The 207733-nt window shown below is 48.5% G+C and overlaps 5 protein-coding genes, 1 long non-coding RNA gene, 1 other non-coding gene and 1 pseudogene across 16 annotated transcripts; 3 read left to right on the top strand and 5 right to left on the bottom strand.

The window, feature by feature from the left end:
- The first annotated feature begins 32815 nt into the window (after positions 1-32815).
- Positions 32816-54242, top strand: Slc6a19 (solute carrier family 6 member 19). The gene is made up of 12 exons (XM_005065438.4): positions 32816-33089; positions 40165-40305; positions 41480-41617; positions 43627-43808; positions 44160-44270; positions 44592-44704; positions 47763-47891; positions 48003-48159; positions 49603-49807; positions 49922-50081; positions 51741-51903; positions 52068-54242. The coding sequence occupies exons 1-12, from the start codon at positions 32888-32890 to the stop codon at positions 52269-52271; spliced, it is 1905 nt and encodes a 634-aa protein (XP_005065495.1). The 5' UTR covers positions 32816-32887; the 3' UTR covers positions 52272-54242.
- A 1158-nt stretch (positions 54243-55400) lies between these two features.
- Positions 55401-69660, top strand: Slc6a18 (solute carrier family 6 member 18). 2 transcript variants are annotated; one of them, XM_005065440.4, is made up of 12 exons: positions 55401-56196; positions 58320-58460; positions 58670-58807; positions 59582-59763; positions 61734-61844; positions 62536-62648; positions 64281-64409; positions 66368-66524; positions 67454-67658; positions 68098-68257; positions 68467-68629; positions 69387-69660. In XM_005065440.4, the coding sequence occupies exons 1-12, from the start codon at positions 56040-56042 to the stop codon at positions 69576-69578; spliced, it is 1848 nt and encodes a 615-aa protein (XP_005065497.1). In that variant the 5' UTR covers positions 55401-56039; the 3' UTR covers positions 69579-69660. The 2 variants fall into 2 exon arrangements, with proteins under 2 accessions (XP_005065497.1, XP_005065499.1); XM_005065442.4 differs by lacking the exon at positions 68467-68629 and having other exon boundaries at positions 69387-69552.
- Positions 69661-81497: 11837 nt separating this feature from the next.
- On the bottom strand, positions 81498-104661 carry Tert (telomerase reverse transcriptase). Of its 5 annotated transcripts, NM_001281627.1 has the most exon segments (16): positions 81500-82333; positions 82760-82897; positions 83084-83208; positions 84272-84333; positions 84790-84916; positions 87413-87601; positions 89829-89900; positions 90211-90324; positions 91883-91968; positions 92829-92930; positions 94567-94725; positions 95399-95578; positions 96249-96426; positions 97480-97675; positions 102922-104257; positions 104341-104586. In NM_001281627.1, coding segments are annotated over 16 exon segments (3387 nt in total). In that variant the 5' UTR covers positions 104560-104586; the 3' UTR covers positions 81500-82229.
- A 9000-nt stretch (positions 104662-113661) lies between these two features.
- Positions 113662-130688, bottom strand: Clptm1l (CLPTM1 like). 2 transcript variants are annotated; one of them, XM_040757740.1, is made up of 17 exons: positions 130459-130688; positions 129828-129928; positions 128410-128599; positions 126813-126958; positions 125785-125863; positions 123438-123555; positions 123129-123223; positions 122449-122533; positions 121049-121152; positions 119670-119735; positions 119130-119180; positions 118320-118402; positions 117531-117565; positions 116766-116821; positions 116635-116679; positions 115916-116031; positions 113662-114226 (listed from the first exon to the last, which is right to left on the bottom strand). In XM_040757740.1, the coding sequence occupies exons 1-17, from the start codon at positions 130618-130620 to the stop codon at positions 114142-114144; spliced, it is 1617 nt and encodes a 538-aa protein (XP_040613674.1). In that variant the 5' UTR covers positions 130621-130688; the 3' UTR covers positions 113662-114141. The 2 variants fall into 2 exon arrangements, with proteins under 2 accessions (XP_040613674.1, XP_040613673.1); XM_040757739.1 differs by having other exon boundaries at positions 126813-126961; positions 130459-130686.
- On the top strand, positions 119746-120124 carry LOC110343586 (annotated as a pseudogene).
- A 319-nt stretch (positions 130689-131007) lies between the features above and the next one.
- LOC121144299 lies at positions 131008-138296 on the bottom strand. Its single transcript, XR_005881624.1, has 3 exons — positions 138208-138296; positions 131234-131437; positions 131008-131098 (listed from the first exon to the last, which is right to left on the bottom strand). It is a non-coding gene; the product is annotated as an uncharacterized LOC121144299 (long non-coding RNA).
- Positions 138297-143751: 5455 nt separating this feature from the next.
- LOC121144426 lies at positions 143752-143857 on the bottom strand. The gene has a single exon (XR_005881779.1). It is a non-coding gene; the product is annotated as a U6 spliceosomal RNA (small nuclear RNA).
- Positions 143858-155137: 11280 nt separating this feature from the next.
- On the bottom strand, positions 155138-189973 carry Slc6a3 (solute carrier family 6 member 3). 4 transcript variants are annotated; one of them, XM_040757736.1, is made up of 15 exons: positions 189842-189973; positions 187846-188174; positions 185882-186013; positions 180989-181220; positions 174286-174424; positions 173172-173306; positions 170248-170351; positions 168778-168902; positions 166700-166812; positions 165523-165651; positions 164891-164990; positions 163196-163296; positions 161728-161895; positions 160621-160692; positions 155138-156601 (listed from the first exon to the last, which is right to left on the bottom strand). In XM_040757736.1, the coding sequence occupies exons 2-15, from the start codon at positions 188129-188131 to the stop codon at positions 156578-156580; spliced, it is 1860 nt and encodes a 619-aa protein (XP_040613670.1). In that variant the 5' UTR covers positions 188132-188174; positions 189842-189973; the 3' UTR covers positions 155138-156577. The 4 variants fall into 4 exon arrangements, with proteins under 4 accessions (XP_040613670.1, XP_040613669.1, XP_040613671.1 ...); XM_040757735.1 differs by lacking the exon at positions 189842-189973 and adding an exon at positions 188721-188854; XM_040757737.1 differs by lacking the exons at positions 165523-165651; positions 189842-189973 and adding an exon at positions 188721-188855.
- Between the last annotated feature and the right edge of the window lie 17760 nt (positions 189974-207733).

Raw genomic sequence — 207733 nt, 5'->3', positions numbered from 1 at the left:
GGCTGGGGTGGGCATGGGGTGAGAAAGTTGGGGTAGGGACCGGGCCAGGACGGGACTGAGGCAGGAGATGAGAACAGAAAAGAGCAAGGATGAGAAAGGGGGACTGGAGGAGAGAATGAGCTAGAAGGGGGCAGGGAAGGGGCATGAGAGGACAGGGGAGGGCAGTGGAGTGGGATTTGGGTGAGGGCTGGGCCAGGGGAGAATTGGGACCTATGAGAAGAACTTGTCCTGAACCTAGGTAGGCGATGCTTGGGCAGGAAGGCATTGGGCATTTGGCCTAAGAAGGGCATTTGATGATGGCAGTACAAATCTTATGGGTCACCACCTGCCCAAGAGACTGAAATTTTGGGTTCCAGGCTGGTCACTTCAGTGTTGCTTCAGGGTTGTGCAAAAGTGACTAGGAGACTACTATCCAACAATCCCAACCCACCAACCCCCACCCCTGACTGCCAATAACCTACCAGGTCACAGAGATCTAGCCCAGGGCCAGGCTAGGATGGGACAGGCCATGGATAGCCTCTAAGGGCCAGAGTAAGGGGTTCTGGGAATAGGGGTATGTGACAGCCTTGTGGATCACTAGGCCTAGAGTAGTGGGTCTCTATTTCCAAAATTATGTGCATTATGATTCACAACAGTGGCAAAATTACAGTTACAAAGCATCAATGAAAATGATTACGGCTTGGGCTCACCACAACATGAGGGGCTGTATTAAAGGGTTGCAGCATTAGGAAAGTTGAGAACCACTGGCTGAGAAGACAGTCTGCCCCCCTCCCTCCCTTCCGTTTGCCCCTGCAGCCTGGCCTTTGATACTGGTGGCCTCCTAGATTTGTGCCTGGGTTGCCAGATTCCTGGGAGAGCAGAGGGTGCGGACAGAGCTGAGAAGCCGCTCAGCAGGCCTGGAACAAGTAGACACCGGAAGTGGACGCCAATCACTCTGAATCACTCTGCGCTCATGGTTCTTTACCCACATAGCTCTTCGCCATATATAACATGTTTGTCATATTTGTTCACTCAAAAATATATCAATGCCTATCTACTGATGTCACAGGCTCTTAAAGTGGCAGGAGGCAGAAACCCCTGTCTCCCTGAAGCACATCTTTCAGGGTGGTGTAGAGAGGAGGTATTTGAGTAAGAGGCAAAGAGTGGAGGAAAGAGACTTAAGGGAACGGGACTTCTATTCCTACGGCCATCATGTTCCACGATGGCGACTCTTGGTCCAGCCATCACATCTAACCCTCAGCAGTAGAGGGGTTGACGGGAGAAGGGCAGATATCTGCCCTTGCCTATAGCAGAACCTGGATGTTGCATATAGTGCCACTGATTATGTGTGAAATCTCTCCAGGGTGTTCAGTTCAGGAGGAAGACAGAGTTTCTCTTTTGAAGACTCGGGTCTCTTTCTTAGGAAGTCAGTTTCACCATCCACCTCCACCTGTCTGGCAGCCAGAGGGGAAAACCAATCAGAATGGGCGTTTTTGCACCTGCATATACATCCTTTCAGGATCCCGTCCCTGCAGGAGGAGGTGCTCTGCAGAGCCTTACCTCTCCTCCAATCAATCCTTTTCAATATTTCTAGGGCCATTCTTGGCCCTTTCTCCCAAGATGAACTTATGGGCCTTGTTTTAAAGTTTCCCTGCATTGGCTACCTTGCTTACTGCTCAATATCTGGCAAAGCACTTGAAGGAAAGGCTTATTTTGGTTCATGGTTTAAGGACACAGTCCATCATGGTGGGGAAGTCATGATGATGGGAGCATGAGGCATGTTGGGTATTCCAGAAAATTAATGCTGGTACTTGACTGACTTCCGCTATCTTATGTAATGAGGACTCCCCAGCCTATGGGAGAGTGGTGCCACCCATACTCAAGATGAATCTTGCTATCAGGTGTGATGGCATATGCTTTTAACCCAACACTTGTGAAACCCAGGCAGATAGAGTTCAAGGCCAGCCTGGTTTACACAGTGAGTTCCAGGCCAACCAAGGACTCACAGTGAAATCCTGTCTCAAAACAAAACAAAAAGTAGACTCTTTCTTCTACACCTAAACCTCTCTGGAAACACCTTGACAGACACATCCAGAGGTAAGATTCCATGGTGATTCAAAATCCAAACCCATTTATGCTGAAACGCATTCATAAACTTGCTGAAAACAGATTTCCTTACATTGTCAACTCTCTCACCCAGGTCCTGAATTTTCCATCAAACTTAGTCACATCTATGCTACTATAATAAGGAATTGTAGCTCTGACAAAAGGGAAAAATCAAAAGAGAACATTGGTAGCTTTGTATATTTCTTTTGTAACCTGTCACTTCATATAATCCTAAATTGTATTATTCAAATGCTTTTCTACTTTAACCATTGCATTTTGCAAGGATTTTTTAAAGTCATAAATATGATAACTTTCTCCTTCCATCCCCTTTAAACCTCTATTGTTTTCTTTTATCCCTTTGCATTTATTTGGGAGTGTTTAGAAATGTCAGGGCTACCCTTACCACCGTCACTCATGGAGCCTCTCTACCGTGGACTTAGGTGAAACTAATGCTGTGACATGCCTAAGACAGACGCTGACTGGGTCAGAGTGCCTGGTGCCCTAGACACACCCTTCTGTCTCAGAGAAGGCCCTTGGCGGGCACGGTAGGGAAGGGGGTCCTCTTTTCTTTTGGAATCCAGGAGGGTGAGGGCTCCCCAGGAAGCCCCTCGAAGAGCTCACGCTTTCTCCTTAAATTTAAAAATGCTCAGATCTGTCCTTTCTGGACACAGCTTCTATTCACCTTGTCACTTTTGCTTGCAAGTGCCCCAGGGATCTGCAAGGCTCTGCAGCCACCCGGAAATGTTAGCTAAACTGTTTACAACCAGGGCTAAGGGGTTTCCCATGAGGAAGGCCTTGCCGCCAGAAGCCAGAGTATGGGAAATGCCTTCATGGGCCTTGAACTCATCTAGGCTGGGCCAGAGAGGACTAACCCATGGGAAGCCCAGTCGACCCTGCTCACCATCAAAAATCTAGTGACTTTTTACAATGGCAAACAGGGAGATGGAACTTGCTTTACATAAGACCCCAATTTTGAGCAGTAAATGTGGTGATGATGGAATCTGGAAAAGGTAGGTGACCATGAGTAAGGAGGAGGCTCAGGCAGCAGGAGACAGGTAGAGGACACTATGTCATGTGGGAGGCAAGGCCCAGGATGGAGCACATTTATGCTGAGGAAACAGGATAGTGTCTTCTCTGATTCATCAGTGGACTTCTATAGCTGTTGCTTTGTGTGTGTGTATATGTGTGTGTGCGTGTGCGCGCGCGTGTGTGTGTGTGTGTGTGTGTGTGTGTGTGTGTGCTCCTTTATTCCACCTGAATTGTAAGTGTGGTCTCACTCTATAGCCCAGGGTCTACAATGTAATTTATAGCTCAGGATAGCCTTGGACGCTTGGCAGTCCTCAAGCACCAGGAGAACAAGCGTGTACCACCACGTCCAGTTTGCTGGGTTGCCCCTGCTGTGTCTCAGTAAATAACGGAAACAAGGATGACAATACATTGTCCTCCCAACAGACATGGCCTCAGTGCCACGCGTTCCTGGTCTATAATTGTAATCCCAATTTTGATGGCTAGCAAACTATTTATAACCTCTGCAGTTTTTTGACTGTTGCTTGAGGTCTGACTTATCTCTGTGGGTGCCATACTTTCCTCAGAGTTCCAGAGGTCATACCCTTGAGCCGATGCTGTCCCGGTGCCGTCATACACACTCTGTCCCTACTAATTGTCTTTTCTGCAGGGGTACAGTCTACTGCTTAGAGCATTTTGAGCCTTGGTCTAGAAGACACTTCTCTGGCCGTGGGATGGTGCCCCTTTATTCAGGTTAGGACCCTTGAGGCTGCTCCAACCAGAACATCCTTGGATGGACCTTGCATGTCACCATGACGGGCAAAGTAAGCAGAGGTCATGACAGTGACTCAGACGACAGTGAGTAGCAGAGCTGGAACACTTCTGTCATCCCCCAACCAGCCACAGGCGCTGGCCATGGATGCCAGCCTGCCACTATCTGCATATCCTAAGGATGCCCTAGAACATGCTACTGAGCAGCCCCTCTATGATCCATACCACCCTTGAGATCTGAACCAAGGCCCCCAGCAGGGACACTAAGGCGTGTCTAACCGGAGCCCAGGCCGCCATGAGAGCTGCCAGAGACTTGTGGCACTTTCGAAAAGGCATCAGAGGTCTCTCGGTCTATGAGGGAAGTGTGCCCTCGGTGGTGGTAGGAGCGGGGATAATAGCATCCAAAGGGAGGAGAGGCCCACAAGTCCTGAAGTCATGAAGAATCTTGAACTCGTCTATTCCACACAACACCGCAGATGGGCAGCTACAGAATGAACTTATTTCAACAACTGTGTCAGAGACACCTTGGCAGAGCAGGGCTCTAGCCCTGGACTAGGAAGCTACTCCTAAGGCCACCAGAATCAGAATCAGGCTCGTCTGACCTCACTCAGCCAGCACAGCCAGTCTGATCCGTGGAGGTGGGGAGTGTCCCAGGGTGTGTCTCCACCTGCCGGGAGTGGATTTCCAGGGAAGCCTGTACGAGCAGGGAGAGGGCAGGAGGGTCAGACTCAGAGAGGCGGGGAAAGACAGCCACAGAGAGATGCCAGCGAAACAAAGAGACAGAGTCAGAGAAGTGTGGGCGGAGAGACAGGGCTGTAACCAGCCACCTCTCAACTGGGGAGAGACAGGGCTGTAACCAGCCACCTCTCAACTGGGGAGAGACAGGGCTGTAACCAGCCACCTCTCAACTGGGGAGAGACAGGGCTGTAACCAGCCACCTCTCAACTGGGGAGAGACAAGTGCCCTACCTGCCGCACAGCACAGGTCCTCTTGGGCTTCGGGGTCTCAGGGACTTCACCGGATGGGCTTTCCAGCGTGGAATGAGGAGAGTGAGAGCAGGGGCCACTGCCCAGGCCATAGATGTGGCCTGTGGGTTGCAATGCTGGTTCCCCCAGGCCCCATGTGGTTCTTGGAAGCCAGTCTCACTGGTGGCCATTTGGGAGGGGTCTGTGTGTTTGACTACAGCTCCAGTGGGTGACAAAGGTAAGAAGCTCTGTTCAGATGAGGCCAGTGGACTTTGGAAGTTTAGATGGTCCTTATTCATCTTTAGGTCCTCATTCACTGCCCTGAATGGAGATTTGTGTCACATCTGCACACAAAAGAAGTCTGAGGACTCCGAACAAGGAGACCCTAGATGCCAGTCACAGATGGTTTGAAGCTTGCCCAGGTCATCCCAGGACAGAAGGGCCGTGTGTGCTCAGGGACCCTCACCACCTTCCACCTGAGCAGGGAGCAGCCCGGGAGATGCTGTCAACTGTTCCCAGTTGCATTTCTTTCCAGCCGGGACCCCAGGGTTCACCAAGGGAGGTGCTCGTTCCTCTCCAGTCAGAAGAGGGCGGAAGCAGATAGAAGAGTACCATCAGCTGGTCTACCACATGCCAGGGCCTCGAGCCAGGTATGGATAGAGTAGCCTGCTCTTCTCCATGAGGTATAATTGGCCAGAGCTGGGAGCCAGAGAGCACAGGTCTGTTGTGAGCCAGGGTCCCAGGAGAGCTGGAGCTCTTGTCTTTGCAGGATGGTGAGGGCAGGAGCTGTTGTTTCTGGGTTCCTCATGCTAGAGCTTCACACGGACACAGAGCAGACAGTAAGGTCCTGCCAACTCTTTTGCTCATTGTCCCCACCCCCACCCCGCACCCCAGGTATTAAGGTGGACCACATCCCAGCCAGCGAGGATTTGTGTGTAAATATTCACAGATCCTTTTCAGTTTTGGAACCTGCCACCCATTATAACAATTCCTGGATGTTCTCACCCAGCAGGAGGTCAGCCTTTCCCCTAAGGCTCTGTTCCCACAGTAACCAGATCCAGCCAGTTATGGGTTTTAGGAAGACACCCTGCTGCCAACCCTAGATTCCCAGAAAAACAAGAAGCCTTTCCTGAGCAGAGGAGAAAGGAAAGAGAGCTATTGTGGACCAACCTGAGGCTTTCTGAGCAGAGAGGGAAATTCCACTTCAAATGGTACTAGGCACTCTTGCCTGTGCTGGGGGCGGGGTGTCTCCTCTTCTGGACACAGTCTTGTCTCTCTGAGATGGGCAGCTCCCAAGGCTTGTGGGAGGTGCCTGCACTAAGACATCCCCAAGGCCCCCCTGTCTCAGACAGAAGCACTTTATGCTTGAGCCAAATAGGAGTGACCACGGCCCCAGAACACAGATCCAGGTTGCCCCCAAACACCATGCACCAGGGAGGAAATGGCTTTATGAAGTTTAGTTAGTTACAAATGAGGTCATAAATCAGATCAACTGCTAATATTAAAGTGGGGAAATCTGCACCAGAAGTCTCAGTTGCTGTCTGATGACATTCTTAGCGTTGGGCTTGGTGAAAGCTAGTGGTCTGCTAAATTAACACATTGCAAGACTTTATCTAATAGTCATAAGGATATTATGTCTGACACAGAGTTGGTCCATGAGTAGCTTATTACTAAAGGGATTAAAGATAGCCTAGAATAATTTGACTCCAGACCTACAATGTTCCAAATCTCCAAAGTCACAGAAATTTTTGTCAGCCAATCAGCTTTTTGAATACTTATCAAAGGTGTGGCTCTTTTACTATGAACTTGAGTTCACAGGAGTGACAGGGGAAAAGGGAGAGACAGACATGTGGGACCTGGCCTGTTCTGTCCACTAAATTCTGTAACTCTAAACTGCTCTTAAAAACGAGGTCTACGGGCGGTGGTGGCCCATACCTTTAATCCCAGCACTCAGCAGGCAGAGGCAGGCAGATCTCTGCGAGTTTGAGGCCAGCCTGGTCTACAGAGCAAGTTCCAGGACAGCCTCCAAAACAATACAGAGAAACCCTGTCTTGAAAAAAAGAACAACAACAACAACAAAACCAAAACAACAACAACAAAAATGAGGTCTAAATGGTACTCATTAACTCTTAAGACACTGGAAGGAGTCAGGTAGTATCTTGGTTATATCTGACCCTTGGCTGTCGGGGATGTAATGAGTATGACTGAGGAGATGCAGGCACAGGCCGACATACATCTTGGCCCATCACAGGGAAGGCCCAGTCCCCAGGCCTGCCGTGGGTCACAAACACGGTCCTCTAAGTCACTACTCAAGGCCCCTGCTTTATCTATTACCTGTGTCCTCTCTGAGTCTTGCCCAGTGTAGACAGTCAGGGCAGCATGCACGAGGGACTGCCTCTTGCTAGGGACATAGTTCTGCACAGCCAGGGTGTCCCAGCTTGGATGTAGGAAGGGACAACAGTGCCTGCCTTGATCCTCAAGGTGGTGGTATGCTTGCTTTGAATAGGACACACTCAGTGGCATTGGAGGTAGATCTAAGGGAAGTGTAAAGTCATTGCTGTTCCTGGCTGGGAGGGCCTGGACTTTCTCTGATCCCACTGCATTCACTCCCCAGACTCCCCAGATACAGGCTCTGCCATGTGTTGTGAGCCAAATTACCGCTCCCCCCGCCCCCTGGCATGAGCATATGGCTGGGTGTGGGACTCACACATGGCTGCAGGGAATCTGGTCCCTCCTGGTAGTCCTGGCAGGGTCCATCCCTTTAGGTAACACACTGGATCTGGGAAGACAACAGATGTCCTTTGTGACTCCGGCTGCCAACACACACCTACACTTCCCTGGCTGTCTCCTCTCTCTCCGGCCACGCACTCCCAAGTTTCCCAACCCGTCCTGTGCCTTGTTGGCTCCCTATGGTAACGACAAAGGCCTGCCCTGGTGTGGTCACCACTCACCTGTTGCCAGTGGCTTTGTGATATCTGTAGGAATTAGTGGACCCAGAGTCAAGTGTACCGTAGTACTGGTGATGTCCTCAGGAAATAGGACCCAGCCTTAGACCCAACCCAAGCTGCCGGCTGAACATCTGCGGACCCCTAGCTGTCTGCTCTTTCCTCGCCCTGTGTAGACACACCCTTGAAGCGGGCCAAGCAGAAAGCCTGTAGCCCACAGCCACCTTATCTGTGAGGGTCTAGTTGGCTAGCCCGCATAGCTAGCAGGACACCAAAGGACGCTTCTCTGAGAGGGCAGAAGTGTGAGGCTGGAGTTTGGTGGGCTACACGGACAGTGCCAGTTCCAGAAAGTGCCAGAGGGACTCAGCTGCTGGGGGAGGATCAGAGAACGACTTACCAGTAAGACAGTATGTGGACGCAGGCCCGGAGAGTTGGTGCATTCCCTTCCCTACTGCTTCTGGGAGAGGCTTTCCAGCTACGGGGACCACAGTGGGTGGGCAAAGGGGCTCCTGAACTTTCCACAGGGTCGAAGCAGAGACAGGATCTGTCCGAACAGAGACCTAAGTGGGTATTCCTGGGGTCCACAGGAGCCAGGGAGGTAGTTTTTCTTTTAGTATTCTTTCCTGTGTGTGTGTGTGTGTGTGTGTGTGTGTGTGTGTGTGTAATATACATATGTAATATATGTAATCATATATGTATATGTATTACTAGTTAAATCACGAGACTCCATGTTGAGACTGGCTGGAGCTATGACCTTGGAGATGGATGTAGCCCCTGGATGAAGCCCTCCCTGGCCCAGGGACAGTCAGAACATCCCAATGTTTTCTTCATGCGTCACAGCCCTGGCTATGAACCCCTTTATTCCCGTGAGCTACTCTGAGGTGTCTCAGCAGCCCCTCTCTGTGCTTTCTCAGCACCTACAAGATGTGAGTGGCACCTTCCCGGTGACTGCAGAGCTTGGTGACGGTAGGATGAGTCCATTCTAGGAAGGCTTCCTGCGGGACCAGGCAAGGTCTGCTCAGGGTGGGGTCCACCTGCGGGCAAGCCTGTGCAGGCAGTGACAGTGACCCCAGGTGGTGAAGTAGGAGCGTGGGGCAGCCAGAGCAGCAGCAGGGACCTGGGGGGGGCCCAAGCATAGAGTCCCCATGACCTTTGAGGGCAATCTTGGGTGACTTGAGTTGACTGGGGTGACACTGCTCAGCAGGTATAGGTATACGGGGTTTCTGTGGACTAGTGTGCAGGTGTCAGGTCCAGGGAGCTGTGTTAGTCTGGGCATCCCAACTTGGGCTCACCCCTCCCTGAAAGCATTTCTCCATGTCAATTAGAGTGCTCCTCTAAAACACTATTCATAATTCATTGTCTCAAGTGACATGTTGCGTAAGGGGTACCCAGTCGGATGAGTGTGGGACAGTCCTATCTCCATTCCCATGCTAAGGGACCTAGCGAAATTTTGGCCAAGCTCGTTCTCACCCCTATCCCTCCCAGGCTGGTGAGCTTATCAGTTGTATGAACCGGACCTTAACACACACTTTGTGTGAATTTGCTCTGTACTGGCGCCCTCTGCTGGTCCAGTCATGTGGTGCAGCTAGCTGTTTCTGAGCTTGTTCAGCACAAAGTCAAAAGACTCTACTCTCTTCATTCCCTCCTTGTTCAGTCCATAACCCATCTCTGAGCCAACACAAGGGGCAGAGCTGGAGTAGGGTTCTCTGGGGTCAGGAACACAGGCTGCTCGCCAGCAAGTGAGCATTGTCCCTATGGCCCAAGGTGGCTGCTCAGGCTCTCACCAACAGCAAGGAACCCTGAGGAGGAGGAACATGTCCTTTCTTGAGTAATATTGCTGGAGGTGAGGGTGCCTGCCAAGTCGGCTCTTTCCTACACTACTCCCTTGTGGTTGGCCTAAGCTGTTGCTATCGCCTGCCCAGGCCCCTGGGTGATTCAAGGTTAGCCGTTCTGGTAGACAGGCCTCCGAGGTCTCCACAGTACTCCCCCAGGCGCCCTCTTCCTCTGGACCGCAGCAGGGCTGCCTGCTCATTCCTGCCAGGCTCTGCCCAAAGATGCACTGGCCCGAGGATGCCAGCAGCAACAGGGGGCAGCCTGGATCTTTCTTTTTCCTTTAGGGAGCTCCAGTTAACTTTTCATTTTTTTTATTGTTATTTTGTTTTTAGAGACAGGGTCTCTCTACATTCCTAGAACTCACTATGTAGACCAGGCTGGCCTCGAACTCACAGAGCTCTGCCTGCCTCTGCTTCTTGAGTGCTGGTATTAAAGGCGGGTGCCACCATGCCTGCCTCCTTTTCCTTGTTTTTAACTCATTCTCTTCCCTTCAGATACCGGAGAGAAGCTCTCTGATGTTTTGCTTTCTCTGGGGATCTTTCTCCTCCCTCCCCTATGGGGCTTTGTTCCCAACTTGAAAGGCATGCCTTTCTCTTTTCCTCTTCTCCATCCCTCGTCCAGGACGCTGTGGAGGCAGGGTATCACTGAGTGCTACTGATTGGCCTGGAACATGCTATCAAGACCAGGCAGGTCTCTCCCTTACCAATGCTTGGATTAAAGCCTCAAGTCACCATGCAGGGCAAGAGCCTCCTTTTGGTGAGGGAAACAGAAACATCTGATGCATAAGAAAAAATATAGCTATACCTGGGAATCACTGAGAAATATATGAAAAGAAATTATGCTTATGTCCCATTCACAAATTCTAGTTTAATTTTTCTGTAAGGGAATTCAATCAGTGGCAATTTTTAGACTTCTCAGATGCTGCTAATGATAGTTGTGATGGTTAGTCCTGTTGATTTGAGAGAATTTAGAATCACCCAGGAAACAAACCTGCAGGCACACCTTTGAAGGCTTCTGTAAATATTGTTAACCTCCGGGAGTGTCTGTAAGGGGTTATCTTGATTATGCTGATTGACATGGCAACACGCAGCTTTGTGGGCAGAACCATTCCCTGGACAGGAGATCCTGGAGTGTGTAAGACGGAGAAGGTGTGCTGAGTGGCTTCCTGCTTTCTGGTTGTTAATAGGATGTGACTTGACATTTTGACTTGGCCGTCATGGTGGGCTGTATTCTTAAACCAGAATAAACCATTTTTTTAAACTTCAGTTGCTTTCTCAGTGTGTTATTACAGGAAAAGAACTAAGACATGAGTAAATGTAAGTTGATAACACTGTTTGGCTCTATGTTTACAACTACTTGAACTTTTCTAAACAATTTTAATTCTTCCTGTCTAGAAGCTGACAAAAAAATCTGAGCATTCCATCAAACCCAGTAACAGGCAAGGGAAGCTTCAAGGGCAGCAGGTGCTTTGTGATAAGCAGAAGGAATAGACACAGTTCAAGAGTCTGCCTTTGACAAGAATGTTTACATAGAGCATCATCGGGACAAAGGGGCAACCTGGCCTGGTATTCACTATGTAGCTCAAGCTGGACTTGGGCTAATGTTTGGGGGTTTTATGTAGTGTCTGGTTTCTTTAATTAGTTGAGTAGTTTGTGTTTGTTGAGGATGGGTTGTTCGCTGGTGTGTGTGTGTGTGTGTGTGTGTGTGTGTGTGTGTGTGTGTGTGTTGGTAGTGGTCATTGGATAAAAGCAGCCAACAGGTTGAAATCAACCTTAAAGGCAACAAATAACACTTAAGTGTTAAAAGCAGCGTGTGGATATAGGTTATAACATCTGTGTGAGGCCCTTGAGCGCTATCCTGGGTCAGTAAAGAAACTTCTCTTGTAAAACTCTGTTAAAGATTTCTAGGGTTTTTTTAAATTTAAATGTTCCTCATTCCTTTCCCATGTCAGGTTTTCTGTGACATTCAGCAAGTATAGGTCAAAGGCATATTTTGGGGACTGAAATCAGGGTCAAACACAGACAAAAGACAAACAAGAGACAGATTGACAACATAGAATCCACAGAAAATGCAAGGAGAAAAGTGGTGAGTTCAAATCTGCGCTTGATCTCTGTCTAAACTACCCCAAGAGGAAGTCTCTGTTCTCGTTCCTACACACACACACACACACACACACACACACACACACACACACACACACAATTTGTAAAAGTAGTAATAATACATCTTTAAAAAAATTTAAAAGCCTGTAACTTGGGCAGTCTGCAAGCACATTTGTCAAACATTTCTTGAAAGTGCCTTCCAGTTCTAACTACAAATGTTTCTAACCTTACCTCTGGTCTGTGACCTAATGGGAGGGGAAATCAACCTGCTCACCTCCTTGGTGGCTTCCCCTTAGTCCTAACAGCCCGTCTGATTTGCTCAGATCCAGGTAGTTCTTAGGAAGCAGGAGTACAGCCAGGCTGCCATCTTGTGACCATGACTGGAAGACTCAGTCAACTAGGAAAGGAGTAGGAGGGAGGATTGGTGAGAGGCTGAAGCCGGGACAGATGTGTTAACTCTGCCATGTACATTCACTACAGACATCTCAGCCTGCACCACAGAGCACAAGGTGGGAGGAGGGAATATAATGTATTTATTGTCTGGGTGCAGGCAGGCGCATGCACACGTGCCACAGCTCAAGCATGGCGGTCAGAAGGCAGCTTGCTGGAACCAGTTCTCTCCCTTACAGAGCAGAGAACTAAGCTTTCCACTTGTTTTGAGATGGATGACATCTCCCTCCCCTTTCCTCTCATTTTATAGGAAATCCGTGCTTCCTCTTGTTCTGACGTAAATAGAGTGCTCCAAGCTGCAGAGTGACAACTTGAAGGATGCCATATCTGAGTATTTCTTCTTTAAGTAATAGATTTTTACTTAAACTTGGTTTTTCTTAAACTTGAGCTTGGTTTTTCCAGAGCCAGAAGGGGGGCTATCATTTAAACAAGAATGCATTTGTTCTGTTTTGGGCACTTTGTTTCAGGATTTCTCCTGAGGACCACTGATTCATCAAGGTCACTATAAAACAAGTCAAACAGAGAAAGGATCAACATGTGTGACCACTGGGCTCCCAGTACCCTTCCCCCATCCCGGGACATTGCTATCTAATAGAGGAAAGCAATAGTGCTGTCCTGGGGGGAGAAATAGTCTAACTTTGAGTTTAAACAAGAGGTATCTTTCCAATAGAAAAGACGGGGTATGGGTGACAATAAAAAGGAATGACAGAAACGGAGGTCCATCTTGGGATTAACCCACTACATCCTGAATAGCTGTAGAGACTTTCAAGATTGGAGAGTAGGGGAGGAAGACAAGAATAAGAATCTCCCTCTGGAGTCTAGCATAAATCAAAGGTGACAATCACCTACACTCCAAATTGTCCAGTGCTCATCTAGATTAATGGGCATAATAGACCTAGCCCATCTCATTTAGAGGTGTGATGAGCACACAGACAGAATCCTATGGCTAATCAAAGAAAACCATGCTGGACAGATCTCAGTATGGGCAAATGGGGATATAATAGGAGGGATTAAAATGGCCATTCCCTTGGGCACACGTCTTAAGGACATTGCCTATTTCCCTATCACAAGCAATATCTCCTCAAGCCTAAAGGCAAAGTGATATTGATTCCTCTAGTAAGAAGCAGGGATTCCTAATTAAAAGTTCTAACTCATATCACACTCTCATCCCGGGTTAAGAAAGGACCCAATAAATGGGATGCTACTCCATGATCCTCATCTGATCCATGAGGTTGTGGGTCTATTCCACACAGTAGTCCTTAACCCTTATCCTCTCCTCGCCCAGAGTCCCTTTCCTATGAGCCATGGTTCACTGATAGATATTAAGGAAGTTTCTTTTGTATTTTGCCCCATCCAGTTAGTCTCTTTTATTTGCTTGTGAGGAAGCCACTCAGAGATGAGGGCAAGTCATTGTATTGTCCTCCCACAAGGGTTCCCAGGCAGCCCTCCTTTATTTGACTTCGCACTTTCCCAAGACTGGAAGGAATATTTTAATACAGAGACCACCCTCATGCAACACACAGATAGCCTCTTTCTATGCAGGCCAACTGAAAAACTTATTTCCTGTGGAACAAAACCCATTCTTAATGTCTTGGCTGACGGGGACTACAGACTGTCTCGATAAAGGCCCAGCTATGTAAAACCAAAGTTATTTACTTTGGATTTGCTTTTGTTTGGGGTAGGGTCTTGTTTTGTTCAAGCAAACCAGAGCCTTGGAATCTGAACAGATCTATTCCGTCTTAACCATCCATTCAAAACAGCCAACCATTAAACTAGTGAGAGGATTTCTTTTTTTCTTTTTTTCTTTTCCGAGACAGGGTTTCTCTGTAGCTTTAGAGCCTGCCCTGGAACTTGCCCTGTAGACTAGGCTAGCCTAGAACTTATAGAGATCTGCCTGCCTCTGCCTCCTGAGTGCTGGTATTAAAGGTGTGTACCACCACCACCTGGAATTTCTAAATATGATAGAATATTCTAGAATTTGGGTTCCTGGTTACTCAGAAATGGCTAAGCCAGGCCCTCAAGGAAAGCCAGCTTCAGGGACTAGCCAAACTTAATGGATTCCTGAGTTCTGGAAGGCTTTTCAGAATATAAAGAGGCATTAACTAAGGACTCTGCCCTAGGATTGCCTACTGAGTCTAAATTTCGTGTGCGTGTGACTGAGAGAGAAGGCATAGTTATGAGATGATTACCCAGTTCACAGCCCCTCTTCTCAGCCTGCAAGATACCAAAGTAAGGAATTAGATCTGGTGGCGAAGTTCTGGCCTGGATTCTTATGAGCAGTTGCTGCTGTTAGAATTCTGAGACCCCCCAAATGTATCCTTGTGTACCCCTTCATGGTCTAAAAGCCTTATAATATAGGGCTATAATAATGTCCAAGGGAAACCTTCTGTTGACTCCTTAAATATCAACCCTTCTGTGAGAGGAACCTGAAATTGCTTTCAAGACTTGACAAAGACTAAACCCAGCCACCTACCTTCCAGAGGAGGCGAGGAGCCTGTCCACTCTTGTGAGGAAGTAAGTCCTCATGAATAGCCATGCAGCTCATCTTAACCTCCCAGATCAACTATTAATGATTGATACAGAAAATCCTAGTGCTTTGTGGGTAGTGCTTCCCTTGGGCTATGTGAGAAAGCAGACTGAGCAAGCCATGAAAAACAATCCTGCCTCCAAGTCCCTACCGTAACTTCCCCTGATGAGATATTGTCACCTATCATCCAAATAAGCCCTTTCCTCCCTGTGATGGCCCATCTTTGTCAATTTGAGTACATCGATTAAAACCCAAGCAGCTGGGGCACACTTGTGGAAGAGTTTCTGGATGGGATCACGTGAGATTAGAAGGCATTCTAAGTCTGGGTCACACCTTCTGGTGGCAGCCCACATAAAAGGGTATGAAAGAAGAAGTGTTTGCTTTATGCCTGCTTGTCCTCATTCTCACTGACAAGGTCATCGGTCCTGCTGCTGAGGGATGCTTTAGTTACTTTTGCCTACTTAGAAATAATCCCGACTGCTCTCACCCTTCAGCTGGATATTTCCAGATTCTGGATCCATCACTTTTACCCCAATTACACTCAAGTCACAATCCTCCAACATACTGCGTTCTCTGGTAATTATTCCAAATGTAAAAGAAATGGTGGGGTCCCTCATAGCTTCAGCCCCTCATGGTAGCAGGAGAGACCTAATCAGGGGAGTCATTACAAGCCTAGGGATTGTAGGACAATTACAACGGGGAGTTAGAATGTCTGGAAACTCAAAGAAGAAATTTGAAAAACTATGATGGCCCCTGGGACCAGGGCCTCATTTGGGGGGATGAGGGGAGGTAGGGGAGTGAGATTCAGTTGCTAAAAGTCAACTCCTGATTTCATTATCTCTCTTTCAAGATTGTCTGACCCTCCTGACAGCATCCTGAGATGGAGGCCCTGGAGTCTAGGAGAAACCTCTCTTGTATATGTGTGTCTTGTGTGTGTGCGTGCGTGCGTGCGTGTGTGTGTGTGTGTGTGTGTGTGTGTGTGTGTGTGTGTGTGTGTGTGTGTTTCGAGGTGGGGTTTCTCTGTGGCTTTGGAAGCTGTCCTGGAACAAGCTCTTGTAGACCAGGCTGGTCTCAAGCTCACAGCTCAGGCTTCTTATTGATTAGCTCTCTCTTAATTATTAATCCATTTCTATTAATCTCTGTATCTCCACATTGTCTTGGCTTAGCAGAGAATGCCCAGCCTTCTTTTTTCCTTGGCAGCTACATGGTTTCTCTCTGGTGACTCACTTTCTCTGTCCTCTTCCCTCTTCCACATTGGGCACCAAAATGTAAATGGAATTCTTAATTGATATAGGTAATAAAAACCTGGAGTCAGATGTAGAGGAAAATGCTGAGAGATCAGAGAGAAGAGCAAACCCCCACCACATCTTACCTCCTTAGCGTCTCAGCAGACAAGAGAACAATTTCCTGTTTCTCCTTACGTATAACCTGTTTCTGCCCAGCTATCTCACTTCCTATCTGTCTCTACAGACCTTCAGACCTCTATGTTTAGCTAGTGGTGAGCTCCGTTCTCTGACCTTCAGACAGGCTTTATTTGTAGAAGCAAGTTATCACCACAACCTGAAGTGTTCACTTTGCTTCAGGTAGTGTGAGATCTGACCATTGTAGGCATACCCCTTCGTCTTCTGCTTTACACCAACCCTCCTCCCTCTGATGCCTCCAGAGTCTTGAACTAAAAAGCAACCTCAAGCTAGAAGACCACTTGGGCAGGTGTCTCAAGGGCTGATAGCTTGGGCCACAATGCTTAGCCCCTTGTCTTTGCCCTCTCTCTAGAACCACTCTCTGGAGTTTGAGGACAGAGACAGTTCCAGAAAGGGCTCATTAGCCACTTTCAGGACTTTCTGGAATCAAGTGCTGTGTTCAAAGGCCATAACTAACATCCCCATGTTTCTGAGGTGCCTGAGGTTGGGCACAGCTATGTAGGCTGGGGTGATGGCTTGTCCACAGGCTGTGCCCCCACAGAGCTTGGTATGAGTTTATATTTGTGAATCATGTTCTTCAACTTGCATATAAGGTTGGGTTTTGGTGATATTTCATCTCTTGATCATCCCACAGGGCCCATAAACTATACATTGGTTCCCAGACCACTATGCCACACACAGAGGCCTGCATCACTCCTAAGGTGTGCTCAGGCCACGTACATCACACTTGGCTGTTGGAGCCCTGGAAATGTTCGTGCTTACTTGAGATCCTAGCTAGGGTGCCTCCCCGACTATACCCTGCTTTGTGTGTAGACCTCCAGGACACAGGAAAGGTGGAAAGTCAGGCAAGATGACCCTGGATTCCTCTGAAGGTGTCTGTGTAGTGTCCTGTGTGCAGCAAAAAAGGCTACACCACAGTTCTCAAGGGCTTCTCCCTCACTTAGGACTCAGGAGTAGGGCCTGGCACTTGTGTTGGTGACTTCCTACCAGTCAGGCCCTGGTTATATACTTCCAAGTGCCCTGGCTCTGAGAATTATAGTTCAGTCTGTATAACTGGCTGGAATTCCATGAGGAATCCCCGAACCCTGCATCAGATGTGAAGTACAAGGAAGTGAAGATACTTGGTGCATGTGATTGTTTCTTCCATTTCCAAAATATCTGGAGATTCTGTGTACTCCTCTTGTTGCTTTTATTAAAATGTCTAAAATTGAACTTTGTTACTTTACATGTATAAAGTGGAGTTGTTTTTTTTTTGTTTTTTTTTCAGGTCTTTTTTTTTTAAATTTTATTTTCCAGTTTAAATTTAGATAAGAATCAAGGTTGCTTCACAAGTCAGTTCCAGGTCCCTCTCCCATTCCCTCCCTTCCTCCCGTGCCCTCCCCCCCCCCCGTTATCCCCTCATTTCTCCAGGGAGGGTGAGGCCCTCCATGGGGGTGTCCATAGTGTGTCATTTCATATAGGGCAGGGCCTAGACCCTTTCCCAAGAGTTCAGGGTGAGAGTGCACCTCACATTGTTCTATTGGAGTCCAAAGTCCGTGTGTATACTTGGGATGGGTACTGATCTGCTGCCCAAGGCTCAATAGATTCCCTAGGCCTCTTCACTGACACCCAGATTCAGGGGGTCTTGATCAGTCCCATGCTGGCTTCCCAGGCTAATGCCTGGGATTCAAGAGTTAACCTTTGTCTGGTCAGCTGTTTCTGGGGGTTAAACCAGCCCAGTCTTATTCCCTTTGATCATCAGTCCTCCCTCTCTGTTACTGGCTTTCTTGAGTTCAGCTCAGTACTTAACCAAGGGAGTCTGCCTCTTCTTCGATCAGCCACTAAATAAAGTTTCTGTTTCCCAGACTCTCTGGCCATAGGATTGTAGGCTGGCACTCCCCAGATCTATGTCTAAAATCCATATATGAGAGAGTACATGCCATGTTTCTCTTTTTGTGACTGGGTTACCTCACTCAGGATGGTTTCTTCTAGTGTCATCCATTTGCCTGCGAATCTCATGATTCCATTATTTTTTTCTGCTGAATAGTACTCCATTGTGTAGATGTACCACATTTTCTCTATCCACTCTTCAGGTGAGGGACATCTAGGTTGCTTCCACGTTCTGGCAATTACAAATAAAGCTGCTATGAACATAGTGGAACAGACATCTTTGCTGTATGAATGGGCATCTTTTGGATATATGCCTAAGAGTGGAGTTGCTGGGTCTTGTGGTAGGTTTATTCCCATTTTTCTGAGGAATCTCCACACTGATTTCCAAAGTGGCTGAACCAGTTGGCACTCCCACCAGCAATGGAGGAGTGTCCCCCTTTCACCACATCCTCTCCAGCATAAATTGTCATTGGTGTTTTTGATTTTAGCCATTCTGACAGGGGTGAGATGGTATCTGAGAGTTGTTTTGATTTGCATTTCCCGGATGGCTAAGGATGTTGAGCACTTTCTCAAGTGCCTCTCAGCCATTTTAGACTCCTCTATTGAAAACTCTCTATTTAGTTCTGCAGCCCACTTTTTAATAGGGTCCTTTGGTGTTTTGGAGACTTGCTTCTTGAGTTCTTTGTAAATTTTGGAGATCAACCCTCTGTCAGATGTGGGATTAGTGAATATTTTTTCCCATTCTGTGGGCTGCCTTTTTGTCTTGCTGACTGTGTCCTTTGCCTTACAGAAGCTTCTCAGTTTCAGTAGGTCCCATTTATTAATTGTTGATCTTACTGCCTGTGCTACTGGTGTTATGTTCAGGAAGCTGTCTCCTGTACCAATTCGTTCAAGGGTACCACCCACTTTCTCTTCTAAGAGGTTCAGTGTGGCTGGATTTATGTTGAGGTCTTTGATCCATTTGGACTTAAGTTTTGTGCATGGCGATAGACATGGATGGATCTGCATTCTTCTACATGCCAGTCTCCAATTATGCCAGCACCATTTGTTGAAGATGCTTTCTTTATTCCATTGTATATTTTTAGCTTCTTTGTCAAAGATCAGATGTTCGTACGTGTGTGGTTAATACCCGGGTTTTCAATTCGATTCCATTGGTCTACCTGTCTATTTTTGTGCCAATACCAAGCTGTTTTCAGGACTATAGCTCTATAATAGAGCTTGAGGTCAGGGATGGTGATGCCTCCAGACGTTGCCTTGTTGAACAGGGTTGTTTTGGCTATCCTGGGTCTTTTGTTTTTCCATACAAACTTGATTATTGTTCTTTCAAGGTCTGTGAAGAACTGTGCTGGGATTTTAATGGGGATTGCATTGAATCTGTAGATTGCTTTTGGCAGGATTGCCATTTTTACTACATTTCCTCTTTTCTCTCAGGTCCTCTTCAAAGAGGCTTGTCCTTTGGTGCTTCAGGTGAGGTAGTTCTGCACCATGGCCACTGGAGGGAGTCAAGTGGAATCTGCCGGCTTGGCAGCATCACACTGTACATGTCAGGGTTTGTAGCCTTTCAGGAAGACTTTGCTGTTTTCCTATGCTGGGCACCGGGGGCAGAGCTAGGTTCTGGGATACAGTGACTAATGAACCATGCAGAGTAAAGCTTTACCCAAGACCAGGGTTAGCTGGCAGGGACACAGTGGAGTGGGTGGGAGATGGGCGTGACCCAGGCAAAGTCCTAGGAACAACAGGCCACGCCTGCTCTGAATGAGGAAGGGTAAAAGTAAACACGGGGACAGGAAAAGGTGATGGAGAAGAGGAGGGGAAGGAGAAAGGGAAGAAGAGGAAAAGGAATAGGGAAGAAGATGGAGAGGCAGGGAGAGGACTAGGGTGAAGGGAGAGGGAGAAGGAAGAAAGGAAGAGAGTGCCAGGGCCCGTAATGAGGGGTCCATTTCATCGTGCCTCAAGATTAGGAAGTTCAAAACTGTCCTTAAAGGTCTATAGCTTGGTTGCTGTAGGATGTAGGCCCCTTTATCTAAATAACAGACTTGGGCTCAGGTGTGTTTACTCTTGTCCCTGAAGGCTGGATGGCAGGTGTGACGACTGAATACCTGGAGGATTAAGGGAAGTAAGTCTCTTTGCCCCTTATATGTGATAATAGAAGTCCTCAGCGTATTCAGTATGGACTGAATGGCCCTCCTGACATCTATCCTGTGTCTATCTTTTCCTTAGCTAGCCTTTCTTTATCCACACCCCCCTCTCAGGTACAAACCGTGGGGAAGTCGGTTGACTTTGGCTGCAGCCCCACAAAGACAGCCTCCCACATATGGTGCCCAACGTGGGTATCTGGTTCTCCCTTTAAGAGACCCTCAAGGAGTGAAGTGTCCTATGCTTACCAGTATATATGGCAGCGATCCTGACCCCTCACTGAAAATTCCACCCGAATTCCCCTGCCACTAGGACTGCCAGCCCTTCCTCCAGCTTTTGGTGACCTTAGCACCTGTCACTCTTCCACTCAGGGCCTGCCTCTTTCTTCAAAGTTCTGACATGACTCATTGTACCCCCACACCCGAGTAATCCCTTCCTCAGCTTTGACCTCTGAACCCTGTCTACCAATCTCAAGACCACACTTTGCCCTAGACAGTTCCAAGCTGAACTCTGATAGCCGCTGCCATTTTACCCTCCCTCCTCCTTCCTCCTCCTCCTCTTCCCTCTCCTTACTCTTCCCACTCGAGTCTGGTTTCCCAAGCTTCATCTTATTCTCTCCTGAGTCCTGGTCATGGAAACTGGGCATCTCCACGGGACCCCTGGCACTTTGTTCTTCTCCTTGGTCCCCCGGGTGCTCTCCATCTAGAAGATGGCAGTCAGCCTTCTTCTAGAAACATGGGATGGTGTCTCCAAGCCCAGCTTGCATCCCAGATGAGACAGTGAGTCCTCCATCCTGTCCAGCTGGGTTCTGCTGGTTTCTCTCGTTTCCTGCACCAGCCCCGCCTCTATGACCATGCCTCATTTCTAGGTCCTTCCTCTCTGCTCCTGCCTGCTCTTTCTGCCTTCCTGAGTTCTGCATTGCCTGATTACACCTGATTGCTTCACCTGAGCAGTCATGGGAGCACCTGAGAGTGTTTCTCTCCTCATTATTCTAAACTCAGAGCACAGGGCAATCCTGTTGAATCCTTGCATGCAGAGGTCATCAGGAAGTACTTGTCCTAGGATGTAAGGACCAGGCCTTGCTAAATCCGACCAAGCTTGCTGTCATCACCCCAGGGAACAGAGGCCTAGCTTTCTTTTCTTCGGAAACTTCCTGGACATAAACCATCCTCCACCCAAGCATCAACAGACTATTTCAAAAGCTTTCAACATAATCTTGCAATAAGCCCTGGTGACATAAAAAGTCCCCTGTCTCTGGGTGGTGGTGGAGCTCCCCCTTAATCCCAGTACTCGGGAGGCAGAGGCAGGTGGATCTTTGTGAGTTTGAGGCCATGCTGGTCTACAAAGTGAATTCCAGGACAACAGCCAGAGAAACCCTGTCTAGAAAAACCAAAGAAAAAAAAAGTCTGTCTCCCTAACTCTAGCTACCTAGGCAGATCCCTTTCCTGTGCTCCAATATCAATGGAAACATCCCAAGGTTCCCAGGGGTAGAGCCCCCTTCAGGCATAGCTCTGTACTCCCATTGGAAGGACTCTGTGCCCCAGACTTGTTCCCGCAGCTGGCTGGCTGTAACATGTGGGAAGGCCCTTGAGTCTGATGCAATAGGAACTTACAGAAGCTCACCTTTGTTCAGTCTTACACTGTTCGTAAAAGAAAAGCAGAGGGGAATTTTCTGTTAAATCTTTGTTGGTCCTGGATCCTCACAGTGTATGAACCAGAGAGAACACTGAAAACAATTGGGTTGTGTTGGCTAATGGTGAATTCAGATTCCAATGAGATCTACTGTGGAAGGGTGGAATGCTCCCTAGGAAGGCTGGGCACATCCAGAGGCATGAGCTGTGAATTCTGTTTCTGAGATGCCCCCTTCACTCTGTTTCCTTCTAGCTACTTCCATGTGGAAATACAGCTGACAGCTGCATAGGGCCTCACTTTGTCTGCAGAAAGATTAGTAAGCCAGTGAAAAGGGCCAAGCCCAGTGTCTTTTTAATAGCGGTTCCTTTTTGCCCAAGAAGTCAATTACACTGCAATTACACAGGGCCAGAGCTATAATTACTTGGAAGCCAACTCCCAGGTCAGGGCAAGTCCTGCTGAGATGCAGGACTCTTGGATTCATAACAAGTACAGCCACCTGGGGAACAGTGGGCAGGCCAGTCTGTGAACACAAAAGGAGCTGGTACCCCCAGGAAGTCACAGGCCCGGCTCTGCACATCATGGAACTGAGCTGGCATTTGACAGTGGAAAGGACAAGGCTTGTCATAAATGTAAATAATGCTGGGAGAGCAAGGAGACACAGAGGACAATTAGTTTGGGATCAGGGCTTAGACCACCAGGAATAGTACATCTTCCCAGAGAGCAGAAGCCAGCAGGATTTAGGGAACACAGCTGGCTCTAGGACAGTTGCTCCAGGACTTCAGGGACGCAAATTTAAGGTAGGTGCCAGGTTTAGGCCTCACCTTTACCCTGGCTTCTCTCATAGACATTTGCAAGGCATAGATCCATCTTGGAAAAGTACTGACCAGAGAGCATTTACAGAAGACAGGTCCTTAGTTGATGGTTAATCCTGCACGGGCCATTTACCTGAAGACCATTTGAAAGTTCCTAAATGTGGCTTGAACAGAAGCCAAGTGATAACTCAGAGGGGTGGAGTCATATCATGACCGTGGTTGCCACCCTTGTCCTGTGGGTAGGATGGACGCCTGAGAGGGTGGGATTTTAGCTCCCATCATGGCTCCATTTCCCAGTTTAGTCTCTGGGGGGTCAGTTGGACAGACCAAGGACTCCTTCCCCATGAGGTAAGCAGCCATAGAATCTCTCAGTCATCTCCCTAAACAGTTGTTGACCCCAGCTTGGCCCTTACTCCTTACTTCTTCCCCAAGCACGTCTGACCTTCAGCCCCTCAGATTCCTCAGGGCTCAGCCCCAGCTTTCACCCTCATACTAGATTCCCTGCTGTGGGGCCTCTGGGAGTGGTTTTGGCAACTGATATTGGAGGGGTGGGGATCTGCCAAGCTCCTCTAGTTAGAGACAGTTAGGAATGCCTCCACAGGTTGATAGTTATCAAGAAACTCCTGAAGGTTACTCACCTAGGCCAACATATATATATATATATATATATATATATATATATATATATACACACACACATATATATATATATATAGTGTTGTTGCTCTGGGGGCAGGGGAAGGCTCACCCCAGAGTCTGCCTACACAACTCCCATCATCCCTACTTACTCAGTGCCTCAGCCGGGGCTTGGGGTATATAGGTCCACGGAGGCTGCTATGGGCCTCTCAGTTGCTTAGATTGCCAGCCCATGGAAACAGGCAGAACGATGTATCACAGAAAACCTACAGAAGCCAGTGAATATGGAAAATGCCAAGCTACCCAGAAGTTAAAGAGACATAAGCCATTTCCATAAGATACGCTTTTCTATTTCCTAAATTGGGAAATTTGAAGTAATATCTGACCAAGGCTTCCAGAGGGTTGAGGGCGACCCTCCCAGGGCCCCTTCCTGGAAATATTAACCACCAGCCACTTTTTGAGAAATCCTGTGTGCAAAGAATAGGGAAGACTTCTGAACAAAGATGTTTGCTGTGCAGTGTTCACGATAGCTAAAAATTGAAGCCATGCCCTGGCCACTGGCAGCAAAGTGGCAGATGGCTCTGAGGTCTGAGGCTGTGGATGTGTTGAGGGAGGCGCTGGTCACCCTGACTCCCCTTCTTGTCTGCACATTGCCAAGGGTCAGCTGTCACCATGACTCAAAGACAAAGTCAAGCCATACCCTGGATTGGTTCAACCAAGATCCCCAGTAAACAACATCTGGCTCGCAGTAATCACTTACAGGTTGAATGCTGCCTTGCCAGGCCTGAGGGGTGAGCAGCCGGGCCAGCATCTCAGGCAGCTGCATCCCAGGCTCCATTAGAGACAGGGATATGGGGGAAGTCCCTCCTACTAGCCAGAGCTCAGAAGCCTACAGAACATTTCTGATGCTTTCAGCACCAAGGGCTGCTCTCTCTCCTTGTTTCTGATTTTTTTTTCTGTTTCTTCCTCTTCTCCCCTATCTTCCCTGTCTACACACACACACACACACACACACACACACACACACACACGCACGCACGCACGTACACACTCACACACACACTCACACTCTCTCACACACACTCACACTCTCTCACACACACTCACACACATACTCACTCACACTCACTCACACACTCACACACACTCACACACACACACACACACACACACTCACGCACGCTCACACACACACACTCACACACACACACACACCCTCCTGCCACAGAGAGGTCTCACTGTTTCCTTCTAGCTTTGTCTTCTAGAAGGGCAAAGGCAGGAGCACACACACAAATGTGGTGAGATGACTTTAAGGGGTGAGGCTAATCTCATGGGCTTAACGTGAGGCTCACAGTCAATACCAAGGCTTAGCAGAGGCTGCTGCATCCGGAGCCTCGTGACTTCTGAGGCTGCTGCTCAGCAACTCTGGCTTCCCAGCACAACTCCCCTGTAAACAAACTGCTCCAGACAAAGGTTAATGACTGCCCATCACGAGCTTTCTCCTGACGGTTTTCCTCCATGGCCTTCCTCCAATTAGCCCTTCCTGGCGGCCCCACACAGGAGGGCTCAGGAGAGCCAGCAGAGGGGATTCTCCTCTGTGCCCCACTGACCGGGTGCCAGGGTTTTCAGAGCATCGCTGCTCAGTCTTTGTGGTGGGCGGGCACCCTGCTTCAGTTCCTCACCCAATTCCTGCCTCTGCTCTTGTAAGAAAGGTAGGCACGGATGAGGGCATCATGGCTGGACTTCAAACTCCTCTTTCTGCTCGCTCCTCAATGCAGTTAAGAATGACCCAGGCCTCAGCCATTCACTTTGGTTCATGCAGGCCTGGGTGGTTGCTCTGGCCCAGTCTGTCAGCCCTGTACAGAAAACGAGGTGTTACTGTAAATGATTGTCCCTCAACACTGTTGGACATCTCCCTCTGCAGGACACCTGGCATGCCAAATACCTTCCTACAACTGGAACTACTGTTCATTTCTGGGTAGAGGCTGCAGAATGCTGGGCGCAGTCCTTTAGGAACATTCAGCCTCGGGCTGGTGGCCTTGAAACTTGCTTTGATGGAGCATGGATAGTGAGTGGCACAGGGACCAATGGCCAAACTTGGTTTCCATGACATTCTCCTCTCCCTGAAAGAGCAACCTCTCTGCAGCTGTCCCTGCCCAATAGGGAAGTCATTCTTCTGGGAAGAGGGTAAAGGAGAGGACAGTTGAGAAGAAACCCTCAGACACAGGCAAGGTCAGGGGCACAGGTAGCCTGACCAAAGGCTCATCTACCCCATTAGCACTCTGGTAGTGACCAGTGTGACTCCCATGGTAGGATTTACCACACAAGTGTCTCTGAGGGCCAGGATTGTTCATGCTGTTGACTACTTGGGGATCGGTCAGCTCTTGAGCCTGGTGATGCAGAAACACTGCCCGTCGGTGAGAACCAGGCCAAGTGGCTGACCACTCCTCAGGCTGTAGCAGCCAAGCTGTCGCCACAAAGCAGAGTGGAGATGCCATCTGAAAGGGCGTCATCCCTCGGACACAGGAGCTCCTTGTTCTGTCAGGGTGCCCAGGAGCAAGTTCCCGGAGCCTGGGCATGGCTGCCGCACACAGCAGAACAGACTGCAAGGACTGTGGCCGAAAGCATGGGGTTGGGAAACCACATCGTGTCTAACCAACCACCATCCACTCTGGCAATTTTAAGTGCTTGTCATCACTACTTCCCATCCCCCACTGCAGCCTCACGGGCCTGTCCTCCTCACCCCTCAAAAGAGCTGGTAGATAACATGATTTCTTTGGTCAGCAGAATGGCTCATCCCTGCCCCTTCAGTCATAGATGCCAAGGTAGATAAGGAGATACAGCTGTCCGAGGGTCACCTTAGACTTCAGGACACTTTCTATGACTCATTAATACTTGTTGTCCTGTACAGTTGGGAGTGTTTGTAACTGCAGCGTGGCCCAGCTGACGTTGGATAACTTGCTGGCTTTCCGTCATGATGCGAACCGGTGAAGGATCCATACTGGTCAGCTTTCCATTGCTGTGACAGAGCACCTGTGACAATTAGCTTGCCGGGGGAAAGGTTCTGGAAGCGTCACTAGCCTTCAGGCCCGTGGTGAGGCAGGGTGAGAGCCCGTGGTAGAGCAGTTGCCCACCCCACGGCAGCCGAGAAGCGTGTGTTGGGGACAGGATTCCACATCCCTTCCAGGGCCTTCCCCTAGTGATCTTCCTTTTTCCTGCAGTGGGTTTTTGTTGTTGTTTGTTTTGTTTTGTTGTTTTTTGAGACAGGGTTTCTCTGTAGACCAGGCTAACCTGAAACTCAGAGAGATCCGCCCGAGTGCTGGGATTAAAGCCATAGGCCACCACCTCCCAGCTCCCTGTAGAGGTTTTAATGAGAGTGTCCCCCATTGGCTCAGATGTTTCAATGCTTGGTGTCCAGTGGGTGTAGTTGTTTGGATAGGATTAGGAGGTGTGGCCTTGCTGGAGGGAGTATGTCACTAGAGGAAGCTTCGGGTTTTCAAAAGCCTTACACCACTCTCGGTGCGCTCTCTTGCCGTCCTATTTCCAGTTTAAGATGTGAACTTTTAGCTTACTGCTCCAGTTATCATGTGCCTGCCAACTGCCACACTTCCCTATCACAACGGTATTGGACTTTTATCCCTCTGAAGCTGCAAGTCCAAATAAACTGTTCCTTCTGTAAGTTGACTTAGTCCTGGTGTTTTTATCACAGCAATAAGAACACACACACACACACACACACACACCTCACCAACATGGATCTGTGGCAGTCAGAGGACAGCTTATGGGAGTCAGTTCTTTCTTCCCACCATGTAGGTTCCAGAGATTGAACTCAAGTTGTCAGGTTTGGCTGTAGTAGCCTTTACCTGATGAGCCATCTTGTTGGACTAACTATACTTTTTAAACTGAAGAAAATAGTAGGGTTTGAGGTATAGCTTGGTAGGGAAGCAGGGGATGGAGAGAGGGGGATAGAAGGAGGGAGGGAGGGACAGGAGAAAAATTAGCAACAATATTAAAGTAGTATCTTTGTCAGTTAAGGTTCACGAAGCAATGTTTTACTCTGGTGGTGGGAGGGAAAGCCAGCTTTTTGCAGCAATATGGTCACATATATAACGTAGAGACATTTGATTTTAAGGAGTTACCTAGAAGCCCCTCATGGCAAGCACTCTAACTCCCCAGAATTGTGGATAGAGTGGATGGTGGAGGCTCAGAGATGTAAAAACTGATTTGTTATGATCTGGTCTAATTCAGGGGGATAAAAGCTACATCCCCTGGACCCAATGGGGATCATCCTAGGAATGGAAGAATAGCAGAAAACTGACAGAACTGCGTAGTCACTACTTCAAGAGAATGAGGGACAATCTACTTATTTCCAAAATGTAGAAAAGAATCATGAATTTTGTTACCATCTCATTAGTGAGAACAGGACTCTTGAGGAACTGGAGTGATGGGTGAGGGTTGGGGACTGGTTGGGGGAAAATGCTCCAAATTGCCTAAGTGGTGATGGAGTAGCCACAGGACCTGAACCGTCAGTCATTAAAGTTCTTGATAAACCTGTAGGGTGGAGTGAGTATAAAGTCAAGGGAAAGTTCAGGAGCCAGAGTGAAGAACTGACCACCTACACAGGAGCATCCTCTCTGCAAGGCAGAATGCAAGAAAGGGCTCAGAATAGCTCAGCACCTTGAAGAGACAAAGCTTTTCCTAAAGGGTAGGTGGTTGACCTCATACTAAGAGTGTCTGTCTGTCCATCAGAAGTAGAAGGGCAACAGCTGAGTGCATTGTAACATTCGTAAGGCACCAACTTCCAAAACAATATTGAATCCCAAGAATTCATGGAGAGGAGTCGCTATTCCTTAGAAAGAGGCCTGGGCAGTGTTTTAGGTTATGGGAGCTAAGACGCAAGGTTAAAATGAGGCTCAATGCATAGACCACCAGAGAAACACCAATAGAATCCATGATTGTTATGGGTTTCCTGTTAGGAAAGTGTAAGAGCAGCACAAGAGGCATGGGCCATGGGGGGACCAACTGTAGCCCTGAGGTGTCTGGGGCATGACCCCTTGTTTTTAGAAATGTTTTGGCAGCATTTGTTTAGACAGGTATCAATATGTAGTCCATACTGGCCTTAAACTCCTAATCCTCCAGTTCCACCCCCAAGGTGCTGGGATTATAGGCATGTACTACCATGTTGAACTTAACTTTATTATTATTATCATTATTATTACTATTATTATCATTATTATTATTTGCAGTACTAGAAATCAAAGCCAGGGCTCTGTGCACCCTTCTGAACTGTTCCCTGTCTTCCAGAGACATGTGCCTGAAGAAATGCAGACATGTGTGTGCCAAGAGGCAGCGGTGGCTTTGGTATAGGAAGAGAACTGGACCCTGGCCACAGAGTGATAGAATGATGTAGAGTTCTAATTATGTCTTTCAGGAGCACTGCAGCCAGGACGGTCATGAACAGTGGTTTCTATATACTCATTTGACTTCATGGTGCTGAGTTACAAGCTAAGAGTTGAAAGCACGGACTGCATGGGGGCTTCAAGATGCTCAGGAGTCTACAAAACAAAGCTAGTCTCAGAAGGAGGGGGTCAAATGCCCTGGAAAGCAGAAGAGCTTTGGGATTATGGAATGTTCTGGGTCTTGACCTGTGTGGTAGTTGCATAAATCTATTAATATCATGAAGAGCCATCATCTGGGGAAAAAAATGTTTGAGCCAAGCAGCTTTCTGTCACTTCTAATGGGGAAAGGCTTGTTTAGTCTCATAGTTTCGGAGACTTTAGTCCATGGCTAACCTGCCGCTGAGCCAAGGCATCACAGAACAACAAACTCAAATGGTGGAGGGAAACCTACTACCTCATGACCAAGAATGTAAAGGTAGGACCAAGCTCCTACCTTCCCCTTAGAGGCCATGTTTCTAGTGACCTAAAGCCTCCTTCAAGCCCATTCCCACGGGTCCCATCACTTCCAGCATTGCCACCCGAGGACCACGCTGCAGCATGTGGCCTGTGGGGGACACTCTGGGCACAAACTATAGCAACGGGCATTTGGACACGGCACTGCAGAGTGTGGACACAGGGGAGGCTGAAATCAGATGGGCTATACTCAGGAAGCTTCAGGAAAGAATTATGGGTACCCAGGACTCTAAGAACTCACTGTGTCACAACTCAGAAATGGTACTTTGAAGACAAACCAAATAAAACTTCCATTTTAAAACTAAGAATTGAAGACAAACCAAATAAAAGTTCCATTTTAAAACTATCTAAGAATTAAACGTCATTTAAACTATTTGAAAAGTCCATGAAAAGGAACTTGTCAAGATTTACAGTGTTAAGTGAAAATCAGGTATGGGTGTTGGGATGTAGGAGGGAAGCAGGAGGGACGGAAAGACAGACATGTCCTTCACACTGGACAGTGAGCTAAGGGACAAAGAACCACTGTGTCTCTCCAGTCTGGAGTTGGAAACACCTGTCTGCTCAATGGAGTAGGCATTGTGTTTATAGTAAAAAGTGCTATTGAGAACATGAACTAACAACCTGCCCCCAAGTGCTGGCATGGGGCCAGGAGGTGGGCAGGCTGTTTGACTGCAAACCTGACAGCGTGTGGAGGTCATTCTACAGGACCTCGGCGGGACTCTGTCCTGTCTGCCCCGATCACCTCCTCGGCTCAGGTGCTGAGGGAGGCTTCCACATTTTCTGAACATTGAGATTTGAGTGACAACATTTTCTGGAGGTTTTAATCTTTTTTTTTAATTATCATTTTCAAACGTAGTTCTAGTAAAAACAAAAGGCTCATGCAGCCACCCCACCCCGTCATTGGCAGCCCTGGACTGGCCCAGATTCTGGCGGGGAACTTGCCTATCTGGAAGGCCCTGTGTGACCAGTGGACATGGTGGGAAAGAGCCAAAACCTGGTTAGGTTCTTTGGGGCTGGATATACAGGTCTCCAGCCCCACTGAAAGGAGACCCACAGATCTCCGGGATTCACCGGCCTTAGGCATCCATCCACTCGGGGCTCTGGCACACGGTGTGTGCGGTCCGTTTGCTTGAACTCATAAGCTTCATCGCTGGGAAAGAAGCAGCAGTGGGCAAAAAGAGGGACCTGGGTGGGGCTTCCAGGAGGTGAGGACTGAGAACGGGCCGCTAAGACTACTGAGAGCAGGCAGGTAGCTCTTTGCTGACCACCTGGGGGCTGGCGGCCTCTGCTGATAGTGACACTGGAGCACTCCGAGCAGGAAGAAGGATCCTGTAACAGTGTCTGGGCAGTGCAAATGCTGTTCTGGGCTGCTCTACATCTGAGGAGCTGAGGTCATGGGAGGCCACCTCTAGACCGCACAAAAAGCCAGGAATCAAGAGACCCTTCATATCAGGGAAGCATCGGCCTGAGTCAATCCATGCCCAGCCACAAGGCCAGATCCCCAGACTTAAAAGGCCCGGCTCTGACCCCAGACAGTTGTCCCTACCCTGATTTGCCACTCAGGCTGTGAGGCAGGAGGGACACCCACCCGGAGGCGCCTGCAGGGGATGAGGCACATGCAGGACCGAGGAGGTTCTCGGGAAAACATAGGTGGTAATGGTAGGCCCCCACGGGGCTCACAGAAAAATTCCTGCCTGGATTCCAGTCCTGGCACAGAGCCTGGCCTGTCCCCTCAGCCTTGTAGCCAGAGTCATTTCCGCCATTTTCTCAGGAAATGACCGGCATTAGACAGCTTGTGGGCAACTCACCCACAGGATGTGAGGCCTCTGCACTGATCACGTAGGCTGTTGCCCAGGTGACGTGGGCCCATATCCCGGATCCTCTAACTCATTTCTTTTGTGGAAACGTCTGGAGGAGTACTTGAGGGGAGGAAAAAAGTCTGGTCTGTTCAGAGAGGCCTGAATGGACAATGCCCTTCCTGCCATCCCCATAGGCCTCATACTGCCTGTCCAGGGCTGGGTCCCCACTTCAGCCTTCCGGGTCTTCCGGGTCAGGCTACATCTCCTTCCCTCCATACACTGTCCTTCCTTCCCTGACCCTAGACGCCACCACCTGGCCTGGGCATCCCTGTATTGCTGTGTCTGTCTGTCTGTCTGTCTGTCTGTCTGTCTGTCTGTCTGTCTCTGTCTTTATTTCTGCCTCTTTCTCTAGCTCGATGTTTCTGTGTCTCTGCCTCCATCCTTCTCTCTTCGTCCTCTCCTGCTGTAGGCAGGATATTCCAAATGTAAACTTTGTCTCTCCTCTGGCCTCCACCCTATCAGAGTTTCTCAATGTGCCGGTCAAAGGTCGGGCCCCTGAACTTGCTCTGCCCTGAGTGATGCCCCCTTTCATGTCAGCTATTCAGGGCCATCAGTGGGAGCTAATGTAGGGAAGCAGACAAAGCCAGGCTTTGGGGCTTTATCATTTGTGGTGCTGAGCACTGATGAAATAAATAACCAGGGACAGCATTTAAAAGTCCTATCATCATTTTTCTCCAAAAGAGAACAATGAGAAGGAAGAAAGACAACAGAAAATAAAAAGTCCTGTGAATTCTAGGAAGGCCATGGGTGGCAAGGACATGTTGTGGGGGAGGGTGGATCAGTAGAGTCCAGGAAGGGCCCTCCTGGAGAGATGACCCTTGAGGCTGGACCAAGGCAGATGGGAGGGGCATTTGAGAAGGGAGGCCTGTAGGGGGCATAGGGTAGCATTATCCTTTGCCCTCAGGAAGCTGAGGATAGTTCCCAGGGGTGGAGGAGTCATGGGGTAGGCAGGGGTGGCAGAAAGGAGATATTTAGTACAGAGAGCATGCCCCATCTAAACCCTACCCTGCAAAATTTGCATGGCAGGGATCCTATCTCTGCTTCTGGCCTTAGTTTAGGCATAACCCCTGGGAATTTTTCTTTGGCGTTCTAGCCTCAAAAGCCAAGTAAGGCCTGTCACCCTCAACCTTTCCTGGCGCCTGGCAGTCATCCCTGGTGTGATACTGGCTTCTCTCTATCTCCCAGCTGGCCACTCTGCTGGGGACACGGCCTCCTCACCATGGTTGCCTGGCATCAGCATAAGCAATCTCCTCATCCTCTAAGTGCTCCCTGGAAGAACAGAGATCCTGCGGGGCTCCGGATGCTGGGCATAGTCACAGATCCTCTGAGGAGCATTTAGAGCACAAAGCTGTGCCTGGAGGAACCCACACCGTACTGTGGCATTTCATGTGAGCAGCAACTAGGGAACAGACCTTCCACCATCTTCAGAAAAAATGAAGGGGTAGGCAAGCCCCTGCTCAGTTTCCTATAGGTGGGATAGATTTCTGGAAGCTCCAATAGTCTGGGGAGAACCAGCATCCTGTTGGTCTGCACGGACAGCAACAGACACAATCTATCTATTTGATCTATGTGTCGGTGGAGGTCCCTCCCTCTTTCCTGGAGAGTGGGTTTGGCACTGTCCCCCTCCACACCCAACCCTGGCGTACGTCTGGGTTTGTACAGGGGGAGGGGTGACCAGACCTGAGGCAGGACCTCCTGTCAGTGTATGGAGGGGGTGGCTTAGCTGGTTGGGCTGGGTGCCTCCACAGATAAGGCATTAACAGCGCTGCAGACGCGCCCTGTGGATCTGCTGACGCCTCCTTTCGGTCCAGGAGCTTGGGGTGAGGTGCCAAAGGTTCTCTATAAAGAGCCAGGGCTCCTGGCCACCACCATTTGCCTTCTGGCTGCTGAACTGCCTGTGTGTGCCAGGCCCAACCCAGCGACCACCATGGTGAGGCTTGTACTGCCCAACCCTGGCCTAGAGGACCGGATTCCATCTCTGGATGAACTGGAGGTCATTGAGAAGGAAGAGGCTAGCTCCCGGCCCAAATGGGACAACAAGGCCCAGTACATGCTCACCTGTGTGGGCTTCTGTGTGGGGCTGGGCAATGTGTGGCGGTTTCCCTACCTGTGCCAGAGCCATGGAGGAGGTAGGAGTCGGGACCCAGGTTGGGGCTTGGGTGTGGTATGGGTTAAGGCTAAAGTCAGAGCCCAGGAGTAACAACATGGACCAAGGACACAGGATGGACATTTCCAGGATTCAGCACCCAAAAGGGTCACAGACAGGGAAGGAAGAGGTAAGGGTTGTTAGCGAGAGAGATGTGCTCCTCCCTCACCACACAAATCAGGTGGTTTATGTGGGGCTGCCAAACAATCCCCCCTGGAGATGAGGATGATCTGGCTACTTCCCTAAGTTGACACCCCTCCCTGAGGGTAGAACACTCACCCACTTTTCAGGAGGTACAGTTGGAAGAGAAAGAGTTGGGATCCAAAGGGTGACCCCCAGAGGACGGATGGCATGGATGGAGCCTGTCTTGTTGGATTCTTGGCTGGTCCTGGAACGACATGTACTGAGCAGGGCTGCCACACTCGGTGACCCACAAACCTCAGCCTGTGTGGCAGCCTTTAAGAGAAACCTGGCTTCCCCAGCGAGGCCCATGATTCTCCAGTTGCACCTCCCTTTCAGAGAGACCCAGACTCTGGCTCTTGTTCCACTGAAGGTGGTCCACAACACACTGTTGGGTGGTTCAGAGAGGCACAGCCAGGGTGCAGAGATCACAGGCATAGCTGCCCCACAGGCTCCTACACCACAGAAACAACTTCTGCCAGTTGGTATTCCAGTTTTTCTTATCCCCAGCCCCACAAAGACTGCTGCACCCAGGAAACACACGCACACGCACACACACACACACACACACACACACACACACACACACACACACACACACACAGCCTTGGACTTTCAGGGCAGCTTTTGCTTTTGCTCCTTGCCTGGAGCCCAGATTCTGCCTTCCTAATGTGGCACTGGCTGCGGAGGTCTGGGCAGGCCTGACTTCTGTAGAAACTGGCTCTGCTGGGTCTGGGGTGTGCCGCAGGTGGGGTTCCAGACATTCTCCTCTTAAGCGGGATTCTCTGACTCAGGAGCTTTCTTTACTGCCAGTTTGTGCAGACACACACTGGCATTGTGATGGGACATTGTCACAGTAACACTGACACGGCCACTGTGTTGCTGTGCAGATGTGTGGGTTGGCTGTCTATCTATGACTCTGTCAGTACCTTGCACTCAGGCCAGGCTCTGCAGCAAATGAGAGAGTTGACAGTCCTGGGTTTTGCTATCCAGTTGACCTAAACAGAACTGACCCAAGGTTTTCCAACCTCCTGTCCTTGGATTTACCTCTTCTTTCCCAGGACCGCATTTGGAGGTAGAGACTTCCACAACAAGCAGTTTCAGGTTAGAGAAACAGACCCTGACCTTCCTCCAACTTCTGCCCAGGCAGGGTGCCCTCAGGCTCCCTTGCATTCCCCTGCTGTGGGGGAGCTCTAGGCGTATGAAGGCGTCACATGAATGGAGGGTAGGAGACAAGATGCAGATTTGTTAGCTCTGTGCCTAGGAGAAAAGGGTTGGACCGAGCCTGCCCCACAAGGAATTGTTCAGGATTTCCACAAAAGAGCTGTGTCTAAGGGCCAGGCTTCAGTGGGCATTTAATGGGGATTCCCAACACCTGAGATCATCTCGTCTCTGAGCTCACAATGCCCTGGGGACCTCGGGCTGTGGTGCTGCTGCTGTAGGTGTGTGGTGCAATGGTCTGTGGATCAGGCTGTACCGCAGACTTCTGTACCAACCCTGGTCCCTTGCTCACACTGTTCTGACATTTGACTTCCTGAGAGGGACTGGGCTTAGGTTTCAGAGGGACAGCCCAGGTAAAGTGGGAAGAATATGTCTTGGCGGAGCCATGCATCTTTGGGTCACTCTGGTCCATGTTGCCCACATCCCCCATAGACCAGACAATCTCCCAGAAGGAAGGGAAGTCTGTGTTTGGGCCAGGTGGACTCAAAAGAGTGGGACCCAGAGATGGTCCTCCTGACCTGGGAGTTGGCTTCTTGTTCTTATGACTTTTCACAAACAGTACCATTGCATAGTGGAGTTTTTCTAACTTGAAACTCTGTACCCTGGCAGGGAAAGCCTGCAGGTGAGGCTAGCCTCATCTAGCCTCCAGAGGGGACAAGAGACCATGGCAGGTATTAGTAGGCAAGGGACAATTGAGCCCGGTGGTGTTCCTGGGGATCCAACACTCTTAGACTGTAACCTTGATATCCTGCTTCCTGATAGTTCTTAGGTTTGTCATCTACACAAACCTCAAGTGCAGCATGGACCACTGAGGCCCAGCAGACATGAGAAGCAGGCAGCCCTGGCTCCTCCACAGCTTTACTCTTGGGAACTCGGACTGTCCTCCAAAAATCACTCAGGCCAGTCACTAACTTACACAGGGAACCCAGCTGAGATGGGCCTGCTCTGGGCCCTTTTCCTGAAGATTGTCTGCTCAAGGCAGTGTAGACACACAGGAGTCCAGGATCAGCCTCCTAGATCATTGGTACTGCCTTAGTGTTCTCATCTTTGAAATGGGAAGAACATCATGGGTGACACTAAGGCTGTCTCCAATGCTGAGCCTACTTGGGGGCTGTACTTGGCAAACCCAAGGAGATCATTGGGTCAGTTACATGGGCTAGCCTTTGTCAGCTGGGCCCCAATACAACTTTTTCACACACAGAAGTTTGCATATCTACCCAGGATGCCCTGGACATGGTTGTTCATCTGTGTCCTAGCCTTAGGCTATTGGGGAACCCAGCAGTCTTGCTCTGTGTCCACGTTGGCTGCCATGGGTGCTGGCCCAGTTGCTGCCTTCCTGCCAAGGACCACGTTGGTCCCCACAGAATGTTCCCAGCCTTTTCCAGGCATCCTTCAGTGATTCTGCACAGTGAGCCCACAACCCCCTGGTCTAGTCCTGGCGACCTGTGTACAACCATGTGCAAGTGTGTGCAGCCTCTGCTGGAGAAAGAAACAGGGTAGACTCCACTGCTGCGCTGGCCTTCACCCTCGTAGCTCCTCCACTCTTCCTCTCATCTCCCCCTGTGCCTGCTTCCCACTCATGACTCAAAGGCAGAGCTGGGTCTTCTTCAAGCTGCACACTCCACTGCCCTCCAGCTATGAGCTCTACCGTGTAAACAGCAAATGCCAAGGACTCCAGGCAGCGCAAAAGGCCTTATCTCTGGGGACCTTAGGACATCAGTCCTTGGTGCTCCATCCTGTAGCCCCAGCTTCCTCCTGGCCAATACCTGTATTCTCTTCCTCTGCCCCCACACCGTGTGGAGAGGTAGTACAGTAGCTCAGAGATGATGATGCTATCCAGGGCTGGGACTCTGTCACCTTCTACAGAAGCCCAGATCTACACCAAGCATGTTGCTCTGATCTGGGAACACCATATGGGCCCCACCCCAGGAACCTCAAGACTGTCGCAGTTAACCCACCCCACATGATTGGCTCCCCTGTGTGGGGCACAAGGAAAACAAGTGCTGGCCTGCCATCTGTGGTTCACTTACCAGGTCAACCCCAGGGATCTAAGGAGAACATCTTCCTCTGTTTCCCTCCATCCCTCTTTGTCTCTTCCTGTGTCTGCTTCTCCTGTCCCTGTCTCTGGTTCCCCCGTCTCTCATCTCTCTAATTTCCCTTGATTCTTTTTGTCTTTCCTTGTCTATCTGTTCTAGTCTCTTTTTTTCTGTCCCTTCTCACCTATCTCCTTCCCCTGTCCACCTCTGCCCCTTTCTACCTCTTTCTTTGACTTTCTATTTCTGTGTCTCTTCCTGTCTCTGTCAGGTAGGATGATGGTGCCCTGACCTGGCAGGATACAAGGCAGCATCCTGAGTGGTGTTGGGATGTGGGGATGTCTTCGAGTTCTTTGTGAAAGGTCCAGGGGCCTATGCCAGAGACACTTGGGCATGAAGTCCTATGACGTATATCAGACCATAGTGGGCTCACAGCTGCTTCTGTGGGTTTTGCCAGCCCAGTCTAGACCCCTTTGCTCACCACTTCTCCTTCTCTGCAACTGGTTTCCAGGAATTCAGTTCAGTGTTTATTTGTGGGTGTCTGCTTCCATCAGCCACTGGATGAAGGCTCTAGGATGGCATACAAGGTAGTTGTCAATCTCAGTATCGGGGAAGGGCATTTAAGGTAGCCTCTCCACTATTGCTTAGATTGCCAGTTGGTGTCATTCTTGTAGATCTCTGAAATCTCACTAGTGCCAGATCTCTCCTCAAACCTATAATGACTCTCTATTATGGTATCTCTCATCCTGCTCTCCTCTATTCTTACCCCGACTCAACCTTTCTGCTTCCCCATGTCCTCCTCTCCCTTCATCTTCTCTCCCTGTTTTTCTCCCAGCTCCCTTTCCCCTCCTCCAATGCTCCCAATCCTCTCAGGAGATCCTCTCCCATTTCTCTTCTTCAGGGTACCATGTATATCTCTCTTAGGGTCCTCCCTGTTTCCCAGACTCTCTGGCAGTGGGATTATAGGCTGGCACTCCCCTGCTTCATGTCTAAAATCTGTATATGAGTGAGTACATACCATGTTTGTGTTTTTGTGACTGGTTTACCTCACTCAGGATGATTTCTTCTAGTGCCATCCATTTGCCTGCAAATTTCAAGATTCCATTGTTTTTTCCTCTGAGTAGTATTCCATTGTGTAAATGTACCACATTTTCTCTATCCACTCTTCAGTTGAGGGACATCTAGGTTGCTTCCAGGTTCTGGCGATTACAAATAATGCTGCTATGAACATAGTGGAACAAATGTCCTTGTTGTATGAATGCACTTCTTTTGGGTATATGCCTAAGAGTGGAATTACTGGATCTTGTGGTAGACTGATTCCCATTTTCCTGAGGAATCTCCATACTAATTTCCAAAGTGGCTGTATGAGTTGGCACTCCCACCAGCAGTGGAGGAGTGTTTCCAAAGGTTAATTATTACCATTTCAAAATCTGAGGTCAAATGTGATAACTAAAGTGTTCCCTCAGGTGAGATGGAATTGTGGTGGAAAGATTACCACCGTAGCTATAGAGAGGCTTCATGTGTTTTCTGCTCTCAGCTTTCCTGTGTGAGAAAAAACACATTTCTTAAAATGTGCCTCTTGGCCATTTTTAAATGTCTTGTTTAGTGGCTTTAAGTGCATCTGTGTAATCACCACTCTGTATTCCTGGAACTCTCATCCTTTCCAACTGAAACTGTCCCCATTATCATCACCCCAAATTGCTTCCCACTCCTGAAACCTCTGTTCTACAGTTTCTATGGACATCTTGTCTACAGGCATGGTAGACCAGTTGGACTTTTGGTGACTAGATTTTGCCTACCTCAACAAAATCCTCTAATCTTCTTCCCTGTGTTGAAATTCCACTGTATGAATGGGCCAAGGTGTGTTTATTCCCCCAGTCACTGAATGATGCCACTATGAACACAGGCCTCAAACATCTCATTGAGGCTCAGCTTTCAGTTCTCTTGGGTTCTGAAATGGGATTTCTGGGTCACATGGTAGTTCTATGTTTAACTTTTAGGAATGAACCTAAGCTTTCCATGGTGATTGCACTATTCTGCTTCCTCACCAACAGTATTGAGGGCTCTAGTCTCCACCCCTTCATGAGCTTGTAAGTTTCTTTTTTGCTTCTGTAGCTTTCTTCATGGAGTAAGGTAGTGTCTCACATTTTCTGCGTGTGCAGTGATGTGAACATTTTCTCAAGTGTTACTAGAATCTGTGCATCTTCTCTGGGTCAACAGCTCTTGGGGGGTCTGTGACCATCTTTAAGTTGGATTTTGTTTGAGTTTTTTCCTCTAAATATTCTGAGAAATTTAATACCTTACCAGACTTGTAGCTTGCAAATATTTTCTCTTATTCCACAGGCTGTCTTCTCAACTCTGTTTATGTAGTGGTTGTTTTCTCCTCTCCTCTCTCTCTCTCTCTCTCTCTCTCTCTCTCTCTCTCTCTCTCTCTCTCCTCCCTCCCTCCCTCCCTCCCTCCCTCCCTTCCTTCCTTCCTTCCTTCCCCCCTCTCTCTTTCTGAGGAAGAGTCTCTCTACACAGTACTGGCTGTTCTGGAACTTACTATGTAGACCAGGCTAGCCTAGAACTCACAGAGATCCTCCTGTTAGGATTAAAGGCATGTGCCACCACACTCAGATTTTTTCTGTTTTTAGAGTTACTCAGTTATTATTTGTGTATGAGCCACCTGCATATATGTATGCATATCATGTGCATGCCTAATGCCATTGCAGGTCAGAAGAAAGGGTCAGACCCCCTGTAGCTGGGTTTGCAGATGGCTGTGAGCCACCGTGTGGATGTTAGAAACTGAAGAAACTTATTGCAAGAGTAACAAGTGCTCAGCACCCTTGAGCCGTCTCTCGAATCTCAATACTGTTACGTGTCATACGTTTTTTAAACTGTTTTCATTAATGTAGTTCTTATAGAAATATAATTAACACACAAGACAACCACTGAAGAATCCTAAACCATGAGAGAGACACACTTCCTAATATTAGGGTTGGTAGGTCTATAAGTACAAAAGGTTTGCACAGATGAGGGCAGTGTGGCCAGTTACTTGAGATAGTTACTGTCCTTATTATGTTTTGAAGTAAAGAACACATACAGTAAACAGAGCTGCTCCAAGCCGAGGAGCGCTTGCTTCTTCCCCTAGTTGCCCACCGTCACCAGTAAAGAGATCTCTTCTGCGGTCTGACAGCAGATTTGGCATTGTTGATGGTGCAGTGACACATGGTCCCCACAGCAGTTAACCTCCGAAGTTGTGACTCTGTCCCTCTGTTCTCAAGGTTCTGGTCAGTGAGGGGCCTGAGGCCAACTCATCCCTAGTCACTAGGCCCATATGTGGTTTTGTGTTACTGCCAGTGAGCATGGAGGCACCGTGTCATGTTTTGTTTAATGACAACATTCTTCAAACCAGGAGGGAGTGCTGACACATGGAACAAGATGATGGAGACTGTCCACCTAAGGGATCCTTCTTGGTTGTAAAGTTTGCTGTGGCTCCACTCGCATGGCTTACCCCTATATATCAGCTCTGTTCAAGTGCCACAGGGGTGTTGGTGGCATCCAGTCATTAGAACAAAGGTTTTAAAGTACGTGTCCCCATGTGGTGTTCTGACCTGTCATGTCTTGCTTCTTCCCATCCAGGAGCCTTCATGATCCCATTCCTCATTCTTCTGGTACTGGAGGGCATTCCCTTGCTGCACCTGGAGTTTGCCATTGGCCAGAGATTACGCAAAGGCAGTGTGGGTGTGTGGAGCTCCATCAACCCGGCTCTGAAGGGTGTAGGTGTGTGTCAATGCTTCGGGCTGGCCTGAGATTTATAGGGCCCAGTCTAGTTTCTCCTTAGCTTTCACAATCAATTCCAGGCTCACGTTCTACCAGAGATCCTCAGGAACCCTTCACTAGAATCCTTGGGAATGTGGGTTGCAGCATATAGGCTGGCCTACTCATGGTCATCAGGGAACAGAGAGGCCAGCAGAGGTCGCCTGAGTCCCCACAACCCAGGGCACAAGGAAGATGGAGATGCTGGGTGAGAATAGTTAACCCTACCTTCCTAGGACAAAAGCCTCCAGGGCCAGAAGGGGGAGCTGGCTGCCTGCTCTGTCCACTCCTACACACTCATCGAAGAAGTCTGGTACTGCCCCCAATCCAGATGTGGTCACTCATTTACAAACTCTGGCTTGGAAACTGCCTCACCAAGAGGACATGGCTCACTGAGAGCTCAGAATGCACCTAAGTGGTGTGGGCTCTCCAGCCAGGGAAGAGGGCAGGGTCCACGGACAGAGAGTTCAGATGTGTTTATCCCAGAGGTCCAATGCTGGACAGCCCATAGCCCACGCAATGGCCACTCCCTGATGTCAAGCCCTTTCTGCCCTGGCACCCAACCCTCTGAGTCTCAGGATCTTACACTTTCCCTCTTCCTTCCCTTTCTTTTCACACATACTTGGATTTTAGTTTCAAAATAAAAAAAGCACATTCATGAACTGCTTACTGCTCAGCCTGTTGTCCCAGATGCTGAGCCATTGCCCACTACAATCTCTGCTTGCCTTTCTCACTAGTTTTTGGCAGAGATTCTCCTGAGTCTACCCACTTTGGTTTGGGACTTGTCAAGTGGGCCTCCCTGTGGGTCAAGTGGAGGCAGATCCACCCCCATTGAAATTGCCAAAAAGCTCTTTGCAAGGGCTCTGTGACCACTTGACTCCATACATCTTTTGGGGTCATAGGTGGAGCAGGCGAGGATGCAGAGTGCTGGGACCTTGATCTCACTCTGGGAGAATCAGGAGATCAAACAGGTGGTATCACATTTCTAGGTCTGGGTTGTGTCTGCTCTGAAGGCCGGGGAGCAGGCCCTTCCCAGTGTCCTACTGACTCCCTGGAGAGGGACAACACAGACTGGTGTTCATGCACTCACCTGCTAGAGATACGTGTGCACCCTCCACAGTGACATCCCTCCCCACAGGCATTGCCTCCATGTTTGTGTCCTTCATGGTGGGCCTGTACTACAACACCATCATCGCCTGGGTCATGTGGTATTTCTTCAACTCCTTTCAAGAGCCTCTGCCGTGGAGTGAGTGTCCACTCAACGAGAACCGGACAGGTGAGCCCTTGGCCCTAGACAGTGGAGTGCGGTTGCTATTCCTCAGGCTCTGTCCCATATAGCTTGTAGGAGAGTGGAAGAAATGACTGCTGGCATCTTCTTACACAGACAATCAAACCTTGTGGCTACATGCCCTTTCATTGTGCAAGAACTGGATGCTTAGAGACCAGGATTAACAAAAGCCAGAGCGTCTTTGAGGCAACAGAACATTTAAAAATTCATGTTGTCAGGGCCAGGGAGATGGTGTAGTTAGTTTAGTTCAATCCCAAGCACCCACATAAAAAGTTAAGCATGTGTCACCCGCAATGCCCGGGAGCTGGCAAAACAGAGACAGGAGGATCTTAAGGGTTTGTTGACCATCCAGCCTAGCCTACTTAGTGAGCCCAGGTCCCAGTGGGAAACCCTGTTTCAAAAAATAAGACGGATAGGTCCTGAGGAATGATACCCAAAACTGATACCTGGCCTCCACGCATAAACCTACACACACACACACACACACACACACACACGAAAGAGAGAGAGAGAGAGAGAGAGAGAGAGAGAGAGAGAGAGAGAGAGAGAGAGAGAGAGATCCACAGGCATTCCTATTACCCCAACATTTGGGAGGCTGACCTACACTGTGAGGTCCAGGCTAGGTAGGCTCACAATGAAACAGCACACAGATCCACAGTCCAAGAAGAAAGCCTTAAACAAGATGACTTCCTATGTCATGCTGGTCACATGGCTGAGAGCATCAGAAGAGGAGCCATGGGAAGTGTGAGGATGGCTCCCAGTCACCAGCCAGGCCTAGTGAGACAAGAGGGTGCAGGTGCTTGGAAGGAGACGTCCTGCTCCCCTCCACCATGCTCCCTGGGTTTCTGTACAAAGAGGCCACTCTGCCACAAGTGTGCTTTGGTCACCCCTACCTTCTCAGGCCCCTCTCCTGTGGAGAGAGAGGCGCAGGTCTTTGCCCATGACCTATGGAACACGTTTGGCTCATGGAGATACACGTAGCTGCAGAGGGCCGTGAACAGCCTGCTTCATAACTGCTGTCCTGACTACCACCACAGAGTAGCTCTGAGGATTTCACATGAACTCTCAAGATGGGCTCCTGTTCGTCAAAGGACAAGTCTTCCCCAGGATCTTGATTGGTCTCTTCCAGTAGGAGAATCCCAGTTGGTTCTCTGAGGAAGAGATACCTATGATAATATGAGATAACATGGAGTTGGACTGTAATAAGAAGGGCCATGGCTAGAGTCCTAGAGTCTGCGAATCTGCTGCTTCAGTGGTGGTAGGGGCCTTCTTCCGGGAGTTAGGGAGGAGCTGGTGCTCAGAGGCCTGGGCTCACACCAGAGCCCAACAGTGTCTTTTAGAAGATTTCACATAGACCTACACCTATGTACAAACAGGTATGTACGTGAACATGTAGGATTGTGTGGCATGTGGGTACAGATGTGTGGGTGTGTTCATGAGTGCCCATGTGTGTATGTGAGGCTATATTCATGTGTGCAAGTATATCCTGTTGTGAATGCCTCAGACCCTGGCTAGGTAATGCCACTTAATGTTTCAGGTTGCCATCTTCCCTGGCTTATTCCTGGTTTGTCTCTGCTTTTTATTTTTTCTGTTTTATATTTATTTTATTATTTTTAAAACAATCCTATTTTACATACCAATCCCAGTTCTCTCTCCCTCCCTTCCTCCCACTCCCCTGCCCTTGCCCCTCATCCAATCCTCAGAGGATGAGGCTTCCCATGGGCAATTATCAAAGTCTGTCACGTCATTTGAGGCAGGACCAAGGCCCTCCCCCTGTATCTAGGCTGAGCTAGGTACCCCTCCATGGGGGGGGTAGGAGAACATGAGGGACAAGTTGGGGCAAGGACAGAGAGGGACAACAAGGAAAGAGATGCCTTGATAGAGGCAGCCATTGTGGGGCTAATGAGAAACCTGACACTAGGGACGTCCCCAGGAATCCCCAAGGATGGCCCTGCTTTTGACTTACAGCTTGACAGTGCGCTCATCTGCTTCTGTAGGCTACGTGGAGGAGTGTGCCAAGAGCTCTTCTGTGGACTACTTCTGGTACCGAGAGACTCTCAACATCTCCACTTCCATCAGCGATTCGGGCTCCATTCAGTGGTGGATCCTGCTCTGCCTGACTTGTGCCTGGAGTGTGCTGTACGTGTGTGTTATTCGTGGCATCGAGACCACTGGGAAGGTACAGCACACCGCTGAGCATGCAGCTTCCTGTCACCAATCTTGAGGGCCATTGTCCTTGGACTTGCACACACGAGGCCTTAGTTGGAGGCCTGTGGCTTCTGTGCAGCCCAAGATGACTTTCAAGCACACATTGCAAAACGTTGTCTAAGACCAGTCCAAGATCTCTCTCCATTGAATCAGAAGACAAGAGAAATTGGGAAATAGAAGAGTGAGGCCCCCATCTTCCCTGCACCGAGTTAGGGTGACTCTGGCAGAGGGAAGAATGTGGCACTCTGAATTACCCCCCTTTCCTTGTCTGACCTCTGATCCATCTGTGTGGTGTCTCCCCGCCCCACACTGTTCCCCACAGGCTGTGTACATCACCTCCACACTGCCCTATGTCGTGCTGACCATCTTTCTCATCCGTGGCTTGACTCTGAAGGGTGCCACCAACGGCATAGTCTTCCTCTTCACACCCAATGTGAGTCTCTGCCATCTATCAGCTGACTGCCCCAGGGCTTGGATCCCAGGGGAGAAGTCCATGCTGGATCCTCTTGGCTTCAAGGCCAGCTTCTTTCTATATGGTGACAGCCAATTGTCTGATGCCCAGGCCAGTGGCCTGGCTAAGAAGGGCCTGGCAAGGGGACGGCCTGTTCACAGGCCTTTAACATATAGGGACTATTCGGTGGCTTGACTTTTCCTCCTTGTAGAATGGCATCCTTTGTGGGGAAGGAGTTAGCTTCTTTCTCAGTGGAAGGGGAGGCCTGATTCCTGCAGTCACAGCTGAGTCCTTGTGTGACAGATCACGGAGCTGAGCAACCCGAACACGTGGCTGGATGCAGGCGCTCAGGTCTTCTACTCCTTCTCACTGGCCTTTGGGGGCCTCATCTCCTTCTCCAGCTACAACTCTGTGCAGTGAGTATGGAGTTGGAGGGAGGGCCCTCAGGACAGGGGCTGTGGGAACTCCAGGGGCCCCTTGGTTCTGGGGTCTCAGTTTCCCTGTCAGAGCAGGAGGAATTCTGCTGTGCGCTTAAGAAGGAGAGGAAGGTGTTTTCAAAAGCACAGCACCCAGCACCAGTGTTGGCCAGTGTGACTCAGCAGCTGCCCTCTGACCAGTCCCGTGTAAGAACAGAGCAGGGCTGGCAGGAAAAGCAGGTGCAGGCTTTAAGAGGATCTCCCCTTGCTGGGTGGTCCCTGAATGATCCCTGCTGCTTGGTCTAGCGTCTTCCCTCCTCCACTCCCAACTTGATGCCTACATTGTTCCCAGCCTGCCTCAGAACTCCAGTCCTCAGGTATGTTGGTACCCCTGAAGCCCACCCTAGACCCTGGTCATATCCTGAAGGCTGTGACCCTGCCAGCTTTAGACACGCATCCCTTCTTGGCACCGTCTGGTAAGGTCGTAGTCTATGAAGAACCCCCAACATCCGGGGAGGATGTAGGTGATACTTACTTAGGGAGCACCAGTTGGCATGGTGCAACGAGAACTGTCCTCTGTGACTAGTGGTGGCTCAGGGAATGCAGTGGAATCAGATAGTTTGAATGGATAAACCCAAGAGAGAATGGCTAGAGTTGGGCAGGGAGTGGGTGAAGGCTCCTGGTAGATCAGATAGAACTTCAAGCCCATGGAGAGACCCAGGCAGCAGACAGAGACAGAAACAAGGCCTGACAGTCAGGGTTGGTCTGTTCTGGGAGGTGTGGTCTGCAATAGGTATGAAACTGGGGGGATCTGTTCTTGGAGGGTATGGGCTGTGGTCCCCATGGTCTGGGAGGGCAGGCTCTTCAGAGGATGTGTTGTAGTTGGGTGGCTGAGTAGGTGTTCCCTCTGGATCACGGCCTTTTACTCAATGACGGATGGGTCCCAGGCTTCAGAAGGCCTTCTATGGTGCCATGGAGAATGTTCTAGAAGGCAGCCCTGGAGGTGCCACTGCAGGTGGAGTCCAAGTGGAGTGTGGGTGAATTATTTTTACAACATCTTTATTCAGTTTGTATTCTGTGCAGTTCATCCACATTAAGCTATGTGGATTCATCTACACGAGGCCAATGGCCTTAGTGCATTCACACAGTTGTGCAGTCATCATCCTTACCTAGTTCTAGGACATTTTCATGAACAGACACTCCTGAGCTCCCAGATACACTGGCAGTATTTCCCTGTATCTGCCTCTGCTTTGCCTGAGAATTTCCTGTGGGTAGGACTGGCGTCATGGGAGTCTTTGGCATTGGATTTCTCACTGGCCTGAGGCTTCCCTGGTGTAGAGTGTGTTGGTGCCATGGTCCTGTGTGGCTGGTTGACCACCTGCTGTAAGGTCAGCCAAACTATGCTCACCCATCCACCTGAAGGGACTTTGACTGCTTCCACTTTTATAATTGTGAGTGGTGCTTGTGCGGAATGAGCCGTTGCTGTGTTCTGGTTTATATCTCGGGGGAGAAAACCATCATGCCATTGCATGATCAGTGCCCACCAGGCTGCTCTCCACAGCGCTGCACCACTACAAATTCCCTCCAGCTGTGCAGGGTGGCCTCAGTTCCCCTTTCTTGCCAACTTCTGTGGTTGTCTCTGTTTTGGGGGTAATCTTCCTTTAGCTGAGGGTTGCTGTGGTGCTGCAGTCTGACGCGCACTTTTCCGATGGCTCCTGTGCTTTTGACACATCATGGGGCAGCCTGGTGACAGCTGTGTTGGGGGTTGGGGTTGGAAGACTGGGGTAAGAAGATCAAAATAAACTGGGGATGGGGAGTGACTCACGCCTTTAATCCCAGCACTTGGAAGGCAGAGGCAGGCAGATCTCTGAGTTTTAGGCCACCCTGGTCTACAGAGCGAGTTCCAGGACAGGCTCCAAAGCAACACAGAGAAATCCTGTCCCCAAAACAAAATAAAACACTAAAAAAGAAAGAAAGATAGAAAGGAAGGAAGGAAGGAAGGAAGGAAGGAAGAAAAGAAGGAAAGAAGGAAAGAGATCAGGGTATGTTCAGGATGTGCTGAGTGTCTCCAGATGGGACCCCAGAGGCTCCGAACTGGAAGTCAGTGTGGGGTCTAACAGGGCTTAGGGTGAGTGAGGGCCAAAGCGTTGGGTCAGCCCCTGAGCTGTGACCTTGTCTGCCATGCCCCTGAGGGTCAGGAACACACAGCCCATAAACCTGGGACTCTCAGATGGTCAGAAACACATCTGGGACCTGACCCTAAAACATTCCATCCCGTGCTGTGGGTGAGCATCCATCCTTCTAAGCACACAGACATTGCAAGGCCAGATGACCAGGATGGCTCTACCCTGTCCAAAGGGCCAGCCAGAATGGCCACGTCCCATCTGGAAAATTCTAGGATCTCTTTTCCTTCATTTTACTTCAGGCAGGTAACCCACCAACCCATGGGTTCTCCCAGCCCTTAGGGCTATAGACTGAATTGCTTCTATAATACTAATTCATAATTGCTCTCATAAACAAAACCCTATGTCTTAAATAAGTAAAACCCCATCTTTAGAGAGGCCTGAGTTGGGAGAGAGGTTTCAAGCAGTAGAGAACCTGATCTGACCTCCTTCTCTAGCCCATGGGGACCTCTGCACCTGGCAGCCTGCCCCTTGTGTGAGGCTGACTGCTTGCCTGAGGCCTAAGGTGGGATTTGATTCCAGGAATCTCCAACTCTCGGTATTCTTGGCCTTCAGAGGGTCTCCATAGCCATGATCTGTGTGGGTGGGGAAGATTGGAACACGGTAAAGAAGACACAGCTTCAGCTTGGTTCAGGGTCAGGACACAGCCCTCTGGTCATCTTGCGTCCTCAGTCCCCACATGTGTCCAGATGACAGGACCTGGGTTGTCCTATGTCGTGTTAGCCTTTCCTGCACTGGTGAGCACTCAGGGACCCGATCTTAGACCTGGACACACTGGCTGTGCTATGCAGTGTGTTCCCTCCCAGCCAGGGGACGTATATTCTCATCTGTGAATCAGCTACGTTGTCCTGTGCTGACACTACTCTTGTCCTCAGCAATAACTGTGAGATGGACTCTGTGATCGTGTCCGTCATCAATGGCTTCACCTCTGTGTATGCAGCCACCGTGGTCTACTCCATCATTGGCTTCCGGGCCACTGAGCGCTTTGACGACTGTGTGAGCACGTGAGTTGCCACCCTAGCACCTTGGGCACGCCTCTTTGCCCAACTCTCATCAGTTCAGCCTTTGGGAAGCTCCCACCTAGGATACACAGCAGCCCTTTTCATCACTACCAGAAACATCCTGACTCTCATCAACGGCTTCGACCTGCCTGAGGGCAATGTGACTTCAGAGAACTTTGAGGCTGTCCAGCAGTGGTGCAATGCTACCAATCCAGAGGCCTATGCACAGCTCAAGTTCCAGACCTGTGATATAAACTCCTTCCTTTCTGAGGTAGGTGTGGTGATCTCCACGCCATCACAGCCTCATGTGTGGGTAAGGGGGAGGGATCCTCTTTTGGTTTTTGTGAGTCATACACAGGGGCTTTGCACAGTTAGCATCTTAGCCCTAGAAGTAGCAGAAGTTAAAAACCAGACAAGAGGAAGGACCCACTGTTCACCAATTGTGACCCTCCTGGCACTGCCCTCCAGTCTCTGAAATCAATGATATAAAACATCCCTAGCTCCTCCCTTCAACCCTCCCATACCCCCCCTCACTCCTTCTCAGATTCATGGCCTCTTTTTCTTTATTGTTTTACATATATATATATTATATCATCAGTATTATATATGTATAGACATGTATAATAAATACATGTACATATCAGCACATTTATATTATACATGTGTATGTATGTATATATGTATATTATATATACATGTATATACGTGTGTGTATATATATTAATACAATCTGTTGAGTCCATTTACTGTTACTTGTATGTATAATATTTCAGCGTTGATCTCTTGGTATTGGATAACTAACTAGGAGGCTTATCTTTAGAGCATTCTAATTCTCCTGCTCTTGGCATTCCTTAGTTGCCTGTAATTCTTTGGTTAGGGGGCCTGCCTCCTTCCCTCTCCCCTCAGTGAGATTTAGATTCCCCTACCTCATTAGCATGTCTATTGGTGTTATTCTTGTTCTGGTCTTGTTTAGGCAGGCTTTATGAGTGTTGCTTCCTTGTTATAAAAGGCAATACCACAGCTGTTTTCCTGGTCCTCCGCCCCTTCCATCTTTCTGCCCCTTCTCTTGTAATGTTCCCTGGACCTTGGGTGCTGAGTTGTGCTGTAAACGCATCCATTAGGGATGGACACCCCAAGATCACTTCCTCTCTGCATTTTGACCAATTGTTTGCTATAGCGGTCTCTATCGGATGCAAAGGAAAGTTTCTTTGATGAGGAGTGAGGGCTACTCTTAGATTTTTAGCACGTGGTTAGGAAGTTAGGTTTAGTAAAGTAGAAGACGTTCTTCTTTTAAATCCATGACCTCACTAGTCTGGGGGAGCTGGCTTGGTCCAGTGCCAGACACGATTTCCCTTGTTTTTGAATGGGCCTTCAGTCCAATCAGACAGCTGTTGGTTAATGCCAAGAGAAGAATGCCACTGCTGAGCCTTTAGGAGTCATTCCTGGGCTCACAAGCTGAGGAGAACCATTGTTTGCTTTCCTCCCTTGGTAGCTTGCTCAGTACCTATGGTGATAGGAAAGCCGGTCCTCGGGGAGCAGGCTTTCAGGTCATACCCAGCCGGACTCCTCTGAGTCCTCTGTCCAAAGTGTGTGGTGTCTGCAGCAGTAGGGGCTTATTTTCAATTTCTGGGAAGCAACCAAGGGAAGCAGCAGTGGCTGGCCCTAGAGGAAGGAGAGGGGCAGAGAACCGAGACGGCCTTGTGAATCGCTGCAGGGTGTGGAGGGCACAGGCCTGGCCTTCATTGTCTTCACTGAAGCCATCACGAAGATGCCGGTGTCCCCGCTGTGGTCGGTACTCTTCTTCATCATGCTCTTCTGCCTCGGCCTCTCGTCCATGTTTGGGAACATGGAGGGGGTGGTTGTACCCCTTCAGGACCTCAACCTCGTCCCCAAGAAGTGGCCCAAAGAACTGATGACAGGTATGTATGAAGCCTGCTGTCTGAGGGAGACCCGCTTATGTTCCCAAGGCAACGGTGGGTGCAGCCCTGGGTTAAATAGTCCTAGCCACAGCTCTGCTCCCTGTCTGGCCACAGGCCTCATCTGCTTGGGGACATATCTCATCGCCTTCATTTTCACGCTGAATTCGGGCCAGTACTGGCTCTCCCTCCTGGACAGCTATGCTGGCTCCATCCCTCTGCTAATCATCGCCTTTTGTGAGATGTTTGCTGTCGTCTACGTGTATGGAGTGGACAGGTAGGAGGGGTATCTCTGTGGCGACGGGCCATCTTTAGCAGAAAAGCTGAGTCAGAGTCTCTGCTAACCTAGGCTAGCCAAGGCGTGTCATGGCACCAAGCCTTCGCTATTGTGCAAATGAGTGTCGACTTCCTTCCTAGGAGTGGGCTGGCACTGGCGTAGTTCTGAAACTTGGTCCAAGAGATGGAGAGAGGCCAGAGGACGAAGGGTTGGCCTTGCTGAAGTGGTGCCTCCTTTCTTATTAGAAATGACCTAAATAGTGTCTCTAACTCCCAATAGCCCCTGCTACCTATCCAAAGACAGGGATTTGCAGGCATACTAGAAACTGACATGTAGTAACTTTGGGTGCCAGAGAAAGAGAATGCAAGAAAATTCAAACACATCTGAATACATAACATACACACACACACACACACACACACACACACACAATCTAACTTGAAACATGACCTTTCTGGGGCCCTCAAAGCAGAGGCTCAGGTACCTGGACCTCACATGTCTTGAGACAAGACAGAGCTCAGTGCAATTCATCCACTTGGGGTCTACATCAGAGGTGCTTCTGGGATTATGCATGGGCCCTTCTAGGGGGGCTCAGCAGCTATTTAAAACTCAGGCACAAAAAGTCAGTGGTCCACTAAGGGCCACTTCCAACTGTCAGCTTGACCCAACATCTCAGCATCATTACCATTGCTGGTCAGGGATCCAGGAAGCTACGTCTTCAGGAAGAGTAGTATTTCGACCACTCTAGAAGAGATCTGCCTGTATCTATTAAAATTAAGTTGGTGTAAGCCCTTTGCTGGAGGTCCTGTTCTAGAAAACCTATTTGAAGTCACTGAGAAATGAAAGTGCACAGGGCACATGGACAAGGTTATGTCAGCAGGAGTGGAGACCAGACTCTATAGGCTGAGGAGGCAATGTGGAGGCTGGGGCGCACAGGGCCAGTCATGTGACTTTGTGACATTTGGAGACATGGGCAAGGAATGTACTGAAACATAGTTGCCGCTAGCTCACACACAGTGGTCTGAATTCCACACCACTGTGACTAGCATAGGGGAGGTGATTGCCCAAGTATGTGAAGAAAGACAGTCACTGGACTAGCAGTAGGCTCAGTGTCCCAGTTTCTCACTGACCCTGCACCTAAGTCCTGGTGTCTGCTGGGGCTCTGGATAAGTTGCCAGTTTGTTCTGTATGTCTCATTCTGATCACAAATCCCTGTCTATGGAAGGGAGTTCTGCCACAGAGCAGGCTTCCAGCAGGTCAGGAAGTCATGGGCATCACCTAAGTTCAGGGTGCCTCTGCTGGTGCAAGAGCTGCTGAGTCTTGTGTGCACTGGAAGGAGGACAGTCTGGTGGCCCACTGTCCTCACTGTCACATGACAGGAAGTGGGTGAGAATATGAGACCGCTGACGGTGAACTTACGTGAACTTACGTTACAGTGCTGTAGGGATTTCAAGAAGCTTGGGTGGAAGCTGCTGGCAGGGACAACTTAGGACCCCTCTGAGTGCAGGCACATCTTTGCCTGCAAAGTTAGAGGAACTTATCAAGGGAAAGCCAAAGCACGACATCCCAAGATGACAACCATTGTCCAGTATAGAAAAGTGGTCGGTCATCTGCCTTCATGAGCTTCCAAGTGACCCTGTCCTCTGTCCTCTGCTGCAGGTTCAACAAAGACATCGAGTTCATGGTTGGCCACAAGCCCAACATTTTCTGGCAAGTTACATGGAGAGTGGTCAGCCCATTGATCATGCTGGTCATCTTCCTCTTCTTTTTTGTTATTGAGGTCAACAAAAATCTCATGTATAGCGTCTGGGACCCTGATTATGTAAGTGCCCATTGGCTGGGAGGAGAGGGAGGAGATCTGAGGGGGAAGGAGGCAGACAGTGGGGCACGAGGAGGGTAGAAGGGTTCCATTCCAAGAAACAGAAAGTGAGATTGTGGGGATTTGCACACCTTTCCCCCATCTGCTACCTGTGGATCTCTCCCCAGGAGGAGTTTCCCAAATCACATAGGATCCCATATCCCGACTGGGTGTATGCAGTGGTGGTCATCGTGGTTGGGGTGCCCTGCCTCACCATCCCCTGCTTTGCCATCTACAAGCTCATCAGAAACCGTTGCCAGAAGTCTGAGAACCACCACGGTTTGGTCAATGCACTGTCCACAGCCTCTGTGAATGGAGACCTGAAGTACTGAATAGGCCTAGCCTACAGAAGGCAGAAGATGGTGTGTGGAGGAGGGCAAGAGGCAGGACCCTTGGGGGAAGTGGGCTGTAATGTGTGTGAGGGTGCGTGTGTGTGTGTGTGCGTGTGTGTGTGTGTGTGTGTGTGTGTGTGTGTGAGAGAGAGAGAGTATACATACATGCATCCATGCATCACATAGGTGTATACACAAATGTTACACAAACATGTGGAGCACATAGGCGTGTTTATGTGTATATTGCAGTTGCACTCATATATACATATGTGTGTGTATGTATGTATGTACATATGTGGTACATGTGTACACAAGTGAGTATATGTGTCAGTGTGTGTTTGTATATGCATGCTGTGCATATGTTTGTGCATATACACTGGGATGTGCCTATATATTTGTATATGAACATGAGTGCTATCTGTATGAATATAAATGCTCTGTGTTAACACATATGTGTGCACACATGTGTGTATAAACATATTCACACATATATCTCTATAGATATGTGTATATAAATGTATGGATATGCACTTATAAACCTATGTATATATATGTATGTCTGTGTCTTCACATGTGAATTTTTGTGTTGTATGTGTACATACACGCACATGTACACTTACGTTTGTACATTGCACACAGGTACGTGCACATGCATATGCTATCTTGTACACATGGTACACGTGAAAATGTTTTCTGTATGCTCAAGATAGATGTGCCTACCGTTCTGGCCTGGCTGTCCTCCACCTGCCCTCACTGTAGTACTTGGACTACAGACATGGCTCAGCACCCACCTTGTACTGCAAATTCCCAGGGGAGCCAAAAGGGAAGATGTGGCGGCTCCAGGTGGTCTCCTTCCCTCAGAGTGGAAGGCAGTAGGTGAGGCTATGCTGCCTGCCTGACTCCCGGGCATGTTGTCCCTGCCCGCTCCCAGCTGATCTCCCGACCTTTGCTATGAGTGTTGGACCAAGGTCCCTGAATTAGAAATCGGGGCCCTTCTGCTCCTTAAGGAGAAGCACAGAAGCTGGTGGGTTGGCAGGGCTGAGAAGATTTGTCTCAGTCAGGCCCAGCACACCCATGCTTCCTGAACGCCTGCTTAATCATTGGTTTCTGAACAGGCTGCTGGATAGCCAAGCTGACTTTCCCTTCTCTGTTGAAGTGGGAGCCACCCTGTGCACTTCTGAAGAGAGCAGGAGCCCGTAAATCTTTAGCCAGATGTTGCAGAAGGAGGGTTACAGGGTAACTCAGCTGTGGCCACTGTGTTGAGGACTCCAAGAGTCCTGGGCACCCCAGTGACTGAAGCCTAGAAGTCTTCAATCTTGTGGCAGTCAGTGAAGCCACAGAGGTCATGCTTGCCCCTTCCCGTCAACAGGCTGGTTGTTTCTGGGTTCACATCCATTCTCAGTCATAGGTACTTGAGACTTGGAGTATTTATTGCAACAAGTTACAGCCCTCCTGTTTCAATGGAAAAGTCCACATTTAAATAGAACTGGACTTTCTGAGAATTCTCACAGACAAGGGAGAGAAACTGTGGTGGGCCCTGACATGTTCTTCCTACTTGGTGTCACCAGCCACACTTCACCCACAAGAAGCAGCTCCTGCTGTTGAAACACAGAGTCCTCTTACAAAGTCCTCTTCTATACGCACTGATCGCTTGGGTGCCATGACCTGAAGAACCATACAGAGGCAGAGGAAGGTGCTTGGCCCTGGGGGAAATATGAAGGGTCTCACACTAGTAGTTTCAGTGGGTCCTGCCTGTGGGCCTCTGAAGCCTCATCTGGAAAAATACTGATTGTTGCCCATTGATTGTGCATACCAGAGATCCCTGTGTGGCCTGGCCAGAGACCAACCAAATTCTCTGCTAGCTCTGGTCCATGCCTTGTGCTTAGGCCTCATATCTCCAAGTGTGACAGAAATCCAGGTTAGGTTAATGAACCTAAAACACACCTTTCTCAATAAAGCACTCTTATTTTATGTTCTTGGATTAAGAGTCATTATTCGGGCATAGAAGGATGAGCAGGGCCCATGGCAGGCACCAAGAACTTGCAGGAATGATGTGTTCAGTAAGTTCAGCCCTACGTTGCAGACAGCTGTGGATTGGGGGATTTCTCTGAAGAAGTTCCTACAGCCCAGAGAGGGACAGGCAAGACTGCACTGTGGCTGTGTAGTCTTGCACACTCTATTGCCTACTGGCAGGTGACCAGAAGGTCATTGGACTTGGGACGTGGGGGCTGCATGGGAATGAGGTTAGCTGGAGACAGAAGCAGCAACACAGGGGACGTAGGAGGAGAGAGAAGCACAGAAGCAAGCTCGGCACAGATGTAGGGGTCACCCCCTACCCGAGACTCTCAAGGGGGTGCGCCCCTACCCGAGACTCTCTCCATGCCCTCCACTTCCCTCCGTCGTCTCTTCTTAACCTTTCACTCTCGTTTCTACCAGGCTCAAAACAGGATCTCCCATAAATGCAGCCCCTAGGCTTCTGCAGCCTGCATATTTGGAATTGTGGCTGCATAGTTGTCAGAAACAGTGTCCAAGAGGGTGAAGATTCCAGGTCCCAAGGGCTGAAGATGCCTTTAGCCTGTTCCCTAGGGATAATAATCATGAGAGGAGAAATCCCAGAATCTGGAGAGCGTCACAAACATGTGTGGCTGTGTCACTCTGTCTGACCCAGATACCCCAGACAACACTGAGGTCACTAGTGCAGAACCCTACACGTGAAGAAGAAGCATCTTTTTACCCACCTCTCAAAGCTCTTGTTCATGGAGAGCTGTGGGCTATACTCAGACAGGGTCTTCTGTGCTGTGTTGAGATTCTGGAGCAAATGTGGCCTGGGGGTGGGGGCGGGGTTTTTCTTGACAAACCCAAAACACGGAGGTTTAGAGCCAGCCACAAAATCCACAGACCCTGAAAAGATAAGTGTCCTTGAAGACTAAGCGTGTGGTGGAGCACCCCCTAACTTCATGTCCCAGGGAAATGAAGGTCATGCCCAATACCCACACAAGGCCAAGATCAGCTCCTCAGAGCAGCTGCACCTGGGCCAGGACCGGTGTGGTGGCTGCATAGTTTGCACAGTGGCATGCATTCTGGGCAGCACACACTACTCAGTAAGAGAACCCAAAGAACCCCAGGTTGTACTGGGAAAAGGCTGCAGGTATAGGCCATGTGCTCCAAGTCCTTTCACAGGACTTCATGAGAGGAGACTGCAGGCAGCTTGGGCTTCTGGGGCCACTGGGGTGAGCCTAATGGAGCAGCAGGTGCCCCCGGCATATTGTTTTGGACCACAACATTTCCTGTCTCCATAAGCTTCAAGGCGCCACCCTGAAGATGAGAACACTTTGGGGTCTTCTCTGCTGTCTCTCATGGAAGTGAGCATGGATTACTTACACCACAGACCTAATTACAGAATAAGTAACTTTGATGGCCAACTGAACTTGCCATTCTGGGAGTCCTGCATTTCCTGTGGAGCATCGGGCCTATGTCGAGTGTGGTGCTGGAAGGCTCTGCTACTCACTGATCACATGACACCGAAAAATCTCAGACAGGCTGGTAGATGCGGGTGTTGAAGATGGACTCTGCAGTAGGCAGGGACTTGATGCCGGTTAGCAATTAACTGGGCTTCTTTAAATAAGTGGAGAGATTCCTCGAGGTGGGGCTAACTGCTCCAGCGTCCTCAGTCCAGCTGAGACTCCAGAGGGCCTGCCGGATTAGCGTGCTGCAAGGTGCCCACTGTCCACCCACGCCTCCCAGCCACTCCCAGGGTGACCGCTTGGCATGGCGCAGGCCTCAGGGATAGACCCACTTGTGGACATGGAGGATGACAGGCCCAAGTGGGACAACAAACTCCAGTACCTCCTGAGTTGCATCGGCTTTGCTGTGGGGCTGGGTAACATATGGAGGTTCCCCTACCTGTGCCAGACCTACGGGGGAGGTAAGTCACCTGCTTCGCACCGTGCCCTCGCTCTGGCTTTTTCTGCCCTCAAGGGGCAGCTGTCTCTTCTTGGCAATTATGTCTTGCCATTATCCAAAGAATAGCCTAGTGTGTTTGAGTCAGCCTTGGTATCCAGCCTTTTGATATCTTGAATAAGGGTAGAATGTGGTACCATTGCTGCCTGTCACATCATGCCTTTGTCATGAATGCAGGCAGCAGACTCTGGGTTCCCATCACCGCCTTGGTGTCCAGCTGGACTCAGGGTTAATTTCCTCCTGGTTCTTTGGATAATATTATAGCAAGTTGCTTGACTTCACCAGTGATCCACCCCCAATGCCAATGCAGCAGCTCTCCCTGAGAGCCCAGAGGTTCTGCAGGACACCTAGGACTATGAACACTATTTTATTGATCATTAAACTCTACTTACGAGAGCCTATTACTTAGTAAAGGAGCCAAGTCACCCCCCCACACACAGCCTCCCTCCCTCAGATACCTGTTTCCCTTCACATAGTTACAAATTCAGGGCACACACTGATATCTCTATATTGGGGGTGTAGGAGGAGACAGATAGGTTGTACTGTCTTGAGAGCTAACATGGAACATCTCCCAATAGGACAGTTGTGACTTTGCGGGGTCAGGCTGGGACACCAGGCTGACCTGTTGCCCTAGATTTTCTTAGCTTCTATATTGGGTGTGAGTGTGTTTGTGGGGAGGCCAGAGGGAGTTTACCAGATAGGCTTTGGCTGGCTACCCAACAAACTACACGTCTCTCTCTCTCTCTCTCTCTCTCTCTCTCTCTCTCTCTCTCTCTCTCTCTCTCTCTCTCTCTCTCTCTCTGAGATCACAAGTGTGCACAACCATGTCCAGCTTTTTACATGGATCTGGGACTTGAACTCATATCCTCATGCTTCCAATGAAAACATTTTAACCACTAGGCTATATCCTCAGCCTACAAGATACTATTAAAAAATAAGCAACAGGAACAAGAGAGATGAGTTGGGGGGATGATGGAGAGAGAGTACTGGGAGAGACAACTGGAATTGGGGTGCATCTTGGGGATGAGCTAGAGAACCAGAGCGATGGAAATTCCCAGGAATCTAGAAGCTGACCCTAGCTGTGACTCCTAGCAATGGGGTTATGGAGCCTAAACTGACCATCTCCTGTAACCAGGCAAGACTTCCAGTGGAGGGATTAGGACACCACCAGCTACATAACCTTCAACTTACAATTTGTCCTACCTACAAGATGTGCTGGGGTACAGGTGATGCAGAAATTGTGTGAGTGGCCAACCAATAACTGGCCCAGCTTGAAAACCATGCCATATGAGGGAGTCCACCCCTGACGCTGGAGGGCCAGGTTCCTGATGATATTCTGCTATATTCACAGATTGGTGCCTACCTAGCCCAATTGTCATCAGAGGGGCGTCATCCAGCAACTGACAGAAACAGGTGCAGAGACCCACAGTCAGACATTAGGTAGAGCTTGGGGAATCCTGAAGAAGATGGGGAGGAAGGATTGAAGGATCCAGAAGGGTCAGGAACACCACAAGAAAACCTACAGAATCAACTAACCTGGGCTCATAGGAGCTCTTGGTGACTGAACAGACAACCAGGGAGTCTGCATGTGACTGACCAGGCCCTCTGCATATGTGTTACAGTTGTGTAGCTTGGTCTTCTTGTGGGACTCCTAAGAGTGCTAGCAGTGGCTGTCCCTATCTCTACTGTCTGCTTTTGGAACCCACATACTCCCGTACCATGTTTGGTTGATGTCCATGGGAGGCTTGCCCTCCTCTGAATAGAAATGGAGGAGGAGTGTATGGGAGGCAGAGGGGAGATAAGGGGACTGGGGTGGGGGAGAGGAAGGAGGGGAAACAGTGGTTGGGTTGTAAAACAAACAGATTTTTGTTAGGAAGGTAAAAATATAAGCAACCAAGGCCCTAAGGTCTGGGTGGGATCTCCACGTCACTCTTGAGGTCTGCTGCCCCTCTCGCTGGCAGTATTACCCAAAAACATGCTGGGAACAGACACTGCTCTTGTGAGAACTGCCTAAATGTGTTGTCTTGTCATTAACCACGCTGATCAGCTGTGGGCCCCGGGTTATCTGCTCGCCCTGTGTCCCCGCAGGGGCCTTCCTCATTCCCTATTTCATCGCCCTGGTCTTTGAGGGGATCCCGCTTTTCTACATCGAGCTTGCCATCGGCCAGCGCCTACGAAGGGGCAGCATTGGGGTGTGGAGGACCATCTCTCCCTACCTTGGTGGAGTAGGTATGCCTCCTTCCCAGACCATGTCACCTGCTCAGGACCCTTGGGGACCTCTTAATTGAAGGGTGGGGCACACCTATGCTGAGAGACATGACAGGCATAGGAAAACAGGGCAAAGACTGCCGGGAAGACACAGAAGCTGTCGTGTGTAAAGAAAGGGTTTCACGTTGCTGTCTATCTACCTGGCCTTGGGTGCATTACTGTGTCTGCAGGCCTGGGCTGCTTCTCAGTGTCCTTCCTGGTCAGCCTGTACTACAACACCGTTCTTCTGTGGGTCCTGTGGTACTTCCTCAATTCCTTCCAATACCCACTGCCCTGGAGCACATGCCCACTGGACCTCAACAGGACAGGTGAGAACCCACTGGGGACTTGGAGGTTCCGTGTGTGGCATTGGAGCAGACACAGGTTTACAGGGCACACACCTTGGGTCTCTCCCCTGAAGGGTGCATTTGAAATCCAGTCCTCCAGCTCCAGTCTTGGCCTCTGACTACCTGCTGAGCCCAGAGCTATCTGGACAGATTTGTTTACAGACAGACACCCAGCCTCTCGCAGGGGTTCTTCATCTTAGCCTTGGTTCCAAAGGGAAGCAAGAAAAAGATCCTGGGGAACGAGGAGGTCAATTAGTCGATAAAATGCTTATCTCACAAGCATGAGAATCTGAGTTTGATCCCCAGAACTCATGTTGTACGCGGTGGTGCGTGTTTATAATCCCAGGGCTGGGGAGGCAGAGAAAGGAATACCCCTGGGACTCACCGACCAGCCAGCCTAGCCTAACTGGGGAATGTCAGACCAGTGAAAGATCCTGTCTCAAAGAAGGCAGATGGCATTTCTAAGAATGATACCCAAAGTTATCCTTTGCTCTCCATGCACACATGTGCACACCACACACACACACACACACACACACACACACACACACACACACACACACATGCGTGGTTCCTGAGCCCCAAAAGGAAGCAGTAGAAACAACCCAAGGAGCCCTTTCAAGGGTAGCTCCAGTGCCAGGCCAGCTGCAAGGGGCCTGCCATGCTGGCACCTGTAGTTCATGGGTAATGCTTAGGGTGTGACATGGACTGTGTCCAGACTCTGTGGCTAGCCTGTAACAGTGCTCTCGGCTCCAGGCTTTGTGCGGGAGTGCCAGAGCAGTGGCACTGTGAGCTACTACTGGTACCGGCAGACTCTGAACATCTCATCTGACATCGGCAACACAGGCACTATTCAGTGGAAGCTGTTCCTCTGCCTGGTGGCCTGCTGGGCAACAGTGTACCTGTGTGTCATCAGAGGCATTGAGAGCACGGGGAAGGTGAGTTGCCCTGCCTGCACACTGTGTGTTTGGAGCCTGGAGGTGCTGTCTAGAACTGATACCCCTTGGCTTCGCAGTGCTTCCTTCTCCTGGTCCTGCCTGCCCTGGAACTGACCTATGTCTAGTGGGGATCGGCTTTCTCCTGTGTGTTCACACGGCATGTGCACCCTCCTCTGTGTGTGTATGTTAAATGTGTGCTCTTTTCGGCAGCATCCACTGGGTCTCTTTCGTCCCACCCTGACCGCCTTTGCCTTGCTGGGGTGTTCAGGCCGTTCACATCTAATGTGGGTGGCTGGGAGTCCTGTGGGTCCGCCAAACCTCTGCTCCTGTCGCTATCTCTGGGAAATTACATCCCACGTGTCCTCCTTGGATTGCTGCAGAGCTGCCAAGCGCACTGATCCGCTTCTGTCCCGCCCCCACTCAACACCGGCTGACCCATATAACCTGCGTCTTTAACAACCTCCTCCTGTTTCTCTCTCCCTGGCTTGGCACTGTCTTTGCCTCTAAAGTGTTAATAGCACAAGCATTGTCTGACTCTGCTATGAACAGGTGATTGTCTTTCAGAGACAGAGAACGGTGGTACTACTGGCTACTGCGATTCTCTGGCATGGGGTGGGGGTTGCTTCAGAAGCCCCCCCCCCCCCCGTGTTGTCATGCGCAGTTCCATGAGGGTGGCCATTTGGATCCCCACACCCTGTCTCTGCCTTTGACTGGGGCCTGCAGGTTCTGCACAGAATCCACACAGCCTGTCATGTTCTCAGCAAGCTCTTGGAAATGTACCAGCAGGCCCTGTGGTCTGTTTTCCTGGGGCTTAGGCACACACAGAGATTACTGTCCCTCGAATTAGGCACACACAGAGATCACTGTTCCTTGCAGATCCTTTTAACATGGACATTTACTGAGCAGAAGCCTGAAATACCAGCTGAGGACCAGTGCTGGTCGAGTGTAGGAGGGGAGAGTGTGGGCAGGTGTAGACGGAGCCTAGCCCTGTGACCAGTTGGAGTGTCAGGGAAAGAGAGGGGATGGTATAGGGAAGACACCAGCCACATGGAAAGTACCCAGTGAGGCCGGGCGGTGGTGGCGCAGGCCTTTAATCCCAGCACTCGGGAGGCAGAGATAGGCGGATCTCTGTGAGTTCGAGGCTGGGCTGGACCGACAGCCTCCAAAACAATACAGAGAAACCCTGTCTCGAAAAACCAAAAAGAAAGAAAGAAAGTACCCAGTGAGCCTAGGAGGATTGGAGGGAGTCTGAAGAAGGGGGTCAGAAGGATACAAGGTCAGAAACAAAGCTGCCCAAGAAAGATCGGGTAGAGCCCATAGCTATTGCAGAAGGGAGGCATAGCAGGAGGAGGCCGGGAAGGCAGCAGGAGAGGGGGAAGCTGGGGCTGTGGGAGGGGAAGGGGAGAATTGAAGAGGGAGTCTGGCATCTAAGGAGGAGCCTGAGGAATAAAAAGAGGGTACTGATCAGCGGTGGTGGTGTTCACTTTAAATCCCAGCACCGAAAGGCAGAGGCAGGTGGGTCTCTTGAGTTCGAGGCCAGCCTGGTCTACAGAGCGAGTGTGAGGACAGTCAGAGCTGTCACACAGAGAAACCCTATCTCAAAAAAATTAAAAATAAAAAAGAGCAGGGCGAGGAGTGGGAAAGGAAGCTGGGAAGAGAAAGTCTGAGGAGGGGACATCTCTTTATGGGACCAATCCTTGTTCTTGAGAGACCAGTGTGTCCTAGGACCTCAGTGCTTACCTCAGCTGACTCCACAGGGCACAAATGTGAAAACGGAGCTACATGTGATGCTGGCCATGAGCCCAAGTCATGAGTCTAATCTCGCCCTGACCCCACATCCCCAGGTGCCCACTGCTGGCCCAGTCTCAGAAGAGGACTGGGCCTTGGGCCCTGGACATCGACTCAGCTGCTCCTCCAAAGGCTTCTGTGTGGCACAAGCCAGTCCACACTTCATGCTTTGTTGTCCTCAGGCGATCTACTTCACAGCCCTGTTCCCTTACGTGGTGCTAACCATCTTCCTTGTCAGAGGTTTGACCCTGCCTGGAGCGACAGAGGGCCTGACCTACCTGTTCACTCCCAACGTAAGTAGACCTTATGCTCCTAGGGATCACGGCCAGGGCATGTTGTAGTAGGTTTGCCGAGGCACTCATGGGAATCAGGAGGGGCATCGTGGCTGGATGAGGCATGCAAGACTATGATCTGGAACAAGGAGAAAACTGAGTGGGACGATACATGAAGAAGTTGGGGTGCAGGGCAGAGAGAGGCTGACTGGGGACCAGGTGTCCAACACCTGGAGCAGGTACTGACCCTGCCCTGCTCCCCACAACAGGGAGATACAAGACTCAGGAGGCCTGTACCCAGAGAGCGTGGCCCTTCTAGATAACCCCAAGACTCTGGGAATTATCCAGCACACTTCTAGTGTGAGGACAACATAGGCACGGGGCTGAAGGGAAGCCAGCAGAGGTGTGTGAGTTAGTATAGGACACCCAGCACCAGAGAAAGAGTGTACATGGATAGTTCCTACTCCCTAGAGCGCCTCAGGATACCCTAATGCTAGGCCTAGGAGGGTAGAGACTCAAAGCTCTGGACAAGCAAGTTCTTGAGCTAGGGGCTTGTCGGTCTCATCTCAGAACCAGGGCTCGGGCTACCCCCAGGCCGGCTCACTTCTGAGATGTTAGAACAAGTCACACCCTCCTGCTTGTAAGTGTGCCAAATGTTCTGCAATAGTGGGATGGACAAGCTATATAATGAGGCCACCCCCGTTCATTCCAGATGAAGATTCTTCAGAATCCACGGGTGTGGCTGGACGCAGCCACCCAGATTTTTTTCTCCCTGTCCCTGGCCTTTGGAGGACACATTGCTTTTGCAAGCTACAACCCGCCCAGGTATGCAGCCTGTTTGGGGTGTAGTGTGAGTCAGCAAACCTGAGACAGAAACAGCAAATTAGAATCACACTGCTGGATAAGGGGAACCTCCTGTGAACTCCAAGTGGGAATTTCATTCTGGATAGGGCCTTTTAAAGACTTCCTGAATAACTATTATTGCTTTGCTGAAGTACAATGCAGGATGTCCTCGGAAGGCTGCCATGTTGGGCCTTGGTGGCAGAGTTAAGAGTCTACCAGAATACTAGGGTTACCCAAGGCTAGACAGGAATGTAAATGGTATACTACAAAAGCCATTGAAGATGCTTCAAGAACCTTGGCATCCATTCGGAAATAGCAGAGCACTGCCAAGGGAAGGCATGTATCATGTGCCACAATGGATCATGATCAGATCCAAAAGAATATGAGGATATCAGAAGTTATCTTGACACAGTGGTCAACAAATAGTCTGAAAATGATCAGGCAGGATTAAAGTTGTCCTTGCCGGTTGGTGGTACATGCCTTTAATACCAGCGCTTGGGAGGCAGAGACAGGCGGATCTTCGTGAGTTTGAGGCCAGCCTAGTCTACAGAGCAAGTTTCAGGACAGACCCTAAAGCTATGAAGAAATCCTGTCTTGAACCACACCCCCACCCAAAAAATAACAGTTGTCCTTGCGGAAGTATTCCTTGGTGAAATTTGTGTGAGGTTGTGGTCCAGGAGCGTTCCTGCAGTAGTGACAACTAGGCAATTGTACATGAGCTCCTTCTGTCATGCTCTCTGGTTTTGCTTTTTGTTATAGCTGACACATGCAGTTTCATTTTCTTTGTGACTTATATTAAGTTACTCTATTTTTATTAGCTTATTTTTACGTGTGTGGGTGTTTTGCCTACTTGTACACACATGTGTGCCTGGTGCCTGAGGAGGGCCAGAAGAGATCAGATCTCCTGAAATTGGAATTGCAGATGTTTGTGGGTACTGAAAACTTAACTTCAGTTCTCTGCAAGAGCAGCAGATATTCTTAACGGGTTATCTCTCTAGACCCAGCAACTCCACTTTTGGTGACAGCATGCACATGTTTTTCACACTGGGAAGGATGCTGATCAAAATGTGCATGACATGTCCATGGACCATAAAAGCATATATGTAGTGTCCAACTTGTTGGCCTGATGCTGACATGCACAGATGCTACTGCCTGATACCCAGCCTGCACATAGCACACTGGGTGATGTACCACTAATCTAAGCCACTGGGGCACACTATGACAGGCTCTAACAAACCAACTTTGTGTGGTCATCACCTCTCTGTAGGACAGAGGAGGTCTCTGAGTGTCTGTGATAGCTTACTGGCCTGAATTTACTCAAGGGGCACTTGTATGCATTCTCCTTGGAAGGTAGTCTCAAAAACCTGCATTCATGCCCATCACCCCATTAATGCCCAGACCCTTGGTGGTTCTGAGCTGGGTTGTAGTGGAGGAGAATGGAGAGAGGCTGAATTCATCCTAGGAGCATGAGATCACCTTCCCATATCCTCCAGATTCAGAATGAGCACGCCTCAGGCTGCAAAGGCGCTAAGGAGGGAATCATTCCCATTTCCTCCCATAGGAAGCCTGGTTCTGACCCAGAAAGTCCCATGATGGCCATGTGCTTGTGTCCAGGAACAATTGTGAGAAGGACGCCGTGACCATTGCCCTGGTCAACAGCATGACCTCCCTGTACGCATCCATCACCATCTTCTCCATCATGGGGTTCAAGGCGACCAATGACTATGGGAGGTGCCTGGACAGGTGAGCAAACTCTACTGGGATTTACAGGGCAAAGTCATGAGACAGATGCCCACACTGTGATCCACATATGCACAGAATGCGTGCCATGTCCTATTTCCTTGGGGCCATGAAATGAACAGTGTCCTCTTAAAGTTCCTGTCCACTGGCAACCTCAGAATGTGGCTTGATGGGAAGGGAATCTTGTTGATGGAAATAAGATAGGAACTGAGATGATGATGTAATCCTGGAGTAGGGTGGTCCTAGCAGCACTAGATGTCCTTATGAGCCAGAAGTGGTCACAGAAGAGATGGCTGTGAAGCAAAGGGCAGAGGCTACAATGGTACTGAGCAATGGTCACTGAATTCTAGAAGAGGCACACAGTGGTTGCTTTTCTCATCACTGTGACAAAAATACATGACAAAAATAACTTACAAGAGGGATTCATTTTGATCATGGTTTTCGATTCTAAAATTTAGAAAGTTCAGTTCATGCTTGCTTGGTCTCACAAGCTTGAGTTGGAAGGACATCAGAACAGTAAGGGTGTGTGTGGAGATTCCGCAACTCGTTTTTATAGGTGTCAAAGAAATAGAAAAAGATCCAGAGATAAGTTCTCCCAAGGATATACTTCTAGTGACTTACTTCCTTTCTAGAACCTTCAAACCAGCTCTGCCTGCTGTGGGACTAGGCTTTCACCTATGTGGGATATTTTCTATTTTAACCATTACATCCTACCTCTGACCCCCAAAACACATGGCTATCACACAGTGAAAAATGTATTCAGTCTATCTCCAAGTGTCCCCAGTCTCAACAGTTGTAACACTGCATGAAAGTCAAAGTTCAAAGTGTCCTCTGAGAATGACACGAACTCCTAGCTGTAGCAATGGCAACATAAAAAAGAAGGACATTTCCAGTGAGAAGGCCTGGGCAACCTATGGGGCCTTGAGCAGTGGATCAGTGTCTGTTCCTGGAATACAAACAGTCATTGTGTGCCCATAGCACAAAGAGGGATGCTCTCTCCGCCTGGGCTCTTAGGGGAATGCCTGGACCCTATCCGGAGTGAAATGACAGACTCTAGATATCCCCTATGTGGAAGGAATTGGCAATAGGGTGGGAGGCTGGGGGGGGGGGGAAGGGGAGTGCAGGAGGAGTGGAGGGAGAGGGAACTGGGATTGACATGTAAAACAAGCTATTTAAAATTAAAATAAAAAATGATAAAAAAAGAAGGACATTTCCAAGATACAGTGACACAAGAAACATTCTCATTCTAAAAGGGAAGATTGGAGAATAGCAACAAAGGATCAAGCCAAGGCAAGACCGAAAATTAGAAGAGACAAAGATGGAATCTTGCCTTTTGTACCTGGCGCCCAGGGCACATGGTGTTATGAGCTCCAATAGACTTCGGTAGCCCGCTTCCACGGCCGCTGCTATGACCTTTCCCTTGTACTGGTTCTACGTGTAGTCTGCAGCTTTCCTTAGCAGAAACTCCACATTCTTGCTATCTCCAGCATCTTGAGGTGTCCATGGCAACTTACACTTCACCTTCACGCCTTCCCATACTGTCTACCCAGCAGCTGCCTACATTTACCTTGTTTCCTTGCCCGGCTTCCCAAACTTTCCTTGGAACTGTGGGTAGAAGGCTTAACTTCCCTGTAACTCCTATGTTTTACATCTCTGTAAGAGCAGCATCAAGCAGATGACAAGATCTGCTACCTCCGTACTGATGAGGCAGGAATCTGCCTCCTCCTCGTTAGTGCCCACAGAAGAGGTGCCCCTATTTTTGACCCACAGGTGGAAACAGCCTCCCCTTTCCAGTGCTGGCCAGACACAGGTATCCATGGGACACCAAAGGGTCTAGAGAGGATTGAGTTCTCTTCTGGGGGCTGCTATTTGTTCCAGAACCTCCCCGGAATATTAGAACATTTGCTGGCCACTGTAGAGCATCAAATCCCAGCCTCACCAGCCTCTTTCTGCTCCTGCAGAAACATCTTGAGCCTCATCAATGAGTTCGACTTTCCAGAGCTTAGCATCTCCAGGGATGAATACCCAGAGGTCCTCATGTACCTGAATGCCACTCAGGCTGATAGGTTGGCCCAACTCCCCCTGAAGACCTGCCATCTGGAGGACTTTCTGGATAAGGTACCCACCAGGAAAGGGTAGGAGGGCTGTCACTAGGAAACCAGGATCACACAGGGAGAATGCTGATCTGCAAAAGGCTGGGGACACATCCCACAGGCAATCAGAGAAGCACCTCAGTCCATCTGCATGGGGAAGATGGGAGAACTTTAGGGTAACATTGCTGGGACACAGAACATAGAGGAAGTATCCACAGCCTTGTCATAGAGGCCAGTGGATGCTAGGGACCCATAGGCACCAGACTAGGGATGACACTTGGGGAAGATTCTCAGGGCAGTGGTTCCTGGTCCTTGGTCACAAGGCCATAGATTCCCTGCTCATCTGCTCCGTATTCCTTATTCAAGGAGAAAGCTCCCTTCTCTCAGAGGTGTGCCCATGACCTGTCTTCCCAGAAAGGCAGGGTAGCACTTCTGACGTCAGAAGACATGTGTGTATATAGGTCATGGTGTAGAGTGTGTACATGTCACTGTATGGGACACGCATGTCATGGTGGGCATGGGAATGCACAAATGTGATGCTGTGGGGCATGCACATGTCACAGGTATGCCTATGTCATGGTGTGAGGCATATGTATATCATAGTGTAGCGTACACACATGTCATAGTGAAGGTATACATGTATCATGGTATGGGTGCATATGCGCTACAGTGTAGATACACATGTATCCCAATGAGGGTGTATGTGTTACAGTGTGGAGCAGACATGACGCTGTATAGGGTACATGAGTCACGCTATGGGTTATGTATATGTTATGGTGAGTACATGCATCAGTGTGTATGCACGCGTGTGTCTCTGTGTGAGATGTGTACATGTTACAGTGAAGCATATTCAGGGAAAGGTCTGGATGCACATGCGTAATGATGTGGGCTGTACGTGTTATGATGTGAGTTGTGTGCTGTGCACATGGCCATAGCATGACCTCTGTGTTGCAGAGTGCGTCAGGCCCAGGCCTGGCCTTCATCGTCTTCACAGAAGCTGTCCTGCACATGCCAGGAGCTTCTGTGTGGTCCGTGCTCTTCTTCGGGATGCTGTTCACCCTGGGTCTGTCCTCCATGTTTGGGAACATGGAGAGTGTCATCACACCACTATTTGACTTGGGGATCTTACCGAGAAGTGTCCCCAAAGAAGCCATGACTGGTAGGTAGACGGGTGGAGGGCTGTCCCCACTGTCCAGCCTTTGCCTTTTGCCCATTCTGCACGCTGTTCAACAACCCGTTTGGAAGCAGAGCTCTGGGGCCCATGTTCCTGGGGAAGGCTGGGCCAGGCTGACCTCTAGAGGGTGGGAAACCCCAATGGCCCTAGGCTGGGGAATAGTGAGAAGGAAATGACTGGGGGAAGGAGGGGGAAGGAAGATGGAAGTGGGGAGAAGGGAGGAGAAGGAGCTGGACTTCTCCTCTATTTTGCAAACTGAGCCCCATCCCTAGCAGGTCCTCTCTGCTGCCAGGCAAAGAACTGGGAGAGATGTGGTGGGAAGGAACCAAGGGATGGAGTCAAGGGAACCTGAGAAGTCCCGATGCCCAGAGCCTCCTGATCCCTCCACCACACTGTCTCTCACCTTGCTCACCTTTGTCCCCAGGGATGGTTTGCCTTGTCTGTTTCATCTCAGCCATCTGTTTCACACTGCAATCTGGAAGCTACTGGCTGGAGATCTTTGACAGTTTTGCAGCTTCTCTGAATTTGATCATTTTTGCCTTCATGGAGGTGGTTGGGGTCATTTACGTTTATGGGATGAAGCGGTAAGCTGTTCCCATGCCCCATCTCAGGGCAGAGCAGGGAACGGAGTTGGTGGTACAGCTGTACCTTAGCTGTCCGGATCCTGGGTAAAACATTCTGAGATGGTACCCTAAGATCCAGGGTGGTCTTGGGGTGCCCACTGTTCTTGATTTTAAGGGATGAGCTGTCCAATGAGGCCACACAAGGGAGCCTGAGCCAGTGTCTTCTGCAGGTTCTGTGATGACATTGAGTGGATGACTGGGCGGCGGCCCAGCCTCTACTGGCAGGTGACATGGAAGGTGGTGAGCCCTTTGCTGCTGTTCAGCATCTTCCTGTCCTACATCATCCTTCTGAGCCAGACACCACCCAGCTACAAGGCCTGGAACCCCCAATATGTAGGTCCTTCCCATGAGGCTGTTGGAATCTCTCAGGCTTGACCTAGTGTCTATGGTGCGACCCACGTCTTAGATTTTTCACACATGGTAGCGTTGATAAGACAAGATGGGTGTCTTATGGCTATCAATATGGCCCCAGGATTTTCACAGTCTCCTAAGGTTAGCTAGTCCCTTCCAGCTGTGACTCCTGGCTGTTACCTAACTGCCTGGTCCTCAGAGGCACACACACACACACACACACACACACACACACACACACACACACACAGTTCAGAATTTCTCCTGCCTCTCATTATTGTGAGAGCAATCCTCTCCAAGTCCATCCTAAAGAGGGATCCCAGCAGGGCAGCAGGGACCTGTAAAGGAGGCTGAATGCTTGGGAGGTTTTCATGAGAACTGTCCCATTAGATGTACCTTCTACTTGCCCATGCAAACACACAAGAAGCATCAGCAAGCTGGGTGAGTGGTGTTGCCATGTCACAGAGGAGCAAGGCAGGGACCCAGAGTGACAGCTGTACAAAGCTGGCCTTTTGATGGTTCCCCGCCTCAGGAGGGGCTGGAGTAGAGGAAGTCCTGGCCACCATTCTTTCATTTTCCCAGGAATCTCTGCACTCCCTGTTGTTTCAGGAAGTGGGGAAGTGAAGTTGCTACTTTACTTAAGTTGGTGGTGGTCAAGGATCAACCTGGCTCCACTTAGAGATGGGTGGTGTGGTCCCTGCTTGGACACGTATCTGAACATGTCCTTCTGCCCCCACAGGAACATTTCCCCTCAAGAGAGGAGAAGCTCTACCCGGGCTGGGTGCAGGTCACCTGTATACTCATGTCCTTCCTGCCCTCACTGTGGGTCCCATCAGTTGCTCTGGCTCATCTGTTGTACCAGCACAGACGGAGACAGAAGGATACACATCTGGAAAGTGGTCTGAAGCCACAGGAGAGCAGAAGCTGCTGAAGGGCAGAGCCAGGGTGACCAGGGTGGGGAGGCACACCTGTGCCAGCCAGACCCTGTCTCATTACACGCTGTCCACTACTGAGACCATGTGATTATTGCTTTCCCAGCTTTCTGTATGGTGAAAGACTCATGGGTTCAGGGTATCTGCATGCTGTCTAATGGGCATCTATGTGATGCCCATTCCTCCAAATCCAGGTTCCACAGGGTACAGTCTGTGTGGACATGGCTTCCCTCTGAAATCCGTGCTGTGTAGGGAAGCCCTGAGTGTACTTGATTGCCACTGGCAGGCAGTGGAATCCCTTTTCTATGAATGGCCTCCATATTACTAATTCCAGAAATCCAGCCCCAATGCTGGTCTTCAAAGGAGAGTTGAGCTCGGTGGGAGGAACCTGACAGGCAGGAAACCTCTTCCTCCTCACACATCATCCCGGAGTCACCACATCTATGAAGAGACCCACAAGTGCAGATTAGAGACCATTAAAGAACCCAGTATCACATGCCTACAACTAGTGCCACAGGGGCAGAGTGGGGTGGTCAAAGGCTGAGGAGGTACTGTCTGCACCATTGACCCACCATATATATTATCATTTTTGTTTTTGAAGCGTCTAATTTTTTGCTTGTCAAGGAAATGCAAGAAGGCTTCTGGTCAGTCAGTTTCTACTCTCCCATGAGAGTGATAATCATTTATTCACTCAACTCTGTTCACTCACTGTGACTCTTTACTGGCCCAGCCCTCTGCAGCCTTTAGACGCAGCCATGGCTTTAGAATCACAGAAGGGCTCTTTCCCTCAGTTCCTCGGTGCCCCTTACACCACTATTGTGAAATGAGGGTCAACTCTGAAGCCTGGAGCCCTGGACAAGGATGTCCACTTCTGACTAGTCCACACAGAGCCATCTACACCAACCAGTGGCTTTGTGATGTCGGTAATTGCCCAGGCACAACAGACCCTCTCGGTGTCTTGACGGAGAGCATGGCATATGGTGCTATCCATGGTGCTGACATTTTATGCAAAAGAGGCTTATGTGTGCAAATATGTCTCTTACTGGAAGCAAATCTTGCCATGGCCAGCTCAGGTCAGAGTAAACACAGAGGTTTCTGGAGTTGTCCATCTGCAGATCCACTGAGCACCACATGTGGAATGAACTCCATGGTGCCGATCCAAAGTGTTCAAGCCTACCGAGAGTTAAATCCTGACCTTGGTCCAGCATCCTAGACTATGACAACGGTCCATGCCCACCCATTCTACCATTGATAAATGTTCTTGATAAGCAGGGATGTAAGAGGCACCATCTTTATACAAGGAGTATTTTATGTTCATATCATCTTTCAAAACTACATGGAGTGTTATAGGGGCCTAATGTTAGGGGAAATTTTTGGGTGTAGAACACCATAAAAGCAGCGTGAACCTGCCAGCACCTTGGGAGAATATGCTTTCTGCTAGGAGCTGAAATGAGAGCATATGTGCTCTGGATCCTAGAGTCCAAAACATGGAGTCCTGCTTAGCCACAGAGAACAGGCGCTTGGGTGCTCATCATTCTTGATGCAGCTATGAAAGTATCTGCATAGAAGGGAAGATGGCAGCAGGCATTTCCAATAGGTGACTGACAGGTGGACATACAGACAGATGGGGAGTCCAACACAGCAGAGGCACACCAACCTATGTCAAGCAGGCTGGTTGTTTGGAGCTTCTGGTGAGTGCCTTGGAAATTGGGAAGAGGAGAACAAGGGCCCCCAACTGCAGAGTAAAGGTGAGTGGGCAGAGCCTGCATGACCACACCTACACGTAAGGCACCCTCAGGTTGACCCTGCCCTCGAGAAAGACATAGGCTAGGCCTGTCCAGCCAAGAGTGAGCACAAGACCTGCAACCTGCAAGGGACACATCACTTCTCAGAGCAACAGTGTCAACTTGGATATGAACGGCCTGTCAACTCTGAGATGGACATAGTGTCCATGTCTTCCTTAGCCATGGGAGCCTTCCCTTCTCCTCTCAGCATTTCTCTTTGGCCTTGCTCATACAGCTAAGGTTAGGATTATTCTTGGAGAGGTGTTCCTCTACACTCTAGGGTGAAAGGTAATTTTTGTAGCTCAGGTGATCCTGAGAACACATGCTCAGACAAGCCAACTTGCTGTATGAGAAGCATCCCCTCTTACAAAAGGGGGAGCTGGAGCTCACTGTGAAAGAGACCTACCAATGTGGTGAGGGAGTAAGTCTGCAGAGGGGACAACTTGAAGCAAATGCAATCCCAGGCCATTGTGTCTTATCACAGAGAACAAGTTCCGCATGGGTCCTTTCTTTCATTATGTGGGAAGCAAGGACCTGGCCCTGCTGCATTTCAGCTGCAGGAGAACAGACCACAGAAGTCACCTTCATTATGACATCATGGCAGGGATGTATCCCGGTCATGAAGGGATACATAACATAAACTCTACCAAGCCTGGATGTGCCTCCAATTCCCTGCAGCCTTGGTAAATGGAGTTTAGCCTAAAGAGGTGCATCCCACCCCTCAGTTTGAGGACCCCATCCAGCAGCCTGAGCCACCTGGGAGTTTGTGAGCTACAGGCACCTCATCACCCTATCAGCACCAACGTTAGGGAGGCTGGCATTCAGGAAGTATAAGAAGGCCTGTCCACCGTCATGGGACACTCGCTCTGACCAGGCTACAGAAGTGGTTCTGTTGTCAGAAAAAGTGGGATTCCCTTTGGGTTCTTAGTCTCATTAAAAATAGTTAAAAATAGTCTCAGAAGGCAGCTTGAGGACTTTTTTAAAATTAAAGTTTGAGAGAAAAGCAATACAAGCAAGAAGAAAACTCCAGCAGCTGCCAGAGGAGGGGAGATTGAGAAGTTATTATGCCTTTTAAACTAGGTATGTATGTGGAGAAATAGAAAAAGCTCAGAATACCAGGGAAAGCATGTTTAGAAGCGCCAAGCTGCAGATCTGAGTTCAGTGGATATTTGATTCTAGGATTGCTTCAGGAATACCTGGCTAGAAATAGAAACAGAGACAGCTTAAAACATTCCCAATAACGAGACTATGCTAGCGAGCTTGGAAAAAGAGTCCCAAAGGAACACTGGAGCAAGTGGCCCAGGACCCTTTATTGGACATTTCTGTAACACCCAGCTCTTCTGGAACACGATCTATTCCTTAGAACGAGTTCAAGTGAAGGACTCCGGTCTTCTTCTGCAAAATGGCTTCTTCTTTGTGTTAATCTTGATGTTTCAATCCTGTCCCTGGCTCCTGTCACAGGCCCCCACACCGGTCCCCAGGTACCAAGGGGGAAGAAAAAAAAACCCTGAGTTTGTTTCCTTGCTTGTTGACATAACACATTCCTGAATGTCAGAAGCTGTTACCCAAATGTGTGTACTCTTACTGCTGCAGGGGCCCGGAGTGTGAATCAGGTTTCACTGGGCCAGAATTGAGGCATGCGGGCAGCACCTGTCCTTAGCTAGTCTGGTTGGTAGTGTCTTCATTATTGAGCTTTCCTCCAGGTCAAAGACAACAGTGGCTGGTTTAGTCTTTCTACAACCGGATTCTACTCAGCATTCCCTCTTACCTCCCCTGTGATGATCTCAGATCTACCCAGATAAACAGGATGATCTGTATCTTCAGATCAACAGACCAGCTACCTTAACTCCATCTGTAACCTTAACAACACTTCATGGTCAGATAGTATAATCAAGTTTCTGTGGACCAACACGTCTTTTTTGTCATTGTCCTGCTCACCACAAGTGTGCTGGCTAATTTTATGTCAGCTAGACACAAACAAAACTATTTGAGAGGAGGGAACTTCAATTAAGAAAATCCAGCCAGCCAGAAGGTGGTGGTGCACACCTTTAATCCTAGGTTACAAGAGGTAGAGGTAGGTGGATCTCTGTGAGTCCAAGGTTGGTATGGTGAACAGAGAGAGTTCTAGGACACCATGGCTATGCAGAGAAACCCTGCCATGAAAAACAGAAAAAAAAAAGAAAGTTCATCCATATGCCTGGGCTGTAGGCAAGCCTGTAGGGCATTTTTAAAATTAGAGATAGATGTGGGAGGACCCAACCCTTTGTGGGTGGGGATGCCTCTGGGCTGGTGGTCTTGTTTCTATAAGAAAACTGGCTGAGCAAGCTAGTAAGAGGCAATCTTCATGGTCTCTGCATCATCTCCTGTCTCCAGGTTCCTGCACTGTCTGAGTTCCTGTCCTGACCTCCTTAGATGATGAACAGTGATGAGCAATGCTTTGGTCATGGTGTTTCATCACAGCAAAGTAAACCCAAGACAATAAGTTCTTGGGGTGGGGGGGCATTCTGACGGTCCATTCAGTTTTTTAGTTCTACGGTGTCCTTTGCAGGGGAACATCTAAGTACCAAGTATTGAGCCCAGTGTGTGTGTGTGTGTGTGTGTGTGTGTGTGTGTGTGTGTGTGTGTGTCTCAGAAGGGCAGGAAGGAGCTCTTACCCTGTAGAGAGCTCATGACTGGTTCCATTAATATTGCCTTCCCATGCTCAAAACCGTTTCATTCCCATTCTCTGATTCTGTCTGCATGTTTGTGGAGGTCAGAGAACAACCTTGAGTGTCCTTCCTCAGGATACATCCCCATTTTATTTTATTTTTTATTTATTTATTTATTTTTGGTTTTTCGAGACAGGGTTTCTCTGTGGCTTTGGAGGCTGTCCTGGAACTCACTCTGTAGACCAGGCTGGTCTCGAACTCACAGAGATCCGCCTGCCTCTGCCTCCCAAGTGCTGGGATTAAAGGCGTGCGCCACCAACACCCGGCACATCCCCATTTTAAAGTTACTTTTAATTGATTTTTAGACAGGGTCTCTCACTGACCTAGAACTCACCAAGCAGGCTAGGCATCCAGGGAGCCCCAAGGATTCATTTGTCTGTACCTCTGGGATTATGAGCATGCACTACTTACTATACCTCACTTCCTCACATGCGCTCTACACTTGCAAGGGCATGCACACACACACACACACACAGAGTGCACGTGTGTGCGAACACGTACACATATACACACACATGCACACACAACTCATACACACATATACACACACAACTCACACAAGTGTGCACATGTGTGTGCACACACAACTCACACACATATACACACACAACTCACACACACATATACACACATGCACACACACACACACACACACCATCACTACGCCAATAAGCTTCAGCTCAGATCTAGGAGGACCCCAAATTAGTTCCCCCTTGCCTTTTTAACTTTGTCATTTCTGTTTCACCCTGGGCAGATCTGGCAGTCTCCACAGTCACTGAAGAAAGAACTCAGTAACTTCACAAGTTGGGGCCCACCAGGACATGAGCCTTAGTGGGGTGGGGGTGAGAGGAGGGGGTAAGGGGTGGGGTGGAGGGTAGGGGATACAAGTGGTCTTGAGGAGAGCTGGAACTGGATGAACATGACTAGAGATAAGATATTGGCACCTAGTCACTGGCTGATGACACGATGTTACTGGCACACCAGAGAGGCCTGGGTATGCCCAGCCCAGGTGGGAGACTGCTCGTCTCCTGCTGAGCTGTGACCTTGGCTCTTGGGATTTCCCAACTCTATTTTGATCCCATTACTGAGTGTCCTCTGCCCTGGAACTGGGTCAGTTCCAGCAGGCTGGCTGCCAAGAACACCAAAGATACACCTTCCATATGGAAGTTCCAGGAATCTAGGTGCATTTATGATCCACACTCCCTGAACTTGGCTCTGCTGTAAATGCCTTGGGCTTAGTCACTTGGATGCCCTAAAAGGCAGCAGGATGAACAATGCACTGTCAAAAGACCAGCTGAGACGGATTAGGCTGCATCTGTGCTGGGACTCAGAGCCCTGTCCACGGTACAGTTTCTGTGGTACCACCAGTGATGTCCCAGAAGCTTCCAGAATTGCTCAAAGCTAATTGGTTGTGACCGAGATTGCTACCCTTCAGCATACCCTGTGTCCTTGCTCATACCTTGGGTTATGCTATGGCCTTATGCTCCTGTATTTTCCCCACCAACATGCACATTCTAACTAGACTCTGAACAGAGCCTGTGGCTGTCTGCTCCACCCTGGAGCCAGAGCGAGGAAGAGGCATGTATACTAGTGTTTTTGTTCAGGTCTTGTTTAGGCAACTATATGTTTAGATATCACGGTATAACTTTCCTGCCATTTCTAGGAGACAAAAAAAATCTGTTTTCCTGGTCCTCCTGTCCCTCATCTGTTTTCTGAGCCTTAGGTTACAACAGGGCTTGTGTTGTAGATGAATCCACTGTTTTCAGCATTCATCTAGTTGTGGATTTCTGTAATGCTACATATCTGTTGCCAACAAAGGTTTCTTTGATGAGGGCTGAGGATGACACTTATCTATGGGTATAAGGTATATTTAGTATGCAGGTAGAAATTATTCTGGTTTAGCAAACTGGTCAAATTAAGTTCTAGATCCATGACCTCACAAACCCTGGAGAGTTGGCTAAATTTCCAGCACCTGGCATGATTTTCCCCATTGAGTGGGCCTAAGTCAAATTAGACAGCGGCTGGCTACTGAGTGCTACTGTCGCACCTTCATGGAAAAAGCTGTCTTTTATCCAGTGTATATCTTCGGTATCTTTGTTAGCCGTCAGATGGCTGTATTTCATGCACTCATGCTTGGGTCTGTTTTGTTTTCTTGATCTGCATGTCTGTTTTGTGCCATTACTATACTGTTTTGTGCTTTTTTTTTTTTACTATAGCTCTGTAATATATCTCGAGATTTAGAAAGGTAATCCCCCAACATTTTTTTTTTTGCTCAGGATTGTTTTGGCTATCTGGGGTCTTGTGTGGATCCATATGAACTTTGGGATTTTCCTATTTCACTGAAGAATGTTGTGGGGTTTTTATTGAGCTTGTATTGGTTGCATCTGTAAACTGCCTTCAGAGAATGGTTATATTTTCACAATATTAACTCTACCAATAGGTTAACTTGGTTAGTTTTCTGCTTTCTAATGTCTTCCTCAATCTATGTCTTCAGAGGTTTGAAGTTTTCATTGGAGGATCTTTTGCCTCCTTCGTTAGATGGTCGTGGTTTGAATGACTCTTATAGGTTCATATATTTGAATGTTTGGCGTCCGGTTAGGGAACTGTTTGGGAAAGATTAGGACATATGGCTTTGTTGGGGAAGGTGTGTCACTAGGGTTGGGCTTCCAGGTCTTAAAAGTCTGGTACTTGTGGATCAGATGTGATCTCTCAGCTACTGCTCAGTACCATGCCTGCCTGCCAGCTATGGTCATGGACTAACCCTTTGAAGCTATAAATGAGACCTCACATGAACGCCTTCCTTTATAAGTTGAGACCTCACATGAATGCCTTCCTTTATAAGTCGCTTTGATTGTAGTGTCTCTTCACAGCAATAGAACAGTAATTAAGAGAGAAGTTGGTACCAGGGACTGGGATATTGTTGTGACGGACCTGACTATACTGCTGTTTGGAGAAATATGAAAGACTTTGAGACTTGGAGCTAGAAAAATCAGTTAAATGCTGTTAAGTGAGACTTAAACAGGCTGTCCTAGTAGGAGCATGGTGCTCAGACTTGTAGTGGATTGTGGATTGAGAGCAACGTGGATTGTGGAGGGAGGCCTAGCTCAAAAGAGCAGCCAGGCTACAGACCATTCTTGTGATATTTTAGCAAAGAATGTGGCCACTTTTTGTCCTTTTCCTAAAAATCTGCCGAGGCTAAATTGAAGAGTTTCTGAACTAATGTCACTGGCAGAGGGGAGTTCAAGATAACCTAGTATTGACTGGGTCATCTGGTTATTAGTGATCATTCTTATGTAGACCTACAATGAAAAAGATCAAGAGGGGTAAAAATAAATACAAATACAGTTTGAATGGATAAAGAGCACCAAGAAATGCAATGTTGGAGCCATGCCTTGTGCTCAGAGATGAGAAGTTAAAAGACAGATCTGATAGTAAATGTAAAAAAAAGGGAGTGGTAACTTCAGGGAAAAACTCCACCTAGCTAAACCTAGAATCTCTGAAAGGCAAAGGCTGAAGGCTGTCTAAAAACAAAAACCATCAACAGCAAGTGTTAAGTCAGAGCAGGGCAGGTTTCAGCCCATGCAAACAGAAGAACTTGGCAGCACCAGCCATGACATAGTGGCTTTAATAAGGAAAACACAAGTGGAAAGGGGTTGTGGGATCTTCCTCTGCAGTTAGGGAAAGCAGCTGAGGCCAAGCCCGTGGCAGAGGAGTCCCTGAATGGAGGCCCTGAGAGGCCATCACAAACAGCTGTGAAGGTGAAATCTGGATTGTGATGGAGACCCCAAGATGCTGGAAATGCCAAAGCCATAGGAAACCTGACAAGGAGAGGGGCAGCAGGGTCTGGGGCCAGCCCAGGGAAAGAGCCGCGATGCAATCAACAAAGATGGGAGGAATGGGAGATAGAAGAGACATCTAATAAGCCTTTGCACTTTGGGTACAGAGACACAGAATTTGAAGGCTGTCCTGGAACTAGCTCTTGTAGACCAGGCTGGTCTTGAATTCACAGAGATCCACCTGCCTCTGCCTCCCGAGTGCTGACCCTGCTGGGTTAGGTTTTACTTTGGCTCAGTTTTTCCTCACTATGTCCCCTTTCCACTGTTTTTGGAATGGATGGAAAAACATATTCCGTGACCCTGTATGTTGGAAGTATGCAATTTGCTTTTTGATTTTACAAAGGGCTCCAATTAAGGGACTGTTTTGAGTTTCAGAAGAGATTTTGGGCTTTTAGACTGTGAAGGGCTATGGTGACTTTTGAGTTGGACTGAATGCATTTGCATTACAATGTGGCTATAAGTCTGTGGGCCAGGGAATGGAATGTGGTGGTATTGGTATGAAGAATGGCCATCATAGGCTCATATTTTTGAATACCTGGTTCCCAGTTGGTGGAACTGGATCAGGATGCCTTATTGGAGGAGGTATGTCACTGGGAGCAGGGTTTGAGGTTTCAAAAGACTCCCATCAGTGCAAACTGTATAGCCCCTGCGGAAATCAATATGGCACTTCCTCAGAAAGTTAGGAATCCATCTACCTCAAGATCCAACTATATACCACTTTTGGGAATATACGCGAAGGATACTTCAAGGACACTTGTTCAATCATGTTCATTACTGCTATTATTCATAATATGGCTATTATTCATAATAGCCAGAAACTGAAAACAACATAGATGTCCCCGAATAGGACGAATTAACAAAACGTGGTGCATTTACACAATAGAGTTTTTTGTTTGTTTGTTTGTTTTCTGGACATCATGGAATTCTCAGGTAAATGGATAGAACTAGAGAGGTATGCCGGACCCAGAAAGACAAATGGGTTATGTATTCACTTACATGTGGATATAAGCTGTGAAGTCAATGATAACCAAGCTCCAATCTGAAAACCACAGAGGTTAGGTATAGGGGAAGGGACTGGTGACACACACGCATCTCCCTGGGAGGGGGAGATAGAAAATATCTTACAGGTGGACTGGGGACGTGAGGGGAACAGGAGGATGATGTGGGGATGGGGAGAGGAGATAGGGTTGAGGGAGGAAATTTGAGGGCAGACAGTTGGAACTGAGGAATGGTATGGAAACCTAGTGCAGTGGAAACTTCCTAAAATATATGAAGATGATCCTAATGAAGCCTCCTAATAATGGGGGAAGTTGAGTCCCAACTGGCCATCTCTTGTCATCAAATGAGGCTCTCAGTACAAGGACTAAGTTGCATTCATTGAGTTGCTGCCCAAGGGGGTCCCATAAAAATTCCCAAACCACCCAGGCTGTTGCTAAGACAATGGGTTGTTCTCTGCAAACTGATAGCCAAGGACAATGCCCACAAAACTCACTGAACATGGAGAGGTTGAGTTGGTGCCTACATAGAACCTTCACCCCTATGTTCTAGTGTCTTTGGTGCAGGAAGGTACTCTGCAGGTTACCAAAAGTGTTAACACCAGCCCAGCCACAGAACGTTTGACCTACAGTCTGTCCTACTTGTAAGATATGATAGGGCGATGGTGACACAGAACTTGTGGGAATGGCCTACCGATGTTTGATTTGACTTAAGGGACATGCCACAAGATGGAATCCATACCCAACACTGCTTAGGTGACCAAGAACCAGAGACTAGGTAGTCCAGAGACTTAGGGCAAAACCAAACAAAACTGGTTTTTAAAAAGTTATTAATAAAATGACTCCTAAGTGGTAGTCTGCTATACTCATAGATCAGTGCTTTATTCAGTCCTCATCAGAAAAACTTCCTCCTGCAGCAGAAGAAACACTATGCAAAAAGTCCTTGGAACACACAGCCCTAAATGGGATGTCTTCATCAAATCCCTCCCCTCAAACCTCAGGGAACCCCGAGAAAGGAGGCAGAAAGTGTGTTAAAAGACAGAGGACACCAGAAGAAAAGGTCCTCTGAATTAACTAAGCAAGGCTCATGGGAACCTACAAAGACTGCACAGGGCCAAAATGGGTCTGCACCAGGTCCTCTGCATTTACACTATAGCTTTCAGTGCAGATTTTTGTGGACCAGAGTTTGAATGAGTGGGTCTCAGAGTCTTATGCCTGTTCTTGGGGGCTCTTTCCCTTTTGGTGGGTTGCCTTGTTTAGCCTCCATGTGATAATTTGTCTTACACATTATCATGTTTGGTTGTTATCTCTTAGAAGCCTGTTCTTTTCTAATAGAAACAAAAAGGGAATGGATCCAGAGGGGAGGGGAGAGGTATGGGTGAACTGAGAGTACAGGGAGGGGAACTGTAATCAAGATAGAGTGTATGGAAATGGAATCTATTTTCAATACAAGGGAAAATGGGAAAAAAACTTTTAAAAAACGAAAGGAGAAATAAAGGAAAGGAGATAAAGCCCCCTGGAGTGTGGGCTGAGCAAAGGGAAAGGACCAAAGATGGGAGACTCATAAGATTTGAAGAAAGGATCAGGCTAGAGAAGAATGAAAAACAAAGTTTATGCAAAGGAGATGGTCAGGCAGTTTGAATGTGATGAAGGGTCCGTAGTGTGGAGTCAGTGGTGAATAATTCAGGAAACAAGCTAGGAATCGTGGCGCACGCCTTTAATCCCAGCACTTGAGAGGCAGAGGCAGGCGGATCTCTGTGATTTTGAGGCCAGCCAGGACAGAGTGAGTTCTACAGAGTGAGTTCCAGGACAGCCAGGATCTACATAGTGAGGCCCTGTCTTGAAAACGCCAAGGGGGCGGGGAATCAGAAAACATACAAGTAGAAGTCTTTTTGAGTGGTACCTCAAACTAGTATATGACAAACAACAATTTCACACTTTACTCTTTACTTGTGTGTGACTCCTGTCTGCTTCAGTACTAACACACGCCACCCTGTTTTATCACCACAGTGATCTCCGTAGACAGCCGCCATGATTAATGTCAAATGCTGCCAAGGAATCTTAGCTTTGAAGAACTTATGAAATATCCCCAGTGCGACCCCTTTGATTTGACTGTGACCTGTCTGATTTCAACTTTTACCACTTCCTTAAGTGTCAGACTATCACTGAAAATTAAAGTGGACTCTGAGAATATTGTAAAAATATAAAACACAAATGAAAGAGTCCTATTATTTCCCAGTTAACTCTCTTTGCCTTGTACTTGTGGATCAGGATGTAAATGCTCAGCTTCAGCTCCAATTAAAGCAAAACAAAACAAAAAAATCCCAAACTTACATAAGTTGCTTTGGTCATTATCACAGCAATAGAAAAGTAAACTAAGACATGCAGTCCCTGAATTTGGCTTCTATGTATTTTGTAATTTAGGTTACTGGCTGTCTTAGTTAGGGCTTCTATTGCTGTAAAAAGACACCATGACCACGGCAGCTCTTATGAAGACAAACATTCAGTTGGGGTGGCTTGGCCTTACAGTTTCCGGAGGTTTAGTCCATTATCATGGGCCATGGCAGCGAGCAGGCAGACATGGTGCCGGAGAGCTGAGAGTTCTACATCTTTATTCATAGCAGCAGAAGTCGTCTGTGTATTGGGCACAGTTTGAGCATATATGAGACCTGAAAGCCTGTCCTCACAGTGACAGACACACTTCCTCCAACAAGCCACACCTCCTAATAGTGACATTCCAATAGGCCAAGCATTTGAACACACGGGTCTGTGGGGACTACACATCTTCAAACCCCCACATCAGTTCAAAGTCCTGTTTTCATCTCTGAGACATTCTGACCCCACTGGCCCATTGGAAAAGGCTCCTCGGTTAGGCGTGAGAAGACACCATGCCTGCCTCCTTGCTGCCATGCTCCCTACCGTGATGATCATAGATTCTAAACCTTTAAAACTGTAAGCCCCCCAAAAACACTTTCTACTGTGACCCCGTTGGGAAAGGCTCCATGGGTTAGATGTGAAGAGACACAGGGCCGGGCATCTCACATCCGTGCACACTGTCCCAGTGCCCAGGCATCTTCTCCTCTGTCTGGTGTTACTGGCTAGTGGATCCCTGCCACCGAGAGGGGTGGGAGCTGCTTCCCCGGAGGGCATCAGGAAAGAAATCAAGTCCACCACAGGAAACACGGCACAGGGACAACCCCCATACTACAGCCCTGGCACATGTTTTGGAGGGCAAACTGGCCTCACAACAGGTCAGTCCCTCTTGTGGCATGCATCCAGGAGTGGTGAGGCTACAATGCCCATGTTCATCCAGCTGAAGGGGAGGGGTTAGTCCAAAATGGTCTGAAAGTCTGTGCTTAGGGCTGGGTCAGCGGCAGTCTCAAGGATGGCCATTGTTGCCCTTGGGAGCTTCCGGCACAGCTGTTTTTGTGCTGCAACAGAGAATGTATTCAATTTTCATTCCAAAGAGAGGAGGTCAAGCCCTGGCCATGTGTTCCTCCCCAGCCAGGAACACACACCACCACCATCACCACCACAGTGGGTTCACAGGGACCTCAGGAACAACAAGATAGAAACAGGAAGAAACCTGAGGATCCCTCCCTGCATCTAGGAAGCAGCAGACCAGAGAAGGTGAAGGGACCAGGCAGAGACTCAGAGGGTTCCTAAAAGTGAAACGTGTCACCCCATGGGCCTCTCCTGAGGGAGCAGGGAGGCAGAAGTCGGAAGCTGTGATCTAGAAGCCTAGCTTCACCCACCCAGAGTTGCCTGAGTGGGCTCCTCCTCAGGCAAATGGAGATGGGCTAGGCACTCAGTGTTCAAGGACAGATTTGGGGGCCATTTGGAGGAAGCTCATTTACCTGTCCTGAGAGGTCCCAGGAGACACTTGTAGGTGACAGAATGACCAGCCAGCTTGAGCAGGAAGGCTTGGTAGCAGAGCCAACGTGCAGCTTCAGGAGGAAATGAGCCAGAGGCACCCTTGGCCTTTAGTGTCATTCCTGGGGGAGCAATGGAGGCTGAGAATCCAGTCAGCCCCAGAGCCTCATGCCCTCCAAGGGCACTCCCAACACCCTTCTGGCCAGCTAGGACCTAGGCCAGCAATGGTGGCTGACTGCACACGTTCCAGAATGAGTGCAGGCTACCCAGCCCCTGCACAAGAATGCTGGTCCTGGCCATCCACGTACCTGCATTCTTGACCTTCAGGATGGAGTAGCAGCAGGATGCTATGTTGGAGATGATGCTCAGAAAGAATGCGGGGTTCTTTCTAACATGTTGGTCAAAGGGAAGCTGAAGCGCACACGCATGGAACCTGGGCAGGAGCCGGGGGGGTGTGCCCTTGGTAAATGTGTACATGCACTGAATCATGCAATTACATGTGCAAATGAACACTCAGCATGTGTGCTCGTGTCTTCATACATGTATACGGACACATTTCTCCCAAGTGCCTCATGTATCGTCACCTCAGATCACAGCAAGGGAAAACTGCCTGACACTGAAATTGTGCCCGGTCTTCCACAGCACAAGCTCTTCTCCATACTCTGATCCAGTGACCGGGGAGGTTACTTAGGAGGACAGATCCGCAGTGGCGTAGATCTGGCCTGTGGTTGGTGTGACCATCTGCCAACTGCAGGAAGAGTTCTGGATTCTGCTACAACTCTGAGGAGCAGCCTTCCTTTCATGAGTCATCCCTACAGGAAACTTCAGAAGAAAGGACCTATGCTGTGTCACGTGTTCAGGTAGAGATGTGACTGTGTCATGAATGGCACGGGGTCTGGCCTAAGGAACCTGACTTAAGGTGGAGACGATTTCCCTACCTGAAACCTGGGAATGGCTCCCACTGATCAGCCACCAGCCCCAGGTTCTCAGGACAAACCAAGGACAAGAATGTTCCAGAAGCACAAGCCAATGTGTGGGGCACCATGATGGCCAGGCTGCTTTAGGCTGTATCCTTGTCATGCCATTTAGAGTGCAAGATTGGTGATACTATCAGCAATGGATCTGATGCTCTGCTTTCTGGGGGCTCTGAATCCCCCTGCTACCCTTTCTCATCCTATGCCTTCTGAGTGCTTTCTTGGGGGGCTCTTTACCCCAACTCCCTCCCCTGTCTCAAGACAGCCAGCCACAGGCTCCGGTCTGCACATTAGGTCACATGTGCTTCCAGTACAGAGAGAGCCAAAGAAGTTCTCATGTGACAGATACGGAGCTGTGTGGAGACTCAACTGAACGCTGCTTTTCCTAACCCCACTCCAGCACGCCACCCAATTAGGGAGCAACTAGCCAGCTCTGCCTTAGGCATGGAAGCCCCAGCAGACAGCATGGCTGGCATTTCTGGCCTGTGTCTCCCTCTAGTGGTGGCATAGTTCATGACTCACCTGTAGGCCTGAAGCAGGAAGATCTTGTACACATTGATACAGACTGTCTGAAGGCTATTCATCTGGAGTTCCAACAGAAAGAGAGCCATGAGCAACATTCCTCGGATCACAAATGAATATTTTCTGTGTTGCCAAATGGGATAAGAAAGCCACTTGTGTGGGAAACCCAGGAAATCCAGCCAGGCCCCCAGTGTCATCAAGAGAGGAAGAAGCGTGAGGGAGCAGAGGCCAAAGTCTACCACAGAGGCTCTGCCTAGACAGAGAACTCAGCAGCAATGGCCTGAGAGCCCAAGGCCAAGGCTGGGATCCAGGGAGCTTCCCTCTCTGTGGGGACTGATGACGGCATTAGGAGTGATGGAGATGAGTAGGCCGGATGCTCAGGGATGCTCAGGGATGCTCAGGTACACATGCAGATGTCTACGTGCTCTTTGCACACAATTGCACCCATATACCCATGCACACGCCCCCACACAAAGAACAGGACTGCATAACAGATGAGGTAGCTGCTATCTGCTTACCTGCAAGTCTAGAAACAGACTGTGACACTTCAACCGCAAAACAGCTAAGAGCTTCTGTCGCATGTTCCTCCCCGCCTTGAAGGTGCGCTGGAAGGTGAGGCTGGCCTTAATTGAGGTCCGGGCATAACTGCAACACAAAGGTATCCTATCTGTGTGATTCCCACACCGACCTCTCCTCTGAGAGACCAGCACCAACGCCCTTCCTCCTCCTGTCCCTCTCTGCCACACGCTGAGGGCGGATCTTCACACACGGAACACATCCCAGCTCTCGGGATATGCTCACAACACCACCCAAAGCCCCCGACAACCAAACCCAAACAGATGCAGTGAACAATATCCATTTTATCCAGGCTTGGGATCACCAGACATCTTTGCTCATCAGTGGCAAACGAGCCGTCAAAACTCACAGTTCAGAAAAAAATCACAAGGGGAATCATACAGGAAATCACTCTTTAAGAGGCTGAAGCCTGGCAGAGCACCTTCCCAGCATAGGGCTGTGAATGGAGCAGAAAATTACCTTCAGCCAGATCTCAGTGGCAGCAAATAGTAGGAAATGCCTATAATGGTGTTAAACCACCTGCAGGCTGCAGGATGCTTTGGAAATGAAATTATAAGATGGGATAAGTGCAGGACAGAAGGTAAGGGGTGGTGCCTTCTTGTCACTCAGTGACCTGGCATCATTCTCAAAGATGAATACAGGCGACAGGCACAGTTACCTCTGTTAAGATTCTTTAAACTTTTTTTAAACTTTTTATGCATGTGTGAGTGCATGCCTGTGCATGTGGATGGAGGCCAGAGGAAGGGGTGTCTTGCTATTTCACACTGGACATTATTCCCTTGAAACAAGATCTCTCACTGAACCTGGAGCTAGGCTGGCAACCAGCAAGCCCCTATGACCAACTTTTCTCCATCTCTGCCTACAGTGTTGGGGATACAGGTGCAGGTAACCACCCTGGCTTTTCATGTGAGTTTTGGGGTTTTGAACTCAGGTCCTCATTCTTGCACAGCGAGCACTCTTAACCCAAGTTACCTCCCCAATCCCAGTCATACCTTCTACACATGCTTTTGGACACTTTGATGTTGAAATAGGGTTCCTGCCATTAAACACTGTTTGCATCAGGATAAGGCTGCTTTTTGTGCTCTGTAGCAACTTCTGTGCCACTGCTTAGGTCAAAGGACAAGATAAACCAGCCTCACTTGTAAAACAGTAAGATTTCTGGTAGTCTCTGTTTTTTCCAGAGTGAACAGGAAGATGTGCAATCACTAAATGGGCGGTCTAAGGACCACAGTACCAGTGAGTGTCACTTTCTAGAGATGCCGCCTTAGCCTGACCGACTCAAAGCGTATGTGAATACATGCAGAGTCCATGCACACACTAAGCATTTTGTGAGGGTTAAGCACTATACACTGCTATCCATGGGGGTCCTGCACCAATTCCCCACAGATCCTAAAGCTCTACTGCTCTTCTGGAAGACATGGCTATCTATACTGCGGTGTCTGTCAGTTCTCTTCACCCGTTGCATGTGAGCCATGCTTTGGGGAGAAGAAACTCCTACCAGAATGCTTTCCCTTTACAATGTTGCTAGTCACTCTGGCTGACCTCTAGACACAATGTCCCTGGCTCAGACAGAAGGATCCTCAGTTCAGCTGAGCATACCGATGCTGCAGTCTCAATGGATGAGCTCACAGCTGCTCTGAGCATGGGCCTTCCTGGTCTACGTGTCAGAGTGTTCTCCAATTCCCCTGTCCAGGCCAGCCTGGCTTCCCATAAGGCTGTGCTGTTCTCTGGCTTTAGCTGTATGTTCAGAAGGGAAATGGTTTTGTTTGTTTGTTTGTTTGTTTGTTTGTTTGGATTGCTTTACTTACTACTCAATGACACTGACGAGTGCCAGGGGATGGAGCCAGGGACTTTATCCTCAAAATCTCAGGCCCTCATGGGGAATGGAATAGGCAAGTTGATGGTTTTAGGAGCAACTGGGTGTGCTGAGCACTGAGGTGGGGGCTGGGGTGGTAAAAGTGGATCTGGGGGCAGAGGGTGAAGCCAAAAAATCTGAGCTGAATCCCAGGGACTGGTCCAAGTCACCACACAGACAGGAAGGCTGAGCCCAGGCCTGTGCTGACAGAAATGGCAGCAGATAAGGTCCCTGCACAGATGCTTATATGCACCCACCTCTTCCCTTATGGTGTGAACTTCCAAAGAGCACTATGGAGACAGGAGAGTTTGGATCCCAGCTCAGAACAGACAGCTATCAACATGACACAATTTTCATGCTTTTACTCGTAAAAGCAATGGCCCAGATATTTTCACCTCTGTCCATCTCAAATCTGTCTTATCTACACTAAAAAGCTGGACCGTGAGCTCCTGGTAGGTAGAGACGAACTCCTCTCCTCCCCCCAACCCTTTATACCTCAATACAGAGAAGGGCCCTGGCTCCATGGTCTCCAGGAGACTTGGGACAAGGCTGAAGATGTTCTCATATTGCCCACATGTCCATTTCCAGGCCCCTATCACTTCAGGCCTCATGGTTACTCGTGCCCAGAAGCAGGAAGCAGGATGGAGCACCCCACTGCATCCTCTGCCCCCTGGAGCTCATGGGTCCTCAGCTCCGCCAGGTGTGCTTACCCAGTGTAGTCACAGAGCACCTCCAGAGTCTGAGTGTCCAGCAGTAAGCCACACCAGGGAAACAGGCAGTGAGCAGGCAGCTGGTGTGGAGCTGTGCCATCCAGGGTACCAGCGTCCACAGGGAAGTTTACCACTGTCTTCTGCAAGTTTATCATGCAGCCGTACTCAGGGATGCCACGGACGAGGGCCCTGAGTAAGAGAGGAAAACTTGGTTGTGGGACCCAGGTAGCACTCAGCACACATGCCACAAAGATACCCAGAGGTGTTCTGGGACCAGAGAGAGCGAGCGGGTCCTTGTGGGTAACCCTGATGGAACACCAGACACTGTCTTGCTCTGGACTGTAGCCTAGCGCCTGTCTTCTGTGTAAGCAATAGGGCCAGCTCAGAACAAGATGGCCAGGTGTCAAACACTTGGGGAGGTCCACATAACTCTCTGATGGTCATACCTTAACGTCCATGTAGCAAGGCACCCTCTGCCATTACCCCAAAAGCCTGTTTTCTTATACTTTGAGATGCCTGTAGATGTGGGTTGCTTCCCCTTACAGTAAATGCTAAACTGACTGCTTGCCTGTGAGTCGAAGACCTCCCTGGAGAGTTGAAGGCAGATGTGCACCCTTCCTCACAGTGGCAGTCTGGCAGAAGTTTGGCTCCCATCCCACGGGTGTGGCCACTTGATGCCATCTGCCTGCCTGTGACTAGTCAGTCCTTGCAGCTGCCCTGGCCAGCTCCTTGTAGTAAATATTTCCTTCAGGTGTCCATGGACAGCCCCACCTAGTGGTCCTGTCACCCGGTGGCCTGACACTGATTTGGAGTCACTTCCCTGACAAGGTCTTAGGGACAAAACTGACTTCTGGAACTTTCCTCAACAGCAGCAGTGTCCTCTGTGCCCAGTGGCCACTGCCTATGTATGGGCCATGTGGCTTCTGAGTGATACAGATGTGACAGGGACACATTGGGGCTGTTCTCACCTCATTCTACAGACCTCGACATGCACAACCTACTGGGCTCGAGGACACTACGCTAGAAAGTGCACAGAACCCTGGTGGGCAAATTTGGAACCGGACAGCAGTCAGTGTTTCCACCAGACAGGCCAGTGGATACTGGGAACACCAAAACCTCAGTGGTGACAACTTCTGAGGGCTCAAGTTTAATTAATCACATTCAGGTTTTCCCTCTTGTCAATTACCCTAAAAGGTCTACAAACTTCACAGTGTCTGAGGGGCCTCCTCTATAACATGTGATCTGAAGAAATCCTCAAACTCTGTAGTGCCCGAGGAACCTCACTTGATGTCTCTGCTCTGAAGCAGGGCTGCAGCGTCCAATTCTAGCTTGAGCCACAAAAATTAAGTTTACAACCAGCCAATAACCCCAACCTAACCTCTACATACTATAAACAGCCTGGAATACACACTATAACCTACTAGTATGAATGAATATTATGTAAGAAAAATAACCACTCTTGATACAACAGCCATGTCTCAAAACACCAATGTTTAGTAAGTCCAAATTCTCTGGTCTCTTCCTAACAATCCATAAAGAAAAGTTACTTCACGGAGCCATGGACCTGTTCACTCAGTGCCTGTTCTTCATGGTGTGGTGTGAAGTCTCAAAGTTGTCAGGAATGGCTGTCCTGGTGGTTTCAATAGGTATGGACCCCACAGACTCATGTGGTTGAATGTTTGGTCCATAGGGAGTAGCACTATTAGGAAGTGTGGCCTTGTTGGAATAAGTGTGGCCTTGTTGGAGGAAGTGTGTCACTGGAGCCAGGCTTTGGGGTTTCATATGCTCAAGCTACACCTAGTGTGGCACACAGTTTACTTCCTGTTGCTGGCAGATCAAGATGCAGAACTCTCAGCTACCTCTCCAGCACTGTGTCTGCCTGCACACTGCCACGCTTTTCACAGTGATGATAACGGACTAAGCCTCTAAAACTGTAAGCCAGCTCAATTAAATGCTTTCCTTTGTAAGAGTTGCTGTTGTCATGGTGCCTTTTCACAGCAATAGAAACTCTACCTAAGATAGCTGTGCTCGCATATCCTAGAAGGGCTGAGTACCTCACCTCAGGCCTCTGCAAACAGCCCTTCTGTGGGCTCGGCTGGGAGGCATGGAAGTTATTGCCTGTAGTCTCATCTGAAGACTTTCCAAATACTGGCACTGACCCGGTCTCCTCCACACTGCATCCTCAGCAAGACCATGCTGGATTAGGCATGGGTGCTGTATTCTCTTCCTTGGTGCTGGGGGTACTCCATGCCTGGCTGCACAGGTGAGGTGCCCCTGCCACTTAATAGAGATGTCACTAGGTCCTGGTGACAGCATGAGCTCCAGGCACACAAAATTGCAAACCGATTAAATATACTGCCTGGGTCATACATACATCAAAACCATTTGGCAGAAACGCAGGCATGATGGTCCTTACCTGAGGAAGGCTTCCGCCTGGACCAGGTGAGGTGTCACCAACAGAAAGTCATCAACAAAACGCAAAAGCAGCCTAAAATGAGACATGTTGACAGTTTTCACACAAAATCCACCTGTAGGGGATCCAACCTGAAATGTTTTAGGTGTCACAACGCACAAAGACAAAACAAAATGATATTTCAAAAGAAGAGAAACGACAGCTTTACTGTCTTCCTAACAGACATAGCTCTGGGGCACTTTGCAGCTTTTCATGAAGTGAAGGCAATGAATGGCCTTTACATCTTGGGATTAAAGCAACTGTCACACCCATTCAGTGAGATGGAAACTTGAAGATATAGCAACCCATGACCCAGGCCTTTGGAGCAATAAAAACAAGCATTTACCCATCCTGCTGCACTTCAGCAAACAGCTTGTTCTCCATGTCCCCGAAACACAGACTGCAGAGCAGGGTGGACAGGCTGGAGCCCTGGGGGATGCCCTGGCACTGGACATAGCACCTGGGGATGGCAGTGGTGGTTAGAAGCAGCAGCCACGGTGGGCTTCACATTCACAGTTGACATGTATAAACATGTACACAGACATACGTGAATACGCACAGATGCTATTCTGTAAACATGCTCAAGACCTATAGCAAACAGTATCTACTACTGTCAGTTGCCAAGACCCCAAAAGACACCAAACTAAGTACTACCCATTCCCCACTCTTACTACAACCTGGAGTGGTAGGGGCTACAACCCCATTCACTGACTCCAGGCTATTTTATTTTTATTTTAAACTTTTAGATTTTAAACAAGAATGATAAACAATCAGGCTCTTGAACTGAATATTTATCCTGGACAATTAGTAACAGATTATTAGTGAAGGAACATTCTGGGTAATAGCCACATAAAATTGTCAGTGCCTTCTTTACAGAGAACCTAATGGTACCCTTCGATTAAACATACATGTGGGTGCCGGCAGAGGTAGGTGCCTTCAGATGATCAGGGCAGGGAACTTACCCAGGGAACTCGTGTGTGAGAAAGAGTAGATATGAGCTGACCTTTAACCCCATGCATGGACTCTGTCCCTTCTGCTCGAGTATCTGTCAGGAAGCTCTCCAGGCACAGTGCACACAGACCTGACTTCTCAGTGTATCGGGCTGACCCACACTAGGATTAAGTTATCTACTACATGGACAAAGACTTATAAATCTGTGCTCAGTATTATCAGGACCCAGGAGCACCCTTTGTAGTGTTTGTGAAAAAACACCCAGTTGTACACTTGTAGCTTGTGGACTCCTAGCATGAGTATTGAACATTTCCAATTACACACCAACACATACTGTCACTTTTAGTAGTCAGATATTTCTTGTCTTGCCTGACCTCATCTCTATTAAACCTGGGTGTGAGCCTGGAATTCCGTTCTGTATTGGCACTCATCATGGACTCCTATCAGTCCAGCAAAAAGGCGCCAAGTGCATTCTGTTCTCCAAGTGGGAACTTTGGGTGCAGAAGATGCAACCAAATGCTCAAACACCCAACCTCACATCTGATCCAGACATACAAACTATGTCTTTTGCAGGCTGATGGGCTGTTAGGCAGCTCTAGCCCTGAGCCAGTCTGGGTTCCCTTCACTTACAGCAGTGTTTTTCAAAGGGTACCTTCTCTGGCTTGTAGCTCATGGGAGTCTCAGGGGGACCCAGCCATTAGGCACTGCGCTCTTTGTTGATGCTACATGTGTCTCATGCCTGGCTGCACAGGTGAGGTGCCCCTGCCACTTTGTCAAAGTGACAACAGGAACTTAGGCATACAAAATTATTAAGTTCACTGGGACCATGCTCAGCTAGGAGCTCCCAGGGCCTCATGGGTAGGCAGCCCTGCCTGTGGCCCAGCCCGCAGAAGGGCAGGAAAATTCTATAAAGGGGAGTGGGGAGGCAGAAATGAGGCAGAGGAAGCCAGTCAGATAGACTTCTAAGGGCTGTAGCCAGTTAGCAAGCACGCCGCTCAGCAGTCAGGATGTCTCTAGTTATCTGAACCCGCCCAGCCTCTGCCCACTTGCCCCACGCCTGTGCCCACCTGCCACCGATCTTCACGACACTGTTACGCACAAAGCGCAGGAAGAAGTCGAACAGGCTGCTGCTGGCCTCGTTCAGAGATAAGCTCTAGAAAGGCAGACACATGTAGACAGATGAGTATGAGGATACAGAGCTCTGCCCCCAGATGCCCCCTTAAGACCAGGTGTTCATGGTAAAGAAGGGTGAGGCCAGGGTCAAGTGTCCCTGCATGACCAGGTAGAATTTGACTCAAGGTGACAGGGCATGCAACTTACAAAGCAGCCATGTAACCTGTTATATTTTTACAGAACTATGTCTGGAAACTTGGAGCTCACACAGTACCCCACTGAGCCAAAGGAAAACCAGCCAACCAGTGAGCATGGCTGCCCCAAAGGTAGAATATATACAAAGGAGGTTCTGCAGAACCGCTGATTTATAGGAAGAGATCTCCTGTGTGTAGAGGCATAGGTAAACGCTGTCTCTAACTTAGTGGGCCAATATGGGGACCACAGATCAAGTCCAACGTGCCCACTGGAAAAAAAACAGGTGAAGCCAGGCGTTGGTGATGCATGCCTTTAATCCCAGCACTCAGGAGTTCGAGGCCAGCCTAGTATACAGAGCGAGTTCCAAGACAACCTCTAAAGCAATACAGAGAAACCCTGTCTCGAAAAACAAAAAACAAAAACAAAAAGGTCAAAACTGAGGGAGAAGATATTTTTACCAGTAATGGATCACTGGAGTATGGGGGACAAGAGGGTATGAAGGGCACTTCAGAGCGATAGTGTTAGCACGCCCACCTTAGTAGCAATTGGGGAGTCTTGGTCATGCCATGGGGATTGCCACAGGGGCCTTGGTCATGGAGCTGTCCACCAAGGAACATGTTGGTCACATTCCTGCACTGAAGCAAATAGCCAAGTAGAGGAGGAAGACCCCACCAGGTGTGGCCGAGTAATAGGGAGCCCGAGGACCTGCTCAATGACAACGGAGTTCCTCAGCGCACTGGTGTCTGAGTCCTGAAGATGCTTCAAGAACTGGCCCATGTGTGGCTGGAGGTCAGAGAGGGTGGAGACCTGCAGCAAAGAAGAGGTGACCACTTGAGGGGAAGCAGAGAGGCACGTGGTTTTCTGGACAGGACAGCCACAGCACAGCTCAACAATAGGACAACGTGGAAACACTCCATCATAGAGTCTCATTGGGAAAAGGGAGAGCCCAGCACCCCAGCAGGAAGAGCCACAGAAACAGCAGGTTCCACCACAGTCTGCTTTCCTCAGGTCAGACACCCCCATAATGCTGTGGTTACTGACAGTCCCAACACAAGTAGCACCCCAATTCCTCCAAAGAGACAATGTGCTGTCAGGAGGAAGAGCTGACAGGATTAGGGAGGGGATGGCTCCTTCATCCTCTGCAACAGACTCTTTTGATCCAGTGGCCACCAAGATCCATGCCTCTAGACAGGCTGTCACTAGAAGGAATACAGTGCCATCTACTGACAGCACAGGAACAATTCCGAGCATGCCAGGTGTGAGGCATCCAGACATGTGAACACTGGAGTCTCTGAGTAACGTTGACACCCCAGATCTAGTCCTACATGCTCACGTACGCACCTGTGACCATGCCCAAAGGGGCGTGGTCAGCGCCACAGGTGCATAGTAAGATTTCTCACTATAGGTATTGGGAGCCCATTCCCTATAGAGGGGTATTCTTTCAGTCTAGATACACAGGGGAGGGCCTAGGCCCTGCCCAAAATGATGTGACAGACTTTGGTGAACCCCCATGGGAGGCCTGACTGGGGAGTGAATGGAGGTGGGATGAGGGGTTGGTAGGAGGCATGGGAGGATGGGAGGGAGAGGGAACTGGGATTGGTATGTAAAATAAGATTGTTTTTAATTTAAATAAAAATTTATTTTAAAAAATAGCAATATAAATAGAAAATGCCTGCATTTTCAAAATAATTAAGTAACAAGCTTCTTAATCACTAAAGAGTTTATCACAAACTGCAATAAATAAATAAAGAAGGTTTTGAACTGAATGATAATGAGCTGACAAAATGCCAGAATGACTACTGAGGGGTCTTAGAGAGAAATGCACAACTTCAGGTGTTTCCTTGGGATTGGTGCAATGGCTCAGAAAGTAAAGACACCTACCACCAAACCTAATGACTTAAGTTCAGTCCCCAGATCCATGCAGTGGATGGAGAAAATAACACACACGTTGCCCTCTAGCCTCTACAGAGGCACCATGGTAGCTGCTCTGGCCGGAGCAGGGAGGGAATCACCTGGGTGTAGTGATTATGAATATGTCTTTGGTGCAGAAGCCACATGGCCACGACACATATCACACATGTATAGTTAAAGTTGGCCTGTGAGTCTTATATGTCCTACGTATAGGGAAAGGAAGTTGCCTAGCGCCTCTCCCAGGCCTAAATTCCTCCGCCTTTGAACCTGCAGACCCCACCTGCCCATTGAAGCAGGTATTTGGGGGAGCTTCATTGGGAGTCCTGTAGAGGGAGGCAGGCTGGGGTCCAACAAATGATCACTGGCACCATGGACACCCAAGCCACAGGCATGTCCACATGAGGACACGCCAGAAATGTGGACCTATCACAGCCTCACCTGTGTCACTGACAGAGTCCAGATATTCATGGCATGAGAAGACCTGTGTCACCAGCATGCTCACAGCACAGACGGAAGCCCACCATGGCCTTACCTGTCTCCTGAAGGACTTGTGGATTTGGCCTTGTCTATCTCTTTGGACCACTGCATATTGGCGGATACAGTACGAGTTGTCTGGGTGTCTGATCATATTGGCAATAACCTCCACAAGCTTGTCCTGGGGGATGGCATCATATGCCCCTGTCACATCTGCCTGTGAAACACATGTGAACACTACTAAGCACGGTTGGGCTCAGGCCCAGGGGTCCTGCTGGCTCTGTCCTTGGTGTCTGGGTTCCAACCTGTACGTGATCGAGAGACAGGAGAAAGATACTCCATGCTCCTGTACCAGCCTAGCCACACATGCCTATCCCACAAATTTCCTGTTCCAGACAAAGGAACCTGGGGCATAGTGGGTCTACATTCCTCTCTCTACCCCGTTACCCCAGATTGAGGGCCTTAGGTCAAGGAAAGCCTACATTCTCCTTGCAGAGCCTCACAGCCTGCCAGGGCCCCTGCCTAACCCAGATACTGAAGCATGCAGGCCCTGGTGGTAGACAAGAGTCAGGCATGGCTACTTCTCTGAATGGGACCCAGCATCCAATGGGATTCTCCTATAGGGCAGATCCCAGAGGAGTTGGAGTGCACAGTCCAGGGGACCCATACAAGGCTATTCTGAGAGCTGGTTATCCCAGAAGTATGGGGTACCCCTGCTCCAGAGAGAACAGGAGGTCACAGTATCTTTGGTCTGCATATGTTAGTAGGACCAGCACTCTCAACCACCAGCTTGAGCCTACAATAGGTTCACCCATGTTGGCTGCTCCAAGGAGGTCCCTAGAGTCCAGACCATGGGAGCAAATGTGATAGACAGGAGTCCAAATGATCACCTTAACAAAGTACATCCTGGGTGCTGGGTCCAGAGTGCGCACACGCAGTACGAAGGTCCGCCAGGTCCTGTAGATATCATTCAGGCCCAGTACAGATGCCCCCAGAAGGTTAGTATGTTTTGTCAGTTCATAGTTGAGCACGCTGAACAGAGTCTTGAGACACTGGGTGAAATGCTGAGCCTGGGCCAGGGTCACAGAAGACACATTAGAAATCACTTACACTAGCATTCAGCCTATGAATCCCCCTACCAACCTGGCAGACTGGCCCAGACTACCCTGATATCTCAGAATAGACTCCTGTAGCCCAGAGTCTTAGAAGACCTATTCCACTAAGCCACTTGACTGCATTTGGGACACTCACCCAACCTGCCCCAACCTGTTCTCACCCACCACCAAGGGCACTGCCTTCTAATGAGACATGTCCACTGGGCTGGGGTCAGGCTCAGGGTCAACTTCACGCACAAAGGTCCTCCAGCTGAGCTGAGGCATCAACAGCTTCACTTTGTCCTCTGGGTATCACTAACGACAAGTCCCCCCACATAGCTCACACAGGCACTGGCAGGGGTCAGAGCTGTTGCGGACATCCAGCTATGGGGAAGAGAAACAGCTGCCCCCTTGGTTTCTTTGGCTCCTAGCATGGAGGCCATACAGTGTCCTCCCTACCTGTCAGGATCCCAAGGTTTGTGTCCCAAGCCCCAAAGCTCTTGAGACCATCTCCCATCTCTAGGGCCTTCCCACATGCTGGAGTTTTGGACTCGGGAACAGCTAGTTCCTTGTCCTTCCAGGGCTCAGAACCCTTGTGTAACCAGAGTGCAGCTCAGCTGGCAGTATAGGAGCCAAGTGCAGTCACCTGCTTCCCTTTGTCAAAGGCTCTGGTGCCCATATAACTCATGTTCACAATGGGCCGAAGACCACTGGGCTTGGGGATGAAACGCAGTCTGCAGATGGGCATGGCTGGCCAGGCCTCCTGGCGCTGCCTGACTTCTTCTTGAGACAGTTCTTGTAGCCGCACTCTCTCAAGGTGATGCCTGTTACAGAGAGCACTGTGGAATTACGACATGAACGTGTGGGAAATATGAGAGACACATTCCAGCAGGGTGGTTAGGAGCTTGGGTCACTTGACACCTGGCCATGCTATGGGGCTACATCCAGGACCATAGCAACTCACGACAACCAGGCAACCCACACAACTGTCTGGTCAGGATACATGACATGTAGCCTGTGTTTGCACCTGGGACATCTGGTCCCATAGTCTGCCCTCGGTGTTCTCTTCTTGGGTGATCCTATTGGCCAGGGCACATATGAAGTAATCTGCTGCACTCTGGATAACCTGGCTTAGGCACAGGTGTGAAGCAAAAAGCATCTCTGCCCACCCCAGGCACATGTGTGCCAAACTACATCGGAAGTCCTGTGCTGGCTGCTAAGGATCCCACAGGCACAGAGGATGATATTTAACACATAACAAGGGCTGGACTTCATGAACCATGGAGGCAGGTAGTGATGGCACGCACCTTTAATCCCAGTGCTCAGGAGGCAGAGGCAGGGGGAATCTCTTGAGTTCAAGGCCAGCCTTGTCTACAGAGCTATTTCAAGACGGCCAGGGCTACCCAGGGCAACCTTGGTTAACATGGTAGTCTGCTCTCTGCAGGCCTTGCCTGGCCTCTACTCTGCCTCCACAGCTTGGTCTGTGTACCTTCCTGGTAGAGCAAATCCCAGCTCAACAAGCAAAGAACCTCAGCCTCTCAGAGCCTCTGCCAACTCTTGGGGAAGATCCTTGTGGTCCCCACTGAGGAGGCTCCTCATATTGTACTTCCTTCAGGACACAAGGTAGAACCTTTCTGACTAACATACCAAACAGGTACACTGCTCTGCTCCTGTTTGGTGTGAATTCCTCCTACTTTAGCGCGCCTACAGATGGTGCAGGCCCAACTTATGGTTTTACAGGGCAGAAAGCAGGATCTCCAGTCAATGACTACACAGAGTCTGTGTCCTGAAGGCCCGGGGACAGGCTAGCAGGTGCCAGGCACTGTTGGAGTCACTGTATGTAAACAGCAGGCACAGACAACAGACGTGTGTGGTACCTGACTCCAATGCTCTGCAGCCTTCTCCACATGCTCTTTCGGTAGAAGAAGAGCCGGTTCTTCTGGAAAGTGGTCTCTGTGACGTAAAAGAATGACCGAAGCAGCTCTACCACGTACGCGTCCATCAGCCAGAACAAGAACACAGCCAGGATCCTTTCCCTCGTGCGGTGCTCTGCAGCCGGGACACAGTTGTTCCCTGAAAGCAGTAGATACTCAACACCTGTGACTCACCCCACACCCATGATGTCCAGCATGGAAGTCACGGGACCCCAAGATGAGCCCACGAGGTGCTACTCTGGACAGGCTGGGTTCTAATAAAATGTATCAATAAACTAGCTTAACCTTTTTATTTTGGGTGCAGCGGGCTTATTTTTGGCAGGCTGTAAACTAAAGTTCTTTGACAAAGCCATGTCAGTAATGGGATCCTGCAGGCCTAGTGACAAGAGATGAAATGCAGCTGACTGCCATTGAAAAGCTCCTGAGCCATCTCTTAGTCATTCATGACTCTCCGTGCTCCTGAGCCATCTCTTACTCCTACACACTCTCCATGCTCCTGAGCCGTCTCTCAGTCATTCACGACTCTCCGTGCTCCTAAGCCGTCTCTCAGTCATTCATGACTCTCCGTGCTCCTGAGCCGTCTCTCAGTCATTCATGACTCTCCGTGCTCCTGAGCCGTCTCTCAGTCATTCATGACTCTCCATGCTCCTGAGCCGTCTCTCAGTCATTCATGACTCTCCATGCTCCTGAGCCGTCTCTCACTCCCATTCACTTTCAGCTTCTGAGTCTGACCTAGAACCTTGTGACTGACTATCCAGTGAATCTTTTGGGATGGACTGACTCGGCTGGTCCTAGCCTCTACCAACTCCTAGAGCTAGTCTTCAGACGGGAGCTAGGGGCATGGCTCAGCTGGTAAAGTGTTTGCACTAGAGGCAGGAAAACCGAGTTCTAGTGTCAGAGCCCACGGTATAAAAGCCAGGTGAGGTGTGACCTGTGCCTGCAATCCCAGTGCTAGGGAGGCAGAGTCAGATGATCCTACCTGAATCAGAGATTGCAGGTGATTAAAGAGAACACCTGGCAGGCGTTGGTGGCGCACACCTTTAATCCCAGCACTCAGGAGGCAGAGGCAGGAGGATCTCTGTGAGTTTGAGGCCACCATGGTCTACAGAGTGAGTTCCAGGACAGCCTCCAAAACAATACAGAGAAACCCTGTCTCATAAAACCAAAAACCAAAACCAAAAACAAACAACAAAAAAAGAAAACACCTGATGTAACCTCAGGCCTCCACACACATGTTCAAGCAAACCTCAATGGGTGCTGGGCCTGTACTATTTCGTCACAGACTACACGCTCACTGCCACCAAGCAGAGTGGTTCAGAGATGTGTAGGGACAAGCAGAGAACAGGCTGTTCTCACTGTCGTACTGAACACAAGGGTTCAATGCACCACAAGGCACGATAGCTGTCCTTCCCAAGGGTCTCTGAGAAGACCACTCTGTATATAATATCTCCAGATACTGTGGGAGCCTGCTTTACCTGGATAAAGCTAGGTTTACCAGCAGTGATAAACACGAAGGAAACTTGTGAAGGAGAAAGGGGGACCCCAGGAGGCACGCGCTAGAAGGCAGAGTGAACAAAGACAGAAGGAGCGGGGCGGAAGAGAAACCCCAGTGGCCAAGGGCCCTGGCTGCTCCTGCAGAGGTCTTCATTTGTTCCCAGCATCCACACGGTAGCGCACAGTAACTCCAGTTTCAGGAGCTCTGACAAACACCAGGCGTGGTGCACATACATACTCTCAGACAAAACACTCACACCCACAAAATAATCATTAAAAATGAATGAATGAATGGGGAAAATGGTGTGGATGGATAAGACTAGATAGAGCAGTGACCTAAGAAACAAGAATGTTTAACTTGGGAGTAGAGAGATTGAGGGCAGAACAGAATCGGCAGAGAGATAGGGAGGCAGTGGAGATACTGACCCAAGTTCAAGTACCTTTATGTTCAAATGCCAGCTGGCAAAGAGCAGTGCACTCGGCTTCCCATCATTCAAAGGTAAAAACAGAGTGAGAACATGTGCAGCAAGGAGATGCACTTTACGATTGCCCAGACAGCAAGATATGGGGGCGGGGCGGGGTGCAGCAAGAATTCAGAGCAAACTGGTAAGAAATGGCTCAGCTGGTAAGGCTCTGGCTGCTTTTTCAGAGAACTGGGGTTTGAGTCCCATCATCCACACGGTGGCTCTCAACCATCTGAAACTCCAGCAGAAGGGAATCCCACACTCTCCCGGCTTCTGTAGGTACTCGGCATACAAGTGGTACACAGACATACAAGCAAAACACCCATACCCATAAAAAATTTAAAGCCAATGAAAGCAAACTGGAAATAACAGCAGCAGCACATTCAGATGCATTTCCTCTCACAAGAAAGGAAGTCAGCCAGCCCAGCTGTCCAGCTAAGTGACAACTGTAAGCTGCCATGGCAATGTATAAAAAATCCACTTGCATGCTATGAAAAAGATCCATCTGATCTATAAGAATGGGAAAAGTTTAAAAGCAAAACTTACAGAGGGGAAAAAGACATAGCAGGGAAACACCAAAAGCAATCCCAGGTCAGCCAGTTTGAGCAGTTGACAAACTTGGTTATTGGGGCGTGTGTTACATACCCACTACCCCACTTCTCCAGAAGTTGAGGCAGGAAACAGGGTTACACATTTGAGAGTAGCCTGAGTAACTTAGCAAAAACCTGTCTCAAAGGAAAAAAAAACTTTACATTTAAAAATCACTACAGGTTGGATGGTGGTAGCACGAGCCTTTAATCCCAGCCCTCATGAGGCAGGCAGAGGCTGGGGGATCTCCAGCCTGGCCTACAAAGTGAGTTCCAGGATGGGCTCCAAAGCCAACCCCTTCCAAAACAAAAATATCACTACAGATGTAATATCTTGATTCTCTAATCAAAAAGACAAAAATCCAGGCTGGGTGTGGTGGCACACGCCTTTAATCTTAGCACTCAAGACAGGGGTAGGCAGATCTCTGTGAGTTCAAGGTCAGCCTTGTCTATAAACAAGTTACAGGCCAGCTGGGACTAGATAGTAAGACCTTGTCTCAAATAAATAAATACTAGTAACTAATACATACACTTAACAACATTGCCTATAAATACTACCAGAACAAGAGGAAATAACTCTGGTTGTCCAGTCAGAGACAGAGGTATCCACCCTCTTCTTTTTTCACTGCCTGGAAAGGATGTGGACATTTCCTGTACATACCTGACACAGTGAACACAAGAACCTCAGCACTCAGAAATATAATGAACTTAGGAAAACTACCCAGCCAGAAGTGACAGTTTCCAGCACCTTCAGATAACTGGTATGATATAGACTCTACTACACAAGAGCTCAAAGTCAATTTAAATGCCCCCAAACCACTGATATCAAAATTACCACGTATGGAAGCACTAGGTGCAGCTAAGGCAGTATCCAGAAGGAAATGTGTAGCCAAATACCCAACCTATGATGACAGAAAGCAACAGCAAAAAACTGAAGAGGCGGGAATAAAATTTAAAGAGAAAAGTCCAGAGAGACTGAAAGTCAGAGGGTTCTTGGAGCAGGAGGGACATGTTCACACAAATCTGGGAGAACAATCATGAAGCTGGGCACTGGGCAAGAAGACGCTTGAGTCCAGAATAAGGAGCTATGCCATTCTCCTTAGGAGACGACGGGATGTGTGAGGGGCTGCAGTATCTTTTCTCGAGATGTCTTCGTAACCCTGGGCAACAGACACCGCCAGCTAAGGGTAAGGGAGCCCTGGGCTGCAAAGGAATGAGATGACAATGCGTGGCAGGTGGGATGGCTTACAAGGGTCACAGGCTCTCTGCTGCAGCTGGAGATCCAGGTGTGTATTGATAAAGGCTCACTTTGGAGCTCCCAGAGGCCACCCACGGTGGGTAAACATGGCTTGGCATGTAACCTTAACTTGTAAATATCCTAGGAGTTTGTTTGGGAGAGGGGCGAGCAGCATAGGGAGTGTGGTCCCTTCCATACATGCACAGATTGATGACAGGAGTGAAAGGTGTAAACTAAACTCAAAGGCTTCACTTCTAATAATTTAGAAATACAGGGACCAGACCCTCACTCAGCCCCTGCTTTAGTGGCCATGACAGGCTGCAGAACAGACACATAGGCCTCTGACACAAGAAAACTCCAGATCCCCTGGCCTCCTGGAGCCTAGGTTCAAGACTGAACACGAAGAAACTCCAGGCCCCATCCCACCCCACCAGCTGCCTAGATACTTGGTTCCTGGGAACTGATTGGCCACAAAAGAAATTCCAGGGAAGACCAAAAGCTCCCCTGTAGTCTCCAGGATACAGTTCTGAAAACTATTGGTATCTATGTACAACAGGCCACTTGCAGCAAGTAACAAGACAAAGCCATAGAAACCACAGAATGTTCCCTCTCAGCACTGACCAATGAGAATAATTGGTACACATGTTATTTCATGCCAAAATATGACTTTAAGAAATTCTCCTAATTGTTCCAAAATGTCAACCAATCAGAAACCAACCTGTACCTCCTGATGTAAACCTGTAACTTTTGTCTTTAAAACCTAGCAGCAGACAGGGAACTTCACTCCCTCTGGAGGCTGTTACTCAGCTTGCTAGACAGGGGTCCCTGTCATGGTTGGATGAACAATAAAACCTTGCTTTTGCAGTTTGGTGGGTCTGTCTTCCTGGAGGTCTCTGGTGATCTTTGCAACTTGGGCACAACAAGGAGGGCTGGCTGAAAGGAAGGGGGCGAGTGGTAGCTACCATTGGCCAACCTCAGCATTAAACAGAGCTAGTGAGGGCGCAGAAGTCCTGGCTCTACAACCTCCCAAGTAATACAAACAGTCCCCTTCCTGCAGCAGGCTCCTTTCCGGGGGTCCCCTCACATACCTAAAATGGGACAGGGGTCTTCACTGTAGGAAAGTTGTTCCTTATTACCCTTCCTGGACTAAGCAGCCTGTACCTCCACAGCTCAAGCATACATCTGCACACTGGGAGAAACAGAAGAGCCCTCAAACCGCAGGGGCCTCACTTCCCACCAGGACAGACCTGCCACTGCTAGCATGGAACCACCGTTCCACAAGGGGATCAAGAATAAACAGCCTGTAGGAGCTCCTCCTGGAGCGTCTCCTCACCGGGTGCCAGGATTTCTAGCCGCTATGCACTCCACCTGCTTATCTGTTCGCCAGTGTCCCCAGCTCTGAGAACCTGCCCCGGGGCTTGCACAAGAATCTTGGTTAGCACAAACTGGGCTGGCGGAAGCTTGGAGTCAGAGACCATCAGATGGGACTTGCCCAGACCTGTGACCGCATAAAGCCACTGCGGCACTGAGGCCGTGGTTTCCTGCCACTCATGTCTCCCTTTTCTGTTCCTACTGCGTTCAGCTGGAGACCAGCCCTGCTCACCTGGGCTGCTGCGAAGCCACCTGCAGTCTTGAACTTTCATCTTCCACGTCAGCTCCTGCAGCGACAGCTTGTCATACTTCCCCAAGGAGATGAACCGCTTCACGTTCTTAAAGAAGCGTCGCTGGTTGTGCCGGGAACCCCAGAGACCCGGAGGCACCAGCTTTCCGACACAGGCCTGAAGAAAGCCATATACCTGCCAGGGACTGCTGTGTAGACGGAGCAAATTCATGAGGCGCTGTGGGCTGGTGGTGTTCAAGGCACCTGCCACCTGGTGGGCTGCGGTCCGAAACCTGCAATGGGACCTGAGGAGCCGGACATACGGGCACCGCGCATGGTTCACAAGCAACTGCTGGAATAGGGGCCGCATCTGCCAGTAGCGCTTCGATAGGCGGCGTCTCCCACAGAGTGGTCCCGATGTCCTAGGTCTCATGCCTAGAAAGAGTATCTCTACCAGTCTCCTGGCCCCAGTCAAGCTGGGCTGCAGGTTGTTGAGTAGGAACGAGGGGTTCAGCCTCTCTCGGCCACCTCCCCTAGAGTAGAGGAAGCGTTTGGTCTCAGTATATGGTCTGAGCTGAAAGGCATTTTGGCACAGTGGTGACTGCAGGGATGTGGAACTGGGCTTGTGTTTATAGCACACTGACCCAGAGCGACTCAGGCCAGGTGCCTTCACCCCGGAAGACAAATCTTCCTTGGTAGTTCTACTAATAGGCACTGCATGGGACTTGGCAGGATTTGGCACCCATGTTTTGTCTGATGGGGTTGGAACTGCCTGCCTGTAGGGTCCCTTCTCCAGTCTCGGGGCCAGATCGCACCTGGCCTTCTTAGATGGAGGCACACTTCTATTGGTGATGCTTAGACTCCGCTTCGCCCCTCGAGATGGCAAGGGCGGGGGTTTCCATGCTTCCTGGTGACTGCTGTTCCTGACCCGGTGTGTGGATCCAAGATGAGTAAAATTTCTGCCCACGGGTCGTGTGGGCCTGTAGATGCGGGACACAGAAGGCCAGGTTTCTGCGGTGGCACAGATTTGGTACAGGGGTGAGCCGCACACCTGGTAGGCACAGCTCGGGGGCACCAGCAGGTAAAGCGCACAGCGGGCCAGCAGGTAGACCAGCAAGTCGTCGCCCACTCGGTTCAGCAGAAGCATCCAAGCACCACTGACGCGCAGAGACTCAGTCACCGAGTTGGGCAGGTAGCTGCGCACGCTGGTTGTGAATGTCATGGGAGGACCGCCTTGGGCTCCGTTAAGCAGCGCGAAGCCAAAAGTCAGCACGTTCCTCTCGCCGCGCTCGCAGAGTCTCTGCACGACCCTGGCCACCAGCTCCTTCAGTGATGACACCTGGTAAGGAGAAGAGAGTTTTGAGCAAGACGCGCTGTCCCGCGTCCTCCCGGCTCTCCGTCCCCGACCCACGGGGATCCCACCTGGTGGAAGGAAAGGTCAGCAGGTGGAGGTTGTGAGTCCCAGGGCACACACACTAGGCACCGGGCCACCAACGTGCGGAAGACCTTTGGGTCCCCGGGTTGTACAAGCTGCCTGCCCTCAGGTCCCAGGCGCCGCACGAAGGTTGCCAGCGGCCACACCTGACGGTATTGACTGCGCAGCAGAGCGCGCACGGCCCGGCAACGGGGCGCGCGGGGCATCGCGCTCAAGATCCGGCCGGGCCTCCCACGTGCGGGAACTTCGATGTAGGGCGGCTCAGAAAAGCGTCAGGACCCCGGACATTGAGAGTCCGCGGCGGGAAAAGGCGGGGTCGGCACGGAGGAAGGGGCGGGATCGAAGCGAACCAAGCTTGTAGCGGAAGAGGCGGGGTTGCACAAACGGCGCTTTTCTGTCGGTGGTCCTACGGTTCAGTGGTTGCGGGGAATTTAAGAATAACCGAGAGAGGTGTGGTCGCAAAGGGTTTCCCTCCACAGAGAGTTTCTCGGCCCCCCTTTCGCTCGGAGCTCGGGGCCCCACGTGGTGTAGACTGGGGCGGGGTAGCAAGCAAAGACACCTGTCTTTGATTTATTGAAGGTTCTGAAGGCGGAGGAACCCAAGGCTCACCCTGCTCCAGAGCCGGCCGCTGCTGTCTGAGTTCGGTGCAGACAGTGGGTAGTGGCAGTCCTAGTTCTTTCCAGTAAAGCTTCATGATTAGGGTCGGAATTCTACTGTACGGGTTCTTAAAGCTTTATTGTGGTCCTACCATAAGCTCAGCTCCCAAAAAGGTTCCCTTAACATCCACCACCAAAGGGTGGGGACCAGGTGAAGCGGTGTGTCCGCCTTTCTCACTGTCACAGCAACTTTCACCCCAGGGTACAGAGCTACTGGTCATCTCCCACTCAGGCACGATGGCGAGACCAGAGTCACTGAGCAAGCGTGTGCACACAGCTAAACCAAAGACTTCGACCTCAGGATAGCAGCTCCTCTAACTCGAGGCCGGCAGCTTTAACAGTACTAGCGAGGGGGGCGGTAGTGGGCATCAGTAGTGACACTACCCAGAGTCGTAGCTAGGGGCTTCTGAAGTTTGAAGCGCTGGGAAACAGGGAATCTGTGCTGAATTTGGCAAACACTGAAATGCTAACAAATATAACCTTTGGTGCCTTCAGCTTTCTGAGGAAATTGCTTCTATCCACTGAACTAGCATTTGAACAGACCTCGAGCCCTCCCGACAGGCGCTTTTTCATATTTACTCCCTTGTAGGAGGTCAGCCGCCTTGTAAATGCTCGGGATTACAGGTGCTATTTTAGCAGTCCGTTTAGTGGGCATAAGTCTCTTTGAGGGGGTGTTTTTGAGGTTTGCTGAATACTGCTACTTTGGAGATTTGGGACCGGACTGAGGAATTTGTGTCAACAACTAAGAAACCAGCATTGAAAACAGTTTCAAAAATTAGAATATAGCTGGCCATGGTGGTGTATCATTAATCCTATCTCTTGGGAGATGGAGGCAGGGAGATGAGGAGGCACTCAAAACCAGGCCAGCTACACAGTGAGTTTAAGGTCCATCTGTGCCAAGTAAGACTGTGCCGAGAGAGAGAGAGAGAGAGAGAGAGAGAGAGAGAGAGAGAGAGAGAGAGAGAGAGAGAGAGAGAGGGAGGGAGGGAGGGAGGGAGGGAGGCAGGGAGGGAGGCAGGGAGGGAGGCAGGGGGGGAGGCAGGGGGGAGGCAGGGGGGGAGCCAGGGGGGGAGCCAGGGAGGGAGCCAGGGAGGGAGGCAGGGGGGCAGGGAAGCTGTTCTTATAGACAGGTCAGGCAGAGGCTGCACCCCAGGAGCTATCCCAGAGACAGCAGGTGGTAGCTTAGAAACTCTGAGGAAAGGAGATAGAGGACCCCTAGTGTCCCTACCTATATAGGGAGAGGTGTCTGCAGGAAATCCCTGGGGACCTGCCATGCTCTGGCAGCAAATGACTCCCACTGGATTCTCCCCATCCAGAATTTGGGAAAGGCGCTGGACACGATGTTGGTCTGTAGCCTGTCATGTTCAGAGAGCACTGAAACACCAACTTACTTCTTAGTGGTCAAGATGGGGATATGAGAGCAATACATTTCATTTACATAGCTTATCACTGACACAGCAGGTCCATACCCATTATTTACTTCATCAACATCTAACAGCTCAGGAAGTATGAGAATGGATGCCACCATGCACTTTTACAGGTCCAGAGCCTGGTGCCTCCCACATCACAGATGGCGCCTCAAGAGAGTGTGTGCTGCTTGTGGAAGCGGGGTCCAGGCACTGGCCTGGCCTCTTCCTGGGGTGGGTCACCTCGTGCTGTTTCCTGAGATCCACACCCTCACAACTGCCACCGTAAGCCATGCACACCACTCCCATCTCTGCTTCGTCTTGCCCAATAAACTGCCTATGAAAACCAATAAAAAGTACTTAGGGCACAAAAATCTCTTTGAATGTCGTTATTTAATCCTCATGGCTTGGCAAACAGAGCTCAGTTCCCTTTTTTACATCTTTGGATTTTCGAGACCTTGGCAGTTATTTGATGAAATTTAAGAAAACAGTAAGATAAACTCATCCACTTGGATTTGGAAAAGGTTGTATTTGCTTATGGAATTTAGTTTAATTGCGCCCCTTGAAAGCGCATGGATGGCTAGCCTATGCGGTCCTTTCTCAGAGGATGGGGTGTCTGAAGCCCTTCAGAAGAGAGGTTTCTTCCAGGCTGGGCAAATCATCAGATCCCATGGGAGCTGTTCTCAATCATGAATGGCAAGGGAGAGGGAGAGGTGAATGATTAAGCCACAGGCTTCTGACTTGAGAAAACTAGTGATCGGGTGTTCAGGATGAAAGACGGTGCTTAACCCCTTCCTTAAAGGGGCAACCGTGCTACTGCTCAAGAGTAAAGCCTAAGCCACCATGAGATGACCTGAGTCCTCCACATGCTGCATCAAGCCACGGCCACCGCATCTTCCGTTATTGTAACAGGTTCTAGATGCTCTCGTTCTTTCATGCCACTTTAAGAGCAGCTGGAAAGATCTTTGAAAGGTACACAGGAGTACTCACCATCCTGCTCAATACACCCACCACAGGCCTCTCATCACTTCCCAATCTTTTACTCTGGGCTTCTGATCCTCACACTATGGCTTCTGCCTCACCACAGTGTATGTGAGTGTGTGTGCACGTGTGTGTGTGTGTGTGTGTGTGGTGTGTGCTTGTATATGTGTACCTGTGTGCGTGTGTGTCATGGTTCTGAAAGCAATGTGGGTTCCTGCCAAGTCCTCAAGTCCTTCCTGGAATATAACAACAAACATTTCACATTTTAGGTCTTAGGATTCATACAGTTCAACAAAATATAAACATAGAAGCAAAAAACAAACAAACAAACAAACTCCCTTCAAACACACAGCACTCAGGAGGCCCAAACAGGATTGACATGAGTCCAAAGTGATCTTGAGCTACCAAGCAGAACTCAGAAAACAAAACAAAAATTTAAAATCCCAAGCACAGAAAGCATAGGAATGAATGTAAGAAGAATCAAAAAATGTACCCGCAACAATCCCCCACAATATTGTTAGATGTAAAAATCCCAGTTACTGAAATTGATTCATAATATGACATGTTTATGTTTAGAATGCAAAATCAGGAAGGTAGACTATAACTAAAGAGCAGGTCAGAAGATGTAGAGAATAGAGCTTTTAGAGATAAAATGAACATGTAAGTCAAAGGAACAAAAATTTCAATAAATGAACCAGGTATCAAATAAAGTTATCTTTTTGTTTTTGTTTTTCAAGACATGGTTTCTCTGTGTAGCAGCTCTGGCTGTCTGTCTTGGACCTTGCTTTGTAGACCAGATTGGCCTCAAACTCACTGAGATCAGCCTGACTCTGCCTTCTGAATGCTGGGATTAAAGGTGTGTGCCACCATGCATGGCCAAGTAAAGTTATCTTAAAAGAAAACAGGTAATATTAAAGTAAATGAAAAGGTAAGATCATCCAGGAAAGCGCTGATATGGAAAACAGGCTACAAATTTCCCATTATTGAAGACAGGAATGTATGTATGCATTATTAACCAGAAGAAGCAAAAAGAACTACACAGTGAAAAAGGGAAATCCTGAAATCAGACAAGAAGAAAGACTTCTCACCAAGGAAGTGCCCCAGTCTTGAGGAACTCACGATGATAGATAGGACCCCTGAAGGAAGACACACTCAGAGGAAAACTAAAGCCAGCCAGCCACCCTCTTACCCATATGCCCAGGAAAGGCAGGCTTTCAAGAGTGGAATGAGGGAAGACACTGTCTGCTGGAGACAGGCCTGAGAGTTAAGCCGTACTAGATTTTTGACATCGATGAACTTCTGAATAAGAGTCATCCCTAAGCTTTTACTCCTTGTGAGGTTTTTATGGTAGACCTAATGTTTCAAAGGGAAAGATGGTCAAAGTTACCTGAGTCTGAGGTGAAGCATTTGTCTGTTTTGCCTGAACTGTCAGACCTGCACAAGGCTACCCACAATACACTACTGTTACCTCCAACTGTGCAGAACCTGGTGATCCAACTCGTTGCTTCACCCACCTGAGCTGGGATGGCAGCGGTTTCTTTGGTCTTCAAGAACCAGCTTTGGGAGTCCTGAACTTCTGTGTAGGTTTTCTGTTGTTTCTCTGAATTCTACTCCGATTTTATTAGATCCTACTTATTTCAGGGTTCGTTTCCTTGTCCTTTTTTAGTTCAAGAGAGATGCCTTTACATTTAATCATTTTCAGTTTTTGCTAGAAGTGTATAGGCAGAACAAATTTTCCTATTACCAGACTGCTGTACAGTCAGCTTAGCACCAGGTGTTATAAATTTTGATATTTTGTTTTCAACTCAGGTGAAAATATTTCCTAAGTTCCCCTTTCTTAAAAGACAGGCTCTTTCTATGTAGCTCAAGATGGCCTCAAATTCTTAGCCTCTCAAGTGGTAGGATAACAGGCATGTGTCCATGTACTTTCTTTTTTTTGATCCATGGGTTATTTCAAAGTGTGATATTTAAACCACCTTACCACCAGGAATATGGTCTTTCTTGGCAAACATTCCATGTGTCCTTCAAATATGTATTTTGCTAATGTTGTTGGGGTAGGGTCTGTGAATGTTAACTAGATGGTATGGGAAGTGTGGTCTGCATGCCTCCTATATCCTTACAGACATGCATGTTTGTTGTGCAATTTTGTAATTTGAGGGGCATAAATTTTACTTTCTCTCTGTAGGACAATCTCTGCTTAGTAGTTTGAAGCTCTGAGGCTAGCCATATAAACATGACAACCATGTCCCTATGACAAACTGTTATCTATGAGAGACATACTTTACTCTTTGGTTATATTTCTCCTAAAACCTATTTTCTTTGACACTAATGGGGCCAGTTTAGTTTTGTTTTGCAAACTATTGATATGGTATTCTTTTATTTATGTGTCTTCACACACATACACACACACAGGTTTTTTGAGACAGGGATTCTCTGTGTAACTTTGGAGCCTATCTTGGAATTTGCTTTGTAGACTAGGCTAGCCTTGAACTCACAATCCACCTGCCTCCGCCCCCAGAGTGTTGGATGGGATTAAAGGAGTGAGCAACTACCAGGCTTAAAAGATTTCTTACAAGCAGCACAAATTGTGTCTTTTTTTTATTGGATCTGGCAATCCTTGCCTTTTATTTAGAGATGTGCAAGCCATTTATATCTAATGTAATTATTAGGATGTCTTAGATTAAGTTTATTATGTTGTTACTCTCTCTCTCTCCTCTCTCTCTCTGTCTCTCTATTTTTTTTTTGAGACAGGGTTTCTCTGTATTATTTTGGAAGCTGTCCTGGCACTCAGACCAGGCTGGCCTCGAACTCAAAGAGATCCACCTGCCACTGCTGGGATTAAAGGTGTGCTCCTCTTTCATTCTATAATTTTGTCTTTTTTTTTCTTTTGCCTGTTTTTTGTTTGTTTTTGAGACAAGGTCTCATGTAGCCCAAGCAGGCCTTGAAATCACAAGTAGATGGGGCTAGTCTTAGATCCTCCTGCTTTCTAAAGCCTAAAATTATAGGTATGTATGCCTGTGGTTGAATACTTAGCTGATTTATTTTATCTCGATAACAGCTTATTGGAAACACTTGTTTGGTTTTGAAGTTTTAGGGTTTAGAGCATGCATCTTTAAACCATCCTACTGTGTCTTTGATTTAAACCATATCAGTTTAGTCATGGGGACCAGTGTGTCTGTAGTAGTTTGAATTGGCTCCCATAATCTTACAGGGAGTGGCACTATCAGGTATTGCTTTGTTGGAAGTGTGTCACTGTAGGGTGGGCTTTGAGGTTTTTTATGCTCAGGATATACTGCCTAGTCTCAGCTAATTTCCTGTTGCCTGTGAGATGTAGGACTCTCAGCTACTCTTCCAGTACTCTGTCTGCATGCCACCCACAATGTTCCCTGCCATGATGATAATGGACTGAACCTCTATTAGTAGCCACCTCAATTAAATGTTTTCCTGTCATGGTGTTTTCTTCATGGTAATAGAAACCCTAAGCTTCATTGCGAAATGTGAAAAGATGCTTTGGTCATCACTAGACCACATATGTGACAGTAATCTTATGGGATGACACTGTCTAGTGATACCTCAGCTTGTATAGCACACTGTGTTTACACAAGGACACATTCCTCAGAACCTGTCTCTGCCACTGATTCATGACTCCATGAGAATCCAGCAATTTGGATGCCATTGCTGCCTTTCCTGCTAGTGTAGGCAGTTAATTTTTACATGTTACATAGTTTAAAACACATTGCTGTAGAGCTTGATATGGCTGCCAATTGAGATGATTTAAGAAACATGAAAGCACATTTTTTGAATGGTCCCATGTGACTACTTCAGGCAGATCTGGATTCCTATCAGTGTGTCTGTCTCCCTTAGTCTCTCCTGCTGCTGTTTTTCATAAATGAACTTTGTGAAATACCTTTAGGATTTGAACCATATTTGCAGTGGGCAGCAAATTCTAAGTTAGCAGAACTTACTCATTTTAGTGGCTTATGTCTCAAATTGTTCCCAAGACAGTTTCAGCAGTTTTCTTTAAAAAAAAATTATGTATAGTGTTCCATCTTCATGTATCCTACCAGCCAAAAGAGGGTCATTACAGACGGTTGTGTGGTTGCTGGGAATTGAACTCAGGACCTCTGGAGGAGAGGCCAATGAGTGCTCTTATTCTCAAGAGATCTCTCTGTCTCCATATTTGTTTTCTTTGTACTTTATGTCACACATCTTGTTTTAGATGACTTTATGGCTACTTGTTAGACTTTTTTTCCTGTGGCCAAACCTCAGCAGCTTGATAGGTACTGTGATGATGTATCCTGTTTCGTTTTCCCCCAGAGTTCTCTGGATCCATTCTGTTCTAGTTTTCATCATATTTGAACATTTGTTCAATACTCCCTCTATCTTTCCTTTTCTTCAAAGCTCCCACTGAGCTCTTAACAGGTTTGCTGGAAGTTCTGTTCCATTGACTGCTGCTTCATTTTCAGATGAGGGTCTGTTTCAGAGGTTGACCTAAGAACTCTTGGCTCAAGCAATCTTCCTGCCTTAAACTCTAGAGTGCTGGACTATAGGTGTGTGACATGCCCAACAATAATAACACTATAAATGTACACTTATGTGGAAAACAAGCATCTTGGAGGCCATCCAAATTATTGAGGACACAAAAAGGAACCCACACTGTCAATCACAAGAAATTTAAACTAGATCTTACTTCACCATGGCACCCATTCTATGTGAATGTAAACATATAATCCTTTTTAGAAAACTTGCAACACTGAGCTGAGCATTCATCTAAGTCTGTTGCTCTTCAGTTCATGAATGAGTTATGTGGACACATTCCTTATCTTACCACACAGTCCAAGCAAGTCAGTTCAGCTTATTTGGTTTACCCATGCCTACGTGGTAGACAGAGATAATTCACAAGATTTTTATCAAGGGGAGTAGAAGGGCGAAAGAAGAAAACGAAGGTAGGCCAAAGGGGCCATGTGCCATGAAACAAAGTTAGAGCTTGAGAAATTAAAAAGGTAGTGCGCTTGAATGTAATTGGTCCCCATAAGCTCATAGGGAGGTGTGGCACTTGAGTAAATGTGTCACTGTGGAGGCTTTGAGATCTCATATATGTTCAAGCCATGCATAGTATCTCAGTTCACACCCTGGTGCCTGCCGGTCAAGATGTAGGACTCTCAGCTCCAGCACCATGTCTGCCTGTACACCACCATGATAAAGGACTCTAAATGTCTGCACGGTCATGAAGACAGTAAGGAACAGTTCCCTAGAGACCTCCTGTCCTGAACCCTCCTCAGAGTTGACCAATGGAGACCCACCTTACACTCGAGCCATGGAATGTAACCTGACTTTATGCAACAGCCCATGATTTTCTCTCCCAAGAGAGAAGCAGCCGCTAGAGCCAGGGCTGCCTCTCATGTTCCCCAGGGAAGGAGAATGCACTAATACTGGTGTGTGAAGACCTCCATTTCCTCAGTGCTCATCAAACTGGAAATGCTATCACACCTACAGGTACCAGCAGTTGCAACCCTCCATGCCTGGGCTATCCATCCTCATATGCCCCAAGCAAAGCCCCTGCCTTTGACTTGTGCTCTGCCTGGTGGGGCTCCCCAAATCAGTTTCACTCCTACCTCCTGCCTACGACCCAGGTGTAATGAGCCTCTGAATGCTATGTGCCCTGCACAGCTGTGTTGGGAGTACCTTTAAAGACTCCTGGGGTCTGTCACCCACTATACACCCAAGACTGCATATTTACATTCATTTTTAATTGGTAATACTAAAGATACTATTTGAAGTCAATGTTTGTCTTTTGAATCACAGAGTCAGGATGATATTGAAACTTGGTTTTTTGTTTACTTCCCCAGAATCATATCTCAAAGGCACAGATAAGAATGAATATATCCCACTTAAGAGTTGCCTTCCAGGTGACCAACTCTTAGGTGAAAGCCTGGCACTCCAGCAGGAAGACTACTACTATAGAGGAGCAAAAGAAACTGTTTTCAGTTACCCACAAACCTGCAGACAGCCAAGCCCCATGTCACCAGAGCACACGTCAGCCTTTCCCAATTCCACTTGCTTCTGGAAATACTTCTTTGCAGCCTGCTCCTCTCCATGGCATTTCTACTAAAGATATGACCTACCTGAACACTGGCAACTGTGACTGGCCAGTAAACGACAACATGAACTCCTAGGACATCTGTGGCTCCATAGCTGGGAGACACCCTAAGCATTTGTTTAACTTATAGCATCTGCAGTACTTTGTTATAGGTTAAGAAAAATGTCACAGCCAAAGAAATTTATTTTAAAATAGAAACATACATACATTACCCTTTAAACAATCAAATTTTAAACAAAAGGGGAAAAGAGCCATTTGATCCCAGAGTCCGTACAGAACGACTTTGCACGTGTGTGAAATCCACATAAGGAGCACTTGGACAAGTTGACATGGAAATCCATTACTCTCCCTACCCGTGCGTGCTCAGTGTCCACCGGCTGCCATGGGACACTCATGCACTAGAGCTACCCTTGGGTGACTGCCTGCTGGCACCATTACCAAGACCCAAGTTCATGTGTGGTTTATAGTTAAGTGCTACAGTTCCTTCCAAACATGAGAAGAGAGGGAGCTCAGGGATACTGAGAAATGCTCAGAGGGATTTGGCAACGCAGAAGACGTGGTGTCTAGGAAATCCTCAAAGCCCCCAGGAATACTCATGGCCCAACTGTGCTGTGCAGTGCCGCCCGGGGGCCCGGGCTGAGACGCTCAATCTGGGTGGGGCTTCCGCTTGGGCTGCTCCTCATAGGACTCCCCAAATTCATTGACCCTGCTCTTATCCACAGGGTAAAGCCTGCAATGGTAGGGATGGATGACTATTAGCAAGACAAGCCCTTACTATCCTTGAGAGGAGGACATGGCTCCTCTGTAAACACAGTGCAGTAATCTGAGCCACCTCCATGTTAGGGACCTTCCCAGGTTAGGGGGCTGCTTCCTAGCTCTCCTGTGCTGTACTTTGCAGGGTTGGGAAATGAGAGCTTGGGTAATCAGAGAAAGAGGACAGAAGCCCTGCAGTAGGGTGGGACCTGGAGGTGCCTCGATGTGAGGAATTATAAAGTTATCTAGGCACAGTTAAAAAACTAGTAGGCCGGGCGTTGGCGGCGCACGCCTTTAATCCCAGCACTCGGGAGGCAGAGGCAGGCGGATCTCTGTGAGTTCGAGACCAGCCTGGACTACCAAGCGAGTTCCAGGACAGCCTCCAAAGCCACAGAGAAACCCTGTCTCGAAAAACCAAAAAAATAAAATAAAATAAAATAAAAATAAAAAAATAAAAAACTAGTTGTAGACGATTCCTGGCTTTGAGCACAATTCCCATAGTGGCTATGCTCTTCAACCCTGCAACCTCCCACCCTAGCAACACAGCCCTGCTTTTATGAAGGCACCGAGGCAGGGAGGGATGCAGTGTCTGCTGCTGGAATTTTGCCTTGGTACGCCACAAACAATAGGACAACCAGACCTTAGCTTGAAACAAACCCACCTCCCACCAAAAGCCCTGGGGCTGGGTCTCTGCATAAAGACTTGGAATCACTTCAAGGGAGCCCTGCTGGCTTGAGATGGAACTCTCATGGAACACCCCTGTACCAGGTGAGTCACTAGCTATGTTTCCGACAAGCTCACTTCCATCTTCAGATGTGTCAGGGAGCCAATCATGGATGTGAAAACCTAAGAACCAGACCTTATTCAGCACGGGGGCATGGTAACTGTGTTCCAGTGACAAAAGTCCTTCCCATACACAAAAGTGCACTGACAAATGATCCTAGTCCAGGAGCAGCTTCGGGCAGCTGAAGTAGCTTTGGGAAGATAGGCTCACCCTATATGGGATGGCCACAGCTTGGGAAGCTAGAGGAAGCACTGTCATCATATGGGTGTGTGTGTGTGCAACCACCAGTGGCAGCTGTTGGGGGTGGGAGGTGAGGCGGCAACACTCTATAAAGAAATCCTTTTCTCAGCATGGGCTCAGGCTCTGGGGTCAGAGAAGATGGGTAGCCTAAGCCTCCATTGGTTTTAAGGCTTATTCCAGAAAATCCCCAAACCTGGCCCTACCCCATGCACAGGCAGTGGTTGCATCTGTGCAATGGAAAGGCCAGATGCCAGCCCAGGGTGGGCAAGGGAGGTTGGGCAAACATTTGTGTTTTAATGCATCTCCTAGAGGCTTTCCCTTGGCTGGGCTGGTAGCTTGGATATGCTGTTTTGGTTTGAGGCCTTGGTGGCTACTAGCTGCTGCTGCTGGGTACAGCCCAGGCCCAGGTGAGAGAGCCTCTGACCTCCATCTACAGGGCATGTAGCATGAAAGAAGACGGGCACCCCTACCCCTGTTCCATGCTGGAGACCTGTGCTTGAGGACTATTTGCTAGACAATCACAAGACATAGCTGGAACCTATTTTGGGCAACAGAGAAAAGCCAGCACCTGCTAAGTCTTCCTGAAACAACAGACAGGTGCAGGGCTCTCCAGCCAAGGAGGTGCTACATGTACATACTCACCACCTCTGGTAGAGGTAGATCAGGAACACCACGTCATCTCTGAAACAGGCCAGGCGGTGGGACGTGGGCATGGTGATGATGAAGGCGAAGACATCATCAATGAAGGTGTTAAACGCCTGCAAAGCCAGATGAACAGTGAAACCAACACAAAGCAGGAGCCCTACATCTTATAAGCCAAGTCAGCGAGCGGCTCCTCAGCAGACAGCAGGAGCCTACAACTGCGACAGTGAGTGAAGACCTAGAGCAGCCCCAGGACAGCAGGTTCCCAGGCCCACGCCTATCAGCCCCACCACAGGGACCTGCAGCTTCCTGTGCTGGGAAACATGAGCACAGCAGCCCTGGGGCTGGCTCCATAGAGAAGCGGAACTGCTTCCTATAAGCTCGGCCCGCCTGTACAGTCAACCCTGTAAGAAGGGTTCCAGGCTCTGATGTGAAGACACAGGGCTCTGGTCTCAAACACTGAATTACTGAGCCAAAATATATTTGTGTTTTGACAATATTGCCAAAGAGGAAAGTGACCTTTCACTCAAAACTTCCTTACTGTGACTAAGAGAACATTCTGCAGTTGCTGGCTTTTCAGAGCTTGGAAAGATGTCTTGGTTTTTACAACAAAATGGACGGGGCCAAAAGTACTATGTGTCTGTGTGTATTCATGGGCTCATGTGCATGGACCCCACAAAGGGTCTTCCAGCCATTCTTGGCATGGACCTGGTGCTTACCTTGTAGGTAAAGGCCTTCCAGGGCAGGTGCGCCACTGACTTCATCTGAAACATGGAAGACACCACAGGTCAGCCACGGGCAGCAGAGAGCACATAGGGGTATTCCCTTAGCAGAGACACCTTGGCCTTACCTTGTAATTGACAAAGAGCTGGGGCAACATGAAGAGAAAGCCAAAGGCATAGACACCTATGGAAACAGAAAACATCCATTCTGCTGAGGCTACATTCAGAGACACCCAGGTTCCAAAAGACCTCAGCTGGCCTTGTTACAGTGCAGCTTCCTGGCTAAAAATCTCACCAAGAGTCAAGGACACTCTTTACTGACTGCTGTTAACTTTTGTTTGCAAGGATTAAGCCAGTGCTGGACACCAGGGTCATCACAGGGGGGGATTAAGCCTGGAACTCATACCTGGAGGCATGGCCATACAGAGCTACCTGTTTATTGAGAGGCTGCCTGACCTTACTGCTGCTTACTGGTACACCCCAAAATAACAATCTAAGACTTTGACACTTAGCCACGGGACACACACAGTATACAGAGGCCATGTGCTCTGCACCACACATAGGACAGCAGGGCATCGACTAGCCTCCCAGTGTATTCACAAAAGGCAGCTTGCCTTATCTGGGTCTGGTGTTCTGGGAAATTCTATGGAGTGAGATGTCAGATGGGATCTAAATGCTAGTGTTGCCTATTTTTAGGGAAGGAAATAGACTAGCCACTGGAGGATCCAAGCTCAGGAACAGGTTTGTTCAATGCTTAGGCACCACAATGCTGAGCAACCTTGAGTGCTAAAGGCAAGGGACTAACTTAGAAACCTGTCCCACCGAGTGATGGAGAGGAACAGGCAAAGTAGCACTGCAAACACCATCACCGAAGAGGAGACACACGGACTCACCATTCACAAAGCTGTTGATGAGCCAGGAGTACCAACTGAAACAGAAGTAAATACATTGTGACCTGAGGCCAGAGGCATGTTGCTGAATGTTAAAAAGCACCCTCTTGAAAAACCATTTTGACACCCAAGCACTCAGGGTAGCTAGGACAGCTCTCAATGGAAGCAAGCTCATGTGGGGAGACAACACTCTGAATGGACAAATCCCAGGACTTCCAGGGAGATACAAATCCATATACAGTACTCAACCTTGAAATCCTACCTAGCTAGGGCCATGCTGCCCACCCATCCTAATATCATCCTGACCCCAGAAACACACTGCCCATCTCTCCACCAGACACAGGATCCCGAGTTGTTGTCTTCTAACCCTTCTAACTTCCTGTCCAGCTAAAACCAATGACCAAAGCAGCATCATGATGTTAGCTGTTTTTTTTTTTTTTCAAACTCTGTTCAACCTCTTCTGTATTCAAAGTCAATGACAGCGGAGGGGAAAGCCTGCACTTCCAGGTTGAAGGCAAGCACGCCTATGTCTACTGTGTGGTCCCTGCAGTCTTCATGAGTACCTGAGATGCACAATCAGTGGTTCCTGTCCTCTTCACAACTCAGAGGAGATGAAGACCTAAGATTGACTTTCAGAACAGCAGAAGCAGACCCTGGGCTGGATCTGAGAAAGGTCCCAGTTTCTGGCAGCCCAAATGGGAGCCAGTCTACCAGGTGCATGTGCCCTGTGCTCAGACATCAAGCTAGGCTTTTCAGTGGGAAAGATGAGGGTGTGAGCTCTGCAGCACCCACCTCTTATACTTGATATTCAGGAGTGAGTAGACAGCGCCCCCAACACAGAGAGGGTAGAGCAGGTAAGACAAGTACTTCATGGCCTGCGAGGGACAGAGGCAGTTCCTAGTTAAATAACCCAACCACCAAACACCTCAGCAGATGCATCATCTAGCTTATGACAACGAAAGCAAGCAAAATAGGCAGAACCCCAATAACATTTCAGGTAGTAACACAACTGTGTATGATGACCATGGCATTCTGCCAAGACTCCAAAGCAAGAACCTGTATGCATAACACGAGTAGCAATGTTGTGATGCATCAGATGTGCTGCCTGCATCACAGTGGCAAATTCAGCCAGGAGAAACCAAGGAAGCACCCAGATCACAGACCCAGGCCTCAATTGCACCACAGGCTCTGTATTAACTCTGGTTTGTTCTTTTGTTATCATCTCACGAAAATCTGAAATGCAAATAGCTGAGCTGTGAACTAAAACACCACAACCATCCTGTACAGAGACATCCTGTTAAACCCAACATGTCCTATTCCTAAGCAGCAATGGGAAAGCTAGGGCCTGGATGCCAGAGGGCTTCCTGTGGCCACTGTGTGAATGAACAGAGAAGCCAACTGTCTGGAAGAAATGATTTCCTAAACAGTAGGAGCTGTCCAGGTGACAAACTGGGAACCAGTGGCCTGAGAGCTTGTTCGTTCTCTGGGAAGAGGGTACAGCCACGTTTACCTGCGGGACTCTTATTTGGGCTGGTTCCTGCCCCACAAAGTATAGCCAAGAGCCAAATTCTCTATGGTATCACAGGCTCCCCATGTGCTTACCTGGGCATCGTACTTCTCAGTCTTCCTCTCAGATTCACTGTGGGTGCCAAACTGTTGTAAGATTAATATAATGTTAGCTGACTCAGACCATCAGCGCAGCAAAGCCAGGACTGTAGCAATAAACAGTGTAGAGCCCATTGTACTGCCCTCAATGGTAACATTGGCTGCACCAGCCTTGGGCTTAGGCACTGGCTACCCCTGCCCGTTTCACCATCATAAAGGTCCAGACCCTTTGTCTCTACTGAGTCAGCCCAGTCTCCTGATGAATCAGGTGAGGAAAGAATTAGCAACTGATTGGAAAGCTGGCATGATGAGCTCTATCAGTGAGGTCCTACAGGCAAGACTGCAAAGCAAGCCTGTGCGAGGAGCCTCCCCGTCCTGTGGGCACTTTTGCATGCATATGCCTGTCTACTAGGAATCTCTGTACTAGGTAGGCAGCAAAGACGGGATAAAGTGACTCCAGAAGGTTCAGCTCAAACTTGGAGGCGACTAAGAAATGTCAGGAAAAGCTATTTCTGGAGCAGTCACCTCAGGTCTTACCTGAAACATAGGCCTCAGGCCTCTCCAGGTCACTGACATTTTCAATGCCTTCTTCACTTTCCAAAGCTGAAGGGAGAAAAGGAAATACACATTTAAGACCCACAGGAAGTAGGGAAAGTGCTTTCTCTTCTGGTCTCTTTGGCCTCGGCGGCAGAAGCAAGATGACAAAAGGAACATCATCCTATGGAAAGTGTTACAGTAAGACACACATATTTTGCCACCGCTGTGGCTCTAAGGCTTACCACCTTCAGAAGTCCCCCTGTGGCAAATGCGGCTAGTCTGCCAAGTGCAAGAGAAAATATAACTGGAATGCCAAGGCTAAGAGATGAAACACTACCAGAACTGGGCAGATGAGGCACCTAAAAATTGTCTACCGAAGATTCAGACATGGATTCGGTTAAGGGACAACACCTAAACCCACGAGGGCAGCTGCTGCATCATCCAGTTCGTCTTGAGGATTTCAGTCAGTCATAGTAAGAGAGAGAGAGATTTAATTCTGAGATCCTGGGTAAGAGCTACCCTGTGAAGGACAAGACCTGGCACCCATCACCCCTGGCCCCACTAGTCACTGTTTCTGTTCCCTCTACCTCTCACGGTCATTTGTGGACTGAGAGGCTCTCTCTGCACCACACTCTTGGCTGCCCACTGCTTGGACCGTGCAGTCACTGGTAACCCACAAGGAAACCAGTACTCATACCTACTCAAACCAGGCCAGTCTTCCTCCTGGGTCCCACGCCTCTTCCTAGAATCACTAGGGATCCATGCCTTCCTCAACATCTTTACTGCAACCTTGTGTCAGTAGTATTTACTAAGGTCAGTCTAGCACAGTGCCTCTGACATGGATTTTCATGTTGTCACTCAGATAGTCAATGGCGTTCCAGTATCAACGAAGTCCATCTCTCAACCAGTAGCCAGTCACAATGGCCAGCACTCAACAGAACCAACTCTGAGAACTAGACCCCTGGTCTGCCCTTCTTGGTGCATTCCTTCCAGACTGGGCTCCTATGGCTCCTTTCCACAAGCCCCTAGCAGCAGCACTAGGTCACAAGGTGTTACGTGCCATTACCTGCTGTCCTTATGGTTGATCCATCCCAAATTCCAGTCAAACCCAGGAGCTTCTCCAAAGCCACACCATCACCTGTCTGTTTCACTCACAGCAGCTTATTAAACTGGCTAACACAGAAATACCCAGCAGGGTCTACTGTCCCAAGACGTATCCTCAGAGACCTCCTTGCCCAGCAGCTGCCTCCCTGAACCTGCTTTCAGAAGTGTGCAGGTCCTCAGAGGGCCCCCCACTTCAGCACTCGCAACAGATGAGCAAGTGCTGAGGAAACCCCGCAGAAACCCCATCCTGACCCAGCATGGTGCCCAGGGCTCACCTCAATGGCAGCCCCAATACCAGCAGGGATCAGCACCAGCAGGCTTGTCTGTTCATCCAGCAGGAAGAGGAAGATGACTACGGTGCTGAAGCAACGCCAGAGCACTGGGGACACATAAGGAGGTGAGATTTTACTGCCTCCACCCACCTTAGAACCTATCAGCTCCTCCCCTCCAGCTCTCCCAGTTTGCCACCACAACTAAAGAGAAGCAGCTAGGTGGAGCTTAGCAGTAGAGTCTGTACTTCAGAGTGCACAAGACCCTGGGTTTCACACCCTACATCAGGGGAGACAAAAGTGATAGCAGATAATGATGCAATCCCCCACCCCCGTGACAGGGTTTCTCTGTGTAGCCCTGGCTGTCCTGGAACTCACTCTGTAGACCAGGTCAGTCTTGAACTCAGAGATCTGTCTGCCTCTGCCTTCTGAGTATTGGACTTAAAGGTACGCACCATGGGAATAAAGGTGTGCACACACTACCACCCAGCCAATGATACAACTGATAAAAGCACTTTAAATAAATCACCCGAGGCTACAGAATGGAGCAGAAGGCAGAGGGCATGGTCTAACTAGTAGGTACCAGATCTGGGTGACAGTCACAGACAAAGAGAAAAACAGACACTGGGTGGGCTGCCCTTACTCTACACTCTCCTATTTTGTACCACTCTGTGGTTTGTTCCTTTTACAAAGCTATGCTTTTGTTCAAACTGGACTTTGAAGACAGTCTAGTTAGGGCCACAGTTACCAGAGTCAGCAAGAGGCCTCCTCTCCATCGGTGCCTGGTGACAGACACTGAGGGGCTTTTCTAGCAGTCTTGTGTTTGACATTCATTGGGGCTAATCCTGGCAGTCAAATCCAGCTTCCCTGGAGCAGCCTCCCCATTCTATCCCTTATACCTGAACCTACACTTACCCCAAAGACCTGTCACCACCACAACTCCTTTTGTTAAACAGTAAAACCACCGCCCTGGATTTTGTACAGTGAAATGACTATTCTGCAAAGTCAGGTCTCACTGATGAGGACACTGCTCCAAGTTCTGGGGAATTTACTATGAAAACTGTCTCTAAAGCTGGCAGCCAGAGCCCCTGAGGCATTCTTTTTGGAGCTAGGAGGGAGATGACGGACAGAAGGTCTGGTGCTATACTGAAATCTATGAATAACCAAGCTGCCTAACAGGACTATGCACCTTGTGCCTCCATTGACAGGCAAACTCCACACCCTTACACAGAAGGCCTGTACCCTGTGGCCTGCTGTGATCGCTGAGACAGGGCCTGGGGTTATGCTGCTTGACTTAAAAGTGTCTCTACAGCCAAGCACAGATCCAGGACTGTTGATGAGGAGCAAGTAGGAGCTCCAGGCCTCACAAGGAGCCGTTGGGCAGGTAGACTATTCCTGGGCCCTACCTGCTTTGGTAGACATTCCGATCATGCTCTTCTTTTTCTTCCAGAAACTGATGTCATTTTTAAATGCCAGGAAATCAAAAAGGAGCTGTAAAGAACACAGAGGACAGCAGCTTACACTCTGATCACTCTCACCACTTTCATAGACGAGGAAATCTCCAAGCACACTACACACGAACCTCAGATTCAGCAACACATGCTCACTATCTAGCAAACCTACCCCTACACATGTTTCACAGGTCAGAATTGTGGAGCTTGAGGGAGACACTAATGGAGCATTTCTCAAGCAAACATCTTTGACTCAAATCCCAGGGAGAGTACCTTGAGGTGTGGCCAACCAGGTAAGCCAACCTCGGTCTCAGCCCATTACTTAGGACAGTCCAATCTCTCACTGTATGACCTCCTACAGTCATCCTTATAAAGTTATATTTGCTTTAGGATGACTGGTACCCAGAAGCTCCACTCTATCCCATGTCTCACCACCTTGCACCCCAACTACACCGAGCACACTTGTGCTCTGCAGATGACATGTGATACACACAGACAGAACTACTCACTTTCCTAGCTAAAGACAACACATAGGGACTGGAGGCTGTGCAGAACCCGTGAACTAGGTCAACTGACCCCACAATGCCCACAGTGTCACCCCTAAGTCTGCAACAAGAACCCAGGGAACAGCTCACGTGAAATGCTGCAACAAAGAAGGTCAACGCTAAGAGATATAAGTTGGTGTCTACGAAAATTCCCTTCACTTCATCTGCGTCTTTTTCTGAAAACCCTGCAAAGAAAACACATTATAATTCAAGAAGAGCCATTTCTCTTACCCAACGTTACAAATATTCTTCTGAGCAAGTCAAATGACCCCAGAAATGAATCCTAGCAGGAAGTACAGCAGTGTGGGTCTGTGGCAGCTGTTGGGCAGACAGCCACAGCATGGTTTGGATTCAACAAACACCCCATTCCACCTTGGCCCAGGGCCCAGGGCTACCCACCGAACTGCTGCAGGGAGTACACAGCATCCTGCATGTGGATCCAGAAGCGCAGTCGCCCCAGTGAGATCTTGTCGTAGGACACAGTGAGTGGCAGCTCAGTGGTGGAGCGGTTTATCACCTGCCAATGAGAGATTCACAGGTGACGGAGGGCCATCAAACATGCCAGGATTCAGTGTGACTTTGCAAAACAGTCTGCAGCCATGCACCATATCCCAAAGACCTTGATACCCTAGTAGATCCCTGTACAACTTTCTGCAACGCCATGCCAGCCCCAGTGGGCCCTGCAGGGGTCAGGGTCTGATGCAAGGCTCATTCCTCATCCTAAGCCCTTTCAGGCTGAACTTTTCCACAGGACGGAGCTTTGCCAGATACCGTCTCAGATCTGAGCAGGACAGGTGTTTTATTGACTCACCCTGACAGCTCTGAGCACCCATCTTCCTTTTCACCAGCTTGATTCCATGTACTACTTCTAACCATACTTGCTATGAGCTCATCATTTTAAGCTGTGCCCCGGTCTATATGTGTCCGGTATTTTTCCAAGCTGCCCAAGTCCTGACAATTGGGAGACAGGCTCACAACTAGCACTGTGGCTAGAAACTGGTCAGTTCACTAGCTGAGCCAAGGGACACCTGGCTCAGGTGCCAAGGACCTATCGTAGAAGAGACTGCACACAAGAGGGCATGAAGGCCTAATGCTCTCAGGTGAACTGTGAAGAAACAGCACTTGAACCCACAGCCTATAGCAGGTGAATTGTGGCCATGATGATGGTGCAGAACATATATACTAGTGTCACATTTCATGAGTTGGAACACATCAGCTAACCTGCCCCAATCTCTTGCCATGGACACTGCTGGTGTCAAAGGCATGATGGTCACACACAATGGAACTGGCAACCTGAAATGTGTCAGAGTTAAGTAGTCACTAGGCCTAGGACTTGGCGTCTCTGAACACCCCTTAAATGGCCAGACTTGTCCCAAGGATGCCACTGTAAGGTCCCATCAGACAGCCTGCTGGCTGGACTATCCCAGCAGGCTAGGCTGCCACCTAATAATAACATTCCTCTGAGAAATGGCTCACACGAGACAAAGCAAAGATACACATAGGTATCACAGCGAAGCAAGTTGCCTACATGTTCACCACATGCTACAGCACCTCACAGCAAGCCCCTAAGGTACTGTGGCTTGTAAGGGCTCCAACAAATAGGACCACCACAAAAGACACAACCTGCAGATGCTAGCCTATAGCCTCTATCTACACTAGCTTACAGACAAACTGGACACCCAGCCACAAAAATACAGCCCCTGAACACAACTTCCCAATCACCTGCAAGAAATCAGCACTATTAAGTCTTGTGATATATTTACAGACAGCCACAGGCTTACAAAGTACAGCCTGTATTTCACAGAACCCAGTATTCTGAGCTTCAAACAAGAGAAAACCAAGTCAGAGAAGGAGGTCAGAAGTCAGTCAGATCTCCTTACTGGACACTGCTCTGCCCCTAACCCACAGGTCATCTAGATACAGGTGGCACCCGAGGAGAGTGCAGGACAGTGGAAGCCTGTCAACTTGAGCCACAGCCAGCAGCATCAGAGCCCAGGCAGGGGCCTGAGGGGGTCCTGTGGCAAGCTCCCTGTTCTCTATGCCTTGGCTTCTGCTCAAGAGACCCAGGCTGGTTGTTAGGGAGCACTCATGGAAATGACAGGGGGAAAGGCTGTTCACCTACAACCTTTGCTCACCTGAGACCCTAGTCAAAGCTCCCCTTTCCTACCACAAATTACTTCCACTGTGAAAGAACACTGACACAGCTCCTGGCAGCAACTATCGCAACAAACACGAAATATTCAGCATGGTACTTGACGCACTGACATGAAATATTAACCACTGTTACTCTCCTTATAATGCAAAGCCAAAGTTCAGCCACGTTTCTTCTCTCAAAATACTCTTGTTCTTTCTATTGCTTTAACAAGGGCATCAGAGTGGCCATCTCATCTCCATAGAACTTTGGCACTGCCCACAGCTATCCTAAGAGTTGTGCTCCCTCCCAGGCTGGATTCAGATATGAATCTCTAGTTTCACAGCAGAACTAGCCCTGGGGACAAGAAGCTATGCAAGAAACTATGAAGCATCAGCAATCTCCCGTACCAGGAGCAGGCATGCAGGTCTTTCTGGTGGAGCGTTGTGGGACTACTACCTCAGATCCTAAGTCTGTCATCAGAAGAGGGTCCCACACACAGCCACCACAAAAGCCAGAGCCTAGTCAGGTACCGAGACCTCCATGTGGTCCAAACATGGGCAGAACTCCCCACTCTGAGGTAAAGTTCTGTGCTGTGACCAGAGTGTGGCTCACCATCAGGTCTTTCACCCGGTTGCTCAGCTGGTCGATGAACAGGATGGGGAGGTAGTGCACTGTCTTCCCAAGTTGAATCCTGGGGGTGTGAAGCACAAAAGCCTAGAGTCAGTGTCAGCTTTATCCCCTGGGGCACTAAATACTTGGAGAAACAAGGTCACTCTGGGAGCATCCCACCCACAATCACTGTTGGCTGCATCTTGGCCACTGGTTCTCACAAGATATCTTCTGGAACAGAAGCAGGAGAGGGTAACACAGCATGACAACAGTTATAGCCACCAGCAGGGAGACCCACACACCTGCCCTCTGAGTGGGTGGTGGGGCACTAGCTGGGACACAACTTCTGGAAGGTGCCAGACAGGGCCAGTCTACAATCTGGAGCATGCACACAAATCAGATTTTATAAAAAAATTTAGGGATGGAGATTTAGCTCAGTGGTAGAGTTCTTGCTTAACATGTACAATGTCTTGATTCAAACCTTACAAAAGAAAATAAGAACCCTTTGATAATATCAGAGAAACTATCTGCTGTGAATAGAAGTGATTCTCAGCCACTTTCAGAAGCCACATGCCACCATGATGGCACACTGATGGATCTCAAAACTGGGCTTCCTGAACACGATCACAGTCACACTTAACTAAGAATGGCAAGCAATATTTGGATCACAAACTAGACATTAAATCTTAAACTTAAGTGAATCCAGCTACAAAACCACGTTTCACTGCCCAGGTAGCATGAGAACAGCGCAAAGCAATAGGGTACATAGCAGTCAGTTAACCTATGCTTTTTGTTTCAGCCCAGGGGATACTCTTCCTGGACTAAAGAGCAAGATGCACCAGTTGGAAATTTACTCTTTCTCTCAATCTTGTCAGTCACCTTGATCATCACAACCTCCAGGCGGTAAGCGAGGAGCTGGAAGGAGTCTGCAGGATCTCACAACAGACAGGGTCCAGAATACAGGTATGGCACACTCTGTTTGGGCTCACTCACTACCACAGCCTGCTTTGCCATCAGTTGCTGCCACTTACATCTTCATGTACCGATGCACATCTGCGGGCAGGGAGGACCCATCAAAGACAAAGTCATCCACCATCACATTCAGGGTCAACCTGGGTCGCCAGTGAGAGACAGGTTCATCCAGAGCATTAGATGGCTTCTTCTCTGCTTCTATCTGCTGCTATAAAAACAGAAATGGAAGCTATGAACCAGGGACCAGGGCCTCCCCCTGAGAACCCACTGCCTCCTAGACTGGCAAAAAAAAGCGGGAAAGGAGGCCTAATTGAGCGGTTCTAGTGACCTTGGGCTGTCAGTCCCAGACCACATCCTCCTTCCTCCCAACTGGTCCTATTAGATCATGAGGAGGCAGAACTGAAGGATGAGGGATTGGGGAGCACTGAACCAGACATAAGTGAGCAAAGAATGGTCTGAAAGGAGATAGACAGAACCAGGTATTGATTCTAAATAAAACTAAACCCAGCTACTGTCAGGAAGCAGCACCACCCTATTTCCTCCCAAACAGCTGCCACATGGCATTTCACATCCCAGGCATCAACAGCAACAGCTTGAATTTAATGTTTCCAGACACTCCACACCCATCACATATAAGATACCAGTCTGCTCCCATACTAACATCATGAAGCCTCCCCTCACTACCATTCCCCCACAAAGAGACAACGCAGGGAACAACAAACAGGAAGAGTAATTTTTTTTTTTGACAAGGATTCCCAGTGCAGATCTGGCTGACCTGGAACTCACTCTGTAGACCAGGCTGAGACCTACCTGCCCCTGCCTCCTGAGTGCTGGGATCAAAGGTGTGTGCCACCACCACCTGGCTAGGAAGAATATTTTAAATTCTGCTCCTAACCTGTAGACTATGGTTGCTTCTTGCAAAGTTGTCATAATTCTTGTTTAGTAATTTGTCTTACCTTCTACTCAACACAAACACAGGCACTGAACATTTCTTATTTTATGCCATAGGTTCATGAATGATTCCCTTGCCTGTAACAGTCATAGTTTACAATCCAGACTGGTCTGGAACTCATGGCAACCCTCCTATCTCAGTCTCAAGTACTAGGATAGCAGGAATGAGCCATTATGCTTGGTTGAATAACAGCTTTTGTGATGACTTTTTCTTTACACACAGTGTTCTACAGGTGAACAAAATATAAATAGTACCCACACCCTTCTTATAATTTTGAACTATGAGGACAAAAAGAAATGCCTAGTCATGCAGTCCTACACAGTGTGTGTACTCTGTGTGTATACAAATCATGTATGCGAGTGTGAAAGTATGCATACACACAATCACACATTCACACTCACATACATGATGACTCTCACCACAAAGTACAGATGAGCTCTGAAGCATAACTGTCCTACCAGGAAGGCATACACACTTGTCCAAAGATGCAGCAGGCCTGGAGTCAGAGAGGGAGTCTGCTAGAATGCCATGAATCACTGTCCAACACTAACCTGTTGTAGTTTATCTGCAAATCCATGGGTTATTATTTGAACCAAAGATAATTAAGTATGACAGTAGTATTCAAATTCCTTTAAGGTACCATAAGACATGCACACAAACTCTCAGAAACAACAGCTGCTAGAGTGATCTGTTACGACCCCTACCTGTGCGGCAGACTCCCCAGTGAGCAGGTTAATTTCTTCTGGCTTAGGGATCATGTAGGTAGTCAGAGGACTGATCAGGTGTACCTGTTTCCCATCATGCCAGGGCAGAATCCCAGCATGATGTAGGAAAATATATGCGTACAGCGTCCCATTGTTTCTTGTTTTCTTTGGTACAGAAACATTAACTGTCCTAAAACAGAATAGTCATTCATTTTAAACACGTACATGTTAAGTTCCATGTTTATTATGTAGCCCAGACTGTCCTCAAACTCAGGTTCTTCCAATGCTACAGCTTTCCAAGTAACTGGGATTAATGATGTACACCACCATGACATTGTTTATACACACGTGGTAGTTAGTCATCTCTTTAGACTTACACAATCTAATTTTAGCTCAGAAATACTAAAAGTGAAACCCACCTGCCTATGGCTTTTCAGAACACAACTATGTCCCAAGCACCATGAAAAGTATAGCACTCTGTCTCCATTTCAGGAGACTCAGAGGGACTTGCTTAAAAGTCACCGTGGGAAGGGCTACAAGAAGCACACAGGGCATGGAGTCTCCCAAAGCTCCTAAGCAAAGGTCTCTACCAAGGAACTGAGAGGAACTACAAATACACAGGTGCTGATTCCACAATGCTCTGTGGTGGTGTTCCTGGCGGATGTGCATTGAGGTGGAGCATAAGCACGGTTATTTCCAGGGGTACTCAGGTCTCTATAACTTCCTCCATGTTCCAAAATGAAAGTTTCACTATTTGTCGGGACAACTGACACGGGTGTGATGAACAGGAGGCAGTGTTTACCTCTGTAAAACTAGACCTAACTGCAAAGTAGGTGGCACCAGCACGTCCCACTGCATCTCAAGAGGACGGGGGTTGGTGGTAAGTGCCCTAAGATCACAGGCTAACAGCCTGGACAATGATGCAGCGGCGGGAACTGAAGACTGGCTGACTAGTGAGTCCAACGCCTGTTGGGCAATTCAGACCCTTGACTTGACGAGCACGTCATTTAAAAACTTTCATGTGAACTTTTACGAGTTAGAATCACACGTTGAATGCTAAACCGTGTTAATTCTTAAAAGTTATCTTACACAGTTGAGCACATACCATCTACTCTAATGCCAAAGGTCACTTAATTATGACCTTCTGCACAATGCTTTCCACCATCCTGCTTTTCCCTCTTATATGTAACAGGTGAACTACTTCTACTAGGTCAATCCGGGCACTACTCCTTGGGAGACTACAGGAGCTATGGCAAACCGCACTGCCACCAGACATCAGCAAACGCTACTTTCTAAGTGACAGAGGCATCGTGTGAGCCTTTCAGCTCCAGCGCTTCCCTAGGACGTCCTCACTCTGCACACAACGCCATCGATGACATGGTGGAACCCATCTCTGGCAATCTGTCCCGCATCCACACCTTTCAAATTTGGACTCCACATCGAAGTCTTCCACGTTCAAGACCAGGTCCACATTGTTCTCTGCACCAAGGCTGGACCGTGTGGTGGTGTAAACACTTAGCTGGAGAGAGGGAACAAGAGCTTAAAGCCAAAGGTCGGGACACAAACCGCATCACTGCTGGGGGAGGGGAGGCAAATCCAGGTCTACCTTCCAGGGGGAGGAAAGCCTGGGCTTGGTCAAAGTGGCCTTGTGTGGCACTGATGTGAAGAAAAGAACCTAATTGTGGCGCTCACCTATCGTGAATCCCCACTAGAACCAGGAAGTGACTTGCCGCGCAATGAAGCATCAGGGCTTAGCAGCCTGAAGCATATGGTGGGAGTACTCCCGGTGACGTCCCCTGGGATCCCGTTAGGAAAGTCGACCCCAGTTACAACCAGGGCACCACAGGGCACCGAGGGGTAACCCGAGGGCGGCAGGGTACAGACAAGCCAACCGCGGCTCTCACTGCCACCTCATCACAACACTGGACAGCGACATCAGTGGTAGGGGCCACGCTCGGGGCCCGCATCCGTCTCGGACCGGTGTCCCTAAGGTCTGGGGTAGCACCCGGCCGGGAGGCGCCCTCTCGGGCCCGCCCCCGCGCCCCTCACCTGCAGCTTGGGCCGCCGGGCCAGATAGGGCTGGATGCAGTTGGAGTCGCCCGAGCACGGACGGGTGTAGACGATACCGTACATGACCCAGCAGGTGTGCACCACGTACACCACAAACACGCCCACCACCAAGCTGGTGAAGGAGCTGCGGCCGCTCCACATGGCGCCGCCGCCTGCGGGCCAAGCGCCGCCGCCCGCGCCGGGCAGCCGGCCGCCGCTCACGGAAGAGCCGCCGCGCGCCGCCGCCGCCGCCGCGGGGAAACCAACGCGCCTCGCGCGGGCCGCCGGCCGCCCCGCATGCTCCCGCCGCCCACACCTGGAGCCGCGGGATTCGCCGGAATCGCCGGCCACCGCTTCCGGGACCCGAGCCGCCGGCGGAAGTGGGCGCGCGCGGACTTCTGGGAACCGGGCGCTCAGTCCCGCACGCGCGTCCGCACGCCGGGCGCGTCCATGACGTCGGCCTCCCGGTACCGTCCTCCCGGCGTGCCCCGCGGGGAGTCGGTGGGGCTTAGGCTCCGCAGGATATTTACTTCGGGAGTTGTCTGTTTTGTGCGATGTTCTCCTTGTTCTCGGCGCTGTGCAGCCCGGATTGTGACGGCGTGGTCCCAGGATGACGGCGGGCCTCCCAGCTCTTCTAAGTCTAGGGTAGCGTCCAAAAGTTAGGGGAAAAAAACAGAGAGGAGACTCAGGAAACTCCTAATTCTCCGGTGTGGAGTTACCATATTGGTAACATGCAATTAATTCATGATGGCCAGAACAGGTCATAAAGACTTACAGGTCCCTTGCCCCTCTTGTCAGAAGAAGGATGAGTCCTTTGGGTAATATAAACGTGGGTCCCACCTAACCTCTGCAGAGGTAGGTTCTGTCTCGAGTAGACCTATGTCTTCCCGACTTGCACACCCATTAAACATCCAGGTAAAAGCGTCTGGGCGTCATTTTTAATCTTCAGTATTTCTTGGTTGACAGTATGCACAGTTTTCTACAGAGAAGAGGCCAGTGTTGTGACATCCAAGAATGGTGGCCAATAGGGATAAGGAAGAAGCAAAACTATTTCTCCTGTTTGGGGAAGCTTTGTTGGCAGGTGGTGTTTTCCTTACTCCGTGGTGGGCGCACCCCACAAGCTCATTCCCATCGGAAAAGTTTGTGGAGGCAGGCCCCTTGAAGGTTTTGGAACTCATTGTACCGGTAGCCTTGCTCTGTGGCGGCGTTCTCATGTTTCTCATACATACGATTAGAAGCATTGTTAGACATTTTGTAAAAATGGTGCTATTAAAAAGGAAGGTTTCAGGAATTGGAGCACCTGTTTCAGCATAAGGGGTGGCACTATTCACAGCGAATTGGGCCATTTCACGTACATCATTAATCAAGAAAATGCACCACAAGCCAATCTGGTGGGGCATTTTCTCAATCGTGTCAAGTTTTCATAAAACTAGCCAGCACAATTGATCCCTACACAGCTAGTCAGACAAGGACATCACTGTTAAACCACAGCCTTTCTTCCTCATCCCCAAGATCTCATATAATATCACAGTATTAAACACTCCCACTTTCAAAATTCCCTGGCTTTAAAATTTCACACTTTGAAATTTCAGTGTCTTTAAAATACCCAAAGTCTTTCTAAAATTCCAGGGTCTCTCCAAAAATCTCTGTGAAATCCCAAAATTTCTTAACTGTGGAATCCTGTAAAATAAAAACAAGTTATATACAGTCTTACTCTACAAAGCAAGAACCAGGCAGAGTCACAATCGGATCAAAACAACCCCCAAAATTCAATGATGTGAAAAGTTCAGTGTTTGACATCTGGGACTCATGTTTTAGACGCCAAAGAATTTGCCACAGCCTACAAAGTGTCTCCAAGGCTGGGACAGCTCTACTCCATGGGTGCTGCTGTCCTTAGTGGTTTTTCCCGTGGTATTAGCATCTCCAAAATTCTGGGTCTGCGCTGCAACTGGGCTGTACTTTCACAGATAACCTCTCCTGGGATGTCTTCAGGAATGCCAACTCTGACACATAGTGCAAAGACTCAGCTATTCTCCATGATCCCTTCATACCTTCAAAACCAGTACCACCTTCAAAAGTATTAGGTACTGCCAAGTTTGGCTATCAGCAGGAAGTACAACCTTGGCCACCTCTGAAATGCTTTCTATGTGCTGACTCTGAGGAAGCACTTCTCAGAAGACATGACCTCAGTGATGCTGGTTTCTTCTTTTGAATTAATTTTATTCATTTATTTAAATCCTGATGCAGTTTCCCCTCTCTCCTCCCATCCATCTCCCACCTCCCCTCTACCCCTTCTATCCACTCTTCCTGTTTCTGTTCAGAAAGGGACAGACCTTCCATGGGTTTCAACAAAGCATGGCATATCAAGTTGAAGTAGGACTAGGGATCCTGCATGGCTAGGCCCTCTACAAATGTGTGACAGTTGTGTAGCTTGGTCTATTTGTTGGGTTCCTAGCAGTGGGTGTGGGACTGGCCCTGACACTTTGTCTGGCTTTGGGGACCTACTCCTCATACTAGATTGCCTTACCTAGCCTTAATATGAAGGGAGGAGCTTAGTCCTACCACGACTTGATATTCTGACTTCTTTTTAATCACAGCCAATTCTCAGTCCCAGATGACCAGTATGGATTATGCAACCACAGCAAAGTTTTCATTTTGAGTGATTCTTAGTTCAATGTGTCACATACATAACCCTGATAGAGTCTTGGCTTTCATCTAGAACCTTGCAGGTTAGGCTTCTATTGTCTACATTATCTGTTTTGGAATATTTGCTCAACTCTGCAAAGATGTGTTGCATTTGTTTATGTTACAGAATATTTGTTTAACTATATAAAGATATGTTGCTGTTTTACTTGGCCTACCTAAGGCACCTGATGGTTATAATAAAATGCTGAACGGCTAATAGCAAGGAAGAAGGTATAGGCAGGACTTCTGAGCAGGTAGAGTAAGGAGGAGGAGGAATTTTAGGCTTAAGAAGAAGAAAGAAAAAGAGATACCAGGGAGACACCAGGGGTCATCCACTCAGACATGGAAGATGCAGGAAAGTAGGACATACAGAATGAAAGAAAGGTAAAAATCTCTGAGGCAAAATGTAGGAAATTCCAACTACACTTATTGTCCATACTCAGAACTGCCCATTGAACTTTGAGAATTCAATGGCTTTTCTAGCCCATAGTTAAGATGCTACTATAATTCTCCTGAAAACACATGGTCAGGACTATCACAGTAATAACCCACTTATGGTACCAATTTCTTAGAGGTTTTTTTATTGTTGTGATAAACACCATGACCAAAAGCAACTTGGAGAGGGAAGGATTTATATTGCTTACACCTCCATAGTACAGTACATTAATGAAGGCAGTCAGGGCAGGAACTCAAGACAGGAACCTGGAGGCAGGAACTGAAGCAGAATCCATGGAGGATGCTGCTTTCTGGCTTACTCCTCGTGTCCTTTTCAGCCTGATTTCCTATAGCACCCAGGGCCACCTACCCAGGGATGGCATGGCCAGAGTAATCATCAATCAAGAAAATGTGCCACCGGCTTCCCTACAGAGCAATCTGGTGGAGATATTTTCTCAGTTGAGGTTACTTCTTCCCAAAAGACTCTAACTTGTGCCAAGTTGACATAAAACTAGCCGGCACATGGTTTGGGAGGGTTCACAGGGAAACTGTCTTTGTCTGAACAGGTGGGGGCAGGATTTGTGGATGCAAAGACTGTTGTGGAAGAGGGCAGGGGTGGTACTGGATCACAAACCCCTATGGGGCTGGAGCAGAATCATTGGATCCATCTGAGACCCCTGGCACTTTGTATCCTTATTAGATGAGTCTCCTCTTCAGAGTTCCTTATTCCTGTTTTTGTCTGCCTTGCAGTGATATCTGAGTCCTATGTCTCTGGAAGTCGCCATAGCTGATCTCACTGATGTAACCTAATGTATGTGAAGCCTACGATCTCTTTTCAAAATTGTCTTGCTCACAGGTTGCTCTTTCTATTTTAGTCATGCTGTGAATGGTCCTCAGTAGATTAGCGAGGTAAGGTTCTTGGGATCTACAAATTCCAGGATGCAGGGTTGCCTCAAAAATGGGATTTAGAACCCAGGAGCTCCAGGAATTCCAACCACTCCCTGAATGACTAATTTTTGGTTAGGTTACAGAACAGTTTTGGTAGATGAAATGGGCTTAGTGACACCTTTGTCACTGTCCATGTCTGCTGTCATTTGTGGGTCTCACCAAGAAAGAACACATACAGCAGCACAGATGTTCTGAGAGATTTGCCGGGGTTGGATCCTGCTGTGTGCATTTGGGGCCTGGACTGCTGTTTTCACAACCCCATAACCTGTTTGGGTCCTGCATAAAGAGGGGACTCCAGCATCAACTCCTTTGTTATGTTGACCACTGAAGCCTGGCTTCTGAGCAAGATCAGCATGTATGACAGCATTCCATATTCGCACCCTTTGGCAAGCACCAATTCTAGCAGAGCTCCTTGAATTTACCGTTTGTCCTTCAACATTCTTCACAGGGTAGAAACTTACTCCTCCATCCCCAGAAACCAATGTCTGATCCTTGCTGGTTTCCTGCCCTCTTAGCCCGTCCAGGCTCTGGTACCCTGGACAGCTGGGTATAACTGAAGGCTAGGTAGCTGTGACTGCCCAGCCATTAGGGATAATCCACATTTCCAGTACTGACTTCAACCTCATGAATACTGGCCACACTCCAGCCAACAGAGAACAAGGATGGCCAAGCATTCGTCACAGTTGAAAAGCATTTCTCTAGGCCTGGGATATCCTTGTATTTGTTCTTGTGAGAAATAACGGCTCTTAACTTCATAATAAGAATATTGGAGATGGCTCAGCAGCTAAGGTCATAGACTGTTCTTACATAGGTTCTCAGTGCCCAAGTCCAGTTCCCAAGAGATCTGATGCTTCTGGACTCTGTGGAAAACTGAACACACACACACACACACACACACAAATTAAAAATAGATATTTTTAAAAAGAGCACTAGAGAGTCAAAATAGTGAAATTGAGACATGTATTATCAGTTCTGCAGAAGCCAGAGGTCAACCCAGACAAAAGGCCAAAATGGTTGGCATACTGACTCGGTGTAAAACAGTGTTTTTTTTTCTAATTACATTTCTATTTGCCCCAGAATTTCTCATTGTCTGAATTCTTCATGGAGGCACAATCATCTGGTGTCTAGCCCTCTCCCCAAGCTCCTCATTCTGTTGCTTTAGAACACAAAGCCTTATCTAATGTACTTCCTCCTTTTCTGATATGTGGTCTCAGTCATGTGATACAGTGCCTGACTTTTCAACCCTGAGATGAGCTGAGAACACCCAGACAAGCAGATATCAACTACCAGCTACAGAAGGCAGCTAAGGCTGCTGGTCTATTTGTGGTTCTCTGACAAGCTTTAAGTGTACCTCATACTGAAAATGAATCACGGGGTTTATTTACTACATTCTCACAGATAAGAGAAGGTTCTACATATTATCAGTACATAAGAGCACGTACTGCTCTTACAGAGGATCTGAGGTAAGTTCCCAGCAATCATAACCAACACACACACACACACACACACACACACACACACACACACGTACGTGTGTGCTATATGTGCTATATTCATATTAGCAGATGATATTTTAACTTGTAAATATCTTATCAATACCATTATTTGAGGCTCCTTAGAACATTCCAGAAAACGGGTTCAGAAAAAAAATTTTTTAAACCTTTCTGGCGCCGGGCGGTGATGGCGCACGCCTTTAATCCTAGCACTCGGGAGGCAAAGGCAGGCAGATCTCTGTTAGTTCGAGGCCAGGCTGGACCGACAGCCTCCAAAACAATACAGAGAAACCCTGTCTCGTAAAACAAAACAAAACAAAAAAAACTTTTTGTATGTGTTTGGTGTGAACTCTGACAATGACACAGGTGATGATGTAGGATGACTGGGAAATTCAAGAAACTTTGTTCCTTTGTGAGATCCTGGGATGTGGTCAGAATACAAAGGGAATAGGAGTGGACTTCCCACAATGAGTGTCTCTGCAGTCTTGGGAAGGGGAGGAAAGAAAAACGGTGACAGGACAGACTCAGGCTCTGCATAGTGCTCACAGCCTTATTTGGCTCCATTGACTCAGGACTGGGACTAAATGTCAGCTATTTGGGTGAGGAAGGCATGGATGCCCTGCGGGTTTCTTGTTCGCCCAGGGCTTGCATTCCAGGCTCATTTGGTCATGTTTAATTACAGTCTTCTATTTGGGGCCAGTGCTGTAGGGAAGAAGTCTCTGTCCTTTTTTTTCAGGGGCGCTAGAGTCAGAGAGGGAGGGTGAAGGTATGGTGATGAGCAGTCGAGGCAGGCTTCTGAACATGCACATTTGAACTTCCTGATTCCACTGATGCAAACTGAATGCAGTGTGGACATTGCTGGTCCATGAGGGTCATTACCCTCATTGATGGTCCAATTCTACCGAAGGCAAATCAATGGGGTTGCCAGTGTCAGCTGTAAAACACAGTCCTGTCATTATCGTACACACAGCCAGGCCAGGCTCCCACAGATCTGTCAGTGTGATTCAAGGCTGGGGTTTATAGTTACATCAAGAAATCTGGTTTTGAGAAAATAATAGATTATATTCTCTGGAGCTCATGGGGGTGCTAAACAGCTTTTGACAGCCAACAAACTCATGGAAATGGCTCTTTGTGGCAGACATGAGGCTGCATCTGTTGCCTCATCAGACCTTCATGCTCCAAGCCGATGCCTTCCCTAAGTACCAGATTGTCCCTGACTGTCTCGGTAATTGCCCCCTTGACAAGCGCCATAATGACAGCTCTGGATCTTCTACCTCAAGACCTAGTGCTAGGGAACAGAGCCCTTCCTGAGCCAGGAAAACTTACCACAAACAGAGAAGATTATGGGTTCCTCAGACGTAGGTGTAGATACAGGCACCTAACTGCTCAGGCATATTAGAGAGAACAGCTTATTACAATGCACACCGGTGGAGCCCATCAAGAATCAATGTCAAGTGGGTGAGGAAAGATAACGGCGTGTGACAGCTTCCTGCTGAAACCAGTTCCTATAGCGATTCAGTCAGTTCATGCAGTGACCCAAGTTAGGATCAAGTCATACAGTACCGTTGAGGAAACTGAGTGAGAGAGATTTTTTTTCCCCTCTAGATATTTGGATCATGACCTTAAGGATTGGTTGAGTCAGAAAGATCTGTCCTACATAAGGATGGCACATTTCTTGGTGTGAAAAAAAAACATGGCATCTGCCTATGAATTGGGGTGCGGGACTGCCTTATGGGAAGGTCACTCTATAAGAACATCAAAACACTGAGAGTTATTCCACAATTTTAAAATTAACACACCCAAACAAATCTCAGCAAGGTACCACAAAGCTACCCACAGACTGACTCTAAAACTGTATGTGGCCTAGACCTAGACCTAGACCTAGACCTAGACCTAGACCTAGACCTAGACCTAGACCAGCCTGTGCAAAGGGAGAGTGGAACAAGGAAGGATGTCTGACAAGACTGACTTTGATACTATATTCATTACTTTGCCAAAGTAACCTGAGAGTATCTTTAAAAAGAGGAATTGTTTGTTTTGTACACAGTTTCAATCAATCATGGTGGTTAGGGAGCAGTTTGCATCCCCATAGTTAGGAAGCAGGGAAAGGGAGTAGAAGGAACTTAGTAAGATATAGGTCTGAGAACACACTCTCGGTGACCTACTACCTCCATGGAGGCCTACTTACGTATCACTTCCACCCGGTGGTGCCATCATATTGTCAATCCATCGAAGGGTTAGTCTGCTGGTCAGGTTAGATCTGTCCTGGTCTAATTGTATCTGGAAATGGGCCTCTTCCCCATCAGACACACCCAGCTGTGTGTCACTAGTTCCCTAGGTTTGTCCATTGAGTTGACAATGTGAACCATCACAATGATCTGTGACGCAGCTGCAGTAAGCAAGAAATTTTGGCATCAGTGGTGGAGCAGGCAGATGGGTCAGCAGAGCAGAGAATGAATTCAAAACCTGACCCTTGTGGGTGTAGTCAACTTGCCTTTCACTTAGGAGAAAGGCAGGCCACTGAAAGGGAGATGGGCCTCTCAATAAAGGGCAGGAAGCAAGAGATCCATAGAAAATCACAAATTAACTTCAAGTGCATGAGAGAGACCTGAAGCTAAAGTAAAGAATGACAAAGTTGCTGGAAGATAATATGAAGGAAAACCAAAAACCTTTGGGCTTTGCAGGAGCTTTTTTTTTCCAGGAAAACACATCCAAGGCACAATCCAGAAAAGAATAAGCTGGACAAATGTGCTGCTGTGTGGGGTAGTAATGGAAATCGTTTGGGCTGTAGGGCAAGAGGAGAATGTGGGAAGCCTTTGCCTTCTGTTCGGTTTTTCTGTGAACACAAACTTGTCCTGAAATATGTTTATTTTTAGAAAAGTAATGTTATAATGCACATGAATTCTTCACTTTCTCCTCTATCAGGTTCAGTGTATTTGGTTTTATGTTGAAGTCTTTGATCCATTTGTACTCAAGATTTGTACAGGGTGATAAATATGTTTTGCATTCTTCATGATACCAGGAGAACATAGCTGACAGAACCAACTAAGCAGGGCTCATAGGGGCTCACAGAGACTGTAGCAGCAATCACTGAGATTGCATGCTTCTGCACTGGGTCCTCTGCATATGTTATAGTTGCTAGATTAGTATTTTTGGAAATCTTAACAGTGGGAGTGGGGGTGTCTCCTGACTTTTTTTTTTTTTTTTGGTTTTTTCGAGACAGGGTTTCTCTGTGGCTTTGGAGGCTGTCCTGGAACTAACTTTTGTAGATCAGGCTGGTCTCAAACTCACAGAGATCCACCTGCCTCTGCCTCATGAGTGCTGAGATTAAAGGCATGCGCCACCACACCCGGCGTGTCTCTGACTCGTACGCCTGCCCTTGGAACCCTTTTCTTCCTACTGGGTTGCCTTGCCCAGTCCCAATACTAGGGTTTGTGTTTGTCTTATTGTAGCTTGTCAAGCAGTGTTTGGCTGATATCCCTGGGAGGCCTGCTATTTTCTGAAGAGAAACAGGAGGTGTGGATTTGGGGGAGAGGGAAACTCTGTGTGGGGGACCTGGGAGGAGTGGAAGGAAGGGAAACAGCATTTGGAAAGTATTGTATGAGAGAAGAATTAAAAAAATGTGTGTGAATTAAGTCACCACGAGCAAATCAAAAGCAGACATCTCCTGAACCAGCATAGCCATGGGGCAGGGACTGAAGTGCCTACTGTGACCCAGTAAAGAAATGAAATTCAGAAGGAATGCAGATCATACCCTCCTGGCTTTCTATGGGTGCAGCTGGTGGGTGTGAGGGCACAGCCAGGGTATTCTGTAGGACTCAAATCCTGCTCTGTTATTCCCGCAATGTTTGGTGAATGTGGCTCCCTCACAAGCAACAGGGAGTAATTGCCAAAACAGAGGACTGTGGGAGACCCACAGATATGACAATAGGAAGAGGCTGCATGGCTCAAAGGAACAGGAATGAGTTTTTTTCACTTTGGAAGCTGAGATCATAATGTCTCCAGCTCCCAGTTCTCTGAGAACTGAGTCTTCCTTCCCTACCTTTCTCTGGCTTCTTAGGCTGCTGGAAAGAGGTGGCATTTCTTGGCTTATGGACGCACCATACAATACCTGCCACACCCCACGTGATCTCTTAAGGTCTCTTATGAGGACATGTCAGTTCTTAGATTTAGCTTCCATCTCATTCTGACATATCTCATCTTAACTGACACATCTGCAAAGACCTCGTTTCTAAGTCAAGTGTCCTTCTAATGTCTTGGGGGGGCTTGAATTCATGGAACACCATTTCTTCAGTCTGTTGCTATCGAATAGTCACGATACAGACACACCGTGGGGGAAATCTCAGATGGTGTTGGAACACAGCTCTCACATGGGGTGTCTTGGCCAGATCTGCTCCAAGGAAAATAGAACCTTCTGTTTCTGTTCTTTTATTTTTTTAACTAATCACTTTTAAATGGTTTACCAAACTTTTCAGTACAGTACAGAGAATTCCAGCGCATTCAATATCACTTCCCCCAAAGCCAACGTCTTTCATAATCACAGTACAGGGTTCATAGCTATGACACTGATGCCAGTATGCTACTGTCTTTACTGTGCAGACTCACATATACGCCGTGGCCCAAGGTCCAATCCAGGACTTCTCACTGCTCCTCAACATCTCCTCCCGTCAGTGACCTCAGCAGGAGACATGCTCCAGGATTGGTGGTTGTCACTGAGCACCCAGAGGCCGTGCTGCCATCTTGTTTACCATCTATTACCGGGCTGGTGCCCAGGCCTCTCCATGGTGCAGTCACCACTTGTTCACTCATTTTACTTGGGGTGAGGCTTGGTGCCTAAGCAACAGGACACTGCTTATCTTATTTCTGACCACTAATATTAATGTCCCTTGATGACTCTGGCCCAAACATTATTGTACTGTTTTTTAAAGGTTCATTTATTATATATACAGTTTTCTGCCTATATGTGTTCCTGCACTGAGGAGAGGGCACCAGATCTTATTGTAGATGGTTGTGAATCACCGTGTGGTTGCTGGGAATTGAACTCAGGACCTCTGGAAAAACAGCCAGTGGGCTTAACCTCTGAGCCACCTCTCCACCCATGTTGTACTGTTTGGTGAATGACTATTCCTGGTTCCCATAACTCTTGGGTCTGGGCTTTCATGCTTTTCAGGTAGATTTTGTCCTTTGGGCTTACAGTTTTGGAGCACTGCTTTACTTGTGGGGAACAGTCGCTTTAGGGTCACCACAATGCCCCTGTCTGGAAAAAGGTGAATAAATACTTGGGTATGGGAGTACTCAGGGGCAATGGGTATCCCTGTGTCAGGTTATTTTAGGAGGTAGGATGAGACACATACTTTAGTGTCCATCCCACATGCCAGCTGGCTGTGTGTCTTTGTGCCACTTATGTTTAATTCCACAGTTCAGCCTGCTGCCTTCTCTTTCCAGGGCAATACTTGCTGTCCACATGGCAGCTTCTGGTTACAACAGGCCTCAGCACAGACAAGAGGACATGTTTGATACTGTGGTATTATCCTGATGTGTGTGTGTGTGTGTGTGTGTGTGTGTGTGTGTGTGTGTGTGTGTGTTGTGTCCAGGATCTGCATGTGCTGGGCTCTACTCCTGAGTTACGTCCACAGCCCCTGACTGTTTTGAGCCAGGGTCTAACTACATTGCCCAGACTGACTTCTCAAGCACTGAAATGACAGGGTGTGACCTCCCAGCAGCTCTTGAGCTCTTGGTGTGTTCTAGACAAGGGCCCCAAATGCACCTTTTGCATTGGTCCCCACAAATTATGTCACTCGTTCTGATTACCTATAATATGCTTGTTTGCTCCTAAGTTCTGGAACACACACAGTGATTGCAGAATTGCTTCTTCTCGTCTCTGTGCAGACCAGCTTCACAAATGAGGGCGATGCATGCACAGCTACTCCTGCCTTTCTTCTACTGCCAGCACTCTACCTCCACAAGGGCACTCAGAGACGTTCACCAACTCCTCTTACCAATGTTTGGGGACTCCCTGGTTAATATTAACCGAGTTTCTTTTGAGGATCTGTTACATTTCTGTATTACCCTTTGAGAGCACAGACGGTTGAAGAAGTGACTCTTAGCAGCCTGGTGTGTTTGGGCAGAGCCAGCCAAAAGGACAGATAGATTCAGGAGAGTCTATTTAACTTGGGCTGCATGGTCTCAAGTTCTGCCCGTTTCCTCCCTGTGCACCCCAAATAAACAATCATTCAGGGGAACTGAGAACTAGGAGTAGGTCTAGAGCAAAGTGCTGTTTGCTGCCTTCTGGTCATGGACCACAAGTAACTGATTTCCCCCTTTTGCACTTAAGTCTTTAAAATGAGTACTTTTGGAATGACAGAACTTTAAGATTTTAGATTTCATCTCCCGGTGTTCACAAAGCTTCCAGGGTGTCTGCATAACCAAAGGCTGATGACCACAGTCCAAATGTCAACTTCAAGCTCAGAGCCAGACATGGGCTTAACCATGGACCTGCAGGACTTGGTTGAGACAGTGTGCATCTGACAGGCCCATTGAGACCAAAAGCATGATTCTAAAAGGGCATTTCTGCCTTACTGATACTGTGTAAATATGTACATCATCCAAATGTAATCAAATAAAATTTTCTGTCTATTGGAAGCCTTCGTCTATATGGCAAATAACTCCAAGGAAAAAGGAGCTTAGCTCCTGGAATAAGTAAAATTATTTAAATTCTAGATAAATACCTTTGATGTTTGATACATTCAACATTGGTTCTGTGTATGAAGTTTAGTTATAAGTGGAATTTTTGCATTCACTCAGGAGAACAGCATTTTAAAAGCAAATGTAGTTTGGGGATTTTTCTTGCATACCATCTGTTTGCAGGTGTCTAACACCTGTACTGGAGACATCCCGGACTAGTGTCTCTAAGAGATGGCCTCTCCAAGAATGCTGTGCCCACCCAAGGGCTTGGGGTGCACTCTTGGGGTGGTGATTTATCCTCTATTAATTTTAGCCATTTGAGCCCCGACAGGAAAGCAGAAGTGTGCTTGTTGTTTCATCTGGACGCTGTGTGGGCGTGTGTGGCCTGAGCTTGGTATGAGATCCTATGGGATACGTTTGTGGTGTCTTTCTTCCGTTATTAGTCATTTGCGAATTTCATACAACATGTTTAGATAATAGTAATCAACTACCGCTACCCCAACTATTCCCATCCACCCAAATTTGTGTCCTTTTTGAAGACATCTATCAAGATCAACTTGTGCTTCCAAAATATTCTTGGATACGTGCCCTACCACTGGAGTGTAGTCAACCTACCAGGGGAAGAAAACTCTTGGAGAAAACTCTCCCTCTCTCAGCAGCTGACAATTTTGCCAATAACTTCGGGGTGTTGCTTATACATCAGGGGCCACCTGGGCTAGTTCCTCAGAAGGGTGGCATGATCAACTCCCCTCTCAATACTGGGATTTGTTCCGGCTTGGGCTTGCTCATGTTTTGTACATACTGTCAGAGCCACTGTGAATTCATATATGCAGGTGTGTCCTGAGGACACCGCTTCCTTGTAGTCATGAAGTGCCTCTGCCCCTTACTTTTTTGCTCCCAGTTCTGCAATGATCCCTGAGCCTTGGGAAGAGGGTGTTCAGCATATATGTTCCATTTAGGGATGGGCATTTCCATTCTCTTATTTTATGCATCTTGGCCAATTGTGAGTCTGCATTAATCATCATGTACTACAAATAGAATCTTCTCTGAAAATATGGAACTCTTGACAAATTGGTGTGTCATCCTTGCACAAGGACCATGCTGATTTTCTCTGTATTCCAATTTTTTAGTATATGTATTGCTGAGGGGAGTATTGGCATGTCTTTCTACAACTCCTTGGCTCTTAGAGTCAAGCTTCAGTGTCCAGCTGTCCTGTCTGCACAGAAGGTTTTTGCTAAGTGAAGACACAAGGAAGTGGTACAGGATAGCCCAGCCCCTCTGTCACAAGCCATGCTTCGTGAACATTTCTTGGAAGGTGTCCTGGGACCCCTGAACCATGGGTAGCAGGCCCTCTGGGACAGCACTGTGCTTGGATTATAGCCTAGGGCTGTAGGGAGAGACCTAGGCACCTGTGCTGCTGACCACACCCGTTTTGGGTGTGGCTACAGATGTGTATGGGCATGTGGAATAAAGGGCTGAGGAGAGAAGCACTCCGTCTATTTTCGGGGTTCTGGCCAGGTCTCGAAGGTTGCAGAGACTAACCTGGGTTTTCGGTTTCTTGTGTAAGTATTTTCTCACAATAAATAACCAGCAATACCCTTGTTACAAGTACTGTTACTTTTCCTTAACACAGGGCTTAGCCTGTTCTGTATGCTGTCTTCATAAGGTGTTGCACTGGCAGCATTTGCCTTCCCTCAGGGCTGGCTGGAGGAAGGCCCGTCACCAGTGACCTCGGCTCTACTGCACTGTGTGTGGATGAGGCTCCAGCTGTGGCTCTGGCTCTCCGGTCCTTCAGCTGTACGGAGGGTGGTGGAATGCAAAGCTGCTCCCCTGTGGCCTCTGGGACACTGTGGCTGACCTTATTTTAGCCACGAAGAGTCAGTAGCTGCTGGTACTCCCAATAATTCTGATCAATACAGCAGCTGATGCTTGATGTTTGGTTAGTTTACCTGAACAGAGGTCTACAATTCTGACTCACGTTTCTTTGAGGTTTAATGGTTCTGGAAGTTAACAGCACCCTCTCTGGGTTGTTAACCCTAGGACCCCTTCCTCTTTTGGTCTCCATTTCTGTTCTCCAGTCACACTTGGCCTGGCTGGGAAGGTTTCCTGGTGCTCTGCCTTGATTCCAGTTACAGAGATTCTATGAGCATTAGGACATAATGGTGTTTGTGGAATTTTGGGACAGGGTCTCATGTAGCCTTGAACTCAGTCTTCTGCCCATGCTGATGTTGATTTTTTTTTTGTCTTCTTTGCCTCCACCTGCAAAGTGCTGGGATTACAGGTCTGCTCCACTATACCTGGCACATGAAGGCTACCAGCATGGAGTTAAGGCTGACAGCTCCTCATTATCTTGATGCAAAACACAACTCCTGAGTCTGAGGGTATAAGAGGTAGTCTATTCTGAAGCCAAATATGAGTGAGTGATCATGGCCAGGGACACAGATTTATGTCACCCCAAATTCCACATTCGAACATGCTAACAGCTTGATGATGTTTTTCGTAGTAATGGACAAAGAAAGTCATAAACTAAGGCACATTTCAAATACATTGGTGGAAAAATTGAGCAGGTGTGTTGAACCAAAGCAGGGTACTCTCTGCTCTAGGCCTTAGGCGCTGAATGATGAATCTTAGTCTTGTTAACTGCTGTAAAATGCATTCCAAAAGGCTTCATGTTAGTAACAGGATGCTAAGTCAGACATAGAGATGGGTAAGGAATGGCTTGCATGACAGCTGCTAAAGATAACCCATGACAAATTGTAATTAGACTCTGGACCTGCAACATTCCAGCCTTTTCTCATTTACATGACAATTGGTTCATCAGCCTGGCAGAAGGTTTGGTGGAGGATATAACTTCGGAGAAACTTTGCTCACTCTGCTTACTGAATGCCATGGTCTTCAGCAGCCAGGACAGCCAGGAGATACGCTGCTTAACTGCCACCTCCTACACTTGGGGCTCCATGGCTGTCATAAGATTTCCCTGCTCTGAGACCTTGCCACTTCTAAACTCAGGCCATAACAGGTTAGTGGTGCTAAGGAGCAAAGTGACTTCTGAAGTCCCGGGAAGCCTGGGAAAGCTGGTCACGCCACCTAGATGAAGGCATCCAAGCGTTGACCCTCATATTTGGCACTGTGGATCTCTTAATCTGTCTCTCTCTTCATGCCCTCCCCCACCCTCAAGGGTTCACAGCAGGACCTGCCCCATTACCAGCACAAGCATCTTGAGTAAAGACCTCGGAGTTGCTTGCTGTAGACTTGGGGAAGGTCACAGAAGGAAATTACAGATTGGGCCCTGACACTATCCAACCCTGGTCAGTGAAAAACAGGCTACAGAAGTCAGGGGGTCCATTTTATTTCTATTTTTGGTGGTTCCCTTGGTCAGATGTAAGCACTGGCAACTTGGTTTGAGGCCTGCTGGGAGACCATGAGACTTTTAAACCTCTAACACTGAGAATAAATTTGGTATTATAGCTGTAGTGTCAGGTTGGCTGTGGTTGTGACCTGGTATCCTGGGAAGAGGGAAGAAAAAGACACAACTGAGGTCAGGTGTGTCATATTCTTCACAGGGACCAGGAAGAAAAAGGAACAACTGAGGTCAGGTGTGTCATGTTCTTAACAGGGACCAGGAACACAAAACTTGCTAATTATCCGTTTTCTTCAATGATGGAACCATTTTTTTCTGCAGTCAGTAATCAAGGAGCAGGTAGATGGTGTGACCTTTGGGCAGGGCCAGTCAGACAAATCTACAGAGACTGAAGGAGGATTGAAGAGAGGAAAAAAAAGCCAAACAGGAATCTGTTTACCCTTTAAGCCAGGTATTTCACTGTTTCAGAGCCTTTATTAAAATGCTTCTCTCAGAGGAATCACGTGGCTTTTCTGGGCTTGAATACTCAGACTTTGTGTCTAAAGGTCAGTCAGCAAAGAGCTCAAATCCGATGGTAAAGAGCAGAGGGGGTGGCAAGGCCCCACTGAGCAGAAAGAAGCAGTACAGTGCTTCCCCCATTTGGAATCCCAGCTTCAGCACCCGGTTAATGCAAGAAGAGAATTCTGCTTTATGCATTTCAAAATTAACACAACAGTCCAGCCTCTCTTTGGAAACAAATGCCAAATATAGCATTCATATGTCTAGTCATATAGGAGAAATGGATTGGACCAGACTTGTGGATGTAATACCTATCCACCCACCCATCCATCCACATACTGGTCTATCCACATACTCATCCATCAACACACCTATCAAGCTATCTGCCTGCCCACCCACCCTTATCTACCCACCTACAAACCCAACCATCTACCCATCATCCCTCTAGTCACAATCTACCCAACCATCCACATATCTATTTACTCACCCCTATGTCCATCTATTCCTCTATCTGTCTACTCATCAGTCCACCACATTCACCCATCCATCGTCCTACCCACCCACTCATTCATCCCCCATATCTATCTATCAATCTATCTATCTATCTATCTATCTATGTATATATATATATATACACATGTCACATATCGTAAGTCACATATGTACATACATAAACATATCTCAGTGTCACAGGCCTATTCAAGACGCCATTGGAAGTGAATGAAAACAAATCAGCATCTGCTCCCAGCTAAACATGGAAGGTTAAAGCTTATGCAAACTGAAACTTGCTAGAGAAGCCTGAGGAGAATTGTGAGGTCGAGGAGGATGGACTATGGGCCAGAACCTCAAAGCCTAGGTCAGTCTGACTTCTAGAGGAGACATCCAAAGGAAAATGGGCTGAGGTAGAGTTCAGACAGTGGTGGGTGGGGTTGGAAAGATTTTTTTCAAATGGAGGGAACAAGTGGGTGGTACAAGACAAGGAGAGTGTGAAGCCTGGGTCAGCACCATTGAGCTTTGCAGTCTCAGGCCTCAGACTCTCAGTCTGGAGACTTGATTTCTTCAGCACCTAGAAGCCAGATCCGGAGGCTCCCTGGGCTTCTGTGATGATTATCCAACAATACAGGTCTATTTATCATGGAGATGGTGAAGACTTGAACAATTTGGAAAATTCCCATAATAATGACATAGGTTGCCGGGCGTTGGTGGCACACGCCTTTAATTCCAGCACTCGGGAGGCAGAGGCAGGCAGATCTCTGTGAGTTCGAGGCCAGCCTGGTCTCCAGAGTTCCAGGACAGCCTCCAAAAACAATACAGAGAAACCCTGTCTCGAAAAACCAAAAAAGAAAAAAAAAGAATGACATAGGTTATTTGGAAATCAATATGGTTGTTTCTCAAAAAACTGGCAATTGATCTACCATAAGACCCAGCTCTACCACTCTTGGGCATATGCCCAAAGGATGCTCAGTCACACCACAAGGACACTTGCTCAACTATGTTCATAGCAGTTTTATTTGTAATAGTCAGAACCTGGAAACAATCTAGGTGCCCCTCAACTGAGGAATGGTTAAAGAAAATGTGGTACATTTATGCAATGGAGTATTATTCAGCTGTTAAAAACAATGACATCATGAAATTTGAAGGCAAATGGATGGAACTAGAAAAAAAATCCTAAATGAGGTAACTCAGACCCAGAAAGACAAAACTAGTATGTATTCAATTACTAACTGTAAAATAAAGGATAACTATACTATAATCTACAGACCCAGAGAGACTATGCAACAAGGAAGGCTCAAGGGGGATGCCTGGATCTCCCTGGGAAGGGGAAAGAGAAGAGATTTTGTGAGTGGACAGGGGTGGGTGGGAATGGAAACATGAGACATCAGGTTGGGGATGAAGGGGGAGAGTACCAAAAGAGACACTGGAAAAGGGGGGGCATTTCAGGGCCAGATAAAAACCTGGTGTAAAGGAATCTCCCAGGAATTTACAAGGATGACCCCAACTAAGACTCCTAATAAGAGGGGATACATAGCTTGAACTGGCTATCTCCTGTGACCAGGGAAGACTTCACATGGAGGGAGTGGGAAATCAACCCAGCCACATAATCTTCTATCTACAGTCTGTCCCGCCTACGGGATGTGCTGAGGTAAGGGTGACCTAGAGATTGAGGGAGCGGCCTAAAACCCATGGCAGGAGAGTAATCAAACCCCTGACACTGCCGAGAGCCCAGGACCCATAGGCTGGATGACCCAGAGATAGAACCAAACACTACTTGAGGGAAGAATGTCAATGTAATGATACCTAATGACGTTGTTATACTCATAGATTGGTGCCTAGCCCAATTGTCATAAGAGAGCAAACTGAGAGAAACAAATGCAGAGACCCACATCCAAACTTTAGGTGGAGCTTGGGGAATCCTGCAGAAGAGGGGAAGAAAAGATTTTAGAAGCCAGAGGGGTCAAGGACACTATAAGAAATTCCACAGAATCAACTAACCCGGGTTCACAGAGACTGAACTGACAGCCAAGGAGCCGGCATGGGACTGACAGAGGCACTCTACATAAATGTTATAGTTGTGTAGCTTGGTTGTCTTGTGGAACTTCTAATAGTAGGAGCAGGGGCTGTCTTTGACTCTTTTACTAGCTTTTGGAACACTACTCCTCATACTGGGTCATCCTGCCCAGCCTTAATACATGGGGAGGTGTTTAGTCTTATTGCAACTCGATATGCCATGTTTTGTTGATAACCATGGGAGACCTGCCCTTTCCTGAACAGAAATGGATGAGTGGATTGGGGGTGGGAACAGGAATGGTAGTGGGGAGGGAGGAGAAACTGTGCCTGGGATGTCAAATAAACAAATTAATTAATAAAAAGAATCACATAGGTTAGAAATGATAACAGAGTTAAGAAAAAATTGAACTATACCATGATTACATTAACTAAATGTAAAATGACTTACTCCCAGATATGCATAATAATAGACTACTAATAAAAATCCAGTGCCAGCTGTGGGGTTCCTCCCCTTAACTTGCTATTCAGGAGTGTTATGGAGACCCCCAAAACAATATAGGCTGTTGCCCATTGTTCTTGTATGCCCATCGGAACTGGTAAGACCTTACTGCTGAAGACACCATACATACTGCCATGGATCATTGAGAAATCAAGTTGATGCTAACCAGGAGACTTCTGTTCTACTACTTAGTTTTCATAGTACTGGATAAGAAAGTCATCAACAGTATTACATAGCTGTGTGAGTGACAGTGATGATCTGAGTGACAAGAGATGCGCTATATTCAATAGCAGCACAGTGTTATGGCAGTAACCAATCACTTTCTGACTGGATTTAGAGTCCACGCCACAGGATGAAGTGCATGCCTGATACTTTAAATCTGGCCACTAATCTATGTTTGGGGAGTTGATAGGGAGTTTATAGGCCCCAGGGGTGAATCTTCTAAATGTCATTTCGTCAAATGGACATAGTATCAATTTTCTTTCTAAATTCCTACTTTTATACCCATGGATTCGTGTAGGCCTTAGCCCTTTTTTTGTTTGCCTCCCAATTCTTTCTTTTCTTTTTAACATTTTAATTGAAATAGAATTATATCCTGACCATCTCAGTTACCCTATCCTGACTCCCTCTCATGACCTGCATTGTGAAGTGGATAGCTTCTTTCTCTTTGGTTATACATACACACACACACACACACAGACACACACACGTATGTGTGTGCAAATATATATGTAGAACCTGCTGATTGTGTGTGTGTGTGTGTGTGTGTGTGTGCTGTGTGAATATGGTTTCAAAGATGACCACTCTGCATTGGGTAACCAATAAGGAGGCTCCTTCTCCAAGCAGTCAGTAGTTGCATAACATGACTATAAGGATAAAATTTGGAAGGTTAGTAAGGCATTGTGCTGGTCTAGCAAGGTGGCAGTGGCAGTAGATTCTTTTCCAAAGTTCATGACCTCACTATTGCAGGGAGGCTAGCTAGGTTTCCAGTACCAGACATGATTTCCTTCCTGCCGCATAGACCTTAAGCCTAATTAGACAGCTAGACCAGCACATTGCCTTACTAACCTTCCAAATTTTATCCTTATGCCCACAGATAAGTGTAGCTACCGTCCCCTATCAAAGATGTCTTTCTTTACAGCAAATGGAGACCACCAGAGGAAACAACAACTGTACACAATGCAGATATCAGCAGATTGTGGGGAGCCCAATGGACACATCTACATCACAGTTGGCTATGACTCAGGGAACATCACAGAAAAAAAATGGGACAGAAAGACTCTAAGAGCCACAACACCAGGAAGTCTGCGAAGTCTCCCCTCCAAATGGCTGCATAAGCAAGACTGGAACGAGAGGGCTATCAAAGGGCATGCCAACATGGGAGGGGGAGAATTTCATGGGGTCTCTTGTCTAGACAAAGAACTACAGCTTTCAGACATTAGGGAAGTCTCTGTGCAGTTAATAGTTAATGTAGAAACTCAGAGATGGTCAAAGCACAGGGAATAAATGTCTGCAGAGTGTTTGGCCACAAGTATGACATCTGTATCATGCCCTCTCCCTACGACTCAGGAAAGGGGCCAGAAAGAGTGTAAGAGCCAGAGGTTGGGGAGTACCAGAGCATTCTGGTGTATTCTGGACTTGCCAGGACTATCACACTCATTATTCACAGCTGTGTATTTTATTGTGTAGTTGCCTACACATGACCAAGCCTATTAATATTCTAGCATGGTTGTGTGAAAGGGTGGTGAGCCCCTACTCCTAGCTGAGGAGTTACTGACAGTTGACATCTCTTGAGAGGGAGTCAGTTTTCTTTAAAGGTGTGGCCCCTGGTAGGTCTATGTTACTCTAGTGGATGTCCCCATAAACAGGAGTATACGGGTACCACAAACTAGAACTAGTAGGATATACAAAAAGAGGAGGGATTGTAGGGCTGGGTTTGATCTGGAAGGAGTATGAGTCGAATGTGTTCCAAACACATTGTATACATCTAAGGAACTCTCAAAAGATGGTTTAAAAAACCATGTTTAAAAAGTATGAAGCAGTTGAAAAATTATTAAATGTTAGAACTTAACAAAACTCACAGTCACAAGCCCTTACGTACATAGTGTCATTTGCAGATGAGTCAAATGTGAAGACGCAGAATTAACCACACAGCAAAACTACCCAACATGAAGATAGCCAGGCCCTCTAGGCACCTGCAGGGTGGGGAGAATATATGCCTCACATGGCCTCCAGCCTTCTTTCCAATTCTGGTGTGTCTTGGTTTGAAGTCTCCCTTTTCCATCTATGCTTCTATGGTTCCACGGCATCCTTTCCCTGTGTTTCTATCATGGAGTCTTTCTCCTTCCTCATAAGGAGTCTAGTTATGTTGGATTAGGGTCATCCATGATGGTATCTGTCTTTGCTTAAGTCACTTTGGGGGCAGCAAGATGACTCAGCAAGAAGAACTCAACCCTGATGGCCTGAGTTCAATCACTGGGACTCTTATGGTAGAAGGAGACAATCAGCTCCTTCAAGTAGTTCTCTGACATGCGTGTGCATATACAATAAATGCAATAAAAATCTATAAAGTCATCTTCATAGGTATTAGGGAGTAGGACTTCTTTAGGTATGTGGGAGCGATTCAACAGTTCAACCTATAGCCATATCCCATATAGGGTCAGTGTTATTAATTAAAGGTTCTTCCTTATAACAAGCAGGAATATGTTTCCTTTAACATCAGCTGTGCCCAGTTTGGACTTTTATGAACACTCGTGTGTGTATGTGTGTGAACTCTGGTACAATGTTGATGCTCTCAGGATGGCATATGAACCTTGGTGGGTACAAAAGATAGATCACAGGACTTGGATATGACATATGATCGTTGATGGGCACACCGAAGTAGACTGCAGCCGTGGGTGAACATATTGTTAGTATTCAGGCATCTGTACTGGTCTGTCATTAGGGTTCTGACAGGATACGCCCTCAGCTGCAGCCACTAAGAGCACCACCTGTGCATATTCACTATGTTCCCCTTTAAAAGGGCCCTGCCCACCTCCCATCCTTCCCTCTCTCCCTCCCTTCCTCCTGCACTCCCTGCTCTCTTATCCTGCTGCTCCTATCTCTGGAGGCTGGTCTTTCCAGATTCTCTTTCCCCTTTTATGATCCCTTTCTCAAATAAAAAACCCTCTGCTTGAATCTTTTCTCTCTTGAGCCAATTTTAAAAAATTACGGCACACATTGCTGAGGTTGGAACTTCTGAGAATTCTTGAGCAAGAGTCTTGTGCCCTCACTCCATGGTGGAGTTCTTGTGAGAGAATTAGAAAGGGTTAAACAAATAGAATAAGGAAATAAAGGGGCTCAGAGCAAGTATGGTTTCAGGTGGAGTACAACTCACCCTGGTTCAAAAGAGGTATCAGGTCAGGTTGGCTTGGTGATAGACGAGGCCTGAGGCAGTCTCTGGGGCCAGGTCACAGTGTAGACTGTTAGAGCATCACTACAGTGTGTGTGGGTGTGCCACGGCTGACGGGTGAAGGGATTCCCACACATGGGAAGCGTCTACAACAGTACCTACAACTAGAAAGTCAATTTTTCCACATCCTCCTCAAGCCACTGCAGTGATGCATACTCCTACCCAGAATGCACCGGTGCTCTTGTCCCCCATTCTCACCTACACACACTGTCAAATACGTTAGGGGTTAGCTGTTTCAGGATTGAAAGGGTTTCCTTGTGGTTCTTTGATTGTGAGTCTGGGCCTCTTTCTCTAGATTCTGACCACTGAGCCACTTTCCATTGGAGTGAATCTGCTGAAGTTCAGATCTGGAATGTAACCAAATGTGCCTCTAGACTAAAGGCTTGGTTTCTAGTTTTACGTTATTAGGAGGTAGTTGAACCTTTAGGAAGTGGAGCCTAGTGGAGGGGGTTAGGTCAGGGGGAATACTCTTGAAGGGGATTGTGGTATTCTAACCACCTGTTTTTCCTCTCTTTAATGTCCCATCCCAAGATGGATCCATTTTGATATTTATTGTTGTCATGATGCTTGTGTTACTACTGCCCCAAGCGAATAGGACCAACCAGTCATGGACTGGAATCTCCAAAGCTGTGAGTGAAACAACCCCTTTTTCTTTATGAGCTGGTTTTCTTGGGTGTTTGCTGCAGTAATAAAAGATGAGTCACTCAGTACCCACTCATGATTTTTGTCTGTTTCCTCAAAGAACCGCCATTTTATTGATTTGTAAGAGGTCTTTACACGTTCCAAGCATACACCTCCCACTCCCTTGCTCCTTAGGACATTTTCCAAATCATGTGTTGTAGAGAGCATTAGGCAAGTCAGTCTCCAGTCACTGATGTTCCGCACAGCTCCTTCTAGGTTTGGATGACTGTAAAGCCTGTCAGAGGAAGTTAATGGTTCCAGAGATGTGGTTCAGTGGCTGCTTCAGTCCTGGGCCATAATCTACATGGAGCTCCCTGTGTTTTCTCAAGGTGCTTGTTCATATCACTCATCTCAGAGAGCTTTGGCTCCCACTTGGCCCTCATGCCTTCTTCTCCTCTTGTGCTGTGCAGGGTATAGTGTGATCAGCCAAAAGCTGGAGGCTGGGAAGTGGGGGATGGTGAGTAGTCCCAGCCCTGTGATGTCCTGAGCCACAGACATTGGCTAGCACACCACTCCCCAAGCCCCTGTGCATGCACTGCTGTATGTATAGCTACAGAGTGGCTGGCACTACAGCAGCCACAACCAACAGGAAGTTCATCTACCACCCTTGGGGCTGCTGTGGCCAGCATTCTGAGGCTCACAGGCAGTAGGCCCTGGAAGGAAGGCTTTTGCTTACTATGTGGATCTGGGGTTGTGGTGACTTCTCCAGTAATTTTTCAGAGGAGTAAAACCTGAAGGAAGTGAGGTTGATTTTTTTGGTGGGGGAGGGGGAATCTGGCAGTGGTCACGTGGATGGAAGTGCTTGTTCTATCATGGGTTATAGGGAGACTATTGTATTGTCATGGTGTTGATGACTACATGACTTGTCACAAGTCACACTAAACCAATCACAAGGAGACTGACAGAGCTTTCCTTTAGGTGTGTCTTGGCCTCTCAATGTCCAATGACTTCCTCCAGTCACAGAATAAAAGAGAACCTAGAGGCCCACTCAGAAGATCCTGGGGTTTGTCTCTGAAATGGAATCTCAGACAGCTGTGCTGGTGGTTGGGCTGGGGGCCCGAGTCTGGATGTGGAGGGAGCTGACAGGGTGCTGAGAGAAGGACTAGAGGAAGGTGGGCAGGTAGACAATGTGCCCTCCTGACAAGAGCAGGTTAGTGCTAAAGTGAGTGCCACACACATCACAGTGGTTTGGACCTGGAGCAGGGTCAATACTACAGCTAGCACGCCTGTAATGAGGTCCCACGTATAAACTTACTCCAGGCTTGGGAGAAGCAGGTGTGGAGGTGTGTGGGGGATGTAAAGTGGGGTAGGGGACAGGCTGAGGGGTATTTGGATGAAAGAAAGCTCTCTCTGGGGGAGCTGGACCCACCCCTCTTCCCCTTGTATGAGCAGGATGCTGTACATGGTAACAGCCAAGAAACACACGGATGAGCCTGTTTCCAACATGTATTTCTTTTATTGTTTGTAAGGACCCATACAAGGTACTAACTATGGAGACAAAACAGATGCTGACAACACCTGGATTTCTACATGGAGCCACTCCTCAGAGAGAAGATAGTAAATCCGATTCCTCTCAGCCACACTGCAGTCTTGAAGCCCATAGACCTGTACCTTCCACCTGGCAGCCCACTCCAGTCCCTCACGCCAATGTCTATTTGCAGAGGATGCCTAAGTTTGGCTCTCACAGACAGACATATGGTACCATTTCCACAGAATACAGGGCAGGCCAAAGTTCATATTTATTAGCTCAAAGGAAAATCATGACATCGGCATTTTACTCCAGGGGCTAAAGCCAGCACTCTGTGGGAAGGTGGTTCTTGGTCTACCTTCTTCCTATGGTATTGCTAATTACTCTTGTAAACAGAAACAGGGACATCAGCAAACAGATCTGAACAAACTAGCCTTGCATTTTGAGAGTCATTTTGATTCACACATAAATATGATTTAAAAAAAGCCGTTTCTAAAATGGATAATGTCCATTGATGTGATGGGAGACTCTGGGAAATCAAACCCAAAGAACAGGCAGAGCTCCAGGCCAGAAATATGATCTTCTGCTTTGGAACCCCTGTGAAGAGCAGGTGTCCAGGGGTTGGGACACACTGGCTGTGAGTTCTCTGTGGCCTGGAGTTCCATACTGAAGTGACACAAGCTGAGCAGGCCTCCCAGGGGCCAGGAATAGGGGTTGTATCCAAACCTTATTTCATATCTATTTATCTCAGCTATAAAGGAAAAAAAACAGACTCTGTGGTCACTTTCACCAAGTCCCTTGTCCTCCATGGCTCAGAACAGACCCTGTGTGTGTGTGATGTGTGAACAGGATGCTAAGGTCACGGTGTCTGCTCAGAGCCAAGCACCAGGAAAGCACTTGGCATATATTGACTGTCTTTTCTACCTTCTACGAAGCAGACAAAACAGGATGCTGGACATTTGTAAATTTGAGCAAAAGAATTGATTTAGGCAGCTATTGTGAGCACAAGGATTCTGGCACAGTGTATATATAAGTACTAAGGTCCATCTCCTAGGGTGTAGGGGACAGTAATACCTGTTCTCCTAGGGTGACCACAGATGAGGGAATCAGCCTTGTAGGAATAGGATAACAACCAGGTCTTTTCCATCTAGTAGGGACAAGGGACATGGTTGACCTCACTGTATAGAGGTGTGCGTTCTTTCAGCCATGTTCAGAGAGAGGTTTCATTTTTGTAGCATGGATTGGGTGTGAACAGTCAAAGATTGAAGCCCACGCTCTGATTACTTTTCCTTATGGCAAAGGGGGAGGGGAGAAGCGGTCCTCCTTTCGTGGTGTTTGGGTTTCCTTTAGGGAGCTCCCTGTCCCTGCTGTCGTGAGATGGCTCACTTGGCTGCTGTCTCCTTCCTCTTTACACCGACAGCCAGTGGCGCAGCTGGAAAGAAAGCATTTATTCAGATGTGAGGAGTAGACCTTAGAACTGTCACTTATGGCTTGGTGGCCTTACGATGAAATCAGGATTGATCCAACAACTCAACAGGTGGCACCACTCGCCCACGGGGAGCTTACCACTGATGGATGCCACTCTTGAGGGGCACCAAGAGCCAAGGACCCAGTGGAAACGTTTAAGTACTGAATTGTTTGATTAAAAAGAGGCACAGAAACTAGGAGCAGTGGCTAAAGTCTGTAATTACAACACTCAGGAGGCTGAAGCAGGAGGATTGCTATGAGCTGAGGCTTAGCCTGGGATACAGTAAGATTCTGTCTCAACAAAAGAAAAAAAAAGGCAGAATAAAGCAAAATAAAACAGAGCCAACCTAACAACAAATAATCACGCCTATAGATCTCAGTTGTTTAGAAGGGCAGAGGACTGGCCAGCATATTTGTGACCAGCAGTTGAAGTGAGATTGGAAGGACAACTTTAGACCCAGAGCTGGCTCCATATCATCCTCCTACTCGTTTGTGAGTGGCCCAGCAGTGTCCTTCTCCCCTGCATGCTGAAACTGTTGGGTCCATCCCAGAGGGTGCTGCACTCTGAAGCCTGTTTTGCTGGGCGTGGTTCAGGTGCAAGTGGAGAGCAGCAAGGATGGTTCTGGCATTGAGACCAGCATCCTGCTGTTCTGCTGCTTGCTCAACCCATTTGTGATCATAGCCATCTGCTGACACTCACTGACTGGAGAGTTCTGTGCTGCCAAATGTTTTCCAAACAAGGCTCATAAGACTATTGTCTGACACATTAAACCAGAGACAGGAGAGAGGCCATGGCCATTGCTGTCATAGGATAATCTCTTTGGCATCCTCTCAAATGGCTCTTTGGGGGCTTCTTTGGCCCTGGTCCGAACATGCCACAGCATGGCCTGAGGTGGGCAGGGTCTAAGGCAGTCTGCAGGTTAGGCTAGCACAGGCACTGGGCTAGTGTGCCAAGGGGGTCAAAAAATAAATAGAATTCTGGCTGAAGGTACACAGGGGAGGGCCAGAACACAGAATTATATTCAAGTGCAGCAGCTTTGGAGACAGCCTCACCCCTCTGTCCTTGTCACCAACAGAAGCAGGTGATTAGGTGACACTGAGAAAGGAGGGCATAGGGTGACTTATTTTTTTTCAAAAACTGGAACACAGAGCTCTGAGCAAGGATCACCAAGAGCCAGATCCTAGAGCCTAGAGTTCAGAGTCCAGGACCAGAGATGTTGTAGCTGGCACAATATAACACAGTTATGTGTGGGATACTAGAAAAAGAGACTGGCATGTGTGAGTCCAGAGATGTATGCTTTACTGGAGCAAACGAGGGTCAAAGCATAGCTTCTAGAGGTGTGCATACAATTAGGGATAAATTATGGGCTGTTGGCATAAGGAATATTACTGAACAGGCAACATGGATAGACCAGAGTCACACACAGATTTCTGATAGAAGGGGAATAACAAGGCTGAATTTACCATTTGAAACAACCCCAGTTGAACACTGCAGGTGTCCATGGGGTTTGCAAGACACTGGACATCTGATGGCCATGGTTAAGTGATACCTCAGGAAGAATGAATGAGGCAGCTACCCAGCCTGATGCCTTGACTTCAGAGTAGAGTGAGAGCCCAGAGAACTCCTTGGAATGTGAAGGACCCGTGTGGCTGGAGATGGCAGGACAGAGCAGCAAAGAGCACCAACAGAGATGGGCTGAGTCCTGAGCAGCAGGTGTGACACCCACAGGAGCCTGTGACAGGGTATGGGAACCGGCACTGAGGGCTGGATCAGTGTCTGCCCCTGCAGTAGGGTTGGAAACCCTCTAACCCAGATCTATGCTGGGGCACAGAGACAGATCAATGTCAATGCCCCCTTGGGACCCACCCAACAGATCTTAAAAAGCACTCCTCCAAAGATCCAAGGCGCTCCAAGAATATTTAAAGGTACCGAAAATATTCAGCCAGGTGTGGTGGCTCATTCCTTTAATGCCAGCATTCAGAAAGCTGAAGCAGGTATATCTCGATAAGTTTAAGACCAGCTTGGTCTGTATAGCAAGTTCCAGATCGGCAGAGTTACATAGTGAAACCCTGTCTAAACCAAAACAAAACATCTGACATATAGGGGTCTGGGAGGGGGCTCAGTTGGCAAACTGTTTGCTTTGCTAGCACGAGGACCTGGGTTCAACCCCAGAAATTTGTGTAGAAATGTCAGGTGTGGTCCTGAAGGTGACGCCCAGCATCTCCTAGGGTATTTTTCCAGCCTCCACAGGCACGCGTGCATGCGCACTGGTGCACACACACACACACACACACACACACACACACACACACGGGTTAAAATTATCTAGGATGCAATAGGAAAAAGCCACATACCTTGACTGAGATTAAACTTTACCAGAACAAAAAGCAAGATTTAAAAAATAGCCCCAGTGAGCAAAGTCTGACACTGACCCTGACTGACAGAAAAGTTCAAATCTCAGATAATCTCACTGTGTTTGCTCAAAAAAGTTAAGAGGAGGCATAGAAGATATAAAAAGACCCAGAAATGAACCTCTAAAGAAGAAACTGTGACAGGCAAGAGGTTAAGCCTTCTGCAAAGGTTCACAGAAGATTACACACTCTAGAAAAAATTGATTTTAAAATGAGTGGGTGGATCAATAAAGGCATAGGAAGTTCCCAGTGATTCAGTAAGCACAGAAGCATGGGCAGGGAGTTACATCAGAAAGCATCCAAAAGACAGAGAGGAAAATTCAGGGAACAAGCAGATAACATTTGGACCAGTGACCACAGCCAATGTGCAACTGTGCCCCTGAAGTCCAAATATGAAAGCATCCAAGTGCAGATAGGAGTCCCAAAGGACCCAGGCATATATCCTAGAGTCCAGAAGCAAAACAGAAGAATAAAGGCCCTTAGGACTGGGGGACTGCGAGCTTTCAGGACACCAGCAAATTGTTTAGACCCCTGAAGGTAGGGGAGTCTGCTGTGAGAGCTCATTAAGGAGATGTCTCAAGGATTTGTTTTTGAGAACCCAGAAAATGCTTCTGGAAAGAAAAACGCACACTGAAAATGTGGCGAAGACATGAACAGCAAGTACACATGAACCCCAGGGCATGGTTTGCCTAAAGCTGTAACACTGTAAACCCACAGCAGCAATGTCTGACTTGTGGTTTAGAAAGAAAGGCACAGAACACAAGACAATGACTTGGTAACCAGCAGCATGGTTTTAAGTCATTGTAAGTGCTGCTCAAAAGGCGAGCTGAGATATTAGCTTTAGACTTTGAGGGAAATGTGTGTCTCGCTCAAAGATAACTATTTTAAGAATTAAAATGTACAGGTTCCAAGCAAGTGGAAACAGATGAGTGGAGCAAGGAAAAGCAAAAAACTCAACAGATAAAAACAGCAACAAGGAGGAAAACAAACAGAAAACAGGACAAACAATTAAAGGGAGAAAGATGACGCTCCCCTATCTGTGAGTGGCTCAGTCAGCCCCGTGCGATTATCAGGGTGAAACTTGAGGTGTATGTTAGTGTTGCAAAAGATACTTAAATCTTAGAACCACTGAGAAAGCAAAAGGGACGATTAACGCCAAGCTTCCCCAGCCTTCCCGGCTCAGCTTCCCAAGCTACTTCAGGCCCTCTGTCTCATGATCCTTCTCTTGTAATCTCTCCAAGAATGGAGGTTACGGATCCTAAGGAGTCTCACATTTGTCCCCACAGGGCTCTTCCCCTCGAGCAGCCATCCCTGCCAATGTCGTCCTGGCTGCTCCTCTCCATGAACTTCTTCTACTTGCTGGCTGCCCCGCCCACCAGTTAGGGCTTCTGGGTAGCCCTGGCCAGCATCAAAGCTCTGCTGGTGTGGCCAATTCTTTCCTATACAGAGCTTCCTGGTCTTCCGGACCTGTGAGAGTGGCTGTGGGTATCATGAGTGTTAGAGCAATTAGAGGACACTTTTCAAGTCTCCTTGGTTGCCCTCCCTGGGAGTTGAACAGGGTGTTAGACTCACCGTGAATTGGCGTACCTCCCCTCTGTCCACTAGCTGGCGGTCTTTCTCAGGCGTGATGGCATAGGCCAGTTTCTAAGAGAGAATAGGGTTGTTGGTATGGCACGGAGCCCAGGTTGGCACAGACCAGTCAGCACCAACTATAACAATGAGGATTTCCCCCAAAGGAATCAGGCTCAGGAGTCACAGCCTCAGGTCCTTAACTCTGAGTGAGGGCAAACCAACGACGCTCTGATGCACAGTAGGGGCAATGCTAGCTGAGAGTTCTATCCCTCCGTGGATGCATGCAAGTCCCTCATTGTTACTTGTCCTCTACAGGAAGTATTGCTTCCTTCTACTTGTCTGTTCTTAGAGCCTAGATGTCACCTGGGCCTCCAGAATAGACTTCAGGTCCCAGGATTGTCTTTGATTCTCAGCTGGACACTATGGCAGTCCCAATTACTTCTAAGTTTGTCATCAGAGAGGCTGTGCACCAACCACATACTCTGCTTCTGTTCTAGACCTGGTATGGTGTGACTGATGATGGACCTCTGAGTAGCAGCCTGTGAGATGAGGGACCTATTGCAGTATCTAATACCAAGGGATGCTGTGGCTCCAAGGGGGAGTCTTTGGACCCCACAGGTGTAAAGGAATTTGTTGCTCAATGCAGAAAAACTGCTTCAATGAGCCCCTGAAACTCAAGTGGAGGATGGTCTCAGGGAACTATTAGTTCACTCATATAAGTTCTTATTCTTCCATGAATAGTTGCCAGGGAGGGTCAAACAGGACACGTAAGCATAGACAGGTATCACCCAGACACATGGATGCACAGAGCAAATCATATAGATACACTGGTATACACGGAATACACAGACAAATAGGTATGCATAGTCAGTTATGTATGTGGTGTGAACACATGGGCATGCATGAGTGTGCACACATACAGCCTCATGTGTGGGCACACCAGCACACATAAACACAAATATGCCATGCAAATACATTCCCTTCCTTTCTGTTGCACCAACCCACCATCCCATCATGGTCCCAACTCCAACCTCCTGCTGGCTGAGATGGTCCAGGGATGGAGACACCTGAACCATTAGGGGGAGGAGCCCCCTTGAAAACACCCACCTCTCGGAAGGACCCCGGCAGGCTGCAGAGCTTATAGGTGGCATAAATGGGCACCATGGCCATGGAGGATGTGGCAATGATCCAGCCCAGTGCATTGGCCCAGTCTGGGAAGATGTAGTCTCCATAGTGTGGGGGTCTGAAGGTCACAATGCTGACTACAACCACATACTGAAATAAAGGGCACAGAGGTCAGGCGTGAAGATAGAGGAGAAAAATCAACAAGTTATCTACAGAAGGTCTCAGTCACACAAGCCACAAGAGCCAACCCCAGCCAGGCTACCTGGGCCTGGCCCAAACAATACAACCTCTTCTTAAGACACCAATGGTATACCTACCCACATGCTCGTAACTACACGTGCACTTCATGCCTATACATAAGTGTGCTTACATGTGTACCTACCAGACTGCTTGTGCCTATACTGCACACCAATACATGCACTATGTATTTATACCCTATGCTTGCATATTTACAGTGTACCTAAACATGTGCTTAATGCTACACCTGTACTTTGTACCTACACATGAACTGCATAGTTATACGTGTTCTTTGTACCTGGACATAATAGCCCTTCCTAAACATAGCAAGTCCAGTAGTTGTGCAGTAGGATGCATTTTTGGGTATTCATACCACAAATGTGGCTGACTATGCATACCTATTTGTCTGTGTGCCCGTTTACTGTCAAACCATACCAACTTGGAAAATACATTTGGACACACATATCTCACACTTGTTTAACAGATGACACATTTTCTAGAAAGCACTGTGTTTGCCAAACCCATACGGCTATATGTAAGTTGATTTTGATATGGTTAATTTGTTTGGTAGTGTGATCTGCTGCAGAAGTCATCTAATACCATGCCTTCGGTGTACCCTGTCTGCTGTGGCCAGATGATAACACAGCGATTTAGAGAAACATGAGGTAGCTTTTATTTTCTGCTAAGGTCATAACTTATACGGAACGGGTTTTAAAATTAGGTTTAAGATTGCATGAATGAGGCTTCCATGAAGTTGGTAGAATGAACGTCTAGCATAATGTTTAAGTTTTATCTTACACTGTGAACTAAAGTGGAATGAAACTCAAAGACTTCATTGTGTCTCCTAAGATCAAGGTCAGCTCTTTCATACTGGGGAGGGGCCTTGTTAAAGGGAGAAGACAGAGATAGGATGGTTAAAAAAAGAATCAACTGTTTCAGGCAGAGACGAGAAGCCAGTGCTGTGGGGGCTCTCAGGAAGCCCTCCCAGCCATTTATACTGGCTGTATTCTACCTCTGACCACCTGAGTGGGTGCAAGGGTTTCCTTCAGGCTGCAGAGGGCTGTGAGCTGGTTTGTGGAGCTACATATATCATACATCGCTGTTACTTGCTACAAGAAGTCAGATGAGCTCTCTGACATCTTTCTCAGTGATCTCAAGGCATTGGGATGATTCAAGGGCAGAGGCAGGGAGTGTTAGGGCTCATGGTTCTTACCAGGAGGAAGCAGGGGCTGACCAGCTTCCAGCATAGCCGCCAGTACAGGTTGGGCCTCTGGCCTGTCATCTGCTTGATGTCATCGCTGAATTGCTGGACACCTAAGGGGGAATAGATAGTTGTGGGACTAGTGATGAAACTGGACATACATAGGGTCCTCACCTCTCAAACTTCATATCCCTAATTCTATCCAGCCATGCGCTAATTGTCTCTGATGATGCTTCAAAGAGGCCTGTGGTCTGCTGGGTGAGTTGAGGGCCCAGCAATACTCCATCCCTACCCTGCTGCTGCTCCTTCTCCAGGTCCTACAGTCTTCCTACCTCCTTCTGCAAGCAGTAATCTCCTCTTTATCAAACACTGTGGCAAACACACCCAACACAAAACTTACTGTTTTGAGGGTCAGCTCAGTGGCTGTATCACTACCTTTCATCCTCAAGGTTTTCTCATCTTTCCCAATTGAGACTCTGTCCATTCAATGACAACTCCAGCCCCAACACCTAGCATTCCACTTTGCTTCTAGGGACTTGGTCCCTTGAGGGACAGTATGTAGGTGACATCACAGTGTGTGTCCTTTGGGGACTTGCTTGCTTCAGTTAGCACATACATCATCCATGTTGGAGCATGTGCCAGAGTCTCTTCCTTTTTAAAGGCTGAATATTCCTCTCTCTGTCTCTGTCTCTGTCTCTCTCTCTCTCTCTTTCTGTGTGTGTGTGTGTGTGTGTGTGTGTGTGTGTAATGCTTTTTAATTTAAAGCTATCTTCAGATAACTGGAATTTCTCCAGCAGTACACTCTAGAAATACCCTTCTTTCAGCAGTGTTATTCGGCCTTTCTTAATCAGGAATTGGTAAGGAGATCTTCACAGTGACTCCCTTCACCCGCTTCTGGCCTGGTCTCTGGCTCATGTGACTGCAGCGGGGTTCCCAGATTTAAAAAGCTCAGCAGACATTGTGGTCTCACTAGAATGTCTCTGACTAGAGCTCTGATCAAAGTCTCCTGCTTAGAGCTCCCGTCAGGCCCCAGGACACTATTAGACCCTCACTGCAGCAAGAAGACTGCAGTAGGTAGAAAAGAGTAGACCCCAGTCAATTACATGAGGTCCCCAAGGTCCTGCAGCTCAGGTCCCACCTCCAGCCAGCTCTTAGAAGGCCTGTGATCAGCTCCAGCTGATGGGCTATTCTCAAGGAGGACCTATGGTTCTAACTTAACACTCCAGCAACTTGGTACGAGATGCACCTTTGGGAAGTGGCCATGGTTTGACGACCCTCTCACAGGCCAACTGAACTGCATGATCAAGGTTTCTACAATGACAGGTAGACCAGACTCTGGCTGTTGGAGCCGAAGCTACTGTGTGCTTGTTGGTAGGGTCCTGGCTAGCTAGATGGCATATTTGCCTTTTGCCAGATTGTTATGAAGGGTCCAGTGTCCAGTCAGCATTTCTCTCCCACACAACACAACCTCTCTGAAATCTCTGAACACAACATGGCTTCCCAGGTAGACACTTGGCTGTCCTTGATCCAGTAGACAGGCCCTGGCCACACAGCCTGTGATGTCATTAAAGCCATGACTTAATCTTCTGGAGTCCAGTGGAGTCCAAATGCCTCTTTTTAGAGTGGTTTTGCCAGAAAACAAGTGAGAAGACATTGGCTTAGCTGACACACTGATGCCACAGTTCTGGTCTGACCACCAAGACTTACCATAGAACCAGGCCACCCCAATGGCTTCAATGAGCACACCAAAGAGGATGGATGTGCCAGCTGCAAAGTGGTCCAGCAGTGTGAATACATAGATGCCACCCTGGAAGAGAAGGAGCTCCCCATGAGCTTGGGGACATCAAAATATTTTCCCTGAAAGGTAGCCCATCCTGTGGGTTCACTCTGGAGATATAGCCTATTTACCCCTATAAAGTTTGATTTGAGTCATGGATTCACACACAGTTTCTTAGGGAAACATCCTAAATAAATAAGATAGAAACCACTTCACCCTTGCTTTCATTTCCCAGGATCCAGATAACAAGGGGCAGAGACACTCAAATGCCAAGCTTGGTGGTATCTCCAGTGCAAAAGTGGCCAAGATATCACAGAAAGTCCTCTGCCACTTTCCAGCCTCCCTCCACCCCCAGGAATGCAGGGTCAGTGTAAGGCACATGCTGGATGCTGTCCAAGTGCTGACTTCTCTCTGGGACCAGGTTCCAGATCTGCGTTTGCTCTGCTTGTGACTACAGGGAAGTAGGTTTACTCGAGGGGGAGGATGAAGCTTCTTAGAAATGATGGAGTGTGTCTGTTCCCATGGCACCAGGGCTGACACACCAGGGCAGGCAACTACATACGTTGGTGACACAGAAGAGAGACAGCAGGAAGGTGGTCAGGACAATGCCAAGAGTGAAGAGTTCTCGGTGCCGATGTAGTAGCTGGAACTCGTCGACAAGCCCAGTGATCACAGACTCCATGCCCCCCATCTGCAGGACACAGAGAATGGTGGTTGACACTACCCTTCCGGTGCCTAACTTTTCGTTCAGTGAGTGTCCACTCAGGGTGGTGTGGAGAAGGGAATGTGCAGCAGACTTGGAGTAAGACAAGAAGAGCGCTTGATGACGCTTCCCTGCTGACATAGGCTTCAGGAAGATTCTATGGATGGCAGCCACAGCCACCTTGAAGTCCCTGGGCCTATGAAGTGCCAAGTGGCTGAAAGTCTTATGAGAGTGATGGGGCAAATTCATGATAAAAGCAAAATGTCCCTCCCTCAAGCACAGTCCCAGGATTGGCATCGGATCTGTCCCCAAGTTGCACCACAATGGCGCTAGCCAGGTAGGGCCTGTGGTCTTCAAGCAATGCTCGTGTGTGTGCCTTCTTGGACACAAGAACCTCAGGGGCTACCAGCTGGGTGTAGATGGAGGTGAGGGCTGTGGTATGAGGTTCATGCTCTTGTGAAGAGGGATTCCTGGTTCAGGCCTTCTAGGAAACACACAGTTGCTGAGCTCTGTCAGGGTGGGTAAATGGCATGAGGCAGCCCAAAGCTGCCACCAGCCAATTCTGATATTAGGACTCAGTAAATGGTTTTGAGAAGTCGATGGGGCTGAGGGAGTCTAAGAGAGCTCATTGGCTCCAGCCCCTTTAAGGTTGGATACCAGGGGGCTGCAAAGAGTTTCCAAGACCCAGCCTGTGATACGGCCAGCCTCTATCCATCATAAGGGAGTCCAGAGGTCAGGAAAGGCCTTGCTGTACAGGGGTGGTCAATCACTCTGCTATTATGGACCAAACCCTTTGACTACTGGTGTGTCTGGACCCTGATACTGGATTAGAAAAGGGAAAGTTACATTTCAACCACTACCACTCAGGTCTAGAGAGGGTCATGGTGATGTTTGAACCTGGTGTGCAGGCTCTGTGCTAAGCACATGCAGTTTAAGGAACTGTTTGGGGTTATGCCTAGCCCCACAGGGGCAGCATCCCCAGAAACAGGCCAACAACGAGGCATGGATGTGGAGCCTTGGGGTACGTGTTACTCACAGCACTGTCGATACCCAGAGTGAGCAGCATGAGGAAGAAGACAGCAGCCCAGGCCGAGGACAGCGGGAGTGTGGCAATTGCCTCAGGGTAGATGATGAAGATCAGCCCAGGTCCTACAGGCATAAACCCTCATCACCGCCACAGACTTGCTCCTGGCTTCCCCACCTGTCACACCTGGAACTCACCACTGTCACGAGTTTGCCCCCTGACTCTCTACTTGTCACAGTCTGTTTTCTGTTGCCCCACCATCCCATCAGGCCACCCGGCAGAGTCAATGCCAGTCATGCTCAGATCTCTTGAAACTCTCCCCCACTGCTTTCCTTCTGTTTCTCCTAGGAGTCCTTACTTCCTGAGAACCTAGCAGGCACTGGCTGGGGTGCCCAAGAGCACCTGGTAGATGGTCACCTGAGATAGCTCGTGCTCAGCCACCCTGCACTCTTGTTCCGCAGCTCACATGTGTACACAGGAATGGGAGGCGTTTAATCAAAACGTGGATCAGAGAAGAGACTGGCAGATACTTCTGCCTCAGACAGTCCCAGATGCCTTTCCAGATAGCTTTCCTGCACAGATCATGCACGCCCCACATGTGCATGTGCATGTGTGCATGCATACACATACACACACACACTCAAAGTCTGGAGATTTGGACTTAGCCCTTATGCTAAGCACTTTATCAGCTGAGCCATCTTCCTAGTTTGTGTTGAAATTTAAGATAGATTGATAACGTGGTAATAGGGCCTTTAGGAGGTATTGAGTTATGGGGGTACCACCCTCATGAAGAGATTGTTAATCTATGGAGATTGAAGTTAGGTCTCTCAGCAGTGGGTCTCTTGAGACTGGATTGATGTTACATTTTGGATGTAGGATTCCCTGTGCTGAAGACCTAATCCACAGTTGCGGGTGTGTGGAAGATGGGGAAATCAACATCACTGGCGGGTGAATTCATACTGAATGGGCTCTTGTGGGGGACCTAGTTGGGGGAAGTAAGTCATGTGCAGTGGCCCCAAACCCTTCTCTCCTTGGTTTCTTAGCCCTCAGGATCTCACCATGATGACCCCACCATGATATTCTGTCTCGTCCATGTCCAAAGTGATGAACAAGGGATCCTGGGCTCAGGTCTCTGAAACTGAGTTCAAACAAGCCTTCCCTTTTAAAAACTGATTTTCTTACACATTTTTCCAGTGATGGAAGGCTGACTAGTGTAATTCATCACAGAGAGTGGACATTTACACAGCAAGGCTACGTGTTTAGCCCATAGGCACTGGGTCCTTTCTTCTCTTCCATCTGGAGGCCCTCACCAAAGACACACTCATGGTTTCATGGTTGCATGCTCTTGGACCTTTGTGAACTAAATTAGCCTTTCCTTTGTAAAGTCACCCAGCTCCAGACATTTTGTTATAGAAACAGAAAAAAATGAAGACGTGACGCCACCCGGCTACACTGAGTCCTCCCCTCTGCCTTTCCTACTTAGTCACAACTTCCAGGTGTGGAGAGATACTTGGTGTCCAAAACAGTGCCAAAAAGGCAGGTAAATTAGAAGGAAGGGAAGATCATTTGTCAAAGACTGAAGGACTTTAGGGATTAGACCCAAATCTCATTCAAGCCTGCCACGATCTCTGGACACTCACTAGGAGACATTGACAGCTAATGTCAGAAACTGCTTCATTTTGGCAAGTCAAGTCGAAGCCCAGTACCTTCCTGTCCTGACACTGTGTGGCTGGAAAAGCCCAGTCTTCCCCTCCCCTGAGCTTTACATACTCCATTACAGCATGAACTCCCAGGGGACCCAGATGACAATGTCTGGTGATGTTCCCCCAGACCTCTACACAGTATCTACAGGGAAGAGGCTGAGGGACTGGTTTCATGTGAGCCCCGCATAGGCACTGTGGAGGAAGCAGGGTGGGAGGAACCTGGGAGTTGGACTGGGGCTGCTAAGTCACATGAACATCAGCCGGCCATGGTTGCTCTCATTTGAGCCAGGAGGTCTTATTATACCCAACATCCTTTGGGTCTCGGCCATGTCCCTTTGTCCTTACTCCGGAGAGGACAGAGTGGGATGTGGTGGGTTGGGGGCTCACCATCTGTGGCCACATCCCCGATGGGCACGTTATGCTTCTGTGCCATGTATCCCAGGAAGGAGAAGACGACGAAGCCCGAGGAGAAGCTTGTCAGGGAGTTAATAGATGTGGTGATGATTGCGTCTCTGTAGGAACAAGACAGACTGTCCTGGTACCCGTTAAGCTATGGCTCTGGGAAGCCAGCTGTTATTACCCACTTTCAGCATCTAGGGAAGGGGATGGGCAGGCTCAGAGGGAAGCTTCTGTGAGGAGTACCACCAAAGCACCTACAACTGGGAGAACCTGTCTGGTACTCCTGGGTTCCGTCAGGGCTCAGGGCAGTGGGAAAGATGACCACTCTGTGTGCCATTCACACAGTCATCTTGGCTCTGGGCCACCTCACAAGAATAGTGGAACCTGGGCATGCACAGGTTTGGGGGCTGGTGAAACGAAGTCTTCATGCACACACAGGGGGTGCCAAAGTGGCTGGTCTGGTCAATCTACTCTAAGCACTGATAATCAGGGATTGAGGCATGCCTGGAGACCACCAGAAAGGTCAGGTCTCCACTGTGGCCAGTCTACACTGGATGACCCAATACTTGGCTGTGGAGAGCCTGCCCCAGTATACACCTGGGCTCCAAGTAGGACTTGCCTCAGGATGGGGGTCCACAACCACCCTCCACTTTATTTCCCTCTGTGCAATCTCCTTTGGTGACGACTTGGAACCATTTTCCTGTGCTTATTCTATATTTTCGGTGCCCACTAAGCTCAAAGAGGACAGATCTCAGGATCAACTGGTTCTGTTTTTAGGAGGAAGTGTTACATTTTGGATGTGGAACTTTCTGATAGAGTGCCAGCATGTAGCTTTAGGTGACCCAGGCTAAGATTCTCAGCACAGGGACGTCCTCGCAGGGCCAGGATCCCTCAGTTTAGGTTATGAGAGTGCCCTAGGTGAAGGTCTTAGGTAAAACTGGACCCAGAGCAAAGGAGAGGAAACCCATGGTGGGGGATGGGAGAGAGAGGATGGAGAATAGCAAAAGGGAGAAAGGAGAGATGAAGGTATATCCGAAAAGGAAGGGCTGGCTGGCAACCTTGTCCTAGGGATCTGGCTCTTCCCTGAAGGTGGCACATAGTACCTCATGTCTCAGTATCTTCTTTAAAGCTAGACATGAGATTTTGTTGGAAGATTCTGTGTGAAGACAGGCATGGTGAGTCACACCTCTATTATCAGTATTTGAAAGACTAATGTGGAAGAAAGGTCATGACAAGGCCAGCTTGGGCTACATAGTAAGTTTCAGGACAGCTTAGGCTATAGCATAAAGCCCCGTGTCTCTGTAAAACAAACAAAACTAAGGAAAGGAAATCTGTGTGACTCAGAGATTTTGTGATTTTCCTACAGGAAATCTTCACTTCCCAGAGGCAGACCCCAGGATCAGTGACACTGAGTAGGTTTTGCAGACCATCTCCCAGTGATGGTACCTTAGGACTTACCTGTAGCAGTTGTTGGTGAACTTATTGTAGCTGGAGAAGGCGATCAGCACCCCAAAACCAATGCCCAGGGAGAAGCACACCTGGGTGGCAGCATCAATCCACACCTGTCACAGTCAGAGATGGGAGAGCATGTGGCATGATTAGAGAGAATTGTGGGACTCAAATTCCACCAGAGAGGAGAGTGGGAGCTGTCACCAGGCCATCTTCCAGGTGACAACATAGACTTCCTATCTACACTCCATGTTCACCTCCAGCGGAGGCGGCAAAAGTTCTCAGCAAATCCTTGGTGGTGGAGATACCTGCTGTCTTGGGAAACAGGCCTTCTTCCTACATCCCTGGTCTGCAAGGGCATTGAAAAAGGGAGATTGTGTTTTTGGTTATCAACTTGTGGTTTCAGGGGGCACATGGACAGAGCCCCAGGCCACCTGAGGCCAGGAATAGACGTCCAGCAGTAGCAGAAAGAAAGGTATGAGAGCTGATAGTTGTTCCAAAATGATAAAGTCAGGTGTAGCTTGCTTGGTTTAGGGTGATGCTAAGACCTAGGGAGCTGCACAGAAGAGCTCCCATGTAGTCTTGGTGGGAAGACTCTGAAGTCTCTCCCAAGGATCTATCATCTAAATTATTTGGGGCCTGGACCATATTAGAATTTGTTTCTGAGTGCCATGTAGCCCAGGGTCCATGACACCGAGTCAAGAATATCGGAACCTGTCACTGGAGTCTGCAGTGGACAAGCTCAGGATGTCTGAAGTGGCTGTCATGGAGCAGAGGACTGGATGCTGCTGAGGAGATTGGAGCCCTGCACTGTGGGAGCCCAGACAACAAGGGAACGGCATCACTGTCCTTTGGGTAGCAATGTCCAGAGCTTCAGACTACCCCAGAGTTGGGGACTGTGTGTTTGAGGACAGTTGGCCTCAGCATGTTGGGAAGGCCAAATTCAGAGTGGTTGAGCAGGTGGTCAGTCAGTAGAGGGGGCCTTGCTGTCCCGTGTGGCCCCTATATCACAGCAAACTCACATATTGAGGTGGTTCAGGCAGGAACAACATCACCAAGAACTTCTTGTTTCCCACAAAGTCCCAGTGTTCACCCTGTTTATCCCCCCCCAGAGGTTTTCGTGTGCCATTCATTGGGTTCTCAGCATGCACTTTGCTTGGGCCACTGTCACACCCAGGGCCAACCTGTGCCCTGCTCAGAAGCCTGGCTGACCTTACCTGGAGCACTTTCCTAACAAGGCCCTAGAAACAGCTTCCTTTCTTCCTTTCTTCCTTGTCAGTTCCTTCTATTTATACATTTGATTATCTAGGTATCTATTTCTATCGTGTATCATTCAGTCATCTAATCTATCAATATCTATCTAGCATCTATCTATCTATTGTCTACCTAGCTTCCATCCATCCAGTCATACTGCCCATCTTAATTTTTCACAGCCTCTCATCTTCGTGACTTGCTTTTTTTCCCCCTAGCACCTCACATGCAGTGTCTCCCTGCTTTCTTTTGTGGGGAGCTTGTCTGCTTGCTGAGACTCAAATGACCTTCACCTTCTTTTTGTCTTGAATTCTCAAACATGTCTTCCCTGCCCCTGGCCTGTCCAGTTTCCCACATGGATGATGTCCATAGCCCTCCTGGTTTTGGGTCCATGTCACAGGTCACCTTTGCTTTCCCCACGTCTTCCTTCACTCTGTGGGACATGAGTGCATGCTGTCAGGCCTTCCTTCTACCTCCACACAGACTTATGCTGACACTGCCACTCCCCACTGAGCCTTCCTTACTGTGATCATCTCAGCCAGTTCTTGCCTACTTCTGCCTCAGGTTTGTATCAGGCAGCAAACTCCCAAAGGACCTTGTGACTCAGCCCCAGTATGGATCTGCAGCCCTCCTGCCTTCCAGGTGTCATGCCCTACTCCATCGGAGACCCACACACATCATGTCCTAGACCCAGTCTCTTCCAGAAGGACCACCACAGTGTCTGTGCTTCCCTGTAATGCCGTTGGAGTTTATCACCTGTCCCAACCCAGCCCACATGACTTTCAGTCACAACTGTGTCTCAAAAATGACTGCTTTCATTGCTCTCCAAAGATGGTACTGCCCCTTTCCTCTCTCAGGAATATCTCCTATAGCCTGGAAGAGCCCAACTCTCATGAGGCCTCCAAATCGTCTAACCTTTTACTTAAGAAACCTTCAGTGGATCAGGAATTCAGATTCCCAAAGATGGACCCTGGTTCATGGGCCCTGAGGCAGCACATCCCTGTAGACAATTAATACAGAGCCACAGACTGTGCTCTTGGTGACATCTTACAAATACACACTACACACACACACACACACACACACACACACACACACACACACACACACACACACACATCCCTGCTGGGACCAGTAATATCATAGGTGAAGAAGGTGAGGGATGTTCATGGTGCTCTGGCTGGCACACCCTTCCATCCCTGTGGAGAACCAGAGATGATGGCCATCCCTCTGTCTCCTCCTTTCTCTCCATCCTCTCAGCTCCCTTAAGTGTCTAATGTACTCTTGTCCACCAATACTGCCTATGACACCTGTTATAATACCTGTGTCAACACAGGGGACCCTCTACACATGATCTCATGTCCCCCTACCCAACCATAGCCTCATGTCCATATACCTAGACAAAATCACATGCTGATCTTGGTCTCATGACCACTTATCCAATAATGGCCACATGCCCATACACCAATCATGACCACATATTCACTGGCCATTGTCACATATTCATCCACCCACCCATGGAGACATGTATACAGGTTAACAGACAAGTCTGTATCTGCTGACCTCACAGGAAAGGAAGGAATTGCTGAACCACATATTGGGCCCCTGAACCATATGCAGGAACCCTGTCACAAGCCCCACTGGCTCCAAGGATTGCCAACCATGATGGGGGCTGTACTCACAGATGCCTCGCAGAGCCGGTAGAAGTCCACACTAAGGTATGCTTTGATGCCATCCATGGCTCCAGGAAGGGTGACTCCACGCAGTAGCAGGGCAGTGAGGACCACATAGGGCATGGTAGCTGTGATCCATACAACCTGGAAGAGAAGACAATGTCTCCAAGGGGCCTAAGTCGCATGCAGTGAGGCCTTGGTGGGAGCTTACATTGATGCATTTGGGTGGTATGTGGAAAGGAGTGGATTTGAGGCATGAGGTCAGGGAAGGAGATACTTGCTGTTATTGGAGGGTCCCCTGTGTTGACAAAGGTATTATAACAGGTGTCAGGGTAATTTTGGTCAAATTGCCATGGGTACCCATACTCACATAACTGCCAAATATTTTCATCAGTAAGAAATAAGTTCATGCTGGACACAGCATTATGAACGTTCTTCTCAATGCCCTGCCCTAAGCACAATATCTGTGCTTATCCACCATGATCATGTGTCTTACTGCTCCCCCCCAAGTCATGGTCACATGTCAGCTCTCATTCAACCATAGCCATACATCTCCTCCTTATGTAAACATGGTCATGTGTCCGTGGTTAAACAACCATGGGTACCTGTCTACTCTCAACTCAACCATAACCACCTATTTACTTTCTCACTCAACTACATCCATGTTTCCACCCACTACACATGACCTCACGTCCCCCTACCCAACCATAGCCTCATGTCCATATACCTAGACAAAATCACAAGCTGATCTTGATCTCATGACCACTCATCCAATAATTGCCACATGCCCACACACTAATCATGATCACATATTCACTGACCATGGCCACATATTCATCCACCCACCCATGGAGACATGTCCATCCACCAACCACAGCCATATGCTACCCATTAACCATGGTCATATGTTAACTTACTCAACATGGCCTCATGGCTACTTATCAACCATGGCCATGTGTACAACCATGCAACCATAGCCACATGTTACTCTAGACAACTATGGTCATGGGTCTACCCACCTACTGTGACCACATAGCTGCTCTCAAACCATGGCCATATGTTTACCCACCCACCCATCCAACCACCACCATGTGTTCTTGGGTCCTGTTGGTTTCCACCTCACCTTTCCTGAGGTCTTTACTCCCTTCCACAGGCTGAAGTAGAGCAAGACAATGACCAGCACCAGGCAGGCTGTGAGCTGCCACCGTGGAGGACCCAGGTCATCAATACCATGGCTCTCGTGGAGGTGCAGCACACCACGCCTGGAGGAGAGGCAACAGATGATTCTGGAGGGAACAGTTGTCTTCCAGGACTGGAATGGGACAGCTGAGCTAGTCCCTATCCTCCTCATCTTTGTCATATGGAAAGTACCTGGTATGATCTAACTAGAAATAGCCTTTCCTGCTATGAAGGACTCAAGGCTGTCCCCTGAGTCACAGAACTGCCTTAAGATGGTCAGAGAAGCCGGATGTCTTGCCAGGACACCTGTAGGAGGTCAGTAACACCCTGCTTGACCAACAGACCTGAGTTTTGGAGTTGGGAGGGAATGGGAAGTTTGGGTGTAGAGAGAAATGGAGATCTTAAAAATCAGGAATGAAGCCACTCTGAGCTGCTATCTTGCAACAGTCCCAGAATCCTTTTCAGAGGTAAAACCAGGAGAGCTCTGGGCAGTAAAACTGCACATGCAGGTTCCTGTGCTTTCTGTATTGACTTCTCCAATCCTGGCTCACACAGTTACTGCCACTTTAAGGAGGCTCCTGGAGGGATGCTCTGATGGAGAGCCACACACAGCTGCACTCATCTCTGAGGAAAGCCATCCTAAAGAGAATGTGTGGAAGGTACACTTGCTTCCAAAGAACCTGGCAACGTGGATGTGGCTCCATCACTATCACAAAGCTCAAAGCTCCGGCCTATTCTAATGGTGCTTCTGCCAAAATAACAGGAGGAGCCACCACATCCCAAGCTTGTTCAATTGTGGGTCAGATGAGGTTTCTCAGGAAGCTAACGTCCAGACTTACAATGGAACGCAACTAACCCCAACTTTCTGGAGATTTTCACCTGAAACAGGAATCATGGCACCAAGTTGGAGAACTTTGATCCTTATAGTCTAGAAACCACAACTGGGGTGGCTCTAGCTGTTGCCAGCAGGGACAGCGCAGCACTCCAGCTCCACCCTCCCCTTATACTCCTTAGGTAGTAGGTAGGCAGGGGTCCCAGTGTGGTCAGGGTACCATAGTTCTTTCTTGTCTTATAGAGTATAATGGCTTGCTTCTCATCCTGTCTACAATGGATACTGTGCAAGCTCTTAGCATGTGGGTATGCAGTATGAATCACTTGATCTAAATGAGACAGGCCAGTGCACTTCCTGGTAGAGTTACTGGCACTATCTTGGCATTGAGGATCCTTAAGGTCCCTGCCCTTGCCCTGTGCTGCTGTCCAATGCTCCTTACTTTGTTGCCCCAGTGGGACCTCATTTCTTAGAGCTTCTGAAGGAGAGACAAAATTCAGGATAAAGCCACCAAGTCTAGACCCACACAGTTTATTGTGTCCTTTTCCAAGCCCCAACTTTATCCCAGAGCCTTGTGTCTCACAGGAACAGATCTTACCTGAACTTTAGGGAGGCGACCATTTACTCTCCTTGCCTGGAGGGTGGTGTACAAAGAGCCAGAGGCAAGGGATGGGGTTAGAGTGGGCACACAATCCTACATGCCATAACTGTGCAGCTCCTCCCAAAGGAGGAAGGTGGCACTCAGGTAGATTAGGGCCACATAGGGTTTGGATCCTGAAGGTACTGTCCTGCATGGCTTTACCAGTGATTGTGCTAAGCCACTATTGACGACATGAGTTGGATTACACTGCTTTGGTTTCATTCTAAGCCACTATTGACATGAGTTGGATTACACTGCTTTGGTTTCATTCTGTGATAAAAGGCCTCGATGCTTTGGAATGTTTAAGATTCCTTGGTCTGGAAGCTGGGGAGACGGTAGTTAATGTACCAGTAACTGTACAAGTGTTAGGAACTGAGTTTAAATCCCTAGATCTGCTGGTGCATATCTATAAATCCATTTCTAGGATGGGATGCAGGGGACAGGAGGATCCCGAAGCTCATTGGCCAGCTAGCTTAGTCAAATCGATGAGCTCCAGGTTTAGTGAGAGATCCTGTTTCAGAAATGAGAAAGTGAAGAGTGACTGAGGAAGATACCCGATGTCAGTCTCTGAACTCCACATGTAAGCACACACACACATGTACATGCACCCACATGTATATGCACATACAACACATAGGCACATCCAATAAGGTCGAAAGTGATTAGAGAAGACAGCCAGACTTGATTTCTGTCCTCAGCATAGACATACCCATACATGAATGTTGCATGTATTCACACATGTATGCACATCTACATTGAGCACATGTTCATACCCAAATAACACACACATACATATGTACCTACAAGTACATGTATACACACCCATGAAAACGCACACATATACTATGTACACAGAAGTTCATGGCACACACATGCACACAAGATCTCATGGACTCTTTAAAGCCCAGCCCCCCCATACCTATTCACCTCCCCAGCCAGCCATGGGAAATAGCCACACCAATAGCCACAGAAAGCCCCACGCTGTACAGCAGGGACAATGCTCCTGAAAGTGAGGGCCTGCAGTCAACAAGGAAGGTGATTTGGGGCTGATGTGCAGAAATGTCGGAAGCTTATGTGGTGTGGAGGGCTGGGCATGATTAGCCTGGCATACCCACCAGCACTGAGAAAGCTTTATAGTACCAGCTGTGCTGTATTCGCTTTGAAGCTGAGCTCCTGGCTGTGAGTCTTTTGCCTCAACAGGAATCTGTACTAAGGGCATCAATTACAGTCTCTTTGGGATCCTGTCTATTCTCTCCATTTAAAGGATAGATAAACCAAGCCATAGAGAAGGCAAGCCCCTCAAGACTCTGCTAACAAGTAGCCGAGCTAGGGTCTGGGCCCAAATTTCTACCTCCAATCTTTGTTCTGCCCATGGGAGCATGTTACAATAATAGATAGATGAGGTAAGACTGCAGTCCCACCAACAGGAGTGTGTTATAATGCAGAGTGAGGCCATGCGGGTAGCCTGGACCCTAGCCATTATGGAAGGGGCCCCGGGCGCTGGGTTGGAGGTAACCTAGGACTGTGATTCAGGAAAAGGACACAGGGGGATGAATCCGGCCAGTGCCCACTTCAACCTGCAGGAGTCTTCACTCCTGGCAGGGTGGGGTAGGGTTCTGGGATCAACTCTGAGTCTCACTGAGTACAAAGAATGGACTGGAACTCAGAGACCCCAAGAATCTGCACACTGCAGGGCAGAGTCTTGGAAAGAGGGATCTTTCTAGTCTGGATCTCCACAAAGCTGCTTACAAGTGCATGAAGTGCCTCACTGAACACCAGGGTGAAGCCTGCAGGAAATGGAGACCAGGAAAAACACCCACTGGAGTGAGAGCTGACATCATCATATCTCACTCAGGGTTAAGGGTTGTTCACTAGCCAAAAGAGAGACCGATTAGTCAGAAAAAGCCATTTGAGCATAGAGGATAAACTATCCTTCAAGGGCAACTCCCAGAGCCATAATCACAGAGTTTAAAGATGCAGAAAGACCTCACTGCATTCACCAACCTGACCTCCCAGACCAGACCTTATGTTCCTAAAGGAAGACAAGTGCAAGATACTATCATAGCATAAAACCCACCAAGTCTACTATCTAAGAAAGAAGACTGGACTCCTTGCTGCATGGTAGCATCTGCTAATCCCTGTAATCCCAGTACTTGGGAAGATGCAGGAGGAGGACCACAAGCTTCAGGTCAACCTCATGACCAAGAGGGACATTTCCTGATGGCAAAGGGGTAAAATGAAGACTTAATATTCGTGAACATGTGTCCTTCAAGACACCCAATCACCAGGGCCAATGAGAACACTCCGTGAGTAAATATTTGTATCACCAAGGATAGAACTGACTCCTGAAAGTTGTCCTCTGACTTGCACATGCAGGCCACACTGTTGTAAACGGTCTCATGTGTATACTCAAGAATAGATGGTTGTAATAGATGGTTGACTGGGACATGGGGCCTCCTGCGGTCAGTCTCCCTGGCATCCCTTTCATTGTTGACTGTGGTAGACATGGGCTGACCAAGCTGACTGCAGGCACAGGGACCAGTTCTACATACAAGACCGGTCATGTCTGGGGAACATACCTCATCCTGGACAACTGCACTGTCCCTGTGGAGTCAGAGCCTGGGGCTGACATGACCAGTGTTTGGTGTCCCACCAAGGCCTGCCTGATTCTCTCCAAGAATGCAGCAGACATGCTTGGTGCTACTCTTTCACACGAGTTCCTGCCAACATCTTAGCTGTCAAATACATGATGTGTCATCACACACATACAGGAAAGTTAGACTGTTACCATGGAGGCCTGTGTTAGAGGACACAGCTTTTCTGTCAACCATCAGCTTTGTCTTTACATACTTCATAGGGTAATGTATACTCTCTTGTCTCCATCTCTGCCCTAGTCACATTCGGTAGCTCTCTGTCTGGCCAGGGCTACAGGGATGGACACCTCTACTCTGTATCCTGCCTTTCCAGACTTTCACAGTCTGACTTTTAAAAGATAACACTCTTTCCTCCATTATTCCTTGTCAAAAAAATCCCTAGACTAGGCTGGGTGGTGGTGGCACAAACTTTAATCCTGGTCCTTGGGAGGCAGAGGCAGGTGGATTCTCTTTAAGTTCAAGGCCATCCTGGTCTACAGAGCTAGTTCCAGGACAGCCAGGACTGTTTCATAGAGAAACCATGTCTCAAACAAAACAACAGCCCTAGACTATTTTACATTTTCCCTCTAATTTCCTCATCTGAAAACCACACAGAGGAATCAATGCTCCCTGCATCTTCCAAGGAGATATCAGACAGTTCTCCAGGCCCCTCACATACTCTGACATCTCTGTTCTCCCTGAGTGTTCCAAAACACATTCCAGTCCATCTGGCAGTTGTGAAAGACACATGGGATCACAAACACAGTCTCTCTTTATGTAATAAGCTAACCCTGACTCAAGCTTGAACTTGGATCCAGGCTTCTTTTAGTGCAATTGGTGGATCCCCAAGCTGCAACAATGCAGCTGGTATCCTCAGGCACTGGTTCCCCCACATCCCTGCTGGTCTGTCTGCTTTGGCTTGACACAGCTCCCATGGATGGGAGCCCATGACCAGTGTTCATTAAAGTACTCAGTAAGGGAGCTGCAATAGTGAACAGGCCTTAAGGATGGGCTAAGATCTACTTATAGTGGAAGCATTCCTTGAGGAATGCTGTCATTCGTTGTTTGCTGTCATAGGGAAAAACTCTAAACATCCAGGGCAGGGCTTCCATTCACTCACCTTCCCAGAGTCTCCCTGCTCTAGTGAGCACCGCTTGGAACTTTAAAGGTGGAGCACTTGGTTTGCAAATGAACCTGCTTGCAGTTAGAGCAGAAATGATGTCATTCCTGCTGTCCAAAGCCCCTTCTGTTTAAGCTTTTGATTCTCCTCTGTATTCCTTGAACTTGCATTCCTCCTGCCTCAGCCTGTTGAGGGTTAAGTTCACAGACACTGGCCCAGCTACAGCTTTTGTTAAGCAGTAAGTGAACTCTTAACGCATTTAATCATGACTAGTAAGACATGTTCAAATAGGCCAGTGAGAGTTCAGTCCTACAAAGAATGTCAGTGTCCATGGGAAAACCCTGACCTTGGCAGTGATTGCCTTGAATTTCCTTTGCTTATGTCTGTCACGGAAGCTACACTTCAGCAGGTCCTGCCTCAGTCAGCGTGGGCCAGCCGTGTCCCAAGAGAGGCAGGGCAGCTCCAGACCCAGACTCCTTCCTACATCTATAAATTTACATCTTCATAGCTGCCATCTTGAAAATTCATACAGGGGAAAACATTGCCTATGACAACGTGGCTCTTTATGGTGAGCATCATATTCATACACAGACACATATGTGTGCACACATAGACACATAAGCACATGTGTGCAGAGATGTGCATGCACATGAGTGAACATACACATGCCTAGACTTCAAGAAAGGCCAATAGTGGCCTTATAGGGTAGGTGTCATAGGCCTTCCAGGCTAGGCCACTTAATGATAAAGAAGGGTATAGACTCAGGAAAACAAATCCCAGGAGGGGTGCTAGCCTACAGCGAGTCTAAGCAAGGAGATGACCTGTCAAGAAGACAGAAAACCAGGAAGGCTTGCTGGAGATGAGAGTGTACCAGGGTTGGGGAAAGAAAGCCAGTACCATTCATAGAAAAGGGATACAGTGAAGTAAGTAAATTTTTTAAGAGAGAAAAACCTCATGGCAAGGGACAGTTCTTGCATCCTACCTATGACACTGAGGCACCCAGGCAGTGATGCTCAGAGGTTCCTTTCTGTAGCTAACAGAGAACTTGCTTGTTCTGTGCCCTGTGCCCCGGAAGCCCAAGCCAGAGCTCTGCTTCCTTCTAAGAAGTAATGCAGTGTCTTGGGCAGTTTCTTCCCACCTTACTATAGAGCCAGAATGGAACAAGTGGGCAACAGACCAAGGTGCATCCCTCCAGAGGCCCCCATCAATAGAGTCCGGATGAGGATGCATAAGATCATCCCTTGCAATTCAGAAATATGATGCCCAGGGTCAGGATTCCAGAGCTGTGGGCAAGGGAAGGGACTAGTTCAACACAGCTTTGAGAACAAGATGTGTGCGGGGTATCTTCAGTGCTGCTCTGAGTTCCCAGAACTGTCAAACCCTCCCATTCTCCAGGCTGGCAGGAAGAATTGACCACTCACTTACTCAAAGTACTCAGCAGCAGGTGTGGTTCCAAAGGTGCCATTGAGGCCCAGGCCATCACTAGAGTTGCTGACACGGGCATCGGAGCAGTTGGGGCTGTTCCAGGTGTTGTTGCAGTGGATCCATGGGAGGTCCATAGTGAAGGAGGAGAAGAAGTAGTGCAGTGCCCATGCAATGATGACATTGTAGAAGAAGCCCACGTAGAAGGAAATGAGGATGACGGTGAACCCCACACCTGGATGACAGTAGAACCACTGTCAGCACGATGCCCCTTCCCATTATCTACTCACTCTGTGTCAGTGCACTGATACCCTTCACACTCCACAACACCTTAAAACACATAGGAAGAGTGGGTACCAGACCCTACTCTGTGATTACAGAGAAGGGATTGTCACTTTTTAAAGTCATCTGTATCTTCCGGAGATACCAATATGTCTCAGAGAGACATCGAGAGTCATCAGAAACACCCATGTTAACAGAGCCATCAAAGGCCACCTAGAGTCACCCAGAAATGACCAATGCTGTCCAGAGCCACCATGAATCATTAAAAGACAACTAGGACCCTTTATGGCCATCCACAAGAACCCAGGTCCATTCAAAAATCAAAGGATAAACAAGACTGCCCGCGATTACCCAGGGGAATCCAGGGCTGTCCAGAATCATACAGGCCATCCACAACCATCTGTATCCATCCATACCTGTTGGAGTTACCCAGAATCTCTTAAGACACAGCCATTAACAACTACTTATGCTTTCTCCAAGACCATTCAGGATAAACATAGTCATTTAGCATGTTCACAACCACCTAGAGCTGCCAAATCATGCATGACCACCCAGTGTCTCCCAGACCATGCATGATTACCTAGGGGTTTCAAGGCTTGGTCAGAGCCAAACCAGACCATCTAGTTTTACCTGAGTGTGAGAGACTACCCAGGACTTTCCAAGATCACCCATGGGTACACTTAATCATTTGGGATCATTCAGGGCTTGATACATTCTTTTCAAGATCACTGACCCTGGAATTTGGGATCAGCCATCTAGTGGGCACTCCTGTAAACTGGAGTAGAACACAGAGGTGATCAGTTGACAGAAAAGGGTCATCCTGAGCAGCAGGAAGATGGTCAGGCAGTTAAAAGGCTCCTCGCATTGGTCAAAGAACTCCTTGAAGGCTAGTAAGCACAGTCATGTTCCTGCACTACAGCTCATTTGACTGAAATCCATGCAGAATTTTTCTCATTCAAATATCCACTCTGAGCTTTGCAGATATAATTGTTCTGATTTATGACCTTTCAATTGCTGGGGGTAAGGAAAATGTCTCCTTAGGTAGGCAGGTACAAGAGTTGACTATTGAGTTGGTCACTCTGAGATCTGCTTTTGAAGAAGATGGAGCCCCAGAAAGCCACCAGCTTTAGGGGCTGAAGTATAACCTGTCACCAACCTGCCAACACTACTGGCTTCATCCTTTATGTCCCATAAGACACAGCCTTTAGAAGCCACCCACACCTCTTTTTGTTTGCCATAAGAGTATTCTTACAGGCCAGATGTTGGTGGCACACACCTTAATCCCAGCACTCAGGAGGCAGAGGCAGGCGGTTCTCTGTGAGTTAGAGGCCAGCCTGGTCTACAGAGCGAGTTCAGAACAGCCTCCAAAGCAATACAGAAATACCCTGTTTCGAAAAACCAAAAAAAAAAAGAATGTTCTTACAGATGAGTGTAGTGGAATATACTTGAAATCCTCAGATTGAGGCAGGAGGATCACTGTGAGTTTGAGGTCAGTATGCAACATGGGATATAGAATAAGACCCTGTCTCAAACAAACAAAAGCAAAACAAAAATAATGATCTTGTGATGACTGTTGCCACACAGCATATATTCTAACTATAGCTTCACTGGCCGTCTTCCTCATCATAAGCACAGGCTGCAAAAGTTACCTAGCTGAAATCAAGATAGGAGAGTATTCTCATCAACCATGATGCTTTTAGTGGCTATAGTTCTCTCTCCCTCTCCCTCTCCCTCTCCCTTCCTCTCCCTCTCTCCCTCTCTCTCTCCCTCTCCCTCTCTCCCTTCCTCTCCCTCTCTCCCTTCCTCTCCCCCTCTCCCTTCCTCTCCCTTCCTCTCCCTCTCTCCCCCCTCTCTCTCCCTCCCTCTCCTTCTCTCCCTCCCTCTCCCTTCCTCTCCCTCTCCCCCTCTCTCTCCCTCTCTCTCCCTCTCTCTTCCCCTCTCCCTCTCCTTCTCTCTCTCCCTCTCCCTCCCTCTCCTTCTCTCCCTCCCTCTCCCTTCCTCTCCATCTCCCTCTCCCCCTCTCCTCTCTCTTCCCTCTCTCTTCCCCCTCTCTCTTCCCCACTCTCTGTGTATATGAGAGAGAGAGAGAGAGAGAAAGAGAGAGAGAGAGAGAGAGAGAGAGAGAATGAACTTCCATGATTGCACACAGATGCCAAAGCTCGAAGTTGGCTTCCTGGAGTGCAGCTTCCCCATCCTAATTAAGGAGCAGAACATCTCTGACTGAGATTCTGAGTTCCACACCTGGGGTTCATAGGTTGTTCCACAGCCTTGCTTCTGCTCCAGCATGGCCCTCCTATAGACCTGTCTTTGGAATGGTATGAAAGCCAGCCTAGGGAGCAGGGGATCTTCACTTGGATCTGCTCACTATCCACCTTCTTGAGGGTCTCTCTCTCCACCTAGCCACATGACCATAGTCTTCTTTTTCTCTACAAAGCTATCGGTATCAACATCTCCACTGTGTTCCAAGCCAAGTTTTTAACATTGCATGGCACCTTGGTGCTATTTAAAATGGTTTACTGAGGCTTTACAAACAGCAAAATAAAAAAATTAGTGGTTTTGCTGAAGAACCAGCATTTTATGCTGCCTGAGTTGTCCTAAAACATGCAATCCTCCTGCCTCAGGTTACTTGGTGCTAGGATTGTTGCAGTACACCATTACTAATACCCAGAGATGGATGGAGAACTTTGTGCTGTGGGTAGGTCCCTGTGTGAGCTAACTCACTTTCCTCTGCTGGCTACAGTGCTGGCTACTCAGTCTGCCCTCTTTCCTGGTTTCCTGTCAGCCTTCAGTTCTGTAGCTCCCAGTGAAGACTAAGGCACAGGATTGGTTGCATCCTGCGGAAAACTTAGTCCTTCTCCACAATCAAGGGGCATGAGCCTCAAAAAATCTGACAGATCAAATTCTGGCATCCCTGCGGTGTGCATGGCACATGTGGCCACCAACTCTTGACATGTTCTCTATACAAGGCTAGGCAGGCTGGGTTTTTAATTCAGTTATCAACTGCCACCTGAATGACAGATTTGATTCCAGTTCATCCTGGCTACTGCTACAGCCTCAGAAGTTGTGTCTACTCCCTGGGTCACATTAGCACTGCTAGATGGAGTCTAGGAGAACATGACATGAGTCATTCATTTTCATCTGTAGCTCTTAGATTGAGTCCACTGACACTGAACCAGTAAAGTTTGTATAGTAAGTGGACAATGAAACACCACTTCAACACAACAATTGTCTCCTAGAGTCCCAGGGTTCCCAGGTGCCACAGTAGTTCTCCATTAGATGGTGTCAGATAGTCCTGGGCAGTTCTTCTAAGTGCTGGCTCCTACATTTTGATCACAACAGGGAACATCCAGTGCCAATGTGTGTCCCCAGAGGGTCTATCTGGATCTAAAGTTGTGCATGGAGGTAGGTTTTGATGGGCTCTCTCTGTATACAGTTCCATTTCAGTGTAATCCAGGGAATCATTTTAGCCTAGGGAAAAATGTTACTCAACACTTACAATATGTAAATCCCAAGTCTAGCAGTCTGCTGCCTGTGCCCAACAGCCTCTGCATTCACATTTCTACTGTACAAGAGTAGCATTTCCACAAAGAGCATGACCTGAACAGCAACCCTTTGTTTCTCCTACCCAGAGCGGCAGTTTCTGGTCTTCGATGGCAAACACTGGTCCACAGACTGCACTGGGAACTGGAGCTCTGCTTTCTTTCACTGCTCAAATACTTCTGAGAAAATGCAATGCTCGTCTTTCAAGTTATTTTCTTAGCAAGAGCCAACTATTGGAGGGGAACCTCACTGGATCTCTTCCAGGAAGAGTCTTGAAGTCTCCTGGAACTCTACCTCCTTGGGACAGCATTAGGTTAGGACAAGGGAGTTCCAAAGTTGGGTGGACCCAGAATTTGCTTTTACCACATGGGGAGGTCCTTGGACTTCTCACTGTCAATGTCTGCCATGCAGAAGACATAGTGTTCTCTACCTGGGATCACCTGGGATCAAGGAAGGTGACATCTGGAAAGTGACAACCATTGGGCAGGCCACCTGTCCGTGTAAAGTACATCTGTCTCATAGTGTTGAAGCCTTGAGTAAACATTCTTGGGCTCACTGAACTATGTAGATGATTGATAGGTCTCTGATTGCACATGACTGGTAGGTAAATGATTGATAAATGAATAATAGATGATTGATAGGTGAACAGATAGATATGTATATAAATAAGTAGACAGATAAATGAGTGATGTTTGGAGATAGATGGTTGCACAGATAGATGGCCCATAATGAATAGACAGATGATAGATTAAAAGGGTGCTTGCTTAATGGACCATAAATAGGTAAGTAAATGACTGATAGACAGATGACAAATAAGTAGGTTTTAAAAAACTTTTACCATTTTAATACCCTGACAAATTCACCACCACTTAGCTGCAGGGCAGCCTTGCTTAGGAGCAAGGGAACGTTCTAGAAGATTCCTGGCCATTACAGTCTTTAAGGTAGAACCCATATTATAAGAGCATATGTCCACATAGTTTAGGAAAGCAGGGCCTGTCCATAACACCATCATCTTGTTCTGAAGCCCCAGGGACACGGACATGCCTCATAGGGGCCCATGTCCCTGCACATTACCTTTCAGGACAGGGCAGATCTTCCAGACTCCAGCAGCTCCTTCTCTGTTGAACTGTCCAAGGGCCAGCTCCATGTAGAAGAGGGGCATCCCAGCAATAACCATGAAGAGCAGATAGGGTACCAGGAAGGCACCTGTGCACAGGACAGCAGCTTTAGCTTGGGGCCACAGAAGGGGGCTGCTTTCATTATCTATATGTGGGCTCTGATGTTGTGCCTTTGGGTATGATCTTGTCACCCAGTTTTCTGTCTGGAGTGGAAGACTTTCTGAATAGCTACCACCCAAGGGGGATATCCTGGATGGGTGGTAAACCCCACCTCCTTGCCTGTCCCAGCCACAGTCAGTGTTGGGCATGTTTTGCTCAATGCCTCCGATTGTCACCCCACCCCATGTCCTGAGCTCAGCCAGAAGCAAGGTAGTCAAGGTCTGGAGTCACTTCTCAGCATCACTGCTAGCACTGTTTGCCTCTTCATGCCTGGTTCCACTTTTACCCCTGGAGAGTTGTGGTCCTGGGATCAGAGACCTAATCTTGACATTTAGAGCCTGCTTCTCTGGAGACTGGAGCTGAGTTTCTGCTACCAGGAGTTTCCTGGGGCCAGAGTGCAGGGCTTAACTTGCACCCTCTACTCCACCAAGGTTGCACCCCACCGGAGTCCTCTTGCTCCCCTCAACCTGAATGAGTCAGAGCGTGGCCACAACTTTCTCCTGAGGTCTTGATGAGGAAGATGGGAGTCTCCTCACCCATCACTTACTGGGGCTGCCGAGGCCTTGGGCTCTCATCTTCTAGAGTACATAATTAAGCAATTGTGCTCACGGATTTGCTTGGGTGAGTCCTTCCTTCCCAAAGCAATTCTTCATATCCTGCAACCAGTCAGGGAGACCAAGCCATGGAAATAGAGACCTTTTGGGCTCAACTTGAATTTCTCTGTTAACCCTGCTCCTTGTCTTCTTTTTAGCTCCACTGGACGGCTACAGTCCTATAGCTGAGAGAAGGGAGTGGGGAAGCCAGGCTTGGTGGCAAAGACCCATAATCCCAGCTACTCCAGAGGCTAAAGGCAGAAAGACCGTATGTTCAAGGCCTGCCTGATCTACAGAGTGAGTTCAAGAACTGCCTAGTTCACAGTGAAATCCTGACTCAAACTAAAAATATCCAGAGGGCTATGGATGTGACTCAGTGGTATAGAGTGCTTGCCAGTATGCACAAAGAGTGCGGGAGGGAGGGCATAGAGGAGATGGTTATATTTTAGTTCAGGGGCATCTTCTGCCTTCCTAAGTTTAACTTCAAATTGTACAAAGTTCAGCAACTCTATAAACACTGCCGAAGTCATCTTAAAACATGTTCTTTTGGTCTTTTAGAATTTTATTTACAAAGTGAAAATAGAAGTTGTGACCTGATGCCTCCACCTACTCCCTTCTTGCTGCTGTCTAGGATCCATGTTCCTTGGCTGTCAGATTTTCTGAGGCCTCCAGCTGGGGAAGACTGAAGTCATGGCTGCTGGTGAGCAGCCTGGCTGTCCTATGCGGGGATAGGACTGTCTCACTGACAGCATTTCCTATTGTGAGCATGGCCCTGTGTACACATGTGAGACCTGTGAGGCCAGGCATCAGCCTTGGGTGTCACTCCTCAGGAGCTGCCCTCCTTGATTTTTGAGACAGTGTCTGTCACTGGCCAGACTGAGACTTGCTGGTTATCAATCTCCAGGGTTCTACTTGTCTCTACCTCCCTAGTGCTAGCTAGCATTACAAAAGTGTGCCACCATGCCCTGGATTTTTTTTGGGGGGGGAGGTTCGGGAGATCAAAGTCAGGTCTTCAAGCTTGCACAGGAAGCGCATTACTGACTTAGTTATCTCCTCAGCCTTTACTGTGAGCATTTCTTGAGAGCACGGCCCCCACTCTCCCATGGTTTCCATGGCCTCCACTTCACTCCCCACTCTTAGAAGGCACAGCAGGCCAGGTAACACTCACCTCCACCATTTTTGTAGCACAGGTAGGGAAACCGCCAGACGTTGGCCAGGTCCACAGCAAAACCGATGACTGAGAGCAGGAAATCAATTTTCTTGCTCCATGTTTCCCGCTCTGGAGCCTCCACCGGTGTCTGTGGTGGGTTGATGAGGGTGGAGTTGGTCAGCTGCACTCCATTCTGCTCCTTGACCAGGACGAGCTCCACTTCTCTGGGGCCCATGGCATTGGGCTCTTTAGCCGGGGCTACCACAGAGGACATTGGTCCCACTGAGCATTTGCTCTTACTCATGGGTAGACTGGGGCCCAAGGAACTCCGTTTCTTTCTTCTTGACCTTCAGTGAACATAAAGAAACACAGCAACGCACAGGTTCAGTAGCCTTGTCTACAGGGTACCTGAGTTGAGCACAGAGATCTGAGGTAGTCCAAGCACCCCAGATGCCAGGGCCAGGGTGAAGGCTAGCTGGGGATGCTCATAAAGATGGGAGAGACTGACTGTGGAGACCAGAGACAGACACACCCCTACACACCCCTGCTGTTCCCTTTCCCACCAAAGCCTGCATTCTCATTAGAGCAGGCTTGTGTGGTTTCTAATTTGCTTCCTAATAACAATCCCGGGTGTTGCCTGTATTGCTTATCCACATTCCCAGGGGAGTATTTTCCACCTTGCCAATAGCGTTCCACTCACTTCAGTCTTTGTAAGACTGTGTGACTTTCTTTATATTTAGTAATACAATAAAAAGCAAAGTGAATATGACCAAAATCAGCCACAGTAACTGCAAGTCTAAAACAAATGACCATCAGTTTCTCCAAGGAGCATATACACAAATCATCCTGCCCGTGACCATGCCTTCACAGACATTGAGCTGACAGAGAGTTACCGGAATGTCACCAGAGGAGGGATCAGTCCACCGCTGCCCTAGCAGCACTCCCAGAGAAAGCCTCTCCTGATCTTCCGCAGAGCCAGGGCCCTGGCGAGTAAGTGAGGCAGCAGCCCTCACACCCAGTGACAGCCTGTTTCCACTGAACTCAGACAAGCACACTGACAGAAGCCCGGCATCTGGGTGGCTGCTCTAATGGGGTGACTTTCCTCTGCATCCCTAAACAAAAACTCCTGACAGAAGTTATTTTATGCACCACTTCTCTGTGGCCTCTTTACCCTGGTGACAAACCCAAATGCAAATTCCTCACACGTGTCAAAAATGGGCTAACGGGTTTGCAGCTGCTAGGCAGCAGGTAGGATCACCAGGGTAGGTTGGATGTGAAATGGGCAAGGGGCACAGCGAAGGACCTGGTCCCAGGTTCTGCTCCCTGCTCTATTGCAGGCACGCGGGTGGCACCTGTCTGTCCCACCCTACTCCTCAGCTCATGGCTCAGGGCCGAGCTTTGGGCACAGATAGCAAAATGGCCCCTGGGAAAACATGTTTCTTCACCAGCTGGATCAGGAAACAGGTGGCTCCTGTGCCAAGGTTCTCTGTCTTTCCCCACAACCCGAGTTCAGCCCCAGCTTAGAGAAAAGACAAGAGAAGGTAGGGGGAGGGAGAAGGGAGAGGGAGCTTTCTGCATGTTGTGAAAATAACCCCAAAGGGTGTGTACCCTCTAGATTCCAGCCCCTCTGGTGGCTTCAACCCACTGCCAAGGGTTCGTGATGTCCAGACTCAGTCATAGCCAGGCCTTGCCCCCTGGGAAGTAACAGCAACCTCCTGCGAAGAAGGTCTTGAGCCTGGATTCTGTGGAACCCTGCACTCCAGGACAGGCGCTGAGCGCACACCCTTTAGTTCTGTGTGGAAAGAGCTGCTCTCCAAAGCCCTGACTGTTGGCGACTTGGACCCAGAGCCCGGATGGCTCTAGTTCCTGAACCTCACTCCACAGCACGGCCGTCCAGGGTCAGAGAGGGGTTCCTGCCTGTGGCTCCATTGCCTGGCCGTCCAGGGTCAGAGTGGGTCAGGGAAAATGGAGATGCCACCTCCAAGGATGCTCAAGGAGCCACCCTGGTCCTTACCTCCCTCTTGCGCTGGCCTTCAGCTCTGAGGTCCTGTAAGCCTGCAGTTCTGCTTCACAGCTCTGGCGGGTCTCAGCCTCAAGCTCTTATCCAGTCGCGGGGTCGGTCCGCCTAGCCCCGCCCGCCGTCGGGGGCGCCTGCTGGCACTGGCTCCGCCTCTGACCAGCCCTGGGTGGGCGGAGGACAGGCTAGGCAGCGCTCCTGCATCTCTTAGGTACTAGGATGGCTACAGCGAGCCAGAGACCACCAAGCCTGGGCAGGCCAGTGTCTTGCGCGGCCAGATTACTTCGGCCACGTGGGAGCAAGGTATCTCGGTTGGACGCGTTGTGGAACAGACCGACAGTTGCTTTCCAGGAGAAGCGTCCTGGTCTCTCGTCCCTGCTCCTGCTCCTTGGGTTGTCTTGCCAGCGCCTGCAAGGGGCTCCCAGGCAACTGGTTCCAGCAGAGGAGCAGAGGAGCAGAGGAGCAGAGCGAAGTGTCCACTGCCTGGGGGACCTGCTTGGCGCTCCCAAGGCTCATGCGAGCCTCCCCACTTCAATGCTGTACGACTACCCCATTCTGCTCCCGTGGCCCTGAGCAACCTGCTGACAAGATTCTCCAGCTCTGCCAGGGCAAAGCAAGTGGGTCGTGCCTCACAGTCCTGTGGCGGTGGCTCACTTGTGTCCCTAGCCATCTCACAACGCGTCTTGCCCCTGCCCTGGCCAGTTTGCTCAGGGACTCTTCCTCTCCATTCAGTGAGCTCTGACCTTAGGGTCCAAAGTACCAATATCTTCCAATCCGTCCTGACTCTCCTCTACCTCCGTTCTCAGGTACCATGGTCACAAGTGCGTGTGTGTAGTGTGTGCCTGTTCCCAACCCACCTCAGAGCTCTGGCTTGGTTCCCGGAGCCTCGCCTGAACCTGTATTTACAGGGATCCAGGTCGTCTGATTCAAATCAGGAGGCTCCCTCCAGTCAGCCTGCATCAGAAAGCAATTTCCCTGGAAGGGCCTATAATATAGCCTATGTGGTCAATATCCTGTTTCAGGCCCCAAAGGACTAGGAACTGGAGCTCTCCTGCCCAGATGTGAGTGACATGCGGACACTTCGGGAGGTCCAGTCCACGGTAGGGTAAGCAGCAGTGTGATCTCTTTCTCCAAGCTTTGTCTCCGCCCCTCCCTTTCCTTCACTCTCACCTTCTCACACCCTTCTCTTCCCCGCACTTCTCTCTCCCATTCAGGCTTCCTTCACCTTTCTGCTTTCCCTAAGAGCAAGTGAAAGCTTTGCCCAAGCATGGGGTCCTGGAGAGGCTGCCTTGCCTGCAGGCCCCACTGAACTAAGTTCCTGGCAGTGTTTCTTTTCACTTGGGGCCTCCAAATGGCTTGGGTCCTCACCTGTTTACTTCTCTGTGCCCATGTCCTGTGGCCTCATCACTTTCCTTCAGCCCCCCCAAGCATGGGGACGACACCAGGCAGGAAGCCCCTAGAGCTGCTCTTCCATGCAGATTAGAGTGGGGGGGGCAGACTGCTGCAGCTGACATCGTGAACTGGGCCTGCTGACAGGACACAGCCTTGGAGTAGTCAGCCAGCAAACATTCATTCCAGTAAAGGCTTGGAAGTCTCAGATCCCCAGGGCCACAGGTGTCTGGGGAGGGCTGCTCCCAGATGGCAAATGGTAAGCTCCCCAGGGTCTCCTCTCCAGGGCAGGGGTGAACAGAGCTCTCTCCATGGCCATTTTATAAGGCACAAATAACATTTCTGAAGTGGGGCCTTTGAAACCTGGTCACCACCCAAGACCCCATTCTGAATGCTACCTGGCAGGAGAGGGTGTGATTTCTACCTGTAGATGGGGGTGGGGGAGTGGTTTCAGTCCTTGACACTTCACCTGGTGACAGGGACTTCAGGAGATGCCACCTCTAATCTCTAATGCCTCTGCTCTGTAGCAAACACAACTCTATGCAAATACAGCTTACATTCAGAGTGTTGTTGGAGGAAGTGTATCACTGGGAGTTAGCTTTGGGGTTTCAAATGTCCAGGGTAGACCTAGTGTCTCTCTCTTCGTACATCGATCCAGATGTAGGATTCTTGGCTCCTTCTCCATCACCACGTCTGCCCGCTTGCTGCCATGCATCCTACCATGACAGTAATGGTTTGAACCTCTGAACCTGTAAGCCAGCACCAATTAAAATTTTTCCTTTGTAAGAGTTGCTGTGGTCACGGTGTCTCTTCACGGCAACAGAAACCCTAACTAAGACAATATATCTGCCTGTGGATCAGGATGTAGCTCTCAGATACTGCTCCAGCACCATGAGTGCTGACATGCCCCTGCCATGTTCCCCACTGTGATGATAATGGATTAAACCTCTGAAACTGTAAGCAAGCCCCTAATGAAACGCCTTCTTTTATAAGAGCGGCCTTGGTCATGGTGTCTCTTCACAGCAATAGAGCAGCGACTAAGACAGTAATGGATTGACAATTTGAGAGGATTGCGGTGTGCCTAGGGGATCAGTAAGATGAACCTTTGGGTATGTCTGTGAGGACATTTATAGAGGGATTACTAAGAGAGGGGAATGCCCCAAATGTGCATGGGGCATCCCATAGGACAGGATAAAGGAGGAAACACAGAGCCCACCTAGTGCCGGCATTCTCTTCATTTCTGGGCTGCCAGGAGATAAGCAGTTTGCCTTTGCCAGTCCATTCTGTCAGGACACCTTCTCAGGGAGAGGAGAATAAACACTTGTTTGTAGTTGGCATTTTTACTCTTAGCTCTTCTGGGGGCCTGCCACCCAGTTCCCAAATAAATACATGGAGACTTAATCTTACTTATGAATGCCAGACCTTAGCTTGGCTTATTTATAGCCAGCTTTTCCTAATCTAAATGATCTCATCTACCTTTTGTCTAGGGCTTTTACCTTTCTCTATTCCATTTGGTTTTCTTTCCTTCTTATTCCATGGCTGGTTCTGTGGCTGGGTGACTTGGCCATGGAGTTTCCTTTTCATTTTCTTACTCCTCTCTCTTCTCTCCTATTTATTCTGTCTTCCTGACAGCCCCACCTATTTCTCTCTCCTGCCTAGCTATTGGCTGTTTGACTATTAATTAGACCAATCAGGTGTAGACAGGCAAAGTAACACAGCTTCACAGAGTTAAACAAATGCAACATAAAAGACTGTAACACATCTTTGCATCATTAAACACATACTCCACAGCATAAACGAATGTAACACCTCTTAAGCTAATGTTCCCTAACAGTTTTTCATCTCAGAAAGGGCACTAACAACAGATCACAAAAACGATTCCACCCTAGTCCAGTTTGGTGAACCAATGAATATATTGGGCTTAATGAGAGAAGCATGCTTGAGGGGTTACTTAGAAAAAGTGTGAGTCACCCAAATAGCTGCATCCTCACTTTGGTGACAGCCTCCTGGGAGATGCGTAGATGGAACCCTCTCTATACCAGCTCTGACCCCTTTTTAAAACTAGATCATCAACGAATCCAATCCTGTCCAGGCTCTTCTGGGAGTAATCAAGTTGCTCTGATTAAGACAGTAGTGATTATGTTGAGCCTGGTTCCACAATGCTTAGTAAGACACATGCTTACAGAAGGTTGAAAAAAGAAAAGATAAGCAATGTTTGCCCCTTGGCGGAGTCTGTGTGCTGGTGGGGCTGGGATTGGCTAAAACATGCATTAAAAGGCACCACTCTGGGTTTATATTCAGAAGGAAGTGGGGCCCTTGGGGAGTCTGGATTTTTTGAAACAACATGAAACATGAAAGGAAATGCCTCCCGTCTATTTACCATGACTTTCACTGACTGCTCAGTTTTGAACAGAGCAGAGCTAGATGGATTCTGGAAGTGCAAGCTGCTGTGTAAGAGGCCATCTGACCTAGGGAGGCTTAGAGTCCATCAGGTTTCCCTAGATAAAATGATCTTCATTCAAAGCACAGGTGGCCAGGCTTCACCTTTGAGATGCGCACTCAGCGGGTGTACAGTGTTTCTCTGCTGTGAGGTGCAGTCACCTAGCCCACACAGTAGGTGTACAGTGTTTCTCTGCTGTGAGGTGCAGTCACCTAGCCCACACAGTAGGTGTACAGTGTTTCTCTGCTGTGAGGTGCAGTCACCTAGCCCACACAGTAGGTGTACAGTGTTTCTCTGCTGTGAGGTGCAGTCACCTAGCCCACACAGTAGGTGTACAGTGTTTCTCTGCTGTGAGGTGCAGTCAGCTAGCACACACAGTAGGTGTACAGTGTTTCTCTGCTGTGAGGTGCAGTAATCTAGCACACACAGTAGTGCTTAAGAGATGCTTCAGATGCTGCCATTACAGGCGGCACAGTGCACACAGACTTGGAGTTTGAGGTAAAGCTAAGTATTCTTTGGGACACACTTTCCTCCTAAGTAAGGATTCTGGTGAAATATAGCTGAAACTCAAGGAGTTCCAAGTCACAATGTCACCCAAGCAGCCCACAATTCCACAAAGTTTGGCATGAGAGGTCACTTGTAATTACCAGAAAGAGTATATGACATTGCCATCATGAGAGAGAGAGAGAGAGAGAGAGAGAGAGAGAGAGAGAGAGAGAGAGAGAGAGAGAGAAATGACATTACCATTACCAGAGAGAGTATATGGTATTGCCATTTTTGCCATTACTGGGTAGAGTGTGGGAAATGAACAAAATAGACTTACATTCCATGCTTGCACACACTAGCAAACACTCTCAGAGGTAGGCAGATAGTCAACCAGACTGCAGGATTGTGACTACAAGACATCCAAGAGGCTGAAGCTCTGCTCTGTAACATGTTGCTGGACTGAGGAGAGAAAATCAGCTCTGAGTGACTCTCAGGCACTGGCTATTGGATGGTTCCACATGCAGAGAACACAAAGACATTTGAGAAGTGGGTAAGAAGCACTTTCTGGGAAGGTTTCATGATTTCTTGTGGCTGTTGAAAGGGAAATTTGCCCTCTAGGCCCATGTATTTAAGAACTTGATCCTCAGTTGTTGGCACTGTTTGAGGAGGTCTAGGAGGTATGGCGTTGTTGGGGGGAACATGGAACCAGATTCAGGCTTTGAGAGTCTAAGGATGGTATTGTTTCCATTCCTCCTGTCTCTTCTTCTGCCTGTGGTCCAGAATGTGAACTCTGAACCCTGCTCCAGCTTCCATGCCTGTCTGCTGCCACCACCTTGTAAACTCTAACCCTCTGAAACCATAAGCCCAAATAAACCCTTTGTTCTATAAATGCCTTGATCATGGCGTTTTACACTAAAGCTGGGCTGTGTGCAACAGCAAGTACCTAACACACTAATGTAGAAAATCCTGAGAAATCACAATAACAACCTGAGAAGATAAGGTAATTTATTAGCAGCTCATGGTCAAGACTACCAAATGCAGGTTTTTTAAAAAACTGATCTACAGATACAACTCCATCTAAGTCAGAAGTCTAACATGCTTTTTTGAAGAAATTGACAAGGTGGTTATAAAATGTAGCAGGAATACAAGGATCCTGAAATAGCTTAAGACAAACTTTAAAAAGAAAACGCCTGATAGAAACACACTACATTATGAACTAATTAAAAATATAATTTAAAAAAGGAGTTTGAATGCAGCTACTCTGCTTCACAAAGTTTCCTCCCCAATACATTAAATGAAAGTATTAAATGAATGTATTAAAAGTCTCAGTGTCAGGTAGGCAGTGTTTCTCTATGAGTTATTGACCAGAGAGCCCTCAGGTTCCCAAAATAAGACCAGCTATTGTAATTTCTCTTGGTTGCTCACCACAGCTAGATGGTAAGACCTTATTGCTGAAGACATAGGACTCGATTGCTGGGCATGAAAGTCAAGCTGGTGTGTTCCTCGGTCCCTTCCTGTTGTCTCACCCTGCCATACCCAGGCAGCTGCTGGCTAATTCACCATGGCTTTCACAGACTTATTTTATGTAGCAAGTCTGTAGCAAATACTGTTTCATTTCTGTTCCCTCGCTTAGTATATTTAAGGTGAGTCCCAGCTATTACCCGCCTCTGTAGGTCGCTTTTCTTTGCTGGGGAGCATTCTGCTGTGTGGATGCAATGTAATTTCCCGTAGCTCCAGGTAGACAGCTGTCCATTATGACAGAGCCCACAGGTCTTTGTGCCAATGTGTGCTGTCACTTCCCTCAGGTGAGCTCTCATGGGATGACTGGCCATTGGTGGGCATGCGAGTGTTTTTAAAAACAGTTAACAGTTTCTGCAATGTCTTCATGTTGCAGAAATCTCATCTTCAAGAAACCACACAATGTAATTGTTGGAAAATCCATCTTTAATTACGCTGGCTGGCTTCTACCACCTAAGCAACTTCTGGGTCAGTTTCTGTTGGTTACTGTCTCCTGCCAGATTGTATCCTGATTTAGGATTTGACACAAGACACTGTAGATTTCACCGTGAGACCCTTACAACCTGGGCTCCCTTCTGGAGAGGCACATTTGCCCCTGTTCCTTCTGACCTGAAGCAACTTTTTGTAGCTTAGAAGTGAGCCAGCACCCAAACAGCTCTCACAGAACTGGACAGGTAGGCACTGCCCATCATTTGGAGGCTCTTGTCACCATTTCTTAGCACACAGCTTGTATCCCTGGCTGCTGAGTGGGAGTTCTGTCTGTGGAAAGCGTCATGTAGATGAGAGACAAACTTATCCTGACCCAACCACTTTGGGACTTACTGAGTTCCAGAAGATTAACTCTAGTACCAGACACATGGTCTATGCTGCTTCAGTAGCATGATAGAGAGAATCATTTAAATGTTTACATAGTTACACTCCCTTCTGCAGTGGGATCAATTTCTGACGAGTTGTCTTCAACTATGTTCACCAATTCACTGCCTTTAGATCTCTCGGTGATGCACAACTGATTCTGTGGTATCAGGTGCACGTTCCTGAGGACTTGAGTATCTTGTGGAAGGAACCTTCCTTCTCACTGAATGTCTTACTTTGACCTGAAAGCTCTCCTTGTCTCAGAGCTCACTAGCACAATGAAATCTTACAAGGTGCCCCACTTTGGGTCACATTAGTCTGTGTCACTACATTTCCTATCCTTTTCTATCTGTGCTTACCCCACATATGCTTAGATATTTTATTTTCCTTCACCCCAACACTTGCCACTGGAAGTTTAAGTCTGAGTTTAATGGAAATACTGATAGGATGAGGTTTAAATTTAGCACCTGGCTATTTTATATTTATCTTGTCTTCCTTTGCACTCCTACTGTCCTGCTTAGTTTGGATATAAACTCATGTTGACAAACTTGTTTCCTCTAGAAGACTTACTATATATCTCTTTTTGTGTAACTGGCTATCCTGTAATTCACTCTGTAGATCAGGTTGGCCTTGAACTCAAAGACTCACCTGCCTATGCCTTCCAAGTGCTAAGAGTAAAGGTGTATGCCACCACTCCTGGCTGTATACTTTTCAACAGTACTGTGGTGATATCTTGTTCGTACAAACTAAAGCCTGTCTGAAAGTCAGAGAATGGAGCTTGCCATTATCTAACCATAGAGGTCTGGAGGTCTGTGCAGACAGACAAGAAGTCAGGTATCTGGGCGGAAACAGGATGTAAGCAGGGAGAAACGGGAAATCGCTCTCTTGTCTGCTGAGATGGGAAGGAGGTAAGGCGTGGCAGTAGCTTGCTCCTTCTCTCTGATCACTCAGCATTTTCCTCTACATCTGACTCCAGGTTTTTATTATGTAGCCATTGTACTCAGCTTCTTATGTTTTGGGAATTACTGTCAATACTGTTGGCAATGATGAACTGGCCCAGCTTTTGCTTACTAAAAGTGTCTTTATTTTGCTTGACATCAGAAAGATATTTTTAAACACAGAATTCCAGGCTGGCATTATTTTTTGTCTTTAATTTTGAGGATGTCACCAGTCTTCTGGCTAGCACAGTCAGGGTCCGATGAGTAGTTGGTGGTCATATAGAAGTTGACAGCTGTCCGTCACCAAGAAATCAACAGTCACTGAGAACTTTGACTGCTATTGAGAAGTTGGCAGTCAGTAAGGTAGCTCTGGCCATTGAGAAATTGGTTGTCACCAAGAGTTTGCCTGACATTGAGAAGTCATCTGCCAGTCATGGAAAACTTGGCTGTTAGTTCCTGAGAATTTGATTCTTGTTGAGGAGTGGACTACCACCGAGAATTTAGCTGTCATTCATTGAGGAGCTGGCTGACACTGGGAAGAGAGCTACCAATCACTAATCAGTATGCACTCAGTAGTCACCTGGGCAGGCTTTGCTTCTTGGGAGTGCACACATTTCTCCTGGATGCCTTTGCATTTTCCTTTTAAAAATTTTTTTTGTGTTTTGTGTGTCTGTTGTGTGTGTATATATATATTATATATGTGTTATATATATATATATATATATATATTCTGTGTGTGTACATGTACCTGTGCCAGGCACACAGGACAACTTGTGGGAGCTTTTCTCTCCTCCTACCGTGTGGGTCCTGGGGGTCAAACTCGGGTCATCAGGCTAGTGGCAAGCACCTTTTCCCAGACTTGGCTTGTTTGGCATTTGTTCGATTTGGTGCTCACTGAGCTGCCTCTTTTATGCCTGCATTTATAGATTTGGGGAAATGATGGCTATTATTTTGTCAAATATTTTTTTTCTGTCCCTGAAAGGCTATCTGACCATGTTTCTTGGGCTACTCATTTCCTCTCTCTACATTTGTTGCCCATGCTTGCTGGGACTGCACCTCGATAGCCTCCAGGTTCCCGCTTCTTCCTTCAGTGCATCGCCCGCTGGGGTTCTCAGGTGTGACGGCACGAGTTCGTCTCTTCCCACCAGCCCAGCGCTCGCCCCATAGGCTCCTTTGCACGAGGCTAGAAAAGACGGGTGGGGACCAAATGTGGGTCAGCAGCAGAGCTGGTCAGTAACTACTGAGGCTGGTCAGAGTTGTCCATGACTTCCCACACCCCAGCTGCCGCCGCTCTTGGGAGGGACCTGACAGCTCCTCCAGGCAGGCCAATTGCTCTGAATCTTTCGATCAGTTGGAAAGATTCTCGATTGATACAAACCCTAGACACAGATCTGGCTTCTATGTTTCCTGCCAACACTGCCTGGAGTGCAGTGAGAGGTCTATTCACGACTGTCCAGCTCCCACCCATGGCTACAGAACTTACTACGCAGCCAAAGCAGCCTCGAAGGACACAGGACTAGGCTCTGACATTGGAGGCAGGCCTGCCATTTTGGGCTGCTTTCCCACAGATGGAATGGCGCCTTAACTGAGGACCACACATTCCTATCATGGACAGAAATTCGAGGAGTTAGCAATGGTTCAGTGATATCTGGTGGTGCCCTGGCGGCTGTGACACTATTCTCAATGTTCCCTTTGCCCTTTCAAGGTTCTTCTACACTCGGCTGTACTCCTGCCTATGGCCTTGAGGTATGGCCAGTGGCTGTTCTGCCCAGCGAGGCAGGAGGGTGACTGACAAATACCAATTCACAGGGCAGACCCCTCTCCTCCCTACCATCTGACGGGCAGTTTCAGGATGGGCTGACCTGTCAGCCTGGGACAGTGACAGTAAAGGGAGGCAGGGATAAATGGGAGGATTTTGAGGGAAGAAAGGAGAAACACTGTAATTAAATTACAGTCTCACAGTGGGCAGAGCTGCCCTGTTCTGTATGAGATCCACTTTGGTGACCTGGACTCTCTGTGGCCCGTATCTATTACTGTGTTACTTCCTCAGAGTCTGCTTCTCGTTTCATGCTGGAATAATTTGTTCCAACAGCCCCAAGACCAGAGCTTTCATCCTGGGACCCCAAGACATGTGCTGCACAAAGTGAATAACTGTCAGCCCTGGAGCTGCCTCTTTCCTCACTCAAGGCACAAGAGAAGTGTGGCATCCATTGGGAAGATTGGTCCTAAAGATGTATGAGAAAGCGTTACTGTCTGGATAGGATGGGCCGAGAGGAGCCAAGTGGCTCTCCATGTGCCTCTCAGAATTGTCACAAATAAGACTGGGACTAGGGTGCTACCAAATCTGGGGTCAGGGGAGCATAAATAGGTACTGTGAGAATGTAAACACACACCATCATGTGTGAGACATAGGAATGAGGATGGTCATCCACGAGACTCTGCACTTGCTTGACTGGGCGTGTGCATGTGTGCCTGTGTGCATGTGTGCCTATGTGCATGTGTGCCTGTGTGCATGTGTGCCTGTGTGCATGTGTGCCTGTGTGCCTGTGTGCCTATGTGCATGTGTGCCTGTGTGCATGTGTGCCTATGTGCATGTGTGCCTGTGTGCCTGTGTGCCTATGTGCATGTGTGCCTGTGTGCATGTGTGCCTATGTGCATGTGTGCCTGTGTGCCTGTGTGCATGTGTGCTTGTGTGCATGTGTGCCTGTGTGCCTATGTGCATGTGTGCTTGTGTGCCTATGTGCCTGTGTGCCTATGTGCATGTGTGCCTGTGTGCATGTGTGCCTGTGTGCATGTGTGCCTGTGTGCACGTGTGCATGTGTGCCTGTGTGCCTATGTGCATGTGTGCCTGTGTGCCTGTGTGCCTGTGTGCTTGTGTGCATGTGTGCATGTGTGCCTGTGTGCATGTGTGCCTGTGTGCTTGTGTGCATGTGTGCCTGTGTGCCTGTGTGCCTGTGTGCATGTGTGCCTGTGTGCCTGTGTGCCTGTGTGCCTGTGTGCATGTGTGCTTGTGTGCATGTGTGCCTGTGTGCATGTGTGCCTGTGTGCTTGTGAGCATGTGTGACTGTGTGACTGTGTGCCTGTGTGCTTGTGTGCATGTGTGCATGTGTGCCTGTGTGCCTGTGTGCATGTGTGCCTGTGTGCATGTGTGCCTGTGTGCCTGTGTGCCTGTGTGCCTGTGTGCCTGTGTGCATGTGTGCCTGTGTGCCTGTGTGCCTGTGTGCATGTGTGCTTGTGCGCATGTGTGCCTGTGAACATGTGTGACTGTGTGCCTGTGTGCATGTGTGCTTGTGTGCATGTGTGCTTGTGAGCATGTGTGCCTGTGTGCATGTGTGCCTGTGTGCCTGTGTGACTGTGTGACTGTGTGCCTGTGTGCATGTGTGCTTGTGAGCATGTGTGACTGTGTGCCTGTGTGCCTGTGTGCTTGTGTGCATGTGTGCTTGTGAGCATGTGTGCCTGTGTGCATGTGTGCTTGTGTGCACGTGTGCATGTGAGCCTGTGTGCATGTGTGCTTGTGTGCATGTGTGCTTGTGAGCATGTGTGACTGTGTGCATGTGTGCCTGTGTGCTTGTGTGCATGTGTGCTTGTGAGCATGTGTGCCTGTGTGCATGTGTGCCTGTGTGCCTGTGTGACTGTGTGACTGTGTGCCTGTGTGCATGTGTGCTTGTGAGCATGTGTGACTGTGTGCCTGTGTGCCTGTGTGCATGTGTGCATGTGTGCCTGTGTGCCTGTGTGCCTGTGTGCCTGTGTGCATGTGTGCATGTGTGCCTGTGTGCTTGTGTGCCTGTGTGCCTGTGAGCATGTGTGCATGTGTGCTTGTGAGCATGTGTGCCTGTGTGCATGTGTGCCTATGTGCATGTGTGCCTGTGTGCATGTGTGCCTGTGAGCATGTGTGCATGTGTGCCTGTGTGCATGTGTGCCTGTGTGCATGTGTGCCTGTGTGCATGTGTGCCTGTGTGCATGTGTGCATGTGTGCCTGTGTGCATGTGTGCCTGTGTGCCTATGTGCATGTGTGTCTGTGTGCATGTGTGCCTGTGTGCCTGTGTGACTGTGTGCCTGTGTGCCTGTGTGCATGTGTGCATGTGTGCTTGTGAGCATGTGTGCCTGTGTGCTTGTGTGTGTGTGCCTGTGTGCATGTGTGCATGTGTGCTTGTGAGCATGTGTGCCTGTGTGCTTGTGTGTATGTGTGCATGTGTGCTTGTGTGTGTGTGCATGTGTGCCTGTGTACCTGTGTGCATGTGTATGTGTGCTTGTATGTGTGCATGTGTGCTTGTGTGCACGTGTGCTTGTGTGCACGTGTGCTTGTGTGACTGTGTGCCTGTGTGCTTGTGAGCATGTGTGACTGTGTGCCTGTGTGCATGTGTGCCTGTGTGCATGTGTGTCTGTGTGCATGTGTGCCTGTGTGCCTGTGTGACTGTGTGCCTGTGTGCATGTGTGCCTGTGTGCATGTGTGCCTATGTGCATGTGTGCCTGTGTGCATGTGTGCTTGTGTGCATGTGTGCTTGTGAGCATGTGTGACTGTGTGCCTGTGTGCATGTGTGCCTGTGTGACTGTGTGCCTGTGTGCATGTGTGCCTGTGTGCATGTGTGCTTGTGAGCATGTGTGACTGTGTGCATGTGTGCATGTGTGCCTGTGTGCATGTGTGCCTGTGTGCCTATGTGCATGTGTGTCTGTGTGCATGTGTGCCTGTGTGCCTGTGTGACTGTGTGCCTGTGTGCCTGTGTGCCTGTGTGCTTGTGTGCCTATGTGCATGTGTGCCTATGTGCATGTGTGCCTATGTGCATGTGTGCCTGTGTGCATGTGTGCATGTGTGCTTGTGAGCATGTGTGACTGTGTGTCTGTGTGCATGTGTGCTTGTGAGCCTGTATGCCTGTGTGCCTGTGTGCATGTGTGCCTGTGTGCCTGTGTGCTTGTGTGCCTGTGTGCCTGTGTGCCTATGTGCATGTGTGCCTGTGTGCCTGTGTGCCTGTGTGCATGTGTGCCTATGTGCATGTGTGCCTGTGTGCATGTGTGCATGTGTGCCTGTGTGCCTGTGTGCATGTGTGTCTGTGTGCATGTGTGCTTGTGAGCATGTATGCCTGTGTGCATGTGTGCCTGTGTGCATGTGTGCCTGTGTGCCTGTGTGCATGTGTGCCTGTGTGCATGTGTGCTTGTGAGCATGTGTGACTGTGTGCATGTGTGCTTGTGTGCCTATGTGCATGTGTGCCTATGTGCATGTGTGCCTGTGTGCCTGTGTGCCTATGTGCATGTGTGCCTGTGTGCCTGTGTGCATGTGTGCTTGTGAGCATGTGTGCATGTGTGCCTGTGTGCATGTGTGCCTGTGTGCTTGTGTGCATGTGTGCCTGTGTGCTTGTGTGTATGTGTGCATGTGTGCTTGTGTGTGTGTGCATGTGTGCCTGTGTGCTTGTGAGCATGTGTGCCTGTGTGCCTGTGTGTATGTGTGCATGTGTGCTTGTGTGTGTGTGTGCATGTGTGCCTGTGTACCTGTGTGCATGTGTATGTGTGCTTGTATGTGTGCATGTGTGCTTGTGTGCACGAGTGCCTGTGTGCTTGTGTGCACGTGTGCATGTGTGCTTGTGTGTACGAGTGCCTGTGTGCATGCTTGTGTGTGCACTTGCGCATCAGCTGACTAACTGGTTACTCATTCTTTCCATTCCTTGGGAACCCCTATCATTTTAGAGAACATCAGGAGTGAAGAGCAGTGAACTCTGAAACTCAAGTGTTTCCACAAGAAAATGTTTAGATTGGCTCTTGACCAAACTCAGCTCATCCTAAGGTGGAGACAAGGCTTGTGGTATTTATCTTCCCGGGAGAAGGTATAACATGGCGTTTATAGGCATGACTCCAGAACCATGCTAGAAGGTGCCCAGGGATGTAAACTACACTCTGCAAAGCTGGGGGCGGTGGTGTTCTGGGGTCCAAGTGGTAGGTGCTGGCTCTCCCTACCCTGGTTTCCTATGGAGTATGTAGGGCAGGCAGCTTTCTTATAAAAGACTCTGGAGTGGCTCCATGTCCTGTGTGCTGCTTGTTCCGACTCCAGCATGGCAGAACTGGATGGTGAGAGCAGCAGAGACACACCCTGTCTGATAACAAGCACGGGGCCCCAGAATTTGATCACACTGTTTGCCTGGTTGCTGTCCTGCATGTGTAGCCAGTCTGTGCTTGGAGCTGCAGTATCTCCTGTGATCTTGAGCAAACTGATTACAGCTTCCCAAACCACCTCTGTAAGGAAAGTATGCAGCTCATGTCTTGGTTTAAACCTTTAAAAATCTGCAAATAAACCAGGCATGGTGGTGCATCCCTTTAATCCCAGCACCTGAAGGCAGAGGCAGGTGGAGCTCTGTGAGTTTAAGGTTAGCTTAATGAGTTCTAGGGCAGTCAGCTGGTGAGACCCTGCCTCAAAAAATAAGTCAAAATAAGTTTTAAAAAAATCTTAAACACACTTAGTGTCAGAGCTGATGGCCATTTAAAAAATGGCAAGTTCATCAAACGCGGAGGAGAGGGACGGAAAGACGGCTCAGCAAAAGAACACCGCTGTTCTTCTGAAAGACCTGAGTTTGATTCCTAGCACCCTCACGGGCAGCTCACAACCACCTGTAACTTCAGCTGTAGGGTTCCTAATACCTTTGGTGAGACCTGCAAGGGCGCCTACAGTCATGTGCACATGTGCATGATTAAAACTGATAAAAAATGAATCTCAAAACACAGGGTGTAAATAAAACTTGTGAGGCAGTATCGGGTTAAGACTGCTCTGGTAAATATCATTTACTTCTTGAGGGAAGTTGCTACCTTTTCTTGATCTTCATCTGTGTGTGTGTGTGTGTGTGTGTGTGTGTGTGTGTGAGAGAGAGAGAGAGAGAGAGAGAGTGTGTGTGTGTGTGTGTGAGAGAGAGAGAGAGAGAGAGAGAGAGAGAGAGAGAGAGAGAGAGAGAGAGAGAGAGAGAGAGAGAGAGAGAGAGAGAGAGAGAGAGAGAGAGAGTGTGTGTGTGTGTGGACTACCTCAGTCTGGTTCCTCACACACCTGTGTTTTGAGACAGTCTCTCACTGACTCAGAGCTCACCCACTAGGCTGGCCGGCCAGTGAACCCCGGGATCTGCCCCTCACCACCTCAGCAGCACTGGGATTATAAGCACACTTTACCACACCTCACTCCCCCCTCCTCACGCCCCCTGCCACCCCATGGGTCCCGGAGATTGACTCAGGCCCTCTGATGTCTTCAGCAAGAATTTACCTACTCAGTTATCTCCTCAGTCCTCACCAAGCCTCCCATCCACTCTCAGAGAGGGTAAAGCCTTCCCTAGGATGTCAACTAAGTCTGTCCCATCACCTCTTTGAGGTGCCCCCCACCCCCTCATGTCTATGCTGAGCAAGGTATCTCTCCATAGAGAATGGGCTCCACAAAGTCAGTTTGTGCATTAGAGTTAGATCTTGGTCCCACTGCCAGTGGCCTCATATACTGCCCAAGCCACACCATTATCACCCGTATTCAGGGGTCCTAGTTCAGTCCTGTGCCAGTCCCCCAGTTGACAGTATGGACTCAGGGATCTCTCACTAGCTCAGGTCAGCTGACTCTGTGGTTTCCCCATCATGGTCTTGACTCCCTTGTTCATATTATCGCTCCTCCCTCACTTCGACTGTACTCCGGGAGGTCGGTCCAATGGTTATAGATCTCCGCATCTGCTTCCACCAATTTCTGGAAGAGAGATCTAACTTCTCTGGGGTTGTGGGTTGTAGGCCCTCAGCAAACCTTTCTGGAGGGTGTAATTGTTTAGCTGTTGTTTGACTTCTATTTCTCCATCTTTTTTTTCTTCATAGAGTCAGTTTATTATAGCATTATTTATACTTATAAAAGCTACATAATTGCCTGGGAACAAGTAAAAGCTCACGCTTGTCAGAGGAATTTAGCAATATAAGGGATAGTAAATGTTCCTGTTGGATTGAACAGTTTTGCAAAAGTATATCCTTAAGGGAGAATAGCTACATATCAGGACTTGGTATTGTCTTCATCATTGTCTTAAAAATTTATTGTACATATCAACCCCAGTTTCTCCTCTCGTTCCCTCCCTCCAAATCCACTCCTCCTGTCTCCACTTAGATGGGGTAAGGCCTCCCATGGGAATCAACAGAGCATAGCACATCAAGTTGAGGCAGGACCAAGCTCCTCCCCCTGCATCAAGGCTGACCAAGGCATCTCACCTTAGGGAATAGATTCCAAAGAGCCAGCATCAGGAACAGGTCCAGGTCCTACTGCTAGGGATCCCACAAAAGACCAAGCAACACACACAACTGCCACCCAGATGCAGAGGGCCTAGGCTGGTCCCTTGCTGGTTCCCTAGCTGTCTGTCCGGAGTCTGAGCTCCCACAAGCTCAGGTCAGCTGTCTCTGTGGGTTTCCCCATCACAACCTCCCATTGCTCATACAATCCTTCCATCTTCTCTTCAGCTGGACTCCCAGAGTCCAGTGCTTGGCTGTGGATCTCGGCATCTGCTTCTACCAGGTACTGGATGAAGGGTTTATGATAACTAGAGCAGTCACCAATCTGATTATAGGGTAAGGCCAGTTCAGGCACCCTCTCCACTATTGCTAAAAGTCTTATCTGGGTCATCCTTGTGGGTTCCCAGGAGACTCCCTGGCACCAGGTTTCTCCTTAACCCCACAATGATCCCCTCTATCAAGCTATCTCCCCCATCACTCTCCCGCTGCCCCCAACTGGACTGTTCTGATCCCTCATGTTTCCATTCCCCCATCCTCTCCCCTCTCCACCCCCAGTTTACCCCGGACATCCCATCTGCTTCCTCTTCCCAGAGAGATCATGCATCCCTCTTAGGGTCCTCCTCGTTACCTAGCGTTTCTTATACTGGTTCCATAGGATGGATCTGCTGACAGAAGTGCTTAGAGTTACGTATGAGTCACCCAGAAAAAACTACAGAATTGGCCTAATAGATGCAAAGAGACATATGTGTGTCATATGTGTGTGGCAGCAGAGCTCCCGGCTCCAACACTGCCAGGAAAGATTCCACACAGCTGATGGGCTTTCCTCTCAGAAATGCTTGTTGTCTTTCCACCAAGAGAGGCATTTAACAAAACACACTCAAGCCAGTAAAACCTTACATTGCGTTGTGTTTATTTCACTGAAAACCTGAAGACCGCACCCCAAAGGAGCCTGCAGACAGGGTGGGCACTGTCCCTGCCCGATATGTACATTCACAGTTGTGACGCGCGGACTAAGGTTACTAGCAAGAGTAATCGGGAGAATGAACATCCGTCCCAGGTCTGCTCGGGATCTCCTCAACATGCCCAGTGGCATTCCACAGGAATCCTTCACTTGCAGACAGTGGGGCAGAGCCCCAGCCTCGGGACATCTTAGTTCATTAGTCTCCTTCATTGGCCTTTTAGTGGCTTTTCTCTTCTGAAAAGTTATACTCTATAATTATAAAAACCAACCCGTTGGCTACAAAGGCTGTGTTCACATTTCATTCAAACCTAGCAAGCTAAGAGCCCAGGAATCAAGTTCCCTGCCCACCCTTCGGCAGTGTGGCGCTATGTGGCTGAGGTTGAGGCGTTCTGTTCATGTATTTCTCTTGGGGAAGCATACACTAACTTTCTGTGAGAAAGTAAACACCTGTTCCTGCATCTACCAGCCTGGTGGTGGTCATTTTCTATAGCAATGCCCCAAATGTAAAATCTAATTTAGGAGTAAAAAACAAAATTCCAAAGCAACCACTGCTTATGAAACAAACTAAACCTATGGTCACTGTTGTGCTTTAGGAGGAGTTTGTCATAAAAAAAAAATCATGAAACCAGGCAATGCCAAAGGTGACAGCCTGGACCCTGTTCCTTCCTGACTTCATGGGGGCCACGCACAGCAGCTGTCCCCGCAGCTGTCCCCCCCAACAGAAGAAGGCCACCTGTGCTCAGAGGGTGACTGCTTTTCCTGTCACCATGGTAACTGGTGCAGAGGAGATGGTGGTGGGCTTTGGACAGAACCTCGTGGCCCATCTCAGTATCCGCTCTGAGAGCTCGAATGACATCATAGAGACGAGGACGCCTTCCAGTTCCTTCCCTCTGCCGATTCTTTTCTCACGCTCAGCGCTTTCGCCAGTTACACGAAGTAGATTTTGTTATATCGAGACCGAAACACCAAACTGGCAATGCTTCTAAAACAAGATGGGGATTCAGGAAAGCGTAGGCAAAGCAGAAGAAGATCCTGGGGACAGTCTTTGTGGTTAAATGTCCCATGGACCTAAATGAGGAGGAGGGCAGAGA

This window comes from Mesocricetus auratus, unplaced genomic scaffold (genome assembly GCF_017639785.1).
Source record: "Mesocricetus auratus isolate SY011 unplaced genomic scaffold, BCM_Maur_2.0 Super-Scaffold_100015, whole genome shotgun sequence".
Classification (NCBI taxonomy): Eukaryota; Metazoa; Chordata; class Mammalia; order Rodentia; family Cricetidae; genus Mesocricetus; species Mesocricetus auratus.
Note: the sequence above shows the minus strand (reverse complement) of the source record. Positions and strands in the feature narration are given on the sequence as shown.

Bases quoted from the DNA above. Each gene is read 5' to 3' on its own strand.
- Slc6a19 (XM_005065438.4), top strand. From the start codon at position 32,888: ATGGTGAGGCTTGTACTGCCCAACCCTGGCCTAGAGGACCGGATTCCA. The intron at 43,809-44,159 runs GTACAGCACACC...TGTTCCCCACAG, and splicing joins GCATCGAGACCACTGGGAAG to GCTGTGTACATCACCTCCAC. The intron at 44,271-44,591 runs GTGAGTCTCTGC...CTTGTGTGACAG, and splicing joins TCTTCCTCTTCACACCCAAT to ATCACGGAGCTGAGCAACCC.
- Slc6a18 (XM_005065440.4), top strand. From the start codon at position 56,040: ATGGCGCAGGCCTCAGGGATAGACCCACTTGTGGACATGGAGGATGAC. The intron at 56,197-58,319 runs GTAAGTCACCTG...GTGTCCCCGCAG, and splicing joins GTGCCAGACCTACGGGGGAG to GGGCCTTCCTCATTCCCTAT. The intron at 58,808-59,581 runs GTGAGAACCCAC...TCTCGGCTCCAG, and splicing joins ACTGGACCTCAACAGGACAG to GCTTTGTGCGGGAGTGCCAG.
- Tert (XM_021234257.2), bottom strand. From the start codon at position 104,559: ATGCCCCGCGCGCCCCGTTGCCGGGCCGTGCGCGCTCTGCTGCGCAGT. The intron at 104,258-104,340 runs GTGGGATCCCCG...TCTCCTTACCAG, and splicing joins CTGACCTTTCCTTCCACCAG to GTGTCATCACTGAAGGAGCT. The intron at 87,602-89,828 runs GTAAGGACCATC...TCTCTTACTCAG, and splicing joins CAGGCGGAAGCCTTCCTCAG to GGCCCTCGTCCGTGGCATCC.
- Clptm1l (XM_040757739.1), bottom strand. From the start codon at position 130,620: ATGTGGAGCGGCCGCAGCTCCTTCACCAGCTTGGTGGTGGGCGTGTTT. The intron at 119,181-119,669 runs GTAAGACCTGAG...ATCTTACAACAG, and splicing joins GCCTGAGGCCTATGTTTCAG to TTTGGCACCCACAGTGAATC. The intron at 116,680-116,765 runs GTAAGGCCAAGG...TCCATGTTTCAG, and splicing joins AGCTCTTTGTCAATTACAAG to ATGAAGTCAGTGGCGCACCT.
- Slc6a3 (XM_040757736.1), bottom strand. From the start codon at position 188,131: ATGAGTAAGAGCAAATGCTCAGTGGGACCAATGTCCTCTGTGGTAGCC. The intron at 170,352-173,171 runs GTGAGTACAGCC...TGACTGTGACAG, and splicing joins ACCGGCTCTGCGAGGCATCT to GTGTGGATTGATGCTGCCAC. The intron at 165,652-166,699 runs GTGAGTAACACG...TGTGTCCTGCAG, and splicing joins CTCTGGGTATCGACAGTGCT to ATGGGGGGCATGGAGTCTGT.